Below are 288,358 nucleotides of genomic sequence, written 5' to 3'. Positions count from 1 at the left end.
ACGGCCACAATCGTGGAGATCGTGTACCTTTATGTTAAGGTACACGATCTCCACGATGGACCAGATTTCCTTTGAAATCAGGTCCATTTTGCCGGCAAAGGTACAAAATCGGGGGCATCGCGTCGGTCGGGACCATTAACATTGGTCCCGACGCGACCAACGCGATGCCCCCGATTTTGCCATAGGCTTCAATGTTAAAATATTTTTTAACATTGAAATCGTGAGGATCGCGTCGGTCTTGTGCCATTATAATGGCACAAGATGAGATGGACTTGATTAAGTCCATCTCACATTGAAAAAAATGTGAAAAATGTGAAATGGGCCAATATGACCCATTACACATTATAGATGGCCCCGTCATCACCCCACGATAGACGCCAACCCAAAGCGTGGCGAGCGCAGCGAGCCCGTGAGGGGCGGCGGTGCGCGTCCTCCGACCTTTTCATTCCCCTACTATCCACGTCGGCGTGGAGTTGAGAATATATAGTGTGGCGAGCGCAGCGAGCCACCGAGCCCGAAGCGTGGCGAGGGGACGCGTATACCTGTGAAGTTATACGCGTCCCCTCGCGGGCTCGCTGCGCTCGCCACGCTTCAGGCTCGGTGGCTCGCTGCGCTCGCCACACTATATATTCTCAACTCCACGCCGACGTGGATAGTAGGGGAATGAAAAGGTCGGAGGACGCGCACCGCCACCCCTCGTGGGCTCGCTGCGCTCGCCACGCTTCGGGTTGGCGTCTATCGTGGGGTGGGGTTTACGTCGTAAAATTTGGGGGTCTAGGGAATATTTTACATTGAATCCAATGTAAAATCGGGTCCCAGGGACCCGATTTACATTTGATTCAATCAAAAAATCGGGTCGGTCGCGTCGATCGCATCGCATGCGACCAAATCGCATGTGATACGATTGAGGCGATTTTTCCAACACGACCACCCCGATGTAAATCGGGGTGGCCGTGCTAGGAAACAAGTACCATTTATTATGATATGTTTAACCTTTTCCTGACCACTTATTTTATTTAAATGTTTGAAACAGCCTATACTATGGACTACCTATACTGATAAATATTAATAATCTATTTCATACAGTATCCATTGTATAAAAAGACCAATTTTAAGAGCTGTTACCACTCCCCCAGACTCCCGTACTTCAATGTGCTGCAGTGGGAGATTTTGGATTACAATTGGAAACCCCCCTCTAAAAATCCTACGTTTGCCACTGCTGTATGCATAATGTCTAGTTTGTACCAAGCTTAACTGGTTAACTCTGAGATGATTTATGAATGAGCATGGATTATACTTGGCCTAATTTTTTATTTGTTTTAGTAAAACAAGGTCAAACATTCAATATTCATTTAGCTGTTAGTGTACATTTGTTAAACAATTTATGCATAGTATGCAAAGGATCTGTTTCTTCAGTTGGAAGACATTGTAGATGTAAAAATGTTACACACAATGTAATCAGAATGTTTCATGGTAGCCTGGGGAACAATACTGTAATAAAGCAAAAAGAACAAAAGAAACCTATTTCAGCTCTATGCTATCCACTTTCTTTTCATGGATAACTTCTGTGTTGACCAGTAGCTTCTTGCTGGTAATTTGCTTAAATCACTAAAAGTGGCCAGAGAAGACTAGCAACCTTTGCAAGATAAACATTGCATTTATATTTTATTACAAAGCTATGATGGCATGAATATTTAATGTCAGCAAAGTAGTATTCCAGCAACGGCTGGGAATAATGTGTTTTATTTAGGTTGCTCTAATTATAAACTTATACAATCCTGCTAAAACTAGAACTTTATATACACTCTCTCTGCCGTAATCCAGACTCTTAAATTGTGGAACCAAAAGAATATCCGGATTCTGAAGACAAGGTACTGTTATTGGGCTTTAAGTTTATTAAACTTTATTTTAAAATTGTCTGTTCCTTTTTTTTTAATGATTTTTTTTCTATATTGCACAGTGGTTTTAGGAATATTTCTACACTATACGGGGATGCGGAAAATTAGCTACAACTACAGGTCGCCCAATTTTGTTATACCCCTTTCAGACAGAAAAAAAGACCCGGGAATTTCCCTGTTCTTGCCGTGTCGACCCGGGTTTTTCTTCTGTCTGAAAGGGTCAACACGGGTCTAAAGTTCCGGGACTTCGACCCAGGTATTTACCTGGGTTTTTCCCGGGTCTGTATTCCAAAAACCCGGGTCGCCGGCTGTCTGAAAGGAAACGACCCGGGTTTTTGGGATTATTACACATTGTTAGGCACTGATTGGCTCTCCTGGTGGGGTGCTGGCTGATTGGTTGTGAGGATAGGCTTCTCTGATTGGCTGGGAGGGCATGGCAATGGAGCTGGCCTCTGAGGTCATTAGGGAGCTGAAAAAAGGATAGCATGGCCCCAGTGGCGTAAGTTCATCCATGACGCCCGGAGGCAAGAAAGAAGTTGGTGCCCCCCCCCGCGATAGATAGCTAAAGAGAAAGAATGTCAGTAGTGTCAGAAAAGTGAGGAAATGTGAGGGGAGAGTAAGATAGTGCCAGGGATATAAAGTGAGTGGAAAGCGAGAGTGTCAGGAATAGAGAGAGAGTGGTAAGAGAGAGGGAGGTCAGGTACAAAAAGAAAGGGGATGAGAGGGGAAGTCAAGCAGAGATAGTGGAATCAGGCAAAGAGAGATTGGTGACAGTGGGGTCAGGCAGAGAAAGGGATAGGGTGAGGGGGGTCAGGTGGAGAGAGAGGTGTCAGGCAAAGAGAGAGATAGGTGTCAGGCAGAGAGAGAGAGAGAGGGGGGGGTCAGGCAGAGAGAGATAGGGGGGTCAGGCAGAGAGAGAGATGGGGGGTCAGGCAGAGAGAGAGAGGGGGTCAGGCAGAGAGAGACAGGTGTCAGGCAGAGAGAGACAGGTGTCAGGCAGAGAGAGAGAGGTGTCAGGCAGAGAGAGAGGGGGGTCAGGCAGAGAGAGAGAGGGGGGTCAGGCAGAGAGAGAGAGGGGGTCAGGCATAGAGAGAGAGGGGGTCAGGCAGAGAGAGACAGGTGTCAGGCAGAGAGAGACAGGTGTCAGGCAGAGAGAGACAGGTGTCAGGCAGAGAGAGAGGGGGGTCAGGCAGAGAGAGAGAGGGGGGTCAGGCAGAGAGAGAGAGGGGGGTCAGGCAGAGAGAGAGAGGGGGGTGTCAGGCAGAGAGAGAGAGAGAGAGAGATGGGGTCAGGCAGAGAGAGATGGGGTCAGGCAGAGAGAGAGGGGGTCAGGCAGAGATAGAGAGGGGGGGTCAGGCAGAGAGAGACAGAGTGGTGTCGGGCAGAGAGGGGGGGTCAGGCAGAGAGAGAGAGTGGTGTCAGGCAGCGAGAGAGGGGGGGTCAGGAAGATAGAGAGAGAGAGGGGTGCCAGGCAAAGAGAGAGAGAGGTGTCAGGCAGAGAGAGAGGAGGGGGGGGGGGTGGGGTCAGGCAGAGAAATGAGAGTGGTGGGTACCAGCCTGGTGCTGCTACAGCCCAAATGCAGGCCGTGCACACAAAGCAGGGTCTGAATGTGAGGTGACGGGAGGAATCAGAGGCTGACAGGTACCTTCCCCATGTGCTTGGCTTGCAACACTGCAGCTCCCCGGGACTCTGTTTGCGCTGCTGCGGGCCGGCTGAGCAGGTGTGTGTAGAGCGTCCTCGCCGGCTGGCTCTTCCCCGCAGGCTGTTACACTTCTGGCTATGATTCTGCCCTTCAATGGCTGCTGGTGATGGGAGGCTAGCCAGGCTGACTCCCGGGCCGCTGACACCACGCAGGGCTGAGCCAGTTCGCTGGGAGCTTGTATGGTGCGCACAGGGGCGGAGCTATACTTTTCTCAATCTCTATCCCTGAGTGGCACCGTCCCGCACTGGCTGCGGAGTCTCCAGGTCAACTCCCGGCTCCTGTCTACTGTTGGCGCGCTGTCGCTTGTGACAGGGGGGGGGGGGGTGTACTGCCGAACAACAACTATACAAATAAGCAGAACATAGTAGGGGGGCAATGAAGTCAGCGCCCCCTGTAAGGTTGGCGCCCGGCAGCAGATGACTCCACTGCCTCCGGGAGTTCCGCCACTGCATGGCCCACTGGTAGAAGCAAGAGGTGAGAGCTGCTGGCAGTGAGAGGGGAGGAGGATATCGGCAAACAGATGACTGGGACAGTCAAAGATGCCACAGTGTACTCAAACATTGCAAATATACTGACAGCCATGTGAGGTAACATGTACCTTCCAGTATATAAAAACAATAAAACTTGTTTACAACATATCCTTGTGTCATGCCATGGTTAATGCAATGCAGTGAGCAGTCACCACCCACTTTTGATGACCTCATCTCTGTGTGCCTTTAAAACTGTCCTATTCTTATGACACACAGAGTTTTGCAGGAAAAAGCCGGCTTCTGTGTGAAAGGGGTCGACACGGGAAATACCCGGGTTTTTGCTCCTGTGTGAAAGGGGGTCAGCCCCTTGCTGCCTAGTTGTACCCGGGTTTTTGTATCCGGGAAATACCTGGGTTTTTGGGATTTTTCTGTCTGAAAGGGGTATTATTAACCTGAGCCATAGTGAAACAGAAAGAGCATTTTCACATGTAGGATGGGTAATTTCAGGCAGATGGTGGTTGTTTTTGTAACCCCCCACCCCCTTTTCTATGGAGATACCACCTCTCTGTGAACCGGTCTAGTTCTCAATGTCGCATAATCTCTCTCTATGATAGTAAAAATAAAGCTAGCCCAGGGTGTCTACTGCGAGGACTGCCTGTGGAATTAGGGGACAGACGTTTATTTTTTTACTTTTACACAAGGTACTGTGCAGTATATGTAGAATGGTTCTTAATGTGCATTCTCTGATAAATCGGTCACATTAAAGTCTACAATAGGCTTTAAAAATATGTGTTTATTTTACATTAAATTACACTGACATTATAAAATCGGCATGATCAGATATGGGCCTTTGCCTTTTTGTTTAACTTTTGAGCAAAACATTCCTGACTGGTGCGAACTTCAATGAAATGCACTGTTGCCCCCATTTTTGTCCATTTTTTCTCCTGGTATTGTCATTCCCACTTGGTCTTGGTAAAAAGCATCCATCTACATTGTAGTTTATAGATGTGTTTGCATGCCCTTGAACTACATCAGACCTTGTACAAAGCCAAATAAAAATATATTTATTCTATTTTGCTACCAAAAGAAAAGTCTAAAACATTGAAGTCAAATAATACATCTTCATTTGATCGTAAAAGTATGAAGCCTATTAGTTAACCCAGGGGTGTCCAAACTTTTTGCGATGAGGGCCAGTTTTGGTGAAGTGAAAATGTGGGGGGGCCGACCATTCAGCCTGACATTCTTTGAATCATTAATCACATCAGAATGGTCCCCCACTCTGCCCCCATTCACTTTATGTCCCCCAGCCTGCCCCTTCACTGTATATTCCCTAGACTGCTCCTCCCCTTCTCTGCATTTCCTCCAGCCTGCCCCCATTCACTGTATGTCCCCCACTCTGCCACCTTTACTGTATGTTCCCCTGCCTGACCATCTTTCTCTGTATGTCCCCCAGCCGGCTCCTCCTTCACTGTATGTCCACCATGCACTGTATGTTCCCCACTCTGCACTCATACCCCCAGCCTGTCCCCCCTTCTCTGAATGTCCATCACTGCCTCCATTCACTGTATGTCCCAAAGCCTAACCCTCCTTCATTGTATGTCCCCCAATCTGCCCCCATTCACTGTATGACTCCCATTCACTGTATGACTCATATTCACTATGTCCCACAGCCTGCCCCCCCTTCTCTGAATGTCCATCACTGCCTCCATTCACTCTATGTCCCCCAGCCTGACCCTCCTTCACTGTATGTTTCCCAGCCCCTTGTGTGAGCCAGAGGATGGAGAAGCAAAGCAGGAACTGCAAGGACAGGAGATGCTTGGGGTCCCGCTGCCGCCCTCCTCCACTCTGCATGTTACGGGAGCAAATTTCCCCCTTGCTGCACCCCCTCCCCCCACACTGCTGTCACTGTGATTGCGGAGCAGGGTGATATACAATTGCAACTGCAGGGGTTGGATGCATACTCACCCAAAAGACGCCAAACACATCTCACTGTGGCGGCCGGCACCTCCTCACTGCTGCAGACAGCAAGGTAAAGGCACGCTCGCCGGGGCCCCACTTTTAGTGCTGTGCCCCACATCTGATGCTCCACTCGCTTCTGGCTGGAGACTGCGGGCCACTTGAAATGACAGCACGGGCCGCAATTAGCCCCCAGGCCGGGCTTTGGACATGCCTGAGTTAACCTATTAGAAACCTATTAGTTATATAGGGGGAACTCGATGGACTAACAGCTTTTTTCAGCCTTAATTACTATATTAAAACAATACTAGTATTAACTGAAAAGAGCTCCAGCCACCTAAATTGGGTTTATTATACTGTTCACTAAGATTGCAGTACTCCTTTAATACTTGTGGTAACTGCAGAGGGTAGCCACCCAACTCAACTACTGTCATTATTATTATTATTATTATTATTATTATTACAATAATTCACACACTTTTGTAAGCTTTTACTTCTTACTAAGTTTAACTCTAAAATTTTAAGGGGTACTCATATTAAGTGCAAAGCCTGGCATATGTTTCACGTTATCAGTGTAGCTTAAATGTTGAGATCAAACCCGCAGAGAAGTAACAGCTTACAAAAAGCTACTGCTTCATAAACTGGTCTTGTTACCAATGTATGTAGCCCTCAGAATGTCAACGTGGTCTGAATGTTCTTTGTACACACCATCCTTCTTTTGGTGATTATACCTCTTCCTCTCTTTTGGACCTGATTCGGGCCTAATCGCTCCTCTGAAAATTTGCAGATAATTGCGTGGAGTTAGCCATTTCCCAGACAGAGTGAAAACCTTTGAAAAAGTTGTCAGATGACAAGAAAATGCATCAGAAGACACTAATAACCTGTACATTGGATTTTTTTTGGAACACCTACCCATCTTGAACCAGCTCCCCATTGCTTTACCCCACAGACTGAGAGGTAATCATACCTGTGGTGTTAAATGAACAACCTAGAACTAAACCCCATCAAGACAGTCAAGATAGTGGTAGACTTCAGAAGAAAACCAAATGCCTTGGTCCCACTAGTTATCTCAAACAGCGAGGTGTCGTGGGTTGAGACCTACAAATTCCGTGGGAATATAAATCTCCATGACCTCAAATGGGGGCCCAACATAAGCACTACCATAACAAGACCCAACAGCAGTTGTTCTTCCTAAGGCAACTCAGACATTTTTACATCCCACAAGAGCTGCTGTACATCTTCTACAAGCGATCGTGGAGTCCATCCTATGCTCCTCTATTTCAATCTGGTACGAAGGAGCAAATGAGACTGACAAACGAAGACTTCCAAAGGTGGTGAGGTCGACAGAGAAGATCATCGGGACTGAACTCCCCCTTGTAAGGGTACTATATTTAGCCAGGGTAGAGAAGCGTGCAAGAAAGATCGTGGCAGACAAGCACTACCCTGGTCATAACATATTTGACATTCTCCCATCAGGCAGATGCTTCAGATCCATCTCTGAGAGATCATCCAAAACAAGAAGAAGCTTTTTCCCGATAACTATTCACCGGTTGAATTTGCGCTAGTAGAAGCAAAATCTCGAGCCCTCCAGCGAGATCGTAATGTTCTACTAAATAAATCTGGGACAGGGAAGAACACACAAATAGCCAAAATGCCATGGGTTACTCAATATAATGTACATTCACCGCAGATAAGTTCCATCACCAAAAGCACTCACCAATAATCAGGTCTGATCCAGGTTTAGGCCTGACCAACACCAACCTCATGTCATGCTATCGAAGAGGGCGCAATCTTAAAGATTGGTTGGTTAAGATAGACAAGTATAAACAAACCCTGCAAAGGGGACTGTCTTTCCTAAGCACTAGCAAATACAGATGCACCAGAGGTGGATGTGTCACCTGTCAGTTTTTGCTGATAGGTGACAGTTTCCATTACCCACACATGGGTAGGAAGTATCTACAATTGTGATAGTACGTATGTCGTATTCCAGATCATATGTCCGTGTGGTCTGGTGTATGTTGGAAAACCAGAACGCAAGTTTAAAGAACGTATGGCGGCCCAACGGCCATCCATTAAACAAGCTTTAAATACAGGATTCAGCGAACAGCCAGTTGCAAGGCATTTTGTTACATTGAAACATCTGCTGAGTACTAGATATCGGATAATTGATAGGATCCCACCTCTAAGTTGGGGAGGCAACATGGTGTCAAATTATTTAATGCAATACCAAATGGATTATGACTCTTGATGTCATAGAGCATATGTCTTCAACCTGTGGCCCTCCAGATGTTGTAGAACTACATGTTCCAGCATGCCCTGACAGTTTTGGCATGCTCTCATAGGAAAAAATGTGGCAATGCATGTTGGAACATGTAGTTTCACAACATCTGGAGGGCCACAGGTTGAAGACCCATGTCCATAGAGCCACAAGGTCTAAATGAAAATCTATCTTTAATACTTTTTAGAACCTATCATAATAGTATTATAGTGATTTCTCAAAATTAGGGCTTTTATTTGAGATACCATGTTTGTAATTTGCCTGCGTTACCTTTTCCAATAGCCATTTTCATCACAGTGCACTAGATGTAGCGCTGTTTGTGCATTGTTTATGTAGCAAGCACCTAGTATCTGAATATACCGCTGTATAATAAATAATCTGTTGCTGTTATAGGAAGCTTTCTGTCACCATGGTGAAGGGGAGCACAGACCAGGGATCACACGGCAGCAGGATGAGTCACTACTCCGTGCCTCCCTAGGTGGGTAAGCAGTCCCGTAGAGGTCAGCAGCCCACATGAGGTGTGTAGTTCATGTATAAAGGTATGTAATAACATGTTTCTTTCTGGTTGTAACTTGAAAACAGTTTTGAAAAAAACTGAGACATTGTTTATATTAGAGATGTGCACCGGCCACTTTTCGGGTTTTGGGTTTTGGGTTTTGGGTTCTGATTACCTTGAGGTTTTGGGTTCTAATGGGTTTTGCCAAAACACCTCCTAAGTGTTTTGTGTTTGGATTTCTTAAGTTTTGGGTTCTGATTATTTTGTTAAAAAAGCATAAAAACTGCTAAAATCGCAGAATTTTGTTGTTTTTTTGCTCCTACGCTATATTAACCTCAACAACATTCATTTCCACTCATTTACAGTCTATTCTGAACAGCTCACACCTTACAATATTGTTTTTAGGGCAAAAGGTTGCACCGAGGTAGCTGGATAACTATGATAAGCCACACAAGTGTGCGGCACAAACACTAGACTGATATGGCACACTTAGCATCCCCTCTAGGCTGATACTGCACACCTAGAATTACCCCTGGACTGATATGGCACAGGTAGCATCACCCCTGGACTGATACGGCACATTTAGCATCACCCCTGGACTGATATGGCACACTTAGCATCCCCCCTAGTCTGATACGGCACACCTAGCATCACCCCTGGACTGATATGGCACAGGTAGCATCACCCCTGGACTGATACGGCACATTTAGCATCACCCCTGGACTGATATGGCACACTTAGCATCCCCCCTAGTCTGATACGGCACACCTAGCATCACCCCTGGACTGATATGGCATGCTTAGCATCACCCCTGGACTAATACAGCACACTTGGCAGCACCCCATGAATTATACGGCAGACTTGGCTTACCCCAGGAATTATACGGCACAGATGGTGGCACCCCTGATCTGATACAGCACACATGGAATTATACGGCACAGATGGCGGCACCCCTGGACTGTTACGGCACACATGGCGGCAGGCATGGAATTATGCGGCAGACAAATTCCTGCAGTAAAAATAAAAATGTGTATTCTTTTAATTATAAAAAAGAGCAGCACACCTTACTTAGCAACACCCCATGAATTATACAGCACTCTTGGCTCACCCCTGGACTACAGCGCATTTAACAGCCCTTGCAGTAAAAAAAAAAAAAAAAAACACCTTAATTTTATTTTCATTAAAAAAAAAGGGCAGCTCCCCTGGTCTGATATGGGACACATGGAGCACCCCTGGAATTATACGGCACACATGCGGGCACCCCAGGACTGATACAGGACACATGGGGGCACCCCTGGACAAATACAGCACACATGTGGGCACCCCTGGACTGATAGTACTGGTAGCCAGTGGAAACAGCAGATTGGAATTATATACTGCAATAAATACTGGTAGCCAGTGGCAACAGACTGGAATTATATACTGCGATAAATACTGGTAGCCAGTGGAAACAGCAGACTGGATTTTTATATACTGTGATAAATAATACTGGTAGCCAGCGGCAACAGCAGACTGGAATTATATACTGCGATAAATACTGGTAGCCAGTGGAAACAGCAGACTGGATTTATATACTGTGATAAATAATACTGGTAGCCAGCGGCAACAGCAGGCTGGAATTATATACTGCGATAAATACTGGTAGCCAGTGGCAACAGCAGACTAGAATTATATACTGCAATAAATAAAATACTGGTAGCCACTGCCAGTGGCAACAGCAAACTGGAATTATATACTGTGATAGGTACTGGTAGCCAGGGGCAACAGCACACTAGAATTATATACTGTGATAGGTACTGGTAGCCAGGGGCAACAGCACACTGGAATTATATACTGCAACAGGTACTGGTAGGCACTAGCCAGTGGCAACAGCAGAGAGCAGACTGCAGCAGACACTAGGCAGTGCAGGACAGGCCGTGGCACTAGCAGCACCAGTGGACTATCACACTGTGACTGAATATACAGGAGCAGACTCAGCAGAGGCAGGCCCCAGCACAAAGGAGAGACAGAACACAGCACCAGTCATCCTTGCAATGGTGATGTCTTGACTGAGCAGAGACACAGTACACAGCAGCACGGGCCCCAGCAGAGACCACACACAGCAGCAGCACACCCTTCCCTACCCTTCTCCGAGATTGGAGTGAAGATGGCGGCGCGAGGTTGCGGAATTTAAGGGTTCCGTGATCTCGCGAGAATCCGACGCCGGGTGATGACGTTTTGCCCGTGCGCCCGGATTCGAGTCAGGCGGGAAGCGCCGAGCGCTGCTCGTATCCGGGCCCGGATTGATGATGTCCGTGAGGAATCCGAGCCCGCACATCTCTAGTTTATATGAACCCCGTTTACTGAGTCATCATTCCGAGTGCCGCACCACATCTCTTATATATAATATATACTTTCCAAAGTCCTTTTACATTATATCAGCATTTTAATGGTTGTTTTTTTATTTATTTTGAATTGGCATTATTTTATACATAGTTACATAGTTACATAGTAGGTAAGGCTGAAAAAAGACTTGCGTCAATCTGGTTCAGCCTGGTTATACACTTAACCCCTTCCCGACATTTGACGTACATTTACGTCATGGCCGGGAGGTACTTCCCGACACATGACGTAAATGTACGTCATGGCTTCTAACTGTCACTGCATCTATAGACGCGGTGACAGTTAGGAGATGTCTGCTGTCCCTGACAGCAGACATCCCCCCTCGCCGCCCAGGGGGGGCAGGGGTGCCCCCCCCGGTCGGCGATCGCTGTGATTGGCTGTTCAAATCTGAACAGCCATTCACAGCGTTTCCTGTGTTACCGGCGGCTAAGCCGCTCGGTAACACAGGGATCGGTGGTGATCGGTGCTGTTAAGTACAGCACCGATCACCACCGATGAGCAGCACCCCCCTCCCACCCACCCGGCACTCACCCGGCCCGGCAGCAGGCTCACCCGGCGGCGGCAGCGGCAGGAGCGCACGCAGCGGCAGGAGCGCACGCACCCCCCTCCCCCCCCCTGCCAGCCGCAGCAGCAGCATGAGCTGCATAAAAAGTAAAAAAAAAGAATGATAATGAACTGAATTATATGTATATATATATATATGTGTGTGTATATATATATATATGTGTGTGTGTATATATATATATATATATATAAAAAGGAAAAGACCCTTTCCTGCGCTAGTAGAGTGAGAGCAGCACCTCTGAAGGGTCCTCTGTTAGCAAAGACCCAATCGCATAGACATAGAAAAGAAAGGGAAATCAGAGTGCGCTAATTGACCAATAGATGTCACTTAGTAAAAATATATATTTAATACACAATACAAATAAAAAGTACATATAAATCATGTACAATAAAAACCCTTCGATGGGAATCACAAAATATGCAGTAGATGAACATCAATAATTGCTCAGAGATTCCATAATCATAAACAGAAGGCCCAACGCGTTTCGTCTGAACCAGACTTCATCAGGGGCAGAAATTGCGGTCAGCAGTAACTATGGATGTTCAGTAAAGATAATATTATGACTCAGATGTCAATAAGACATAATCCAGTAAATTTCCGCAATCAGAGAAAAGAGTATTCGGGCTTGGAATAACCAAAATAATGATAATAGCCAGATGTAACCGAATCCTCAGATTAACATTGATAATGTCAGGAGCAGTAGCATTCTTCAGCTGGTGAACTTCTTACATTTTTTTACACAAAAATGCAGTTCTGGCTCAAAATTTTTCATTTTCACAAGGAATGAAGGAGACAAAGCACCCCAAAATCTGTGCCCCAATTTCTCTCGAGTACGGCAATGCCTCACATGTGACCAAAAAATACCAGTTGGGTGCATGGCAGGACTCAGAAGGGAAGGAGTGATATTTGGATTTTGCAGCACAGATTCTGGTTGAATGACCCCCGAAACACCCATACAGTGGAACCCCCCCACAAGTGACCCCATTTTGCAAACTACACCCTTCAGGGAATTCATCAAGGGGTATAGTGTACATTTCAAACCCCAGGGGTTTCACCAATTTTGATACAACTGAGCTGTGAAAATGAAATTTTTTTTTTTTTTCATTTTCACTGCCCAGTTGTACCACAATTGGTGAAACCCCTGGGGGTTTGAAATGTACACTATACCCCTAGATGAATTCCCTGAAGGGTGTAGTTTGCAAAATGGGGTCACTTGTGGGGGGGGTTCCTAACTTTTAGCATCTTATGGTGCCTAGAAACCTACATGGTGCCTAAAAAATAATCTCATAAAAAGGAGGCTCCAAAATCAAGTAGGTGCTCCTTCTATTATGAAGCCTGTGGTTTGGTCACCGTGCACACTAGGGCCACATATAGGATATTTATGAAAACCAAAGAATTGGGGGAATCAATTTTTAGTCACATTTCTCTAGTAAAATCTGCTGTGTTCCTTAGAAAAATGTATTAAAATTGCAAATCTGCAAAAAAAAATGAAATTTTGAAATTTCACCTACACTTTGTTTTAATTCCTGTGAAACACCTAAAGGGTTAACAAACTTCCAAAATGCTGTTTTGAATACTGTGAGGGGTGCAGTTTTTGAAATGGCATCATTTATGGGGGTGTCTCACATACAAGTCCCTCAAAGTCACATCAGAACTGAACTGGTCCCTAAAAAAATCAGTGTTTGAAATTTTCTTGAAAATTTGAGAATTTGCTATTCATATTTTAAGCCTCCTAGTGTCCAAAAAAATGAAAATGAGGTTGAAATAATGATGGCAACATAAAGTATACATATGGTCTATGTTAGTTATTAACTATTTTGAGTGGTAAGATTATTTGTCTCACAAGCAGAAAATTTAACATTTTGCAAATCGCAAAATTTTCAATTTTTTTACGACATTTTGGTATTTTTCACAAAAAAACACAGACTGTATCGACCAAAATTTACCACTAACTTGAAGTACAATGTGTCACGAGAAAACAATCTCAAAATCACTGGGATAAGTAAAAGCAAAAAAAAGTTATCCCCACTTAAGTGATACATGCCAGATTTGAAAAAAAGGGCTCTGTCAGGAAGGCAAAAACAGGCTCCGTCAGGAAGGGGTTAATAGTGCATTTAATGTTATTCTTATCTTTATGGAAAAATATTTTTTACTGTATCTTCCCTTAAAGAAATAAAATACAAACGATACCGATTAATAAATAGTTTAATTGTAATATCCAATTGATCACATTCTTATTAGCCATTTTCCTTCTTCCTTAGAGTGAAAACTCACACTGTGTAAATCTGCAGGTAATTTGCTAAAATTTTGCAATCCACTATCCTTTCACATACCCATACATAATTCACTCACCATGAAATAGTTTTCCCAATCTGTGGAAATGTGAATATATGTGAGTAAGTCTGACCCTTCCACAACTCTGGGACAGAGACAGGCTGATCTAGGCTGTCGATGACATAAGACACCCTCCCTTTCACGTCCGAGCACACCGTGCATTATCGGACACTCCCTGAAAATGGCCGGTTACCACCCCCGAACGGGGACGTCCTGCCCATCAAATTGCAAAAGGATTGTGATTAGATATTTCTGCTATTTCTTTTGCTATTTTGGCTTGCGCATGCGTGCTATAACCTGTATTGGAAATTTGTACAACAGCATTCAACTCTGAATAGCCCCCCTTGTGTGGTTTTCTGCTGTTAAGCATTAAGTGTTCTTTGTCAATGAGCTGTATGAATAGGCTTTGGGAGGACATCCTCCTCCATTGTAAACAGCTTTATAAGTAACCAAAAGTTGACAGTGCGACTTCTGTGTTTGTAATCTGGATTTTTTGTGTTTGTCTTATAATGAAATGGGGTTTAGACGTAATAATGTTGCGCATTAAAATAATTTAGAGTGTGGGATGATGTGAAACGTGGGATGTTAATCTATATGCTAATGGCTTTGTCAATGGCCACTTGACTTTACTTTCTCATGTGAGCCTTACTGTATTACAATTCCATTTTAGAAAAATGAATTATACATTTAATAATAACATGCTGTTTTTGCTGCATTTGTTATATCTAAAATACATTTTTAAGGTAATCTAGTTAACTGTTTTATTTAATAAAAAAAATGTAATCGAAAAATTTCTGTTTTGAACTAAAAGTAATGCTTGAAGAACAAGTCACCGGGCCAAGGAGAGGCCTCAACTGTTTTATCTCCAAGGGCACAATGAGGGGGTTTCCCAATGATCTGTAACTTGCATTGTCTGAGATTCAGACACAGGTCTCCTATTCCTTCAGCTCTGACACCTATATAAGATGTTACTTTAGTTAAAGTAATTGTATTAGTCTCTCAATGGAGTATTTAGCATTGATTATGTCTCGACATGCATCCGTTGAAGTAAGCCCTGTATTAGTTTAATATTGCCAAGTAAAGAAGACTGCATTGTAAAGCTGTGTACACACGCTTAGATTTTTCCCTGTTTTCGATTCGATTTTGCTTATAGAAGCAAAATCGAATCCACATCAAATGGTTTTTAGGACACTTTCCATCTGCATTCGATTTGATGCGCGCTCCCGTTTTCTCAAAATCGAATAGAAAAATCTACTGTGCAGCCAAGGAAATCTCAAATTTGATCCAGTAAATCAAATGAGTACATTGTGTCTACACTGTGAAATTGAAATAAAATCGAATGCAAAAGTACAGATCTAATGCCAAATTGTATGGGAAGATCTAATGCCAGATCTAATAGAAAATCGAATCTAACATCGAATCTAAAGCAAATCGAAGCGTGTGTACCCTTTAGAGAGATCAGAGTCATATATATATAGTTGACACACTCACCCAATCTACTGAGCAGACCAAGTAAGAAACGACCAGCACTCAAATGAAAGTGAAGAAAGAAGAAAATTGTATTCACAATGTAAGCATGTTAGACAGACATTGCCACAGCTGACCCGACAGCCGTTTCAACCAGGGGGTCCTGGTTTTCATCAGACCCCTGATGAAAACCAGGACCCCCTGGTTGAAACGGCTGTCGGGTCAGCTGTGGCAATGTCTGTCTAACATGCTTACATTGTGAATACAATTTTCTTCTTTCTTCACCTTCATTTGAGTGCTGGTCGTTTCTTACTTGGACTGCTCAGTAGATTGGGTGAGTGTGTCAACTATTATGCATTTATGGACCCTGCACCTGCATAAAAACCAAAAGTGAGTGCCTGCCTGCCTTATCTTCTATATATATATATATATATATATATATAATTGTAGGGGAGTAAGCGGCACCCCACAGGACTTAATATGCTGAAAGATTAGGAGGAGACCACCATGATCGTATCATATGATACGATCATGGTGGTCTCCGGCTAATCTTTCATCTTATTGAGTTCTGTGAAGTGCCGCCTACCCCCTACAATTATTGCAAGCAATCATCTAAGCTAAGGATGGCACCAAGGTAACTACAGAAAAACTGAGGAGTTGAGTGCCGGTATTCTTTTCTCTCTCTCTCTCTGATTCTGAGCCTGATGACAATGCCCTAGTGGCATTGAAACGTTGCTAGAGACAGAATAAAACGTTTGCTGTACCGCTATGAGAGGAGTTTAATTTGGAGTGCCGCACCACAGACTGGGACGTATATATATATATATTTATACTTGGGAAGAAGACCGCACTCACATCGACAAATAGTCCAATTGCTGGGGTGTCATCCAGAACCAATATAAAGTCCAAAATATAGAAAAAAGGGAAGCACTCACCAGTCTCCAATTGAATTAAAAAAGCTGCTGTGTATTTAATAAACACTTCACGTAATTCCCAAAAAAGGGTTGTAGTCAACGTTTCTGTCCTCTTGGGACCATCGTCAGGACCAAAGTTCCATTAGCAGCACAAACAGTTACCACAGCACAGACCAGGCAGCAATACCTACAGCTATATATATATACCTATACCTATATATATATATATATATATATATATATATATATATAGCTGGCAGAGATGACGGCACTAAGGTCAAATAATCACACAGCAATGCGTCTGATTTATCAAAATTTCAGTGCTTGCAGAGCTTTTATCAAGAACAATCTTGCAAGTGAAACACTCAACATATACTGTTAATAGGAAACCGGGCCAGCACAGCGTGCATCTCCATCCACTTCCATCTTCCTGGCCATGGCACGGGTTGCACGGAAGTGACGTTGAGTCTTTGTTCTTGTTACCTAGCAACCCCTGTATACAAAATATGCCGTGATTTCTATTTTCAAGCAATAATATTTTGTGCAAATACACTACAATAAGAGAATATCAACATTGATATCCATGTAAACTTGTGCCAAATCTAAACATTATATAAAAACTCGTGACAATATTATTATGCTCAAATTTACATCTTTAAGTATAACATGTGTGATAAGGTATATACATTTTTTTTACATACATATAAAATAAAAACAAACTACATTTAACATGTAACATTTATGTCTGTAAACACTTTCTATCCAAGGACCTCTGCGATCCTTAATCCTTAATAGATTTTTATGTTACAAAAAAACAACATACTTATAAGTAAACGACAAAACAACCTGTAACATATAAACTGTAACTCAAAAGTTAAAGCTGAAAGGTTCTTTGGCTAGCAATGTATACATACACATTTATTTTTAATGGGCTTATATCATGACGATGGGGCTGCGATCCTGAAAGTACTTGATGCTTTGTCCATTACACAGTGTTTTTTTTGTATTATTTGTCTGTGTGCCTTCTTTCATTATACATATATATATCTATATATCTATATATATCTATATATATATATATATATATATATATATATACGATCCAACTGTGATTGGCACTCTAGACAATGAGGACAACAGACCGCGGTGCCTTCCAATGGGGGAGATATAGAAGCAGGTTCTCGCATATACCCTGTTACAGGAACATTTGAGGAAGGAGGCGGCACTCAAACGGATTTGATTAAGGTGCTGGTATATTTAGAGCAAAATTACAGCATTATTACAGTGCAGACGACAACGTTTCAAGACCTGTGCAGTCTTTTCATCAGGTCATGCATAAGGTGCAAAGTGCAAAGTACTGTTTGTATGTCACTTTGCACCTTATGCATGACCTGATGAAAAGACCGCACAGGTCTTGAAACATTGTAGTCTGCACTGTAATAATGCTGTAATTTTGCTCTAAATATACCAGCACCTTAATCAAATCCGTTTGAGTGCCGCCTCCTTCCTCAAATGTTCCTGTAACAGGGTATATGCGAGAACCTGCATATATATATATATATATATATATATATATATATATATATATATATATATATTTGTTTTGGAAAAGAGGCGCCACTTGTGCTAAATATATAAAAGGCTCACAATAATATTCCCTTATATTATGAAGGTGTCAGCCTATCTTTCAATAAAAGTAAGGGTATATTACTTATAGGGTTATGGAAAGAAATGGAAAAAGATACTGGCGACCAATTATTGTGAATTTAAAAGATATGAGAAATATATAAATATATATAAAGTATTTATTGGGATGACAATATAAGGGTAGGACAGTAAAAAATAGGACAACTATGCATACATGAGCATATCAATTTATATAAAAAGACAATACTGTGGGTACTATATAGAAAAAATAGGTGGATAAAAAATGGGGAATTTTAGATAAAACGACACTTGAATCTAAAAAATCTAAAAAATTGAGGAAATAGAGATACAAAAAGATATAAATATATATATAAAAGTTAAGATATAAAAATCCTTAACTTATGAGGTAATAGGAGGTAGGTGTCCCATAGGTAGGGACACCTACCTCCTATTACCTCATAAATTAAGGATTTTTATATCTTAACTTTTATATATATATTTATATCTTTTTGTATCTCTAGTTCCTCAATTTTTTAGATTTTTTAGATTCAAGTGTCGTTTTATCTAAAATTCCCCATTTTTTATCCACCTATTTTTTCTATATAGTACCCACAGTATTGTCTTTTTATATAAATTGATATGCTCATGTATGCATAGTTGTCCTATTTTTTACTTTCCTACCCTTATATTGTCATCCCAATAAATACTTTATATATATATTTATATATTTCTCATATCTTTTAAATTCACAATAATTGGTCGCCAGTATCTTTTTCCATTTCTTTCCATATATATATATATATATTTATAGCGTTGAACGAAACAAACAGTGGCACTCGCGGGGAATTTTTCAGCGTGTATTTAACAGAAACCAATTCCAACGTTTCGGAATTGACCCTTTGTCAAGGTCCACACCTTGACAAAGGGGCAATTCAGGGGGGACAGGGGGAGAACATTTTTAGCTATTCGCACTGGCAGCTGAATTGTCTAGAAACGGCCCTGCTGATCTAACCCATGACTGGTAACTGGAGATGCTTAAATTGTGAATACAATTTTTTTCCTGATTAAGTATTTAAAATTACATATAAAACTCCCAAATTCTTTAAAATCTTTGAATTGGTCATCTAAGTAATTCAAGCTAAATTTAAGAAATGAGAACAGCTGGTTCAACAATGTACAAAACAGACATATTCAAGCTCAATGTCTACATTTTAACAATATTCTAAAGTGAATCACAAATAGCTAATATGAAACATGAACATTGGATCTTCAAACTCAATCATCATATTGACCTCTAGTTTAATTAAAGATGTAAAAAATACTGTTCAGTACCTTCAGTGTAACCATTTCATATCGGTTATCAATGAAATTACATTTAAACCACTGCAATTTTTTCAAGCACAATCCAAATTCCTCATTTAGATTACTGCTTTTAATGCCAACTGGTAATGGACCCTTATGATAAAATTAACATAACTTCCCCAAAAATTGTGAATTCTGAGCAGGGCCGGACTGGGACCAGAAATCGGCCCTGGCATTGTTGGGCACACAGGCCCACCTGCAGCAGACGGGACCCTTGCGCGGCGAAAAAGGGGGCGTGGCCTCACATAAAGGAGGCGTGGCATCACAAAAAGGAGATCGATGGGATCATTCAATTGGGCCTAGCTAACCGATACATAAATAAGGAAACTGCGGAATTTCTCACCCAGAGCAGCCCTAAAATCCTAATCTTATACACTTTGCCAAAAGTGCACAAATCCCTCTCTGCTCCGCCAGGACGACCGATAATATCGGCCAGAGGGTCACTGTGTCAGCCGCTATCCCAACTTGTTGATTTTTTTCTACAGCCAGTTGTGCGACAAACTACAAGTTTCATCGAGAACACTACTGATTTCTTAAGAAAACTCAATGCTCTTACAGATCTACCAGCCGATCTTATTATGGCCACTCTAGACGTTTCAAGTCTTTACACCAATATCCCTCACCGTGAAGGGATTGAAGCAAGCAAAGAAGCTGCCACCAATAGCTGCCACTATATTGGACCTCCGGTCGAGTATCTATCACTACTCATGGAAGTGATCTTAAACAAAAATTACTTCTTGTTTCAGAACCGATTCTATCTGCAACGCCGCGGGACTGCGATGGGGTCTAATATGGCCCCGGCGTACGCCAATCTTTTTATGGCGGCATATGAACAGGATAACATCTATAACAACCCCCAATTCAACAAGCACATATACCTGTATGTAAGGTATATAGATGACCTGTTCATAATGTGGACAGGTGGAGAACAAACGTTGCTATCGTTTGTAGACCACCTTAATTCCCTACAAGGCACCATTCGTTTCACAATGAACCTGAGCAGAACACTAATCAATTTCTTGGACGTTACCGTGCTTCTCGAAAACCGACAACTAACGACCAGAATTTACACTAAAGCCACCGACAAAAACACCTTACTTCATGCTACAAGTTACCACCCGACGGCCCTCAAAAGAGGCTTACCATACTCACAGATGGTGCGAGTATGCAGAATTAATTCAGATCCACAGCGCCTACCTGAAGCATTGGCTACAATGGGACAGAAATTCCTCGAGAGAGGATATGCGCAGAATGACATTAATGATGCACTGAATAAGATTGCACTACTCAAAAGGGAGGACCTCCTCAAACCAAAACTGGCAACACCAGGAGAGGAGAATATGCGAATTAACTTCTGTAGCACACATACGGTGGCATCTAGTCACATCAAGAAGAAGATCATTGAACACTGGCACATACTTGCCAGTGATCCCACTCTACCCCACATTCTTAAACAACCACCAAGGTTTGCATACCGCCGAGGACCAAATCTCAAAGACATTCTGGTAGTTACAGACTTTGCACACAGCAAACCGCAAACCAAGAACTGGCTATCCATGAAAAATGGAGTATTCAATTGCCCAGGTTGCTCCAACTGTCCGTTCCTTGTCACAGGCAAGGAATTCACTAACCCGCAAGATGGTAAAAAGTACAAGACTCGACATCGCCTTGACTGTAACAGCAAGTACGTTGTCTACGCTCTCAAATGTCCTTGCAACCTCATATATGTAGGTAAAACCACACGCATGTTGAAGGAACGTCTAAGTCAACATAGATCGTCCATTAAAAAAAGTCTCCTTCCCAGCAGCAAAGAATTGGACTTAAGATCTCTGCCGGTTGCAAGACACTTTTTGGAAAAAGGGCACAAAATTGGAGGACTTAAATGCTATCTCATTGATCACATACCCCCACTCACTAGGGGAGGTGATAGGGATAAACTTTTACTGCAGCGTGAACTGAGATGGATCCACAGACTGCAGTGCCTGGCACCCCTAGGTCTTAATGAGGATTTCAAAATGGGCTGCTTTATTTAACTGTTGGTTTTGCCACGCACATACAGTACCCAAGTGTACTACCAACCAGTGCGCCATACAGAGATTAAACGCAGCCTCACACACGCACAATGCCTCAGTGCATTACTGTTATGCATATTTCTGACTAACAATGGGTGGTCTACTGTATCTCACTTACGATTCCACAGTGAATCCTGTCTTATTGTGTCCCACAGTCATTATCTCTACTGTATTGACATGCTGATGCCATGTCGACGGCACCGCCGTGTGCGCGACATCTCTGTCGTTAAACTGCAATGTTGACACAGCTCATGTGTCAATTAGTGAATTGGCACCGCCGTGTGCTTCTTACTTGTGCTGCACCGCCGTGTGCCCTTGTAATATTTAATATTTAATATTTGATACTGTGTTCACTCTTCTTTATAGAGTGTTTAATGTTGTCACTTGACATTGTCTTGCACACCCCCATTAACCGACTTTAATGTCCGTTATACCATGCATATTGCCATATTCTTCATAGCATCTGGCACACCGTTATACACGCACCAGCCGTTTATAAGTAAGCTCTTAGTCCGACATTTAACATACTATCCATGCTCAGTAGACACATCCCTTATCACATAAGCTGACGCTATCTACCCTGTCACCCCCTGTCCTTTGATTATTCACGCATTACTTCACAGCACTAGGTGTCACAGCGCTACGAGCGCAGGACGTGCTGATTGGTCATACAGGGGATTCCCTATGACGCGCCCTCCACACTCCCCGTTAGCCGCGCGCAACAGCACCAGTGGTGCTGAGTGACAGCGCATCCTTACCTGTCTCGGAGGAGGTCTTGGCGCCATTTACACAGGTATTTAAACCTGCACACGTCCTACACTCTCTGTACCCCTGAGGAAAACTGGCTGGCTGCCAGTTGAAACGGCTGTCGGGATAGCCGCTGTGTACCTCGTTCAACTAACTGTAATGTACCGCTAATACACTTTTGTTTCTTGATCTATCTGCGTGTGCTGGTTCTTTTCTTTCTTGATACCAAGGGAGTTAACTGTTTGTATCCACTATATTACGAACCCTGCACCGCAACCTTGGTAACTACCATATACTGTGTGCCACCTTGCTGCAACCAATATATATATATATATATATATATATATATATACGATCCGACTGTGATTGGCACTCTAGACAATGAGGACAACAGACCGCGGTGCCTTCCAATGGGGGAGATATAGAAGCAGGTTCTCGCATATACCCTGTTACAGGAACATTTGAGGAAGGAGGCGGCACTCAAACGGATTTGATTAAGGTGCTGGTATATTTAGAGCAAAATTACAGCATTATTACAGTGCAGACTACAATGTTTCAAGACCTGTGCGGTCTTTTCATCAGGTCATGCATAAGGTGCAAAGTGCAAAGTACTGTTTGTATGTCACTTTGCACCTTATGCATGACCTGATGAAAAGACCGCACAGGTCTTGAAACATTGTAGTCTGCACTGTAATAATGCTGTAATTTTGCTCTAAATATACCAGCACCTTAATCAAATCCGTTTGAGTGCCGCCTCCTTCCTCAAATGTTCCTGTAACAGGGTATATGCGAGAACCTGCTTATATATATATATATATATATATGTCAAAAAAGAGGACAGGAGGGGCGCTCCATAGTGCATAAATGACAGTTTTATTAAAATGATCATAAAACCACTTTCAAAAAAAGAGACAAACAATTGCTTGTACCATAAAAAAGAACGCTGTGGGCTGGGTACCACAAGGCTTTTGTATATACAACACGACCCGGCAAACTCCTACCAGCCGTCCGGAGCACTATCGCCAACCAGGATCACCCACTGGGAACACCGATGGTGAGAACAGCGTGTCGTTGGAAGCCGTAGGAACAGAGGCGTGCAGGGGAGCCGGGTACACACACAGCAGACGTCACAGGCCTCACCCTAACTAGTTTCGTAGTAAAACTTCGTCAGAGGGCGTGGCCTGTGACCGTCAGCTGAGAATATTTATCAGAATGATCATCCAATCAGGACACTGCAAAAAAGGTGCTCTATACTAGTGCTGAATGAAACGGTGCTAGTCATTAGTTTAAGCTGCCGCAGGTGGTCTAAAGTCAAAAGACTGTATCTTCTATATAGGGAAAATAAAATAAAAGAAGCACTAACGGAAGGGAAATAATTTAACTTTACGTATAAATATAGTTTACACCTCAAATATGAGGTTTTTAAGAAAAATGTAATCTAATTAGATTATACAGAAAAAACCTTTTTATATACAATGGCGGCCGGCAATAGCAGATCGCAGTGTTAATGACACAAATGATCACTCTGAGTCACAGTAATACAATCAATTGGATACATAGCAAACCATAAATAAAGAGGTACAAGAATACATACATAAAATGACCACATTATATATAAGTATACACAATACATAATATTGAGAAAAAAATACATATATATATCATTCTATTGTATAGGTCGACACATGTCGACTATTATAAAAAAGCATACAAATTAGTCATAAAATATCTCTAAAAATACAGCTATGCATGAAGAATAACGGCAAGGATTCCAAATCTTACTAGGCATCTGAAAAACACGCACAAATATGGATAATTGTAAGTTATCAGAGACTATGTTGATACGGTAATACCAAACTTACATAATATGACAGTTGATACATATACAGGCTGGCTCTAAACGAAGCAATAATATAAGGCAGATACAAATATATTGTACTAGCAACAAGGTTGACATAAAAAAGGGATAATATTAACGGTTAATAAAAGGAGTAATTTCGTACCCCTCGTTTAACCCAGCGGGGGTGAGGGTCCCGAGGGTTATAATCCAAAAGGTCTCACGCCTTAGGAGTGCCCGATCTCTATCTCCACCCCTTTTATTCGGGGGTACAATTTCAATTCCCTTCCATCTCAAACCACTCGGATCACTATTGTGGGAGTGTTTAAAATGTCGAGACACCCCATGGTTCAGAACACCATGTTTAATGTTCCGTGTGTGCTCCAGTATGCGGGTTTTTAAAGATCTTTTCGTTTTCCCGACATACCGGAGGCCACACGGATAGACCAACAGATATACAACGTAAGATGAATTGCAATTAATAAACTGCTTGATTTTATACTCATTATTTGATGTTGATTTGAAAGACAACCCTTTATCAACTAATGGGCAGATTTTACATCTGCTACAAGGGAAACAACCTGTCAGGTTTAGAAAAGTGGTAGAACTTTCTCTGGGGTTCACAATATCTAGCTGACTTTTAGACACCAAGTTTTTAATGGTCTTTGCCTTGGTGAACACAATTTTGGGGAGGTCTTGGATATGTGGCCCCAAAATCGGGTCTCGTCTCAAGATATGCCAGTTTTTCTTTAGAATATCAGAGATCTGCCTCTCAGAATCATTGTATTTTGTAATGAAGAGACACTCGTTAGAGGTACTTAGGGCTTGATCTTTCTCTTTATACTGAATAATGTCTTCTCTAGCTGAATCTCTCGCCTTATTCAGGGCTGAGAGGACCACTTTCTGGGGATACCCCCTTTCTCTAAATCTTTGTGTATAGATTTCGGACTGAGCATCAAAAGTATCTATATTAGTACAGTTCCTGCGTAACCGCAGGAACTGGGAATACGGGATATTATTCTTCCACGGTTTATGGTGGCAACTTTCGTATTCAAGATAGCTGTTGCTATCGACACTTTTGAAAAAAGTGCATGTCTCGATGTGAGAAACTGCTGGAAAATTCTCAACACTCAAGACTAGATCCAAAAATTCAATTTTAACCTCCTGAAAATTAGATGTAAAAACCAGATTAAATGTATTGGTATTGATGTCATGCATAAATTCATCAAACGATATTTTGTCCCCTCTCCAAATAATCAAAATATCGTCGATATATCGACGGAAAAAGAAAATGTTAGAACTAAGGGGTCCACTCAGGACTTGGGTTTCCCACTCTCCCATATAAAGATTTGCCAGGCTGGGGGCACAAATCGTCCCCATAGCTGTGCCCCACAGCTGGAGAAACCACTCCCCCAAAAATTCAAAATAGTTGTGTTTGAGGACGAAATTTAAACAATCACAAATGAAGTCTCTAGTGGGTAAAGGCACAGAGGGGTCTCTAGAAAGTACTCTTTCAATAGCTGAAAGTCCTCCTTCATGGGGGATAGCAGTGTATAGGGATTGAACATCTATACTTGCCCAGTGGAGGCCATTTTCCTATTTTATGTCCTTAACCAACTGTAACATATGGGTAGAGTCTCTAACGTATGTTTTTAATTCAGGTACATAGAGTTTTATAAAGCTATCCACATATTCGGATACTCTAGACGTCAAAGATCCCACGCCCGCCACAATAGGGCGGCCGGGTGGTTTCTCAAGACCCTTATGGATCTTGGGCAGATGATAAAAAGTTGCCAAACTTGGTGTGGGATTATAGATGTACCTGAATTCTTCTAGTGACAAAACCTTTAAGTCTAAACCTTTTTTCAGGAGGGTTTCCAAGTTTTTTATAAAAATGGGGGTGGGGTCAGCATCAAGTTTGCGATAGGATTTTGTATCACAGAGAAGGCGGTGGGCTTCAGCAACATAATAATCTCTATCGAGAACAACCACCCCTCCGCCCTTATCGGCGCTTTTAATCACAATCTCCATATCACTGGAGAGACTCCTGAGGGCTTCTGATTCTTTCCTACTGAGATTATTACTAGTGTAATTCTTTTTGACATTTAGATTTTCAAATTCAGTTTTTACCAGATCTGAAAATAAATCCACGTATGGACCCCTCGATTCTACGGGGTAATACGTGGACTTAAGCCTCAGACCCGATGTAAGAGGACTTGCAGATGAAGGTATGCTCTCATTCCAATTCTTAATCACTGCATCAGATTTTTTAATAAAGTGACGCTTAAGTGTAAGCTTCCTAACAAATAGATTTCATAATCCAATTTATCCCTCTGACATTTTTTGTGTTTTGTATCTTAGGGCTTGATCTTTCTCTTTATACTGAATAATGTCTTCTCTAGCTGAATCTCTCGCCTTATTCAGGGCTGAGAGGACCACTTTCTGGGGATACCCCCTTTCTCTAAATCTTTGTGTATAGATTTCGGACTGAGCATCAAAAGTATCTATATTAGTACAGTTCCTGCGTAACCGCAGGAACTGGGAATACGGGATATTATTCTTCCATTCCATTATTCTTGTCGACCTATACAATAGAATGATATATATATGTATTTTTTTCTCAATATTATGTATTGTGTATACTTATATATAATGTGGTCATTTTATGTATGTATTCTTGTACCTCTTTATTTATGGTTTGCTATGTATCCAATTGATTGTATTACTGTGACTCAGAGTGATCATTTGTGTCATTAACACTGCGATCTGCTATTGCCGGCCGCCATTGTATATAAAAAGGTTTTTTCTGTATAATCTAATTAGATTACATTTTTCTTAAAAACCTCATATTTGAGGTGTAAACTATATTTATACGTAAAGTTAAATTATTTCCCTTCCGTTAGTGCTTCTTTTATTTTATTTTCCCTATATAGAAGATACAGTTTTTTGACTTTAGACCACCTGCGGCAGCTTAAACTAATGACTAGCACCGTTTCATTCAGCACTAGTATAGAGCACCTTTTTTGCAGTGTCCTGATTGGATGATCATTCTGATAAATATTCTCAGCTGACGGTCACAGGCCACGCCCTCTGACGAAGTTTTACTACGAAACTAGTTAGGGTGAGGCCTGTGACGTCTGCTGTGTGTGTACCCGGCTCCCATGCACGCCTCTGTTCCTACGGCTTCCAACGACACGCTGTTCTCACCATCGGTGTTCCCAGTGGGTGATCCTGGTTGGCGATAGTGCTCCGGACGGCTGGTAGGAGTTTGCCGGGTCGTGTTGTATATACAAAAGCCTTGTGGTACCCAGCCCACAGCGTTCTTTTTTATGGTACAAGCAATTGTTTGTCTCTTTTTTTGAAAGTGGTTTTATGATCATTTTAATAAAACTGTCATTTATGCACTATGGAGCGCCCCTCCTGTCCTCTTTTTTGACAGATCCATTGCTTACTCCCAGAGTCCAGGGAGTTTGGAGGAGGCTGCAGTCCTAAAAATTGGATTTAGTGCTGACTTGCTAAATCAACCTGATTACCAAGTTCTTCTAAATTGGCTGGAGTAGTTGCACCTGTCAGCGCCGTTGGTCCACTACCTGCTGTCATATATATATATATATATATATATATTTATAGCGTTGAACAAAACAAACAGTGGCACTCGCGGGGAATTTTTCAGCGTGTATTTAACAGAAACCAATTCCAACGTTTCGGAATTGACCCTTTGTCAAGGTCCACACCTTGACAAAGGGGCAATTCAGGGGGGACAGGGGGAGAACATTTTTAGCTATTCGCACTGGCAGCTGAATTGTCTAGAAACGGCCCTGCTGATCTAACCCATGACTGGTAACTGGAGATGCTTAAATTGTGAATACAATTTTTTTCCTGATTAAGTATTTAAAATTACATATAAAACTCCCAAATTCTTTAAAATCTTTGAATTGGTCATCTAAGTAATTCAAGCTAAATTTAAGAAATGAGAACAGCTGGTTCAACAATGTACAAACCAGACATATTCAAGCTCAATGTCTACATTTTAACAATATTCTAAAGTGAATCACAAATAGCTAATATGAAACATGAACATTGGATCTTCAAACTCAATCATCATATTGACCTCTAGTTTAATTAAAGATGTAAAAAATACTGTTCAGTACCTTCAGTGTAACCATTTCATATCAGTTATCAATGAAATTACATTTAAACCACTGCAATTTTTTCAAGCACAATCCAAATTCCTCATTTAGATTACTGCTTTTAATGCCAACTGGTAATGGACCCTTATGATAAAATTAACATAACTTCCCCAAAAATTGTGAATTCTGAGCAGGGCCGGACTGGGACCAGAAATCGGCCCTGGCATTGTTGGGCACACAGGCCCACCTGCAGCAGACGGGACCCTTGCGCGGCGAAAAAGGGGGCGTGGCCTCACATAAAGGAGGCGTGGCATCACAAAAAGGAGCATTACACATTATGGAACACACCGTAATGCCTATTACACATTATGGAATACAACGTTATGCCCATTACACATTATGGAACACACCGTAATGCCCATTACACATTGCCGCACACTGTATTGCTCAATACATATTATGGCATTACTGGTAAGCTAGCACTCAAGAAACAGCTAATGATCAAAGGGGCTGCCGGACCAGAGTGGTCCAAGCTCTTAGATGCAATGTAGAAAATAGAGTGGCTCTGCGCTCTCCTTCTGGGGTGTTGAATATTGGGTGAATTCGTGAGCCAACCCATAAGTTGTATAAATCAATAACCCAGGATGAATGTAATGATTCTCTAATGAAATCTAAAGCAGTGGTCTGACTGTTAGAGATTGAAAAAGTACAATTGCTGGTTTATCAAGGATGATTTTTTCTTAGTGAACAATACTGAAATTCATCAATTGATAGGTGAGGGGTGTGATATGAGGGTGGGGGTGAGGAGAAATGTCCCAGCAATTGTATAGGAGCCTTGCAGCTTACAATCTGTCTGAGTGGTGTCAACTGCTGGCTAATGCTGTGTGACGGGGTGAGGGGGTGAGGAATCAGGGTAGGGAATAACACTCCACTCTGTGGTTGGGCAATACACAGGGGAGGATTCCACAGTCTAGATGAAGGTGTATCACTCCACACTGTACATGGGCAAAGTACAGGGGAGGATGAGTCAGTCGTTGTGCAGGTGCTGGTTGTAACGGGGCAGAGTCCAGGGGGTCAAGGCAGGTGTGAGGATGGCACCAGAGGTTGGCGTCCCTCACCTCCAGTGGTGCAAACTACACCTACCTGATACCCTTTGTATTGGATCCCGATGGTCCCCCCACCACGTAGATGGTGATGCGGTGGCTGGTTTATGTGAGGCAGGCAGGGATGCCTGTTGATGAACCATGCTGCTGAATCAACGTGCACCCAACTTCCAGGTTGCGCTTCCTGGGGTGTTTCCGGAGTGAGACACGGATGCAGGGTCATGCGCTCCATTCCTGCTTGAGGAGGAGACTTCTGGCAGCTCAGGAGCGGTCGCATCAATATGCTAATGATGCGCGGGGGGGGGGCACTGCGCTGCGCACAGTGAATGAAGCCCACCTGCTCAGGACTTGAAGCAGTGGGCTCAGCACACAAAATTGGCCCACAAGGCCATCGCCCCTTCTGGCATTTGCCAGAAGGGTGAGATGGCCAGTCCGGTCCTGATTCTGAGGCATAAAAGTGCAAAATGATGATTGTATAAAATCTTAATACTAATTTCCTCTTCATATTATTTAACAGGGTACAATGATCATCACTTATAGAGCCTAGGGCTTATTACAAAGCATCAGATATATAGGGGGTGATAGCTTGCCGAGCCCCCCCTCCCCCAAGACAATGCCCCGCCGACTACCCCCCCATTGCCATTAAATACTGACCCTGCGAGCTGTGACAGCGAGCAAAAAGGCATTGAATACTGTCCATGTGTATCATTGCCTCTGTGTGTATCAGTGATTCTGATTATGCCTAATATTTGCTAGCAAGAAACACCTAGTGAATCAGTGGCGTAACTATGAATTGGGCGCCCCCCCGCCATTATTGGGGGGCGCCTCCCCCCCGCCGCACCCCACTCCCCCATCCCCCGCCTGCAGCCTTACCTGTCTTGCTGGTCCCGGCTCCCTTGCTGTCTTCATTCTTCTGCTGTGGAGATGGACCAACACAAAATGTCCTCCCCCATACAGCAGACAGTTTCAGAGATCTGTCTGCTATATGGGGCGGACATTTTATTGCGGTCCGTCTCACTAACCGAAGAATGACCATCACTGAAGACAGGTAAGGCTGTGGGCAGCGGATTGGCGGGCGATGGGCAGGCGGAGGATGGACGGACGGGAGGGGGATAACTATAGCACCACACCCCCCGGCACCCCCACATGCACAGCGCCCCCGCGCGACCGTGGGGGCTGCGGTGCTATAGTTACGCCTCTGTAGTGAATTCTTCCCTACTGTAATTACATACCTCCCAAGTGTCCCGCTAAACGCGGGAACGTCCCGGTTTTTGGGGACGTTCCCGCGTCCCTCCCGCGGCCGGCAGTGTCCCGCTGCGGGGGGGCTGTTGGGAGTCCCCCCAATCTGACAGAATAGACGCTGTGCGCATGCCAAAAATGGGGGCATTGCCTAATTTGCATAAGCCGCACCCTCATTTGCATACGCCACACCCCCTTTTCGGGCGCCCTATTCTGATATTGATAAAGTTGGGAGGTATGTTATTATAATATTTTAAAAGTTTAAATATATATGCAAGGTCTAAAACATCTATTTTCTATTATTTGTAAATATAATACTCTGTTTTTCTTCTTTGAGACAAGATCATACATAACAGTTACAATATTGTTTTGCTTTTAAACTGTTCTTAATTGTTTTTAATGTTTCGTTCAATGTTTTAGTAGCTTATATATATTTAATAGAGCACAATGCAGCACATGATTTTGCACAAACAATTGTGCTTCTACAGTATATGCTGATTTTCGAGTGCTGCAATCTGAGTGAATAACCTTTACATGACCTTGAAAAATCAATAGCTTGCTTAGTGCCGCTTTTTACCAGCATCAGATTGATTTGTGCTCTTTGATTTAGTAGGTGTACAGTATATCCATCTGCTATCCTGAGTAGCTTCTTCATTTGTAGTTTCTTATTTATTTCTTTTTTAAGATTTAATATGTGACACAAACATCAGCTCAGCAAATCCTAATTTATTTGCGTTTCTGAGTAATAATACAAACTCTATGCAGAAGATTAGTCTTGGATAGAATTAGGATTTGGACTAAATTATTGTACAGACAAGAGGCAGCTAGAAATTATACAGCATTAGATTATCAATATTGTTTACTTTGCTTTTGTACTGTCAATGCTGCTTCTATTCCCCTTTACATTGCAATCATACCAACATTGAAACTATAACAGCTTCTATAACAGATATGCATATGATAAGATGTTACTTTATTCTCCTGATTCACAAAAGTCTAGGTTTGTGTACAAGGATACTCAGGGGCTGGCTGGCAACTTTTAGTCTGGGGGGCAAGCCCAGAGCACTGGCCCATAAGTATCAGCACATCATTAAATTTAGGTTTTTCATTAAAAAAAATATGTATTAATAAAAAAAGGAATAATAACTGGACACCACAGACTGCTCCTCTGTATAATAAAAAGAACAGGACACCACAGGCTGCACCCATTGTATAATAATACCAGGACACCACAGGCTGCTCCCCTTGTATAATAATAACAATAACAGGACACCACAGGCTGCTTTCCCTGTATAATAATAACAACAGGACACCAAAGGCTGCTCACCCTGTATATTAACAGGACACCAAAGGCTGCTCCCCATGTAGGGATGCTATTACCTGATGATCTGCTCCCCTACACTATTACACCGCACCCCGAGGCAGGCTGCACCACACCACTCACTGGTGAGAAGCAGGTAGAACACGCAGGCTGGAAGTAAGGTGGGAGGCACACACCACACAGCGTGTGATCAGCATAGGCTACTACTTCCTGCTACCCAGGGGCAAATGCAGGATTTTGGAGGGGGGTTTCCAGATATATAAGTGTATGCAGATAGTGTATATATATATATATATATATATATATATATATACATATACACGTTCTCCAAATGAAGGCACTCCACGCAGTATTTGCAGGTAAAAAGCTGTATTTAGATGCTCCACATAGCCAAGTACTTTCGGAGCCTCCGCTCCTTCCTCAGGGCATGGGCAACAGCTATCACAGGAATAAACAACAGCAGTGTGTCCCCATAGCCGGCATACTGCAAATATATATATACTGTATATCACTAACAGTGGGTGCCTGTCAGCCAATGTGGTGCAGGCAGGCTGGCAGAAGGGTGGGTGCGGGCTGGAGGGTGGGTGAGCTGGCTTATCTGGTTGAGGGTGGGCGGACATGGGGCTGAACTGTGCAACCTGACCTCAGATGTCACTGTGCACAGCATCTCAGCGCTAACTGATATAAAGACCGCATGCGCCGCCCAATCCCAGGATTGGCCACTCTAGTTAGCTGCATTCTGTATGCACTCCCTTAGTACATAAGGCCCCCCCCCCTCAGTTACATGAACTCCCTTTACCAATAAATGCCCCCCCCTCCTCTTCATCTCCCCCTAAAGCAGAATAGTTCCTCCAAAAATATCCATATTTTCTTAGCATAGAATAGTCCCCTCCCCCTCTGACATATCATCATCTTCTAGCATAGGATTGCCACCCCCCTTACCACTAAATAACCCCTCTCCCCCAATAGACAGATGTTATCCCCCTAATATAAAATAACCCCTCCTCCACATACAGTAAAAACTTTTTTTGATACTCACCACAGACTGGCTGTCCTGTGTACACAGTCCTGTGTAAAATAATTTCGGTTGCAGGCACCAGCTGATTGTGGCCTGGGGAGTGCAGTGCAGCAAAGATAGAGGCAAGGGCTGCCGCTGCTGCTTTTCCTGCAGGAAGCGGTGCCGCTCTTCCTCCTGTATCAGCGGCCACACTACTAGTCGACAGGTGACAGGCGCACTCCCTGCTGTCCGGCTCTGTCTGCCTCTAGGAACGTCACTACCCTCTGCCCACATTCATAAGCCAAGAGAATCAGGCACCTCCGACGGCCGCCGTCACCTTCTCCGGCTCACCCCAGCTTCACCACCCATCCCTGACTGCTACCCAGCTCCTACATCCAGCCCACAAACCCGCCCGCATGCACCGCGGCCTCCTGCACTAGATATGTCCTCAGTGCAGGAGGCTGGCGGCCATGTTTTTATAGCCTAGCAGTCGACAAAATAGGCACTGGACCACCAGGTATTTAATGTGCACCGGCCCGCTGCACACTAATCGCTAAAGTGGTCCGGGGGGCACATGGCACCCTGCCCCCTGCCCAGCCCGCCACTGAGGATACTGGAGGATCAATGGGGGTTGTTCAGATTGATTGCTGATAAGCAATTTTGAGGGGCCTGTGATCAGATAGTTGCCGCCTAGACAGAGTGAAAAGCAAGCCTGTAAATAACTAGCGAATGGATAGCTGATCGGTCCCCATCTGGAAATTCATTCGCAACTCTTATACACTTGTGACCAAAGTCACACAAAAGCGCTAGTACCAATACACTACAAGTCTTTAGTAATCAGGATGTTATATCACAATATATAACTCTGAATAGCAGAGAGCATCACAGTTATTAATGACCGGGCACTGCTGCAGCCCCTGATTAGAGGGTGTGTGCCTCTGAGAGACAAGTGGAGAATATTGTAGTATATGTGGCCAGTAGCCACAGAAACTACTTAGAGGCGCAGCTGTGCTCAATCACTCAAATACCAATTGGGATGTATGAATATATTTTATAATAATAATATAGTATTTTATATTTTTATATATTCATACATCCCAATTGGTATTTGAGTGATTGAGCACAGTTGCGCCTCTGAGTAGTTTCTGTGGCTACTGGCCACATATACTACAAAATTCTCCACTTGTCTTCATTCGCAACTCACTCACCATTAAATGATGCTCCTAGTTTGTGCAAGTATGCATAACTTCCACAACTCTGTGACAGAGACAGGCTGATGAAGGCCGAATCTGATGTTACACACCATCCCAATGGAATTTTTGAAGTGTGGGTATGGAAAATCGATAGGCATGTGGGCTCTGAAAAAGGGTTTGTGGCCTCTCAATTTGGGGCATGTCCTTAAGTGTACTGCACCACACCATATACCTCTTCTACAAATTAGGCTCCACAATAGTAGGACCCTTTATTCTATATAGTATTATTGCCTCTTACACATTATGCCTCATGGAAACATGGCAGTCATAAACATATTCAATCATTGATCAAATTTGCAGTGCAAATTACACTATAGAATGTATAATAAAAATAAAATGTTGGTACATGAAAAATTCTGCTTGCTTTGTCTCCCACCCAGGGAGTCATTCTAATCTGATCAGTCCCTGGCAAATTTGCACTGGGGACAGATGTTTAGCCTCGAAACATGCGTATATTTGCATATGCACATGTGCAGGGCTTCTGGGTGGGCACCCTCAGCGGCTTGCATAGTTGCAGGCATTCTCACATGGAGGGCAGATAGAGGCGGACAGTGGTTGTTCACATGGGGACGCCCAGCATTTCCTGGGCATACCCATAAAAATGCTTGGTGCATCCAAGAAGACAATGGGCATCCACCTGCTGACGCAGGTGCCATCTGCATGCCAGTGCAGGCGACTGACGGCACAGGAATGATGAATGTGGAGGACTATAAACGGGATATATACCAACACTTGAGTAATCAAATGCTATATAAAAAATTGGTTGGTGACCTAACAAACACTTTCAAGCTCGAATTAAATAGGCTTCTGGAAGTTGCAGTAATAGATGGCACTATTTCTCAAACTTGTGCTAGTGTCTTAAGTATTAATGATCCACTTGTACCTCTTCTTTATTCTTTGCCTAAACTTCATAAGAATGCCAAGTTGCCCTCAGGGCACCCCATAATTTCAGCACAGGGGTCGATATATTATGAAATTTCCAAGTATTTGGACCATTACCTCCATCCAGTTGTAGTATCCCAGACCACTTTCTTGAAGGACACCACTAGCCTTATCCTTAAGTTACAATGCTTACAAGTTCTGCAGGAGAAGATGAAAGTGGGTTCACTTGACGTGGTTAGTCTCTATACAAATATTCTGCACCAGAAGGGGTTATCAGCTACCAGAGAGTTGATTGCCAATAGCAATGAATACAAATGTCCTGATGTTGTCTTTTATTTAAAACTCCTGGAGGTGACTTTACCAAGGAACTATTTCTATTTTGATGGCAGGTATTGCCTTCAACTAAAGGGATGTGCAATGGGGTCATGTGTTGCCCCAACTTACGCAAATTGTTACATGTTTCAAACAGAGAAAAGAGCGGCATTGTACTATATACAACATATGTAGATGTGCTATTATTGTGGAATGGTCCACAATCGGAACTTCAAGACATCATCAATGACATCAACCAACAGGATGTGGACATCAAATGTACATCTAACATAAATAGTAATGAGATTAATTACCTGGATGTTTGCATTCAGTTTCAGGATAGAAAGATTACCATCCCACTTTATAAAAAGGATACGGATCATAGCACACTGCAAATTTCTTCCTGTTTCCATCCCCTGGCCCTCAATATGGGTCTACCCTATTTGCAGCTCTTATAAGTATATCATATTTGTAGTGATAGGAAAGATGCTATCATTCACATGGATAATATGCTCAGGGCCAGACTGGCCATCTGGCACTTCTGGCAAATGCCAGAAGGGCCCATGGCCAGGTGGGCCAAATTTGAGTCCTGCTGGCTGTGGCTGGGAATCTCCTCTATTCTTTGGTGCTGGCCGCGGCTTTAAGAATATGGCCAGAGCTTAGGGAACATGGCCGCTGGCCTCCTGCACTGAGGACCTGTCAAGACAGTGCAGGAGGCCACTACAGAGGCTGTGGGTGGGACGAGGGGCCAGAGGAGAAGCCAGGAAGCAGGGGAGCCTGCCTGCCTGTGCCAATCCTCACACGGCACCCAGGCGCGCATGCAGAGGGGTCCAGATCCATTGGCGCATTTTATATACTGTTATGTGCAGACCAAGTGCCGCAGATATTGGAGCAGATGCTGCCCCACCCCCTCCCTGAGGGATCTGTTGCAGCACGCAAGCTCCTCTCACTCTAAGGCATTTCCATTACCATGGGGCTTAGCTTGGCAACAGTGGTGCTGCTGGGATGGCTGGACTACTGGAGGCAGTGACATATATATATATATATATATATATTACAATAAGATTATTTAATGTAGCCAGAAAACACAAATAATTTTATGAAAACCAAAGAATCATCATATAATTAAAATTTTAAGTGCAGCCAGCAATTTTTCAGAGTTTCAGGATAATCACCCTACCTTAGTCAATGGATAACGATACTGCCTGTCCATGATAAAGGTACTGAAACAATAATGTTGCCTAAGGTTGGGCGATTATGCTGAAGCTGTGACATGTAGCACACCCCGCCATGTTAATACGGGTGCTGATACCTCTCCCCCCCATTTCAACTCATCATACATGTACTCCTAGGCAGAGCCACAATTAGGGGGGACTATCGGGGGGGGGGGGGCATGAACCCGTTGCTTGATGTGATGCCCATACATGCATGCACGATGGGGGGGGGGGGGGGGGGATTGGAGCAGAGTCAAATGGATGCCATGACCCTAAGTATCACAGTTATCAGTGAATGGTATTAGTTATGTTTGCTGCACTTAACAGTTGTTCTGAATAAGGGAACACTACCGTAGTTGAGTATATGAGTATATGAGTAGATAGGTGCACTGCCAACAGGTGTCAGGTCAGTCTCTGTGCGACAGAAATACATGTTCAAACATTATTGTATAATTATTTATATTGATTATTTATATTTGATTCAAATTCATGTCTAGTATTTCCTAATCACAATTAGTACAACATGAAATTTCTCTTTAGAAGTCTTCATTCATTGTCTATTTACCAATATCATATTATTATTGTCACTTGTGTCATTATGACAATTGTTTCAATAAAATTCTGGCTATTGTTGATTTGCTGAAGCATATGAAACCTTACATAGAACATGCAAGCATGTAAGTGCCTGGTACTTCATCACGGTCAATCAGCTCCTGACTGTTAAGTTATAGGATTAGAAAGCTGGGTTTGTAGGAGCTGATTGGCTGGTGATAAAGTACCAGGCACTTGATCACTTCTCCATACATCTACCCCTCTGTCACATGTGTACAGTAAGTATTTAATCAGAAATCACATTCTGGATATTCAGAATTTTTGTACCTCTTTATACTTACTGTAACTATTTGAATTTCCACCCTCCCAATTACTGAACAATCATCTGGCAGGTTGTACAGCAAAAATGCTGTCAATATATAGCAATTTTCAATGATTTCAAGATGAAGAGAGGTGACCGCCTTTGGCCAACCAGAGAGAGCTGGAGGTAGTATGTAGGGAAATGAGGTTGGAGATGTAGCAAGCAGTGGAGTTAGAGAGGGCCTTGTATGTGCTAACATGACCAAATTTGTCTAAGGTCTATCAACATTTCTGCCTTGAGGACTTTATAGTTCTAACTAGTTTCCTAGGGTCAGCTGGAGGCAGTGGGGAATGTAAACACTATTACAAGAGAAAGTAGTGGAATATCTTAAATCTTAAATCTCACAGCATGCTGGATCCAACACAGTGTAAATTTATTGGGGGTCATCATGTCAAAATTCTTATTGACTTTTTGGTACTTATATGTTAGTTGGGCGCCCACCATAGTTAGTACGCTCATACCCCCACTATTCATGTCGGCATGGAGTTTATGTTATATAGTGTGGCGAGCGCAGACAGCCACCGAGCCTGAAGCATGGCGATCGTAGGCGGAAAACTAAGCAAATAGCTTAGTGGGCGCCCAACTAACATATAAGTACCGACTTTTTTGTCTATGTGACAAAAATAGTAGATCATGGAGGGGGGCATAGATGTAGCATATCTAGTTTTTAGAAAAGCAGTTGACACGAAAACCCAAAGGCTACAGTAAATATAACATTATAATGCTAACTAATAAGGAGGAAAGGGATCTAGTAGTCAATATTTCAGTGACTTTAAGACAGGAAAGCAATGCAACAAAGCAATGAGAAAGTCAAGTCAGATGCTTATTTGCATGCGGAGAGGAATCAGTAGCAGGAAAAAATAAGTAATATTGCCTCTCTATATAACATTGGTGCAGCCTTTGTCTGAAATACTGTGTCCAGTCCTGGAGACCATATCTCAAGAAGTATAGAAATAAATTGAAGAGTGTACAAGGGGCAACTAAAATGGTGCATGGCCTATACCACAAAAAACTTACCCCCCAAAAATTAAAAGATCTTAAAAATGAAAGTTTAGAGCAGAGAAGGGAAAGGGGGGATGTTATAGAAACTTTCAAATATACCAAGAGTATTAACAAAGTACAGTACATACAGCAGAGATATAGCAATTATTTGAGAAAATGCACTGAAACTGAAGGGAGGCAGATTCAGGGTAAAATTATATACCAAGATGTAAGGGACTGGACCAGAAATACATAGACACATAGAGAATAAGAATCTAAGACGATACTATATAGGACTTGTAGAATTTTTTTTAACAATGTGATCTATTTGAACAGCATGCAAAAAAACTGCTGTAAAAAATAGTTTTTTATTAGCTTCTAATGGAATAAAAAAAAAATTGTATGTAATTAATCCCTATAACTTAATCATTGATAGCATACTGTATATACAGTACAGGACTTTTTATATTACTTTTTATGTTTATGTCCCTTTTTAATTTTTAATCATTTTTGAATATTTTAGGAAGCCGCTGATAAGTATCGTGAGGCGGAGAAACGCGTAGAGGAACAAAGGGGGACTTATGTGGCTACCACTAGACACCACCAACGATCAATTCTCAGATATGACCGCCTAAATTGGAGAGAATCATCGGTCGGAGAACATCGCGGTATCTACAGCCTGCTATACCCCATCACTGCTCCCAAGCTTTAAAATCATAAGTATAACCTTATAAAATCTTGTATGTGCACAGCAAGTGAGAGGACTGGTACTTGAGTATCTCTGCTACAAATAACATTAAGTTACTATTCATGCATGCTAACAACTATTAACCAGTTCTAAGGGATGGGAATGGACTAACCAATTATATGTTGTGAGTCTTGTTTGTCTACTGTTGGCCATGATATTGTTATATTTTATATTTTAAAATAAAATAAATTTTTTATTATTCAGTACAGCGCTGCTCCATATTCCTTTTTTTGTCTGTTTGATCCTACCAAGGGGTTTAGGTAATCCCCCTTTTTGGTGCAGCTGCAGTGCAGAATAATTTAATCAGCGCTCAATATCACTTTTGTTTGCAAATTACCCATATTAATCTGGATAATCTACATGCATTTCTTGTAGCCTGGAAAGTACTTTGTTTGCTGTATTATTTATACTTTATTCTTTGATGCCTGATATTTAAAGTATTTAAGCGCTATTTCTGTGGACGTTCATTTGAGCTGCATCCTGATATCCTGAACTATATTATTGCTAGCTGCTTCTTTCCCCTGTTGTCAGGCACTGTGTTGTTCCCAGACTTTCTGCATAGACTGGGTTAATCTCACATCCCTGCTCACTACTCATCAAGTACCTTTTCCACACCTGGTCCAGAGTCCGGAACTTGTCCGAATTCCTCTGCAGCCACAGTCTAGTCTCTCTGTCCAGCCCGTTGCTTTACTCCAAATACTGACATATGGTTTCCAGTCTGCCAGATCCTAACAATCATCTGCCAGTAATACCTTTTCTTCTGCATTTTCTTCCATCTCTGTATAGACTGTACAGAAATGCTACACCTTCTCGCTGATGTTCAAATAACTTATTATATAGTTATTTTAAGAGCATAAAGCCAGTGTCCAACATATCAACAAACTCATCTTGTTCAGTTTGGACATTAAGCTCTTAAAGCTTTGCTATGCAACCATCTAACTTTTCACTGGGGTGTATGCCATATGTTGTTTTAAAATATTCTATTGACTTGACGAGGTTTACATTCTTTCCTTCCTGCTTGGCCTTTTGAATATATCTTTTATATTCCGCTGCCAGCTCTGGATCCTTCTGCGCCCGGGAAAGAACACTTGTTGTCTGGAGGCTGTCCATACCCTGAGCGTAAGTCCGTGACAGCGGTGGGCACGGTGCGGTGGAAATACAGGTAGACTGCATGAATTCAATTACATACAATTTTGATGTTTGCCACACATCAGGGGGCAGTAACGTGTTCACAGTAAAACAATGTTAAGTGGTGCTTTAATTGGTTAACTTGGCAGCTTAAATTGTAAGCTTTTAAGAATATTCAAACAGATACCTGGCAAAAACAATTGGACTTTCAAATCATTGTATTACTTTTAGGATTTAGATTTCTTACTTGAGTTTTAGATGTTGTCTTCTCACATTATGTAGTGATCTATTGTGGCTTATTATAGATTTCTGTAAGAATACTGAATTTCAACAGCATATTTACATATAGAATACTCCAGGTATGACAGAATCCCATCATGACCTTAAATAACATTTTGTAACATAAACGGTAATAATTATCTGAGAATCTTTTATTTATCTTCTATGATAAATTATCATATAATGTATTTAAGGGAATGTCAATATGCCTTTTATTCATCATTATCAGAATTTCACAGGGGGAACAAAAAAATATATATTTTCAAGGGCAGCATGGACAGTGTAATGGTTAACAGTACTGCATCGCAGCTAATTGTCCGGAGTTTGTATATTCTCTGCATGCTTGTGTAGGTTTACTCCGGGGAATCCAGTTTGCTCCCGTAATCTGAAAATATACTGGTAGGTTAATTGGCTTCCAACAAAATTAACCCTAGAAGGAATATGTGCGTGTGTACATGTGGAAGGGAATATAGATTGTAAGCTCCACTGGGGCAGGGACTGATGTGAATGTTCAAATATTCTCTTTAAAGCGCTGCAGAATATGTGTGTGCCATAGGTACCGATTCTGTGGGTGCTTGAGGGCCCAAGCACCCACAGAAATTGATCAGCACCCACCCACTCAGCAGTGGCCCACTCGCCCATGTCCCACTGTGCTCCCCCTCCCTCATTGCTGGCACAGGTATTGTGTGGGCATTTATATACCTACACTGTGGGGGCATTTATGTATTTGGCACTGTGTGGTCATTTATGTATTTGGCACTGTTGCCATCTTTTGAATTTTGAATCAGTATTATTTTGTGGCTACGCCCCTTTCCCATGAAGCTACTCCCCTATATTTTTGGCTTGAGCACCCACCAGGAAAAACATAAATCGGCACCTATGGTGTGTGCTATATAAGGCATATTCATGATATGGAGCACAAAATTGATTGAAATTGACTCTTAAATTCCTGTCAACTGATTGACTGTTCCCCAATGTTACTGTATATATCAATAAACAAAATATTTTATAAGAGTACACAATCATAAAAAAAAATATTTTTAAAAGTATAATGTAGTTGTTTAATTAATTTTAGGGTCCTGAGTATTATTTTAACATGTCATTATCACAGTACCACTGCCTGGTCCTGAACACACATATTTTTTTTCCACACTGTTGCGACTTACTGCGTTTATAATAATTGTGAGACACTGACACTTTGGGGTTTATTTAATAAGATGGGAGTTCTATTGAAGATAGGATGTTGCTATGGGCAACCAATCAGGTTTTATTTATTAGTAGATTTTGATTGGTTGCCCATAGCAACATACCGTCCTCAATAGAAATTTCATCTTCATAAATAATATCCCTAATGTCTGTTATTATTTTACAGCCGTATACTTTTTTTGTGCATTATCATTAATGTTTAATTGCTCATTTTTTAACCTTGCTTATTTTATTTTTATAATATTTGCTCATCGGTGTTGTATATGGCACATTAAATATATATTATTTTATTACTAAATTGATACATGTCCATTATATATTCAGCGCAATTTATCTCTTCCTGAACTGTTTTTTTTTTTTAATCATTGGGAGTGACTACCCATTTTTCTGAACTGCTGCTTGGCTAGAGCACACCCATATCAAAGTGCCTTTTCTTGATATTTTGATATCTATTTTTCTTACCACAATAGCACCTAGTAACCATTATTATTTTTCAACACTATGCCTGAACAGCACACACTAGTTTATTTTTTTACACACTACTGCGACTCACTGTCTTATAGAACAGGTGGCAGACTGGCACCCAATGATTGTTATTTTCTGACAGTATTATTTTATTTATTTTAACACAGTGCCTTCACTAAACAACACAGTGACTGACAGTGCTGCACCTTACAGCCCTTCAGTCTTTACACTATATACTAAAAAAAAAAAAAAAAGAGAGTACTTTTCTTCTTTCCTGTTGTACTATATACTGTGTGTGTGTGTGCATATATACTGTATGTACGTACGTATACTGTACTAGTTATAAGTCTGGCAAAATAATGGTTTAGTCCATACTCCTACTTCCAATATGTCTTCACAGCTCCCTCTCTCCATATCCAGGATTTTGAAACATGTAATTTTTGTTTCACTTTCTGTTAGGAGTGATTTGGTCCGTCGAATGGCCTCTAGTCCTCACTAAAAACATAGAAACATAGAATTTGATGGCAGATAAGAACCACTTGGCCCATCTAATCTACCCCCTTTTTAAACATGTTACCTCAAACCATATTTGATCCTTATTTTTGCTACTTATGTATTAGCCGGGCACCCCTTATGTAGTTTGCGTAGTGGTGTATTCAGAATACCAATACACCACTATGCTCGCTACGTAAAGTATGTAACTTAGGCAAAGTACGTAACTTACGCAAATCACGAAACTTCCGTAACTGGAGCCATGCTAATACATAAAGGATCATATCCCCACTATCCACGTCATACCCCCAGTGTCCACATGGACGTAGAGTTAATTTTAGAAAGCATGGCGAGCCACCGAGCCTGAAGCATGGCGAGCAGACGCGGATATGCATCCCCTTGCGGGGCTCGGTGGGGATCTGCGCCACACTTTCTAAAATGTACTCCACGCTCACGTGGACACTGGGGGTATGACGTGGATAGTGGGGATATGGTTGTGTGTGTGTGTGTGTTTAGTGTGCAGTGTTCATTATACTTACCATCCAGGATGTCCCTGGCTCCTCCAGGACTTGACTCCCGGCCGCCATGAGAGTCCTCCCTGGTGGGCACAATTAACACAATTAGAGTAGTGGAGCTGGGAAACCATGTGATGCTCCACCAGCGGTCACTACGCTAAATGACGGCCATTGCACCTCCGCCTGGATCCCCCCCTCCGGCTGCCCGCCACGGTATCCCTGCCGCCAGGGCCACCACCCATTCTTCCTCCCCCCCCCCTCGCAGTTCCTTCAGCCCGCCGGCACCCAACCTGCCGCCCGTAAGTCCCCACATATTAGCAGGGTGCCCGGCAATGGCTACGCTGACAATGTAGCCAAAGCTACGTTGTCAGCATAGCATAAGGTTAGTATACATATTAAGATCTTTTAGTCTTTCCTGGTACGTTTTGTGATGTAGGCCATGCACCATTTTAGTTGCCCTTCTTTGTACAGTCTCTAATGTATTTATATCCTTCTGCAGATTTGGCTTCCAGAACTGAACCCATTACTCTAGATGAGGTCGTAGCAACAACCTATACAGTGGCATTATTACTACTTTCTTTCTACTGCTGATACCTCTCCCTATGCAACCAGCATCTGTCTTGCCATCTTCATTGCTTTGTTACATTGCCTACCTGCCTTTTGAGTCCCCTGATATAGTGACACCTAGATCCCTCTCTTCCTCAGTAGTTTCCATTAAAGGGCCATTTATACTATATTTAGCCTTTGGATTTTTAAAACTCAAGTGCATGATTTTGCATTTTTTGGCATTAAACTGCAGTTACCATGCTCTTGACCATTCCTCTAATCTACCTAGATCTTCAATCATTTGTTTTACCCCTCCTGGTGTGTCTACCCTGTTGCATACCTTTTGTGTCATCTGCAAAAAGGCACATTTTACCCTCAATTCCATTTGCAATATCTCCAATAAAGATATTAAAAAGCACTGGTCCAAGTACAGATCCCTGGGGTACCCCACTTGCAACCTTTCCTTCCTTTGACTGTACTCTGTTTACTCCAACTCTCCAACTCTGTTTTCTGTCCTGCAACCACGCTCTTATCCATTCAAATATCTTAAAATCCAATCCAAAGCTTTCAAGTTTATTTAACAGTCTGCGATGCGGGACAGTGTCAAAAGCCTTACTAAAGTCTAGATAAGCTACATCTACAGCCCCACCTTGATCTATTACTTTAGTCACCCAGTCAAAAAAGTCAATAAGATTTGTTTGATATGATCTTCCCCCAGTAAACCTATGCTGTTTCGGATCCTGTAAATTGCTGGTTTTTAGATATTCTACAACTCTTTGTTTTAAGAGAGTTTCCATCAATTTCCCTTCTACTGATGTAAGGCTCACTGGTCGATAGTTGCTTATCTCTTCCTTGCTTCCACATTTATGCAGTGGGACTACATTCGCTGTTTTCTAGTCCTCTGGGATTACTCCAGTAGCTAGTGACAGGTTGAATAATTCTGTTATTGGTTTTACCAGCTCCCCTTTAAGCTCTTTTAGTATCCTTGGATGTATCCCATCTGGCCCCATTGATTTATCCATTTTCAGTTTTGAGAGTTCTGTGAGGACTCCTCTGTAAATGTACTTGTTTCTCCCTCAGTTTTCTGACTATACTTGCAACTTAACTGTGGCCCCTTCCCCTCTCTTTCAGTAGTGAATACTGAGCAGAAATAATTATTAAAATGATCTGCTAATACATTGTCACCCTCAAGACTTCCACTCTATGTCTTTAGTCTTATTATTCCACTTTTTGTTTTTCTCCTTTCACTTATATACCTAAAAAAAGTCCAGTCCCCCCCTTTACCCCCCTGTCCTTGAAAACGGATTAAACTCCGAAACGCTGGATTCTACTGCTGTAGTCTGACTCTGATTTGCTTAAACCAGTAGGCTCCTACCAGACATTGTCCTGAAATCACCCTTTGGACATACAGTACCGGGATTATTTTTTCTATCGCCACTGGTTTAAGCAGTGACTACGGGACACTGTCCCACAGTCACCTTTTTTGTCTAAAGTCTTTTTCCATTACATGTTATTTGTGTTTTTCTGTCTTTATTAATGTATGTATAACCAATATGTGTGTTCTTTTGTCTTATGTACATCTTATACAATTCTCCCCCACTATGCTGCCTGCAATTTTTTTGCCTGCCAAACATTTATCATCAATGGTGTTCTCTTTATTTGATATGCCCCTGTAGCTATTTTCCTTAACTCATTATTCCAATAGTAGGCTTGGCGCATGCGCAGAAGTGTCCTGTACGTTCCACTTCTGTGTCATGTGGAACGCACGCGCACTTCCGGGTTCGGAGGTGTGCCTCTGTGATTATTAATGCTTTAAGGAACAGGCGCCTGCGCGCCACACACGCTGATGCGTTCCAACTGAATCTATGGTGAGACGCTGATGCATATCCGGGACCGGATATGCTTATGTTGGGTTCCATGCGTTCCACCTGATTCTATGGTGACACGCACGCGCACTTCCGGGTACGGAGGCGCATTGAGTGAGTTTTTTTTTTACCAGCTAATCTCCCAGCACTTCACTGTTACAGCGTTCTCAGTAAGTACCATGTATTCAGTTTTATTGCTTATTACCAGTGTCTACTTTGAATAGAATTGTTGTTCCATTACCCCACAGCCTATCCAGTGTTGATTAATGTGGACCTATCAGTTCGGTTCCTACACAGGTGTTGTGTGTGCAGCATTGATGGAGGGAGGGTGTGTATATATAGATGATTTGCCATGTGTGTCAGTATTACTGCCTTTCTCTTGGTGTACCTATGGATTTATTTCTCTTGTCTTGACAAAGGCTCTATTTGGGTTGAAACGTCGACTTACAAAAATTACCACTGAATAAAAGTGACTGACTATTCTGCAATGGTGAGTGCCTCCGCTTTTGATTAAGCACCTGGAATTATGTGTGTGTGTGTGTGTGTGTGTGTGTGTGTGTGTGTGTATATATAATATAGATTATAATATATATATAATCTGAATCTTGCTACATCCTTACTTGCTCACTAGTTATAATTGAATAAATTAATTTAATAATTGATACACAGTATATGACAATGACTTTTGAACAAGAGTCAATCAGCCCCTTGTGTATCGTGTGAAAATACGCTTCTTTATACTTTCTGAAAATGTACTGTGCTGTTGTCTACTCATTTCTTGATACTACACCAGATATACAATTTATTTTTCTTTTCACACCAGAGATCACAGAGGAAAGCAGTCAATGAAAGTGAGATATTAAGTACTGTAGTTGTAGAAGTCATAGGCATTTTACAGTATCACAAGAACCAATAGTAACTGTGTACTATGGGATTTGTCAACCAATATGTATAGTGTTGTAATGTTGATTTATTACTGCTATTTTCAAGAGTGTAGCAACTCTCGGGGACCAAATAAACTGGACATGTATTGCATGGTTTCTACATAGATCTATTTAAAGGAATGTGTTTATTAAGGTATGCCTGCTGAGATCAATTCCATGTTGCATTTCTCTTTCTAAATAGATTTAGAAAAAAAAACACCACCATTTTCCATTTCATACACTAGCTCTCTGTTGTCTGGGGGAAAAGCACAAGAAGAAAATAAACTACAGTACAGTATGTGTGCATTCAGTAGGGTTGTCAGCCTTGAGATTTTGTACTGCATTTCAAATTCATAGGCAACTGTTTCTCTATATCATCCTAATACTACTGTACCATATAATGTACTTGCATGTATTAATGTGAAGCCATACCAATTCAAATGTAATTTCATTAAATAAGTCTGGCTGCTTACCCAAACATTATTTTTAAGTTGTGACATTTCAGAAATTCACTTTGTAAAAATTGGCCATAATTATATGTTTACAAATTACCATGTCCAGTTTTCAAAAAGTTTGTATGGATGGAAAATTACTGTGTAGACTTCTATGAAGCAGGATGAACCACTGAAACATTATCAAATTGAGACATACTGTACAGTATATAAGCAGTTCTGCAGATTCTAAATGAAACAATTCCAAAAATTATGTTTACAGATTTTTTTTGGGGGGGTAACTACTGTAGTTTCTATTTGTTTGAATTTCTCTTTCTCTTCAAGGGCGGGATGTATTAATATACATCACCGCCCTTCGCCGGCTGTCCGCCGCTATGCCAGCGCATATGTACTAACATATGTGGCTGGAATCGCGGTGCGGTAATGGAGCCCCCCCGTGATACCTGTACTCTGGTCTGCGGGGGGTCTCCGTCACCTCCCAGCCGGCTCCTGATGCCTACACGCCGGGGGTTTTACCGCATTTTCCCTTTAGTACATCCCGCCCCAAAACTACAATAATGTAGTGATAAGGGACCCTTAAAATAAACAAATAAAACACAATTATATCTACAGATTGGGTTTTTAGGGTAACTACATTACTGTAGTTGGCGAGAAAGAGAAAATAAAACAAATAGAAACTATAGTACTGTTAAGGGACCCATAAAATAAACAATCAGTTCGGCAAATCTGCATTTGAAAATTACTTTGTGTAAAAAATGTATGGGGTCCAGGCATCACTAATTCAGACCAGAAAGAGATCAGAATCGGTGAATCAGGTTGTATGATGTTGAATTTTTCAAAACAATCAGGATTGTAGATAGTTAGTATATACTGTAGCAACAATCAGCTTTTTTTTACAGACTGTTACTATTAGTGATGGAACTTGCTATTGGTGGACCCAGAGCAACACTATGCTATGGGACCCCTCCCTTCTAGGATCAAAGGTTGTGCGCCACAAGGCCTCTATCAAATAAAAACAGCATCTCAGTAGTGTGCCAAAGGGATCGCCATACAACAAAGACAGCATCCTAGCATCTATTTAAAAAAAAATCATCTGTGCCCCCTTTAACCAAATAATGATAAACCTTCCCCGAATAATAATAATAATAATAATAATAATAATAATAATAATAATAATAATAATAATAATAATAATAAGTTATTCCTTTAAACTCCTCATGTCAGAAGTCCTGTTATGAGACTCTACAGAAAGGTCTGCTTGTAGAGGGTCATGTGGGGAGGCAGATGGTGATGACTGATAGAGGCAAAGGTTGATGGAGAGAGTGATGGGCAGAGGATGATGGTGAGAGAAAGAAGCTGACAGGCAAAAGGTTACTGGCAAAGGCAGAAGGTGATGGGCAGAGTGTAACTGGAAGATGCAAAGACTGATTAGGAGAGAAAGGCAGAAGGTGAATGGGAGAGGAAGAGAATGACAGGTAAAGGTAGAGAGTTACCTATAGTCTGAGCTGTGGACAGACTGGTCAGAGGACCCCAAAAGGACCTTTCCTCCCAGCCCATTCAGGATTGTTGCGAGTCAACACTGTCCAAGGTAATCCCAGGTTATTGTATTGCAGCTGAGAACAATAGAATAGCCATGGCTAGCCACGCCCAAAGGAGCAAAGATGAAACTTGCTCCTACTGTACCTGCAAGTGCTGGTCCCTGCTGCCAGTTCCCTGCACAGGCCCAGTGCATGTGCTGGCCCAAGCCTCCATGGGCTGCCTTTGCAGCAGCCCCGGGAGGCATTATCAGGTTCCCAGGTCCAGCACATGCGCAGTATCATCCGCGGTACTGCGCATGCGCAGAACCCATTTTGTGGGCTGACACGCATTTGCACACAGAGAGGCATTCCAGAGTCCATTGGGACTGCCTTGAGTGACTGGCAGGTCAGACTTCCAATAGGAAGTTAATGCCAGTCACATTGAAGCCAGAGCAATCTCACAGACCTCTTACTTGGGGGGGGGGGGGGGCTGCAGAACATAGGTAAAAACCGCCACTGGGGCACATACTGTAGGCCAGGAGGGCCCTTTCCAAACACCATGCACTCATTTTTTTCAAACTGCATCTCCTTGGTTAAGTGCTCGTGGTGATTAGCCATGAGGCACTAGTCAGAGATGATTTTTGCTCACGCCCTCAGGAAGGTGCAAGTAGAAATCCACTAATCCGGAGTATACAGTGTGAGCATTTGAATAAAGTACTTTAATTTATTTGTTGGTCTTCTTCCAATGTGCCATTAATACATTTGTATGGCTTGTGGTAAATTTGTTCCCATCGCTGTCCCATTTTATGCACAAAGTATTTTCTTTCAAAGTATAAAAGATTGTTTATAAAAAAAAAATCATATTGTATCTTACAAGATAAATATTTTTATGTTGTTTGTATTTTCAGAATGATACAAAAACCACGTAGGGCAGTATCCACTTGCTGTCACTACTTTCCCATGGTTTTCTTTTGCCTAATAGCCTCTTTTTACTGTGCAGGAAATTATCTGATTTCTGTTGATAACAAATGTGAGCCATGAGAAGTTCCCATAACATGTTATTGCTGAAAAACAGGTCTTGCTTATTAGGGATTCTGAGGCACACAAAGCCTAATATCCAATAAATAATGGGAGTCAGGGCTAATAATGACCATGTAGGATCCTGTAATGTACCCCAATAAGTTAATGTTAACTCCTTTTCATGTTGTACATTGTTATATAACAATGTTACGTAAGCTGTCATAGGAACAATGTCTTTACTCCACTGGGTGTTGTCAATCTTCTGTAGGGTGTCAGTGGTGTCTTTAATAAGTGAAGGTTTAGCTATGACCAAATGTTGTAATATGGAATCGGTAAATACTGAAAGGTTGGTGATGATGCTTACTTCTCTGATGATGGTGCCAGATGGTGCTGTGGTGCTTTTATACGCTTTGGGCAATATGTGGATTATCGATATAATAGGTGTGTGACATTTTTTTTAATGGTGTCTCTTTCTACAGGAAGTATTGGTACTTGTTTCCTAGCACGGCGCCACCAATTTTAATTGTATGCAATCGGGTTGCAAAATCGGGTCCATCGCATGCAACCAAATTGCATGAGATGCGATTGACCCGACCGATCCGATTTTTACATTGGCCTCAATGTTAAATGCCCCCCCAGACCCCAGTAGGTAGGTATACAATCAAAAATTGGATATGGGGGGCCATTTAACATTGGTTCCTATGTAAAATCGGCTCCATCGCATTGGTCGCATTGTATGCCATTATAGTGGCATACAATGGACCTAATTTTAAATAGGAATTTAACATTACATACAATGCTTACAATGTAAAATCGGGTTGGTTGCATCGCATGCCATTATAATGGCATGCGATGGACCCGATTTTACATTTGCCGGGAAACCTCAAAAAAAGCCCGAAATCGGGTCGGTCGGGTCCCATCGCATACCAAGTACCGAAGTATTTGTTAAAGGTTTTGATATTTATTAATTGATTATTATATTTATTTTTGCATCTAAAATTGTCTATAAATTGTATTTTTGTAGTCCACTATGTTCATGATAGTAACACCTTCTCCCATTTCACAGGGGTTAATTTTCAAAAATGTTATTGTTGCTTAAATTGTTTAATGTACTTTTATTTTATTTTAGTGAGATTGAAATTATTTTTTTCTTTATTTTTCCCCCAACTGTTCCAGATCTTGTAATACAGCTCTATGAATGCTGTCAACCAAAGCCTCTTCCTCTTCCCTTCCCCTTCCCTTCCCATTTGTTCGCTGTGAGGTATCTTAATCCATTGCTGTCTTTGATGAGTGTATGAAGGAGAAAAGGTGAATACTGTAATACTGCAGTGATGAAGATTAGATATATCTGTCTGTTAATTGTGGTACATTTCCTTTTTCTCTACACGCAGTTCTATTTGATTTATTTTGTAGTGGATACACCTGTATTTGCTCCATATTTAAACTACAGTATGTTTCTAGTTGGTCATTTCCTATCTTGATATATTTTCCTAAACATTTCTTTGATGGAAGAGGCATATTCTTAAAACATGTAAGAAAGCTGCTTAGATTCCAAAAAAGATCTAAGAGTCCAGTAACCTCTGATTTTATACCACATGTCTGCTTGGCTCATTACTCTTGTAAAAGTCTTTGTATTATCTTTGGATTTTTACATGATTACATATATTATTGCTCAAATAATTAATTATTGTCAAATAATTATATGTATGCAGTGCCAGATTAAGCCTTCGAGGCCCGGGGCACTTTAGACAGGGGGCCCCCTTGCACTTGTCATTACTGGCCGCAAACCACATGGGAGAATATTACACTGTCAAAACACAGAGTAACGACAGTATAAACTTGGTCAATGGGTAACTTCAGGGGATATATATATACACATACATACCTACATACCACATGAAAAGCCTGTGTTTGTCCCTCTACACCTTACTATGTAGGACTGTAGGAGACCTCACAGGCTCAGTGCTGCCTCTGATTAAAAACCCTCCCATGACTAGGCTGCTGCTGCACTCCTCCATGGGCCTCTAATGAGCTCTACCAATCAGAGCTCAGCACAAACCTCTCAGCCTCTACCCTCTTGTACAAAGTGTCATGGGACTTCGTCAACTCCCAGTAATGCACTGCACACAGTCATTGTGCCTTTGCTCCCGATGCTCAGCACTATTAATCATTGGTAGATAGGTGAAGCTGCAGCACTTCCCCACTCCCATGCACAAAACCTTTAAGCTTTAAAGCTTAATTTTTTTTAAATACATACCAGCCACAGGGGGCCCCGAGCCAGAGGGGAACCAAGGAGTACTGACCCCCCCCCCCCCACCCCCCTTTTAATCAGGCCCTGTATGTATAGTATTAACCTACTGTGGCTATGTTTTCATCAGGACATAATATGCATTTATTATAATTAATATACCTCTTAAATTGATATTTTTGCTCTATATTTTGTTTTCATGTGTTTTATATTGTCACACCTTCAGCATTATAGCATCATAGTTTATTTGTTTTTATTCTGTGTACACTCCACCTGCTTAGTGTGTGCCATTGTTACCATTGACATTCCCCAATGTACCCTGGGTAGATGATAGAGCATTTTAGATTCCAAAAGATCACAGCAAGAGGTGTAATATATTTCTCACATTTGTAACAGCAATGATTGTAAGAATTCACCTTCATCTGCCAATTGCACGTGCATCTAAGTGATACTGCAGATGTGCTACAAAGATAATATGATGGCAGACACAACAAGGATTTACTAGCAAAGTGACTAAGAGTCAGGGACCATTTGGAGACTAATTACAGGGAGTAGCAGCAAATATGCAGGCATATCTTAATTGTTTACAGGGCATATCTCAGCCTATCTCCGTAGACGATGCAGCTGCAATCCTGTATGCAGCTGCATCATCTACAGCATCGTCTTTACTGCGCCCAAGCTGCAAAACCGTAGGGCTACTCAGAACTTCCGTAATATACAGAACAGGCATATGGTATCCTTGAGGTTTTGCTCCTTATAAGGAAAGTGTTAATTTTTTTTATGATGATGATGATTTTGTCATTCACATTTTCCTTTCACCTTCCTCGAATTATCACCATTTTGAAGCATACCACTCTTTATATTCTGTTTCGTTTAATGTGTCCCCTTAAGAAGAGTTATAATAGCTTTACCATTCTCTTATATTAGAAGGTTGCATAATTCTGAACACTGTTAACACCCATGATTGTGACACATGTTGCTGTATGTCAGATTTCAAATGGTGTGTTTCTTATTTTTATTAGTATGATTTGAATAACAGGCTGTGGAGCCAATTAATTTTTTTGTGGGAGAAGTTTTGGAAGCTTTGAAAAATGTTTTCATATGGGGTTGACTGTATTACTGTAACATTTTTTTATGGCAATTACCACCCACCTTCCCTTCATTGCTGTCATGACTATGAGTTTGTGGACTCAGTTGTGACCTTGATGGTCTGGTGGCAGATGCTGGATGAACAAGGTAACTGGAGCTGACAGGACGGAGTGGCAGGACTGGACAATAGGAATGGCACAGAAACACATGAACTTAAAGTCATTTACTTGGCTAAACAGAAACGGGAAAAAAGGGATAACATAGAATGGCCTTCTTTGTGAATTAAGGAAGCTTGAATACAAGAATAACTGAAACAGGCTGGGTTGGCATTGAAAAACAGGATCCAGAGTACCATTACCAGGTTACCATTAGTACAGATTACCAGGCTAAGTGGACCAGAGGTGTGGACTGAAGAGACAGGAAACTTGAAAAGGTAAATTCACCAGGCTGACTGGACTAAAATGGAGTGGATCAGGACAGAAGAAATACTACCTGGAGAACAACCAGGAACTGGATAATTGTAGAATACTGTATACTAAAGTAAATAAATTGGTGCACAAACTGTGAGAACTCTTCTTTATCTGTAAATGCTTGGCTGACGCCACACTCCAGATGCATGAGAATGGTTGTACACCATGATTAACCAAAGGCACTCACTATTGCATATGATTGCATCGACCTTCCAGCATGTTCAATAAATATAGTGTCAGAGCTGGTCTTGTGTTCCTGGTAATGAGCTGGGTTCAAAGACCCAGAAGCTAGGTAGTTTCAGGTACTTGTAACTCATGCATGGAGATACTTTGGGGATATACACAGGGGACACAGCGAATTGGCGTGACCCAAGGCAAGGTCACCTAACTTGCTCATCAGTTCAAAACCTCTAACTTTGTTGTCTTATTTTCATTTATATAAATTGATACACTAGAAAACCCGCTTAAAGCAAATGCTTTAAAAGCTAATCTGTTACCTTGTGAGTGTTCGTGCATGTTTGAGAGAGAAAGAGATGTAGTTTCAAATACTGCCAACAGATGGCAGTGTTTTGGAGACCCACAATCAGACTGTACATATATAAAGATGATATATGATGCTTGGTAGGATTTCTAACATGTGTACCAATACTCAACTCTACTTTGCCCCCCCACCCCCCCCCCACCACCACCACCACCTTACCTTTTTTTGCTGCACAATAAAGACCCCAATGCTGTATGGTGTACATAGATTATCCACCAGCATACATTATTAGCAAGTGGAGAGTAGCCAAATTGGTTAATTTACCTACTAATAGGACAGTTCTGTTAGTCAAACTGGTGAGGACACTATTGATAGTGATTTGATTACATCCTCAATGTGTGGTGGTGTCCAAGACCGTCTGCACCCTACAATACTCTTCTGCTAATTAAAACCACTAATACATTTGAAACATGAATCTCTATTTGTGAACATCCAAAATATTTATATACTTAAAGTATTAGTTGGAAATAGGATTTAGACTATATCTAAGGGATCAATTTATCAAGCAATTATAACCCATTTTACCTGCATTTTTTGCCAGTGAAATGGTTGTCAGTACTTTCTCACTTTGGGGTAGATTTATTAAGCTCGGGGAAGTAATAATGTGTCTGTTTTTTCATCAGCGGCCAATCAGCTCCTACATGTCATTTTTCAAACCAAGCCTGTAACTTCACAGAGCTGATTGGCCTGTGATAAAAACCAGACACTTTATCATTTCACCAAGCTTAATAAATCTGCCCCTTAGACAGATACCGAGATCACTTGTTTCTATTGAGGTCTGATTTTTTAATGGTTAACTCATTCCCTACTATGGTAATGTCAGTGTATGCATAATTTAACAAGCAACCTAGATATATTCTTTTCAACTCCCTGTAGCTGAGGGTGGCATCATATATGCTTGCCAATGGCGGGGCCTATATGACAATTGAATACTACCCATTGAGTTTAAGTAGGATTAAGTCAAACATATTCCAACTATTTGATTTTTGTATGCTGTTTAAGTGACTATGTTGCAGTTCAATCATCTGTGCTTCCCTACTGTAATTTTAATCAGCAATATTTCTATAATATAGCCCGGGAAGCCATTTGGAGAGTACTCACAATATAAAATATACATTTCTATCATATTTTATTATGGTTTCTATATAAAATAGAATAAATATTGAATTATTTACTTAAATTAAGTGCTATTTTTGGCATACTAATATATTATACATATTTTAGCTAGTACCTGCCTCATTCTTTACTGCTGTTGTAATTGGTATAGTTAATCCAGTTTCAATTTCTAGGTAATCTCTTTCCTGCCTATAACATAATTAATGACTATGTAAATATACAGAGCATTCATATTTGGTGCATTAATGTATTTGTCTTCCCTTAATTACAATACAATAGATTTTTATGTTTTTCTTGCCATTGTAATACTTAATTGACATTCCTTTTTCAGGGACATCTTTACACTAAAATGTGATATGTTCAATGTACAGTATTTCTATAACCTTTTCTAATTTCCCAATGGATAACTTTAAAACAATTTATTCAGCTGTGCAATAAAGGTAAAATTACTGCCATTGATTTCAGATTTGGAATCTATTTCAAAGCAGTATCTTTGTTTTTTTTTAACTGCTTTGACAGCGATGCTACCATGGCACTGAAAACTCACCTATTCATCAAAGTGTACCCTTCCACTGCATAAACTAGTCCTGCATAAACAAACTGGTTCTCCGACCCCTTGCCTGTTTACATCTTGCTATCTAGCCATCACCCACTTGCTTGCACCTCTTGTAATCTGTCTGTCTCCCCTTCCTACTAGGTTGTAAACTCCTCCAAGCAGGGCCCTCTTCCCTCCTGTTGTTATAGCCCTCTTCACTCACAGCTCTCCTATACTCAAACACTCAGTGACCATCTTTGTCCGCATACTCATCTCCATCATTGGCCTCAAGCCTCTTATAGTATGTTGATTGAGTCCTCATTACTTATATTTAAGCTGTAATGTGTATTGCACTGTGGCGCTCTTTATTTGTACTCTGATTTTTATTTATTTTTTATTCAATGTTATGCTAAGTTTTGTCTCCCTTTACTGTTCCTTTGTACGGCGCTGCAAAACACTTGTGGCGCCTTATAAATAAAATTATAATAATAATAATGGCAAATGGAAAATAAATCTATTGCATCTGTTGTACTTTAAGGGCCTGATTCAAAGATGGATGCAAACGCAATCACAGATGTGACTTTTTTGACCGAGTTACATAGTAGTTAAGGTTGAATAAAGATGTGCATCCATCAACCTTGGTTAGCATGTACAGTATGATCTATTAGCTACATCCCTTATTATACGTAGTGTATTCTGATTTATTTAAAGACAGATTATGATTATTATTTGTACCCCTGGATGTTTTTCCAACCTTATTTTAAACATATGAATTGTGTCTGCCAACACCACCTCCCCAGGAAGAGCGTTCCACAATTTTACTGCCCTGACTCTAAACAATGTTTAATCTTAACTCATGCCCACATGTCCTAGAGTCCTTACGTAAAGCAAAAACAGTACCTCACAGTTCCTAATATTGGCCCTGGATTTATTTGTAGATGTTAGCATGTCCCCCCTTAAATGTCTCTTTTCTAGCGTAAACAATCCCACTTTGTTCAATCTATCTTCATAGCTTAAATTATCCATTCCCTTTATTAGCTTTGTTGCTCTTCTTTGGACTTTTTCCAGTTCCAGCCAAAAATTGTACTCCGTATTCTAGATGTGGTCTAACCAATGCTTTGTATAGTGGCCTAATTACATTTGAGTCTCTAGTCTCCACACCCCTTCTTATACAGGCTAGTATCCTGTTGGTCTTATTTGTTGCTACATGACACTGAGCACTACACCTCAGTTTAAAATCAATTTGGACTCCTAGTTCCTTTTCCAGTTCTGATTTACCCTGTGTCATCCCGCTTAGGTTATAACTAGCACACTAGTTATGTCTCTATCAAGATACATAACCTTGCATTTATTCGCATTGAACCTCATTCTCCACTTTTTTGCCCGCTCTTCTAGTTTATTAAGCTCTGAAGCGTGGAGACATCTTCGATTGTTCTAATTACTATGCTCAGTTTTGTGTCATCAGCAAAGATGGAAACTTTTCTGAGTATCCCAACCCCAATATCATTAATAAATATGTTAAATAAAAGTGGCCCTAGAACTGACTCCTATGGTACTCCACTTACAGATGGAGCCGGCCTGGTCTTTGCAGGGGATGGCCGCCATCTGATCTGCGAAAGGGGACGCGCGTGCACGAGATGCGCGCGCGTCCCCTTCCGACGGCGCTTCCCCCGGGTCCCCGCCGGCTTGCCAGCTATCACCCGGGGTCCCCACTGCCTCCCTGCTTTGTCCCCCAAATCTGTAAAGCTTGTTTGTTTACAAAACAGTATTATACGATGGCGGAGCTCTGTTTTTTTTGTCTTTTATATTCTACAATAAAACATACAAGAGATCCGACCCAGACACAGGCCTACGAACAGGGGAGTCATTTTCATATTATAGCGCTATTCTTAGGTGGAGGGCACCCCTTTTTGCTGTTGTTTCCATATCTATTGGAGGTGTGGTGTTCCTTCCAAGCCCTCACCGTGACCTGCTGCTGTATTGCGCAACAGGAATCCCATCAACCTTTCATTTTCTCCAGCCTCCCCGCTCCCCCCCCCGCCGCCTCCCCTAACCCTGTCCGTCTCCCAGAAGCGGAGACGGACAGGGTTCCCGTCGCCCCGCCGCCCAGAAACTGAGACGCGTGTGAGACGCACATGCGTCTCAGTCAGATGGAGCGGATCGCCAGCGGAGACAATCTGGCGATTCGCCAGCAAGAGGGAGCCCAGCTCCATCTGTAGTACTGATTTCATCCTTGATACTGCACTATTTACAACCACTCTCTGTTCTCTATTCCGCAGACAGTTTCCTTCCCATCTAGAATTTTTAACCACTAGTCCCAAAATCCAGGAAGACCACATCTACAGCATTTCCAATGTCTAGGTTGTTGCAAACTTCCTCATAAAAGCCTAATACTGTACATTTGTTTGGCACAAGTGATTTTTCACAAACTCATGTTGGTTAATACTGATTACACTATGGAGCTCTAAATGTTTTTGGATGCCATCCCTTAATAATCACTCAAATAATTTACCCACTATTGATGTTAAGCTCACAGGTCTTTAATTTGATGGGTCATCCCTTTTGTATAATAGTACTACAATTAGAACCTAGGATGAATCCCAGCCGAACCTGTGGATTTGTTCGTTTTGATTTTGCTGAGCCTCAATTTTATCTCATCTGTCGTGGCTTCAGAACTTCTGATATCGGAAAGTAAAAATGTCACTATCACAATTAATTTGCTATTGTATACAAATTTGCGGACTATATGCAAGAATAAAAAAGCATTGGATCTGTGGATATATAAAAATAAATAGAGTATATAACCTATCCGATGCTTCCACACATGATCCAGGTGTCAGTGCTGTATTATTTAATCTCATGAATCACAATACATGCAATACAAAATATGCGTCTCATGGTGTACTATAGCTTAAAATTTAATAGAGACACCGTAAAAACATCACACAAAAATTCAATGTTAAGGTAACTGCCAGATGGTTAGAACTGCAAGACACAGTTCAACATGAGCGTGTATCAGAAGATCAAAATCCAGGAAATTGTTTCTCCTACTGCTAGATGGTGCATTCTTCAACCTGCTAAAATACACTCCGTCAGCTTCCACAAGTGCAGGCTCCACCAATCCATTTCTTCTCCATTCGGGGACTATATCAAGGTGTATGAAGGCCCGCTGTCTCATCATATTTAAATCGCTGCTGGCCAATCCTAACCATAGCTGCCCAGCTGGATCCTATACAATGATTCACTACAAGTCCCATGATCCTCCCTGGCGCTGGTCTCCTGTCTATTTCCCAGTGCTCAGGGTTGCTAGGATACACTGATGCCAAAGTGTAGTTCGGCGCCAGGTGTCGTAACATCACTTCCTGTCTTTCACGGCTCTCAGTAATTCGTATATCCTTATCATTCCATACAGATCTTCTCCTTCCTCATTTTATGTGTTATGTCCTTCAGTGTCATATATTTGATTTTGTTCTGCATCAATGTCCTGAAACAAGTTGTCCTTTATATTTGTCTCAATGTCCTATTATTTCCAGCATTCAGCAGTTTATTCAGCCACGGACTCTTAAATGGAGGAAGTTTATAGAATAAATAACTCAAATAAATAAATTTCATACCATTAAATTACCCTCCTGATAATACTCATAAAATGGCAAATATTCATAAAACCTTGACAGTAGCAGCATCCAAAAGTTAAGCCCCAGACCTTTGGATAAAGGGAATTTTATGTAATAAATAGCCAGTTGTCACCACCATAACTGGCTGAAGTCAATTCCAGAGGGACAATTCAGAATGTTGAGGCAAAACTGCACAACAATTGAGGGGTATGATGATCAAGCCTCTGAAATGAGATGTAAATTTGAAGCCTCTGTTTATCCCAGAGGACAATTAGGCATGATTAATAGCAGAGGGCCGAATGAAATAGAGAATTACTTCTTAAACCATAGGTTATTCACTGATTTTCAATGGGCTTTTGTTACCTCGTTCAGCAGCCAATACAGGAATCTAGAAAATTGTGTTAAAAAAACTTTGGGGAGTGTTACAAAAAGACCAAAAGGTAGGCACACTAATACCGAAAGTACCTAAGTGTATCTATAGACGAGCCACCTGTTAGAACTCTGGGGGACACTGCCAATCCTGACCCCTGACTCTATTGCCTCTCCACATGGTCAACGGACACGTGCGGTGCTATCCTTCACCTATAACAGACGCATCCAAAGGAGCTGGTTATGCCGGCTCCAACCCCGATGCCGCCAGGCCTTTAAATGAGACAACGTGTCCATCGAGGCAGGGAGAGTGCAAGAGGATAACCTAACTAAGGACCCGCACAGGACAGGGTACCCCCAGAATCCCCAGGGAAGCAACAATGCGTAAAGGAAGACACACTAATAAAAACGACCAGGTGTAACAATACACAAGATGAAACCATAATAAAGAGATTAACAAATAGCTAAGGTGCCACAATGCACAAGGTGATATCAAAGAATTAACTACTGTAAACAAGCCCCTAACTTATCTGGATGATGAAAGTTCACAGGAGATCCAGGGGTAGGCAGACTGACAGGTTGTGACTGAGACCAGGAACCAGGAACAGGCTGGACAACTGAAGGAACTGACCAGAATAACAGATGCTGGACTGACACGTCTGGGAACCGGGAACACTCTGCAGTCTACGGGCAGTTGAACAGAACTATAACTGGCATCTGTGCACAGCAGATGCTGGACTTATATTTCAAAAACACCGCCCTTCTGCGTGTGATTTCAGCTGCTGCCTCCTGTGTGCGGCCGCCCGCCCCTCTGGAGCGGAAGTTGCTAAGCAATGATCAATGATAATGATCTTATAAGGTCCAATGAAATGAGGACCTAATTTCTGTGAAAACTGGCGAAGCTTGATATTTTGGTTGATAACCATACCCAGTGTCCAAGCTTAAAAGCACACGGTCTCCTGTGACAGAAAAACATCTTGTGGCTTTGGTCGCAGAGAGGAGAGCCCAGACCTCTCTTACTAGTCATCTACCTAGAATTGCCTGTTCTGGCAGGAATAGGATCAAAAGAATTACTGGGGACTTAGATTGCATGATAAAACCCCTCGTGAGGTTCTCTGCTATATATTCCTCCATTGCCTTGGCCTCAGCAAGGATAAGGAATATAGAAGACCCTTCGGCAGTTTGGCATTGGGAAGGAGGGCAATCATATGGCCGATGAGGCGGCAGAACCTCCGCTTCCTTTTTAGAGAACACATCAGCAAAAGACGAGTACTGAGCAGGGAGAAGTGGATTGCACAAGTCGGTGACCCGTACGGGAAGGGAAATATAGGTGGATGTACATCTCGCACCCCACCTCAATAATTCCCCTGTCTGCCAATCAAAACTGGGGTTGTGCTTCCTCAGCCAGGGTAATCCAAACACCATGGGTGCTAATGGACTATGTATAACAAAATTTATATTCTTTCAGAATGAGTCACCCCGATACTGGTATCCAGAGGTACTGTGCGGTGAGAAATCAACCCTTTGGGTAAACAACTACCATCTAAGCCATAGACAGAAAGCTCGGAAGGAAGTGAAACTAGAGGAATTCCATGATACCTGACCACCTAGGAATCAATGAAATTTCCCGCAGGTCCATTATCAATAAATGCATGGTACTCCCAGTCCCGTACCGCAAACCTAATGACACAGACGAAAATATTATATTATTGGGAGACTGGCCCGAGAGGATTCCCCCTCTAGGCTTTGGCGTTTCCCGACCGCTTGGGACAAGTTCCCACCAAATGCCCTCTGCCTCCACAATACAAACCGAGATCATGGGCACGTCGGCGAGCCCTCTCCTGGTTTGACAGATGGGAAATGCCTAGCTGCATGGGTACCTCACTTTCAAGCTTATTTTCCCCCAACAATCTTGGGACAGGGAATTGCTGGCAACTCCCGTTCTGAGCGTCTCTCCCGAATGCGTCGGTCAATGCGGATCACCAATTGCATAAACTCACCTAAAGAGGTCGGCTCTGGGTGTTGTACCAGGAAGTCCTTAATCTGTTCTGCGAGGCCAAGTTTGAATTGGCTTTGCAGAGCTGGATCACTTCAGGCAGAGTCTGTGGCATAGCGGCGAAACTCGGAGCAATATGCCTCCGCAGTACGCCGGTCTTGCTTGAGAGCTCTGAGATGTGCTTCACCAGAGGCTGCTCTATCAGGGTCACCGTACAGAACACCCATAGCATTAAAAAGGTAATCAACTGGGGATTTCAACCTAACGTCACATCCTTTTCTAGACAGGTCAGCCTCCCCCAGGAACCCTCCCAGAATAGATGTACCTTTCTTATTAAACAGCCTACAACTACCAGATGTCTGTAGAGCCCTCCATCCCACCCAAAAAGAATACACATGTCTATGCGCTGCCCATCACACACTCTACATATGTGCCTCTTCCAGACTCTTTCACCAGATAAAAGCAGCCAAGATTCACCCTATAGTATTGTCAGACCATGCACTGGTACAAATTTCTTTACAAATCTCCAAAGAAATATCCCTACATATTACATGGAGATTCCATGCGCAACTTACCACATCTTTAACATTCCGTGATCACCTAGCCAAGGCATGGGATGAATTTCATGAAAATCATGAGTACTGTTTGGAATCCAACCCGACACTATATTGGATGACGGCTAAGTCCGTACTTCGTGGTTCAATCATGTCATATGAAAAAAAATCAGAAAAAACTAATATCTAAGTCCTATGTTTTGGATCAGGATCAGTAACTGAAGCTTACTCCACCTTCCTACAAAACACTACACCTACACATAAATCTAAATACTTCCAAGCTAAATCACTATTGGAGGATATTTTGCAGTCTATGTCAGATAAAAGCCTATGTATAGCTAATTACAAATATCATAAAATGGGCAATAAAACAGGAAAATTACGGCGATTTTAAATATGAGACAGTGGTCCCCTGACGGGGAAGAAACGTGTTTGTGGAGCCCACACTTGTGGAAGCTGACGGTGGAGTGTATTTTACCAGGTTGCAAAATGCACTATTTTGCAGCGGGAGAAGGAATTACTGGGATTCTGATACACGTTCATACACACTCAGGATGAACTGTCTTGCAGTTCTAATCATCTGGTAGTTGCCTGCCTTGACCAGTGGCATAAGTTCGTTCCAGTTGCCCGGAGGCAAGATCTATATTGGTGCCCCCACACACACACACACAATATTTCTGTTCAGAAATATAGATAGCGATAACATATTAACATATATATTTCAGAACTCAGCCACAGAAGCAATATCATTGGCTTTTAAATGACTAATTTAAACTTCCAGGGGGAGGAGAAGTGCCCCCTTGGGAGCAGGAGCCCGGCAGGAGCCCGGCGGCAGATGACTCCATTGCCTCCCAGAGTTCTGCCTCTGGCCTTGACGCTGACACTGTTCTGCTGTAGATTTTAACATTGAATCTAGTGTGATGTTTTTACTGTGTGTCTATTAAATTTTATGCTGTACTACATCATGAGATGCATTTTGTATCCTCTCCCATCACCTCCCCAAAATGGTTCCTTACTATTAAACACTTTGCAAATAAATCATTATTGTGGCAGGATTGCAGCAGCACCCTGACACATGTGCCATTTAATCATGGCACATGTGCAGTCTGCCAAAAATTATTCTGATATAGGCCATAAGGAAGCCATAAGACAGTGTTAAAGTGGTTGGGCACACCAGCATAATTTTGTCAATCTTGTTTGCTTTCCTTCATGTTCTATGGAAAAATGATCTCTATTTAAACAGTTTTTGCATTATGAAACACAGCGCTGCATGGAAATAGCTCCAGTTGATGTAATGAATACAGAATGATTACAGAGAACCCAATAGAGGATAAAATGTCCTGGACCAGATAATTAATTTCCAAGAGATGTTACTTGTATCCAAGTATTTTAACTTCACTGATTATTTTAAGTGTCCCATGATGAAGTACATTTCTAAAAGTCATCTGCCAGTTCAGTGGGGATGCACTTGTTTCAATATAAATTATACATAGGTCACACAAGAATCAAAAGTTGTTCATATTAAAGAGTGTTATTCAAAGTGGATATTAAAATGTACCCAAGATTTGGAAATAATGAACTAAACTGTATCATAATCCATCTTGTGTTAATTTTTTTTTTTTTTTTTAAGTTTAAAGCGCTTTCAATTTTTATGCCATAGACCTGTTTTGCATTTAGAAGAAATTATGCCTGGATGTGTATACTATTTAAGAAGGTGAGCCAGGGTGCAAAGGCAGAAGCTGAGGAGAAAATAACCCAGTCAGTAGAGAAAGAGTTCATTTTTTTTTTAAAGTTTATAAGTAAAAGACGAAAATCTAATGGAGGACTACTAAGACTTAAAACAACGAATGAGAGTTTGGTGGAGGGAGACCTTCCAATTGCATTCACTAGAGAAGGAGAGGGAAAGAGGCCACTGATAAGTTGCAAAGACATTTATAAAAATAATATAGATGAAAATACAAAACTTGAAGTGAGGAAGTACAGACCAGAACACTATTAAAAGTGTTATTGAATATCTTAAACCAAACAACTTACAGGATGGCAAACAGCACACATTTACTGGTGGAAGATCATGCCAAACCAATCTTATTCACTTTTTTGACTTCAACAGTAAAATAATAGATTAAGGGGGAGTTGTAGATGAAGCATATCTAGACTTAATTTAGGGGTTGGATTAAAAAAACGTTAAATGAATAGGAACCTGGTTGCAGGATAGGAAACAACAAGTTGTAAATGGAGTGCATTCTATGGAGGGAAATTATACCAGTGGAGTAATTGGACCAATGCTCTTTAATATCTTTGTTGGTCACATTTTGAAGCATAATATGTCATTTTGCAGATGCCACAAAGTTATGCAACAGGGAAGACACACTGGGAGGAGTGAAAAAATGATTCAATATCTATGTAGACTTGATGAATGGTCAAGAAAGTTGCAACCACAGTATAATGCTAAGAAATTTTAATTCATGCAATTGGGACTTAAAAACCCAAAGGCAAAATATACAGTAGTATCAAGTGCAGTACAATGGAAACTACTGAGGCGGAGGAAAATGATCCAGGAATCACTATTTCAAGTGACTTAAGGGCAGGGAAGCAATGCAACAAAAGCAATGAGAAAGGCAAGTTAGATGCTTGTTTGTATAGGGAGAGGAACTAGTAGCAGGAAAAAAGTATAGGTCACTGGTACAGCCTCATCTAGAATGATGGTCCCTGTTCTGGAGGCCATATCTCCAGTATGATATAAATATGCTGGAGAGTGTACAAAGAAGGGCAGCTACAGTATAATGGTGCATGGTCTACATCACAAAACTTACTGGGAAAGACTAACAAATCTTAACAAGTTTGGAGCAGAGAACAAAAGAAGGGACATTATAAAAACTTTAAAATATACCTAGGGACAAGGTACAGGAGGGAGACATTCTTCAAAGGAAGAAATGCATTAACCCTCAAGGACATACACTGGGGCAGGGCATAAAGTGGTCATGCAGAAGTGGGGGAACTCATTTCTCTATGCAACCTAATAACACCCCCTCCCCTCCCCCCCCATTAGGCAGGGACAGGGCCATTGGTAGGGTTTTTGGCATCCCCCTGCAAACTAAAATGATTTTCTGTGAGAATTACTGTCCAGGGCCAATGTGGAGGTTAAAATGTTCCACTTCACCATTAGAGGTGGTGGAACTCAGTTCCACCCCGTTTCCCCCTCACTTTAACCCCTGCACTGGGGTATATTCAATGGTTTTTAGTACTGACTGCTTGCTGTCACAGCCCACATGGTAAGTATTCAACTGACCCCCTGCACATGCTGTTTCCATGTCACTGGGCTTTTACAGCGACAAGGAAATGGTGTGTGTGGCCGATAAAACAGCGAGGTTTGCGGCTAAATGCAGTGGCCTCCCTGCATTAGCCGCAAGCCTCGCTGTTTGGGGGAATCCTCGCCGTCATCTGACAGCCAGGGTTCCCCCAGAACATTGAATATGGTGAGCAGCCGGTGCCGGGGTTAAACACTTGTTTTTGGCGATCTCCGACATTTAACCCCCTCGCCGGCCACATTGAATACTGTCCACTGTATATGTAGACAACATGTTTTGTACACCGTAAAATTATCAAAGCGTAGCTTCATATAGTAAATGCCCTAATTTATTTTATAATATAATATAGTTTTCAAATGCTACAATTGTTTAACAGCTGTCTGTCAATATTCCATAACATTTCAATTTGTTAGCAGGTATGTTAGGTAGCAAGAGAAGCTGTAGATACATTTTGATTTAATTACCAGGAACTTGTGAACAAATTAATGTGATTTAATTTAATTATTATAGGAAATCAATTTTTTGTGTAGTGATTTTTCGCTTAGCATGAAAATATTTTCAGCGCTAAATAGATTGACATAAAATAGCATACAGTTTGTGTGCATCCATTTGTTGAAATATAATACATGTAACATTTAGGGTATATCTACAGTGCATACTCTGGATTTGGGAGACAAATGGCAATACACATAGGGCCTTATTCTGCTTCACTTGCAAAAGCAAATGCTCTCTCTCTAATGGACAAAAACATGTGCACTGCTGTGTGTGTGTGTGTGTGTGTGTGTGTGTGTGTGTGTGTGGGGGGGGGGGGGATGTAACATGTGCAGAGGGAGTTAGATGTGGGTGGGGTTTGTACTTCAAACTGATATCTACAGTATATTGCAGTGAAAAATAAAGCAGCCAGTATTTACCCTGCAGAGATACAAAATAACACCCAAATCTAACTCTCTCTGCACGTTACATCTGCCATCTGCAGTGCACATGGTTTTATCCCTTAGAGATAGAATTTGCTTTTGTGAGTGAACCAGAATCAGGCCCGTACTGTACAGTAATTTTGTAAATGTAAAAAAAATTTGTACAGATTGATAGATTTAAATGTATACAGTAGTCTCAGGCAGTAAATGAATCACTTATAATGATTTACCTGACTGATTTTCTGTTTTTTTCCTCACAAGTGCTGCCATCTTTGCACTAAAGAGCTGGAGACTCACTCACTTGACTGTGTAAGATGCTGGGTAAGAGAAAAGACTCCGGACGCCACTCTCCTGCAGACTTAAGCTGGCCATACAGCTACAGATTTATTGTCAGATCTGGCTGGTTGGAACAAAAACCTGGTAATCTGTAAATGACAGTTTGTCAGTTTTCCAGCATTTCAAAGCAAATGGTCAACAGTCATTTGCTCTGATCCATTACTAGGTCTTTGTTCCAATCAGCCTGATCTGACAACACATTTGCAGATGTATGGCCAGCTTTACAACTCTCCCCCATCTCTCGCTCTCTTCCTGTCTTTCTCCCTGTGTCTCTCTCCCTGTCTCTCACTCCATGTGTCTTTCTCCTTCTCTTTCTCATTTTCTTTCACTCCTGTCTTTCTCTCCTCCTGTCTCTCTGTGTCTCATTGTCTCATTCTCTCCATCTCTTGCTCCTGTGTCTTTCTCCTCTCGTTTCTCTCTGTCTCTTTCTTCTTTTCTCTTTCCTTCTCTCTCCTATGTCTCTCACCATGGCCCTTATTCTAGTTCACTCTTTCTGACAAAATCCTTCTTAGATGGACAAAACCATGTGCACTGCAGGGGGGCAGATGTAACATGTGCAGAGAGAATTAGATTTGGGTGAGTTATTTTGTTTCTGTGCAGGGAAAATACTGACTGCATGATTTTACACTTCAATATAGATCTCACTTTGAAGAAAAACCCCACCCAAATCGAATTCTCTCTGCACAAGTTACATCTGCCCCACCCGCAGTGCACATGGTTTTGTCCATCTAAGAAGGATTTTGTCAGAAAGAATGGACTAGAATAACCCCCCATGTCTCTCCCTGGTTCTCGCTCTCCTCCTGTCTCTTTATCTTTCTCACTCTGTCCATGTCTCTTTCTTCTTCTAACTTTCCCCCTGCCTTTCTCCTTCTTTCTCTCTCCCTGTCTTTCAATCTCTCCCTGTCTCTTTCTTGTACTCTATTCCCCTCTATTGCTCTCCCTCTGCCTCTTTCTTTCTCCTTTCTCTCTCTACCTGTCTCTATTGCTTTCCATGTCTCTCTTTCTTCCTCTTTCTCCCTGTCTCTCACTCTCTCTGTAGCTTTCTCCATCTCGCTCTCCCTCTGTCTGTCTCTTTTTCTCCTTCTACCTCCCTGTCCCTCTCATCCTCTCTCTCTCTTCCTTGTTCTCTCTCTGTCTCTCTTCTTCTCTTTCTCTCCCTGTCTTCCCCGTGTCTTGCTCTCTTCCTGTCTGTCTCTTTCTCCATTTCTCTCTCCCATTCTCTCTCTCTCTATTTTACTCTCTCCCGGTCTTCTTCATTCTCTCTCTCTATGTTTTTCTGTCTCTTTCTCATTCTCTCTCCCAATCTCTTTCTCCCTGAATCTGTCACCCAAACCCTGGCAACACTCAACACTTCTGCCTGTCACTCACTACCTCACCCTCTGCCTCTCTGTCACTATCACACTTTCTCTCATGTCACCATCTACTCTCCAAGACATCACCCTCTACTTCTCCCTGTCACCCACTGCCTATCCCCATCACCTTCTTTCTGTCACCCACTGCCTCTCCTTCTCCCAAGATCTCTCCCCTTCAACTCTGTCACCCTCTCCCTGTCATCTGCTGCCTCCCCCTGGTATCACCTACTTAAATCCCAGTCACCCATTTCCTGGCATAACCCACAGCCTTACCCTGTCACCTACCGGTTCTCTAATTTTCACTCTCTCTTCCCATCACCAACTGCCTCAACCCTTGCATTACTATCTCCCCATCCCCCTCTATACCCTCTACCTCTCAAAGGCATTGCCCTGTAATTCAAACACGGCATTCCCTTTGAAGCCACACCCCCTCTTGTTAGTAAATATTACCCTCCACTCACACTTTCCCCTGTCATGGTAACCTCCCTGTAATTTTGTTCTGGATCTGCCTCCAGTACAGTGTGTTATCCTACAGTTGCACAACATGACATTAAGCAGTTTATCATAGCACCACACCATGTCCAATTCTAGTTATACTGTAGTTTATAACATGAACAATGGAGGAAATTTACTAAAATGGGAGTTCTATTTCACATGGGTGGTTGTTTTGGGCAACCAATCAGATACTATCTATTATCTTCTAGAAGGTACTAAATAATAAGAAGTTGATTCTAATTAGTTGCCCATAGCGACATCCCATGTGAAATAGACATCCTCTGTTAGTAAATCTTGGCCAATATCTGTATTATTCAGTTTAATTTCATATTCCCACTGCATCATGACCAAGTAGGCCATTTTCATTTCCTGACAATCTTTTTCTATACATATATAAATATATATATGGACTGAAAAAATTACTATTACTAGACTCTTGCTATTTTTTGTTTTAGTTTTGGATTTAGATTACTTCATAAAAAAAGCTAAAAATAATTTAACTTAGACATATTTTTGTTACTACATCATTATTAACAGCAATATTATTTTCTAGTCATATTTAATCAGTGTGAAATTGCAAAATAGGGAATTAGAAGCAATCCAAGACCAAAAATTTGAGTTCCAACCCATGGTAAGCTCCATATCTACACTTGGTTTGACTCAGATCCCATAAAGGGTCCAGAGCCAGTACTTGGTTTGACTTGGATCCCTTAAATTTGGATGAGTTCGGATTTCTAAAAAACTGATCTGCACATCTCTAACAACAATTACAGGTTTTGTCCATTCAAAGAGGGAACATGCCATTAACTTGCTAATTTGGTACGTGTTTTAATTTACATAAGTACAGTAATGATTTTCTGTACCTTCTTTTGATCCATCAACTGCCTTAAACCTGCTGCCCAACCTTTGTCAAATATATTTTATGGCTGTATGCTGAAGGGCTACAGAATAGCTTTCAAAGATACTTAATATAAAGTTCCCTTTTAAACATAAATGACCTGTTTCCATAGAGAGGTTAATCTTAATGAGGCATTTATATGCAGTAGGATAACTCATGTTCAACAGTTAATGCAGGAGAGCATAATGTAGATCCTGCCAATATTTAATTTACACATGGTTAAGTATGTAGATGGGTAAGTAGATGCAGTAACATTTGAATGTTATTCTGCCAAGGGCCTTAAACACCATACTGTTATAAGGGCAAGGCTCTGTGTAGTGTATGTTTATCTGTGAAGCTAGACATCATCCGCAGTTCCATCCCAAATATTAGAGGTCAATGATTCAGTTTTGACAATTAGGGGGTTATTCAATACCGGGTGACGACTACCGATCCGTCCCGACAGCTGTGACTCTGGCCTGTTTTCATTTTGCTCGACAACATATCGCGAGGCGGGATTTGAGGTCCCGCCGGGCGATCGCCACAAAGGGGGCATGTCCACGTAAACAGCCGTGTATTGTCGAGATTCGGCCGCGATTTTGAGAATTCATGGCCGTTATTGGCAAAACGAGCTTTTAAAGTCGGGTCGGTCTTTTGATCTGCCTCTTCAATGCTGTCGGGAAAGACAGCATTGAATAGGCGCTCACCGCTATTTCCCTTGTTGAATATAGCAGCGGGGATTGAATACCCACTAAACCTTTATACATGGGTCACAGTATCTTTTAAATATGAGGTATTCTTAATAACTACATTTGTTTACATTCAAACAAATAAAATAATTGAAAACAATGTAAAAAAAACATGAAATCACTTTATTTTTTATTGGCTGTGATTCCAATTTTAAAAGAACAGTTGAACTGAGATCATGCAATGAGGAGTAGCAGGCAAAATACAAATGAGATATACATTCACAAAGTCTCTATATCTTCCTCTTGTCACTGAGGAGATTGACGCATGCATCGGGTCTGAGTATGTGAGCCTTTAAATTACAAAATGATTCAGCTAATCACAAAATTATGGCTGAGCGGATAAACTTCTATAAGTGTGAAAACATTTTTTAAAAGACTGTTACCTAAACATTTTACGAACATAGAGAGGAAACACATATTAACGTAGCATACACAGAAGACAATACATTTAGTTCACAACAGCAAATCTGTAACGTTACATGACAACAGTATATCAGTAAGCTTGTCAAAAGATACATGAGAGCAGCATTGATATGTGTTACTCTGACACAGAAGGGGAAAACACTAAACTAACACACACTAAACGTAGACCGAGAGACTCCAGTGCAAATTAACACATGATCTATTCTCTTTTACACATAGTAGCATTCAAAATTAATATTGCAGTCTGTTTATATATGGCTTTGTCTAAAGGTAGATGTCATTTATGAAAATAAATAAATAAATAAACGTCTTTACCCTCTACAATTGGAGGGTGATGAATCCCCTCTTTTTCTTAGAGATTGCAAATCTAGCACTCAGTCGTTGGTAGAACCTTAGGCCTTGTTTAATGTGATGCACCCCTTCCTAATTAGTAGACAAAGAAAATTACAAAAGACTACCTCAATTACCTGAGATTAAACATATTTATGGACAGAAAGCAATGAAGGGTGACAGAGATATTCAGCATTAATTAAACAAATGAACCAGGCTTCTCTTTGGTCTTGCATTAAAGCCTCATGTTACATTTGTTAAATAAATAAAAAAAAAATAGATTAACGCATTAAAATAGTAAAATTTATCAAAGTTAATGCAGCTTATTAAAATATTGGAAAGTGCATTTATAGCATTTGCGGACACAACAGTGTAAGCTACAGTACTTTAATTTCCATTTTATGATGAATTATGGTTTTTGGGTTGGGACTGGCATGTTCACCCGCACTGTGTTATTGAGTGGTATATTGTTCGAGGTGAATAAGGATATAATGTAATTGATTAGTTTAGTCACTGCATTGTTTAACTTTTGCATTTTGTTATAGAATAAATGCAACAATATATTTTACATCTTCGTTTATACAGCCAGCTTCGAAAGCATTAGAACTTCAAGGTCCTTTGTTAATAACAATTTAAATTTACTGGGAACTGATTTAATCGATTCAAAACACAACACCATTTGCTGGTAGAACTTGGCTATGAAATTAATTAGTTTCCACTATTCTCTTTTTCTGGTGTATTCCATAGAAATGTCATGTTCAAAAACTAAGGGTATGTAATTATTACTCAATGTAAAATTTAGATTCCATCCAGTGGCACAGTATACATTCAATATGTGAGGACATGAATCATTCCAAAGCTTGATTCTCTGCTAGTTTCTGTTTGCCAGTAAAACACTTAGCATTGTAATTTGCATATTAACATGCAGCACATGGACAAATTTGAAAAATACCGGATTAGTGACTATTGAAATGTTAATCATGGTACAAATAATTTGAAGCTTTGTGCTATCTCAATCACCTCTAGCAATAACGTACTTAAAAGGAAATGTTATTAAAAAATAAATTGAGTAACCACAATTTTGAAAGTACAATTTCTATTAAACCTTAAAAAACACAACTTTAAATATTTCTCTATAAAATCCTGCATAATTTTTGGGATTAAATAGAAAAGGGTGTTTGTGAGTTATGTATAGTTATTATATATTTTATATTATATCCGATGCTGTTCTACAGTTCATTATGAAGTCCCACGCAAAGGAGGTCAACATGGTTCATTTTCTGAATTTTCTCTTACTGTCACATAGACATGAGATGGATACTAAACGTCACTTTACATCCTAATGATAAGTTGCCTCTTTGTTTCTCATTTTTAGCCTGCCAGAAGCAAATCAATATTGATCATTTACAAGCTGGCCAGAAACTGTGTATCACATTAACAGCAACCCAATGACTCTCACTGGATAATAATGAATTTACATGATTGAAAAGTATAATGTTGATTGTGTACACAACTGCCGGATTGAACATACAATTGTACTATGGCTTATAATAAAATTGCGTAGACTGCAGCTCATAATCTTGACATCCTTTGAGAAGTGTCTACTGTATGTAACTATGTACAAAAGGAAAGGAAAAAAGAAAGTGGAGGGACTAGAGTGAGCAAAGGTTTAGAGATGGGAGGGAGGGTAGCATGTGGCAATACTGAAATCTCCCACTAAACAAGGGGAAATCCATTGCTTTTCTGTTTATTTTTAAACAGTCTCACAGTCTACTGTTGTTTATTTCTTGAACATATCTTGAAGTGGACCCGGTAGATATTTAATAACTGTGTCTAGAATGCTTTCTTCCTCTTCCTCGTCTTCATCCCCACAGCCAGCAGGTATTGCTTTCTTTGGACGCGTCAAACTCCCTTCGGATGTTGCTTCCATGGCAGCTTGTGCTTCGGCTTCTTTCTCTTCTTTCTTCTTTATGCCATACTGGAAACAAAAGGAAAAAATGACTTGAAATATATAATATAACAATTTATAAAATAATATTTCTTGCATTCATTTCATACATTGTTTGATGTTACTTTTATTATTACTGTACTGCCCCAGCCCATGGAAGAGTGGAACCATTAAGTTACATCACACTCTACAGATATCTCTGCATATCAGATAAGATCAATTCCTCAGAACAATTATCCAATCAGTGAGTACCTATATCACCTGATATCGGCTGATCAGCCGATATCAGGTGATAAACTCAATAATTGTATAGTTGTCTACTTTGTTTAAGGTGCATACACACGGAACAATGCCGGAAACGATCCAATATCATTCACAAGTGTATCAAATCCTTCATCATGCCTACACACAAAACAATTTGTTACACTTCATACAAGATATGTCTATGATCTTCCTACATGCATCATGGACCAAAGGTAACGATCAGCAACTACACACATCATTAACAATTCAAGGAACTATTTGAACGATTGGTTGTTCCAATCGATTGGGAACGCCCACATTGTCCTTCAATTCGTTCCGTGTCTAGGCATCTTTACAGTCAGGTAATATAAGACACAAAGATTGTCTAGTCAATGATAAATGATAGAGAAGTTAAACAAAAATATCCTCTACCAATCTTATTTTTTTTTTAAAGTGAACAAAAGGTCAAATTATGTTCTATTAGAACCCATAATGGATTTCCAGTTAAACATTTCAAATACAGTACAAGGATTCTTGTACTGTAATTTAACCCTGAACAGAAAAACAGCTGCATTAGCTGATAACAATTGTTCTTAAATTTTAAGATAATTTTTTTAATTGTGATCAATATGTTTTCATGCTAAGGAACAATGCCTAGTGAAGCTTTGAAGAGCACGATTTGCATGGAAGGTTTTTTTGTGCCAGAATATTGTCAACACTGTATCAAGAATGCAATTATATGGTAACGCTAGAAGTGTCCATCAAGTTAGTATACCACTGTCAATGATATAGAGCAGGCATTCCCAACCACGGTCCTCAAGGCACACCAGCAGTGCAGGTTTTAGTGATCTCTAGGCTTCAGCACAGATGGTTTAACCAGAAGTCCCCTGTGCTCAAGCCTTGATATCACTAAAACCTGCACTGTTGGTGTGCCTTGAGGACCATGGTTGGGAATGCCTGATATAGAGTATATATTCAGCAAATGTTTATAACATATTTCAGTGGAACATTACTTTAAAAATTCTGTCACAATAGCATTTAATGAAAATATTATTAAGCAGTAATAAAAAATAGATTTTTTTTCCTGCAAAACATAGAACTTAGATTAATCATGGGAAGAGGCTCCTGTTGATGGAAATGTGCATCTAAATCTCCCTGATAAAAGTATAATTTTGCTTACAGTAGCTTGTCATATTCAAGCTGTTTTAATGTTAGTAAGGGCATCATATGCATAATCTTTATTCACAGAAACAACAGTAGTATGATTTGTGCAACTGGTTAAAGCCAGAAAAGTTAATTTAGGTGGTAGTAGCAAATACTAAATCTACTGTATTGTACACCATTTATACACAATAGAGTGCATGTCTGGACAGTGTTGCTAATAACGAATAAAGTCATAGTTACAATGGAAAAGGAAATTAAAACAGGACAAAAGGAACATACTACTATAGTTCAAATTAATATATATACAGTTTATACTGTAAATCCATTGCCTTTTCCTTTAAAGGAGGGCCTTTGGAAGGTAAATACTCACAATGTCCACATTAAGGCGGTTATCTAATGTGCCACCACTATTTCCGATGTGGGAAGTATCGGCGGCTCCCGGCTCACTACAGTATTGATGCAGGATCACGGCAGAAGGGGCCCGACAGTTACTGTCGGGCACGTTCTGACGATAATGGCCATGGAGTGTCATGAGCCAGGCCGCAGATCGACAATCCATGGCCGTTTTCACGGCCAAGCCCCCTTTGTGCCCATCGGCAGGTGGGACATTGAATCCCGTCTGTCGTTATGTGGTCGATCTGACAGCAAACGGGCCAGGATCACAGCTGTTGGCGGGGATTGACAGCCGTGATCCCAGATTGCATGGGTGCCGGACGGGGCCCCGACAGTCAGCTATTCTCCCTCATGGGGGTCCACGGCCCCATAGAGGGAGAATAGAATAGGTGGCGAGCATAGCGAGCTTTGATGCACATGCCATGAGTCCGGCCAGTCGGAATCCCGACGTCGGGCTAATGACTGTCTGGATCCCGACTGTCGGAACCCTATACCACACCCGATTGCATACCCCCCTATATATGATAAAATAATAATAATAATATTAATATTATTGCATAAATCTCCAATAGGATTCATGTTGCTTTGCATACAGTAAGGGCATAATACAGAGGTTTATATTTGCATAAAATATGTAAACCATTATTAAAATACTAAGATGTGGCAGACATTTTGAATTAACAATTGCAGTTTGATACTCTTTACACTCTGCACAGTATAGGCAGGCAGATGTTCCTGTGAACTGGTCAAGCATTTGCATTTATATATTTTACTATTATTATATCTGTATATCCTATCTATTTACTCTGCCATCCTGGGGTGTTAACAGTGCTGCGTGATCATTACATTTACAGTAGTTCAGTGAACTCAGACTTCAAATAGAACATTATAGAATGCAGAAAATTAGAACTATTATTACCTGTACAAATTATATTTTCTCTACTAATTCATGTAAAATGATTATATGAATATAATGTCAAGCTCACAACCATAAATGTAATGCCAAATAAACAAACTATATGGTGTTCTAGAGTATATACCGGTAGTTAAAATAATTCAGTAATACCAAAATTTACAATATTTCCTACTACTATTGTGTGCTAGATGATGGTAACATCAGATTTAAAATACAATATTTCTTCACTTTATCTGCTGCATTAGTGTACAGTAAATACAGTCTTTAATAGACAGTCTTAACTATATATTGTCAAATATAATTTCAGTTGAATTTAAGACTTTCCCTGTTAAATTATTGCTATGGTTCTGACTATATTGGTGTTAAATAATGACTTCCTGCAATCCCATATTTTGGTAATTGTCTCGGAATTGCTCTAAACATATATAATAACTTTGGTAGGAAGAGCATTTTTAATACTGCTATTCTCCCCATCAAGTTTATTTAATAATTTATCCAATCTTTAACTTTCTTTTTTAATTGCTTCAAAATTGGGGTATAGTTATATTCAATTAGATTTTCCTCTTTATCCACTACATTTATTCCCAGATACTTTAAAGTAATGGTTTTCCAATAAAACTTATATTTTTCCTTACAGATATGGGATTCATTATTAAATACACAAGTAAAAATGTGTTAGTCCATTAAAACATATAGAAATTCAGACAATATCTAAATATATCCCTGATTTAAACTTGGAAATGTGGATAGAAAGAGGTATAAATATGTTGAAAGATATATACTCAAATAATGTATTACTATCATTCACACAGATACAATTAAAATATGGAATCCCAAAAACAGATTTTCATACTGTAAGTATTTACAGATTAGAAGCTGGTTAGGTGGATTCCCAGTATCCAAAGATGCGTTGGAAGACCTCCCAAATAACATAATCAATAAAATAAATAGTAGAGATCAAAAAGGAGGAATTACGCATTGGTTTACACTTTTTATAAACACTAAAATAGAAGAAAAAATGGAATGCCAAACTAAATGGGAACAAGATTTAAATATATCTTTGGATAAAGCGGAATGGATCAACATATTTAACTTAGTATATAAGATGTCTAAATCTATTTATAGATAAATGTATGAACCTCCTCTATGGAATATAATTAACCCCAGATAAACAAGTTCTGGCTCACAAACTTAAATATCTGTTGGAGATGTATGGAGGAAAGAGGAGACCTATTACACATTTTCTGGACATGTAATAAATTAAAAAGCTTTTGGAGCCAGGTTAAGAATCTAATGAGGAGAGTAATTGGGTTTTAAATAGACTTGACTCCACAGATTGCATTACTCCATACCAATGAAAGAAATTAATATAAACTTGACGTATGTCTTAAACCACAAATTGCTAAGCAAACATTTTTATACATTGTAATGACCTGTAATGTTTACCTTATAAAGGAAATATAATCTTTTTTTTCTTTGAATTTATATAAGTAAGTAAGTTTAATTTATATAGCGCACTTTCTCCAACAGGACTCAAGGCACTTGAACAAATGTGAGCCACGCTGGCATTGTTAGCGGATATATTACACATCTCTCACAGAGATGTTGGCACACAAATGGTTAAATAATTCAATGTGGTATTACTGGAAATCTTCCAAATGATCCTTCGCTGATGGTGTCAGTTTTAGGGTGTTTTATATATACTGTATGACCAAAAAATAAAATAATTTTGAATCATATTTTGTTTAAATATATATTACAGATGTAATGATTGATTTAAAATAAAATGTCCTCAATTATTATTAAGACAACTTTCTGATAAATATGAAAAACCTTTATCTGCTTTATCTGCTTTAGTTTAGCTTTATATGCAGAGTACAACTTAAAAAAAAAAGAAATGAAATGATTTTTAAATTAGTTGTATTTAATATTTTACATCTTGTCTCTGACATACTTGTATTAATAGGTCAGAGACAAGATGCTAATTATTTCTAAAACTAATTAGAAAATAAATCTATTTCTTTTTAGACACCCTACTAGAAAAAAATATTTTACATACAGTATTCCATAAAATCCATACTATCTGTTATTCCATACTATCGTTCAGACCTACTGTAGTTATAGTAGTCATGTTGCTCTAAACCTGGGGTAGCCATAGCCAACTCCAATCCTCCAGAGCTACCAACAGTTCACAGTTTACAGCTCACCTCACAGGTACACAGGTGCACTCATTACTGACTGACACATTATAAATGATCCACAGGTGGAGCTAATTATTTCACTTGTGATGCTGTGAGGAGACATGGAAAACATTAACTGTTGGTAGGACTGCAGTTGGCTACCCCTGCTCTAAATCTTAATGCAACAGGGTATAAGTAGATTTGCTAGTGATAGGCTCTTTCCACCTTACTCTGATGCTTTCCACCTTTTTTCCTGACTAGTACCTGGCTGTCATTGAAAGACTTCAGTGCCATTAAGTACATTAAGTTGTTTCTTGCTCTCTAATCATAATCAATAAAATACACCATCAGTTCTGTATGAGCTTTGTGCTCCAAAAGCAGAAGTGATAAATACATTCTGGAATTAGATTTCACTACATGTTCAGTCCAAAAAAAAAAAAGTTTTTCAACGTTTGTAAACCAATAAACAAAGTTATAACATAATTTACTGATCTTAAATTATAAAGTGATTACAGCATAATGAAAAATGTAAAAAATATTTACATGATTACACCAAAACAAGACATTTAATTTATACACAGAAACAATATAGGGTACTTGTTTACTAGCACGGTGCCCACAATTTTTATCATACTGCATCTTATACATCTCATCGCATCGCATACAATATAGTGGCATGCGATGCGATGCGATATTTAATTCTACAAGCACCCAGATGGGTGCTTACAATATTAAATGCACCCCCATTGTCCACACCACCCCCACTATCAACGCCAACCCAAAGCGTGGCGAGCGCAGCAGTACGCATCCTCCGATCTTTTCATAACCCGACTATCCACGTTGGCGTGGAGTTGACTTTAGATAGTGTGGCGAGCGCAGCGAGGCGAGCAGACGCGGATGACTTAACATGTATTCCGCATCTGCTCGCCACACTATCTAAAATCAACTCCACGCCGACGTGGATAGTGGGGGTATGAAAAGGTCAGAAGACGTGTACTGCTGCACTCGCCACACTTTGGTTGGCGTTGATAGTGGGGGTGGCATGGACAATGGGGGTGCAGTTAACATTGTAAGCACCCATCAGGGTTGTACAATTAAAAATCGCATCGCATCGCATGCCATTTGCTGGCATGCGATGCTGTGCGATATTAAATTGTACAATCCGGGTCATTTACCCGATTATCACATTGCATACCATTGCATAAGTTTGTAATGATATGCGATGGGCGCCGTGCTAGGAAACAAGTACCCAATATAGTTTAAACAGATTAAACTAAAGCATTATTCCCAGCAGTGATGTGCGGTCAGCGTTCTCAGGGGAGGTACGAGTCTCATCTGTCATTCATTCAAATGAATTTAGGAATAGAATAAATTCTGATTGACTTGGTGCATATACTCCATATACAGCGCAAACTGCCTGATTAGCTAATGCCATACTTTTGTTATTTGCTGTCCCCCTGTGTTAAGGAATACTGTCAATTACATTGGTAGAGTGATGAAAGCTTTAGTTCTAGAGATTATTATTATAATTATTATTCTTTATTTATATGGTACCACTAAAATTCCAAAGTACCTAACAAACTACATAAACAAATGATCAAATCATGAAAACAACAACTTAAAGACGTGACACATGAGGTGAATTTGGGCTACTTTCTAAGCGATCTGACTAGGATTGCTCTGTGTGTACAGGGTATGGCGATGGCAATGTGTGGTCTCAAGCATTGCCATTGTCCGCAGGGATACACAGTGCATGCACTGTCTATCCTGCTACGATCCCAGTGATTTGCCTATAAGCATAGGCTAAACGCTGCTCCACATGGATCACTCAGTACACATCGTGGGTGTGCAGTGATGTGTGCTGAGTGAATCGTGGTTAAGCATGTCGCTCAGAACTGGCTCCCCGTCGCCCCGTGTGCGCTTTACAGTACATGCAAAGGTGTAGGACATGTACAAGGTATATAAACATTGCTGTATCATTGGATATGACACTGAAATAAGCATCAGGGTGGCAGAAACCGAGGGTTAGTTGCCGTTGTAGAAAGTATGAACTAGACGATAGTCTAAAGGCCCCCATACACTGGTCCAATTTGTCCTAAGGACAAGTAAGACCAGTTTGCCATTGAGCTCCCCGGGATGCTTACATGCGATCTGGCACTTTGAATTGCCATTTTTACATGCAATAAATCGCATGCGATTTATTGCCTGTTACTCCCAGGGAGCTGCTGTGGCGGGAGGGTGGTGGGTGGGCAGACAGGGGGTCCAGCCAGCTGGTGGTAGTGGTGGGGGGCAGTCAGCTCATAGTTGCGGGCAGCAGGGTCGGTCTGAGCAGCAACAGTGGCTGGGAATTTGTAGCAGCATAGTGCCGGGCGGAGGGGTGGGATGCGGCTGATGAATATTTTGAAATGACTGGCCAGACACTGATTGGCTGAGATAATTCTCTCAGCCAATCAGCTGCCTCCCATTTGATTGGCTGAGAGAATTCTCTCAGCCAATCAACATCTGGCCAGTCATTTAAAAATATTCAGCAGCCGCATCCCGCCCTGCCTCTCGGCAAAATGTTGATACAAGCTCCCAGCCTCTGCTCAGATGGACCCCGTTGCCCACCACTATGAGCTGCCCACCCCATCGCCACTATGAGCTGCCCGGACCATGGTGCCTGCAGCATGGGGAGGGAGGTCCCAGGTTGGGTGGTCAGACAGCCAGTAGGTCCCACCACTGGCTCGGGTTCAATGCACATGGGACCGCGCTTCGGACGTGAGGGGACATCAAACTGAGCCGATTTGGCCTGATTCATCGGAATCGTCCCAAATCGGCTCAGTGTATGGGCACCTTAACAGAAGGAGTAGCACATGAGTGTTGAGGGGCCTGCTCGTGAGAGCTTGCATTCTAAAGGATTATGCTTTATATTCTCTTTATACTTGTACTTATTTTAACATGGTTTCTAAACTCTCTTCCAAGTAATTTGAAGTTGTCAAGCTTTAATTCAATAATCTTTCAACAGCCAAAGTGATTTCTATGATGCTGGGTTAAGGCACGTGAAATAATCATTTAGACAGCAAATCTTTAAAATAACATGAATACGCCAGCTGTTTTTTCCCCCTTTTAAGATTATCATCAAAATTATGGGTCTTATTCTAGTTCACTCTTAGAGGCAAATTCCTTCTCAAATGGACAAAACCATTTTGCAGATGGGGCAGATATAACGTGCAGAGAGAGTTAGATTTGGGTGGGGTTTTTCTTCAAAGTGAGATCTATATTGCAGTGTAAAAATAAAGCAGTCAGTATTTTCCCTGCACAGAAACAAAATAACTCACCCAAATCGAATTCTCTCTGTTACATCTGCCCCCCTGCAGTGCACATGGTTTTGTCCATCTGAGAAGGAATTTGCCTCTAAGAGTGAACTAGAATAAGGGCCTATATGTAATGGTGGTGAATAGGAGTTCAATTTGACTTTCTTTACTCTTTTACATAGAAAAACTTCTAAATTGTAATGTTACATAGGATTTAAGCATCAGTTCTATGCAACCGTACAAGTTAGTTTGTTTCAATGTAAATATAACTGTTTATTTCTATTTTGTATTTAAATTTCCTAAGCTTCTTTCAGTACTGCTGATGTATAAAATAAATGATGCAGTATAGCAGTGGTTCTCAAACTGACTCCTCAGGACCCCTAACAGCTCCCGATTCCCAGGTCACCTGGCAGGTACACAGGTGTATTCGTTAATCAATTACATATTAGAGATAATTATAAAAACATATGCAGTATACTGAAGTAAGAGAAAGGAAAGCAATCATTTCACATTTATTTATTTATTTAACACACTACTTACTTATTATGCCTATTATTCTCCATCATAAAAGTTTACACATAACATCTAAGACAGGTAAATATACATTTATTATACTTTCGGTCTTCAAAAAATGTCAAACTTAACAAATGAAAGCTATTTTAGATTATGTATAGCAACATTTAAAATTGCCAAAGAGATCACACATAAATGAAAAGATGACATTTGCGGACTCTTTCATTTAGGGAAGAGTGTTCAATATACAAAATAGACCTACATGAAAATAATGTCCTTATTTTAAATATAATTGTTGGTTATGTATACTCTCTATCACAGGCATTCCCATCCTTGGACCTCAAAGTAAACCAACAGTGCAGGTTTTATTGATACAAAGGCTTCAGCACAGATGACTAAATCAAATTTACTGAGGTACTGATTAAGTCACCTGTGCTGCAGCCTATGCTTGGTCACCTCTAGGAGGGACAACTGTAGCGGGGACACTATTAGGTTTAGCAGCTTGGGCATAGCTCCATGTCACCTCACACTCTATCTCCCTGTCATCCCTCCCTCTATCCATCAGCCACTACCTTCATGTCACCCATTTCTCTCTGTCACCCACTGCCTCTATGTCACCCCCGCCTCTCTATGTCACCCACTGCCGCCCCAGTCACCTAATACTGTATATCCCTTTTAACATCTGCCTCTTCCAGTCACACCTGCCTTTCTGGCACCCACTGCCTTTAATTTCCTCCCCAGTCACATACATTCTTGCCTTCACCCCTCTCTCCGCACCCTGCATCAATATCTCCCCATCACTCTCTCCTATCACTTTCTGCCACTTCAAGGCATCCCCTGACCCCATCATATGGATACAGTATTCCTTTTGAGGCCACAGCCCTTGTTGTGAGGCCATGATTTTTTTCAAGACAACACCCACTTCCCCAGGAGCAGGCATGCCTTTTATGCGCAAAAACATCACCAACGCTGCTTGCCCTGTCATGGCACCCCCTCCTTTTCATTTTCTTCTGGACCTGCCCCTGCTTACTGCCTCCCACATTTGCTACTTTCTTACAAGGGGGATAGGTGATATCATCGCACATTATGTTAATATATCTACCCCAGTATCTCTATCCACTTTATCACTCTCATAAGCTTAGTACTGTACATCTCCCCAAAGAGTGATCTTCCCTCTGTTTATTAATGAGGACCATACAGTACTGTACATTTGGAAATAATTCCCTAGTATTATTTATTCAAACTTTCTTTTACTTAATAATGAATCATATTGAGTTAGCCAAAGTATGCTTGAGGGCATTTTACAGAGAAATATAATATATTAGATACAATGAATTTGTTTCCTAAATTAAGTCTCCAGTAGGCTTGTCTGATCTGATCAGAAATGTGTTGTATTATTTAAAAGACCTCTTCTTTCCTCTATTGAAAATGCTATTCATTATTTATAATCTGTCCTTACTACTGTATGTTTATTCAGCTCATTTGTATAGTAAACATATATTGCCAGCAGTAAGTTCTTAAACTGTCCCAGGACACTACACATTTCTTGAGGCAATAAGAAATTAAAAGTCACCTAAAATTAAGAAAAAAAACACATGCAAGAACATGGGCTCCAACAGTGAGTGCCGGATGACCTCCCAACAGTCGGGATTCCGATGGTCAGTAGACCAACATCAGAATCCCAACTGTCAAATGCCTGACAGTTAGAATTCCAATTTACAGGGACTATTCTCCCTCATGAGGTCCATGACCCTCATAAAAGGGAGAATATAACCTGCGGTAAGAGAAACGTGGCAAGCGGAGCAAGCCCGCAAGGGGATTTATGCGCTCACTCCCGTGGTCGGGATTCCGACATTGGTCTAATGACCATCCCAATTCTGACTGTCCCATTCCCATACCACACCTCTCCGATAGCACAAGACGCCGCCGCAGCTGGGCGGCGGCGTCTTGTGCTATCGGAGAGGGCGACGGTGGCTATGTGTTCTACCAGGCTGGCAAGCATAATATTTTAAACCTTAAATGTACGTGAGCCTTATGTGTGCAGTAAATCTGTGTTGAACATATCTACATATGCCAATCTACATATGCTCATTGGTGCGTCTCTTCTTTGATTTCTTTGCATATATATATATATATATATATATATATATATATATATATATATATGTCACTTATAGCCACTAAGATATTTACATACATTTTTTTTATTGTTTTTCATGAGAGATCTCCACTTTCCAGTGGCCAGTTAATTATAATATTAAATGAAGGACGATCAGCTAACAAGATTTTAGATAATATGATAAGACATTGGTGTACTATGTTAAATGAAATTTCCATCTGTTGTTGCCTACAGGCACACCAGTCCTGTGTACCAAGGCGAATAGGATGTATGCTAAATATGTAGACATATAGTATAATATGGAAATTATGTATTAATAAACAATTCAAAATGCTTCTTCAGAAAATTTTAATGCACGCTTATTTCTCTCTAATAAGTCATACTACCTAATTACATAAAGTATGACATAATTACATAAAGTATGACAGTAAGTCAAAATATTAAGCAGTGAAAAACTATAGGTCTATCCCTCAGGTCATACAATTGTTAAGTATATTTATGATTGCAAAGAAAAAGCAAAATAGTTTACATAAAAGCCTTCAGTACGTGCTTAGGATTACAGTATGCATTAAATGATTTTTTCTCAAGTTAATCTTAAATACAGTGGCTAAAAGAATCATGCTCAAATCAGGATTTTCTTCTAAATTTCTCAATGCCATTTGCATGTAAACATCTGGAACACCTATTTTCATTACCTAAATTATAATGAATTTAGGTAATATACACAATATATATATATATATATATGTGACAGGGTCACTGGTATAGTGCTGGAAGGCAGTGGCGTAACTATAGTCCCGCAGATGCGCTGAGAAGGTGTGGGTCTGTGGGGCTATTGTTACTCACTGCCATCTGCCCCTGCCACTGGCACTTCTGTCTGTGGGTCCCGGCTCTGCCGGCTACTGCTGCTAATGAAAAAAGTGACAATCGGAAAATGGCTGCCCCCATACTGCAGACAGTTTTTGAGGATGCTAGAGGAGGCGACGGCCTCCTCCAGCAACCTTAAAAACGGTCTACTGTATAAGAGAAAGAGAGCGCTGCACGATTTGTATAATTAATAATGCATACGTATTTAATTTAATAGCATAGAATATCTAAAACGTAAATAAATGCAAAAAATATATAAAATAAACTGGTAGACACACTCGCAATGAATGAACCTATACTGAAATACTTTGATATAGCTTATTAATCTCATTCAGCAACAGACTTCCTTCTGATGAAACCACTGCTGAGATAGCGGATAAATACCTTAAGATTCTCTGGGAGTCTTCTTACACATACCCCGACATTCAGCTAACCTGATCGATTACCATCTTCATTGTGCTGGACGAATCTCCTCCTGCCAATCTACATATTGCTCTAATTGCTGGGTTATACTTCACCCACCGCTATTACCCTCTGGAACACCCACTGTTACCATCTCAGAGCAGGAGAGAGGCGGATCGCTCCCTGCTGATTACATCACCGACCGCTCATCAACAGACGACGGCTGCCGTGCAGGTGTTGCTAAAGCCGCCCGTGTGCCTTTAACATCATTGCTGCTGCTGCCGAACAGTGCATCTGGGGGTCCTCCATATCACTTCCCTTGCTAGTTGACAGCCCACAGGCGAGATCGGTGGGTTTAATGCAATTGTGCACTCATTTTTCCAACAAATTCTTTCCACAAACCAACTGCCATATAAATGTCAGGACAGTGTCAGCAAATCTACAGTTTTTCTGTAGAGAGATATTAAACCATTTGTGGTGAGATTTCAATTAAAGAACGAGACCGTTTAAATGAAGGTGGTTCCCCCGGAACATTAACTAAATAATACCGGGTATGTGTAAAAACCGGACCAGGACAAAACCCCCGGACCGGACATCAAACTCTGCATTTTGGTAGCCTCTGGTCCGGCGGGTGTCCTGTCCGGGGGGCTGACTGACACCTGTAACCAGGTAGTGGAGGAGAGGGGTAGAATAAAGTCTCCCTGTATGGTCCGGGCATGTAGCAAAAACTGAATGGTCCGGACCACACGGGAGGCTCTAATCTCCCCTCCCCATGTCCCTGGTGATAGCTATCACAGGGACCCCCCCGGACAGGACACGCCACGGACCGGACCCTACAAGCTCCGGACTGCAGATTTTGATGTCCTGTCCAGCGGCCTGGAGTTTAGTCCGGGTCCGGTTTTTACATAGTCCCAATAATACCTTTTGGAATGTTTGTTGCTGAATGAGATTAATAAGATATATCAAAGTATATCAGTATAGGTTCATTCATCGGGAGTGTGTCTACCCATTAATTTTCTATATTGTTTGCATTTATTTACGTTTTAGATATTCTATGCAATTAAATACTTATACATTATTAATTATAGAAATCGTGTGATATTCTCTTATATATACATATACCAGCCAAAATTAAGATTAATTGCAATTGTATGTATTTCCAGTTTGATGTTGGGAGCTGCCTCAAGCAGATTAAAGTTAAACCCACACAATTTTTACTCTTTTTTTTGGCATAATTATCTATTTAATTATTTAATTATTCCATTTACCAGAGTTTTCATACCTCTTTTTTCATATATATTTATAGTTTTATGTATAGATAATTATAATTCATATTTTATTTCTTGCGCCCGATTACTCCTTTGTGAGCTTTTTGTTCAAATAGGAACAAGTGGTTATATTTACTAACGTGTGGTTTTTAAGACATATATTGAAGTTGACCATAGCAGTCATCAGACTCTACGTATCACTTAGAATGTACATAATAAGTTATAGCTAGAAGCTGATTTATTGTTATCAGAAACTTTTCCACTTTAGAAGGTTTGCTACATCTCCCCGTAGAGAGACGGTAATGACACTTAGAGACACTTGTCCGCGTTAGAATGATTGCTACATCTCCCCGTAGAGAGGCGGTAATGTCTTCCTGCACTTGGCGATGCAAACAAATTATTGACCAGAGTCAAAGGACAGTAAGACTAGCATTAAAGAAATAAACCAGGGGGAAATAGCATTCTCACATTTTGAAAGGAGAGTTAAAACTTTCTATACCAAACTTGTCAAAATGAACAATAGTGTATACACCCAATTCCTATTTATACTTCTTTATACTATCAAAAGATCTGCTTTAAAATGAACACAGCGTCGCAAGCCTCCAGAATGCACTTAATCTCTATTTCAAACAACTGGGATAAAAATCAATACCCAGCGACTAAGATAGATGTTTATGCTCCATTGGTAGCTTCGTGCTTTTAGAACATGCAGCATGGATTTGGATGCCAATGACATCTAACTGCTGATGAGTCAATCTTACTGCTGTCATTTCAATATCACAAACCCTAAGGATTATAGCCAGATTAGAAAAAAAAACTCACCAATAATAAATAGCAACAATCCACTAAATCTACAGTATATAAGAGGAATTATTATCAGTCGGAAACATACCCTGTGGACCTACTGGACTTTTTCCCATGGCACAGATGTGTGTGAGAGAGATCTTGTCCAGTAGTCACCACCAAGAACCCCCAGTGGCAAAGAGTGCCATGGTAGCTCACACTAGAACTCCCCTGGTAGCAGGAATCATTATCCGTGTTATTACAGTACCATAGTAGGCTGTTAATAGCTACCATGAAGAAAAACATGTAAAATTCAAACTTTTTTACAGTACCATAATACAAATAAATACTAGATGAAAGGAGTGTGTTATTGGATCAGATGTATGCAATGATATGCAACACAATATCAAAGATAGAAAAAGTTAAGATGTTTGCAACTGAATGTGTGTTACTGTAGTTTGCAAATTCAGTAGCAGAAGGGCAAAGAAAACAATCACTGTGGTGCTGAGTGCAAATCAATGGCACAGATGAAAAGTTACAGAACATTACATCTAATAATGGCTCCTTGACATTCTCATAATAAACATGATTCAGTTTTTTATATTTTTATAAAAAATGTGAATCCAAGATAAGCATTTTCTAAAAAAAGTGTGTGTATATATATATTTACTGTATGACAATTTTAGCATGGTCACAAAAAAAGCTAATGTACATGATAACACAGTTAGGAATTTTTAAGGTGCAAGTGAAAATTCATGAATTCTTAAATAAAGGAGCCTATTGAAACACTAATCTATATAATTAGCAATGTAGAAAAAAATACAGTAAAAGTATGCAAAATAGTTAATTGAATGCATGGGGATGAATAAATGAGTGCTATAAATGAATATGTAGCACAAAATGTGAAGTTAATACACAAATCGGTGGTAAAATAGATTTAAAACACTGATTGCAAAATTGTATTAGGTCCGCACTCTCCCATTTTGTATGATAAATCATTATGTAATGAATTGATTGCACTGCTTTTGTATGTGCAAAATGATATTCATTATAATGATCAGGGAAGTAGAGCACTTGGCCAGGTCCAGGTACTTTTCAGAGGGCATGGCCTAATTGCAAGAGGTGTGGTCATGCACCCTTAGAATAAAATACAGAAAAAAAAAAAATGTACTTTAATCACCTCCCTGGCCACACTGCAGCCCAGCACACATCAACATGTGTTGGGTTAAGAAGAGCTGCTGCAGCTTCCAGGTAATGGGGGACCCCACTTGACCCCTCCTTCAGACCTGGGCCCTGGTAAAAAGTCCCCCAACCCTCTCAGTAGTAAAATGACAGTGTAATGTCACTTATATAAATGAAAGCGGGAATTGTCTGCTGAGCACTGAGTACTACTTAACTAGACAATAGCGTCACTTAAAATAGACAAAAAACACAAAAAAGGGTATGCTGCAAAGTTAAATGCAAACATTTCATTTTATAGACCAGGGATATGCAACCTGTGGTAATCCAAATCTTGTGGAACTATACAGCCCAACCTTCCCAGCAACAGTGTAGCTCCGCAGCAGCTGAAAGTGCTACAGGATGCCTACCCCTGTTATAGTCTGTGCTAGATAATGACCATTGACCATTGACCAATGACTATTGACCATCAATGGTTCCAAATCATTGATGGTTAATGGCCAATGGGGGATACTTTTGCTATCGAAAACCAAATGGTTTCCCTCCATTGATGGTACAAAACCTCTCAAAGGTTCTGTTTTGTTTCTACAACGGCCAGGGCACAGACCATAGCTCAGAACCTGAGGGCTTCACTGGTGGCAGGAACAAATTGACCCACAAGCCAGTAAGTAAAAGAACAGGGATAACCATCAGGTGGTGGTCATCCACTGCATAGTTTGTAACCATTAATGGCCACTTAACATTATATGTCAAGGGATGACAGGCTATCCCTAATAAATGACCAATAGAAGCTGATTGGTTTCCAGGAGCAAGTTCTCCAATTTTATACATGCCCCCAGATTGTGGCTAGTGATTTCCCTTAGAGTCAGGTATAGTACTTTAATAATGCACTCCACCACTTACGTGTTAGACCTGGAATTGACAGAGAAACTATAATATAATTAAATAATTTTACACCTTTGTGTCTGAAAAGAAAGCCAAAGGATAATGAGCATCAGACTCCCGTTAACCCAATCAAGAAAAACAGCTCTTGTATAAAAATACTTATATAAGTATTTTATGTAAATTTGAGTTTAGCAATGGTCTACCAATGATTAACACATATATGGGCATACTGTTACATTGACAATAGCCACTCGATTATGAAAAAAATATTGTTGTCTGGAAAATCAACTCTTTAAAAGTGAATGATTTTATTGACATTGCAACATTGTGCATCACTGGAGAATATTTTGAACTTTACTCCTGAATCATTTGTATTCAGCGGTGTACTTTGATGAAAACTCTTCCCATGGAGGTCTGCTTACATCAAACAAAAGAAAGAAAATCCTTTAAGATTTAAGTAATTACAGGGGAAATACTTTGTGAATGTCTTCAGGAATCAATACACACAGTAATTTCATTATTTTGTGCAAAGTATGCCAAAAATATATATGGTCCTTACAAAGGGAACTATAATCTTTTCCTTGAGATTATTCAAATTGGTGCTCGTTTTGTACTACCAGTAGGATTCCACAACCCCTCCAGGCTTATGTTTCAGCAATTAAGACTTTGTAATGTACTGTCAAGATGGATTCATGCATCCAAGAAATTGTTCTCCTTTTTTTTTGTGAGTACTAAAAGTTTAGGAGTTTTTTATCTGTATTTTTCCACAGAAATTGTACATTCAAAGCATGTTTTTCAAGACAAATTAATTTATATCTATCTATCTATCTATCTATCTATCTTTATTTATAAGGTGCCACAAGTGTTTTGCAGCACTGTAGAAGGAACAGTACAGGGAGACAAACTTAACATTACAGTAAATGAATAACAAAATAGAGTACAGGTAAAATGAATGCCACAATTCAATACTCATTACAGCTTAAATGTAAGTAGTGAGGACTTCCAATGTGCTACTAGGGGATGGTGGCCAAAGATAGACATGCTGCCTTTCACCAACCCTCACCCTGTTTTTATACACCCTCTCTAATCTGTATTCTCCCCTACACTGTACTGCACTATGGTGAACTGACCTGTCTAAATTATCAGCCAATAGTTCCCTACAGCTACATCCACCAGACAAATATTCTGCCATGTCCTGCAAACTCCTTAGAAATGCATCCACATACAACAAAGGGAGGCAAGGTTGGCATTTTATGTGTCACATCACTCTGTCATTAAATGACTTCTGATTGTGGTGTCCTGCTGCATATCATTGTGATGATTGATCCGTCACTCACTGCCTCTCTGTCATCATCTACCTCACCCTGTCAACCACTGACTCCCTGACACCTTCTGCATCTTCCTGTCACTTACAGCCTCTGTGTCATCACCAACATCTCCCTGTCACTCACTGCCTCCCTGTCGCCTTTTACCTCTCCCTGTCAGCTATGTACTCTTTGTTACCTACTGCAGTACCTCTCCTCATCTGTCACTGCTTCCCTATAATAAACTACCACCCACTGTCTCACCCTGTTATCCACTACTTGGGCCCACGACAGCGCTTAAAGTGGTCATTCAGAGGAGGGGGAACTCATTTCTGTATACCACCGAATTACCCTCCTTCCCCTCCCCCATTAGACAGAGACAGGGTCAGTGGTAGGGTTTTTGGTATCCCCCTGCAAACTAGAATGCTTTTCTGTGAGAATTACTGTGCAGGGTCAATGTGGAGGTTAAATTGTCCAACTTACCGTTCCCCTTCACTTTAACCCAGGGGTGGGCAATAATTTCAGTTAGGGGGCCGCTTAACACTTCCAGTAAATGGTAGAGGGACGCACTCAGGAAAAGGGGGTGTGACTATGCAAAAGGCATGTGCTCACTCAAAAGGGGTGTGTCCTTGAGTGTAGTGTACCACACCATATACCCCTTATACACATTATGCAACACAATAGTAGACCCCTTTAAACTCAGCCCTTTTCCCTTACACATTATGCTGCACAAAATGAGCTAAAATTCACATGGAAGGAGTCAAAATTCATATTATGACACATGGAATAAGCCAAAATCACATTACACCACACGGAATATTCCAAAAATCACACAGAATTATCCAAAATGCATGGTATGCAACTGAGATTAAGCCAAAATGCATGTTATGCCTCCCAGATTGAGGATCCTACTGTTGGTGACATTGAGCAGAGTAGGAGGTATGGAGTGACATGGGGAAAGGTTTAATAGTAACAGGAAAGCATAGATAATTCTGAGAACGCAGAAGTGTGACAGAGGTTATTAACTGGTCAGATTGATGTGCAATACATTATCACCCCCTCAGCATGTGCAGGGTCAGTGCCTGGTGATTGTGCTACAGGTTTGAGTGGCGGGACAGTCATGAGCCTTCCGGGATGCGGCCCACCACTGCTTTAACCCCTGCCCACGACTTTAACCCCTGCCCACGACTTAAAAGTTACATCACTAAACAGTGATATAATTATGTTTTGTAGTTGCCTTGTAGTCACCCAGGGTTATACAGCAAATTTTAGCATAAATGTAATATTTAAGAGTGAAAAGATAAATAAAGCACATTTCACACATAGGGGGGTATTCAATCAGCCTTGACCCAGTCCTGTTCTCCGTCAGCTCGACGAGAACAAGCAGGCGGGATTCAATGTCCCACCTGCCGCGGGGCGAGAAGGGGGCGTGAATAGTCAAGCTGCGACCGTGAGCTTGGCAATTCCCGTCCATTCTCGGCAGAATGAGCCTGACTGCTAGTGAAGTCAGGCTCATTCTGCGAGATCCCCTGTTCCATGCTGTCGAGTAAGACAGCATTGAATAGGGCCCGGCGGCCATCCTCCCCGACGGGAGATGCTCGGCGGTGATTGAATATCCCCCACAATAACACCGTACTTACACCAGTGTCCGTTATATACAGTATAAGACTAATTATATGAGACTTATTAATGAGTCCATTTATATACCACAATTGGTTAGACTATTTATTGTAAACATGCATCTCAAATATTTTTTAGAAAAATAAATGTTGCACTGTGCTTTTAAATACAGTTTACAGTGCACTTGAATTTTTCCTATAGTACTACACTGGGGAGAGTGACTTGGAGGATTCAATCTAAAATAAAATTGTTATTGTATTGCAGAGTGAGAGCAAATTGACTGTAAACATTTAGAGATGTTTTTCGGAGGTTTTCGGAGAGCACGCTTACATGAAATGACAAATTTCTATTATTGCTGGAACAGAAAGGCTCTGGTATTTATACAGGGTTATATATAGTGTATGTATATATATATATATATATATATATATATATATATATATATGACGAAAATAAGTAAAGCTTATTGAAACGTTGACTACACACAGGCTGCTGTTGTGAGTTATTTTTTCCTGAGTGCCGCCGGACCGTGCTGCTATATATATATATATAGATAGATAGATAGATAGATAGAAAAGACATGGTTATGCACACAGATGTCACAGGTTTTAAAAGCACCACAACTATGTCCAATTTCATGACACGGCAGCCTGGATGCTATCGATGCGTTAAATGCACCACTTGCAAAAATATGACAGTCAGCAAAACCTTCAAACATCCCCATGGTAACCAGATATTCAAGATCAAACATGTGTTGTCATGCCAAACAACACATGTTATATATTTATTACACTGCCCATGCAACCTACATTATGTAGGTAAGACCATTCGCACAGCGAGGATACGAATGGCCCTACACAGATCAGCCATAAATCAGGCTATTCTGACTAAAAAATCTGATCAACCAGTAGCTAGACATTGGCTAGAAGCTGGCCATTCGATTGAAGAATTAAAATTAATTTTAATTGATCATATTCCAGCTCCAACCCGTGGAGGGGACAGAGACGGTAATCTCCTCAAATTGGAATCAAAGTGGATATTCCGCCTGCAAACTATCAGACCCGGAGGTCTGAATGAACGCTTTAGCTGGCATACTTTTCTCTAATAAAAGCTTTTAGCTTTTACACCATTGGACATTATAATCATGCCGCTATATTTGTGTTTCTGTATGTAATCTGGTCCGCACAGATCCGACTGGTGGCCGGGGACGGCGTCCTGTACTGTTGCCCAGCAACCTAGTCGGGACTGACGTCATGGAGCTGCGCCTCTCCTCCGTGAGGGGATGCGACTCGCACCCGGCTGCTGGAAGGATCAAGGACAGGTACGTGTGTATATATATTCTTGTTGTCTCGCCGCCGAGCGAGTTAGTATTCTCGCCGCCGTGCGAGTCATGGTTATTATGTGCAGTCTTGATAAAAGTGCTTGCGGGCACTGAAACGTCGACTTCTCCTTTGCACATGTATTGTATGACGTTTATATAAAGATTTTCATTACCAAAGACCCCCTGAGTGACGCGGATTATTACCAAAGCTTACCCTGATTTCACCGAGGGCACCTGGGGCAGTTGAAACTTAATACTGGGAGTGCCGGTTCTACACAGAACTATATAGATAGATAGATAGATTGTAAGCTTGAGAGCAGGGTCCTCCTACCTTTTGATTATCTGTAAATACCCAGTTTTTTGTATGACTGTCTCCTTTTGTAAAGCGCAGCGGAATATGCTGTTACATATAACAAATATTTATCAAATTTTTAATAAATGAATAACGTAAGGCATGCAATATGCATGAAGTGAGTTAAACATCCCCATCTTCGTCACACTGGCAAACATGTGACTAGGGGAGCCAATAGAAGGGGTGGGTTTGGCCTGGGTTAACTGGAAGTATAGGGGCAGGAAGGGGAGGAGAATGCCTCTTCTTCCTGCTGAAATTCACCTGAGCAGACGTGCCCCTGGGAGCTCCTGCTGCTGTGACCTTAGTGGGTTTTTTCTACAACCCGTTGCCCCTACGAAAAATCAGGCTCCCCAGGAGTAGTGAGTACATACCTTGGAGCTGCCCCATGCCTCGTTCCCCCGGCGCCCGCCCGCGGCGTTCCGCCCGGCAGCCTGCACGTTTTAGGCCGGACGGTGACGGCGTGGGCACCCCTGGCATCCCTGTCCCTGGTCAGGCTGCTGTCTCCCCGGCGCCCGGCCGCCGCTCCCGAGCACAGGCGAGGGGTGATACGGGCATCACGCCTGTGGAGCCTGTGCTGACTGCTCGGCGGGCGGCGGGCGGTGGGCGCGGGATGATGACGCGGCGTGGGAGGGATGATCCAGGCGTGCCGCGATCATCCAGCCGGCCACGGAGCGGTGAAGCGCCGGCTAGGAGGCGCGGGGTGGCTAGCAGCGGGGGAACAAGCGGGCAGGGGGGGGGCGGTGCCGGAGTTGATGCTGCACCTCCCGCAGGAACCTCCCGGTCCGGCAGGCGCCCTCGTGGTCAGGGTGCCGCCAGGAGGGGCACGGTTGCCGGCGGTGACGGCGGGGTGCATAGCGGGAATGCGGGGGGATCAGCCAGCAGGGGCGCTATAAGAGCCAGGGGTAGGAGGGCCGCTCCACCGCCCAGGCAGTCCAGAACCGTGGCACAGGAGGTTAGGGGGCGGGGGAGCAACAGGGGAAGGCCTGCCCATGACAGCCAGGGGGCCTTGGGGATTTCAGGCAATGCGGCCGTTACAGGCCGGGGCCGCGGACGCGGCTCGGGGTCCACAGCCCCAGTTTTTGACCCCTCAATTCTATCAGCAGCCCTGTCCTCAGTAGCTGGGGCCCTTGCACCCTTAGCTGACAGCATGCCCACAGGGGGGGGACGCAGGGCGAGGAGGGGGGACGTCAGTTCTCCCCAGGAACCCATCCCTGGGTGCTCTCAGTTTATGCAGGCTTTTAGGGACATGGGCAGCGCAGTTGCAGTCATGGAGGGCAGGGGCTCCTCGGCAGAGGGGATTTCTACTGCAGCTCAAGGCCGCCGGAGGGCCCGGGGCATGGCGAGACACCCTCCTGGGCCGCCGTACCCTGCCCATACTGAGATCAGGGACTTCGCCGATGAGATGGATGTCGGTGACGATGACGACAACGTGGATGACGGCACGGACGATGATGATACCTGGGCCGAGCCACCAGAGTCGTCAGGTGAGGGGTCCTCAGGGACCGACGGTGGTTCTTATATTGCTTCTTCAGCAGGGTCCCATAGCAGCCACTCCTCCTCTTCTTCATCATCCTCCGCGGGGGGTTCCGATGCGGGTAGTGCGACCAGGGCGCGCAAGCGGGCTGCTAAATACGCCAAGAAGGAAGCTGGGAGGCAGGCGCGGGGTAGGAAGCGAAAACATAAGGCCAGGCTGTCGCGCAGAGAGAGGAAAAGGCGTAACCAACCGGGGGTAGTGCACTGCGATTACACGGCAGTACTGCGGGGGTTGCGCGAGAGCTGTAGGGTCAAGATTCAAAGGGGTGATTATGTCGATGTGTTCAGTCTGACCGAGGACTCCAAGAAGGCATTTAAGGCGGCCAAAGACAAAGGGGGCATCGGGGCTGATGCATACCGGTCTTACGACAACTGGCTGGCCGGTTTCTGCGTTTTTGCAGCTTGCTACTTGGAGGATCGGCCAGACGAGCACATTAATGTAATCCGATATCTTCATATGGTTCATGATATGCAGCGTACTTATGGGGGGACAGCATGGCGTACTTATGATGAGCAGTTCAGGAAGAAACAGGATTGCTTTTACATTCTGGATATGGGTTGCAAAGACGTAGAAATTTGGATGGGGCTCACGAGGGTTCGCTCGGACGCGGCGGAGGCCTCCGCTGCGCCCGTAGTGCCGACCGCGGTGTCCCCCGCCCCTCTGCGTCCGGGGTCGGACAGCACACAGCCATGGCGTTTTCCCACAGGGAATAGGCCCGTGGCTGTGGGGGCCTCTAAGGGCAAGTGCTATGCTTTCAACAATTCGTCCTGCCAGTTGGGGCAGCGGTGCCGCTTTCGGCATGTATGCATCAACTGCTCAGGCAATCACCCCGCCGTACACTGCTTTCGGGGCACCCGCCCCTCTAGAGGGGCGGGTCCAGCCCCTGCCCCCAGGCCAGGGGGAAATGGACACCCTCGCTAGGGCGCATACGCCGGTACGGGTGGAGGCCATGGCTGAGTGGCTTCGGCGATACCCGAACAGGGAGGTGGCGGATTTCCTTCTTCAAGGTTTTAGTACTGGGTTTTGTTTGCCAATTCGAGGGGAGGTACGGGGGGGTTCCTATAGGAACCTGCAATCTGCCCTCTCCCTTCCCGAGGTTTTGAGGGAGAAAGTTGACAAGGAGATTCAATTGGGTCGCATAGCTGGCCCCTTTTCCCGGCCCCCATTGGATAACCTGGTTATCTCACCGGTTGGGGTTGTCCCTAAGAAGGCCCCGGGGAAGTACCGCCTCATACAGCATCTATCTTACCCAGCGGGGTTCTCCGTCAATGACGCTATTCCAGAGGAATGTTGTTCGGTGACTTACCAGTCATTTGACGATGCCCTGGCAATGGTACAGTCGTTTGGACAGGGAGCACTCATGGCTAAGATAGATGTGGAATCGGCGTTCAGGCTACTTCCGTTGCATCCCAATGCATTTAGGTTTATGGGCTTCCGCATAGGAGAGGAGTATTTCATCGACAAATGCTTGCCGATGGGGTGCTCGGTATCCTGTGCATTTTTTGAGAGGTTCAGTACCTTTTTGCATTGGTGTGTCGAACAATCATCAGGGGAGAGTGGGCTCGCTCACTACCTCGATGATTTCCTGTGCGTCGGACCTTCCGGTTCCGACCGATGCGCAAACCTTCTGTCCAGGGTCCAGGCACTCTTCCGGCACTTTGGCGTCCCTATTGCTGACGACAAGACCGAAGGCCCGTGCACTTGTCTGTCGTTCCTGGGCATTCAAATTGATACCGTAAGGGGTCTTTGTTGCTTACCGCAAGACAAGGTCCTTAAACTCGGCGAGGCAATTCAGTTGTCCAGTGGGAGGAGTAAGATTACTTGCGCCAAGCCCAGTCGGTTCTAGGACAGCTTAATTTTGCATGCAAGGTCATCCCCATGGGTAGGCTTTTCTGTAGGAAATTAGAGCGGGCCACGGCCGGGGTGAGCAGACCGCACCACCTGGTTCGTTTGTCGTCTGAAATTCGGCGCGACTTGTCAGTATGGTCCTCCTTTTTGGAGGATTTCAATGGGGTGCGGTTATGGCTCTCCCCGGTCGTGGCCAACACGGAGCTGCAACTGTTCACTGATTCCGCTGGGTCAACTGGCTTTGGCTGTTTCCTGGCCGGACATTGGTGCACCGGGGCTTGGCCGGGCTCACTAGAGACCTGTTGTTGCTGGAACTGTTCCCCATTATGGTCGCAATTGAGATCTGGGGGACGAGGCTGGCTAACAAGAGCGTGCTCTTCTGGTGCGACAACTTTAGTGTGGTGCATGCGATCAACAACCAGAAGGCCAAGTCTCTCTTGGTTCTGCGGGTTCTTGCGCAGCTCTCCTTGCAGTGTTTAAGATGTAACATTTCATTCCGGGCCCAGCATGTACCAGGTGTTGAGAATGAGATAGCGGATGCGCTTTCCCGCTGCCAGTGGCAGCGTTTCAGAGAGTTGGCTCCACAGGCTGATGTTGTGGGGGTACCCTGCCCCTCTTATGTTTGGCAGGTGATCGGGCCGGACTGGAGGGGTTAGCAGTATCCTCATTGGCCCCCGCTACCCTAAGGACCTATCGGCAGGCCTGGACAGAGTGGGAGGCTTTCTCTGGAGGGAATGCGCAGCCAGGTAGGCAGGGTCCACAGCGTTTACTATCCTTCCTTTGGTCCCTATACAGCGCAGGAAAATCTAGGGCAGTGGCTACTTAGCGGGCATATCTTTTTTCGCTAGGCTTAAGGGTAGACCGGATTTCACTAAGGGTTTCCTTATATCTAGGGCTATGAAGGGCTGGGCCCGATTGGCCCCGTCTCCCCCTGACTGCCGTCGGCCTATAGATGCCTCTCTCCTTTCAGCTCTTCTGAAGGAGGTTGGTCACTGCGCTGGCTCTGCGTTTGAGACGCTGCTGTTCAGGTTGGCTTTCTCCATGGCTTTTCACGGCGTGTTTAGGATATCAGAGTTAGTTGCGCCCTCGAAGACCAGGGATGCTGTCTTGCTAGGCTCTGACATTTGGCTAGAGGGGGGAGCGCTATGGTTTAGGATTAGGCGGTCCAAGACTGACCGGTCAGCCAGGGGCAGATGGTCCTCCATGTGCCCTGTTGTCCCGGATTCGGAGTGCCCAGTGTCATTGGCATCCCTTTACATGCAAGTGAGACCAAATGCAGGTCGCTCTTGGCTCCTGCATTATGACAATTTGCCCATGACGGTTTACCAGTTCAGATGGATGCTGGGCCGCTGCTTGGTGCGATTGGGGCTGTCGCCGGGGTTTTTTTGCACTCACTCATTCCGCATTGGCGCCGCTACAGCGGCTGCTGCGGCTGGCTGGTCAGTAGATGACATTAAATCCTTGGGTAGATGGCGCTCAGCGAGCTATAGGAAATACATTAGGCCTCATCTCCTGCCCTGAGCGCTGCTGTGCCTGTCTTGTCTATCTGTCTGGTGTGATGGATGGTCATTTGTTTTCCCCACCCTATGTCCACCCTACTCGGGGCTTATCTACGCTCTGCTATTGGGCCAGCGTCCGGAGTTTTGTCGCTTTTTTGCCTGACCTGACGGACTGAATCTGGTGCTACTAATTTGGCTATAGTCTAATTAAGAGTCCCTCAGCAGGTCTAGTCGTTTTTCTCCGGCCGAGTACACCTTTCATTCCTTACCTTCCATTACCTTACCATACCCTTGTTTGTCGCTTCCCCATTGTGTCCTGGATGGCTCCAATCGTGATTGGAGCATGTCTTTTGGCACCAATACTTTGTGCCTTAGTTTAATGATACTAAATTTGTTTTTTCTTTTTGGCAGATCCCCCCCTTATATGTAAATAGGCCTACATTCAACGAACCTAGCCTAACCCCAAACTTTTATATCTCTTCCTTATAGGTCTGGGACTCGATAGGCTCCAGGTGTGGGTAGTCGGCCACTCCTTTATTCATTGGGCGGCCAGGTTAGCTGGCTCAGGAAGGGGCCCCTCTTTTGCTTGCACCGGGTCGATCAGATGGCTGGGAGTCCGGGGTATGTCGTGGTTGGCACTTCGTGGTTTTCTGATGATTAATGTCCGCAAATACGGGCTGCCCAGAGTACTGGTGCTTCATTTAGGTGGTAATGACCTTGGGAAAATGTCCCAAATGGAGTTGCGGAGCTTGATCTTGAGTGATCTGGCTGCCATTGTTACATCTTGGCCTGGCTGCACCATTGTCTGGTCCTTTGTGGTTCCCAGACTGAGGTGGAAGGGGGTTAGTAATCCTAAGGCGATCGACGAGGCCAGGAAGAAACTTAATGCGGCAATAGCTCGATACGTGCTGGTTTCTGGGGGGGCAGTAGTCTACCATGATAGGATCAGGTTTGGGTACCAGCACCTCTTCCGGCCGGATGGTGTTCATTTAGGCGATGAGGGCCTGTTTATATTTCTGGAGGATCTGTTCTTAGGCATTGAGTCTGTAGTTGGGTGGTGGCGGGGCGGGGCATCTGTTTAGATGCCTCCCTTTGGCGGGAAAGAACGGCAGGTTTTTTTATAAAAGTAAGTTTACATTAGTTATTGATCCTGCGTATATGGTTTGTTTCGGTGCTCTCACCTCTCATTGATTTAGGCCTGTCACTGTAACACCCGTGTCGGGGTCAGTGACCCCCACCCGGCTGGGTGGGTAATGCAGTGAGGTGAGTTGGATACCGCTATTTTGAGTTCGGCCAGTCACGTGGGTAGTTGGGATGGAGTTTAAGTTAATAGCCGTTCTTTCTTGGCCACCATTAATCAAACAATTAAAATTAAATAATCAAATTAGCTTAACAAATTCCGATAAATAAATCAGTTAACAATTTCTGCCAAACCCATGTCTCCGAGTCATTATTTCAGGTGTTATAGTGATAAGTTGAAAAATTTTAAGGTTTTACATGTTAAGGGATGACAAGTAAGGTGATGGGATGTTTAGAATAACGTAAGGCATGCAATATGCATGAAGTGAGTTAAACATCCCCATCTTCGTCACACTGGCAAACATGTGACTAGGGGAGCCAATAGAAGGGGTGGGTTTGGCCTGGGTTAACTGGAAGTATAGGGGCAGGAAGGGGAGGAGAATGCCTCTTCTTCCTGCTGAAATTCCCTCCCGCCCTCCCCATTTTGTTGGTTTTTTTGAGTGGGTGGGTAGTTTTTTAATCGCGTTAACTGATTGGCGGGAAAGAACGGCAGGTTTTTTAATAAAAGTAAGTTTACATTAGTTATTGATCCTGCGTATATAGTTTGTTTCGGTGCTCTCACCTCTCATTGATTTAGGCCTGTCACTGTAACACCCGTGTCGGGGTCATGCAGTGAGGTGAGTTGGATACCGCTATTTTGAGTTAGGCCAGTCACGTGGGTAGTTGGGATGGAGTTTGAGTTAATAGCCGTTCTTTCTTGGCCACCATTAATCAAACAATTAAAATTAAATAATCAAATTAGCTTAACAAATTCCGATAAATAAATCAGTTAATAATTTCTGCCAAACCCATGTCTCCGAGTCATTATTTCAGGTGTTATAGTGATAAGTTGAAAAATGTTAAGGTTTTACATGTTAAGGGATGACAAGTAAGGTGATGGGATGTTTAAAATAAAATAAATATATAGTGATACTCAGGCTTGGTTTAGGTTATCGTGCTTTCAGGCATGAAAAGAGGTAAACCTTTCAGAATAATTGGTTCACTGACAACAAGGCTAGAGATCCTTTTGTTGGTGAAATAAACAAATGGACAAAGTGGAAAGTGTTTGGTGATTTTATGTAGGGGAGAGCATGATTTATGATTGCGGTCGTGCTCTGATAATACATGCTAAAGGCTGTTTGCGTTCAACCACCCAAGATGTATATCAAAGCACGGCCGTACACCCAAGATTAGTATATCTATCGTATACAATAGCCCCTGTTGTGACAAAATACTGTAGTGTGAAACAGAAACAGAATTAGAGGAAAAAAAAATTCCGAGTAGGCTGTTTCATTTGCATTATATTTCATGAATAAATATTTTACTTGATAAAAGTAGTTATGTTATTGTTTACAGTTGAATATTTTACAGACGGTAGTGTCAGTTGGAAGTAGCTGAAGTGTCCCGTTACAATGGGAATCATGTTCCCATTGGAAAATAATGCATGGTCATGTGATCTAGCATGTCGACTAATGTTAGTGAGTTTTCTGACATTATACCATGCCATTTTATAATCGATCTCTCTCTCTGAAATCCCACTAAAATTATTATAAAGACACCAGATCACATGACCATGCATTATTTAACAATGGCCACACACATTCCAGCTTAACCACTTCCATGAACTACCTTCAACTACAGTATCATCAAAACCTCATCACACAGACACAGCTGTATCATACCACAACTGTAATAACAGCATCACACACTGACTTCTCACAGAAGAGCTGCACATCACTGCCTCACATTTTTAATAGACATTTTTTTTAAATGACTATATAACTCAAAGGCATTGACATCTGTTGTAACCAAAGATGACTTGTACAATGGTAATCTCTTCAAAGAGTTTGAAATGGACTATTTCTTTTATTTTATACCTGTTTCACCCTACATCATCCCATTCACCCTACATCATCTGGCAAATAACTATTTTGTAACAACAGGGGCCATTTTATTAAATATATGTAGGCCTACAACTCTTGGGTGTGTGATTGTGCACTGATATATGCACATTTTGGGTGGTTGTGCATAAATGGTGCTCCAGCCAATCAGCTACTAACTGTTGTGTGTTCATCTCTTTCACAATGAGTTTTTTTTTTTACTCAGCGATTTCCAAAGATCTGCACATGCAATTAAAAAAGAGGTTGAACTGCAATTGCAGTTTAAGTAGGAAGGGGAGCGTTGACAATCACAGGCATCACAGGAAGCCGCTGAGACTTAAAACATGGCCAGCCTGCACCTTGCTCTGCAGACAGGGAGCAGATGGTGATGTGCAAGTGCTGTGTAGCGAAGCGCTCACACTTTCAGCTAAAAAAACAGCCTTTAATTGGATAGCGCAATAATGACCATTGTTCAGGCCATTTTTTAAGCACAAAAAGAATACTAGCGTATATATCATAAACACCAAATGTTTTTTTTGTTTGCAATTAGTATCTCTGTTTAGCATTGATTTCACTGTTAAATATTATATGGTTTCACTAACCAAACTGTATATAACTGTATGTAATTTAATGTTTTAACACTTGTGGTACTTATACCCTTAAGCACTGTTCTCTTTTCTATTATAAATAAACCGTCTTATACTGCCTTGTAGCTGTAGGAATACTGTGTACAATTTTAGATTATGACACACTAAGCTCAAGTATTAATTGTCACTAAGGAGATCATCCTCTAGTTGGTTAGACACAATATCAGAGAAAAGCTGCAAAACTTAGATGCAGTTAAGATTATTTGCTACAGTTACCCTCTGGAATTTTTTATTTGTCTGACCCTGTATAACATCATTGGCTGCAGCTCTTATAAAGGGCACTTGAAAGCTTAACTTTCAAATCACAAAGGAAAGGCGCAGCTCAATGGCTTGTAATAGGTTTGACCTTCTAGGTCCTAATAGGAAAACAACAAACGTGTCCATGTTTCAAAACAGCCCAAAAAACCTGTAAAACTTTCCAGCAGATATGCAGCCCTCGTTCTTACAGCCTGACATGTTACAGAGTCGTCTGTCATCAGGGAGGAGGGGTATTTTATCTTTTCTTCACACTTTGCAAGAAGCCATCATTGATTTTTTTTACTCTAAAGTTATAACAAACTTACTGTAACTTTTTCATTGCTGGTTTAAAAAGATATTCAATGACAGAATACTTAAAGGGCCATGATTGTTAGTAAACCCAGGGCCGGCGCTTCCATTAGGCAGCTGCCTATGGGCGCAGGGACATAATTGGTGGTCCGCTGTCTCATACTGGTGGAAAAATGAAGAAGACAGTGATTGCCGCAAGCTGTCTGCTCCCTCCCACTGTCCATCAGCTAGCCTTCCGGCTCCAAGCTGACCACCCCTCTTCCACCAATCATCACCTATCCTCCTGCTCACAAGCTGTGTGCCCCCTCCAAGCTGTCCATCAGCTAGGCGTCCAGCCGCAAGACACCTGCTGCCCACCACGCTTCCACTGTCCCTCTGCTAGCCATTTCCATTGTGCCTCTGCTAGCCTCCTGCCACTGGCTGCCTGCTGAATGGATCTGACAGGTGCTGGAAGGGAGTTGGGCGGGCAGCTGGTGGCTAGCACCATAAGCATCTGTGTAAAAGTGACCTCTCTAACGGGAAACCACACACATATAGCCAAATCAGGTTGGATATATATCATATATATATATATATATATATATATATATATATATATATATATATATATATATATATATATGTAAAAAAGAGAGAAATGAAGTGCACCAATCAGCAATAAATCAATTAAATATTTACTTGAATATATGCTGACATACATAGGGTTTAAAAGTAGAAAGCTTGCCGTGTGGACTAGGCGGTATAGCAGGACCAGGCGCCGATGATAAGCCGCAGGCAGTGATCAGTTGCAGGCGGAGCCTTGACAAAGATTCCCAGAGAATCGAAACGCGTTGGCCCAGGACTGCTGCTACTACCTAAGGACCCAGCCCAGTGCTAAGCCTGTGGAGCCTGCAGGGTGGATCTTTTTTTGGGGACACTCTGCCTTTGCCATCTGTGGCTCCACCACCGACACTGGGTGAGAGGGATTATTTATGTCATTTGTTCTTATTGCACTTTACCTTGATGCTTTTTACATGATGATTTTATCTTTGTTCCAATAAATTACCTATTTGCGCCCAAGGAATTATTCAATTTCTTTCCTACTGTAGTCTTGATGTTCACTATGCCAACATTTTTGCTGTCAACATAATTACAATGTAAATATCATAAATTTTGACACACGGAAATGATTACATGGACATATGAACAGATGACATACTGAAAATATTGATAAGACTGTTAAGGTAGGCGGTAAGTGGTGTACACGCGGTGCAATTTGGGCTATCAATTTTATCTATATAGTCAAAATCGATTGAAAGTTAGTGCAAATTGCAACATGTGTGCCGCACCCGATCCCAATTTGAAAGTAGAAATAGACTGTGCAGCAAAGTCTATTTCTATTATCTCAATGCAGCATATACCCCCATCTTCCACGTGCTGTTCCTCCCTCCATGACAGCCGATGCTGGCACCCCGCCGGGTCCCAGTGGCCAACAATATCTATATCAGCGGCCTATATACAATATCTATATCAGCGGCCACCAAATCAGCCCATGTGTATACACCATTAGTGTTACGGATTATGGTTAGAGGTTAGGGTTACACTTACCTGAAGCAGACAGTTTTGACATTATGATCATGGCAACATTTCATCAGCGTTGACAAGCTGAATGTCATGATGAATATGTCTACTGTTAACTGTTAACCTTATTCTCATGCCAATATTATGAATAGCAAAGCCACATTTTTTGGCCTAGTATGCGGATACACCCTATGGGTGTGAAGAAAAGTATTGCACGTCTAGTAGCCAAACTCAGCACGTCTAGATGCCAAACTCAGAGATTTTCTTTTTTATGGGGCAGTTTTTTTACTTGGTTTTGCCTTGTAAATGATTCTGCCTTTACAAAAAAAATCTGCAAGTTCAGCAAGCATCTCGCAGGACCGCTGGACTCAAAACACATTAAATCTTGGCCTAAGGCCCTTATTCTGGTTCACTTGCAAAGGCAAATTCCTTGTCAAATGGACAAAACCATGTGCACTGCAGGGGGGCAGATGTAACATGTGCAGAGAGAATTAGATTCGGGTGAGTTATTTTGTTTCTGTGCAGAGAAAATACTAATTGCTTTATTTTTACACTGCAATATAGATCTCACTTTGAAGTAAAACCCCACCCAAAGTTACATCTGCCCCACCTGCAGTGCACATGGTTTTGTACTTTTGAGAAAACATTTGCCTTTGCGAGTGAACCAGAATAAGGACCTATATGTGAACTTACTGACATTTCCCCATCTCTATTCATAAACCATACATTAGGCCTTATTCTGGTCTGTGCGGCCGGAGCCGAATATGCGGCCAGGACCGTGCGTCCTAAACCCCACCTTCCGTACAGATCGCTCACTCCGTCCAAATGCGGTAAGCCGCTGACCGCATGGAGCACAAGTGGATTTCTCATGTATACACCTCCTCCATCTCTGGGAACCTCCCCCATCATTCGATGGTCGCATACCATCGAATGCAGGACCGAGTGGTCAGGCAGCTCCCGCGAGCTCAGACCACTCGGGCATTTCTCTGTGCAAAAGCAGGGATCTGGGCCGGCACCTGACATCCGGCAATGTCATATGTCCGCCCCCCTACACGTGCGTCACGGCCGCATTACCATACGTACGCCCAGCGTTTTCGTGGGAACGCCCATGAAACGTGGGGCGTATGCATATGTTAATGAGGCCAAACAGCCCTTCACGCCCCTCTCCTCCCCCTGTTCGTAGTGTAAACAATTCATGCGGAATTTGAACGTATGTCCCTTTCGCACATGAGCAGATATTCCTCTGCACATGCGCAAACACAAAACATCGTCGGAACGAACGCACGCGGACATTTCCGCACCAACCAAAATAAGGGCCATTATGCAGTGGGAAATGCCAAAGCTAAAGCAGAACTTGGATAAGGTATCACCTGTAAACATTCTATAAAAGACTGTTTCATGCCCAAACTGCATTAGTAGAGTAATTAATAAACACGTTTATGTAAAACATCAAAGAAAAATGCTGCAGGCAAATGCCTTCATTCAGCATAACCATGTATTCCTATGAATGTATGCAAAGTGCCCCTACACTTTTCGTGGTTACTGAATTAGCTACATAAAATAAAGCACAAGTCTATTCCGTACATAGGACATTTCTTTCTTTGAATAACTCATTACTCTTAGATATTGATCTGGATTACACACACCGAGTTGATTACCATGGATATGATATGAACCAAATAAAAAATCTCTGCTGTTGTTCATTGTATTGTATGTTTAATTTACAGGGTATGTGCAATATTGGCTGCCAATGTATTTTTGTACATTTGCAATATTTTTCCTTCGGGCTGAAACATAATAATTAACCATCGAAACAAAAAAAATAGCATTTTAGCGGTGGTCCTGCAAGATGCATCAACCGCATGTTAAATGCATAACATCTCTATGGTAAATGTACACACAGTACTACTTTCCTGTGTACCCATATTGTACATGGTACTAGCTGTTTGGTAACATTACTGCCATATATGTAAAACAGGGCATCAGATACTGGTGTCATTTCTGGTTCACTCTCAGTGCCCCGATGGTCGGGGTTTGTGCATGGGCATTTGTGCTCATGTGCAAACCTGCCCGAAGCGTGGCGAGCGGATGCAGTATGCATCCTCCCGACTTGTTCATACCCCCACTATCCACATCAGCATGGTGTTGATACTATAAAGTGAGGTGAGCGCAGCGAGCCACCGAGCCCGAAGCATGGCGAGGGGCCGCGGAAAGCGCAGCGAGCCCCGCGAAAAGATGCAAAATACAAGTAATCCATGTCCCCTCGTGGAGCTCGCTGAGCTCGCCACACTTCGGGCTCGTTTTCTGCTTGCGCTCGCCAGGCTTTGGGCTCGGTGGCTCGCTGCGCTCGCCACACTTCGGGCTGACGTGGATAGTGAGGGTGTGTGGTCACACTGTGGATCAAATTGTATGCAAATCATATGCAAATCTCATGTGAGATTTGCATGCGATTTGCATACGATGCGATCCGCAGGGATGTGCTGCCGTGAAACTACACAATTACCTATTTTTTTTACTAGATGAGTTACTGCTTATATTTAGTAGTGATTTTAATTATATTACAATACATTATATGACATATCTTATGGCAACAATGCTTTATAATAGACTCTAGTTACAAGTGAAAGTACACATTTTCATCACATTAAAGCATCTTAGTTTTCTTCCAGCTGAGGAATAATGGGGCAGATGTATTAAGCCTGGTGAAGATATAAACTGGAGATAAAGTGGAAGGAGATAACCCACCAGCCAATCAGCTGTGTTTGAAATATGACAGTTGGGAGTTGATTGGTGGTGCGTTCACTCTTTCCACTTTATCTTCTGTTTATCTCTTCGCCAGGCTTAATACATCTGCCCCAATGTGAGTTTAAGGGAGAAGATAAGTACTTCCTGGGCCATTGTTGGGATTCCCTCTATCGGGATGTCATCATTGGTATATATATCACTGGCATTCTGTCTGCTGTCTATCTTATGTTTTCTGTACATACACACACACACACACACACACACACACACACACACAAACGAATATGATGATTATGTCATACAAATATCTTATTTTGCTTTAGATTTATAAGAAATAATAATATATCTCATGATTAGAAATACATTAATGTAATCAGTTGTCTCCTTAGAGTAAAAATCGTGTTACTGCGATATACAGTACAGACAGATTGATTGGGAAAAAAAAAACTTCCATTCAATAATTTATTTGCGAAAATGACATTTTTAGTCCCCCCCCCCCTTTTTGGATATAAATATATAAATAAGTTTGTTTTCTTATTTTTGTTGTTCATCTGATCTGTCGTGTGCATTTTAGACAAAGGGGACAATGTAGAGCAGAGGAGGATTGGTCCACCGGGAAACTTGGCCATTTCCCGGTGGGCCGGACCAGATATCCCTCCGGCTGGACCGTCTACCTTGGTTCCAGGGCTGCCGGAACCAAGCGGCCGCAGCCTGGTCACAAAAGGCAGCATTGCCCAAAACAAATATGGCCACCGCATATATGCATATATTATATGCACATATGCGGTGCCCATATTTGTTTTGGGCTATACTGCACTTTGTGACCAGCTGCTGTCGCTGGTCGCTGTCGGGTGATGAAGGAAGCGCGGTGGTGCCTGGTGAGTAGTGTCCGTAAACCCCCCCGGGCTTTAACGTCAGCAAACCCCACCCGCCCCCCCGGGCTGTATCGTCAGTGACCCCCCCCAACCCCGTTCCCGGGCTGGATTTCTATCCCAATCCGCCCCTGACGTAGAGTATCAAGCCATGAAGAGTAATTACTGTAAGTGAAGTTGCCCAAATCAATCATCAGCTTCTTCCATTTATCTAGCAGTGTCTGGTTGCTTTGACCAACTGCTCCACATTGTTACTCTTAAATGCTTAATACAGTACATCTCCCAAAAAATGTTTGCTGCACAATATACATTTCCATGTACTGTGATACCATGATAGTACATACCATTTCTTAATAGCAAAAGTCATTGCAATACCTTGTGATAGCTGTAAAGATCTTGTTAATAAAAAGCTAATGACAGTATGTGGCATGGTGTTTATAACACAAGTTTAGATAGAAAGCTCTAAGCTACCTCTTCAGACAATGTTATACGGAAGAATAGAAAGCAGTGGGACATTCAATTGTAAAAGCCATCCACTTTCATTCATATCGAACAAAAGCAAATGCAGCAGTGGGAGACTTCTTACAGATGTGATGTAAAGTTATCGATCCACAGAATATTGCTGGGTTTGTTTTTTTCCTTTTTTTTTTTTTAACATACTACAGTTATTTTCCAAAAGAAGACAAAACATGTAGACATTGCCAACGCATTAACTCTATATTGTCTATAAACATATTGTAGATAAAATTAAACAGTTTTAAAGCAACATACAGAGATTAAGTTATAATAAAAGAAATTAGTAGATAAACAATATAAATGTGATTAAAAACGTGTTTAATCATTAACTGAAAATTTAGTAATATGTTTGTATCAATATCAGTACATACTGTACTAGGAAAGGTTACTGCTAAATGGAGTCTTCAGCTATACTAACTGTGTCTACAGTATCTCAATTTATTACCAACACTTACTGTACTTATTTATTACATTGATAATTAACCATACTGCACCATACTTCCACGCACAATAAGACTCTCCACTAACTTCCAAACTTTCAAGTGTTCCCTGAAAACTCACCTCTTCATGCAAGCCTATCATATCTAAGTTCCACACTTATAACCCCCTGAGGCTCTTATGTATTATATAGCTTTTCTTCTGGACTAGGTGGGACTGCTTTTCTTATACTAGTGCCTGTCATTGTGTTCCCTCCTATGTCCCAATAGATTGTAAGCTTGCAGCAGGGCCCTCTTACCTCCAAGTCCATCTGTTGGGCCAAAATTAATTAATTAATTAATTTATTAACAGTTTCTTATATAGCGCATACAATATTCTGCAGCGCTTTAGTTGAACATTCACATCAGTCCCTGACCCAATGGAGCTTTCAATCTATATTCCCTACCACATGTACACACACACACACACACACACAAACATTCTATGGTTATTTTTTTTTGTTGGAAGCCAATTGACCTATCAGCATATTTTTGGATTGTGGGAGGAAACCAGAGTACCCGGAGGAAACCCACGCAAACACGGGGAGAATATACTAACTTTGCACAGTTAGGGCCATGGTGGGAATTGAACCCATGACCTCAACACTGTGAGGCAGTAATGCTAACCATTACACCATCCGTGATGCCCCAAATGAATAAAATTATTAAAACAAATTGTACAGTGTATATGCACATTAACGGGTATATTTAATAGAGATTTTCAAAATTTTACGATGTGATCTTATCCATATCATGCCAATACTTAGTGTTTTGCTTTTTTTCTTTTCAACCTTTTTTTTATTAAATTACTGTATCTATGATCAAGACATGAATACCTTGAAGAGTATGAGTGTCAATGAATATTAAGGGATCTAATAAAGTTCAGTATTCCATTTTTATAGCAATCTAAATTTCTAAGCTTAGATAATCTGAGGCCCTAATATTACATAGAAATATTTCAAACATTAGTGCATAATGGCCCTTATTCTGGTTCACTCGCAAAGGCAAATTCCTTCTTTATTGGACAAAACCATGTGCACTGCAGGTGGGGCAGATGTAACGTGTACAGAGGGTTAGATTTGGGAGGGGTTTGTACTTCAAACTGATATCTATATTGCAGTGTAAAAATAAAGCAGCCAGTATTTATCCTGCACAGAAACAAAATAACTCACCCAAATATAATTCTCTCTGCCCATGTTACCTCAGCCCCACCTGTGCTTTTGCGAGTGAACCAGAGTCAGGCCCCAAAAGTACCATTGGACAAGTTATTTTACCTTTGTTTGATGGTATCTAGGAAAATGTATCTTATGCAAGCAAACATACTGTATCATATTTCTGATTTAATCTCTTGAAGTCTCTTGAAGTCAATGTGTTCATGTGGGACATTTTTTTTACTGTATTGTTATTGCTATTTAATCTGTTATGTACAGCAATTTAACCTAAATAACGTAAAACCTCGAATGATGTCTTGGACAACCCCATGTAATTCAGATTATATAGTATAGCATGTGGCCTAATCTTGTGTTGCCTTTGAGACCAATTCACTGCCAATTAACTACAAAAAAAGACAATAGCAATATATGTTTTTGCATCTAGCAAATTATAAAGCACAGTACAGTTTCCAATGCACTATAAAGTAGCAACATTTGGCTTTTAAAAGTGATATGAAAAGTTCTGAGGCACCAGCTTCCTTACTAAATCATCATCTTCAGTGCTAAAGACAAGTAGGATTCATCCTCAGCATATTCCTTCTCAACACTGAAGAGAGAGAAAACATATTTACCAGTTATTGCTGGTGGAGTGTGATGGAGGAGGCAGCTGGTGCGTGGTGATGTCATTGATGAGTGGGATTTGTTCCACTGTGTTACAGAAAGTAGAGCAGAACCATATTATGGGAGTAGGATACTTAAAATGCTATTTGTCTCCATTCTTGTAGCTATAAACTTTATTTCCTCCTACTTGTTCATTTAATAATGATTTATTTGTTGATCAGTATGTTTAACAGAAAATTAACCCCTATAAATAAGAAGTCTAGGATGGGTATTGATCTATCTATCCTTAAATTTACTCAGAGGTACCCTCACTTCTATAAAGCAAGTCCCTTAAGTCAAATGAAGTGTCCTCTTAGGGGTAAATTTACTTGGGAGTTCTATTGAAGATAGGATATTGCCCATAGCAACCAATCAGATTCTACTTATTTATTTAGCACCTTCTAGAAGATAATAGATAGTATATCATACCCTCCAACATGACCCATTCCATTAGGTACAAATTGCTCTGTTCCTGGACTTCCCTGCCAGTGGCATTTACAGAGGTTGGACTCCAGCACAGTCCAAATTTTAAAGAGGGGAGGTCACATCAACTGTCAGTGAGTCCAGGACAGTGATGTTTGGAGTGGCATTAGGTGTGGCTCCCCTTTTTGCATATTGGACTGTGCTGCAGCCCCAACTCTGCAACTGCCACTGGTAAGGAGGCCAGAAACAGAGCATTTTGTACCTAATGGAATGGGCCATGTTGGAGGGTATGGTATATGATTGGTTGTTATGGGCAACATCCCATCTTCGATTGAACTCTAATTTTAGTAAATTTACTCCTGAGTGTTTATTGCCTGGTGACCAAACACACAGAACATCACACACTGACCAGACCAAACACACAAAACATCAAATACTGATCTGTCTATAGGCTCCAATATGTAATATACTGTACTGGCCACTAATAAAAAAGGCCCCATTATGTAACATCATTTTAGTAGTGTTTCAGACCCACACTGACAGGGCCAGATTTAGGGGTCAGGCCACCATATTGTTGCCCCCTCCCCCCAGACAGAGACAGCAGTGGCACCCCTTGTCCCTTGCAGAACACATTATCATACTGGCTGCAGCTGCTGACTTCCCTGCAGAGATGGAGTTGGTGCATATTTATCAACTCTCTCTGAATGTCAGGGAGACTCCACGAAATAGTGGTGATCTTCAGTTGCATATTAAGGTTTGGAGGGGCCTGTATGCAGAAGGTCATCAACCATGGAGTCAGGCCTTCAATCACTTTTGAGAGAAGTGACAGGGTCTTTTCAGGCTCCTCTGTGACATATAAATGAAATGTGGGACTACCGATAACTGATATTATTACAGGCAAATTATTCCACAAAGCATTAGAAAAATCAAGAATCCGTGCACAACACAGGCGGCACAAAGGACAATTGTGGGTGCATATGTTCAATGGGCTTCCATGGAGCTATGATAATTAAGCTATCTGTGATCTCTATAAGGACCAGATGTACTAAGTTTGAAAAGTGATAAACCAACAGCCAATCAGCTCCTACCTTTCATATCACAGACTAGGTTTGAAAAATGACAAGTACGAGCTGATTGGTTGTGGGTTTATCACTCTTTAATTTATTTACTTTTCAAGGCTACATCTCACCCTGACAGTCTAATGCCAGGCCAGGTGGGCACAGCACATAGGTGAGATCATCATCGGTTCAAAGCACCTTCTTATCATAGCAGTCTAAGGGGCGGATCATTTACTATGCAAGGAAAATTAAATTACAGTGTCTATTTCTAAGGCACTTGAACAACAGGTCCCGGTGAAAGTTCTCAGATTTATGGAAGAACAAGTCCGCGGCACCAGCAATAAGGGAACTTACTGCAGCATTTTGTTTAAGCATCCTTCAGACATGAACATATCTCTGGGTTCTGAAACAACCCAAGAGACCACAAATTCTGTGGCTAATTGATACATAAAAATGTAGTTTATATGTGCCAAACTAAGTAGCTGCTTTGGTCATCATTTATGACATGTCTATAAGAAGCAGAACACATCCACATTAGCAACTGACACATTGTTGTTACTTTAACAATCTTTGTAATATGCTTTTTATAAAGTTGGCTAGTTTAAGTTGGGAAAAGAAGATGGGGGAAACACAAAATGTGGCCTACAATATGGTGGTAAGAAGAGTTGATTGAGACCTGTGTAAAAATGATTGTGTTGATGAATGCAAGCAAGGATGAGGCATATACTATACAGCCCCTTGTGGTGTTAATAAGGTTACCCTTCTTCTCCAAAACTGGACTGGTGAGCAAGCAAATTTAGATATACATAAATAAATGCAGTAGGAATAATGTAAAGATTGCCTATGTTGCTTGCATCTAATCCATGTTAACTTTTTCGTATGTCTGTCAATCTAATGAAAAAAGGGTTCCAACGAATCCCTTTCAACTAGGTTATATTTATCTGAACCATTAAAGTATAATGCATTATGTCTGTTATACAAAGGGTAAAAAATAGATAATGGCATTCACAAATTGCTTCTGTACTGTACTCTGAAAATAAAATAAATTAAAATCAGCGTGTAACCAGAGGAATGAAATATGTTTCAATTAACATGACAATACAATCTCAGCTTCAAAATATCAATCTGCATGTAGATAAGGTAATACATTATTATTTGTTTTATTTACCTTCGCCAGATGAATTATTATACATTACTATTTTCAGGTTCTAGAAAACATAGCTTTTACATTTTTATGCACAAAAGTAACTTCACAGAAGTAAAGTAGTATTATGTTAGTAATATCATATCTGTCAATTCGCTTGATTCTACGGCAAGTCTTATAATTCTTTCATTTAACAGTGAAGCTGCTGAGGACTGTTTCTAAATGAAATGGCATGTGCTATTACATTTTTACCAAATATCTACATACTGTATATAAATATGTACTGTATATAAGTATGTGTGTGTATGTGTTCCAGCATAACTCTGCAATTCCTGGAGCAATTTACACCAACGTTATAACACATATGACATAATCTTGAATAAATTACTGTGGGGGTAAGACACCACTAGCACCCCTGTGGGGGCCCCAGGGCTACTTGCAAGTCTCATACTAAAGGGAAAGATCATCTAGATGCATTTGCACATAACCACTTAATTTTTTTAATTATTATTACTTAATTTAGTTTAAAAGGTATTTTTAATTACATATTTAAATAATTTATTTAAAACATATATATATATATATATTAGTTAGTGGATGTTTTGTACCTCCCCATGTCCCCATTATAAAATCATTACCTACGCTGCCCCCCCCCCCCCCATTTGCATAGACCCCCAGTGGTTTTAAATTGTAATAGTAGCCCTATAAAAAAAATAATTATAAATGAACCTATTCCCTGTAAAAAGCCCCTTTATTTTTGCACCCACCTTCTTCTTGTCCTGTGACCAATGTATTTTTTTTACCTCCCTCAGCTAGGGAGACATCTAGTGAAGCTGCTGAAAGCCATGCCTGTGACAAGATCACTCGTAATGAAATGTGCCATCATTGTTACCATCCACACCAACCACACCATGTAGTAGAATGATTGACCACGGTTCTTCTAACATTTACTGTATGTGAATTTACAAACCCAGTGAGAATTAGTATTTTATGGATTATGAAAGAGTAGGTACAGCTTTTGACTATGGCTTCATGATGTAATTATTTCTGTTTATCTTGTATATATTTTAGTTTTTTAGTCATTTGGTAAAATCTTGTTCTATTAACTTCGGTCCTCCACTCACCCCTTTAAGTGAATTATAGACACATTTGAATAGTGCTACTGCTAATACACATCTGTTGCTTTTCCAATGTGTTTAAAAAAATGACCTCCTTATTTATATATGAGACAGACACCTTCTTGCTCACTAAGCTGTGGTTCGAAGAGGAGAAAAATGGCAATGTCTCTGTCACATACAGAACAACTCAGGAGTTATTTACGAAGATGGGAGATTTATTTCAGATGGGATGTTGCTATGGGCAACTAATCAGATTATATCTATTATCTTCTAGAAGGTGCTAAATAAATAAGAAGTATAGCAACATCCCATGTTAAACAGATTTCTCATATCAGTGAATTTCCCCCTCATCTTTCCAGAATTGTTGCCACAGTAAGGGGGGAAATAGCAGTCGGTGCCTATTCAATGCTGTATTTTCCGACAGCATTGAAGAGACATCTCGGCAGAACGAGCTTGACTTTAAAAGCTGTCGGGCCCATTCTTCTGAGAATGGCTGGGGATTGTCAAGCTCACAGCCAGATCTCGACGATCCATGGTAGTTTCTCATGACCACACCCACTTTTTGCCGAATGGCAGGTGGGACATTGAATCACGCCTGCCAATTTGCTGTTGAGCAAAACGCAAACGGGCCAGGATCGCAGCTGTCGGGGTGGACCGACCGTCGTGATCCGGGATTGCATACCCCCTAAGGCTAATAACTGACCCAGACTACAGGAAGTATATTGTGCAAGATTCTAGAAGTACTGAAAAAGAAAAGTTAATATCAGATTTATGAAATATTACAAAGTTCCACCTCCCAAATCATTGTATTTTTGAACTCAGAAGAATGGAATGGAAATATATTATATATTGATTAAATAAAGGCTTCAATTATGCCATGCATAGCTACAGCAATAAGGTATTTTCTGCTGAATTATACTTCTATTTGTGATGGTGGATAAGTGCTCAGAGGATCCTTAAACATGTAGGAAAAGTAATGGCAAAAGGAGTACATAGACGTTTAGTAAGCCCACTAGTAATATTTCATGAATATATTTATATGTATGATACCTAAATACTTTACAATGCAGTCATATGTACCGCAGTACATAGTTTCAGTGTTTGAATGTAATTTAAGATGGCATTACATTATCCCAGATAGGGATCCAAGCCTGTATCATTCCGGTCGCATCCGCTTACTTTGCATACACTGCAAATTAAATTCTCAAAACAAATCTTTATAGAGAGCAGCTTAGAGGAAGGTATTAAAGTGAAACTTTTGTTCTTTCTGACAAGGTGCTTAAATCATTGCTTAGTTGCTTAGACACTCCTCTGGGTACTGGACAGAATAAGTGTTAATCAATTCCCAAGGAGAAGTGGAAAAGATAAACAAATAGGTAAAAATCAATGTACCATTCCAAGCTCCCATTGTTTCCTTTGTATACAGTATGTGTACTAAATTCAAAGGCGATGCAATTAATTACGTAGATAATATTAGTTATAGCAGGGGCTACAAAGTTGTACAAATACAGTCTAACAACACACGTAATATAATTATAAAGTTATTAGAAAATATTATCAATGGAAATATTGCTAGCAATGGAGAAGATTTGTATATATTGCAATTACATTGCAGAATAATGTAAGTTTCCTTTTGCAGTGTGCATATATGTATAAGCTAATTATATCTTCAATAAATATTTTCAATAAAGATATTATTTTCCTAAACAATGTTATCACGTTTTACTGTTATTATGACTCTGGAAACTTCTTTATAGATGGTATTAAAAATGGCTCAGTCAGTGGGTAAAGGGGGAAAAACTTTTTTTAGGTATATATAAGTGAAAGGAGAAAAACAAAAAGTAGAGTAATAAGACTAAAGACAGAGTGGAAGTCTTCTTGAGGGGGACAGTGTAATAGCAGATCATATTAATAATTATTTCTGCTCAGTATTCACTGATGAAAGATATGAGAAGGGGCCACAGGTAAGTTGCAAGAATATTTAGAAAAATGGGGGAGAAACAAGTACATTTACAGAGGAGAAAGTCCTAACAGAACTCTCAAACCTGAAAGTGGATAAATCAATGGGGCCAGATGGAATAAATCCAAGGATCCTAAAAGAGCTTAAAGGGGAGCTGGTAAAACCATTAACAGAATTCTTCAACCAGTCACTAGCTACTGGAGTAATCCCAGAGGAATGGAAAACAGTGAACGTAGTCCCACTGCACAAATGTGGAAGAGATAAGCAAGTGAGCCTTACATCAGTAGAAGGGAAATTGATGGAAACTCTCTAAAAAAAAAGAGTTGTAGAATATCTCAAAACCAGCAATTTATAGGATCCGGAACAGCATGGGTTTACTGGGGGAAGATCATGTCAAACAAATTTTATTAACTTTTTTGACTGGGTAACTAAAGTAATACATCAAGGTGGGGCTGTAGATGTAGCTTATCTAGACTTTAGTAAGGCTTTTGACACTCCCACATTGCAAACTGTTAAGTAGACTTGAAAGCTTGGGATTGGATTCTAAGATGGTTGAATAGATAAGAGTTGTAGTACAGTCAAAGGAGGGAAAAGTTACAAGTGGTGTACCCCAGGGATCTGTACTTGGACCAGTGCTTTATAATATCTATATTGGTGATATTGCAAATGGAATTGAGGTGAAAATGGGCCTTTTTGCAGATGACAAAAAGGTATGCAACAGGGTAGACACGCCAGGAGGGGTAAAACAAATGATTGATGATCTAGGTAGATTAAAGGAATGGTCAAGAGCATGGCAACTACAGTTTAATGCCAAAAAATTCAAAATCATTCACTTGGGTCTCAAAAAACAAAAGGCTAAATATATTATAAATGGCACTATACTGGAAACTACTGAGGAAGAGAGGGATCTAGGTCACTATTTCAGGGGACTTAAAGGCAGGTTGGCAATATAACAAAGCAATGAAGAAGGCAAGTCAGATGTTTGGTTGCATAGGGTGAGGTATCAGCAGTAGAAAGAAAGAAGTAATAATGCCACTGTGTAGGACATTGGTATGACCTAATCTAGAGTACTGTGTTCAGTTCTGGAGGCCTTATCTCCAGAAGGATATAAATACATTAGAGACTGTACAAAGAAGGGCAACTAAAATGGTGAATGGCCTACATCACAAAACATACCAGGAAAGACTAAAATATCTTAATATGTATACTTTAGAGCAGAGAAGGAAAAGGGGGGGACATGATAGAAACTTTAACATATATCAAGGATTTTAACAAGATACAGGTGGGAGACATTCTTCACAGGAAGAAGAGCAAAAGAACACGAGGACATGCACTGAAACTAGAGGGAGGAAGATTCAGGGAAAATTTGAGGAAGAATTACTTCACAGAAAGAGTAGTAGATAAGTGGAATAGCCTCCCATCAGAGGTGATAGAGGCAAATACAGCAGAACAATTTAAACTTGCTTGGGATAGGCATATTGATATCCTTAAAAAAATCCTTAATTAAAATTAAATCAAATATGGTTTGAGGTAACATGTTTAAAAAAGGGGCAGACTAGATGGGCCAAGTGGTTTTAATCTGCCAGCAAATTCTATGTTTCTATATTACTATTGTCACTACATAACTTTATTTGCTGGTGGAACTGCAATCTGCGAGTGTGAGCATCAGAAAGTGAAAGATTTGGGGACAGATGAACTGTACTAACTAAGGGCCTTATTTTGGTTCATTCTTTCTGACAAAACCCTTCTTAGATGGACAAAACCATGTGCACTGCAGGGGGGGGCAGATGTAACATGTGCAGAGAGAATTAGATTTGGATGAGTAATTTTGTTTCTGTGCATGGAAAATACTGACTGCTTTATTTTTACACTGCAATATAGATCTCACTTTGAAGTAAAACCCCACCCAAATCTAACTCTCTCTGCACAAGTTACATCTGCCCACCTGCAGTGCACATGGTTTTGCCCTTCTAAGAAGGATTTTGTCAGAAAGAATGAACCAAAATAAGGCCCTAAGTTTGAAAATTTATAAAATAGATAGTGATAAAATACCAGCCAATGAGCTCCTAACTGCTATGTCACAGGCTTTGCTTGAAAAATGACAAGAAGGAGCTGTTTGGTTGGTCTAGGGGCGGGCAGCTGATGTAACCAGACATCAGCTGCCTGCCCAGTTCTCAAAGAAGGATGGCGCAATTCTAGCAGACAAACAAGGAGCTACTGTGTAGCTATATGGGCGCTGACAATGGGTGCTTTGTGAAGCTGCTACCACTGGGACTGAGTGGGTCCCAAGAAAATGGAAAAGGAACAAAGAAAAAAGGTAGCGCTTGGACCAATGAGGATTTACAATAAAAAAAATGACATTTATTGGTACACATACATGTTATAACATATTAAAGGTATAAAATAAATTAAAAACAAATACAAAGTTCACTGCCCACCAAGCCACTAGTGTCAATGGGTTTTCCGGGGGGAGAAAAAAAACAAAAGTGGGGATCCGCTCCTATTTGTGCCGCCAGATGGTATAGAAGGGGACCATTTGGTATATCAGGGAGTATTGAACTTCCCTTATCCAGAGAAATAATTAGATGAGGTATCTGGTAACTATACCTCATCTAATTATTTCTCTGGATAAGGGAAGTTCAATACTCCCTGATACCATCTGGCGGCACAAATAGGAGCGGATTTGCAAGCAGTGTAGAAATTATTTGATGGCCATTGAATGATTTCAGGCCCACACGCTAGCTTCCGAATGGATGTTTATGCAAAACATCTATTCGCAGTGTGGCGGGAACATTCGCTGTGTGGCGGGGTAGGCATTCACACGCCCGGCAGGCGGCAAGACAAGGCTCGCAAAGCAGCAAACTAATGCTGTATAGCGAGCAAACCAGAATGACCTCCTTCGTTGAACTCACAGGGGGAGAGATGTACTGTTTCTTAAATCGGCAATCATTTATCTGCTAAATCAGGTTGATTTTGCCATGTAAATAATTGCAGATGTAAAGAAAAGGACCTTCACAAAATCTATATTATCTTTTTGATTCTCACACCCTATTATGCAACCCCCCCCCCCCAAGATACCAATCAGCTGTTACATGCATCCATTCGTAGCCCTTGTATTTATATCTGCCCTCTTGCATTATCTCCTGTAGCCTGGTTGCACCACCCAATGTTTCCATTCTTTCCACTGAGAGGTAACATTGGCATATAAGATAACACAAAATTTAATTTTAAGTGAGAGAGAATAGGTCGAAAAAAGTTCTAAGAATGAATAACAATGTCTGCTACTGTAGGCAACCAAACGAAACATCATTGCTTTCCAAGGTGATCAAGCACTTAATTGTATTTTATAAGGGCCATAACTTGGAGGTGCTAGCTGTACTGTCACACAAATGTACAGGGCCGTGCCCCATGTCACTTTTATGTGTCTTTCAGGGTGCCTGGAATGGTCCCCTGCAGCCAGTAGAGCTACTGCAGTGCTGACTGGTGTGTTTAAAGGACGCATTGAACAGGCAGCCTTTGGAGCTGCCCACGGAGTCTATAGGAGCTCTACAAGACACAGTGCTCTACTTCACAGCTTAGGAGTGGGAGTAGCAGAGGCTACGCAACTGTATTGTATTTTATTTAGGTGATAGTTGAGCAAAGATGAGGTGGAATTTCAGAACAACTGATTTTCTTGATCAATAGGACATTTTGCAGATTTGCAACATTACTGGAATAATTTTTTCATTTCACAAAAAATACACTTTTTCAAAGGAGACTGCACTTTGCAAGATACCATTAACACCATTAAGTTGATTATTAAAAATGAGGTAATCCATTACAAAATACATCAGTTATATGCAGGGTAGGCTCCAGAGGAGGGGCTGCAGCACAATTCAAAAATGAAATATGGGAGCTTCACCAACTTCCCCACTGGCAGTTGGTGTTTCTCATCTATTTGAATGTTGAACTGTCTGGAGCCGTCACTGGTTAAACGTGTATAATGTAAAGTATAAAATCAAGAAGCTTTCAGGAAAAGCCGTACATTGGAGCATGTATCAGCTTGATTATCTACTGTAAATACACATAGTTTATATTTTTAATTGCCACATACTGTACTAACCCAGAGCTGCACCAGCCCATTTACAAATACAGAGTAAACTAACTGCTACTGTTATTCAACTGGAAGCATTTAGTCCACTTAGCTGCACACAGGCGCAAGTTCACTTATATCCTCTGTGCTTAGATTCTTGTAAATAATGGCCAATAATTATGTAGCAAATGTCTTCATATTACACACTATTTAATATTCTACAACAGTTACTGTACAGTCTGGAGTTTGAATCATTGTACAATGTTTCCATTTGCTCTTATTGGTAACATATGAGTCCGCAGTAATTAGCTCCTTTCTTTTACAATATGATGTTTTAATATGTTTAATTTTTTTTTAAATCTTCCAACTGTCGTCATCAACTGTCAACTGATAATCGGCTGCAAGCTTGAATGTTTTGATTAAAATATAACAATATCACCTGTTTTATTTTCTATATACACACAGATTTGTAGGGTATTGTTGTTAGCGCCAATAGCAATGTCTTTCTATTTTACACACACATGCACACACAAACAGATATATACCAAGATGGCAGTTCTATTGAAGATGAGATATTGCTATGGGCATCCAATCACATTCTCTATATATAATATTTTAGAAGGTGCTAAATAAATAAGAAGTAGGTTCTTACCACATTCCTAATTATCGCATAAGCACTTACATATGTAATTATTGACGCAAAGGACAGCACTTGTGATAAGAGCTGTCTTTTGCGATGTAGCTCTGGCGGGACTACCTCCGTGCATGTGCAAAGTGACAGCGCTGGGTGCGGGGCATGCTGGAAGGGATTCAGGATCGATCCCTCACAAAGTGCTGCGGAGAGAAGCCGATAAGCTTCTATAGGGTATCGCCATCTATTTCTGGTGATACCCCCCACAGCTGTACTCTGACTTAGAGGCTTTAGTGCATGTGAAAATGCGGTTAAAAACCCTGAAAATGCAGTGATATCCTCACTGTTTTAATTTGATGTTTTATCCTGAATGTTGGAAAGTGGAACTTATTAAAAGTTTGATTTAACCCTGTATTGTGTGGTCTCAAAGAAACCTTTATGGGAGCATGAAGCTATGATTATCAGTGAGTTGGGGTACGCATTATAAAGTCCTTTTTCGTGGCCCTAAAAAGATACCTTTAGGAGAGAACAACATTTGGGCACTGTGAGCTGGGGTACAATTTCATTAAGGATACCTTGATAGGCTTCAATACATTAATGTTAATTTGAGTCGGGTACGCATTCTGTTTCCCTGAGCGCATCTGGTGGAAGGAAACTCAACACAGCCCCTGTATATCTGCACAGGTGTAGATAAGAAATCTATGTGGACGTACTTCACTATATATTGTTTATATGTGTTTTTTTTTTACATGGACAAACATATGAAAAATTTGTCTGTGAGGATCCTGACCAACAATCTGAATATCATATATCATAAGGGAAGTAATATTCCATTTTCTAAAGCGCTGTTGTGTCTCCACCTGAATTTGTGTTTTAGTGTCTGTTTTCTGGGGAGTGGTGTCTCTCCATCAGGTGTTGAGACAAGATTAGCTGCCAGTGGGTGATCTACTTGTCTATTTCTTTAGGGTTTTTACTGCATTTTCACTTTAGTGCATCCTGCACTATGTTTGATCTTATTACTACATGGAATAGTACATAAGGTGTACCGCCTAAGCTGCTATTGCATGTGTCGGTGAAAGCGGCTGTGTTCACAGATACACCGGCAGCTATAGGAGGCAAAAATGTTTGTAGAAACTTTGCATGCCATATGGCTTTTGCAAGTCTCAATAGTGCATCTATGGTGATGTCTATGAAGACACTAATAATATTACAGGGTGCACAGATGCTGAAAGTGGACAGGGACCCAGCACATTTAGAGGCATACATTATCTGTACACCAGGGCAAGGGCTGATATTAGCTACAACTATGGCAACAGATGTGAACACAGAAGCATCCTTCTCTGAATCATGTCCTTAATATGTTATGAGTCAAAGTAAAAAAAGTTGAGTTTAAATATGGACCAGATTCTTTTAATAACCAACATGAATCCCATCAAGTACTAGTATTGCACAAATAAACCGAATCTGACTGAGTTGTTACCGGATCGACCCGGGTCACTGTGCAGTGGGAAAGGTCTTTTTTTTAATTACATGGGTCCAGCAACCTGGGATACCGACCCTGGATAAAATAAGGGTTTTACCTGGGTTGGACGCATGTTACTGTGCAGTGTGAAAGGTTAAACCAGGTCACACTATAGGGAGGAGTCCACTCCAAGCTGCCTCCTCCCCCACCCACTAATGACGTGCCACCGACTCTCCACCCCGTTACGTCCCCGATGATGTCAGCGACCCAGCTTATTGCTGGGTTGCTGAGGGGCACCTTGCATCGCAAATGCAATGTCGCTCCCAGGATGAACCTGTGTCCAAATCCCCAGAGTGACCTGCCATTTGCAAAGTGAAATGGGTATAGGCAACTCTTGTCTACATCCTAGTGTACAATGAGGGGGCCAGATTACACTAAATAGTTAATTTTTTGTTTATTTCTTTATTTTTAATGAGGGGTTCTGTTTGTACTTCTTACTTGGGTCATTATGGTTTTCCTTCATCACACTCCTTTTGTTTATAAAGTCAATGTCCTGCTGACTCTGTCACTGTCGCAGGGGCATAACCCACTGAGGTGAAGTGATGTAAAACCACTGTTATTTGTAATGTGCATCGGGTGCACTTGAGAAATGAGCTGCTGGTTTTATCGGCTGCAAGAAAATAGGTACAGTAATTTACAGATTTTTTTTTTTACAGGATCGTAGAGACCACTATTAGGAGTGCTTTATGAATGCAGGAATTTAGTGTTATTTTTCTTTTTTTTCTTTTAAAGTAACTATGGGTTAAATTGAATTGGCTGCAAGATGCATACTCAATTTAACACAACATTGGTAAATAGAATGGGTATGAGACAAATGTATATTTCAAGCCAATCAAATTGTGCATCGCATTAGGAAAACTCACAGAGTTGTGAAGTTCTCATTATGAAATGATTGTGTTTTTGCATTCACATTTTGTACAACAAATTGAGCTGGACTGATCATGGTTAACTCATTCTGCATGTGGTGAGGTTGGGTTATGACTGGTCATACAGTATTTCAGGCCGAATTCTACCATGAGTCTTGTTACATTTTTAACCAAAATTAAGTAAATGTAGCATTGAATAGTTTCTACAAAATTTGTACAGCTCTGCTTAGGTTACAGAAATTATTTTTTACATTTGAATAATTTCATGCAGGAATTATGTGCCAGACTGATTTGATTTGCCTTGTTGAATTTGAAACTGCCAGAGGCTCTAACCTCATGCTGGACAGTGTCCTAGATTTTGTGTCATTTTAGGCAATAGATAGCAAAAACGAAAAAGAAAAAAAAAAAGCTAATAAAGGGAAATTTATGTTGATGCACAATTTATAGCCGTGAATGAATAAAAATGTACTGGTACGGTTATGTCTAGAGCTCCTAATACAAAGATTGATTATTTTGTTTTCTCTGTTTTACTGTACTTTCAGTAGCTGCAACTGAGAGTCGAGTGTAGATGTTTAAGAGTTGTTTATAAAAAATACTTGTTATTATTTAATTTAATTTATTTAATCATTAGCCATTTTGAAAAAAAAAAACAGCACTTAAATAAGTGTTTGTTTGTTTTTTTCAAGAAATTTTACTAAGTAATTGCAGCAAGACAAAAAATTTGTCCCGCAACATACAATGGTGTAGGAAACAAATTCTAACAAAAAATCAGATATTCCACAAATTACAATTTTCCAACATAGAAAGAAAATTAAAAGAACAATAAACAATACAATACGGGTAGCAAAGAAAAGAAACATGTTAATAAATAAGTGTTTAAACAAAAGGGTTGCAGTTAAAATACAGGATCCTGACAACGGAAACCCGACACCATGCAGATTTCTCCCACCAAAACTCTGGCCAGGGTTGGAACACTGGCACCTGAATGCAGACAGACGACATCCCAATCGTTCGTCCGCCGAGTGAAGTTAGTATGTACTCAGAGATGTCGGGGTTAGGTTTGGGCACATACTGGGAGAGGTTAGAGGCTGTGGAGAGGGGAGGTTAAGGGTTGGCACCACCTAAGGGGGGATAGGGTTAGGCACAAAAGAGGATGACATTTAGGGTACAGGAAGGGAGGGTTAGGGTACAGCACTAAGAGGGACATTAGAGTTAGGCTGCGGGAGGGGAGGGTTAGAGGATAGGGAGGGGGGATACTACTTTCCGAGCCCCTATCAACATTGACAGCATTCAAGGCATCAGAATATCGACCGCCAGCATCCTGACCGTTGGCAAATCATTTTTAAACCCGAACAAATAGATAATTTATTTCATAATGGACTGCAGAGTTTTATCATTTTTGTGAGTAAGTCAAATACATGTGACATGGACTAATTCATTAAAAAAATACTAATTTATAGTAGTATAGTTTAACATGGAATTATTAAACTCCACACTTGAAAATATTGTGCTGGACACGATTAACAGGGAGCTGGTTTCAGGAGCAGAAATTAGTCCTAAGGATATATTCCATGAAGCTAATTGAATATTATATCATTCTTTTATATATATATATATATATATATATATATATATATATATATGTTGATAAAATGTGATAGAATTCCCATTGCTTATATGGATAGAGTAATTGTATGTCTGCATTTACAATTCATTTTGGATGGATCTAAATTTTGATTTACCAGGACCATCATCAATCATGCATGCTTGATTGCTGTCAGTTATGATATAATCTTGTAAAGATATAGGATGTACTAATATCACTCAGAAAAGAAGGAAGAGATACAATATTCATATATTCTGAAAAGGTTTTTTTTTTAAGTTGGATTTTGGCCATAAGCATTGCATAGAGACTTCCTGAAGTCCTGTTTTTTTTGCACCCAAAATTACCCTGAAAGGGAAGGAAGTATAAGATGGTAAATAACAAGATGGCGAGAAAGAAAAAGAGAAGGTGGAGTGAGAGATTAATAGAGAGAGAGAGAGAGAGAGAGAAAGAAAGAGAGAGAGACTCTTGCTTCAGATATGGAGCTAAAGTTAAGGACACAACCTTTGAGGGGATAATTGTTTCTGGAGAAGCAGTTTTGGAATAAGCAGTCTGTGATTAAATTACTGTGCTGCCCTCATATGTTCATCCCTATTGTTGAAGGGAGAGCTGTGCTGTGGGCATGAATGGTGTAAAAAGAAAACTTTCCCGGAATAAGGGTTGTAACTAGTCCTATTGCTTTTATGCGTAATGATACATCGTTAGATGAATACACCATAGGGATTAGAACTGTTGACTTTCTTAATGTTGCAGAGGTTAATGACCCACTAGTTCCACTTGCAGTTCATTTCTCATGATGGGTGATTACAAGCAATGGCAGAAAAAATAATAGAGTTTGTGTGCCTTAATGAGAAGGGGTGTGGACTGGTGGGAAGTCCCTCATTGACATCACATTAATGTTTAGGGGTGGGACTTGTTGGGGGTGGGGAGCACTTGCTTTAGTAATGTCATATCAATATCAATGTCAATCATTTAGTATCAATGACTGCTAAATATTTCACTCTATTGTGACATACAACATCTTGAGTGGAGTTGCAAATAGGTAGGCTTGCCCGTGTAAGCGGCCATACTTGGTAAATATGCATACCTCATTAAAAATTTAACAGTAAATGACTTATTTTATATTATATTGGCAGTCATAAAATAAGGACTTACAAACAATCAATGAAAATAATAATGCTAGACAGAGATTTGCAGCCATTGCTGTTGTGCCTAGGGGCGCTATGACCTCTAAATCGACCCCTAACAGTAAGTGCATGTGTTAGTCACCAGCCAGCTGCTACAAATAATAACCAGTGGTCATTCCTCTGCCTCCCCAGATTAAGAGGTTGAATTTCATGAATCTGAGCATCTTTTGCTATTTTGTCTTGAAATATCAGTACTCTTTTTTACAGTATTACTCTGAAAACGTGATCATGAACATTAGGTGTAAGTGAACTGATCACATATTCTACTTTATAAGCTTGTGAAAGCCAATGACTAAATGCAACAATACAGAGCAAGCCTCACAATGGTCAATAGGTGTGTTATCCACAAACCATTACTACTCCTTCTGGTACACCAACTTAAGATCAGTAGGGTTGCTGTACTAAATCTTCTTGCTATGCTTTGCTGGACTACTTCCCAACCACATCAACCACATCAAAGAAAATTATTAATTGATACTTCTGCCCCAGGTTATGACATTAAATGAAATTGAAACAACAAAGCAAAACCCAAACACTTATAAATATGTGCATCTCTGCTAAACAGCCTGTTGTGCTGCAATACTCTCTTTATGTAATCTCTACATACAGTATATCACTGCATTGCCATATAAAGATCAGTTTCAGCAATTTAGATTTAAATATTGTTTTGTTATATTGAAAAAAAAACATCTCCTCGATTCCTAATTGTCAAAAGCTGAAAATGTCCTTCAATGTCTATTAAATCTAACAATCAAACATGGTTGCCCATCGCCCAGTGTCAAATTTAAGTTGAGTGTTTAATATGTCGTAAATCTTTGCTCTTGGGTGGCTAAAACTTATTCATCTGTGAATCAGGAAACCATTCAGTGGCATAATTGGGCACGTTTAGGGTGATAGCTATTAAAGCAGATGCAATAGGGAAACTTGCTGATAGTGATGCAAAGCAATAAACTATATGTATAAGACCTTCTAATCTTCAATAACCTTTATATATATATATATATATATATATATATATATATATATATATATATATATAGTGGCAGTGCCTGCCTGTTGTTGTCAAGTGATTATTCATTTTATTCACTGATGTTGAGTGGTTGTTAATTTTATTCAATTATACATTTTTTTCCTTTCCATTTTTATAGTCCCTTCCTCTGCATAATATCTTCTGTTATCATTTTTCACTTATTGTTTAAAAATGTCTTCAGTCTAGAAATACTTAATTGTAAACCATTAGACATGTAATATGTCTAATTACTGTAATCAGTTATGAGTATAATCATGCCCCCCTGTAATTTAGGTTCATTTCTATTTTATTTTATTCAAATGCAGCACATTGTTACAGGAGGCGGAGCAAGCATGCTATTGTCGGTGTCGTGTGTTGCAGTGCGGTGTGGAAATGAATACCATTTGGCTGTTGCCTCCATGTCCCTGACTGCAGTGCTGCTGACTAGAGTGGTGTTGGCCATCTTGCAGTTTCTGACTGGCTCATCAGGGTCCTGACAGGAGCCTGTCAGGACCTTGAGAAGCCATCCAGAAGCTGTAAGATTACTGATTATTTACAATACAGTACTTGCATATTTTAAGCATTCTATTGCTGTACAGATTTTGAATATATTTATGCTGTTTCTAACATTTTTCTTTTTTTCCATGCACATTATACAAATTGTTAAAAAATTAACATCAATTTAATATCCTACTGATTTTAATACTATTAATAAATTTGGTTATTTGTATGTATGCTTGAGAACTACTGAAATGATTCTGATTTTCACTGAAACGATTCTTGAGATCATCTGAGTAACAGGCTGCAAAACCCCTTGCTAACATGTTAATTGGCTAATTAATGAACAAAAAAAACTACACTATATTGAATCTTCTCTGTTGTTGTGCCACAGAGCAGGTAATGCCGGGGTCAGAGCTCCACATGGGTAATGGTTGGGGATGGGGCTAGAGGCCCACTGTTATTTAGAGTTTTTTTTTATTTTCTTCAAGTGCAGTAGCACAGTGTGCAAAGCTATGAGTGGGAAGGAGGCATGGGGGCACCAGTCAGGGTTGTGGGGCGCAGTACAGTGAGAGCTCTAAAAACTTTTGGTTATTGCCTGCTTGTCCCTTACTGCAGTGTTGCTGACTCCAGTGTGCAGCATCCATCTTGTGGCTTCTGGATGGCTGCTCATTGTCCTAACAGGCTCTGCCTCCGGTTTCAAAATTAATATGCCCCTGACCTGTGCTGCATAATCCTGAGTCCTGCCCCCCACTGTTGCATTTAGCTGCAACACCAATCTTTGACCAGCCCACAGCCTCCCCATTAAGAATGGCAGAGATATCAATACATGTTTCCAACCACTGATGTTTTCCCTTCATTGGTTTCAGTCATCAATGTAAAACAACAATGGCACCATCAGTTGGGATCGATCTAAAGCCATCTGTGTAAAATAACCATAAGCAGTGTACTAGCACTTTAGGTTTGTTCATTCTGCTGAAATCAGTTTCAGGTGAACTTCCCCCATATTAAGGGTATCTATTACTGACTGAGTCATAAAAGTGGCAGACATTTTCCTGAAGACTAAAATTCACTGAAAACTATGCAATGAAAATAACAATAGTATTAAAAATAATGACAAATTTTGTTATGAAAATTTAGGAGAACAGAGCTGTTTGTTATACTATTAAATACCACGTAATTAACAATTGATCTAATGTTTTAGTTAGATATTTGAATACAATCTTAATCTTCCAGGAGTATTAAAAATATCCTTATAAACTAAATTAGTGTCAATTTCCATTTAGTACCAACCTCTTTTATAGTATTATTGATAAACAAGTTAGGCAGACACATTACAGCCAGCTGCACAGAGTATTTAACAAATGTGTTTAATTAAGTATGTATTACAGATGACTATGGCAGCAGAGTAGTACTTAATTCATTATCAGAAGCTTCAAGGCAGTGGTAATTAAACCACAGTTTGTCCCTTATTCAGATCTGATTGCAATACAAATGTGTTTGGAAAATGGGCAAAACCATGTGCACTGCAGGTGGGGCAGATGTAACATGTGCAGAGAGAGTTACATTTGGGTGGGGTGTGTTGAAACAACTAAAATCTAAATTGCAGTGTAAAAATCATACAGCCAATATTTACCCTGCACAGAAACAAAATAACTCACACAAATCTAATTATCTCTGCACATGTTACATCTGCCCCACCTGCAGTGCACATGGTTTTGCCCATTTTCCAAGCACATTTGTACTGCGATCAGATCTGAATAAAGACAAACTGTGGTATAATACCACTGCCTGGAAGCTCCTGATAATGAATTAAGTACTACTCTGCTGCCATAGTCATCTGTAAGGCCTTTATGTGGTTACTAGTGAGCACATTGAATAGAAATATGCATGACATTATGTAACATCACATTTTTCACAATTTTTATTTGATTAAGAATCCTCAGCATCATTTCTATTATGCCAGTATAGTATATTCTGTTCACTTGAAATAATATTATTTTTCTTCTCACCTTATCCCGGATACCTTGTCTCATTGTTTCTCTCTCCGCCTCCATCTTTGAATATTTTGCTTTCCTTTCCTCCTCTTGCTGACGTAAAGCCTCTTGCTGTTCTTCCATTTTCTTTTGGGCATCTGGATCCTTCTCTTCATCTCCCCCAAGCATTTTTCCCATGTCTTTTGTAGCACCTATAAAATAATGTGTGAACATTTACTATATATACAATAAAATGAAGCACTGTGGGAAAATATTTTCCTAAATTACAATTTGGTCAACAAAATATAACTGATTTTATACCCAAATTCAGGCCGAGATTTGTATTTTGTGTTATTGCTTTATTGGGTTTATAGTAAATTGTTTTCCACTTATAATAAATAAAAAATGAAAACTTTATTAAATAATATTTAAATTTAAATAGAATTAAAAATGTCCTAAATCTGTTAAAATGAAATCAAAGAAGGAACACAGGAGTTGCATCTGAACATAAGATTAACGTAAGATTAAGAACTTCAAATTATCAATAACAATATGTGTAGATTTACTAAAGGTTCTAAAAATGAGAAGTGGTTTTGTTGTCCATAGCAACTCATCAGATTCTGTCTATCATTTTCTTGAATACAATATAGAAATGATATCTACTGTAGAATCTGTGCTATTTAACCCTGCCCCCTTCTCATTGGTTCTCTGCTTAGTCCCATTCAGTTTCTTCGCCCCATTCCCTGATTGGAGCAATGGCCACAGCAGGGATGCTCATTGAGGGTTGAATCCATCAATTGTTTCCTAATGATGGATTTATGTAATAGAAGCAAAGCACTAAAGGTGCCCTGATACCTTTTAACTGGTATATGCATCGTGGCAAACTGCATTAAAAGCCAAGCTGTGACTAGTCACACCCGGCACTTACATCATAGGAATGAATCAGCAAGTGTGCATGAGTGTTTGTGTTCCCTGTGTATCACTGTCAGGTTTTGTTTTATTATTAATCATATCTCTAAAACTCCTTTGAGCCCTAATTTTAGTCACATAGTTTGCCACTATAACATTGAGGGGATCTATGACAGTTAATGAAAGCATGAATAGACTACATGATATACCGCAGTCAATGGCCTTAAAAAAGGCAAGAAACAGCTACAACTAAATGTAATCAGCTGCTAAACAGTTCATTACAGTATAGCAGTTGTAACTACAAAAAGGGGAGATATCGAATATAAAAAAGCTTCACACAAAAATAAACATTGCATGATTACTGTACATAAAAAAAATATTTAAGAGTTAGGGAAGAGGTCATACAGGTGAATTTACAGTATGTCCAACAGATAAACGTCACATAGTGTGAGAAGAAATTAATTGTAGAAAATTAAAAGAGGTTAACCATGAACATATTTAACAAATGTATCTTCTGTCAGACTTTCCTGTCTCGCACAAGCCAACTCCCATGTTATTCTCCATCTGGCAGATGAACAGAAATGATAGCCTTTAGGATACCATCAATTTTTTAATGTAGCTATGATTACTTCAATTCACCTGACATCTGTACAGGAGATGAAGGGAACTTGCTTATAAACCCCAGGTCAAAAAGATCAATGCTTTTTATTTTTTTCTGGAAGCCGAGACTCAAAAAATGAAATACTGTACAGATGAAATTATGGTATATGCCAATTGTGGTGTGACACCATTAAAATAAATTGCATTTTGCCTGGAGATCACTTATTTTATAAGATTCTCTGTGTTTCTTAACATGTATCATTCATATGTTCCACTGAACTATAATACGCACATGAAGTTACTAGTTGAGCTGTTATTACCTGTGCTCTACAGCTTCTATGTTTATTGATTGCAGAGATGAATTAAATATTTTTACACTGTACTACAGATACATTGTTGCTGCTCATAGCAGCTTACTGTAGCGGGACAATCAAATGAATAAAGTGTGGCATGCTGTGCATGTTGGCATTGATAATAGGTCCCATTGGTGTGAATGGGAGGTGGATGTATACAGATGCTGGCTCCCATTTACATTAATGTCATAGAGCATTGCATCAAGATGTATGAGGACATATAAACTTGGGTCTGATTTTTAGTTATAAGCTAATGCTGCACAAGATGAAAATTTGCTAATATGACACTGTTTGGGATTTGTATAGATGACCACTGGTATACAATGACAGCATTGACACAGACCAGGGAAAAATTTGAGTAAATTTTTGGTCACTGATACTGGCCCTCGCATCTCAGATACTGGAGACATGTTTCTTGCATACAGAATCACAGTCAGTGGCTGATACCTGCTCTGAAAACAGTCCTGCTTTTGTTGCCACTCTATGTTTCCTCCAACAAAATGGTGTCTTCCTGTCAATCACTTATGAATTTATCCTCACTGTGATCATGATAGCAATTTAATTGCAGCACGTGGAGACTACCAATAATCACTGAATGGCAAAAACATTGGCAAAGCATACAACTTTGAATTATGCTCCTTAAAAGCTGTTTGTGAATTAATAGAGCATATAAAGTGTCTCATTGTCTTCTTACAGCATTGTACTAAAATATGTGCCAATATACATCTATCCATTTGTGACATATGGTACAAAATGTCTGGTGTGACTGACACAGTCTGCCACAGGTACTTATTACCATGCTTGCAGATTTTATCCTGATTTTTTTAAAGTCTTAATTCACTAATAATGTACTTTGGATTAGTATCGTTTTCAAAAAGGAATATTGTTGTCGCGAGCCGCAGATGAAATGTAACCACTTTTGTCATGAGGGAGGCATGGTGTGGGTTAGTCATATTGGATCTCTGTAATTTGCCTAATTGCATATTATTTCCTGAATTATAGTAGTAAGCTTCAAAAGTGATAGACTACTTGACTTTTGAAGGTAGATGTATCTAGACCAGGGTTGGGCAATGAGCAGCTCTCAGCATGGTCAAATGGCAAAACTGAGACAAGTTATGGTAGGAGGTGTAATTCATCAACTGCTGGAGGGCCACTTATTGCTCACCCCTGATCCACACACATCTGTACAATATGTACTTAATGTGCTTCTTTCCATATAAATTCATTCAGTGTTGTATATGAAATGTGAACAGGGTGTGGTATGTACATGGATCAAAGGAGCTAATCAGGGGCATAACTAGTCATTTGTAAACCCCAGAGCAACATTTGAAGGTCCACATGTACTGCCTCATGGCCAAAAAAAGCTAACTTACAGTTGACAAACATGCCAACCTTGGTTGTGGTCCCCATAGTCAATTCAACTCAGGTAGTTATACCCAGCTGTGCAGGGCCTTTGCTATAACTGTGCATAAGCCATCTTTTTGAAGACATCTTTAGGAAGACATCTTTATGCACACAAAGACCTCATGTGTTAAACACTTCTCACTTCTCCTTGCATTATACTATGCAAACAGTTAGCAGGTAATGTTGAAATTGAAGCAAACATATGCAAACAGAATCAAGTTCTTCTCTAAGAGTTTGTGTGTTTGGCTTTATTCATTTAAATAATTTTTTGAAGACTAAAAGCTAATTTACCAGAAATTATAAATGTGAAATATTACAACATCTTTGCAAGCCTTTCATTTATTAATGCTTCTTATTGATGCTTTATCATCAAACATATTGTACTGTATGTGCAGGAAATATTCAGTTAAAAGAATACTCCAGTACTGTACTGAATGTACAATATACTTATATATTCATGATAATTATATTACCTTATTTGACTGAAAGCACAATAACCTGCCATGCGCAGTGTTGCAGTGTTACTGTATAACACAAAAATATGAGGTGCCTCACAAAGCGACAAGGTTATTGACAAGGTTATTCAGAACACTACTATGCACTTATGCATTATATAAACATATATGCATACAAAATGTATTCTTACTTTCTTTATTAACTATATTTTCATTTGGATTTCACTTGATATTTTTGCTTAAAATGTTCAATACATTTTCATACCTTACTGTATGTGATGCATCTGATGCTATTTTTTTTTTCCTTATGAAGAATACAGAGTAATATAGATAGAACACTATCTGCTGGTAAGAGTGGAGAGGTGGTGATTATGGACACTTCTAGTAGAGTGTGAGCCACTGACACTAAAGGACAGAGACCTTCATGATCATTGTCTGTGCTTATGCCCACAACTACTGAAAAAAGGAGGAGTCACAGTTGGACAAGAAAGAAACAGCTGTTGCAGTTTGTTTCAGTATCCTTGTCTAGTATAGATGACAAATTTCCTAGCCTCCACACAAGCCACAGATGGACTGGGGATCTTGGAAGTCTCCCACGGCAATTCTGGATGGTGAAGAGGGGCAGGAATGTCCACATTGTTAGATTTTGTAGATTGAGAACCACAAAAGACACCTGCAAGCCAACAGCCTGCAACCGTAAAGGCAACACCTGGTGCAGGGTATGAGCGGCAGACTCCTGTTGAGCAACAGCTGCAAATCCTGGGGAACCACGAGTTTGAAGCACTAGCAAAGAGGCCAAAGCATTAGCCAGCACTACATAAGCACTCACTGCTGACACTTTGTTAGAGGTTATAGGTGGTGGTGAGTAGGCTAGCTCAAGCGTCCAGCTACTGATTTCTCCTTGGAAAAACATGAGCTTGCCTAATATGAGCATCATGTAATATATCAGGCAATAGATGTGATGGCGCTGTACCAGTGGCACCGTACTGGTGTACCGAGCAAGACATAGAGAGTATAATCTCCAAAATGTGATCTTTGGATTGACTTTATTGAATCTATTTCTTTTGATTAAAAATTGAAAAATGGAATAACTATACAAAATATATATTTATATATTTGTTCTGGAGCCTTTTCTGCTATAAAACAACTTGTTAATTAAGATTTGTATAAAATAGAATGTATATTAATCCCAGCTGTAATGTTTATTTCTTCTAATGCAGACTTTTTTTTTTGTCAGGAACAATTGAAATTGTTGAGTTTTAATGGAAAGAACTAATGAGAACTAAAAGAAAATACAGATGAAAGCCTCAAATTGCAGCTTTTAGCTGTAGAAACCATTTAGCAACATGGATAAAAAAAAACACTTATCTGGGGATTCAAGCTGTTGTCTGAGAAAGAAAATATAACCTTTGCTAGTTTTCAGTATTTTACCCCCAAATTATGCGTTTTAAATATAGATGCTCAGATCAAATATATGAGAGCATGCTGTCTTTATTAATGCTGCATGTATTCATAGCTCTTTGCAAAAAGAATGCTAAGGCACATTTGAAGAAGAAAATCTGTCATAATGACTTCAAGGTTGATATCTTTATGAGCTTCACAGTGGTAAATAAGAACAATGTTCCAATGTAATAAAATGTTTAAGCCAAATTCCCCTTGGCTTAAGCTGCAAAATCATGCAATTATAGGTCCATCTGCAGGCCGTTTCCTACACCCCTTGCTGGGATACATTTTAAATGACTCTGTTCTGTTTTTCCCACTTTCACCGAAAAACCCTTAATAAGTATCAATTTAGTAGAAAGAGTTAGCATTTTTGTTTTCAAAGTTATACTCATTGCAATTCAGGACCTCTCTGTAAATAAATACATGCACCTGTTTCGCCCCCCCCCCCCCCCCCCCCCCTCTATATATAGAGGATTATTCAGCGAATTTAGTAGATTCACATTTAATATCCTCTGACTATAATAAAAATGAAATTCACATTTGAGAAAGTCTATTACAGTTGCTAGATTGACATGAGCAGTGCAGTATCCATCTGCTCCTGCCCTTTCCCTCCTAGTGCCACAACGTTTGTTGTTGACTACCCATTTATCTACGGCAGGTGGGAGCCTACACAGTATAATCCTTGTGCCTGAGCAGGATGCTGCTGACTTGCAGTAAAAGGAGGGAGATGTACTGTACTGTACTGTACAATAAAAACTGGGAAGGGAATGATTTATACCTGGCAAAGTCCTCAAGCTATCAATAAGCAGATAGCACAGTGACAATCTAAGTGGGCCAACATGAAGAATTATTACAATTTATTCTATTCATTTTGCTGTTTGCTGTTATGATGTCAAAAAATGGTGTCACCAATTGCGGCCACAAAACTTTACAATGATGTGGGGTGAATTTGCAGGTGAAGATATTATTGATGCCTTTCATCCTTTGTAATTACAGCCACACAGTTATAATTTGTTAGCAAAAAAACAATAGTGTAATAGCATGTACCATCTCTACAAAAGCAACAGAGGGAATAAACAATTTTATTGCCAGCTATTACATCAAACCATCTGGTGCCACAGCAATGTACTGTCATGGTATTTTTTTAAAATATTTGCTATCCTGGAACACTCTACGGATACATCGTGTCCTCAAATATGAAATTCTGGTTTCTGTATCCAAACTGATAATTAATTGCGTGCCTACATCAACTAACTCTAAGTACTGGCCATTTGCATCTGTAAAACTGCAAATGCAAAAAGAGGGATCATGTTAGTGCAACTTTGTAGTACATCTGTTCAGTCATTTTTTTATGTTCCACTTGTTACAAAATTCTCTTGTGATTTGTCTCCTGTCAACGTTCAAAATGAACAGTTTGGAGAAGTTGTTTTTAAAAGGCTTCAATCCTCACATGACAGTCATTTTACCTCCAGGCAAGTCTTCTTAAGATCAATTCCACTAGGAATTCAACTGTCAGGATAGGAGCAGTAAGATTGTTTAGAGACCTCGATATCACTAAAAAAATCAGCTGGGTTCAGATAAGAGAATTATCAACGCATGAGTACTGTATAATTCTTTATATTTGCCATGCTTTCAGCATGTGCCCTGTAGATGAGCTTTGTTTGGTATTAGCCTATGAACCAAGATTTCCATGATGCTCTTTATAAATCATTTTCCCGAGCCACTAAAAATAATAGAATGAGCAGAGCCTACCTTTTAAGTAACTGTGCATTCCATTGTTTTTTTTTTTTGTATCTTCATAGAGCAGAAGAGGCGCAGAAGGCTTTTATTTAGGGTTGAGCTGGTTGAAAACCCAAGACTGTTGGAGCAGTGACCCTTTAAGAGGTTATGTTGACTCATGTTTCACATTGATTGTTCAGCATATGGGGTTTTAGGAGATGTGTGTGTATTCTTTATCAATGCTGATCCTGAGTGACAGCACCTTCAGGAAATACCTGTATCCCACCAGTGGCGTAGCTATAATGCAAAAGTGGCTTGGAAGAGACTGCGCCACGGGCTCTGTGGGGGGCGCCTACATCAGAAGCAGCATTGCTTCCCGAAAACTTACATTAGTTAGGGACGTGGAGGAAGCTCTCACATCCCTGACTCCTTCCCCTGATTATTTCCCAACAACCTGCTCAACCCATTCAATGCGCCACTTGCTTCCTCCCTGGTTCTGGAGTCTTGAGGGAAGGAAGGAGCAGCAGAACATAGGCTTCAGGGAACACAGCAAGCTCCGCCCACTTAGACCCTGCAAATCCTTACAGTATATTGCTGCTGCAGTCGGCTATGCTGTGCCTCTCCACAGCTCGTGTAAAGACCACACAGTGACACAGCTGTGGTCATTGGCGCATAATAGAAAATGTGCACTCCTGTCCCCCAGCTATACACGGCACTATTGTGGTCGAGCTGGAGCCAGAAACCAAGCATCCTAAGCAAAAGGTCAGTTCTCTGAGTGCTGCACCGCTATTCAGGTCACTGGGCAGCAGGGGGCACGGAAGGCACTGTGACACACAATCACCTCCCCCGTGTTCTGTCACACTGTCACCCCACTCTCCTGTTCTGTCACTCCATTACACCTACCTCTGTATTCTGTCATTGCCCTTTGTTCTGTCACTGTTACAAATTCTTCTGTGTTCTGACTGTCAATCATACTCCTCACTATCAAACCCCCCCTGTCACCCCACCCTGTGCTCTTTCACTCTCACACCCTTATCTGTGTTCTGTCACCCCCCCCTCTGTATTCTGTCACTCCCGTGTTCTGTCACCCCCCCCTGTGTTCTGTCAATCTCACACCCTTCTCTGTGTTGTTATCGCCTTGTGTTGTCTTCCCCCTTATGTTTTGTCACCCACCCCTGTGTTCTGTCACCCCCTGTGTGACACCCCCCATGTTTTATCATTGTGTGACACCCCCCTCTGTGCTCTGTCATATCCATTGTGTCACCCTTACTGTGTTCCACTTCTATTGTTTTCTGTCCCAGATATTGTCACCCCACTTATATGTTCTGTCACTGTGGCCCTTATTCTGATCGGTGCGGTCGGAGCCGATTATGCGGCCAGGACCGTGCGTGCGAAACCCCGCCTTCCATACGGATCGCCAACTCCGTCCGTATGCGGTAAGAATCTGTCCGAACGGACCGCACGTGTATTTTTCACGGAATACGCCTCCTCCATCTAAGGGAACCTCCCCCATCATTCGATGGTCGCAGACCATCGAATGCAGGACCGAGTGCTCCACCAGCACCCGCAACCTCAGACCACACGGACATTTTTCCGTGCAAAAGCAGAGATCTGGGCGGGCAGCTGACATCCGGCGATGTCATATGTCCGCCCCCTACACGTGCGTCACGGACGCATTACCATACGTACGCCCAGCGTTTTCATGGGAACTCCCATGAAACGCGGGGCGTATGCATATGGTAATGAGCCCACATAACCCTTCACGCCCCTCTCCACCCCCTGTTTGGAGTGTTCACATATTATGCGGAATTTCGCTGTACGCCCCGCTCGCACATGCGCAGAGACGCCTCTGCACATGCGCAGACACAAAACATCGGCGGGCCGAACGCACGCGGATATATCCGCACCGATAAGAATAAGGGCCTGTGTGACACCCCCCCCCCCTTTCCCCATGTCTCCATTTCCCTATGCATCAAACAAAATGGCCATTACTGTAGATGCAGGCAGGAAGGTTCTGAGCTATGGCTATGGTCCCTACACAATGTAGTGAAATCGCTCAGAAAATGGCCTCACATCCCTACATGTGTAGGCCCCATAAGAAGCCACTACAATCATGGAAGCTGTATTCCAGGAGTCGCTTACAGGCAGTGCCAGTAACTAATAGGCATGTTGACTCCAGCGATGTTGAGAGGGATGGGTGAGGAACCTGTAACCACACTGATCAGTGCCCTGCAGTAGATGACTATATTTGATTAGGGATACTAGTGTGTAGCCACACCCCTTCCTTCCGAGACCACACCCCTTTGGCACATGCTGTCCCTTTATAAAATAAGGGAGGTAGGGTGCAAATTTACATTTTGCAGGGAGGCGCCGAACACCCTAGCACTGGTCCTGACCAGCCCCATTTGTAAAAGCCTCTAGTCTGGCCGCCAGACACTGCAGCTGAGCCAGGCAGTGCTAATCTGCACGCCTGCACCACAGACTGTGCTGTAGCAGAGCTTGTGCAGCACCAGAGACTGCTGTTTTAGGGGGGCATGTGGGCGGCTGGTGAGGATGAGTGATGCTGCCCATCATCTCTTGCTGAAGTTGCTGCAGGGAAAGGTTTATTTACCTGCCTGTCCAACAGGTATGTGGTGTACTGTATGTGCTATATCTGTGCTGGGGGGGGGGGGGCATGGACACATACTGTAGTATAGTGTGAGGAGCATTAAAGTGCATACTGTATAGTGTAAAGGGCACCATGGTGTGAGGCATATAGTGTAATGAGCATTACGGTGTGTCGCATATAGTGTAAGCAGCATTACGGTGTGTGGTGTATAGTGTGAGGAGCATTATGGTCTGACATAGGGTAAATGGCATTACGGTGTGTGGCGTAATGTGCAAGAAGAATAATGGGGGGGGGGGTCGCCCCAAAAATGTTGGCTTGGGGGAGAAAAATTTATAGTTATGGCACTGTATCCCACCCATTTGTTTATTTGTGGTGTTCATGTGGTAGCAAAAAGGATGCCAGTTTTTAAAACATTGGTTATGTTTTATATTGGCCCCTTTTTTTATTATAGGCCAATCGTTCCCTGCTGGAAAATGTCACCAGTGAATGATTTGCATGCATTTTCTTGTTCTATTTTGTCTGTTCTTTGTTCCTGAAACCATACTAACTTGTAATGTAATATTAAGAAATTGGAAGACATGTAATTGGTTCATAATCAAAATGAATTGGAACTGAATTAATCCCATCTCTGATTGTCTGTGTATTTATTTTATAGAAGTATTTTAAATTGAATATGCTAGGGAGCTTTAGCCTTCAACTTTCAATGATGTTGGTCCATATTGGGAGACTGAAGCGCTCATAAATTTTAGAAGATATAAAAATGTAATGCTGCATGCACTGTAATATACTGTACTGTAACTATTCAAAATCCAGAAAAAACGTAATCCACCATTTTACGATCTAGTTACAACTAATAAAATAAAAAAAACATTTCACATGTAGAAAGGTGTATTACCAAGATGGATTTGCTGTTTTCCAACTCATCGAACTTTCACAATGTGTGCATAATACATCTTATAGTTTGACATGGTACAAAATTTCCTACAGAATATGATTTATGGTCTTATTGCTATCTGTATGATAAGTTCATGTTAAATCTATGAACACACTAAATTCATATCACAGAGTATACTATGGCCCTGACTCTAATCGGGTTGCCCTATTGCGAATTCGCCAATGGGGACGGATGTAGAAGATCTGCGCATCTGCAGGTCTTCTTTGCAGGTGCCCTTGGAGACTTGCATAATCTCTGAGGTGCTCGCAGTGGGGTGGGCATACAGGCGGCTGGGCAGAGGGTGTTCACATGCATGGGCGTACCCACAAAATTCTGGGTGCACCCAGGAAAATGCTTGGTGGCTCCATGCAAATGGGGATGGCTACCTGGCTTCCATGTTCACAGAGCAGGGCACCACAAATTTAAATCACCTGGGATTTATTTAGATTAGCGAGTGCTTCTGAAATCATTCCATGGTCGGCAACCATGGAGACGCATAGGCCAATCACGCTCTCAGCCTCTGTAGCGCTGGGACAGCGCTACATAGGCTGTTAGCGGCATCGGAGAGTTGCGGGGGGTAGCCGGCTCTGCAGCAGAAGGGAGACCAGCGCTGGATCCTGGATCGGTGAGTATGTGGGTGTAAAAGTGAGGTGTGTGTGTGTGTGATAAAGTTTTACTTCTCTGTGTGTGTGTTTTTTTTAACATTCTTTTTACAGGTGGACTACAAGTCCCAGCGGGCCCATTAATGCCCCGCATGCTGGGACTTGTGGTTCTCCAAGTCCCAGCATGCGTGGGAGGTCTGCTGGCACTTGTAGTTCTCCTGTATAAAGCAATGTTATGTATGGAAGATTTAACACTATCAGGCCGGCGTCCACTGGCCACGGACGCCGGTGACAGCCCCGGGCTTCAGCCCTGGACGGGTGAAGCCTGGGGGGGGACTCCTTTATGGGGGGGTCCCCACTCCTCCAGGTACCCCGTCCAAGGCTGACCAGCCACGGTGCTCATGTTTCGGCCGGGGGACCATATATAAAAAGTGTCCCCCGGCTGTGGCATGACACCGAGGGCTGTTGGAGCCCGGTGCTGGTTTCAAAATACGGGGGACCCCCAGATTTTTTGTCCCCCGTATTTTTGGAACCAGGACCGGTCCAAGAGTCCGGGGCTAGTTTCAGAAATACGGGGGACCCTATGCTTTTTGTCCCCCGTATTTTTGGAACCAGCCCCAGCTCAATGAGCCCGGGGCTGGTTATGCTCAGGAGGGGGGACCCCACGCAATTTTTTTTGTCAAAAAACACTTTTCCACATTTTTTAACACAGGGCCATGCACAGATCTCTATGATCTGTGCAGGGTTCTGGCCAAATCGCATATCAGAATCTGGTCTGATTTTTTTGCGATTTTTAGACTTTTTTTCAAATTTGCATCTCATTAAATATGCGAATTGTATACTTTTCAATGTGAAAACATCTGGATGCGAGTTCTGGCGAAAACTAAAAATCGCACTTTTAAAAAGTGCGATTTCGCAGAAAAACCGCACTTTTTGCCGATTTTCGCATCTCATTAAATATGCGAATTAGGGAAAAAGTGTGAAAACGGCCGTTTTTGCGATAAAATTCGCCAAAGTCAGATTATCTCATCCCATAGAATGTCACCCAAAGTGTCTGGTTTTTATCACCGGACAAATCAGCTTCTAACTGTGAAGTTACAGGCTTGGTTTGAAAATGACAGTTAGGAGCTGATTGGCCAGTGATAAAAAACACTATCACTTCACCGAGCTTAATAAATCTACCCCTTGGTTACATACCTTACTGCCCTAAATACAAACAGGGAGTTACCTTCTTTCATTTGAGTGTGCACCTGATCTGCTGTCACCTTAATGCTGTCTGTAGTGTAGGTTTTCTTCATCTGGTGAGCATACTAATCACAAGATAATAATCACATTTTTGAAAAACTCTCATATTTCACAATGTTTTTAGGTGGCTGGATTCAGGAGATTGTGAAATTGAAGTGCACATTTGCTGAGTCTTCAGATTTGTTTTCCCTGCAGTGTAGAGCTGAGCACTCAGATGTTCAATGACATCCTTGTGCACATCTGCAATAATGCACTTGCTTGATTCTACCCCTTCCTTACTGGTCAGTGAACCTAGGTCAGACCAAGGTCAGACCAACTATGGGTGTCTCATACCGAGGGGTGACAACAAAATGCCGGCTCCTGCTCAGTGACAGGAGCTGCATGCTGCACTGTAATGTTACATGCAAGGGGCCAGATTCTCTAAGCTTCAAAAGTGATAAAATGGAGAGTGATAAACAGCCAGCCAATCAGTTCCTACCTGTCATGTCACAGACTGTGTTTGAAAAATGTCAGACAGGAGCTGACTGTTTATCACTCTCTATTTTATCACTTTTGAAGCTTAGAGAATCTGGCCCCAGATCTGCAGCCTACACTGTCCCTGGGGGCAGCCCACATCTTCTGCACCACCCATTGATGCCACACCCCTTTTCCCCAGTGCACCATAGGCATGCTAATTATTCCCTGAAGCTGCACCAGATGTAGAAGCTACTGATGCTTCTACCTAGGTTAACCTTAGAATGGAAGAGGTGACCCAGGTTAAAATCCTGGGTTACGACCAAGAAACTTCATTGTTAACTTGGAATTGCTGGATGATGTGGCAATAATGTAGCAATATGACAACTCTGTTAGTTCATTGTGAACAGGTACAAGGCAGTGTCTTCATGTCAAAAAGTTATATTTATGAAAATTATGATTCCCATTTGTCCTTAGTACTGAAGGGGTGAAAGAACTGTGGCACCAGTATACATATATATATACTTAAGGACGAAAAGCTATTTTTTTCAGACTTGTACAGTATAATAAATAAAAACCACATCAAAATAATACTGTAAATTTCTTGAGAAAATGCTGTAATATTTAAATTCACAATTTTTTTATAAAAGGGAAAAAAAAGAAAACCAATACTGTAGAGCATCAAATAGTAAATGAATGTTGCACAATGAAAAGAATAAACACATCATGATAACAAAGAATGAAATACTAAATAAATACCAATTCCCTCAAGACCATTATTCCATTAAAATGTGGTGACCTTGCACAGCCATTTCAGACAACTTGCTTCATTTAAAAAGCTCAGCAGATTTGTATTCCTGCTTGTAAAGTCAAATGAACACACAGCTGTGCCTGCATGTAAATGCTGACTTGTTTTTTTTTATCTACATCCAAATCAATTGTAAAATAAAACTTGTTTATTTTAGTAGAACTCATCAAGTCATTCAATTATTTGCTGGAATTATTCTAGCACATCTAACATTTACACATATAACATGAATTATAAATAAATGCTTTAGGTCTAAGACACAATGAATTGTACGTAAAAAACCCTGGGCAAATTAGTCTCTGGCATTTAAAAGTTGCTACTGGCTTGTATTTCTAAATAAAGTTCAAAGCGTGGTAGCACATGTGAAAATTATTTCCATTTTATTTAATGTGTCATCCCCAATTTGTGCAATATTTACCAATTTTTCTTATCTGTCCTCTGGGAAATCCAGGGAGAGGGAAATCCAGATTGGAAGGCTTGGAGATCTATGTATTTATTATGTCATATGGAGTGTCTGTAATGATTTAAATCATAGTAAATCTTATCATGCCATCCCTTGTCCTGCCTTCACCAGAGAAATTAGGTTTATCTGCTAGTATTGCCACTATAGTATCTTGGGAGGTGTGAGAACAAGACCAAATTTAGTAGACTGGGAATTCCAGAAATCATTGTAAATTAATTATGCAGGAAAGTAGTATTTTTACTCGGATGGATGCGTATTTCAGACGGCCACCGAGTGTTCTTAGCCCCGCCTACCATACGGATTGTTCACACCATCCGAATGCTGTAAGATGCCGAGTGAACGGACCGCAAGTGGATGTTTCATGTGAACAACCCCCCCTATCTGTGGGAACCTCATCCATCCTCTGATGCTCGCCGACCATCGAATGATGGATCAAGCGGTCAGACAGCTCCAAGTGCTCCAGACCACTCTGACATTTCTCCATGCAAAAGCAGGGATATGGGCGGGCAGCTGGCACCATTTTTTTCTGGCAGTTTTGGGTACTGCCAGAAATACCATTTTTTTCTGGCAGTTTTTGGTACATTTTTATGCGGTGTTAGGAGCTACTGTATAAACAAATGTATGGTATTTTCGGAAAATGTAAAGCTTCATGTTGCATCACCCATCACCCAGCTTTAACCATCTTTTTCTCAATAAAACCACATTGCCTGTTTAAGTAAAAAAAAAAGTTGTACTTGGGTCAATTATACATCCACTGATAATGCAGTCCTATTCTAACAAGAGGCCCACACAGCAGACAGACCAGTGATACACTACATTAACTCCACCTAAACTGCCAACTGTACACATTTCTAACACCACTAACCTTCAATAATATTGCACATTTGCCTTATGTTTAAGACTGAAAAAAACACAAACAAGAATAATCTCAGCAGAACCATATCACTTATATCAAAATGCTCAACATGTTCATCACTTGCTCCAATATTCCACCACAAGCACTTTAGACCTCCTACTTGCTTCAAAATTGCCAAACGATATTTATACAATTCATTATCTAGGAGCCCCAGTGAATACAGGTTGAGTATCCCGTATCCGAGTATCCGTTATCCGAATTATTCCGAAAAAACCATACATTCCAGAAAGTGAAAAAAAAAACTCACAGGGGACATTTGTAACAGCACTACTGGTGACATGATATGTAACTGGCACTATATATGTGCAAGAAAATGATTGCTTGGCATTCAAATTCAATATCTGAGATAGTACACACATTTTGTTTCATGTTTTGAAACCTTGTTTTTTGAACAAATAAAATATATTTGTGTGTATTTTATGAGGTAATAAAATATATTTGTGTGTATTTTATGTGTTTATACAGCATACATGCAAGATACTTCAAAATACATAATTGAAATATTAAAATATTCCGAAATACGGAATAATCCGTTATCCAAAATTCTCCTGGTCCCGAGCATTTTGGATACGAGATACTCAACCTGTATCCTCTTTATTTATAAGCATATAACTACCAACATGGATGATGTAACAACTGAAAATAGAAAACATGGAGCAAGGGACTGTGGGCTGAATAAGCCACCATACACTATTGTTGTGTTTGGGGTCACTTAAAAATTTAGTTATTTTTTAAAGAAAAGCACAGTTTTTTTTAGTGATGCTACTGTAATTAAGTTTGTCAGAAATACGCCTCTATACATTGTTAATGTGGAAAATGACTACAGGTGTATAGAGGCCCATTTCCAACAACCATCACTCCAGTGTTCTAATGGTACATTGTGTTTGATAATTGCATTTGAAGACTAATGAATGATTAAAAAATCCATGTGCAATTATGTTAGAACAGCTGAAAATGGGTTTGACTGTTAGAGAAGCTATAAAACGGGCCTTCCTTTGAGCTAGTTGAGTATCAGGAGCATCACATTTTTGGGTTCGATTGTACTCTTAAAATGGCCAGAAAAAGAAAACTTTCATGTGAAATATCAGTCTATTTTTGTTCTTTGAAATGAAGGCTATTCCTACATTGATGTCCTTTAGAGAATAGTACAAACAGGATCTAACCAGAGTAGAAAGAGAATGGGAAGGCCCCCGTGCACAACTGAGCAAGAAGACAAGTACATTAGAGTTTCTAGTTTGAGAAATAGATTCCTCACAGATCCTCAACTGGCAGCTTCATTAAATGGTACCCATAAAACTCCATTGTCAATGTCTACAGTGAAGAGCCGACTCCAGGATGCTGGCCTTCTAGGCAGAGTGGCAAAGAAAAAGCCATATCTGAGCGTGGCTAATAAAAGGAAAAAATAATATAGACAAAAGAACACAGGCATTGGACAGAGGAAGATTGGAACAAAGTGGACAGATGAATCAAAGTTTGAGGTGTGTGGATCACACAAAAGCACATTTGTGAGATGCAGAACAAGTGAAAAGATGCTGGAAAGAGTGCCTGATGCCATCTGTCAAGCATGGTGGAGGTAATGTGATGGTCTGGGGCTGCTTCGGTGCTTGTGAAGGATTTGTAAAAGGGATCTTGAATAAGCAAAAAATGCAGGGCCCCCTGGGGGGGTGAGGGTGGCACTGTGACAGGAACTGCCTAACTAGCAGCTGCTGAAAAAAGGGAGAAAATTTCCTCCTCCAACAGGACAATGACCCAAAGAACACCTCCAAATTATGCAATAACTATTTAGGGAAGAAGCAGGCAGCTGGTATTCTGTCTGTAATAGAGTGGATAGTGCAGTCACCAGATATCAACACCATTAAGCTGTTGTGGAAGCAACTTGACCGTATGGTATGCAAGAAGTGCCCATCAAACCAATCCAACTTTTGGGAGGTGATTCAGGAAGCGTGGGGTGAAATTTCTTCAGATTACTTCACCAATTTAACAGCTAGAATGCTAAAGGTCGGCAATGCTGTAATTGCTGCAAAGGAAGCAAAGCCAAGTTTGAAGGACAAAATCCTTATTTCAAATAAAAATCATCATTTCTAACCTTGCCAATGTCTTGACTATATGTTTTATCTATTTTGAAACTCATTTGATAAATAAAAGTCAGTTTACATGTAAAACATGAAATTGAAGGGTAGTGTAGTTTTGATGAACCTGGAAATAAAGACTTTCAGGGTCATACACAGACCATTTACAAATATGGTATGTATTTACTGTATGTATTTGTGTATATATATATATATATATATATATATATATTTTAGAATCCTCATACATTACTCTCCTCAATAACAACAGTGAGCCTCATGAGACAATACACACTACATTCCCAGTGAATACTGAAATATTTTATTATAAGTATTATAAGTGTTCCTATGAGTGCAGCTATACTTTAGTTCACCTCACACCCACTTGTACCACTCATTTACCTAAGTCAGTGGATTTCCAAACCACAGTGATTACTGAGAGACACAGAAAATAAAATTAGCAGTTTTGTAGTTCCCTCTGAGAAGACAGGTATTCCGGGCAGAAGCGGTATCTATGGAATGGCAGAAATAGTAGCTTCATGCTCTCTTGTGATATCCCAGAGAGAAAATTAAGATGCTTGCAAAGCAGCGGCTTAGGCCAGGTACAGTATACATCAAATCTGCTGGCTGACAGGCTGACAAATCTATCTTGCAGCATTGCCAACCAAAAGACATTGTTATCCTGTAGGAAGCCAGGTTACAGAAAATGCACAGGGCCGGATGCTGTAACATCCATGCCCCCGTTCCGCCACACATCGCCGGCTACCGCGGAGATAATTATCGTATATACTGTAACATATGCAATAATTATGGCATTAAGAGCTGTCCTTTGCGATCTGGCTGGCAATGTGTGGTGGGTCCGACGGCTCCCCCCTCCCTCCCTTACCAAGCCTGGATGCTGCTGCCATGCGCCTCTCCTCCTGCCTGCACCCGGAAGAGGATTACAGTGCAGGGAGGAGGAGGTCACAGGTCCAGGCAGCACAGCACTGTGCTGCCAGGACACAGGTGATGGGGGGGGGGGGTCCGGTGTGGGGTGGTTGCCCTTCTATGGGGCAACGGCAGCTTTTGCTTTTGCTGGCAATGCTTTCCGTCACGGTAACCTGGCGGGGGGGTTTATAGAGAATCCCACAATGCGGTAAAAACTCAGATAACGGGGTTTTTACCACATTTTTCCTTTAGAGAATCTCCCCCAAAGTCTGGATGATATGTTGTTCCAATTTGTAAAGAAACTACAGATCATACAAATGTTGTCCTGTTGTACACCCAGCCTTAGAGCTCAAGGTGGTTGCATTGCAATCGACAGGATAGTCCAATTATGGAAATTCTACTGACATGGTCTGTATCACATGATGATTTAGTATATTTCTCATAAAGACATACTTAATTCTATTGTCTGGGATTAGTAGCACTGAACTCTCCCACCCCCCACCACTACCACTGCCATAATTCTGGCAATATGCAGCTGCCTAAAGATGCTTATTGGTAACATCAGCTCTGGTTGTACAGATTTTACTCTTTTTTGCATACTGTACTACTCAAGATAAAAAGTAAAAGAATTTCAGACATATATAGCACTATATATATATTGATATAGGACGCCACTCCCAAAACCTGATACCAAATAGAGAATGAATCAGCCCAGAAGCGCTCTTCTACACATTCTCCTCCAGTTCTGTTTGTCTTTTACCGATGGTTATAATGGTAAAAATCATCGACTGCAGGATGCTTTTTACCATTATTATATGGTTTTATGTTTCTTTTTTATGTAACTTTTTTTATGTCTTTTTTATTGGACTTTGTGATATTGTCATTTGGAATAACCCCACTGTACATACTGTACTGTGACTGCTGGCCATATCCGCACTGTGCATACTGTACTGTCCCTACTGGACATCACCCCACTGTGCACACTGTAGTGCCCCTACTGGCCATCACCCCACTGTGCACACTGTAGTGTCCCTGCTAGCCATAATCCCACTGTGCATACTGTACTGTCCCTACTGGCCATCACCTCACTGTGCACACTGTAGTGTCCCTACTGGCCATCACCCCACTGTGCACACTGTAGTGTCCCTGCTGGCCATAATCCCACTGTGCATACTGTACTGTCCCTACTGGCCATCACCTCACTGTGCACACTGTAGTGTCCCTACTGGCCATCACCCCACTGTGCAAACAGTAGTGTCCCTGCTGGCCATATCTCCACTTTGCATACTATACTGTGACTGCTGGTCATAACACCACTATGCATACTGTACTGTCACTGCTGGCCATAACCCCACTTTGCCTACTGTACTGTGACTGCTAGTCATAACCCCACTGTGCATACTGTACTGTGACCGCTGGCCATAACCCCACTGTGCATACTGTACTGTGACTGCTAGCCCATAACCCCACTGTGCCTATTGTATATATTGTCAGGTATTCAGATAATAATACTGTAGGAACACCCCCAAAATTCTGTTATTTTAGCTGTTTTTATGATTTTTTTTTTTTATAAAGAATTCAGATCAAGTTCCAAAACCAATGCAGATCAAATACATGAAGGAGAGGCAGATCCAAAACCAAAACACAAAACCGGAAAAATGGCCTGATGCTCATCCCTAATCAAAATCATGCCACTATAATTTTACTTTGCCTTATTTATAAAGATAAATTTGGTATATTTTGAACAGAATTTCAAAAGAGTCGATTATATGCACTTTGTTATTGTGAATTATTCAGATGTTAAAGTGTATTACTTATCCATATTTCTGCTCTTTGACTGAAATCATGAAAGTTGCCACTGTTTATTTAATGCAGTTTCAGAATTGCATTATGTATTCTACTCAGAAAAAAAGATCTGGGCAGCAGTTAGAGTGCGGTTTTTTAGAGAAGGAAGGAGGTGTTGATTGATACAAGGTCGCTATGTGAAAACCAGACTAAAAATTTTTTATGTGAACTCATAGACTTATTAGATGCTTGTAATGAGACAATCTAGAGCTATTATTATTTTAAATCTTACATTATGTAAAGCATTAAGTATCCTTGCTACAAGTGTCTCATATTCAGAAACAAAGTTGTATAAGATGACCCTTATATTTGCAGCTGATTGGACTGACAATTACACCGTCTATGGCCGCAACTGAGCACCAATTATCAGTTTGACATGAAAAAATTTCTAGCATGCCCAACAGATGAGATAATCTGTACTCAGATAACATAATGTTAGGTACACAATTATTAGGCCAATCAGTCAATTCTTGGCTTGGCAGTCTAATTATTGCAGTGTCTACCAAACACACACCGCTGACTGTCATTCAGAAACCTGACAGATTGGCCCCTGACGATGCTACTCAATGAGGGAGATGTACTAAGACTTGTATAGTGATAAAGTCCCTGAGCACCGATACACATGTGTTTAGCAGCAATACAATTGGAGCTACATGTATTAGCCTAGGGCACCAGGAACCTTTAATCAGGCCCTGCGCAACCACGGCCGTTAACTTTATATTAGCTGCAACCCACTGCAGTCCAGTGTGCTTAGTTGCGGGTGTGACTTAGCACACCAGATGTGCACGTGCGGCTACATCACAGCCACGATGATAGTGGCTACATCTGTGTGTGTGTGTGTTTGTGACTCTACCAGTGGTATGACAGATTAAGATACATGCCAGTGGATGCCCTTACCTAAGAAAAAAACAGCCTTGTCCTTCATCAGTGGGGAGGATCATTTAACAGTTGTGTGATTTGTACAGTTGTATTCACAGTTATGCTTATACAGCCTCTTATCATGTCACTCCATGGCATTTCAGCAGAGCATACATGTTACCAGACAGTGGGGGAGATTCTCTAAAAATCTCCGCCCCCCTTCGCAATTATAATTATCGCATATGTTCTAACATATGCGATAATTATAGCAAAGGACAGCTCTTGCGTTAAGAGCTGTCCTTTGCGGTGAGAGTGCTGCGCCGGGCTCTCCTCCTCCCTCCCTACCTCCTCCCTCCTCTCCTCCTCCCTCCCTCACAGGTCTGGGCAGCACAGCTCTGTGCTCAGTGGCATAGCTAAGTTTTGGGCACCCCCCCGCCGTTAGGGGGGGGGCGCCCCCCCTCCCCCCGCCACCGCCCCGCCGCCCATGCAAACCCCCCCCCAATCCCCCGCAGCCTTACCTATCGCACTGGTCCCGGCGGCTCCGTTCTTCTGCTGAGGACCACCACAAAATGGCCGCCCCCATACAGCAAATAGTTTCAGAGAACAGTGTGCTATATGGGGGCGGCCATTTTGTGGTGGTCCTCAGCAGAAGAACGGAGCCGCCGGGACCAGCGAGATAGGTAAGTCTGCGGGGGATTGGGGGGGTGTAACTATAGCACCGCAGCCCCCGCGCCCTCACATGCACAGCGCCCCCCACGGTAGCGGGGGCTGCGGTGCTATAGTTACGCCGCTGTCTGTGCTGCCCGGACACAGGTGAGGGGGGAGGGGGCGATGCGGGGTGGTGGGGGTCCGTGTGGGGCGGCGGGGGGTCGTTGCGGGGCGGCGGTGGGATGCGGTAGAAGCCCATTGGCCTCTATGGGGCATCGCCAGATTTTTATGGCGATGCCCCCCGCTGTGATAACCTGGCGGGGGATGCTTACAGCATCCCAAAATGCGGTAAAAACCCCGATAACGGGGTTTTTACCGCATTTTTAGCTTAGAGAATCTCCCCCAGTGAATGTAAAGGGTAGCAGTGCAAGATGCAAGCATTATCATCGTCTCTGAAGACATTGTAAAATGCTGTAAATGTGAGGTCTCACGGAGCTAATTAGAAGACATATCTCTCCCCGTGTGGTGATCGGTGATGTGCAGAAGTATTACCAGCAGCCATCTTGGTTAGAGTTAAAGCCTCTCTAGAGGAACACATATTGAATATGTGTAGTATCCCTCTTCAGCTTTAACTGGTAACAGATTATTTGTACATATTTGCAGAAAAAAAAGGCATCAATCAGACATACATCCGTCAATATTGTGCACATTGTGTCTACAGTATGTCACATTTAGTTTTTACAGTACTTCTAAATTTGACCTTGAGTTTATAGATGTCGCTACACCACTTACTGATGCACCCTTGTCATGGTGACTTAATAGCATCTCTGTCAATTTTATTTAATCATCTGTGCTTGAGCCATGGATATACTTAAAACATGGACAGTTGGGGTGCCTTAAGGACCGCACTTGAGAACCTCCGGATTAATGTAATTTCCTTTGTACATTGCATATACAGAATATTATCATACTGACGGGGTTTAGGTGGCCATGTGTGTCTGCTTATTGCAAACAGAAACCATGTACTTACAATGAACATACATGGGCTGATTCAGTTTGTGGTCAAATATGATAGGTTTGTCCAAACGTGATTTGGTGAATGACTGGGCACAAAAGTGCACCAATAGCTTGCTTGTATATGGACACTTTGGGAGAAATTTACTAAGATGGGAGTTCTAATTCACATGAGTTGATGCTATGGGTAACCAGTCAGTATCTAGTTCTTATTTATTTAGCACCTTCTAGAAGATAATAGATAGCATCTGATTGATTGCCAATAGGAACATCCCATCTAAAATAGAACTCTCATCTTAGCAAATGTCCCCCCTTTGTATTGTTAAATGTGGTATGTGTATGGCTAAAGTTATCATCTGTCCTCCTGGCCAACATCTGATAACTCCTGGCAGCGTTCCCTTGTCTATTTGGACACATAAACACTGCAGGTTGCAGCCAAGTACTGTATTTGTTCGACTGTCAAACCCACAGTGTCTACCTTTAACAAAATGCAGTCATTTTGTAATTGCAATGAGGCAAGCCAGATGGGGCCTCACAGTAGTAGTAATGCGATCAAGCCAGCATACTGACATAATCCAGAAAATTGCAATAAGAACAGAATGGGGGGTTGCATCTGGCTCTTGTACATGAATTCAATTGTTGTACTGTTTTGTCTGAGCTTGTCAGTATGTATAGGAGTAAACTAAATTATTACTTTGACTGTTGTTTTTTTTACTGATTTCAATTTTGCTTTGTGAACTATGAGGTAATACCTTTATTTAGCACAGAGAATTTTCATCTGCTTGACAGGTGCAATACAAATGAAGATAAAGAAGGTGCTCCTGAATTATGATTATGACTCAGCTACAGGCGGCGCATAGGCCAGATTTATGGTTTGGGACTCATGCAGCGTGATCTAACAAATTGATATCACTTTGCTAAACTGAACAGCCAAATGTCTTTGTATATTAATAAGCAATAATATATTACCCTTACATCACTAATCATTGATGACAAGTTAGTCCAATTTCTTTATTTTGAAATCGTTTTCTGTCTTAGTTCATCTGATTTATTTCTATGAGCTGCTGCCCAAAATAATAAAAACTTTTATATTTTCAAAGCAGGGAGCTGTCTGAAAGCTAGAACTTGGGTTTTGCACTGTAGGAAGGAACTAAAACATGTCTGTCATAATGAAAGCTTTCTAGACCTCATGTTAACAGATCACTTTTTAAATAATACTTACCACATATGTAAAGAAAGACCCATCAGTGCAGAGTTACTTGGGAAGAAAATCTAGGTCAAACAGATATATATGTTGGAATTATCTGAGTGCATTTATGTGTAAACATGTCATTGAATGCTTTGTGCTATACCCCTATTTGTGCCTAGATTGAAAATAGTGTCTCTTGCAGTCACAGTCACAGAGTGCACTGGACTGTGGCTTTTATGATTATTGTTCTTCTTCAGGCTTATATATTCTATGCAGTTAATACGAACCTACTAAACTTACTAGTTATTAGGTTATGTAAACTGTAAACTCCATCTTTGAGCACATATTGCTTGCATTTTAATCAGTTTGATGTCTTAATGTACTCTTTTGGTTCAGGCTGCTAGACACTGACTGGTAATCTAGTAAAAGTGTCCTAGACCATGACGTTGCCTCCTCCGTGTTTGATGCTCAGGATGAGCAGTTGTAAGTTTACCATACTCCAGTCATATTAGTGGGAACATTTACCCTCGCAGGCTTGCTTCACTCCCAGCTTCGGACAATGGACCTGGTTCTGGCTTGGTTTTGGTTCACTTGCAATAGCAAATTCTCTCTCTAATGGACAAAACCATGTGCACTGCAGGTGGGGCAGATGTAACATGTGCAGAGAGAGTTAGATTTGGGTGAGTAATTTTGTTTCTGTGCAGAGTAAATACTGGCTGCTTTATTTTTACACTGCAATATAGATATCAGTTTGAATTACAAACGCCACCCAAATATAACTCTCTCTGTTACATCTGCTCCACCTGTAGTGCACATGGTTTTGTAGATTAGAGAGATAATTTGCTTTTGGAAGTGAACCAGAATCAGGCCCAATGTGCCTTGCTCTGCTACCATTGCTCTTGGCACACGTTATTGTTCCCGGTTGTAGTCTAATGATGAAAATGCTAAAAACGTGTTTTAAAAACTTTTGTTAATCGTATATGTGTTGACCATCGTCAATCGATCATTTGAGTCTGATGACCATTTGAGTCTGATGACCATTTGAGTCTGATGATTATTTGAACTTCTCATCCTTAAACACTAGCTTTTTGTGACCATGTCATCCTATTGCATGTTGAACATTTGGGTAGGCCTATTGACCTATCTTTTTGTTGTTGATCTCTCAAATGGATACTCTCTGAAATGTACAATATTTTTTCAGCTTATGCTACCCTACAGGTCATTTTAACCTCTGACCATTTCAGGTCCTTGACTGGACTTGAATTGCTTATATATTTACATAGTGCAAGATCACATTTCACTGTATATTTTATAGTTGCTGTAAAGAAGTTAACATTTTTTTCACTTACAGTACCTCACCACTTTAGCATTGTATAATAATAATAATAATAATAATAATAATAATAATAGTAGTAGTAGTAGTAGTAGTAGTAGTAGGAAAAACAGTTAATAGCAATAACTGTATTACTTATATTGTAACATTAATGTAAATTATCAGTTAATTGTTTTTGTCTAAAAGGTTTTTTTTCTTTCTGTGCTACAAGACAGTAGGGAAAGTGTTAATCTCTCCACAGAGTTTAGTTTTATATTCCACTTATAATTTTCTCTCTCCCACTCATACAGTACTTCAACTATAATTTAAGCATATGACTTGAATCAAACTTACAGTTTCCAAAGAGTTTTAGAATAGTTATCTGAGTTAAAATGAAGAAGCTTTACAGTAGATGGAATGGGGGCTGGGATTCAGCTATAGCAAGAGTTTATTATACATTCTGCACAATATTAAACTTTTTAAGGTGTCAAACATCATCTACTAATCTTAACCAAAGCTCTTTCAATCAACATGAAATTCTTGTTCTGGTTAAGGAAAACTGGTACATTTAGCCTACACCTTTTTTACAGAATGGGTTTTCTCTCATTGATATGTAAATCCTTATATTGGTTACAAACCAGAGATGAAAGAAATTGCAGTGAAGTTTCATGGCGGAACAAGCTGAAAGTGCAAAGTTCCCGGAGTCATTAACTTCTCTTTTCTGCTTCACCATTCCGTGCAATGCCATTCCATAAGGTATTTGTACATTTTCTTAATTTAAAGTCTATGAATACAGCTAGGGAGACTGGTTCATTTTTATTAGTTATATAATAGCAAAGTAAAAATTGTATGTAATGATTGAACTATTCACACCTCAAAATTATCTAAATCATTACAAATTGAACCTCTCTCAGGTCCGGCCAGATGTGTGCCATTATGTACAAAGTACCGATGTTCTGTACTTTACGCACACACAGAATAGTGCAATCGGGTCATACAACACAGTGCACAGACTGTTAGTGATTGACAGTCTGATGCTGTTTAGTGACTGGTACAGGGAGGTGTTGGCCTCCATTTGTGAAAACAGAGATGCAAGAGATGTCCCTAGATCTACCTAGTTGCTCCCTGGCCTCTGCCACAGATGGTTTGTATACTCCAATGGCTGTGGCAAATCATCCGATGTCAGTGTCGGGTCACTACAGGAGGTATCTTCTACTAATAGTATTACCATAAATAACATATATTACTGCTGCTTCCAAGGAAGTCAAATCTAAAAGGTGGGGTATGGCTTTATAGATTATTTGATGTTAAAACTTTTTGTCACTTTCATTGAAGACCAATTTATTTATGGCATGGATAGTTCATCTATACCTGGGGTAGCCAACCCTAGTCCTCGAGAGCTACCAACAGTGCATGTTTTACAGGTCTCCTCACAGAATCACAAGTGAGCTAATTAGCTCCATCTGTGGATCTTTTAAAATGTGTCAGTGATTAATGAGTGCAGCTGTGCAGCAGCTAGGTTGTCTGTAAAATGTGAACTGTTGGTAGCTCTTGAGGGCTAGGGTTGGCTACCACTGATCTATACCATTATGTATGAATGGGCAATTATGATTTTGTATTTTATTTGCTCTAAAGTGGGTGTTGTCAACTATAAGAGTGGTCTGTGTGTATGATGGTACTCAGCTGTATGCAGTACTATCACCATTTTTTATAAATAATCATATTAAAAACTTAAAACTACTGTGGTTTTGGAAACAGGAAGAAATCAGTGAAATCATTTTTGAAAAAAAATTAAATAAGTATTTAAAGATAAGATTCTATACCATACTATACTATACCAGAAAGTTTTTCCTAGGTAATTGTACCTTAACGTAAAAAACTAGTGCCATTGAACCACACAATATATAATAGTATAATATATAGTTAGACATTTCTCGATCTTTGTTGCGCTTTTGTTTGCCCACATAGTTTACAATTGGCAGGCACTGGTTGTGTTTGTTTGATTTAAGATACTGTAGGTATACACCTGAATATTTAAGACCCCAATTCACTATACAATTTGGGCCCAATTTGACTATATTCTGGTGGATTGGGCTCTCAAATCATCCCAAATCACTTGTATATGATATCCGATCCGATGCACGGCCCTCTGCACATCGGATTGGAGACGGAGATCATAGGTGCTGCACATAAGATAAATCTTATGTTCACATGGTACAATAACATGATACCTCTTGCAAGATTTTAGGGTACAAGGGAAGGCAGGGCAGATTTTCAGTATACAAGTCTAGGCAAGGTAGGTTTTCAGGATACCAGGAAAGGCAGGACAGGTTTTTAAAATTCAAGGCTAGGAAGAGCAGGCTTTTAGGATACTAGGTAAGGCTGAGTAGGTCCTCAGGATACAAGGCTAGGTAAGGCAGGGCAGGTTTTAAGGAAACTAGAACAACTTTCTGAGGACAAAGGCTAGAACCAGGAACATACTCTAGGAAATGGGAACTAAGACCAGGAACACCCTGGAGGAAACATAGACGATGGGGTATATTCAATGCTCTTTGGCGAGATGTGACGGCGAGCAGTGCCCATAGCTCACCATCACAGCTCACTGGTCAGTTTACAACTGACCCTCCTACAATCGCCATTTCCACCTCACTGGTTTTTCCAGTAAGGTGGAAATGGTGAGTGCGGTCTTCAAAAACAGCAAGGCTTGTGGCTATATGCAGTGGGCTCGCTGCATTAATGGCAAATCATCTGGCAGCGAGGCTTCCCCCGGAGCGTTGAATAGGGTGAGCGGCTGATGTGGAGGTTAAATGGCGAGGATGGCTTGTTTTTGGTGACCCCCCTTTGCCAAAGACATCCCGTCGCTGGCGACATTGCATACCGCCCTATGACCACCAAGGCATGGCTGTACTGACTATAAGATAAAGAGAAAGGTGGGCAATTAGCAGACTGAGCTAAATAACTAGTTACTCCATAACAGCTGAAGCAGCTGAGCTGTGCACACACATTGAGGCTTGATTACAACAACTGTGACTGCTGCCTAATTCTGACAGCACACCTAATACACCAGTTACAAAAATAATATAAAAATAAATTGTAATGATAAAAACAAACAAAAAAGGCCCAGGCCTTATCTGGCCATTGGCCTTGCAGGGCTATTATACAAGTGAGCATGCTGTGTTGTTCCCAGCAAGTGTCACCCCTAGGCATGTGCCTATTAAGAAATATACCATTGAGTAACATTTCTTACCCATATATTTGTCTTTATTTCACAACAGTTTATTTTTTAATTTTTGGAATATTCCATATTATTTGAATAACTCTAATCTGTCCAAAGTACTACAATAACTATTTTCATAACCATAAAAATAGATTGCAACATCAAGGACAATAAACTGCATATAAAGCAATAAAGAGAGTATTAAGAGTAAATACAGAGAACATTGCTTTCAAATGGAAAATAAGCTCCCACTGTTGTTTGGATTTCTCCAAGGCAACATAATTGTTAGTGCAGAAGCATACTATTCCCACAAGTGATATTCTGATCACAAACAAGATCAACTCAGGAATACATTAGTCTATGTTCCATTACATTGCCACGAGCAGATCAATAGTAACTATCATGGGCTTAATGCATTGTACAAATGAGAAAAGAACACAACATAAACAAATGCATGGCTACCTTCCACAAATGGCCAAATCCATTTCTTATAGTATCGACTGTATTGTTAATCTAAGAACACTTCTTTTTCTGCGGTGAATAATGTAGTTTAAAACAAAGTTACGTAATATGATTCATTTTATTATGATTAAATAAAACAAATTGCACACTTTTTTTCTTATTTTAGAACTCATTATATTACTTTTTATTTTCTATAAGGTGCCAGCACATTACTAAGAGTTGCGTAACTTTAGCACATCAACAAATATTCTTCTAATACTGTATGTACTACTAGTCTAAGCTTCATGATTGGCATGTTCATAAATAAGCTACAGTAGTTGAGAACTTTTATTTACCATCACTTGGTAAAACTACATATTGACATCTTTCTAAATTAGTTCTACCATACATTATGTAAATATACTTTTATATCATACAAAATAATATAAATGACATTATCATTTAATTTAATGAAAGTATCTTTGTTCAACAAAAGATAATGGCTTTTAAATATCAAATTACCCTAACAGCACCTTTTCTGCTTTTCTGTGTTATTTAGCATTTTTCAGTTTATTCCTTTGCAATTCAATTAAATTTGTATGCTTTTTACATGATTTAAGTCTAATACAAATTCACAAATCAGCTTTTGATACTATTTAATTGTGTTTATTTATTGTTTATGCACACTAACTCACTTTTGTGGGGTACATTTTTCATGCACTTCTCCCAGATTGTATTTTGTTGAAAATTGACAGACCCTTGCCAAAATTTAAATTGGAAATTCTAATTGGATATGTGAATTATCGGGTGTGTGCATTTGTTTGGTCTTTAAACAAATTTGTAGTTTCATGAAACAAACTCGTATTGACAAACTCACACCTAATTGGATTACCCCTAAAAATATTATACAATGTAGCCATTACAACTTAGGCACATTGGAGGTCATTCTAGTTGCTTCACTCTCCAAAACGTTTGCATGGGGGAGCGATGTTTTGTGTCTGTAAATGCGAATAACCATTGATGCGCATGTGCAGGCTGTTTGGGAACGAACATGGTGACTTGCATAGTCGCAGGCCTGGGACGGCGGGCATGGGTCAAACTCATGGGACCACTGGGCATTCCCATGCAAATGGCGCCATGATGCGAGTGCCAGGAGCGGACACCAGATGTCAGCTGTCCACCCTGTTCATGTAGCAGGGTGCCGCAAATTTGAGTCACCAAAGAGTGACTTAGATTTGCGAGCGCTTTAAAAATAATTTGATGGTTGCAACCATAGAATGTTTTCGGCCCCGCATGCAAGGCTGCGAATAAATGTTTATGCAAAATATGCATTTGCATGCGTGCGGGGACATTCATTGTGTGAGCAGGGGACTGGCAATCATGTGGGCATTGTTTAGTTGGCTCGCAAAGCTGCAAAATTCGCAGCTTTGCAAATCAACCAGAATGACCTACTGTATGTAGAATTGTCAACCAATTTTAGATTGTTTATGGATTATTGTTTCTTTTATCTGTGAGCTATGAACCCAAACTCTGATTTCAAAGTTTGAGTTAGTATCAATATTTAGTTTACATTTTTACCTGGGCAGAAGTTCGATTTAAACTCAACAGGTTAATTCAAATTTCAAAGTTGTTTGAATAAATTAAACATCTTTATTCCTGATAACAGACCACTTCACCGATTATAAAATGTTTAAATTCTACTTCTGATTTTCCTCTCTGCATAATGCTATTTCACACTGTATTTGCACAGTAACATCTCTTTTGTAGACTATAGGGAGATTTTTGCCAATGGCGGTTGGCCTCATTCTGTGGAAGATGCAGTGATTGGCAGGAAAAGGTGAACAAGGAACAATAATGCATGAACTAGCACTTAAGACATTAACAAAAGTTGTATTAAGTAAAAGATAATTTAATTGCAAGTTATACATATTTGCTCCATTTTAGAAGATGAAATCTTAGCTCACTGGCTGCTCCTTACATAATTAACACAATAATAATACACACATCTTAGAAAACATTTCAATTTATTATAATTTCCTGTTGTTTTTGATTGCATAAAAATGTGCTTTACTTCCATCCCACACATAACCATCTGCTCAGCTCAAAAAATAATCTAATGATTTGCACGATGCATCCATAATGCTCTGTAGTCAGGCAGGTGGTATGAGCCAGGGACTAGATCCAACAGGTTCTATCACTTCATAATGAGTGTCAGTTCAAGCAAGGTCAGATGCTGTCTCAGATTCATGTTATTATCCCTGATTTTTCTTTTATTTTATGGCAACAATACGTCTATATTACATACCACGTGTTTATGCACAAAAACTCGCGCTAGGCTTAATTTTGCGGGGGGGACCAATTAACCTACCTGTTAATTTTTGGAATGTGGGAGGAAACCAGAGTAACTGGAGGAAACCTGTACAAGCATGGGGAGCATATACAAACTCCACACAGTTAGGCCACGTGGGAATGGAACCATGTGCTTTGAGTCAGTAATGCAAACAATTACACCATCCATGAATTGCACCCATAGTTTCAAATACGTTTTGTATCACCCCAAGGTGCCAGCAGGGTCAAACTACATAGAGCTTTACTTTTTGGAGTTTGACATAAAGGTGTAAGGCAATGGTCCCCACTAGTAGTAATGGAAACTGCAACCTGCAGTGCAAATGGGCATTCTTCAAAAAATGTCAGTGAATCTCCTGCATTAGGTTATTAGATCATAGCACTAATTCATAAACATTTTTTGACACATATGACCCTGAATATGAATCAGAACCCTCAGAGCTGTCACTCAGTTATGGAAATTATACAGATGGGTCCATTCTCTGTGTGTCCGCCAGCGCGCCATCCACTTGCATCTGGCAGATGGCAATCCAGCAGATGTGGACATGTTAGCGTCTCACAGGCTTGCGAATCCTGTGCCGAGAATGGGGCGCTCAAGTGTCTTGATGTGCATGTGTCCCATTCCTCAACTGGCAGATGTCGGTCGGTGCTCCGGGAGCCGTTCTGATGAGTGCTGCTCCATATGTAACACAAGAACTTTATACTTGCCTGTCATCCTCAGGTTTCTCTGTGTTGATTGTGGCCTGCTGTGAGCAGGGATCCAATGCCTTCAGGGGAAATGGAAGGTGGTAAAGAGGGCAAAAATGGAAGAAAGGCGGTGGCAGGTGAAAAATCAGGGACATATAAATTGTACACTGAGTCTTGGGGAAAGAAGCACGTGACAAACACACTGAGGCCTGAGGGAGACATGGTAACACCAACACTGCATCCTAGAGGTTGAAGATGTGTCTACTGCCATACAGGGGCATGTTGATAAACATACTGTGGCCTGGGGAGGCATGGTGAAACACAGACACTGTGTGGAAGAGGAGTCGAGCGACATGGTGACGCACACAAACTGCAGTCTGGGAGCCATATTTTTGGAGGGAGGAGCAATGAGAAAAAGAGCAAGGTATTTATAGCTTGGAATGTGGCAAGGTGCCTGAGTGCAGATACTTAACTTGGCACCATCATCAACTTGCAAGCAGCTGCCTGGGGTGAGGAAAATGAGAGGTGGGCAAGGCAAGCCATCACTGCCAGAGCCCACCCCCACTCATCATACCCATATCATGCCTCCACATGCAGATGCTGATCACCATTGTATGAGCAGCTGCATCTTACCTCTTCCATAGCCACCACTGGTGATGGGTCCTTGATACCACCAGCTCAACATAGGTAGCACAGTAGTGCTGTTACCAATCTCCATACATACAATCTGACTGATCTGTAATCTATGACTAAAGGTCTGGTGAAATGTGAAGGCACAGAACCTTATATAAGCAGCACTGCACCAATGTATTGTGGAGCTCAATAGAGTTCACTAGAGAGCCATGATCTTCTATTACTACAAGAATGGTGTGTGACAGTAGGAAACTTATGACTGACTTCAATCTACTTTTGGTGAGGAAGCACTACTGTGTTTGAGTGGTTTGCTGAATTTTGGTGTGGAAAATGGTCCCTGGAAGAAGACTACTGCTGTGTACACCATCGCCAAGGACACCATTTCTGCCATGCGTGCCATAGTTGAGGTGGACACCAGGGTGATCGTGGCAAAGTTAGAGAAGGAAATAGGCATCTCATTGGAATCCACCATTTGATTTTCTGTGAAAATATTGGCCTGAACTGCCTGCTGGGTACCCATGAGCTGACTTGAGAGCAGAAAGAGGTTTTTAATGACTTGGTACCACAACATGCTGGGTAGGTTTCAGTGCAGGCATTCTGTCTGGGAGATCATCAGTGGTGATGAATCCTAGATCTACAGTTTTGACCCTTGAGACCAAACAACAGTCAGTCTATTGGACCCCAGTTGGAGGTGCACCATCACAGAATTTCGGATGTGAGAGCATGTGACCAAGCAGATATTGGCTGTTTTTGTGCCCAAAACTGGTTATGTAGCTACCAAGCACCTTGTGCAGAAGCACACCATCACTGGGGAGTGGTACACCAATCAATGCCTTCTTCAAGTGCTGGAAGCCATTTCTTGGTGTCATCCAAGAAATGGCACTCATGGTGCCCCTCTCCATCATAACAATGCACCTGTAAGCAAGTTCTGGAAATTGGTGTATTTTCTGTCCTATGAACAAATCCAGGAGCTTGGTCATCCACCATACAGTAGCCCCTGCTACTTCTTTGTGTTGCCACAAATGAAATGTAAAATGCAGGGGATTCATTTTGAGTCACCAGAAGCTGCAGTGGAGACCTTCATCCAGAATGTAGATGACATACCTATTTCTAAATGGTACAGCTGCTTCATCAAGTGGTTTGAGTACTTGCAAATGTGCATAGACTCCTTTGGCAAATATTTAGATAAAATGTAATTTTCATTTTGTACATACAGTACAATACTTTTTATGCATCAGGGAGCTTATTGCACACACCTCTTATTTTTACAGACTTAAATACTTGATGCAATTCTGACACAAATGTATAATTCTGGCAGTAGCAATGGTGAAAGGTGAAAAAGTTTTCTTCCCCTCTAAATAATCAAAAACCTATTATTATTATTATTATTATTATTATTATTATTATTATTATTATTATTATTATTATTATCATTGTTATTATTATTTTAAAAATCTAAATTGACAATCATTCAGCTAGTGTGCAGTTACTATGTAACCCCCCCCCCCCCCCCCCCCTGCATTTGCCTATTTGCAGTGAAATTAGTTAACTTCTTGGCAGGGTAATAATTAAACTATTGTAAGGACATTTATAATTGGTTACAAATAAGTGCTACTGAAACTATGTTTTTTTGGGCACCATAATAAACCAGCTATTTGTTTGAGAAAAATAACTTAATTCTACATTTTTAATAGACTTATGCAGTACTGTAAGATTAAACAAGGCTTTCGCTTACATAGTGCTACACCGTATTTACTGATTTGGCATCACTGTTAATGTAATAAACCTAACGTTTAGCCCATACTGAATATACTTTTCAACATTTGATAAAATCACACACAGTATGAATACCCAAATATTTCACTTATTATTATTGTCTACAGTTAACATCATCTTACTTAAACCTGAAATGCTAAAACTAAATTAGATCAATTTAATATGAAGAATGCATTTACTGCCATATGTTGTTCATGTACATCTGTCAAATGCCAACATATAAATATATTCTTTACAACTCAAACATAAAAAATCAATTGGAATGAAATTACCCTATATACTGTAGTTTCACACATGCTTTCTGACAGCATAGTGTTATCTTGCTAATGTATGCGCCATACGTAACATTCACACTTTAATAAAACCTAACATTTCTGGGCTTTCTAGGCATTAATTAAATAGGGAAATGTGTGACAGCAACTATCTTAGCACTTGGCATTTTTCTAGATATTAATTTTGATGTGGTGTGTACACATTATAAATACACTATATATTTTACAGAAGATCATTTGGCATATACTGTAAAAACATACTGTAATTCAGATTCTTCCATTGAGATTTCTTATTTTAATCATAAACCCACCCATCATTTTACATTTTAAAAGTGCATGATTTTAAAAGTAAATAGGAACTAAAATGTATTGTATCAAATCAATTCAGTATGCCTGACCTTTCACCATTAGTGACTGCAAACAGCGGTTTTTCATGGTATCATAGCAACATAAAGCTGTCCTTAACACTTGACATCTATAAACACACGGGGAACTCATTTACAAATGCACACCATCAGTGGCAGTGTTCTAGCACAGTTAATAATTCAAATAGGGCAGAAATATTAACTGCCAGTGAGTCCATTTGGAATGGCAGTTGGTGGCAGTTGCTGCACCTACTCTATATGCTGTGATGTAGCCCCTCTTCTGGAGCCTCCACCATGGTTTTGCAATGGAGCACCTGGATGGTGCTCCTCTACGTGTACAAAGATCTGAAGTACAAAAGTGTCTTCACACTGCTGTAGAACCACCCAAATAAAAAAATGATATTCCCTTAATTACGGTTTGGGCTTTGCCATATTTGTGGCTTAAATTATTAATCATTTGAGTAAGGGACAATCTAAACTGCCTTTAAAAGTATGTGTTTTTTAAGATTTTCTTTAATACATTGGTAAAAGTTTCCTGTAGTCAAAGTGCAATTATTTACACTGCAAAACCAGTTTGATTTTGCAGTGTAAATGATTGCCGCTTTGAAAAAATTGATTTCTTACCAAATCTCTCACTTTCTGATTCTCTCACCCTATTACATTTCACCCTTACTTTTTCCATTGCTCTGCCTGTTTTAATAGAATGATGCAGCAGGATGGTGTCACTAGTGGATTGGTTAGTTAGTCAGTTATTTTGTTGATTTGAGTCTAGACAGACATGGCATTACACTGTATTTATTAAAGTACAGGTTTACAGAAGTGGAGATGGTGCCCATAGCAACCAATTAATCAGATTCTAGCTGTTACCTTCTAGAAGGTTCTAGATACATGATAAGTAGAATCTGTTGCTATGGGCAACATCTCTGCTTTGTAAACCCACACTTTAATAAATATACTGCATGTGCATGTACAGTTAAAGGAAGCTAAAGGATGCAGATTATGCATATTAGAATGGAAATAATTTTTACCACTTTGGATAAGTGTGTAATCAATCAGCAGCTATTTCTTGATTGTACATACAGTATTGGGCTAATTGTTGATTGGTCTAGACTTTTAAATGGGGTTTCAATGAAATACTTTGGCTGTAATAATCTGTTCTGGAATGGCACATGACACCAATCAATATTACTACATTCTTCTCACAGTGGACAGGCAGTGATGTGGATATTACTGGTTTAAATACTATAATATACTGTACTGTACTTGACAGTCTGTGCATCATTTTTTTTCAGGGACACTAATATATTAAATTCATTAAATTAAAAATGTACTTGTGTCGTTTCACAACGCCCCTTACGTAGTCACCGTAATGTCCCTGTCAGCATCAGCATCATGTTCCCGCAGCCAGCGTAGTTAGCGTAGTCAGTGTCCATGTCAGTATTGGCATCATGTTCCTGCAGCTATCGTAGTTAGCGTAGTCAGTGTCCCTATTAGTATCCACGTCATGTTCCGGCAGCCAGTGTAGTCAGCATAGTCATTACAGTTAGCGTAGTTATTCAGCATTACGCAGTTAGCGTAGTCATTCAGCGTTGTGTCAGCGCTTATTACATTGTGTGGGAACCATTGACCATTTTTAACCTGCCTGACATGACAGGTGTGAATGTGTTCCTGAAACATCCCCACTATCCACATCAGCCTGAAGCGTGCCGAGCAGACGTGGTAAGCATCCTCCTGACCTGTTCATACCTCCACTATCCACGCCGTATTGGATCTGATTCTATAAAGTGCCCGAAGCATGGCGAGCACACGTGTAAAATGAGCCCGAAGCGTGGCGAGCGCAGTGAGCCCCACAAGGGGACACGGATTTCTTGACATGTACTCCAACTGCGCTCGCTACGCTTCAGGCTCGTTTTATATGTTCGCTCACCACACTTTTGGCTCGGTGGCTTGCTGCACTCGCCACACTTTCTAAAATCAAATCTACACCAAAGTGGATGGGGGGTGGTATGAACAGGTCAGGAGGATGCGTACCGCATGCGCTCGCCATGCTTTGGTCTGGCATGGATAGTGGGGGTTTGAAATGGAGGCATTTGCCAGTATGTAACATGGAGCACTGGCAAATGGGTCCTTTATTGTGCATGAGATGCACTTGTGCCTGCACCCCCCTTTGTGCACGAGACGCAAGCGGACATGGGTATGGTTACCGTACCCTGCCACATGAATTACTGAGACGCACTTGTGTATGAGACACTCGTGTGTCTCAGGCAGATGGAGCGCCTCTCCGCCAGTGCCCGCATGATTGCCTCTCCGCCGGTGTCTGCCAGTGCAGGGGATCTGGCAGTTATTGGTGCTGTGTGAGAGGTGCTCACTAGGCTTCCAGGGACACCGGGGACAGAGCTGCAGCTCACGGAGACAGTAAGGTGACTACGCTGCCTGACAGGGACACTACACTGACTATGCTGGGCTGCCATTGACCTACATTGACAGTGTAGCAAAAGGTGGCACACATACCATTAAAAATATTATGAAAATGAATAAAAATTCTATGTTCTCTCTCTCTCTCTCTTTCCTGTTTCTATCTACATATTGGGATTTGCTTATTAACATATAGTAAATGCAATGCAGTGACTAATAAGGATTAATCATTTTCCTGATACTATATATTTTATCTTCTTGCACTGATGTGACTGATCAGCTCTAATTGCTGATTAGAAGCGCTGGGTTAATGCACTGTGGAAAATATATTTGAACCCAATAGAGCTGGTTCTTTGACCTACACTTTCAGAAAAAGCTCCAAGCTCTCATATGGTCTTTTGATAATACAACGCGTCCGGCGAAGTGGGGAGATGGCAAGAGGAAAACTAAGTACAGGCTGAGGGTATGGTGGAAGACCCCCGTTAACAGGGTCTCAGGGTAAACCTGGGAGCAGGGGCCCCCTGAATAACCTCTCACAACAAACAGTGACAGTAAAATATGTAACAATACACAGGATGGTATAATAAACAACAATAAATGCAACAATGCACAAGGTGACTTCGGAAGATAAATATATAAGACAGGTATCTCCTGACTTATCTGAAATGATGACAACTGACAAGACCAGGGGTTCTACAGCTGACAGGCAGACTGACGGGCTAACGGACAAGCAAACAATACTGCAGCACAGGAACCAGGAACACGCTGACTGAGGCTCTGGGAGACACACAGGGTGCACACCAGCAGGAGCTGGTTTAGAAACTAAAATCCTCGCCTACTGGCGTGGGAGCCATGCTGTCGCTGCTGTTGCTGGATGCCTGCCATCAATCAAAAGCAGGAAGCTCGGAGCGTTGCCAGGAAACACCCCCGGGACTTCCCTGCTGCCGGACCCAACAGCTGATGGCCACCGCCGGAGCTTGTCCCTAAGCTTCCTGAGGGGACCGCAAAAGGTGCGCTCAGGGACATCACAGGTAGGCAGCCACGGCACCTAACATGGGCTAGAAAAACGGTTACTTCACTAATATTTATAGTTACTTTTATGCAGTACTAAATTCTGGAAAAATAGGTCCAGGAACTCCAGGTATGGGAGTGGACAGAGAGAGAGATGTATATATTGTATTTAGAAACAAAGGTACTCACAGGAGACTTTAAAATAAAGCTTATCTTATGGAAAGTACATTTTGCCCCAGAACAGGTTCAGGAACCCAGTTCCTGATGATGTCATATTTAATTTGAGGTTCCGGAACTGCGTTCCTGCTGGTTCCTGATGAAAAATAGCACTGCTTATATGGTGCCAACAGTCAGCATTCTGTATAAGGAAAAACAGCTACTTCTTGTCAGCTGTCAAGGATATAACATAAGCTATAATATTCAATGTGATTTATGTAGGGCTCTTTCTCATAGAAACAAATATGCACTGAAGTGTTTATGTAGGGCTCTTTCTCATAGAAACAAATATGCACTGAAGTGTTAACTGAATATAGCTTCATAACAAATTTAACCATGCAGATGCAGTATGGGCTTTGCAAACTAATGGTCAGTACACATGCTTCGATTTGCTTCAGGTTCTATGCTCAATTCGATTTTCCATTAGATTTGGCATTAGATATTCCCATTCAATTTGGCATTAGATCTGTACTTTTGTATTGGATTCAATTTCGATTTCACAGTGTAGGCATAGTGTACACATTCGATCTACTAGATTGAATTCGATATTTGCTTGGCTGCACAGTCTAATTTTCTTTTCGATATACAGTAAATGGGAGCACGCATCGAATCGAAAGTCAGTGGAAAGTGTCCTAAAAACCATTGGATTTCGATTGGGGTTCGATTAGATTTTGCTTCTATAAGGGGAAAAATCAAAGCATGTGTACACAGCTTTAAGAGGACAAAAAGATTGCATAATTCATACTAGCATGTCAGACAATTTCCCCCAAATACTTAGTATCTCCACACAGGGTTAGATTGGTCCACCCATTTATAAGAAAAGGTGCCCAGTGACACATGTTCCCATATGTGGAATACTGCTCAGCATAGAACAGCATCACCTGTAACCTGATCCCTCTTCCATTAAAGCAGTTGAGTCACTACATCAATATCTACGTGTCAAATCCAGAACCCCCAGTTAATGGCAAGTTTCAGGGGAGGGTTACTGCCTGCTCCATATACCCATTAAGGGTCACCGCAGGGCACTTAGTCCTCTCACTACTGCTCCTTGTACATCTTTTTAGAGGGACAAGTGATTTAAAAAGTGGATAAGATCTGATTTACCGCAGGTGATCCTCACTGATAGATTTATGTGAAGTACTATTTATGTTTTCTTCTCTTCCTTTCCCTGTCTCCCAATATAAATTGGCTTTGGAGGGGACAACATCATATTGAGTATCGCTTTATGATGGTATTTAGAGGGAATCATCTAAATTTTGCTTTGTAGACCAAACTCATGTTCAAAGTCCACCTGTGCTTCAAATACTGTATTCATGATCTTTTTGGTCATGTACAGTATCCAGTAACCTTGAAAATCTAGGCACTGCATTCTGTTTACTTTGTGAGTCTATGTGATGTAGTCATAAATAAACTAACTCCACTACTGTGAATTTTAACATACAATATAGATATAGTCTAGAAAATGACAGCTTGTAGTGAACCAAGTTTATTTCCTCTCTATACCTGGCACAACATTTTTTCCCCCACATCCGCGTGCAGTGATTGTCACTGCTGGTTTTAGTATAGACATCCATTATCTCTATGCTAATTAGAAAAGTTTGAGCTTCCACACAGTTCAGACATATTTAAATATTTATATTCTATTAGCATATCATAATGATGAATCTCTTTTTTTTCTATTATACATTGTAGATCACAGACCAACATATATGTATTTCCAAGAATATCCTTAGCACTGAGTCACTAGCACCTAGTATAAGAACAGTGTAATTGTCCATTTATGGCTTAATTTTATTGTATCTCTACATCAAGTCCATACCAATCAGACTCTACTTATTCATCTAGTACAGACATGTCCAAACTTTGGCCCTCCAGCTGTTGTGAAACTACACATCCCAGCATGCTTTGCCATAGTTTCAGCATACCCTAATAGCAAAACTGTGGCAAGGCGTGATGTGGCTTGTAGTTTCGCAACAGCTGGAGGGCCATAGTTTGGACATGTCTGATCTAGTACCTTCTAGAAGATAATAGCCAGAATCTGATTGGTTGCTAAAGAAAAAAAATCTCCTCTTTTATAAACCAGGACTTTAAAAAATATATGCCATAAAGTCAGTTTCTACACAGTTCAGGCTTGTTTTGATACTGTATTCATTTACAAATAGAATATCATAATGATACAGATGTGTCCACAATCAGCTTTGCCATAATTCTGGATATTTGTGTCAAAGCATAGGAGGCCAGTGTGGTATGTTCGCACCCGTAGGGTTGAATGATGTGTGCATTACTGTGAATGTAATGCATGTGATCACAAATAATCACAATTGTGATGCGTACGCCCCCAACATCACGGATGAGCGTGGACTGACCTGTAGATCTCTATACCTCTTTTTATATCAAGGATAGAGAAAAATTACAGCTGTTTGACTTTCTGGCAATTCCAGAAATAAATCAGTAGTAGGGGATGAACTTTACTTTTGACTGGCAGCTCTCATTTCCTAGCTGTCATGAACACTGTTATACCATATCTGATGCGATCCACAGTAATCATGTGGCTGACAAGTGTATTGAATGTGCAACCAAAGCAATGTGGCACTTCACAGGTTTTCATTAGATGGCCAGATGGAGAATCTCATTCATCATATAAAACATATGATACAATTATTTCTCATGTCACTAGAGCATATGTAAGTCTACTGGCACATCATAGTACAGTAACTATGTTTACACCCTGTGTTTTTTCTGTTACATGTGTGAGATTCTTGTCAACCTTTTTTATTTGCTCCAGTTGGGGAGAAGTATGAAGAGGAGATGAGGCTGACCAGTTCGGGGCCATGCTCTCTGCATCATTTTGGCTCCACCACACCCATATGGACCCACAATTCCCAGTATTATCTCCACATCCTGCACAATTACCTAGTGGGCAACATGTGGACGATCCACCTACTCTTATATGGGTGTGAGGGACTGGTCAAAATATTGAGACTGTCACACCTTCCAAGCTCAATACCGGTCTGGAAGGTTACAGAAAGACATCCATCCTGATAGCGTGCAAATCTGGGTCCAGATTGCATAATAGGACAATAGAATGTGGACCTACGATAAGGCAGGAAAGGAGTACATATATAATTATCTATCCCCCTATAATTAAGAAGTATAGATTTGTAAATGATGCTAGACACTTTGCACATAATGATCAAGTTGTGAATATTTCACAATTTCCATATTCAAGATAGTAATACATTTAGCACCATAAGAGTATAGTAATGTGCTAATTAATGTGTCAGTAACCCCATCTGTGTATGTTTTTCATCACTTCATCTCATCATTCACATTCAACCACATTTATGGTGAGCAAATCAAAGGTTAGAGCAATGTAAAAAATAGCATCAGAATAATGGAAACACTGGAAACATAAGAACAGAAAGAAAGGATCACTGTACATTGGGCCTGATTCTGGTTCACTCGCAAATGCAATTTCTTTCTCTAATGGACAAAACCATGTGCACTGTAGGTGGGGCTGATGTAACATGTGAAGAGAGAGTTAGATGTTGGTGTTATTTTGTTTCTGTGCAGAGTAAAAACTGGCTGCTTTATTTTTACACTGCAATATAGATTTCAGTTTGAAGTACAAACCCCACCCAAATCTAACTCTCTGCACATGTCCTTATGTCTCTATGCAGTGCACATGGTTTTGTTCATTAGAGAGAGAATTGCTTTTGCGAGTGAACCAGAATCAGGATCATAGTCAATAATGCTGATAGGATGATGTATTGTAACTAACCATTACTATATCATTTTTGTGCATAGAAGAACATTATTTGTTAAAAGTAATTATACAGATGATGCTTACCAGTTAACATAGCATTATGTGCTGGGCATAGATAGCGATTTGCATAGTTTCTGCCCCACTTAAGATGTATAATTGAGCTGGATATACACAAAGGTGTACATTTACTAAAGCTTCTTAAAATGAAAAGAGGTGATGTTGTACATAGCAACCAATCAGATTAAGTCTATCATTTTATGGGCCAGATGTATCAAGCTTCAAAACGTGATAAAATGGATAGTGATAACAACCAGCCAATCAGCTCCTTCCTGTCATGTTACAGGTTTGATTGGAAAAAAATTACAGGTAGGAGCTGATTGGCTGGTTGTTTATCACTCTCCAATTTATCACTTTTTGAAGCTTAAGACATCTGGCCCTCCATGATTCAATAGAGAAATGATAAAAAAAATCTTATTGGTTGATATAGGCAACATCACCTCTCTTCATTTTTAGAAGCTTTAGTAAATTTATCCCTTTTAGATCATATTTCCAATCTTTCTGTTTGGATCTGTTAATGTACAGCAGCAAATGAGAACTGACCAATTGCTCCCAAATTCTGGAAAACTGGCAAAAATGGTCATTCAGACAAATTGTTTAAATCCTTTCGGTTTAAACAATTTATCTTAATATCTATTTTTATCCATTATATGGACTTTGGAAGCAAATTTGCTCCCATACATTACCAGATTTAGTTTCAACAAGCCATATTGGACAGATAATCTTATAGTGTATATCCAACTTTAGACCAAATTCTTAAATGCTTTTTACTAGAATGGAGAAAAAGTATTTCCAAAGTAGACCCTTTCAGTTTTTTTGTACCCATAAAATCAACTAAACTTTCCACTCTCAACTAAACCCAATTAATAATGAATTACATTTTTACTTTTTATATGCTTCAAATGGACAAAAAACATTTTTCTTTTCAGAAAGTAACCTTTAAATTGAAGATATGACGGCTTCATCATACAGGTTGAAATGTAAGAGTGCAGTATTTTTGTCCATGTGCAGTAAGCAAAAGTATTCTATTAGTAAAGTCACATAAGTCCATCTGTTCATGTGCCACATCATCTATTCCTTTGCTTCCACGCAAAATGATCCATTTCACATTCACAGCAGCCCATTTTAAAAAGAACTAAACTTAGAACATAATGATTTCAATTCCTAAGTTACTGCATTTCTGTCTGAAACAGTCACAAAATTATAGAAAAATCATCTTTCTGTTCTGTTCCCTGAATATAAAGAAGATTTGTTACATTTTTAAAGTTCCCAAATATAGTGAAATTACTATGTACAGTAATGGGCAGTTTAGATATTCATCAGTTAGAAAGGTGTCACAGAAATACAGCAGGGCTATGAATAAACTTGGCGAGTAAAAGATAAATTAATCTTCTGAAGTAATATGATCATTATAGTTCCTGGAAGAATATATATGTATCATTATTTTTATAAAACCTTTGCATGCAAAATGACATCAGATATTTTATATACAAAACATGACACATCATTTTTTATGATATTTTGTTAATAAGGTTTCACCATAATCTGTATTATTATATAGCTTCTGCAGGTGATATCGCTTCAAATATGTTGCTTACAGGTATGTGTTAAGTTGTAACAACCACACAGATCAAACGGTCTCAGAAGCATTTTTCCCATATTAGGATCCCAGTGACTGATACCATTGTCACTGTTGACCTATAGTACCCAATCATATTTATCCAGTCAGATCTGAGTAACAAACTGCTACATTTTTGTTTCGCACATAGAGGCTGATGCAGGTGGGCATAGTATTCCAGCTGCATAACATATCATGTGAGAATTTGCACTGCAAAGGTCCATAAAGGGAACTCATGCAATTACACCCATACAGACCCATTCACCATGGCTGTAAGGAGGACAGTGCAGCCAGTGACATCACACAGGGCTGGATTCCTTGGGGGTGGTACCAAATGTACTCATCCACTACTGCAGCCCACTCCTACTCTTTCTCATGTCTCCCACACTATGTGGGGAGAGACATGTGCTCTCTCAAAGTGCTTTTGGAGAAGCAGCTCCCACATTGTTACTGTGCTAAATGGAATGCTTCTTAGTCTGCTGATGTGAACAGAAATGATCAACCTTTGCATGCACTTATTATAATATAACGTATGCCTGTTTTACTTCTGATTCTACATGATCCCCCCAGTCACACAGACAGGATAATGCTGAATTGAACTTGTAACAGTATGCATTACATACTAACCTGCTCAAGTTCTGCACCACACATGCCTACAAAGAGAATGCATGTACTTCCCCCTATCCTATATGGGCACCTATTTACAACTGAAGAGACAGGACAGGAAAAAGAATGGGCAGTGTACCGGTAAGGGGTCATACCATCCTACTGAAAAAATTATATATTCCTGTTTGAAAAACGCATATGCAAATACATTTTGATGATGATGACTAGTCATAAATAATGGGTGAAAACTGACAAAAGAGGGTGTGTGTGTGGCACAGCATATGGGTGTTGTGTACTTTTGCAAGGTCAGAAAAGGTGTGTACTTGCCAAAATTAGTGATATTTGCTTAATGTATATGTTGTTGCAGCCAATGTTGACTGATGTTAAGAGTGTTCAAAAATAATAAATAATGTATTAAATAAATAAAAAATTATGTATTTTGAATTTGGCTCCCATTGACCTAGTGGGGACTAAACTCATTCTGGATAGTGTAAAATTGGGGGGAGTGCTTGCGCTAAATACCACTTGTTGCGAGGGGGCTGCCAGGCTGGAGTGGTCCAGGCTCCTAAACGGTATTTATGGTAGGCAGGTAACCTTGCGCTCAACCTCTATATGTAACACTGATGTGTATGGTAAGGTATAAATGAGAGAAGTGACACGTGTTATTCCTTTAAAGGATTTATTGTGCTTAACAACTTGAATTATATATAACTGCAATGTGAGTCCGTCTGTACACACCAAGTGCTGCACGGTGGTATAATTGCACATTGGTGGGTAACGGCTGTAATAATGCAGTGGTGGTCATGGGTGGGAGTACCTCTGTGATAGTGTCTCACAGAGTGAATGTCCGATGGGGGATGCAAATGCGAGTCCGTCTGTACACACAAAGTGCTGTACGATGGTATTATTACACAATGGTGGGTACGGGCTGTACACTAGCAATGGTGGTGGTGATGGGAGAAGACTCTATGATATAGTCACAGAGTAAATGTCCGGTGGGAAGAACAGTGACAGTCTATGCAGGGAGGTCAAGGTGAGAGTGTAAATGTCACCGGGGGATATCAGCCAGGGGAAGAGCGCACACAGCTCCGGCTGACACCTGAACTCCGGGTGCACGCCCACCAGCTGAACCCGGAAGTGACGGGAGACGCCGTAGAGCAGTGTGTCACTGCTGCCGGCTGCAAGTGCACGCACCGGTGAAGTTTGACAGACCGCGGAGAGGGACTCAGCACCTTAGAAGACCAGGTATCGGGTAAGAGTTGAGTGTATCACCGGGCGGTTAGGGACGCCATCCCCCGGTGACATTTACACTCTCACCTTGACCTCCCTGCATAGACTGTCACTGTTCTTCCCACCGGACATTTACTCTGTGACTATATCATAGAGTCTTCTCCCATCACCACCACCATTGCTAGTGTACAGCCCGTACCCACCATTGTGTAATAATACCATCGTACAGCACTTTGTGTGTACAGACGGACTCGCATTTGCATCCCCCATCGGACATTCACTCTGTGAGACACTATCACAGAGGTACTCCCACCCACGACCACCACTTCATTATTACAGCCCTTACCCACCAATGTGCAATTATACCACCGTGCAGCACTTGGTGTGTACAGACGGACTCACATTGCAGTTATATATAATTCAAGTTGTTAAGCACAATAAATCCTTTAAAGGAATAACACGTGTCACTTCTCTCATTTATACCTTACCATACACATCAGTGTTACATATAGAGGTTGAGCGCAAGGTTACCTGCCTACCATCATTCTGGATAGCAGTATACAAAATTATCTAGAGCAATTGGGTTTATATAAAAATATGTAGAGTCTGGTCCTTACGAAAAGCAGAACAACATTGGAGCTCCATCTAACCCCTGTGGGCAGTGGAGGTTGATGTACTGTAACGAGTGACAGTTCACATTATTTGATTGGGTGGTACTACATGGCTCATTAAGCCCTGGAAAACATTAACATCAGGTAGCACTGGATAGCCAGAGTCTGCTGGAACTTTAAATTAAACCAGGAATATCCTATTGGGTACATTTCCTAAGATGGGATGTTGCCACTAGCAACCAATCAGATTCTACTTCTCATTTATTTAGCACCTTCTAGAAGATAATAGATAGAATCTGATTGGTTACTATGGGCAACATTCCATCTTCAATATAACTCCTGTCTTAGTATTTTCACCGCTATGTGTTTATGCAATGGTGCAGTCACTGTTTAATAAAATTGTCCTTATTTACACAGAAAATAGAATCTAATGTGTCTGAGACTACAGTAAAAGACTACAGTAGTGGCTCTAAACTCAGAACTAAATCAAATTCATTACAAAATGTTCCCCTTTGTCTACACAACTACACCTACACCATATGCTGTATGTACAGTAAATTAATCCTTTTTGTGCAATAGAGTGCAAAGGGAATGGCGCGAATAAAGCACTTTGCTATGGGTAGCAATTACTGGATTTTCATATGCTTTTCCTAAATGTACTGTAGCATCTAATTTGAATCGTAGGTTAAATGAACCAATGTAGTTATTCTTAATGACTTTCCATAGTACATGTTACTTTCAGACCACAAATGCCTGGTGGCTTGCAGGTTTGGGATACAGGTCCATCCTGGGAGGGACCTGGCATTTGTGGTCAGGGTGGAGCAGAGCAGCAGGGCATCATCAGGCGGCAGGGGAGGAGGCAGTGTTTGGAGTTGAACGGGTTCCGGGTGGCATGACCCGGTTACCTGTTCACACTGCACCTTGACCCAGGTAAGAGCCATGTTCAATCCTTGTCGTGACCAGGATTGAAATGCTGGATTGCTCGGCCTGGGAAAATCATGCGGTGGTGTTTTCAGACCGCAGATCAACCCGGGTTAACACGGCAATATCCCAGGTTGATTTGGCAGTCTGAAGGGGTATACTTTGATCTCAGTACAGACATGCTAAAATTTTGATCTTATGGCCAGCAACAAAACTGGCAAAGAAAACTGCTATAGAATTTCTAATTGTCAGTAAATGATTTTACAACATATCGATAATACATAGTAAACCACCTGGGTTACTTCAAAAAGCACTTTTAAATGTGAACACTTGAGCTAATGAAATAGTAATACTGCTACATACAGTATGTACATTATACATAGAACAGACATCATTATTTGAAGGAGAATTTCATGCAGGAGTGGCCCATCTAAATGCATACAGTTATAGTTCCTGAAATCTGTTTGAAATTGATAGCACAGAATAGTATAGAATTACATACTCCATTTCAATCAGATAATACGTCAAAATTGAAGGTTTCTAATAGTTTTTACATTGGCTTAGGGCAAATCCCACACAGAGGCAGACCCCACATACACCTTTATTGAATGGATTGATGCATTGATCCTTTTGTGGTCATAAGTCTGTCAACCTATGTGGCTGAGTCAGGTTTCACATTTCTTTTAATGCATTAATAAAACATATAACAGATGCTGGAATTAACTGCATCCAATAATATAGTTTCTGAGAGTAGGCATCCTATAAAGTTTTAAACTAGTGTTGATGATTTACTACTTCATGCTATTACTCTGCAATTGACTTAAAAATACCAATTCATAAGAACGAATAGAAAGCCTTTCATCTATTTAAGTTTCAAAACAATGCAACACCAACAGTACTTAAGGGAAATTCAATTACCCGCTGTAAAATAAAGTGGGTGAAAACAGGAGGTAGCTTCAGGCCTTTATTTAAACTCCCAACTTCTCCTGATAGCTTAGTTAATGTCCGTTAACTTAATGTGTTTACGATAGAGATGAGTGGGTTCTGTTTACTCGGATTTATTAGGTTCATATCTCCAAGTTATCGTCATTTTGGATTTTTCAGATTGCCTATCGGCTGTCATGTGCTTTGGATAGTCAATAAGATCCCGCTTTGAAATTTGAGTAAATCTGAACCTGCTCATCTCTAGTTTATATTAGTATTTTATTCTGCAACTTCATCTTAGTATGCAAATAGGTTACCAAGTACTTAGATTAGGGTTTCTTAAATGCAAAGAAATTGGCTTAGTATAAATTCTGGTATTTGTGGTCCCCTGCTGTAGGAATGGGCAGGGCTAAATGCTGGATAATTTACTTTAGCTCCACCCCCTCACCTCAGACCTACAAATCGAGGGTGTTTTTCTATGATGGGTCCTTCTGATGAGACCATCTTGCCCAACCCCTTGAAGTGTCTCCTCTCCGGGCTTCTCCTAGGGACAAGACTTACAAAGTAGGTAAGTATGTCTGTACTTAGCTACTCAGCGGTAGTTAGGCCAGGTTATACAGCTGTAGACACTGTGGACATGCTACTTCACATCAAAAATACTGTAATAGCCAACTCAGAAAATTCCTAAATTATACCTACTCACTACAGTACTTTTTGTGTAAAAAAAATAATATATCATTTTATACCGTCCATTGACCATTACATATCAAAACAACTGAATGCCTATCAGAACTGTGAATGCTATACACAATTATTTACATAGTCTTGCTCCATGTAATATACAATAACTTACAACTGCATCCTGAGACCTATCTTCCTTGTATTCCAGAAAGATACATTCTACTTGAGAAGTACAGAGGTCAAGTGCACACATTTCTTTTTAGAGAGTTCTAAAAATTCAAATTCATCCTAAATGTTCTTTTTCTCATTTTATTTCAAAATATCCTCTATCCTAATGTGAACACTAAAAAGCAATGCCCTTAAGGCTACCATATGTTGTACATTCCCCTCTCTAAATTTAATATACTGTTATTCTTCAAAGTAATCTTTCAAATATCTATATGCCAGTCTGCGAATTGTGCTACGCCGGAAAAGTGACTGGCGTAATTGACAATGAGATGCAAATTACAGTATATAACTTGTAATTAGAATTTCTCCTATTCTATTCTTAAATGCTTTTAAAGATTCAGTACCATGACATCCATTTAATCAGCATAAAAGACTAGTAGATGGAGCAGGCCAGACTTTGTTAGTGAAATTCCTCAGGGTTGAGTTCTGGGCAATCTCCTATTTAATTTGTGTATAAATGACCTTCAAGTTAGCTTTGCAAGCAGTATATGATGGTACAGAATTAATGCGATAGTAAAATGATTGAGATCACCAGTGGATATATATTCTCCGCAGATAGGTTTAGACAAAGTGCTGGCTTAGATGAAGTGCTAAATTATATGTGACTAGTAAAATATTATAATTATCTATAGTAATTCTTCAGAATGGTAAACAACCTGCTTGTTATTCTGGAGGAGCTGAAACAATGTCCTTCCCTTGCTTCCATAGGATATTTCTCCATAAAGAGGGAAAACAAGTTCACTGATTAGGTACAAACTGAAATCTCAGCAGCATCCTCACCATCTGCCTTCAACGCTGCTGAAGTAAATGGCCCAAATAGAAATGATTAGCATAACTTTAAGTTTCCTGTTTTATTGCAAAAAGGCAGCATATTTGAAATGAGCATAAAACAGCCTTGTGGAATGCATGGTTTATTTTTATATTCCGTTTTTTTTTTTTTAAAGGATTTGCAGACACAGAAACTTCCTGTGCAAAGAAAATCTCAGTTACGGTGAATTTAAAAACATAAACAAATATTTCAATATTTACTTTAAATCAGGCATGTCCCACGTTGGCCCTCCAGATGTTGTGAAACTACACATCCCAGCATGCTTTGCAATAGTTTTAGCCTTCTCTAATAGCAAAACTGTGGCAAAGCATGCTGGGATGTGTAGTTTCACAACATCTGGAGGGCCAACGTTGGACATGCCTGCTTTAAATGATATCACCTTCAGTTATGCACAAAATAAGGAAAGTGTAACTTTCTTTAGGTTACATTTACTAAGATGGGAGTTCTGTTGAAGATGGGATGATGCCCATAGCAACCAATCAGATTCAATCTTCTAGAAGGTGCTAAATAATTAAAAGGTAGAATCTGATAAGTGGCTACGGGCAACATTTCATCTTCAGTGGAACTCCCATATTAGAAAGTTTCCCCTTATTAGGTCTATTTACTAAAGAACACCTCCCAACATTTGTGAGTTTGGAGATGGTATGGGAGCATGGCTGTTAGTGGCATTTTATCCAGTACCTTACAACCTCCCACTAACAACGGAATGACCACACCGCCCTCAAATCGGGCACTTTCCACTGAGAAAAACCTCGGTTGATGTGCATTTATGTGCAAAAAAACCCCAGGTTTTTCAAGGTAGTGGAAAAGGGTTTTTATTCTGCTTCTGTATTTCTTGATGTTAGGCACATTTAACTACTTCAGCTGCTGCATCTGCACAAAGGAATAAGAATGAGATATAAACTATGACCAGGGCCAGTGCCAACACTATTCAGCTTAAGGCATTTGCCTGAGGGCGCCGGCCACTGGAGGGCTGTACTTGGTAGCAGGTCAGCTTCCCCTTTGGAGCCAGGTGAGCAGTGTAAGCGATTCAGCGGCGGCCGCAACTCTCCCCCCTGTAGAGCGGTGGGGCTGGTTGCAAATGCCCCCCCCCCCCCGGATCAACTTGGTGGCCACTGTCACAACTCTCCCCCCTCCTGGAGCAACTTGGTGGCCCCCGCAACTCTCCCCGCCTGTGAGTGGGGTGAGTGGGTAAGCAGTGGGGCGGCCGCACCCCCCACCCTCCCCCATAGAGCGAGTGAGCGGCGGCTCTGACTATGCCACATTTATGTGTACAGTACAGGAATATGTCCTTATTTTGACATGTACGTTATTACACAGCTGCAGGGAAGCTGCTATGCAATACATAATATTCTATTGCGGCAGGAGGTGCCTGGTGCTGGTGTAAATAGACACCTCCTGCTTCTTAAGATGTACCAACTGATCAATCTGCATGAACATTGGTCATCAGGTTAGCCAAGGTCATTAAAAGTGCTGAGAAATGGACATTGTAGCTGCCCCTTCCCCACCTCCAAATGCCATCAGCCTGTCAATCAGGCTGGAGCTTACGGGGCACTACATGTGAGGACACAGCACCCATACATATGCTTAGAATGGGTCCAAAAAAATGTGCAGTGTCCCCACCATTAGACTTGTATTCTATCGGGTTAGCATACAAGTGTGGCTCAGACCCATAATTGGGCTTAAACAGGCTTAGACTATATTCCAAAAGAATCTTGAGCCCTACAGCTAATAGGGCACTGTGACTGGAACTACAGCACCATTGTAGGGCACTGTGACTGGAACTACAGCACCATAGCTTCCACTATGGCCCCGATGCATGCACAGTTCCAAAATTATTGTTCAATTATAACCATTTGGGACTGTATGTGGGAATGAATCAGCCCCAAATAATAGCCATTTACAGCTGGGCTATAGTCTATTATGATTAATATCACAAACGTAGGTATTTTTCACATGTACATTAATTTCTTTTGTGGAAAATATAAATAAGCATTATAATGTAAATTAGAAAGAAGCTGAGAGGAAGCTGGGAAGAGGGAGCAGCAATCCCGGTCATAGTGTTTTCTTGGCCTTCCACTTACAACCAGCCAGAAAACAAATCACACATAACTTAGGAACGATGACAATATGACATTTAACTCACATTTCTTTTAAAAGATGTACTTAAATAAGAGAAGAAAACTTATTACAGTATATTGAGAAAGGCTTTACAACTCAGTTTTACAGTTCATGCTACCTGAATCTTTTTTTTTTTTCATTTGACCTATTATTCTCTCATGGCAAGGGTGACAGTATATAAAGGAAAATAAATGAATGTCATTTTGTGATACAGCCACCGTTCATAGGGATTTCTTTCCAATCAATCATAATACAAAAGCTTTTCTTTGCTCAGTGGGAAATAAAATTTGAAAAGGAGAAAGCGTTTATGTTAAAAAATACAAGACAGGACCTCATGCGTCTTTTACTTCACAGTAGGTTACAATCTAGTTATAATGTTAAGACTTTTTTGGTATATGTCAAAAACTGAAGCAATGGCATATACTGTACAGCACATAGGGCAGTACTGTACATACAGCGAATGCCCTTCTTTACATGTGTTCCTCCATTGCTTTTACTAGGGATAATATATATATATATATATATATATATATATATATATATATATATACACAAATTCCTGAGGTGGCACTCCTGGATTATAAGGTCTTCAAACCAAGTGTAGGCAATGTGCCCTGGTGCCTTCCCGTAGCGTGCTGGCTGGAGACCATGGGCTAAATGTAACAGTTTGGAGGTTGGCGGCACTCAGAAAGAAATGGAAACAGCAGACCAGATTTACCGACGTTTCAAAGCCCGCAGGCTTTTTTATCAAAGTGCTGGTGAAGAGACCATGGTCTCCAGCCAGCACGCTACGGGAGTGCCGCCAACCTCCAAACTGATATATATATATATATATATATATATAGCAAGGTGTGTGTTGACCTGGCACTCCCCCAGCTGGTCAGGGACCCAGGTGCCTTCCGGAACAGTTGTGCAGGAGTAGGCAAAGAAGCAGACAGCGGCACTCTGGGAATTTTCAAAAACGTATATTAGTGCAAAAATAGCATACCAACGTTTCGGGGCATAAGGTACCCCTTTGTCAAGGTGAACAGTGCAGTAACTGCACTGTTCACCTTGACAAAGGGGTACCTTATGCCCCGAAACGTTGGTATGCTATTTTTGCACTAATATACGTTTTTGAAAATTTCCAGAGTGCCGCTGTCTGCTTCTTTGCCTACTCCTATATATATATATATATACACAATGAAGTACCTGCACTCGCACTCACCAGAAGACAATACAGTGGTGTCCTAGGGTCACACCATGGTGTGCCATATACAGTCCAAGTTTCCACTAGGGAAAAAGAGCACTCACCTGGCAAGTTTTTTTTTAAAAAAACTTATTATTTATTTTACAGATGAAAAAAAAACAGCAAAGATAAGAAAAAATTCTTTTGACATACCAAGTGAAGCTGTCAGGAAAAAAGGTCTGACGTGTGTACCTAGTCAAAACCATGTAGCATTACAGGTGTGGCTGGTGCAAAATTCAGGTGCATGCACTTCATCCTAGTTCTTGGATAGAGATCTAGCCATTCTCAACTTTAACATGTGTACACTTGTTGCAACAAGCTAATTGCTGGTGCAAATAGTCACACCTGTCAATCTTCACAATTAATGAAAGCATTAAACAATCAAGTGATTGGAAAATTTGTATTACTCTGTAAATGTGATATTTAGAAGAATCCTATTTCCTATTTATACAAGTATCATTTGTGTTTCATTATTTTTCAGCACATTATAAATGAATCAAGTGCTGTACATAATTAATTACCAAATAGAGTCCTAAGGTAATATATACTGTTTAAATATGAGATGGAAACTCTCTGTCTCATTCTAATGACATTCAAAAGTCAACCAAAGTGTATTTTGTTTTCATTTTCCAGATGTGCGAAATAAGGTTAAACATTACAGCAGTAATGCTCTGCCTCAAGCTGATTGTAATACAGCGCATGTCAGCATTCATACAGTTATTTATCATGTGTGATCCTACCTGTGAGGCAAGGCAGAGCTATTACTGATACCGGGCTGGGTTCCAAGCAGATTGCAAAAAAATATTGCAAATGGGCAAACCATGCTTTCAAGCAACGGGACAAATATCATTTTTTATATTGCAAGCAGGGTAAATACTGGATGCTTTTGCATGTTGCCCACAAATACTCTACAATTTTAACTTTATACTGTACATTGATATTCAGAATTAAATCTAAATCTTTCAACTCATTGCCAGCAGCTAACAGAGCACTGGGCATGCCCCCACAATAATGAAAAAAGGAAGGCTTGGCTTGTGATCATGGCATTTCCATGAAGACACACACCCCTTTTTCTGAGGCCAAGCCCCTTGGTCATGTATTGTCATGAGAGGTGACTTCCATTATGCAAAATAATATTCCCACAACGGGGTCTCTGGCACCTAGCAAACAGTTAAAGTTGTGGGTACTTGTGTATTTTGGCGGCGCCCATCGCATCGCATACCATAACGCATACGATGGTATGCGATGCGACGCGATATCGTACGATAGTGCACGATGGCATACAATTTTGAAATTGTATGCCATTGTACATGGCATACGATGCCATACGATGCGATGCGATTAAACATTGTATAAGCACCCTAATGGGTGCTTATACAATGTTAAGCACCCAAATGGGTGCTTACAATGTCAAATGCACCCCCACGCCACCCCCCCCCACTATAAACGTGAACCCGAAGCGTGGCGAGCGCAGCGAGCCCGCGAGGGGCGGTGGTACGCGTCCTACGACCTTTTCATACCCCCACTATCCACGTCGGCGTGGAGTTGAGAATAGAATAGTGTGGCGAGCGCAGCGAGCCACCGAGCCTGAAGCGTGGCGAGCGCAGCGAGGGACGCGGATACCTGTGAAGCACGCGAAGGGACGCGTTTACCTGTGAAGGTATCCGCGTCCGCTCGCCACGCTTCGGGCTCGGTGGCTCGCTGCGCTCGCCACACTATTCTATTCTCAACTCCACACCGACGTGGATAGTGGGGGTATGAAAAGGTCGTAGGACGCGTACCGTCGCCCCTCGCGGGCTCGCTGCGCTCGCCACGCTTCGGGTTCACGTTTATAGTGGGGGGGTGGTGTGGGGGTGCATTTAACATTGTAAGCACCCATTAGGGTGCTTATATGATTTTTGATCGTATAGGGGGTAAAAATCGCGTTGCATCGTATGCCATCGGGTGCATGGCATACGATGCGGCGATGCGATCCGTTCATCGTACGACGGACATCGGGGGCGCCGCCAAAATACACAAGTACCAAGTTGTGTACTGTATCTCTTTTATATTTTCATTCCTCTAAATCTCTATCAACGCTGGAACATGTAACAATTTCTTGTCTAACTTTTAAGCTGGCCATACACCACTGCGATTTCATGCAGCAGTGTATGGCCATCCTAAACCCCTTGAGCTGCTGAGTCAGAGGTCAGACTTGCTTGCAGGTCTGACCTCTGGATCCCATCCAGAGGTCTGCGCCAGATCAGGACTGTACATCAGATCGGATCAGATATCAAACACATCCTATTTGGGCTGATTAAACCCGATTTTTCAGCCCGATCTTTCGGAAAAGGGTCTTTAGTCTAAGCCTGTATATCAAGTAAGAAAAGCCCTTTAATAAATAAAATGGTTTATTGTATCTTGTTTATTAAACAATACTATCAATGCTAGCTATAATCCAGCATTTCCAGCAGGAGCTATCACTGGGACTCTCTGTCTGACATCATTTTAATATAATCATTTAAATTAGTAGTTCCAAAACTCGGTTCTTAAGGAACCCTAACAGTTCATATTTTCTAAGCCATCAAGCAACTTTCACATTTTAAAACTCCAGGTGACCTGCAAAACAGGTGACCTGTTTGGGGTCCTTAAGGACCAATTTTGGGGGCCACTGGTTTAAGCCATAAACTGTAACTAGCCAGTAACTAGGCCAGTGTGTGCCGCTTTGCCTGTGAATATCATCCAATTTAAGGTTCTCATACACCAAGGGTGTATTGATGTAATCCACTGATTCTCTGACAGTTGATCCCCTGATCCCAGCTAGAATGGCAGAATATGGACTTTTTTACATGCTTAATTTCCCAATCCCCCAATGAATTGCGGATCATCGATGCCCACCGATCATCAGTGCCCGCAGGTCTGGGGGTTGAGCCTGCAGGTGTATTATGGCAGTACAGATTGTGTAATGGTTAGCATTACTGCCTCACAGCATTGAGGTCATGGGCTTGATTCCCACCATTGCACTAACTGTGCAGAGTTTGTATATTCTCTCCGTACTTGCGTGGGTTTCCAACCACATTCCAAAAATATACAGTACTGGTAGGCTAATTGGCTCTCAACAAATTAACCTGTTGTGTGTGCATGTACATGTGGTAGAGAATATGTTCAAATATTCTCTGGAAAGCGCTGTGGAATATATGTGCGCTATATAAGAAACTGATCATAAATAAAAAATAATAAAATATTATAAAAATATTACCCTGAATGATTAAGTAAAGTACAGTAAACACAAAATAACATATTACACATTGAAAAAAGAAATACAGAAAACTCACAGACTTAAGTGACCTACATTATAATAACTGGCATTACACACCCTAGATAACAAATATACAGTACTAAAGGGCCAGATAGAACATTGGAGAAGATTGTGAGGGTCAAACTGAAAGAATGGAATCCAACTTCTGAGAAAAGTTATACCATGCACATATTTTATGTACAGTATGGGCCAGATGTATCAAACTTCAAAAAGCGATAAAAGTAAACAATAGTTGACTTTCAAAATATTAGAATAAAAAATGAATAAAATGTGAATATATCTCCTCAAGCTTTTTAAAGGTGAAAAATGAAAGATTAATGGAGTAAAGATAACTCCACGGCCATTAAGTTATTTTTATTGCAATAAATCAATTTGTCCTACATACTGTACAAGTATATTAGCAATAAATATTAGAGATTAGTTTGACTAAAGATACATTTCTTATTAAACAATATATTGGTTATAGTTTTGTAATTTATGTTTTACAATGGGTTGATTGAAAGAGCGCTAGAGAGAATAATTAATATGAATTATGGACATTGGAATTAATGAAAAAAAAAAAAAAAAAAAAAAAAGGATGAGAAAAAATGTGAAAATTGATTATGAAAAAAATGGCTAAGAGTGGTACCTGTAAAGAAAGAGGGTTAGTATAATGTTTACACCCTTTTGGGGACAATGTAGTGGATTGGAAGAAGTCAGTTGAACTCTATCCCTAGCTTACCCTATCCTCCAAGTCTGTTTGCGGCCGTAGATGTTATCAGCACGTGCAGGTTAGATGGTATTCCTGCTGTTCCGTGCGTTGATCGGCGCTATCTATCTCCTGCTGCAGCGGCAGAGATCTTCCTCTGCTGCAGCCGCTGTGGGTGCTGGCCGGGTCCCCCGATGGTGTAGGAGGTATCTTAGCGCTGTGGATGTTTTTAGCGCTATCCGCCGTGTAACGAGCGTACCGGAAGTGACCGGAAGTCGCCGGGAATCGCCGCTGACGGTCTAAGCAGACTTGTAGATGTTAGGCAGTGCGGTCTCAGAGTTCTCCTGAGTCTTCTTATTTGCTGCCCAACGCGTTTCGTGCGACCTGCGCACTTTTTCAAGGAATATTGTGAGGTTGCCAGCAATGTCTATTTATAGGACAAAACTTTATTGAAAAAACAGGAAGTGCTCTTCCGGAAGTTTTAAAAAAGTGGAGGGAACCACATGTTTCCTTTTGCTCACAGGCAGAAACAAGAATCCTTCATTTATTTGAAGCAAAAAGGGGATAAAAAACAGGGAAATGGTTAAAAGTAAGGGAAATATATGAAACTTGGTACCACTCTATAAAAAGCATTCAGTTCTATATCAATATTAAGGCCTGCAGGTTCAAGTGTCTTCATGTCAAAAATCCATTTAGTTTCCTTTTTTTAAGTTCACTTACTAGATCGCCCCCACGCCAATTTCTGTTAACTTTTTGTATAACTGTGCATTTCAGCCCTGCTGGGTTTTTTGCATGTTTTTCACAGAAATGGTTGGAGACACTGTGTGTTTTCAGCCCTTTTGAGATGTTGTAGATGTGCTCTGCAAAGCGAATCTTGGCTTTCCTTTTTGTTTGCCCGATATATTGCAGGCCGCAGTTACATTCTAATAAATAAATTACTCCTTCTGTATCGCAAGAGAGTCTGTCTTTAATTTTAAACTCTCTTCCAGTTTGGTTTGATTTGAAAGCGGTTACTGGCTTAGTTGATGTTTTTTTATTTCTGCATGCCTTGCAGTTTAAGCAATCAAAAAAACCATTGTTTTGAACAGAGGTGATGTTAGAAGGGTCTTTGGTGTAACTTGTAACAAGGTGACTTTTTATGTTTTTTGCTTTGCGATATATTATTTTTGGTTTATTGGGTAGAATGGGTTTTAATGCTTCATCCAACTGAAGGACGTGCCAGTGTTTCCGGATCATGTTTTCAATTATTTCAGTGTTGCTGGTGAATTGCGTAAAGAAGGCCATATTGAAGTCTTCCTGTTTCTTTTATTTTATTTTGTAGGTAATGAGGTCTTTCCTATCTGTATTCTTGATTTTGTCAAGTTGTTGGTCTAGTAGGGTTTCTTTATATCCTTTGGCCATAAAATTATTTTTCATTTCTTCGCTTTGTTTTTTAAAAGTTGCCTCTTCTGTGCAATTTCTCTTTACTCGACGAAACTGCCCTACAGGGATGCTTCGAATCCAGTTCTGGTGATGATTGCTCGTTGAAGGGAGGATGTTGTTCCCATTAACTTCTTTGGTATGAGTTCTTGTTTTAAATCTATCATCTTCAACGAAAATCTCTAAGTCTAGGTATACTACCTCTGATTTGCTTGAAGTGGTAGTGAATTCCAAATTGAAGTTGTTTGAATTTAGATATGCAATAAACGTCTCCAGTTGTTGCTCTGACCCTTGCCACACAAAGAAGACGTCATCTATGTACCTGTACCACTGTACGATGTGTTCACTGTGCTGATTCTGTGTCCATATATAATCGTCTTCCCATTTTGCCACAAAGAGATTGGCATAGCTAGGGGCTAGTGGAGTCCCCATAGCTGTGCCTCGCTTTTGTAAATAAAAACGTCCGTCATGCCAAAAATAATTGTGGGATAAAATGAAATGAATGTTCTCCATAATGAAATTTACCTGTGGGTTCTTTATTGTTTGATCTGTTGATAAATAATGCCTTGTATGCTCACAGCCTTGAGTGTGTGCTATACAGGTGTACAAGGATTTTACATCAGCTGTACACAGTATGTACTCCTTCTTCCATTCAAGTTGTTCCAGGACTTGGAGTATACTGGTTGTGTCTTTAAGGTAGCTTCTTTGTTGCCGTACCAGTTCTTGAAGAAAGTAATCTGTATACTTGGACAGATTTGACGTCACAGAGTCTATCCCGGAGATAATGGGACGTCCGGGGGGGTGCGTCGTGCTCTTGTGCACTTTCGGTAAAAAGTAGAAGGTCGGAATTTTGGGGTGTTTCTGGTAGATGAAATCAAATTCTTTTTTCGTAATGATGTCTCTCTCCAAGCCTTCTTCTAGATGTTCTAGTAATGATCTTGAAAAGGACTCTGTGGGGTCGTGATTTAGAATCTCATAAGTTGTTTCATCGGAGAGCAAATTATTTGCCTCTTCTTTGTATATATCGATACTCATCAACACTACGCCTCTGCCTTTGTCGGCCGGTTTTATCACTACACTTGTGTCTTCCTTAAGGCTTTTCAAAGCTAGCTTTTCTTCATTTGAAAAATTTCTCTTGTATTTTTGTTTGATGGGGATCAGATCAATTTCTTTTTCCAGAAGTTTCTGGAATGTATTTATATGTGGTCCTTTGACGTGTCCCGGGTTGAAGATAGACGTGGGTCTGAACAAAGTATGCTTGTGTTCAGAAGGCTCCACGTTTATCGGTGCTTCAGTGTTTATAAAGAATTTTTTGATGCACAGTTTTCTAACATAGCGTTGAATGTCCATGTATAGTTCAAATTTGTTGATCTGTGTCTCTGGGGCAAATTTAAGACCCTTTTGTAAAACTGATTGTTCTGTATCTGTCAAAATTCTGTTACTGAGGTTAAAGATGGTGATTTTGGGTATGATTTCTGAATTGTTCTTATTAGATTCTTCAGTTTTCTTCCGTCTGTCTCTTATTTGTCTTCCTCCCCTTTTTCCTCTTTGTCTGTGCTGTGTTTTTGTTTTTTGAAGTGTGGTGTTGATCGTCGGTCTGGGGGTTTTGTTGATGCATGGGGTTGTTCTAAAAAATCAAAACTGATATCCGAATTTGATGTTTCATTCTCTGAGTCTTCCTCAAGTTGTCTTTTTGTTGCTTTTTTGTTAATGTTATCTTGATCTGCCTGATTTTGTTTCTGAATGGTTTCTAGAAGCAGTTTTCTATTTGTTTGTTCTTCTTGTAAAGCTGCTTTTTGTCCTTGTTGGTATGACAGCTGTGCTTGTTTGTTGTTATAAGAGAAGTTTCGGTTATTGTAAGGTTGATATTTTCTGTGTTCTCTATAGTGAGGAGTATTTTCTATGAGTGGTTTTCTGACTGGATTTTTCCATCTGATGTTACTGTGCTTTACAATGTCATTGCATATTTCATTTTAATGGAAGGACTAAGGGTTTAAAAAAATTGTTAATATAGTTAACAAATGTATGCTAATTTAAACCTTATCATTAATGTTTGTTCAATTTGGTGCTATACTTATTGTGTGCTCTTCACTTTTGCCTATTAACAAATAGAATTGAAGAGTTGAGACATTTCAAATATTTGTTGTTTGATCAGAAAAAAATATTGTTACTATTTCTTTGGTGGGTAAATGTATACTTTTGAATATTCGCATATAAAAAATAGTACAATTCAAATATAATCCACTTCATTAATTAAAGATTTTATGTTAAAGGTACTTAATATTTATTTACTGTATGCCTTGAGAGTGAGTGGACACCAGGACTGTATATTTTACATGTGCCAGTTTTGTGTTTTTGATTGTACTATATTCAACTGCACCTACAAATTAGTTTTTCCATATAAAGGAAATATAATAGGCTCCAAATGAACACATATGGGTTACTTTGTTTTGGTAAATTTACTAAGCGGCACATTGCAAACTTGTTGGCAGTTCAATTACAGTTTCTAAATGGATAAAAGTGGTGATGTTTATATTCAAAATGTGTCCTTGTACAGCAGGCATCCATATATCACGAGGCGTGAGTCGAGTAGTGTAGCAAAATAATCTTTTTCTTTAAATTTGCATCTTATTCGCACTGCAAACAGTGAAAAATCTGTACACAGGATGATACTGGGTCATTTCTTTAACTGCAAACAAATGAATTTTAAATATGTAAAGTTATGTACAATTGTAGTACTTTGTATACAGATTCATACAAATTAATCTCCTGGTGCATCCTAGGAACATTTCATTGTGACTAAGACACAATTTCAGCAAAAAGAGATGCATATTACCTACTTTGTATGGAGTAGACACTGCAGGACAATGCAGAGGGTGGAGCCTAACCATGGCATTGTTAGGTGCTGTCCAATCAAAGGGAAACACATACAATACAGGTCTGCGGCTTACGGGTGGAAGGCAAGTATGAAAGATGCCCAATGCTAGTCTCACATCAACTGGTGCATCACGGACGGTAATGGTTATCATTACTGCCTCACAGTGCTGAGGTCATGGGATTGATACCCACCATAGCCCTAAATGTGCAGAGTTTGTATAGTCTCCCCGTGTTTGCGTGGGTTTCCTCCAGGTACTCCGGTTTCCTCCCACAATCCAAAAATATACTGGTAGGTCAATTGGCTTCCAACATAATTAACCTTAGAATGTACTTGTCTGTATGTGCATGTACATGTGGTAGGGAATATCGATTGTAAGCTCCACTGGGGTAGGGACTGATGTGAATGTTCAACTATACTCTGTAAAGCGATTCAGAATATGTATGCGCTATATACAAAACAGTTAATAAATAAATAAGAGTGTCTATTTGGTGTGACTGCAGCAATCAAGTATGAGCATCATTGCTGCAATAATTACTTCACAAGCAGCACCATTGTAATGCTGGAAGGGCACGGAGGAGGACATCTGCTTCCTACCTTGCTTACAGAAAGTGAGTTCCACCTCCTCACCCGCCGCCAATTTCCCAGTGATGATTGGGAGATGACGCATGTGCACTAAAGGGCAAATATATCATTGGGAAGATGGTGCCAGCCTAACGTATAGGAATACTTTGAAGGGCCCATGCCAGGTCCTTCCAGCAACCTGGGCCCAAGCAATTAGTATCCACATACGCTTTCAGGGCACTGTGTATGAGGACACTACTGTAACAGAACAGTATGTGCACTATAAACTGTTAACTATACAAAGATCATATAAATAAGTATACTTTCTGTTTGAACATCGACCCAAACTCACTAAAATGAATAGATACATATGAAACCGGTCAATTTAAATTCTAAAACATGTGTAATTAATTGAAAACTCATAATTATGACACATAAAAGTAAAGATGACGGACAATATGCAATGATTTTTGGCATAGATATCACTATGCAGGGGCATAACTAGATATCTGTAGGCGCGCTAACAAAAGTTAGTGAGGGCCCCTATATATCAACCAATGGTGATAAATAGCATATATATATGGAATGTGGGCCCCCCTCAGCTCTGGGACCCATTGCAGCTGCACCTTCTGCACCCATGGTAGCTATGCGCTTATCACCATGCCAGTTTAAATGAAACTGCCAAAATTTAATAATTTTAGGCCTGGGAAAAAAATGACCAATATCGACATTGGATCGGAAATTCCCCCCTTCTCCCCCCCAAAAATCTGGAATTTTTCCCTGAATCACCATGTCAATGTTTTTTTTTTAAACCTTAACAACAACAATATTTTAGTAAATAATATGCCCCTAACTGTTATCTTCCAGGTTAGTGCTCGGTTTTCATGCAGAGGAACCTTGATTCATCTTTAGTCATCTTTTACTTGGCTTCTTTAAAGGTCAAGTTGGCACTTACAAATCTATAACTGGCTCTGCAGTCTAAGGAGTGTTTAAAATTCTATGTACAGTACTATGCCGAGATATGAAAAGGTTTATCAACACTATACACTCAGAAATGGATTATAATTATAGAAATGTGTAAGAGATAAAAGGCTTGACCTTCAAACAATATGTATTTATCAAGTAAAGAAAGTTACCAACAGTATAAACTCTACACTAGTAATGGAAAAAATACACATTCTAGTGTTACTTTAATTTCTGTGACCATTTTATCTACAAGACAATTTTTGGAATTTAGAACCAGAAATATGTATTTTCAGAAAACTTAAAAACATACAGACATACTGTATACAGACATAACGTTGTAGACCTAGACTAAGTACACATAAAGACATATATTTGTAGCACTAGATTGGGTAGACATACAGCACTTGATTAGGGACACATACAGACATATATTTGTATCACTAAATCAGGGACACATACAGACATATATTTGTAGCACTAGATTGGGGACACATACAGACATATATTTGTAGTACTAGATTGGGGACCCATAGATATGTTTCTAGTACTACTGTACATTGGAGCCATAATTGTGCCAAGAATGATTCAGAGTTGTACGCTAATGCTGCTGAAGATGCAAATGTGTACACGGCAACTATACAAAAATATACAATTGCAACTGCCGCCTGGATTTGCTCTGAAACGCCAAGCTGTGGCTTTGCGAGTCTCAAGGGCTGCATACAAAGAAACCGCCTTAGTCACAGATCAGTCAATTATCGTACTTCTGTGTAGTCCTATAATTGTGCAGCATGGCGGCAGGAAGTAAGACTCTGAACCCATTGCAGCTGCATAAGAGATTGCAGTCCCTGGCTGAGACATGCCCTTTTGCCACCACTCCCACTTACTTCCCAAAAATTTACTGTCAAGCACTTTGCAAATAAATTCTCACTGCCAAGGTTTTTGCTAGACCATCACAGTCCATGCACAGTGCAAAAAAAATGGGTTTGTGTCCATCTCTGAATCAGGCAATAACATAAGGTGCTTGTCGTGTTGTTTGTTCTGGCTCTGGTGCAATCACTTTTGAGTTTGTACATAGACTATATGAATGACAGTGATATACAATAATCTTGTTGAAAACCTGTAATGGCATACCTCCCAACTGCTCAGATTTTCAGGGGATCATCGCATTTTTTGGGGCTGGCCTGTTGTCCCGCTCTTGGGCAGAAATGTGCCACAATGAGAGAGGGCTATTGGGAGACCCCTGTCTGCACACTGAATCTATTCATGGGGGCCAGAGGGACTGGTAGCATGGCCAGCAGTTTACAGATAACTGGCCAAGCCCCCAGAGTGTTGAAAACAAGGTAAACTGTGGTAAACACTGAGGGGGAAATACAGTATACAAGCGGATACCATGCTGTGGAGGCAGATAGGCAGTATCAGACCCATTCACATGGGACAATTTTTCATAGGTTCAATCCCCACCATGGCCCTAACTGTGCAGAGTTTGTATATTATCCCTGTGCTTGCGTAGGTTTACTCTGTGTACTCCGGTTTCCTAACACAGTCCAAAAATATACTGGTAGGTTAATTGGCTCCTAACAAAATTATAGGTAATATAGACTGTAAGCTCCACTTTGGCAGGGACTGATGTGAATGTTCAAATATATCTGTAAAGCGCTACAGAATATGTATGCGCTATATAAGGAACTGTAAATAAATAAATCAACTGTAAAATCTTGCAAAAGATATAGACAATGGCCACATTCTGAGGTATGCTGTCATTAATAAAGATATTTACAAATCTTCCTGCATGTTGAGAAGTTCAGAAGATGCGATCAATGTCTGTGGGAGCATGCATCATTAACTGCATACTGCGATTTGAATGATTTGTTGTTCCGATAGCTCTGAAAATTGTTCAACAAATAAACAAGTGTCTACCCAGCTTAAGTCATTACCAATCTAAGCACATATCGCCAGGACAGCTGAAAAACACTCAGTTAAATATTAATACTTATCACCATGATGGGTTATTAATAAAATATTTAGTTTAATTTACATTAACTGGTATATAATTCTAAGAAAAAAGCTGATGGGGTATGAAGCTGGTTTGCTTACTTTCTGTATTTTGCAATTGGACATCAGTTTTTAAGGTCCATTTTTAGTTTTGCCACATGCAGTTTTAAGCAGGACAGGATGATAATCCACTCTCTGTGGAGCACCTCCACCAAACCAACTGGTTAATCTCTACCTTCTGATACACAAAATTGTGGATTTATATAATCTGTGCCTCATCTAAATTGATGCTGCGGCATCTTTGTGCATGGGTCTCACCCCCTTTTTCCTTCTGTGACCACATGCAGTTTTGCCACAAACTTCAGTACTGGAAATAACTGTACTGTACAATGTGTACAATGACTTTAATAAAGTGGAATGACAGAAGCGCATCTGCAGTTTTACAGTTTGTAAATGACCCTAGAAATTCATAATCTAGACATTTTATAACACCTTTTCTTAAACATTCTAATAATCTTTTGTTCAATGGCATTACTGTTCCTACCTGAATATACTTTTGTGGCAGTGAAAGTATTATCAAGATAATTACTTTAATTAGAAATCATCATTGCAATGGCAATTTTCTGCCAAAGAAGAGAACAAAATGTATTTCTACTAAAAATTTCAATTGCTTACATTATTCATTTTCATGTTGAGTGTGCCTTATTAAAGCTGTGATTCCCTATGATTAACACTAATGTTTCTTTAGAATTAAATGCTGTAAGCCTATAGTTCAAATTACTACAATAATATTGCCTTCCTCCTAGCAATATTTATTTTAGAAACATCTTAGGATTTGTTAAAGTACACATATTTAACCAAAATGCATTTATATAAATAAATATAAAAAACAAAGATATTTTATCATCATCAACATTTTTGAGTATTTTATAGAAATATTATAAGAAAAAAGGTCAAAGGAGATACAGTAGAGTGTTTCACACATGACATACTGTACAGAATGAGATGTAAGATACAGAAAAATAAACAAAAACACAGAAAGAAAGAAAAAAAACAATACATTAAAACACAATTTAAAATTAACTTAAGTAGTAATAATAATAATAATAATAATAATAATAATAATAATAATACTCTATCTAAACCCCAGGATACTCTTCCCCCTTAGTTACATAAATCCAACAGGTGTCCAGATGATGGGCCAACAGTGTCTAGGTCGACAGTCAAGGGTAAACACCAAAAGTTTGACATGCACAAGGCCAACATGCACTAGTTCCGCTTCGACCCATGAAAATGTTGACGTGCGTTTTTCATGATTTTTTTGGGTGGACTAGCATATTTTAACATCCATGTGGCTTAAAAATGGCCCAAAGCATAGCGAGTGAAGCAGGCCATGGGAGGGGATGCACTACACTAATTGGGGGTTCATGTACTCAGGTGTCAACAGTCACACCTAAAAAATGTGAAAAACTCATCTTTACATGTGCTGAATTTTTAAATGTTGACCTTTTACTATGGGGGGATGACAGTGGGGATTTCGGTCTGAGGCTCAGAACAACGTAGAAAGAGCAGCTGTAAACCGCTGCGGAATATGTGTGCGCTATATAAGAAACTTTTAATAAATACATATATAATATGAATTTAGTTAGCCCTGAGCCAATCAGAGCTTGGAGAACATGCATCCAACGTAGAATTGCCACTCAGTGTGTGTATCTATGTGGCAGCATGTGTATGCATGTGTGGGTATGGGGCAGTGCATAGTGGTTATGGGGGCAGTGTGTTGGGTGGGGGGAGGGCTGCCTTTTTGTCAGTTCTGGGCTTCAACATATCTGATTGTAGCCCTGACTACTACAGTATATATCTATAGATTAGGCTAATACTTTCTACTATACAGGTTGGTTGCATCAGTCCCATGCATAATATTTGTTTCCTGATCACAAGTAAGCCAGCAAAATTCTTATCACACCTGCCACATTTTATGATTTTTAACAGTGGTAAAGAAGAGTCTTTTTAAGAATTGTATATGCATTTCAGTATGGGTGAATCATTGAATGATTGCTATACTGTACAATATTGATATAACAGACTTTGAAGAGGGTCTACTTCACTTTGAACCTGTGTTGATTGTTTAGACAAATGATCCAACGTGAGCAGTATCTACTGTAATGAAAGTTACATTTGGGATTGCTGAGACCATTTATTTAATTACAAATATCATGCAGGTTAAAGGTAAACAGAGATTTTCATGGTATATTGAAGCATTATTAATTTTAACTTGACAGCTAATTTTTTGCGAATATTTAAAAACACATACATTATTATATGATCCCCATTTTAAATGCCAATAGTTTGCCAAAACAGAAGTCCTCCTGATTAATTCATTCATTAGTTAAATTGGTAAATTTTTAAATCAATAGTGAAAGATTTAAAATAAAAACAGTCACAACGGAGGCTGGATCTTAAACTCCAATATTATAGTTTAAGCATAGAAATATTGATTTGTAAATGTTCAGTTTATTAAAAGATCTGCTATATTTCAAATTGATCTAAGATCATGTATTTAGTCAATGATGAAGTCTTTGACACAAGATTTGGCCGACGGTCTCCAGGTACTGTTGGAGAGACTGTGCAGAGATATGTGATAGCTTCCATATCTTCTGATCCTGCCCCATGATTGACCAGCTATGGTTCAATCACAAAAACTTTAACCTGCAGACAGATCCAATTTAATATGCTTGTCCTGTATGGACAAACCTGGTAAGCTAACAGGAATCTGTATTTTCTCAGGTCGTTGGCTCTATGGCCAAGACAAAATGAGAGGGGATAGATGGCATCCAGGTCTAGTTCCACTGAAAAAAAAAGAAAATGAGGAGGAGAGGAACCCAATACTGAAAACTTTAACTAATGGGCCCTGATAAAGAGAGATTATGATGTTTAAATCTTATCCTTATTAATAATTGGTTCACATAACACCAGTGTAGCCTATCAAAGGCTTTATCTATGGCAAAGGAAAGCAAAATTCGTCCTTTCTCAGGTATTGTGCAAAGCTTCTCTGTCTCAAAAGCTTCTTGATCCAGATTAGTTATTTCAGGTAATTTGTAATAAGTTCAATGAATATTTGCTGAGTTTTGTAACACAATAGGGCTGTTTTTTCAATACAAAGGACCTCTCATATGCTTCAAAATATTTCTCTCTTGGGTTTCATTTGAAAGTAGCTCCCTTCGATTTTTATGTTAAACCACTCTACTAGAAAAAGGGCTATGAAATCACAACAGGTGATGTATACAATTATTACTACAACTGTCCTGGATAGTTTTATATTTAGGAAGATTTTTATGATCAATTTATATTCTACCAGTGTCTAAAAAGCATTCAAAGCTGCTAAACCATCTTTATCTAGTGAGAGGAGATAAATCCCTGAGAAATGAGCTGATAGATTTCCCAGAAGGTTGAGGGAGAGTACAATCATTCCATATATGATATAATGAAGCATACTGTGCAGAAAGTACATTAGCAATATCTAATGGATCATGATGCTTACGTCTCTGCAGATCAATTAAACATTTAATTCTATTCTTTGCTTGTCTGCCATGTAATTTATGTGCCAGCAGTCATCTAGCTCTATTGACTGTAATATAACATTTCTGGTATAAAATATACAAGGCATTTTGCATCCTTACACAAAAAAGGTTTTGCGGATGATTCATAATACCAGTCAGCTACATCCTGAGCAAGCTAGAGGGATGGTTCTGGTCCTGTTCTTCTATCTGATACAAATTAGGGCCCGATTCAGGTTGGCTCAGTAAGATGCGAACATTGCAGCTTACCAAGCCCCTGAGACACCGCCCGTCATAATGCCTGCCCCCCACCCGCCACCACTGATTCCACTTGGTACCATGCAAGGGGATATGTACGAGAAACATCTCCTTGCATGCCTACACTAGCAGGAGAAATCAATAGAAGGTTGCTGACCATCGAATGATTTCTCCTGCCTTCTCAAATAGAAGTCAGTGAAAACTAACATTTATTTGCATGGGCCTGGACAAAGCAGGGGCGGACAGCTGATGTCCTTGACTCCGGCCCTCCCTCCCCGCAATGAATGGCTTGCCAAGTGTGTAACTCACCAAAGCCATTTGTTGCAGGGGTCTGCACATGCGCAGGGACAAACTTGAGCATGCGCAGACCCCCAAACATCGGAATGGGGCCAAATTCACCCCATTCCGAGCCAACATGAATCGGGACCATAGTTTCTAATTCTGCATGGAGTTTTCAAGAAAATTACTCAGTTTCTGCTTCTTATTGATTTAGCACCTTCTAGAAGATAAAAGATAGAATCTTATTGGTTGCTATGGGCAACATCCAATCTTCAATTGAACTCCCATCTTCGTAAATGTATTCCTAGAAGACGGTTTATATAGTTGCAAAGCTCATTCCAAATCAATATGGGCATGGTCTGATCCGGTGATTATAACGTATTTAGTACCTTGATGTGTCCATTTGTCAGAAAGCATAAGTTATCTTCCACTGTAGTACATAGGAACATTGGAAAAAAAGGAACAGTCTTGTATATCAAATTTGTATGTTCTCCAGACATATTAAATATCAAAACATTCAGCAGCTCGATGAATGTTACATCATGAAAGAGGCATAGTGGGAATTGTCCTCCTTAAAGGTCTATTGATAATCAACACGATCAATAAGACAATCTATTTAAATTATCTGCAATTATTTACATTCCATTTATTTATTTATTCAGTAATTAAAATAGTGACTCCATTCCATTTGAAGTTGTCATTTACTCACTAGAACAGAGTGGCATGAAGGTTGTTCTAATGTTTACAAAAGTAACAATAAATAACTAGGAACCAAATAATGCAATATATGGTTTGGATGTTAGCAAGATTGCAGTATGTGTATGCTCAGTATCTCGTCTCCTGGGTTTAAGGGAAATCATCAGTAAAATCAGAATGATTGCTGATCACTCCAGAATGTACCCAGCCTAAGACTAATGCAATCATTATGGTAAACATACAGTTGCAACAGAAGTCATGATGCTCCCTTTCTGTTAGGAGTAAATGGTCTGTTACTTTGCCCATGGCATACAGTATCTTCTTTATTGTGGATGGTGGTTATAGACATGTACAGAAATGTCAGACTGAGGGGAACATAACTGATGTACTGTGCATATTACATGGGATGCTACGGCTAATGAGAAAGGTTTTTAGAATTTTGGAGTATCAATATAAGACTAGAGATTTGCATGGACCCATGTGTTTTGGTTTTGTATCTTATGGTTTTAGCAAAACCACCCTCTAGTCTTTTGGATCAGAACAGATTGCATTTATAATAGTAATTTTAAAAGATCAATCACAAACTCTAAAATCATGTAATTTTTGCAATCCAAAACCCAAACTTAGATTTCAAATCTGAATTCCAAACTGTGGAAAGATAGAAACTGGGAATTGGTTCAGATTGGAATCATTGGCAGATCCAGAATTGGTTTTGGTTTTGTTTGAATCCACAAAACTTGCGAGGATTCAGATTTCTGAAGAACCAAGTAAAGTTATATAAACTATGCCTAATCCTGTTAGGATGTGTCCTAAATGAAGTGGGAGGAGTTTCAGCTGTATAAGAAGTGTTGGACAGCTGCAGTGCAATGGCAGAATAACTATAAACTATGTTGTGCATTCTCCCTAATTCTAAACAAATTTAATTTGAGGTTTTATGGTCCTTTTGGCTTAGCAACAAGAAATAAACGTAAAAATAACACTCAAAAAATTAATAAATTCAGTGATATAGGTTTTGATTAAATCAAATCATTTAAATAACAAAAAAAAAGGTTTCAAATATTGTTAAAAATTAATTATTGCTGAGTGATGGAGGATAACAATAACTGATCATACACCATAATTCATTTTCTCTAATCATTATATTATTGTGCTTAATATACAGGAGAGACTAATCCTGTTCTTCAAAGCAGGATATAATTAACCGAAGTTAATGATGTATCTCCAATGAATAGTAAGGACATGGACTAAGGTCAAATGTTAACTACATGAACACATGCCGATAGGAAAATTGTGCCTCCTTCAAATGACCTGGTCATGAAAGGTTTGGAAAATAATCTACGTTTAGTGCCTGCCAGCTCAGATAAGACAATGCCCTTGAAGATACAGTACATACTGTAATGCACAATTTACTTGGAAAAAGACTGCATGGGGAAAATGTGTAATTAATCTATGGATCTGCAAGAATGCTTAGATTTACTTTTACAATACATTTGTTTTACAATATTTAATATTTTTTTTTAAATGTAAAGAATGTAATAAAGGAATAGCTGAAATTGGGCAGTGCAATAAAGTAGCAGCCACATAGTAACCTACTGTATGTAATAGTATGTAACTGTTTTTTTAACTGCATAAGCAGTGGTCTAAAAATCGAAGGTCATTATTTGTCAATTACATTAAACTGTGTAGGGATATTAGAACTGAGCATTACAGTAACTTGCCACAGCAATAGAATTATGCACCATGGAAATAACAATGCTACTTACACGTTACATTAATTAGAGTTCTTAAAGACTTTAATGTTAAATTAATATTGGCTGAGTAGCAGCACATGGTGCCAGACAGGCCCTGCCAAATGCAAGAATACTGAAGCTACTATCATAATAAAAATCAGTAATTAGATCAAATCTTGAATTTGAGTGCATTTTTAGGAAACTTACTATAAGACAGACATATGAGGTTCAAAAATATTGGGAACAGAAGGGTTAAATTATAAAGAAAGTACAAGGATCATGTACTTATATTTCCCAAACGTGAGGCTGAAGTGCCACCTACAGTATTACATGTTGGGCCATATGTACTAGGGTACGTGTTTTCCAGATGTGCAGGTTGCTGGTCGATCTCCAGAATTTTTTTAAAGTGGCAATCATTTACAATGCTAAACTTGTTTTACAAATGATTGCTGCTTTAAAAAAAGTCTACTATCATCCAGCTTCCTGCACTCTGGCAAACTTGGACTCTATTACCTATCTATGCCCCAGAGGGTATTTTTTGCCTTTATACTGTATGACATTTCGAACAGTTTGATCGCAATGGTCCAATGCTTCCAGTTTACATAATTCCTTAAATACCATAAAAGAATACATATTTTATAGGTGATTATTTACAAAGAAAAGTTTGCAAATTAACCTAATATTCTAGTGCAAAACTGTGGGTCCTGACCATCTCAGCATGTTGTTGACCATCAGCCTAATGACTCCTATAAACCAGTTGAATGTTCGTTACTTTAGACTCATTGGATCATTGGCCTAGAGTCTGAGGAGTTAACACACAGCTCCACCCCCACTCCAGAGCTCTGTCTCTCCTGTCCTCACCAGCAACAGCAACTGCTGCCACCACTGCTGACTATAGCAGGCTGCACTCCTGGATCCCTCATCTACTGTACATGCAGATATCCACATGGGGAACATGACCATCATTGAGGACACTCCCGTGTCTGGGGTTCTGAGCTGTAGAAAAAGCAGGCAGACCGCAGTCAGACTCAGAGTAGCCAGCTCTCAATAAGCGAGACTCTGAATCAGTGAATAACCTCTTGTAAGTAAGTGCAGCTTGGGGGGAAGAGGATCATCTGTGGGTGCCAGAAAGCAGCAACAGGGGAGCATGGGGGGGAAAGAGTGGAGAACAAACTTAATGTTCCTGTAGAGAAAAGGGGGAAACTTATAAAGTTGACTCACCCTTTTCCACCCCATCATCCTCTTCTATCCTCCAATGCCTTCCTGTCGCATTAGCAGTCATTTTACTTATTTTGTGCCTCTACAATGCTATAGCACATGTGTGCTCTGCTAACAACACATGTGGGGACATTATGCAGTAACTTGCTGGGGTCCTGTTATCATTTTTATTGCTTAATGTTATTGTTATTATTGTTATTTTTCTGTATAATTTTAATATAGTAGTCAAACTGGACTTACAATGTAACTTACCTGTGTAAATGACAATTATTAATTTCCCAATAAATGTGCCTTTTCATCTGCTTCATTTTAATTGAAATAATTATTCTCTGTTAGGCAAAATTGCATTTTTACATGTGAGTGCACAACTAGGCTTATTAAAGCTGTCGTTTATCAAGGTAATCATCCATCCAAACAGCTATTTTCCTCAGATAATGTATAGTATACACAGAATATAACTGTAGTTGCATGCTATTAATGCTGGCCTGCTCATATTCACCTTCCTACAGATGTGTCCTGTTTTATGGTTTCTGTGTTCTGCAGCATTTCATAGAAGCACTGCAATGTTTATGCTATGATGTGATTTATCACACCCGCCGGCAGTGGCGGATTTAGAAGGAGGGGGACTGGGGCATGTCCCCCTGTCATGTAGAATTTTTTTTTCAACTATTTGCACACTCCCCCACACTCCCACTCTCCTCACCCTTATTGTGTCTCTGGGATCCGTGGACTGTCAGCACTCATAGCTGCACAGGGAAGACAGCAGCCTCATTCTCTCAGCTCCCATGCAGCCATAAGTGATGACAGTCCATGGCTCCCAGAGGCAAGATAAGGATGAGGAGAGCAGGTGAGCAGGATGTGCAAGGGGGACCAGTTGGCTTTTTGCCTGCAGAGTTGGAGCTGGCCTACTGCCCACATGCTCTGCTCCTCCTGTGCCACCACCATTACCCAAGCAGAGGTAGCAATGCTGGTGTTTTATTTGTGCCAACAGAGGAGCCAGAAGCAAGCTGTAGTTAGTTAAAACTAGAAATGTGCAGGTTCTGATTTACTCTGATTTCAAAGCAGGATCTTATTGGCTATCCCTAATCACATGACAGTTGTTGACAGTTGATAGCCAATAAGATCCTGCTTTGAAATCGCAGTAAATCAGAGTAAATCAGAACCTGCACATCTCTAGTTAAAACAAGGGAGGAAGAGATGGAAAAGAGGGATGGTTGGATGGAGGACAGGAGTGGGCATTGTTATAAAACAGCAGGTAACAGGGAAGGAGATGAGCACTACAAACAAAAACATTTGAGAACAGGGTCACTGTAACTAAAGCAATACAAAATTGGCACTATAACAAGAAAAGCGGGGTTCTGTAACAAAAAGTTTACCCTATCCCTGCGCACTCACCATCACCTACCAGCTCTGAGCCCACACACTCGCCATCACATGCCAGACCTGAGCCCACACACTTGCCATCACCTGCCAGACCTGAGCCCTCACACTCTCGGTCACTCACCAGACCTGACACCGCACACTCTCCAGACCTGATCCCACACACTCACCATCACCTACCAGACCTGACCGTGCACACTTTCCATCACCCACCAGACCAGTCCCCACATGTCGCTTACTAGAACTGTACTCCATGTATCCAGTGCAATGAAAATGAGTTTGTGGCTTATGGGTACAGGATTCCCTTTTGGGCCACAAACATTTTATAGATAGAGCCATGCTCATTCAACCTGCTGGCGTTCCTCAACTTTCCATCTCAGTGTGCCATTCAGCGAGAATGGGAGGGGCATGCCTGTGAGACACTTGCACGTCCCCATCCTGGCAAATGGCATGCCAAGACAGAAATGAGAGCAGCTCCATCTGTATTAGGTGATACACCCTTTTCTAGAAACCTGCCCCTTTATTAATTGTGGTGCCCCTTGTAATTTTTTCCTGGATCTGCCCCTGCCCTCCAGCTTCCCCATTGCAGATAGTGGATATGAGGTACATATGTATGCACGCTCCCCACTATCACACCAGCCAATCATGATTGGAGAAATTCCGATGCCCGATCATGATTGGCTGGTAGGTGGGCCTAACTCCCGGTCTGTGGGCAGAGCCACAGATATAAACAGAAGTTTGCCTTGTGTGAACAGCATTCGTGGGGAGCAGGAGAAGCACAGAAGACAGTGGGTAAGTATGATTTCTTTCCACAAGAACCCAAATAGATTCTACATGGAGAAGAGGACAGGCCATTGGAGGACCCATAGGTAATGTATGAGTGGATTATTGTAGTATGTAATAAAGTTTTACTGTTCGTATGTGTCCATGTTTTTTTTTCACTATTTCTACTGTTGTGGAACTACAAATCCCAGCTGGTCCTTTAATGCCCTGCATGCTAGGACTTGTGGTTCTCGAAGTCCCTGCATGCGGTGCAGGCTTGCTAAGACTCATAGTTCCACAAACATACACAATAGTTTGTTCTATTTTTTCAGCCAGGTGCACAATGCACAGGGGACAGCCCCAGGCTTCAGCCTGGGCAGGTAAAATCTGGAGGGGGGAACCCTTAATTGGGGGGTCCCCACTTCCCCAGGATCCCTGCCCAGGCTGATCAGTCAGGGGTGAATGCTTTGGCCAGGGGGACTTGTATAAAAAGTTTCCCCTCGGCTGTGGCACTGCCCTGCTGGCTGGTTGGGCCCGGTGCTGGTTCCTGAAATACGGGGGACCCCTACTCATATTTTCCCCCATATTTTGGGAACCAGGGAAGACCCTTGAGCCTGGTGCTTGTTTTAAAAAGTCCAGGGGACCCTATCTGGTTTGCCCCATGATTTTTTAAACCAGGACTGGCTCTTCGAGCTCGGGGCTGGTTATGCTCAGGAGCGGGGACCCCACACCATTTTTTCATTTTTTTAAACAAAAAAATGCACATTACCATGTCTCCAAAATCGCACATGTCCACGAATTTTTCACATTTTCATGACTAAAATAAGCACATTTTCACCATATTGCACCATACCGCACTTTTTACACACAAATTCGCATGCCATTAAATAGTCGATTTTTAAAAATATTCCAGATTTTGGAAAAATAATAATGTGCGGTTTCAGAACCTTACTAAAAATTGCATCCCATTAAATGTCACCCTCTGTATCTGTTTAGTATCATCCAGTCCAAAATATTTTGATAGGTTAACTGATGTACAGTAGATGATTAAACACGCACTGTGCAATACATCACTGCATAAATATGTAGAATTATATCACACAAAAGGAATAGCATCAGTACAGTGATGCTAAACATCTTTTTACTTGCATGAGATGTTAAAACAGCTTTAGCTGATTGTACATTTTACCCTAAGCAATCCTTTCATTATATGAAGGCTGTCTAATGTGTCTACTACATGTTGTGTTGTGCTGTGCCACAACAAGTAGGTTCAGCCGCTCTATGCCTCAATCTGAAGTGTGGATTGATAAAATAGGTTAATGGGCACCATTGGGACAATCCAATATGTTTTAATAGTGAGTTCATATGTGATACAGTGCCAGGATAACTCTGAAAAAGTGGGTTAGCAGATTCAGAATGCCCAGTGGTGCTTGTTAGCACTAAATGATGCCGTGAAATATGTCTGTAACCAACGAGTACACACAATTGTTATTTTACACAGATTTTTCTGCAGAAATGAAGGGATTCTTAACGCATCCAAAAATAATTCTGCATATTTTCCAAAATGTCATGATTATCTTTTATGTATGTTTCATGCAGAGAAATCAACAGAGACACACAAAATCTGGAGCCTGTAGGCCGTGTGCAACTTCTGAACATCTGTTTAACTTTGTTGTTTATTTCAAGGCCTGATATGTCCCCAGTGGAGAAGCAGTTTTGTAATCCCATTGAGACGTGACCTGTGCTTCAAAAGCTTTTTCATTCACAGCTGTGCCCTAAGGAAGTGTATCTCAAGTGATGTGTATCACTTTAGTAGTGTACAGGCTGGAGGTTACTGGAAATTCTGCAGGAACATATTAACTTAATGATCACTCTGAATATGATTTAAAGGCATAATAATACTTTTTTCCTCTCTGTAATTTTAATTATCCCTAGCTGTAATTAAGAACTCAAAGTTCAATTAAAGGCAACAAACACATCTTTACAGTGAATCACTTTTCAAAACCTAAATCTCCAAAACAATAAGCCATCCATTGCCATGTAACGATTGTAAATAATAGGAAGTGAACAAAAGCAACACTAAAGCTTATCTTTGGATCTGTAATGTTAAATAGCTTATTCAAATTTGAATATTTTATTCAAAGCTTGTGAGCTTATCACAATGCAAAATCCATTTTAATGCTTCTTTAGAAAATGTACAAATAAGTGAAATGCAAATATACCGTTCATAAATGCTTACAGTGTTCAGTGATTGCATGTGCTAGTTGCTCTAGGTACAGAGCTTCCAGAGAGCCACCCACAGCTGTTGTAGCAATCGCATGTGACATCTCATACAGATATTATTGCTAGGCTTTTATAAAGTCTCCCCAGAGACCAACAAAGAGGCACAAATACATTAGTTTAAATTTCTTTAGTCAATGGCTTGGATATTTAAGGTAGGTACACCCTCCCAGATCTCTAAACCAGAGGTTCCCAACCATGGTCCTCAAGGCACCCCAACGGTCCACGTATTAAGTATATTCATGCTTGGGCACAGGTGACTTAGTAACTCTGTCAGTCTGATTTAACCATCTGTGCTGAGCCATGGATATACCTAAAACCTGAATGTTGGGGTGCCTTGACGACCACGTTTGGGAACCTGTCTAAACAATATACATAACATATAGACAGAGGAGTGTCCACAGACAAAGTTCATGTATACAGTTTGATTGTTAGTTTAGTTATTATTGTATTATTGTTAATTTGTAATACAGGACATTCATATGACCTTGACATACAAAGTGGGCAAAATAAATGCACTACTCATAGGTGTTTACATTCTAACTAAAAGGGAGCATACCTAATAGAAGAGAAGCGAGTTTTGAGATTAAACTATTGTGAAGTTGCATTAGTACAGACAATGTCAATGTCTAATTAATACAATCATATTCAGAAACTGAAAAAGTATAGGTTGTATCATAATTTGGGTATAGTAGGGAATTTCTTTTGTGCAGAATGGCCTGTCATATGGCATATGTTACATTTAAAAAAGTCAACTCTATTACTTCAGAAAAAGGACAACTGCAATATATCCCAGGAAGGGGCAACTGCAGAAATTCAGGGAAGGGACAAATCCATTACTTCAAGGAAGGGACAACTGCAAAAATTCAAGGAAGGGACAAATCCAGTACTTCAGGGAAGGGACAACTCTCTTACTTCAGGGAAAGTACAACTTCAGGACTTCAATGAAGGGACAATTCCAGCACTTCAGGGAACGGAAAATTTCAGTACTTTAAGGATGGGACAGCTCCATTACTTCAAGAAAAGGGCAACAGCTGTATTTCAGTGAAGGGTCAACTCTAGTACTTCAGGGAAGGGACAACTCCAAGACATCAGGGAAAGTACAACTATAGTAATTCAGGGATCTCTAGTACTTCAGGAAAAGTACAACACCAGTACTTCAATGAAGGGACAACTCCGGCACTTCATGCACAACTCCAGCACGGCAGCGGGGAGCAGATCCCCTGCCCATCTCTGCTTCAGGGAGGCAGGCAGGGTTAGTGGGGGCTGCTGCGTGTGGCAACGGGGAAGCAGTGGGGAGCCCATGGAGGGCTCCGACAAAATGGTGCACGTGAGCGTCTCATGCACGTGCGCCCCCTCCCGCCGGCTGTGAGATGCTCTATCTGTACATTTCTATATTTTTTACAAGCAAAGCATAAAAACAGAACGAGTAGTTGTAATATAATCTTAGTTGCAGCTATAGTATATAGTTTAAACAGACATATTCAAATTACTTTGAACTCTTTAATCAGAGAAACTTAATGATATATTCATTTGCGGAAACTTTTAAAATGGGAAAAGGCTTTTTTAAAGACCTTATGCAGTGCCTTTTTCTGTTGTTGGTTATATAGAGCACTACAGCACATTTCATCAGTTAAATGAATTACACTTACTGTATGTGCACCTTTTGAAGTTTAATACGTGCATGCAAATGGTTGATTTTGTACAGTTAACATCAATTATTTCCACTACAGCTGAGTATGTGACAAAAAATGCTAACAATGTATTTAACTTACACTTTTGAAGCAAAGTGATTGAATTCATTATACTATTAGTTATTAATGCTCTAAGCACTAATTATTCTCATTTGTACTCGTTTGTCTATTCAGAAAATGCTAATTGAATTTATTGGCAATAATAAACAGAATGTCATGCATTACACATTTTGTCTGTACTGTTACATCTTCCCAATAAGCAAATCATTATCGTTTCACAATTACTTAGTGAAAATTACTTGCCTGGCATATATATCAGATTTCCAATTTAATACTATACTATAATGTTCACAAAATTGATGGCATGTTTAATTACTAAATGTGCATATATATCTTGATGAATATATTACTTACTATATACAGGTTGAGTATCCCTTATCCAAATATCCATTATCCAAATGATTCCAAAAACCATAGTCTCCAAAATGTACCTTTATTTTTTGCTAAAAACCTACTGGCTACATCTGTAACTGGCACTAAAGGGGAAATAACATGTAACAGCACTACTGAGGACATCATATATAACTGTAATTAAATAGTTGCAAGGACATGATTGCTTGGCATTCACATTCAGTGTCTGAGATTGTACATAAACTTTATTTTAAAACCTTGATTCATGCACAAATAAAATATATTTTGTGTATTTCATGTGTTTGATGCATTTATACAACATAAATGCTAGATACCTCAAGATACCTCATTGGGCATCTGGGCAAACCATCAAGCAATGCAAGGCCACAAATTAATTTATAATTTTTGCATGCATCATAAATCCTGGCTGCTTTTGCATGTAGCCCCCAATGCTGGACAGCTTTATATTTATTCTGCAATTTTCAGGACTTCCTCATCTTTGCGGCCACAGCTTAGGCTATGGAACTTACTTAGCATAACCCGCATCACCCTGGGTCCGCGCCACTCTCCTGTGTCCATGCCAGCATCTATTAACTTTAGTAAAGTTGTGGCAAATGAAGCGAGACACTGAGCCCAAAGCATGGCGAGCAAAGAGAGCCTGCAAGGGGACAATGGTGCTATTCTGAAAGTGGCTAGCATAACTGGCCTAATATGTGGCCGCAAAGATGAGGAAGTACCCAATTTTCATATTTTATGGTAACAGTTGCAGGGTATTTAATTACTCATTTAGTATTGGCTGCACTTAAGTCGAAAGCTTCAATGTACATTATAGCTTATAAGTATCAATGAATGACATTGTACCCATGTAAGTTATAATAGTCATATACATAAACAGTACCATCCAATACATAATGGCTTTCCCGGTGTGACCAATCAGAACAAAGCCTCACTTTGTTGATGAGTAGCTGACAGCCAAGATACAAAGCCATATCACAATCTTTTTGCATTCCCCCAAAAAATAAAAGCCAGAAGAAAGAAAAAAGATGCCCTTGGATATGGGGAACTAACGAAAAAGAAAAAGAGGTTGTGTCCGGGAGTGTTTAATAAAAAATGAGTGTATCATTGTCTATGTCTTTGTTTAGTCATATGTTTTACACTACATCTCATGCTGTTGTTTGTAGTTATAAAAGTTTTATTTTTATTTATGTATGTGTGTATATAGTGTAATAAATATTTTTATTGTGTGAAATGTGACTTTTATGTATTATTATGCACCACTTGATCTGTGTTTTTCTGTCTAAAAGTGGAAACATGTTTCGGCAGCCATGAAAAGCAGAAGCCTACCCAAAATTAAGCCTGGTAAAGAAAATTCAAGTATGTATTAAGTGTAAATCAATATGAACATCTGTTCTCTTTCTACTTAAAAGATTAAATAGAAAAATGCTGTCTAGTAACCAGCATAGGAAGCATTGTTCTTAAACAATGGACTGGAAAAAGTATTAGAACTCAGTTCTAACCATGGTAGAATGGGAGCTCAGAATTACAGTATTATGATGCTTTAGCATATGGCAACTTCTTTATTTTCCAACAGAGACATATTGTCTCCCCTTTGTTTGTGCTAGAGTTCATCCTCTCTTATTCTCTGATGTATTATTTTTAACCTTGTACACCTGTTACTTGACTTCCTTATAAAAGGTGGGATTATTAAACAAAGAGACCATACTGCATGAGTTAAATGGGAGTGGAAAACATTGACCTTTCACTATCCCAATACTGGCCCTTATTCAGATCGGTGCGGATATTCCCGCATTCTTACGGAGCGGTCCGCACGCCACGGTGTTTTGCCGCATGCGGCCATCGTCCGTAGAAACGCCCACGTGTCCTCCGCATTCGGACGGACTCACTCTTTAAGAACAGGGCGTGTTTACGGACGACATACAAACCATGCGTGTGCGGGAGAAACACTCCGATTCTGCACGGTATTACAGAGTAGTACAGAGTATGCTCGGGAATACCGCATCCGAACGGGAGCCAAGCGGTGCTACCGCCCGTAAGCGGAGTATTTACGCCAAACAACCCACTATGATGTATATTCTGCAATACATCACATGACCCACTTATTCAATTACCTATCCTCATAAAAAACTTCTTATTTGGAATTGGAATCAATTAGATGCCAATATATCCTTACAAGCATGCCTAACACATGCATTGCACACATTAACCCTTACAGCAATTGAAGTGCAATGGTTTCTATTAAAGCACTGACAAGCGTCCTATTAGTGAGTAATGAGTAAAGGAGTAGATTCTATTGGGTTCAGGTGTTAATGCTTGTAGTCATTAGGCGGTCCGTTCGCCTACCGCATGAACGAGTGGTGTCCGCAAAGCAATAGTACACTTGTGGACACCGCACATTTCTTCCCTTTTTGATCGCGTGCATTCGGAGTGCTATCCGAATGTACGCCCCCCAACATAAGTGTACTCCCCCGTGTCCGCCCATGTTTCCGCCCCGTTTTGCCCACTTTGAAACTACGCCCATGTGACATTCCGCATGACGCCCATAATACGCCCATATTTCCCGACTGATTGCGGGGAACAGTTTTGTACGGGATTTGGCCGAACTGGTACGGAGTCAAGGCGTGGCACATGCGCGTTGCGTTCTCCACGCATGCGCAGACGCCGAAAAGACGCGATCCGAAAGTATGCGGTAAAGTCCGCGTCAATCAGAATAAGGGCCACTATTATGTAAGATCCATCCCTCTTGTCCAGATCATTTGCTGTCACACAGCATTCAAAGAATTTACTTTTTTCTTGTGCATCATAAAAACGCTACGTTACAAAAGTAGAGCAACATAGAGTAAAATATTATTATTAAATTGAACAAAAAGACCACCAAATGTTTCCGTATGCTAACAAAGGCTTTCAGGGTAGATTGTATGTGACATGCCCGTGTGTTTAAGCGGCACAAAATATTTAGTGACATTCATGAGACCTTGCACATCAAAAACAAATGAAAACGTGGGAACGTTCTACAAAATTGTGTGAATTGACCAACAATTCTGCATCATAATGAGAGCAGAAATGGGAAACATCAACATCGGAACTGTTAGGCAAGTTTTTCATTAAGATCTTAACATGACAAAATGTTGTGCTAAGATGGTTGCAAGGCTTCCCACTACCGAGCATAGAGAAAATTGAATGTGAATTTGTATTTTGGAACAAATTTAAATGGATTTGCATATATATATATATATATATATATATATATATATATATATATATATATACAGAAACAATACCACTGCGCACAACTTCAAACTGAGTATGTATGCTTCCCACGTGGTGTGCAGCTTTTCTCCAGGACTCAACCAGGGTCCAGCGAAGGTAAGTATGCAAAAGAATGGAGAAGCGCACAATGAGCAAGGTAAAATACAGTTCCTTTACTGATAATATAAGCTCACATACATGTGGGTTAGGATATAACAGCTTGCCAAGCTTGTAGTGTGATGTCGGAACGGACCAGTTCACAGGACACGGGCGCAGGGGATACTCGGTTTCAGACAGCCTCTCTTCGAAGACTACGGTTGAAACGCGTTGGGCGTGGCCTATGCGGTGGACGTGAGAACGTCATCCTGTGTGTTTGGTCGGAGACGGAGATAGAGACGGAGCGTGGAGACCGGCATATTCCAGCGTGAGAGGCTGTCTGAAACCGAGTATCCCCTGCGCCCGTGTCCTGTGAACTGGTCCGTTCCGACATCACACTACAAGCTTGGCAAGCTGTTATATCCTAACCCACATGTATGTGAGCTTATATTATCAGTAAAGGAACTGTATTTTACCTTGCTCATTGTGCGCTTCTCCATTCTTTTGCATATATATATATATACCCCTTGATGAAGTCTCTACGACGAAACGCGTTGGGTACAGCCTGCTGACTCCTCCCTTTTAGATAAGTGACACTCCACTTCAGCTTTTAAGAAAACGTTTTTTCTTTTTGATCCTGTTTTATTTACTTATTACAGCTTTATCTCTCTCCCCCTTCACCCCCCCTTTTTTATAGCGAATTCTGTTGTAGGCCTTTTTATAATATTTCGCATATTTTACGTAAAAGTGTTTTTTTCTATTTTTACCCATTGTTTGCTCTTTTAACTAGTACTGTGTACTTGAATAAAAATCCTTTGTTTTTTACAACTGGATACGTTTTTTATATAGGTACAGGTAGTCGCTATCCTTTATCCAATTTTGCTGCTAATTGTTATTTACACCCCTTACCAAGGTGTTTTTCCTTAAAGGACCAGCTGACAACCCCCTCCTTTTTTATAAAGGTTACCTATCATAACCATACTACTAGGTTATTTATTAGTCCAGAAACACAGGTGGCGCCATACATCCCCCCTTTTTTCTCTCTCTCTATATATATATATATATATATATATATATAGTTATTACTTTTGATGAAACATCGATCTTTTAGCATCATTTTGAGGCAAAATGCCAGTCCATGCACTGGAAAACACTATCATCACCAAATTTTAAAAAATAAAGAAATTGTAATATTGTTTACTTTTATACAAAGGGTGTTATTTTGGCTGACTGGGTAGGTGAAGGTGCAACAGTGAATCAAAATCACTATAAATAATATGTTCTAGAAACTTCGCAGAGATAGAGAGGTAGAGTATGTTAAGGCTAGGCTGTGTAAGGGGATGGTTAGGAAGGATGAGGCTGTGGGAGGGGCAGGTTAGGGTTAGGCTGGTTTAGGATTAGCGATAGATTAGGGATAGAGGTAAAAATACATACCACAATCTGCCAAGATTTGGCACCAAACCCACATTGCACTCTTTTCCATTGTGAGATCATTGCCATGATATAATATGGACTATATGTCTTTGAAGTCTTTCAAAACTATGGATTAAACCATATGAAAGCTACCAAAACTGCTACTTGGTAAGTAGTACTGAAAGCAGAGGAACTTGGTTGAGAAAAAAAAAAAGGAATGGACCTGCTAAACTGTAATGTATGTAAAAAATGGATATACATATGCATAACTCTTTCTACATCTACAGTTTCATTTGCCTTTAACCATATTTATTTTCAGTGACAATAATAAAACTAAGCTGTAACTTTAATTTCGCTTATGCAAGCAAAAAATGTTGCTATAGTTTGCAATGTTTTAAAAAAAGCCCAACATACTGTTCAATATAATTGGCATTATAAGTCCAGGAGAATGTATCATCAACTCTGAATATAATACACAACCCTCATGAAAATATATGATCATGAATGCTGGAAGCACTGTGAACAGTATAATATGATTTGCCTGCCTTTTTAATCAGCTCCTCAGCGACTTCCAATACATACATATTCCTTGTCATTATTCATTGTTCACTAGTATGAAGCCCTGTGAAACATTCATAGATAATAAAACAATATAAAACATTCAGTCAGTTATCTGCTTTCTTAACGAATCCCTACAAATATGTTTTATTTTCCTGTTTCCTAACAGTGTTGCAAACAAACAAAAATGACAATAATCATTCATTTTCTGTTGAAAGGCACTGCTAGTAGAAAGCATTTATTATGTTGGTTGCTTTTGTATGGTTTAAAGTAGCCATTTCAGTAACTGTTAGCTGTCTGTTATATTTTATGTCTCTATATAAAAGATAAGTGGTTTCTTTACAAACATCCCTATCTTGTCACCTGCATACATTGTACTGTACTTTAGTACTTAAAATACCAATGTGTTGGTTTTTCTATTACTTAAGACAACTCGATTATGACTCAGACAAAGTATTTTTCTATTCTAATTTTTTGTGGCCACTTGCCATTTTCTCACAAACAATACATTTTTGTACAGTGTAAATATACAGGCAGGAATCCAATTAACTGTGGTCAATTTTTCCGCAAAATAAATAACTTCTTCAAGATTTTTTGGGGGGAGCAAGTCAATTTCATGTGAAAACACAAAGGATACGGGATAAGTTCCCCTATCCACGTGTTTCTGTCATGCGATCATGAAAAAATGGCACTTACAGTATAGCAAACTTTGTTTCTCTTGCCTCCTGTGTATTACATTTCCTGATAGTGAGGCAGATGTATTAGGCCTGGTGAAGAGATGAAGTGGAGATAGAGAGGAGATAAAGTGGAAGGTGATAACACATCAGCCAATGTTTGAAAAATTACAGTTAGGAGTTGATTGGCTGGTGCGTTATCACCTTCCACTTTATCTCTACTTTATCTCTTCACCAGGCTAAATAGCCACAGTAATTTATGGCTCTTTTTAATATATTGGTGGAAAAAGTTTGTAATATGAATTAATATAAATGTACCATTTATATGGTATAACTATAATTCTAGAACTATTTAAATATATTTTAGATAGAAGTTTAATATTGTGTGCATTTACCAATACAAACCTAAACTCTTGTCATGTCAAACTAAAAAGCAATGTTGGGTTCAAGCCAGGGCCAGATTATAATGGGGGCACAAGGGGTCAGTACCCCTGGGCCCCTCTCTAGCTAGGGGCCACCTGTAGTTGGCATTTTTTTTAAGCTAAAGGTTTTGTGCATGGGAGTTGGGTAGTGCTGCAGCTTCACCTGTCTGCAAATATGACAATGATTATTGGTGCTGAGCATCGGGAGCTAAGGCACACTGACTGCACAAGTGTGCAGTGCATTACTGGGAGTTGACTAAGTCCCATGGCACTTTGCACCAGAGGGCAGAGGCTGAGATGTTTGTGCTGAGCTCTGATTGGTGGAGCTCTTTACATGCTTCTCAGGCCCACAGAGAACAGCAGCAGCAGCCTAGTCATGGGAGGGTTTTTAATCAGAGGCAGCACTGGGACTGTGAGGTCTCCTACAGAGTAAGGTGCAGAGGGACAAACACAGGCTTTTCATGTAGTTATATCTATATATAGATATATATATATATATATCTATATATAGATATAGATAGCAATGGTTAGGCACTCCCTGTAACAGAGAGCAAGGGGCCGTTCCTTCACAGGGATACATTTCAGCAACATGGTGGTGCGCCAACTCTTAACCAAAGTTGAATAAAGCAAGAAAGTCGCCATATGGTAACAATGTTTCAATTTATATACTAAATTTTCATCAGGTTACAAACCTATATATATAATGTGGTTTGAGTTGTTTTAGCACTGTATGGTGCTGCAGCAGGAGTCTACTTTTACCCACCATGCAAGACGCCCATCACAGAGGCCAGGAAATCTAAATACAATGACTACTGACCATCGCCACCACCATCACCACCACCAAACATCAGCAGGCTTTGAACCAAGTACAGATAATTGGTACTTTGCGGCACAGCTCCAACCACATCTTAATTAGGCCCTATGTGTTGCCACTACAATTGATTTCAAATTAGATGTAACCTAGTTTATATAATTCAACATTTTGTAATGGGTTAAAAACAAATGAAAACTGTAGCAAGACAGTTATGAATAAAGTATCACCACTGAAATTATGATCTTTTACTTCATTTAAGATTTTAAAACTTGTGTTGATGATATTTAAACCATTGTACTTAAATAAATCAATATGTTCGCATCTAGCCATTGGCACTTCCCACAAATTTCTCTTCACACATTTTGGGGAAACTCCATAATATGCAGCTTCCAAAATATATTTTGTATCTTTACAACATTGGAGGCTGCAAATTTTGCTGTATTGTCAAATTTAATAAAAGCCTTATTTGAATAAAGCATTTTTGTAATCTAAAATTATTAACACATATACTGTAACATTATTTTCTAAAAATGTAAAATTATTCCCCTTCCCGCTGCCTTATACCTGTACTTCTTGTATTTTTGTTCAGGTACAAAATACAGGAGAATAGAGGTCCATATTAAATTTGAGTAATCAGTCTGAGATCTGCCACAGGGGTATGCAGACTGACAATCAATAGGTCGACCATTATTGATCAACAAGCAATAGGTCAATATGGTTAAAATTTGACATTATCAAAAGTCAACACAGCCTATGATCGACATGAGTTTTTCATAATTTGTTTATTAATTTTGTACAATTTTGTACAATTTTTCATACTTTACAATCCACATGGACCATGACTGGAAACGTAAATTGGGCCAAGCACAGCAGTAGCAGAGCAAGGCATATTGCCTAAAACATGTCAAGTGAAGTGAGACATACAAGGAGATGCGGTACACTGAATGTGGGTCCATGTGTTTTAAGCTAAAAATCGAAACACCCAAAAACCTAAAAAATGTATATAAATCTTTTCATGTGTCATCCATTTCCATGTCAACGTTTTGCTTGTATTGACCTTTATTCAATGCCCACTTTGTGCACTTCGACCTTTTGATGTTGACCTAGACACTGTTGACCTTTTTACTGTAGACCAAATGAACCAAAGCAGGTACAGGTCAGAATTCAAAAATATACTATTCATGAGACTGTAGCTCTGATTAGTATATGAACCATCAGATTTATTGAGTATAGAACTGCTCTGTATATTGGCCACCATATTGGATACACTATATTACAAACTAGCTACCACTAGAATAAGAATTGCATTGTAAAATTTCCAACAGATTATTTTCTGCTATGAATGTTATTTGCCAATATGGATTGTAATTGTAAAACTAAATATAATTAATATTTGTCTACAGACTGGGCTCTAATTTAAATTTATAGTTTACTGTGTATTGTGGACATGGTCTATGATTTGTATTGGTACGCTACACGGAAAACCATGGTCAAAGTTGCAAAAAATGATTGTAAAACATTTTTTTTTCAGTATTAATAGTGGAAATGTTTAAATTTGCTTTCAAGCTGATTCTAAAAGATAAAACTTTTGCAATAACTTATCAAATTTAGACACAGTAAATCCAGAGATATACATGAAAAAATTGAACAGGTTTAACCCATGTTTCACCCAATTTCAACAGGTTTGAGCTTAAATGGCATAATATGTAATGCATTTGAATAGTTTCCCATGTGCTGCTTTAATAAAAAATATACAGTAACTGTCAGCACTTATGCTTGTACAGGTAAAATTTTTATAATTTCTTTAGTTTTTATTGCAAGATTGACATTTAAAGTATTACTTTGGCAACATTAGTTGAAGCCAATCTACTGTAACTGGATGAAAGGAATAGCAATCAAAAATTTTAAAAATGTGCTTTCTTTCCTAAACACTTTTAGGGCCTTATTCTGCTCGATAAGGTGGGACCGTATACGGGCGGATCGGGTTTTTTTTTTCATCTGCGCATGCGTAGCTTTCGCAATGCGCAGGTGTGGCAACCTCACACCGCTCACGGACAGGTCTCTCCGTGCGAAAAAAACCTGTCCGCAAGAGTACGGTCATTGTGGGCGGCATGGGGGCGTTTTTAGGGGAGCGGCCAGAATAATGAGGGAAACTGGGCATAAACATGGGCGTACACGGGGGTGTGCACCAAAAATGTACAGTGCTACAACCGCTCGATCGGCGAACGCACCATGCATTTTGGGCCAAAAACAGATGGACGCCAAAGATAGCTCCAGACCACCCCTAGAGATACCATATGAGAGAGGACACCTGGGTCTGCTAATTAACGCTGATTACTACACCTGAATGTAATCAGCAATGCTGCAGCCTATTAAGTGAAAACCATGATTTCACTACCTGCAAGCCGCACACAGCCCTCAAACACATTGGAAGCATATATTTCTACACTTCTCTACATGTAAAGGTTGTTTTAATTTTAGGTAAGATTCATTCTAAGACCTGCTTATATATGTCAAGGTAGTTATTTTATAACCATCTACACCCATTCAGTAAGTGTTTTTGTATACTTTAAAAAGCATTACACTCAATTCACAGAAGTCGACATGTGTCAACTTTTTCACTGTAACACCAACATAACTTTATTTAAAAGTAAAACCAATGTGGGGACACATAAATAGTGATTAAAATGCAACATTAGAACATAATAAATAAACATGTAATGAGGGTTAAAATGTTGTTTTATTAGGGTGTTTATTAAGGTACACAATTGAGTTAATAGAAAACAATTATTGAATAACAATTAGAATAATTAATTAATTGTCTTAATTATAGTTGAAAGGCAAGATTTTCAGTGCCATATATGTGAAGGGTATGCCACCATGCACGGACGTACGCTCACTCTCACGATCGGTGACACGCTGAGTTTTCCATTGAAAAAAGGTGAGACCCATCCATGCACTGTGGCGTACACTCAGATATACGGACGATGTCGGTGTGAAAACGGACAAGACCCGTCCATATACGGTGGCGTACGCTCTGTTGTACGCCAGTTATCGGTGGCTAAGAGGAGATCCGTCCGTGTACGGTGGCGTACGCTCAGTTGTACGCCACTCCCCTTTGTCGGTGTTTGTGACCGTCCGTGTGCGGATGTTTTGTGGGTGGACTTACGCTCACCGTCCGCGTACGGGAAACGGACTGTACTTATGTTGCACCGACCTAACCAGAATAAGGCCCTAAAAGTAGAGTGATTCAAGGAACTCTCTCTAAGATGGGAGTTCTATTTCACATGGGATGTTGCTATGGGAAACCAATCAGTTCCTGACTAGTATCTTCTAGAGGAAACTAAATAAGTCAATTCTGATTGGTTTCCCATAGCAACATCCCATGTGAAATAGAACTACCATCTTAGTAAGTTTCCCCCAAAATGTGTATAATTTAGTACTAAATAACATTTTGTTTTCATGGAAAACTCTTAAACATTATCATCTTAAAATAACATTATCAATGACATTTTGAATGTAAATAATTTTAAATTTACTTCTAAATGATAAAAAATAGCCTAAAAAATGTATGATATTACTTAGATATGTAAATCCTTTATACATTTTTAGAAATTATTGCTTTCATGGAGGAATGTAGAAAATGGAGTCATTCTAACATGTTGCGCCTTAGAGTAATCCACTTTGAGTAAACATATTCTTTATTGTTATTAGTATTCTTTGTTTTTAATTAAGCCACGATTAAATTAGACATTGGCAATAAGGGGAAGTATTTTAGCAATTTATCCTGAGCTTTTAAAGCCACTAGAGGGCGACTGATCTAAACGGATGGCTTCCTTTAGTTTATTGAAAAAAGCTTTTCATAAGATGAATACAAATGTGTCCTCTTTCATTTTGCCTCAACACCCCATGCAGCAGATGGTGCCTGGAGAGAGAGAGCTTACAGGTTCCATGCAACTCTGATGGTGCCAAGTATCTTTTTATGCCCCAAAAAATGGTCATCAGCTTCCCCTTGTGCATCACTACTCTCCCAACTGCAGCGTGACTCCCCCTCCTGCTGCCCCTCTAAACCCTCCCATAGACTAATTTCTCCAGGAACCTGATTTGTCCAGATTATAAGAGTTTACAGACCATAAGGTACCATAAAATCAGTGGTGTACCTGTACTGTATTGTGTTTGATTATTTATTTATTAACAGTTTCCTATACAGCACAGCATATTTTGTTGATCACATGAGTGTGTAGGTGACAGATTTATATAACACCTTTCTTGTACAACATCAAAAATTCTGCAAATTAAGTATTTGTATTGCTTAACATTGCACTGCTATGGGTCAATGGAAATTTTTTATGAAACCATAGCCATTAACCAGCAATTAATGCACAACTACCTAGGGCCTTATTTTGGTTCATTCTTTCTGACAAAATCCTTCTTAGATGGACAAAACCATGTGCACTGCAGGGGGGCAGATGTAAAATGTGCAGAGAGAATTAGATTTGGGTGAGTTATTTAGTTTCTGTGCGGGGTAAATACTGGCTGCTTCATTTTTACACTGCAATATAGATCTCACTTTGAAGTAAAACCCCACCCAAATCTAATTCTCTCTGCACAAGTAACATCTGCTCCACCTGCAGTGCACATGGTTTTGCCCATCTAAGAAGGATTTTGTCAGAAAGAATGAACCAAAATAAGGCCCCTAGTGAGAGCTAGACCTCGAAGGCAACTGAAAAAAGAAAACATGTAGATAAATAATATTCTGTACTGTATAGTGATACAGGTTGAGTATCCCGTATCCGAATATCCGTTATCCGAATTATTCCGAAATACGGACATTCCAGAAAGTGAAAAAAATTTTTTTTTTGCTAAAAACTCACTGGGGACATATGTAACAGCATCACTGGGGACATGATATGTAACTGGCACTATATATGTGCAAGACAATGATTGCTTGGCATTCAAATTCAGTGCTGAGATAGTACACACATTTTGTTTCACGTTTTGAAACCTTGTTTTTTGAACAATTAAAATATGTTTGTGTGTATTTTATGTGGTAATAAAATATATTTGTGTGTATATTATGTGTTTATACAGCATAAATGCAAGATACTTCAAAATACATCATTGAAATATTAAAATATTCCGAAATACGGAATAATCCGTTGTCCAAAATTCTCCTGGTCCCGAGCATTTTGGATACGGGATACTCAACCTGTACAGAAATACTTCAGTACATTAAAACATAAGGTTTTGACATGAACTTGTACTGTTTATGTGATTTGTGAAATTCTCACAAAGTTTTTATGTAAATGTATAAAGGATGTTAATTTATGTGTAAATCAGTAGAGAGTATCAATGAAATGAAAGCTGAGGATGTAGCTTCACTTTGGATACGATAACCATAAAAGCACAGCTTACCTTTTGATTCCTTATTTTTGTTTCCTCTTAGAAGTGACACTTGGAGATGTCCCGTGTGTTACTGAGAGGCACCTCCTATGGAAATGTGGTTACCTCTGTTCAAAAAAAATGATGCTTTAGAGGTTTAAGTGTGCAATGTATTGTGCTATTGGGTCTCATTCTGCTTATAGCACAACAGGGAGCTGTATGAAGGATGTTTCCATGAACGCATGACTTTATTTGATCACTGAGAAAACAAAGCCCCAAAGTCTGCATTCCAATAAAAATCATACTGATCCTTTAGCTTGACAGTCACTCAAAGAAGAGTTCTTTGGACTTAAGTCTGTTGAGTTGCATTAAAATTCTTGACAGGAAGCTGAATAAAGTGTGTGTGTGTGTGTGTGTGTGGGGGGGGGGGGGATTCAACAATTTACTGTACTGTATATAAAGGCTACATGCACCCAATTGCAAACAGTCACCTTTTAAAAAATGTATATACCTTACTTTTTTTTCAAGCCTCAGGCTTTCTTGGAAACCAACCCTACCCTTGTGTCACACACATTCTGGTCTTGAGTGGTGCACATTCTGTATTTTGCAGGACTCAATTTTAATAATAATAATAATAATAATAATAATAATAATAATAATAATAATATTATCACCAATAAAAACTAAAGGGCAAGCAAAAAAAGATCCCCACGTTCTGGTAAATCTGGTAAATACACCTAACACACAGTGGGCCAGATTCTCTAAGCTTCAAAAGTGATAAAATGGAGAGTGATAAACAGCCAGCCAATCAGCTCCTGCCTGACAGTTTTCAAACACAGTCTGTGAGATGGCAGGTAGGAGCTGATTGGCTGGCTGTTTATCACTCTCCATTTTATCACTTTTGAAGCTTAGAGAATCTGGCCCAGAATATCTTACCACATATGTGAATCTTAGAAAATCTGCAAAAGTAAAAAAATATGAGATACAAATTCAGAACAATATTTTACACATCTGAGAGCTTAATTTGTACAATATGTGAACACTGTACAGTGAATAATTCAAGGACACATTTTTACCTTCAGAATTATGTTTTAGTACTCATAGTACTATTGCAGAACTGAGGTAATTCAATTTCAGGCAAATTAATTCTGAGCATGAGAATGTAATAAGATACATGTATAAATAAACATGTCATAGTCAACATTTTTGGATTAGTTTCCCTTCCTCAGGACTACACCACAATATCATTTGTAATACAGTCCTCGGGAATGGCTGATGAAAACAAAACATTGACCAATACAGACCATGAATGGTACAGCACATGATCCATGCTGATTTCTTTGGAAGGGTGAACTTTATCTGCGCTAATTATGTACACTGGAACATGCTGTGTTTTTGGAAATATATATATATATATATATATATATATATATATATATATATATATATATATATACAGTATATATATATATATATATATATATATATATATATATATATTTTACAGCAACAGCCTATAGCCTAGCTACCACTTCTGGTATTTCTGTGGTTGCTATGGAAGCATATCAGAGATTGAGTGAGATCACTGCAGCTATAAATGGATGAGGTTAATGATGGAAATGGTTGGTGGGAGTTACATGTAGTTCGGTGGGAGTTACATGTAGTTCATGAACCTACAGCAACAATAGCTATCTGACAAACTTTGTTAAAGAAATGAATGTGGATGCTTTCTCCAAATATTCAATAGAAAAAAAATCGGTACTTGTGTACTTTCATGGCGCTGTGCGTCTGTGTCCCCTTGCGGGGCTCGCTGCGCTCGCCCACAATGCGGGGTCAGTGGCTCGCTACGCTCGCCTCGCTACGCTATCTAAAATCAACTCCATGCCAACGTGGATAATGGGGGTACGAACTATACACCTTGGCATGGAGTTTTCAGCCCCGCAGCTGGACACAGACGCACGGCGCCATGATGGCACCATGAAACTACACAAGTACCAAAATATCAATATTTTTTTTTAACTTGAACCATATTAGAAGCAGCTGTATTGCAATGGTATTGTTTTTTATTTTAGATTCTTGTTTTTATGTTCTTGAAATGTTTTGCTCATAAAACTTGTTAACATACAGTATTTAAAGACTCAGCACTGTCATGTAGTATTAGAACAGGTACCATACTCCTGCAAAGATGATGCTTACTCAGAATCTTGCAGGATGTCACACTGCAGGAAACATTATTTCAATGATTGGAGCCCATTGCTTCCTGCAATGTGAAATCCTGCAAAATCCCAAAATATCTTAAGTAGAAAGAAGTCCTCTTTGGTATTGAGTTGCTTGTGTAAAAAATATACATTTTAATTATTTTTACATAGACAACAATATCAAGAAGATGAAACAACTTCAAAATATCAATTAGGGATTGAATAAACACAGAACTATCATAACCAACAACTATTAATATGTAACATGAAAGACGTATTGGAGAGATCATTAGGAAAGCAGGTGTGGATTCTGCGAAAAATGGAAAGTGATATTTCCAGTGAAATAGACTTAATTACTTTATTTTACTGCATGTTTGGTGAATTGTAAACACTGTAGATCATTGAAATGGCAGATGCTTGTAAAGTGGGCCAAATGACATAATGAGTCATTTGCAATCAATCACTTTTGTGTTATCTTTCAGCATTGCCTAGTAGCCAAAAAGATAAGAACATTTAAGTAAACACTAGAAGCAACTTGTGCTGATGGCTTTTGATATTGAGAAGTTCAGTGGAGTTCTTATATGAAGAGATATTGAACAGTTTGCTTCCACAAAATAAAACACATGCATCAAAAACGATCTTAAGGTGGCCATACACATGCAGATTTATCTTCAGATCTGACTGGTTGGAACAAAAACATGGTTATGGATGAGAGCAAATGACAGTTGACCATTTGCTTGGAAATGCTGGAAAACTGACAAACTGGCACTCATCCATAACCATGTGTTTGTTCCAACCAGCCAGATCTGAAGATAAATCTTACGAGTGTATGGGTACCTTTAGTATAAAAAAGTATTGTATGAGCAAATATATAAAACATACAGATATGCCCAAGTACATCGTGGCTGCGTTGCGCATAAATAATAATACACAATGTGTATAATAATAATAATAATACACAATGTGTTTTCTATAAAATTATGTTATAGTGGCTTGATGAGAAAATGCACACTACTTACAGATAAAAAGCTTTTACTATTTAGACTTTTAGATGTACCTCATCTTATTTGAATCGCTACGCTAATAAGATGCATTTTTAGGGAGACATGCATAGTTACTAAACACACTCATGACTAGGGGCAACTAGGAGGACTGTTTGGGATACAGTCATTAGGTCTACAACAAGAAGGTCGACAAGCATTGGGTCGACACCATTAGGTCAACATGCAGAAAGGTCGACATTGGTCTAGGCCGACATGGGTCTAGGTTGACATGGGTTAGGTCGACAGGGTCATTAGGTCAACAAAAGCATTAGGTCGACAGTCAAAATGTCAACATGGGGTTTTTCACAGTTTTTTGAGCCAACATGTGCTGACAGGCGGTAATAAAACAGCATGCCGAGTGTAGCAAGGCACCAAGCCCGAAGCATGGTGCGCACGGAACTTTAACCTGTGTCCATGTCGACTGCGTCGACATTTGGGTAAAAAAACAGCCGGTTATGTTGACCTTTTGACCTTGCCCATGTTGACCTAGACCCATGTTGACCTTTCTCCACGTCGACCTAATGGTGTCGATCCAGTGTTTGTCGACCAACTTCTTGTAGACCTAATGATCCCTACCCGACTGTTTAGCATGACAGCAGCAACAGTGAAGGAGGACACATCTGTACTTCCTTTAAATGACAACAAACAGCAGAAAATGCTGCATCAGTGACACCTACTATTGGCAGAGAAGCTTGGTGGTGGCAGTTGTTACTTGAAAACATGGATAAACTGTGATTGATTTTAAGAAAAATGTTAAATATGTAAATTCTTTTTTCTACTTGAAATTGATATGGACTCTGCAACAGAATAAGGTTGGGGACTTATTTTGTTATATTTATTCAGTTAACCTTGGTAAAGATTTATAGGCTATATATAGTATTTAGTAAGAATACAGCTACACATTTTCTACAGCATAGCGAGAACTAGGTGAGAGAAATCTGTCAAGACAACAGCTGCAACCTTTAACAATAAACATTATACAGAACATTATGAAATCCTCCATATCCATATTAAAAACATCTTATGTACTATAGCTATCAATCCATTTCTTCAGAAAATAAAAGTTGTATTATGATTGGTTGTTATGGGCAACTGCGTGAATTCACTGTGCAGTAATATTCATAAATGTTCTCCTGAGAGTTTAGTGAATCATTTTATCCATAAGTAAATACAAAGTACTGAACGCCTATTTGATGTTATATTTAAACTTAAATATAAATGATGGACTAGCAACACATTAAAAGCATTGCATGTTTTTTATGTCAATACAATGTATTTCCAACACATTTTCATTAACATAAGCAGCAAATCATGTTTCTTATAAAGATAAGCAATATTTCTATTTAAAAAAAACCTGCTAGTTTTAGGCCCACTATCGTCCTATGACCCATTGCAATAGGACAAATATATTGAGCATAGCTACATAGACATCCACTCCTACGGTACTTATTTTACCGTAGTGTAATAATGGCGCATCATCACCCCCTTTCCCCACCAATTTCATTAGGAAGAATGCTGGAGCCTGGTATTTGTTGTTGTTTTTTTTAACCCTGGATGATAGATGGACCAAGACTACATATGTGTGGTGTGTATTAAATGTATACATTATTGCAGTGTGTGTGTTTTAGGTATTGGTTCTGTTGTGCAACTACAAGAGCCAGCAGGCCCATTAATGCACCACATGCAGGGGAGGCTTGCTGAGACTTGTTGTTCCACAACAGAACCCAATATTTCTTCAATTTTTAACTATTTTAACACCATAAGCCCGCCACCCACAGCCCAGGGGAGCTAGAACAGGCCCGGGCTGACTGGCTATGATGTTTGAACTTTGGCCAGGCGACCTTATGTAAAACATGTTCCCCAGCTGTGACTGTTTGAGCTTTGAGCTGGTTTACAAAATACAGGGGACTGGTGGGGGGACTGTCCACCATTTTTTTTATTTATTTATTTATTTTTCCTGTCTTTTACACTGACTGATCTGACTGATCCATGCGATACTGGCATGTTGTACGTTTTTTGCCGGTAAACTCGGCAGCCAAATATGAATCACTTCACCAAATACGAATCCGGAGAATATGGCCGCTTTGTCATTTTGCTGTATTCTCCATTCGTCCGGTTGTACTCGTGCGTACATGGGATCAGCCGTAATCCGCCTTCTTAGTAAATTTTCCCCTACAGTATGTGTTTTACAATTAGTATACAAAGCACAGTAAATTATATAATGCCAATAAAATGAAGGTGCCCATACATTTATACGAGGTATTGTATGCCTTCCTCGTACGTGATAACCCATCAACTGCCCACCGGGAAACTGTCAAGGTTCCTAGATGGCAGGATCGCATAAGATACATCGAACAAAGCCTTAGTTTAAGTCTTTGTTTTGTAAATGAGGCAGTTAAAAGCAAGATGCAAAAGCACACATAGTGCAATCAAAACCCCCTCAACCGATTTTCACAGTGTCCTCCTGAAGGAAAAGTTTGTGGGGACATTATGTGCAGCTTCTATACATTGCCAAGACAGGTGCGGCTTCCATACCGTGCCAAGACAGGTTGAGGGCAGCCCATCAGTTTACGAATGCTGTGCATGCCCTCAGGGGTTGAGACGTGATGTGTAGCCACACCACCAACATGAGTAATGGGGTGTGGTAATACAAGGCCATGGCCTCTTAATCATCGCTCATGCACATGGTTCTCAACCCTTCTTCCCAAATGTTGGGATGTTTGTTCGCAATAGTCATCCTCCATAGTTACTATTTACTGTTACAGCAATGCATTAAAGTCTTTTATTCACACAAAACATTAATTTTAAATAGGACTTTACCAATATTACTGTAGTATTCATCTGACAATAGTTACTGGATCTCTCTAGGAAGCTTCTACTGTTATTTTAAGATTATCACAATAAACTGAAGCCAATAACAAAGTACTGTACTTTGGGCCTGATGCTGGTCGACTTGCTTAGCAGCGTACATTTGCTGCTTAGGCTCACTGCTTTAACGAACCGAAATATATTTATTCAATTTATTTGTCACCGGTGTGCTGCTCTGGGCTTTTTGGCTTATGCTGATTTTTTTGAGTGACCCTGCACCTACTATAGCAACAGGGTCTACCAATATACAGAGACGCCTCGACGATGACTTGGAGGGAAAATCATAAATTTATCCATATATATGTAACCAATATCTCTAAATTCTATTATCTTGTAGTGTTTAAGACTGGTTATTGATGCCATTCAGTGTGCTGTAGGGAAATTATGTAGTTTACTTCTTATGGTACTGTATAGGCTGGAGGGAAGCATTCTCTACCTACCTTCCAGCCTGCAGCAAATCAGTGAATGGCTGGCAACATACTATTGGTGGATGAATGGAGCTATCTACCAATCAGAGTCCTGGAAGAAATTCACTTAGAAAGCATGTAGAAAGACACACGGAGCAAATAGACACTGTATAAAATAGGCCTCATGTAGAGTTTGACATAAATGCAAGTTGCAACCGTTTTAACTACAAATTTCTCTTTTTAGTTTAGTACAGTACTTACATACTGTATATATATATATATATATATATATATATATATATATATATATATATATATATATATATATATATATATTTGTTTTGGCTTTTAAAGTATAATTTTTTAGATGCAGGAAGTGGAGCTACATGTTTGCAGTTTACAAGCCTCGACTTGATTGATTGTTATATGGCCAGTGATCTGGCATAGGAAATTCATTTCAACGGCTTGTCATCTAAAACAATAAGACTGCCCTGAAGCTGAAAACTGGAAACTTAAAAATATATTTGAGCTATTAATACAAAGGTTGGTGGAAGTTTACAACAGACTACAAATAAAAAAGGGAAGATGTGAATGGTTCCATTATGTTAGCCATTGATAGTAAAATGGAAAATGCTAATACAGTGTATAAAGGCAATTAAGGGTGTAATTGCATTTATACTTTATGCTTGGAATTCTGAGAGGTATAGTCTAAATTTTAATCAGTTGCAGTCAAAGGCATTGAGAGGGTGTGCAAGCTAATAAAAAATCCCCATGGCATTAGTCTTTATGCGATCCTGTTGTGTCAAAGTGGCACAGCCTTGCCCTCAAAATGGTATGACACTCCCTTTTTAACAGGTGGCCTATCAGGTAAGGAGGGTGCCAATATTCCCAATGGAGAGCGAGCAAGTCTAGAGTTGCTGCCACATCCCATAGAACAGGAGCGTGATAAAACTTTTGGCAGCCCTGGGAGTAGTTACTGTCTTCTTCATGTACGTAAGTCAAAAATTGGTATATAAATTAAATAAAGAAATGTCACTGCATTCCCGTTACATTGGTAAATGGCCCTTTTCCTTTTTAATTTTTTTTCTACAGTACTGTACATTGCACTGCTTGTCACCATACATCTGGTAGGTACCATGGAGTCAATGAATGACAGCAGGCAAAAACTCTATACACTGTAATATAACATTTCTTTATGTGTCAAATTAAGAGCTTCTTTTTTTCATATATTTTAAATTGCTGTTATTATGTTTAGTAATATTCATTATTATTATTATTTTATTTATAGAGCGCAGTTTCTCCAAAAAGGTGATTAACATACATCAAAACAATGCACATAATACAGAAGAATTAAGTAATACAGCAATAGATGGGCCAAATACACATACAAAATAAAACTTTGAGCACACATTTAGAATAATACAAAATGGGTGCATTCATTTTGTGTAAGAACTTCCACAGATTTTGTATTCCAACCTCACAAGCTACCATGTAAGGCAGACATCTTGGGAGCATTGAACAGGATTACCCTGGGTGGAGTAGGTTACCCCAGAAGCAATAACCAAATATGGGTAGTTGCAGAATCCTAACGCTCAGAGTAGGGTAAATAAAACCCTCAGATTGATGTATTTTTTTATCCCATGAACAAGAGAAACAGATGATGGTGCTATGTTTTTTCAAACTATTCAGAATAATTTTGTATCAAATTCTAATAATGTTAAAATAGATTCCGATCTAAAGAAGTGATACTGATATAGGTGAGTGTTCCCTAGAAATACGTTGTTCCATTAAAAGATTAGTATTTTCTGATTATCTGCAATACAAGACAAACAAGTGTACACTAGTTTGAAAGATTGCACATCATGGTTTTAAAGTTATCCTACTAAGCCAGAAGCAGAGTTGACCTCAAGAGCATAAATACTATCAATGTCCTTAATGCCTGATCAGATGCTGTCTGGGTTCCTTTCCTGATGACTGACATTTTACGTACAGCATTGTACAAACTACAGTAACTGTAGTAAAATAGACTGTTCATTTATCAGGCCATAATATTCAGTACATGTTGTAGGAACTAACCATTTATCTTGTAATAGCAAGATATGTATCAAATGAATTTTTTTTTTTTTTTTAGGAATGCAAAAATTGTGTCAGAAACAGTCAAGGGTGCATAAGAAGGGCAGAGGAAAAGTATGGGCGACTTTGAGCTGAAAGTCGCTCAAAACACCCAGTTTGAGCGGCTTTCAGCTCAAAGTCGCTCATCATCGCCGGGAAAGCCTGGTTATACCAGCAGATGAGCGGTTTTCAGGATGGCTTTGCATAGCTCTGCCCTATGCAAAGCCGTCCTCCCCCCTCCATCAGCACCGGGAAAGCCGCTCAGTGTGTATGCACTGAGCAGCTTTCCCCACAGTGATGATTGGCATCATCGCTGTCCATACATGCTGGGCATAGTCACCCAGTGTGTATGGACCTTAAGTCTGACCTTGTGGAAAATTATCTGGTTAACTCTGATCCTAAATTACAAACGAAAAAACTTTTTAAAGCTTAAGAAGCTTATAGGGACTAACTCAGTTATAGTTGTTCTTGCGATTTTTGGTCCTCTTTTGCTGCTCCACTGGGGTGTGCTGGGTGATTGTTTTGCCTCTTCTAATCTATATTAGCTTCTCCATGCTCCTCCTCCCTTCTTCTTGTCTAAATTAGCTCCTCCCTGCATGCACCTGTGATGGACAAATTCATTGATTTGACCAACTACAATTGTGTCAGTGGAAAAAATGTCCATTCCAAAATATTTGTAGGGGACCAGCAATGCCACTGGAGGTTTCCCAGGGAAACATTTTTGCTTTTGCTTCCCACTCAGCTCAGAAGAGGCATCCACTCTTTTACGAACAGAGATGGGAAATTAAGGGGAAAAGGGATTTTGGACTTAGCTGCGTCTGACAGGCAGGTCGCGGCCCCCTGCCCTGGTCCTCTGGATGCAGGCTGGGACTTGGGAAACTGGACCCTGGAACGGCCATGAGAGACCAGGGTGACTGGTGGGCAGTCTGGGAACTGCGGGAGTGACGACTTGGGATGTTGACAGGGATGTAGATGTGGTAGGTACTCAGGTGTATTGGCTGGATACGACAAAGATGGAATAGTCTCTATGGAGCACAATAGCTGTAAGTCAACCCGGGTGTTGACGGGGACTGTCGACAGGATCAGGACAAGATGGTATAAGTCTCTGATGATGGTAGCTGGCGTGAGAGCCAGAGAGGTGCTCAGCGAGACACCTGATACTCGACTGCAGGGATGGTATTGCAGGAGTCTTCTGGAGATGATAAGAACCAGGTAAGTAAAGCAGCTGGGAGAAACGCTGGAGACTGAGACACAGGAGAACCTGGAGAACTCTGGAACAGGTAAAGCAATTGTTCAAGGCAAGGAAGGAAGGCTCAGGGCCTGAGCTATATCCCCCTTGCCGGTTTGTGATTGGCTGCCAGACGCAGCACCAATCAACACTGAAGAAAGACAGGCACACCTGATTATTGCACAGGTGTGTGTGGTTCAAGGGTCAGGCTGATGGTCAGCGGGATTGGTCAACCTAGTCAGGTGAGCAGAAGTGTCATGGCGGAATCCATGCCGTCCGGAGCCAGCATGTCAGCGTGTCGGCGACAAGGGACAACGCCGGTCACCCGCGGCCTTACAGGGGACATCGCGCCAAGCACCAGCACCGACCAGGGACCTTAACCGCAGCGCAGACCATCGGGAAGGCAAAGACCGCGGTCTCAAATGGGGATGCTTACTGGGGTTTGTGAAAAAAGTAGCCTCCAAGGGGGTTTAGCGTGTCCTAGTAAATTAGTTACAAAGCATATATTATTTTTCTATAATAAACAGAACTCTTAATATGAGTATATGATAGAAAAGCTGCCTATGGTAAAGATAACATTGAAGAAAAAATGGAAATGTATCCCCTTTTTTCATAATTTCTTCATAACATAGACTCCTGTCAGGGATTTTTGCAATTGACGCCATTGCCCAGGAGATGGCACCATCTGTGTCCCATACTGTAGCATTTGAATTTGGCTTGCAGGATGCCTTAGACAGCACCCTGATACTGTATCTGTAGCACTGCTACAGAGCTGCTCAGACCACCCTTTGAAGAAATGACTGGCACTACTGTAAACCCTCTTACAAGTGAACTATTCTACATGATGTCATCATGTCACATCATGTATTACCAACTGAAGTGTCCATACCACTTCTTCAAAATTGGCTTTTAGGTTTATTTAAAACCTATATCAAATAAAGTTTTTTTTATATATATATATATATATATATATATACACACATATATATATATATATATATATATATATATATATATATATATAAATATATATATATAGAAGTGGTATAGAATAAGTGTCACTCCAGGGGACTTTTTCAAAAGGCTTTATATATAAAGCCTTTTGAAAAAGTCCCCTGGAGTGACAAATAATTCTATACCACTTCTACAAACTTTGGAAGTTGGCACCCGGGGCAGTTGCCTACAGGAAACCTGAGTGCCGGTTCTCTTGCTCTTTGTATATGTATATATATATATATATATATATATATATTTTTTTTTTTTTTTTTTTTTTTCAATACAACCAACAATAGATAGAATCAGTGATGAATTTCCCACTAGGCACAAGCGGCATGTGTCTATGGAAGTCCCCTGTGCTGTTTCGTCTGCAGATAAATTCTTATTTAACTCCCATGATCAGCATGCCACAAGTTTGTTCCCAATCTAGGGAGCTGGCACCCTCTGTGCCTAAGGCATGACCAATGCAATACATTTTTTTTGGTTTACTGGGAAGTCTGCCAGTATTTAAAAAAAAGCAATCTTTTAAAAGACATAACCAGATTGCTTTTTCCTTTTAAATGGGTGTAGCTTTAAAAATAATGGTCCTGCGCCCTAGAATTCCCACACAGCCTGTAGCTTGCAGACTATTGTATATGCTCCACAGTATGACTTTTAATATTTTTCCATTATTCACTTTTTTTACAATATGGTATATGCTATAACGTATTATACGTTATTAAGATAGCAATATCATTCCATATAGCTTATTAATACAAAGTTTTTATGCACAGTCTGATTGGTTGGTACATTATTTCTCTCATCCTCATCTCTCTCCAAGCTTTGATAAATGTCCGCCTCTGTCTCTCTGCAGTTTAGACCCTCAGCCTGAGAGTACATACTGTATAAGGAACATGGAGCACAGTTGTTCTCTGAACTGTGTCTTATAGAACTTTAGAATTGTACCCAAAGTACTTTCTCATTTGAAGTGTTCAGTTAGATTTGACAGAAACCGTCCTTGTCATCTAATGCATGAGAAGTATTGGACATTCCGATCTAGCATTCAATGGAGATATGTACAAAAAACTTTCTTTGGGAACTACATATACTGTAAGATAGAAGATACAATTTTCTTACAAAATAATTTTCAGAAATGCAATAAATTAAACCAAATGCTTTCTGTTCCTCATGATTCATTCAAAACCAAATTCCAAACATGAAATCCCATTAAATCTGGCTTCTGTGGAGATGCCAGAGGAATGCCATCTAAATCAGATGAATGAATCAACAGTTGCACATGAATCAATTGAACATCTCCAGTACTGGACTATGGGCCTGATTCGGTCCCTGATGTTCTACTGTGAATCTACGGCATGAGCGATTATCAGACTACTGCACATGCGCATGAATCATAAGGGGGCATGCCCGAGGACTCCCTGCAATGAAAGCCAGCATCAACTTTTCTCCGCTGGCCATACGCAGGGTGATTGACAGGCAGATGCCATTTTGTGGTGGTACTCAGCCATTTGAAGGGAGTGTTAAGGCAAACCACAGAAGGACCCAGACGTTTTTAGCATGGTCCTCTGACGTCAGCTCCGGCCCTGATCAGCCACTTTCATCGTAGCCGCCGAGTAAGTCCCCAATTTGTTTGTAGATACTGTATTTGCAGCCTTAAACATGGGTGGGATTACACTCTGGTGCAGTGGTGGCTATGTGAACACAGGGCTCTGCTTTTAAGCAGCTCTGCGATAGGATCTGAATCAGGCCCCACAGTACATGAAACAAGAGTAGTGTAGAACTTGGGAACTGACTCCAATAATATTGTGTTAAAAATGACAGAGGCTGTTGAACTGTGCAGCCTGGACTGTGGTTAAAAACTTATCAGGACTCTATTTGGACTTTTCATAAATTTAATATTAAACCATTCTATCGTGGTTTCCAGGAGATAGTCAATAGGTCAATGACATAAGGTCGACCTTGACAAGGTAGACATAGACAAAGGATTGACACAAACAAAAGGTTGACATGACAATGGTCAATAAATGGAAAGGCTGACGTAACTTTTTCATACTTTAACATTCATATGGACTCCAAACGGGAAGGGTAAAGCATGGCGAGCGAAGAAAGCCATGTAAAGGGAAGTGGTAAACTAATTTGGGGTCCATATGATGACATCTATTGACACAAAATATTTTTTAAAGAGTAATGTTGACTTTTTCATGTGTTGACCATTGCCATGTAATGTTTCGATTGTGTCAACCTTTAGTTTATGTTGACCTTGTCCATGTTAACCATTTGGTATCGACCTATTGACTGTCAACCCTTTGTGACATAATCCCTGTTGTATCTTTATCTCTGTGTTTGGAGAAATGATCATGTTGCATGCTCATAGGGGGTTATTCTGGTTCACTCCTTCTGGCAAATTCCTACTCAAATGGACAAAACCATGTGCACTGCAGGTGGGGTAGATGTTACTTGTGTGGAAAGAGTTAGATTTGGGTGGGGTTTCACTTCAAAGTGAGATCTATATTGCAGTGTAAAAATAAGGCAGTCAGTATTTACCCTGCACAGATACAAAATAACTCACCCAAATCTAATTCTCTCTGCACATTTTACATCTGCCCCCCTGCAGTGCACATGGTTTTGTCCATCTAAGAAGGAATTTGCCAGATGGAGTGTACCAGAATAACCCCCATAGTATTCCTGTAATATCTGGCGGTAATATAATTTGTAACTTCATGAATTTATAGAAAGCCTGGACTTGGGGACTTTGTGAGCTTCACAAAGCCCCGAACTCCATGCTTCATACCATGGGTATAATGGTTTCAATTTATTTTCTAAATATATAATTTCATATTTTTTTTCTTTTCTCATTAACACTGGTATTAAACAATACAAAAAGATAATTATCTACTACCCTGGGGTTCTTTGTGTGCAGACTATTCTAATTGTTGCTCTTTGGTATATTTCTCCTGGGAAAGAATATCAATGAAGTTTAATTTTCTCAATTTCTATGCTACCTTCCTCATTCTAGATTGATGAAGGCCAAAATTGTAGCAGCCTTTCAGTGTCATTAATGAAAACAATGTTTGTGAAGTCCTCTTAAATCTGTTTAGACCACAGGATAATTCATTTCCACAAACCCGAAAAGAGTAGACTGGCAAGAAAAGGCCGGGGGCGTCTGTATTACATGGAAAGGGCCAAGAAATTCAAGGTAAGTTGTAATCTCCTATATACTGTATAATATTTCAACTCTAATAAAGCTAAAGAGACAGTAAATATGGGAGAAAGGTTTTCTTTTAGTATTATTTTTATTGATAGAACTTAGATGGCCAGATCCCATTTTAGGTTACATTAATGCAGGGATACAGAAATGGTAAATTATTTACAAGCTTCCTTGCACAATAGCTGTGTTCGTTCTAAAAGGCTGGAGTGAATGTAAGATGCACTGTCAGAGGGCTTCAAAGACAGATGATGAGATCTCTGCTGTGGCATATAACATGCCTCTGGGGCCTGGAGACAACATTGATTAGTGCACCAAGGAGGTCAAGTGTCTCATAAAACCCCTAGTTGAGGAGGGAATATTCATGATACAATTCAAGCACAGTCTGTGTCCACCCTTTCTTAATGTTTACTATTAAATATCTAATCAATTCAGCACAATGCAGCTCAATCAGGGCAAACGAAATGAGTCCTAGAGTATGTGCAATTTGTAGTTTATTGGTCAATGTGAGGATTTGTCTTAATTGCACATATAATATTACATTACACTTTAGAGCCTGTTTTTTAGTCATAAGAATTTCCACCTAAAAGACATTATTTTTGAATAGTCATCAACTTGTTATCAGTGATTTTATCTGTCTTTTCTTGTAGGTCACTGCTTTTCTAACTACGGTACTATACCTACCAAACGTTTTATATGTATATGCTAATCTAAATAGTGATTTAGATTCAATTAAAATGTTTTGCATAAATCTATATGAGAATATTGACTGTTGAGCCTGGCCCTTGTAATGATTGCTGAGCCTGGACCTCATAATGACTACTGAGACTGGCCCAAGGACTGATTCTGACTCTGACACAGACAAACACTCTGTACTACGGACCAGTGGTGGAACTTGTGGGTTGTTGGCTCAGGTGCACAAATATCATTTAGGCCCCCCTCCTACACCCCAACCCAAGATTACAATATGCACCACGGCAGTGGGTGACAGAGAGAGGCAGTAGGTGGCAGAGTGTGACAGGGAAAAACAGTGGCTGATAGGAAGAGGGTAACAGGGGCAGTAGTGTGCCACTTAGTCCTCAGGGGCCCCAGTGTACTGCACATGCTGCAGCAGTGGTAGTTCTGCCTCTAGTATAGACACAAATGGCAAGTTGTTGCATACAGTGCATGTGCAGAGGCGGAGTTATCAATGTTTGCATATAGCCACCCTATTTTGAGTCCTATTATGCGTCAGACGGAAATTGCATGGATCTCCCTTTCTGTGAAATTGAGCATTTCGAGGTGGTCAACAGTAGAAACTCGCAGTACCACCCTGCTGGAATATCATGGATGTGTTTTTAAAGCAATTCTGAGTGTATAAGAAAGGGAAGCCTGTTTCAAACAGATCACTTGCACCTAGTATACTAATAATGATGGCTGGTGTACATTAAAAACCATTTGGCAGAATGGCTCTTCATTTGCACACATATGAACCCCTGCCTTAGCCCCAAGTTTTCTCACATTAGCATAAGTTACATAAGTAATGTAAATCAGTCTTCCAACAGCCACTAGTAAGCAAGTAATCCTCATATACTTTAGGTGTGCAGGACTACTGTACCTATCAGAGGCATAGGATATTATGTAGTGAGTGAGTACTACTACCTTATGCATACCGGTAGTGTACATGTATCTTGCATGTAAACTCTATGCGCTTGCACAGAGTGAATACACACATATGCATCTATGCAGATTATGCAATTATGCTACTTACACCCTGTCTGAAGCATCTCTGGTGGGATGGGTTCAGAAAGAGTCAGTGCAACCCATCAGAGAAGCACATACTGTATTTGCCGGTTAAGTGTAGCAGCTGCAATAAGGTACAGTAGGTACAGGTACATGCTATGCTACCGTAATGGTGATAACTTTTCATAAAAAAGATACATATGCTGCTGTTATAGAAGGAAATGATGTTGTTATTTTTATATATTTATTTCTTATAGATTCATTTATGCTCATTTTTCCAACAATTCGACATCAACTTCATAATGTATAATGTAATTACACTTGACTAAAACTTTAAGTTGCATTTTATATTCAGCTTATTTAAAAAAAGAAATGACTGAAAAGATTCCCTCCTTTAACCTTCAACTGTCCCTTGGCATAAATCAATGGAAATAAAAGTCATTTTAACCACAGTTCACTGAGTTTTAATCATTTTCTTTATCGATATAGCTGTTTTCTAAGTGAAGGGTTTGACAAATGGTTTTATCTGGAGTCTGCTTAATGGATCCAATCCTATTTCAGGTTTTGCAAGATTGTTTTTCTACAGTCAGCAGATCTTAATTAATCCATTTATCCTAATTGTTAAAAAAAAGGATTTGCACAAATCATTATTTCATGTACCCAAAATACTGCAGTGCACAATTTGACACTGCACCCAAGACATAAGTGGAAACAGCCATATCTATGGCACAATGAGTTTGCTGCTGAAAAAGCTGCAGTGAGTGATTGTCCAGGGAAGTGCTGGTGCTCTTGGCAGAAAAGAAGGTGCTAATTACCACAGTGGAATACCATTTTCAAGCAAATACATAATTTTCTAAATTACCAACTGCCCGTTTAACACAAAGATGGACTTGTATGTTGCTTTCCCTTATAACAATTAAGACTTGGCTACAAAAGGGTCACGTCATAATTTAATTAAAATACATCTTACTAAAGCTCAATTAAACATTTGACAGGCACTTTTAGGAAGTAAGCAGTCTACTGACTTAATGCCATGTATACAATACAGCTACATAGTCATTTGTGAAGTTTGATAAGCAAATGAGATGGGTGATATTTATGTGCCAAAGACAATATTAAACACTTTGTACAATAAACATGTACAGTAAATTCAGAACTATAGTATAACATTATTCACACTATGTTGGTACTTGGAAAGTAACGTATATTTTACACATTGCAAATTTTTGCTAGCTTATCTCTGTTGTTTTTGATCATTTTTAGCATAATGTAATATCGACTATGTAAAATAAAAAATGTATATTATATTTAATCAAAGGACCAGTGCAATGCATGATATAAGATAATAGTGATAAAAGTAGAATACAATGTGTGAATGGAATCAGAATTACCTAGTGATTTGATTATTGATAAAATATTCTAAAAATATTTTTAACTTACTCAAATGTTTTGCTTCTGGCTATTCAGGTGGTGACTCTGGCATTTTACCTCATGGTGCAGAGATATACAAGAGAATGGGAGGAGCTTCGGAAATTGACGCATTGTACTTAAGTTTCTGACATACTGTATAGGGGAATAGGAGATGCATGCACTTACCTCCCAATGCTTGCTTCATAACAAAATCCATACTGATGGCTTTTGATTCCTTCCACTTAGTTTAATTTATATATTACATGCAATACTATCAGGTAAGCTTGTGTGTTCTAGTGTTCTAGCCTGCAATACATGAAAAAATACATACTTTCAAATATTTTAGTTTACAAGTAAAGCAAAAACAAGAATTTTGTTGCTTTCACTATAACTAGCCACATCTGTTTGAAATATTGATCATTGAAAAGCTCCCGTGTCTGAAAGAAGTCTAAAATTTTGGTGCAGGATATATTGAATGCATGGCTCAGCAATTTTTTTTAAACATACATTACTAATACAAAATAAAGTATTTAAAATGTATCAAGAAATCAATTAAAGCTTAACATCACAGAAAAAAATCCATAAATGTGCACTTCAAAAAAATAGTTTGTTTCAAATTTGATTCGATACTTGAAAATATAGCGTATGGATAGATGCATAGAAACTGTGTGATATGTACAAAAAGTATTTATATCATAAAATCACAAACATTAGTCTGCTGCCACTTACACCTCTGTAATCTGTAATCTTTTAGGTGTGCTTTGTCTGCTGGACAGCACTGTGTACAGTGTCTGCTGGGAAGTGTCTGAAGGGACATTTGAAGGTGATGTGTCCTGCTTCAATTTATATGCTGAAGTCACTAGATTTATCTAACACAAAACACTTTTCTGAGGTTAATTGACAGTTAAAAGCTTAAGAAAATGGAAAAATATAATAAAAAGAAACAGAAGCACGCCTTTTCACCTCATAGAGGTCAAATGCAAGTCATGTTGCAAACAGAAGCACAGACATCCCATAGAAATATTACAATGCAGCTTTTTGTTGCCAGTTATCACCCCAGTTCATATAAAGCATACAGTACATAAACAAAATATGGTATTAAAGATGATGCCTCACACTTTTCAGTCTTTGTTGACAGCCAATATACCAAAATAATAAGTAACAAAACAGCAAATCACTCTTTTTGCAGTGTGTGTTCCGCCTCACTGCACAACCTAGTGGGCTGCAACAAATGATATCCCAGAAAAGTCCTACTCCTGCACTGCAGGTGATAAGAATTGTCATTTTCTCTATATACCACAGCTTGATGCCTCCCTCTGCTGGTACTTCAAAGACTGTCAAATTATGACTCATTTAATATCCTAAAAAGCAACCTTATTTCACATTTGCACCTATTTGCATGGGGAGTTTGGAATGGGTGACTGTGACCAAAAAAAAAAAAAGTTAAATGCAGGCTGCAGATACTGCAGACCTCTTACAGGCATATTATATTTACATACAGTAGAAATGCTGATAGGTGAAACATTAAAAAAAAAACTTCACAAGTGTCTGTCCTGTATCATTTAGATGCCTAATGCTATCACAGCTGATGCTGCATACCCAGCACTGCCCTGCTTGTCAATAAATCTTAACCCCGCTCTCACAGACAGCACATGCTGCAATGTACAGTATTGTATTCAGGGAAAAAGGATGTATCAGCAGAAAAAAAAAGAGAAATTAGGTAGGATAACAAGCCAAGCGGGGACACTGACAGAAGAACACAAGCTATGCAAAGGCTGTGCCTGTTATTACATGACTAGCATTGCATGGAACAAATTAAAATAGCTGGAGAACCTTGTTATCGTTAAGGCTGCAGAAAAGACGGATTCAGCACTAAGCAAGACGGGACAGCTCCCTACACCTATGACTGCCTGGGATGTGCAAAGTAAGGAGTATAGACAAATGGAAATGATTAGTCTGTACCTTCTCTTCTTGAGCAGAAACGAGATCCTGCAGTTTGCCTGTCCTTTCAGTAACAACTCTGCACCATGGAAGGAAAAGCTCGCCCCCCTCCCCCTAGAGTATCATTTTTTTTCTTCTGTAGCACAGTCTCCTCCTCCCTTAGTCCATGTGTGCTCTCAACAAGAACTGCAGCCGCTGCTGAAGGGCATTTAGGGAAGAGATGGCTTCATGAAGTTACTGTATATATACTGCTTAATAATGGCCAGAAATCACAAGGACATATGGAGAGGGCACAATTGGGACATGGAATTAAAAGAAGGAACGCTGGCATAGAGACAAGAGACAGCAATGAAAGGAGAACATCAATAACCTTCCTTTTTTTCACCCATACATCCTTTTTTTTATCACAGGATTTCCGGGCCATCCCACTTAGAGCAATATTTATTTGATCCCTCCTTCTGAGCATTTCATTTACTAGACTATACTGCTTCTTTTTTTCTCAAATATGCTGCATGTAAATATTTTCTGTGTCACTGTGTAGTGCAGAGATAAATTACAGGTATAGTGCCCATTCCTCTTTTCCTTTGGAATCAGTAAAAATGCAGTGTGATGTCTGGAAGGGATTTTACCACCTTCTATTTTTATACACAGGCATAGCACTTGCAAAGCTTTGATTACTGGGTGCACAACAGAAAGATCTAACTGTTAATGCATCAAGGCTGTGTACTCTCAGTTAGTGCAGGACATACAGAACAGGCTAGTGTACTTGTAGTTAATGCTGAATAGGCTAGTCATATACTGAAAAAAGCTGACAAATCTATCATTCCTGCAACATTTTCCCAATGGAAAAATCCAAACACGCTGTATCAGTTTTTGTGTACTTGTCATGATATGTCTTGTGTAAACTATATGTCCACCATACTGTATGTTACTGTATGTGTTACATCATACTTTCCACTTGTAAAAGGATTAGATAAAAAACTGAATAGTCCAACTCCAGAACATTGGATGGACCAGCACACTGCAGCGACTTTTGCCTCTGAGGAATTTGTAGCACGTGTACCCATCCATCCTTGACTGGGTGGTGTCCCATTCAGTTGTTGCCGTGGACATAAGGAGAAAGAAATTGCAACCTCCCTGTATGGTCAAGGGGATAGGGTAAACCTCTGGAACAGCTTGGACTATGGGGGTTATTCAGACCTTTGTGCAGTTTTGCAAAATTTCGCAAAACTGCAACCTCCAGCTGTAGTCTGCTGGGGGCTGCCCAGCACAGGGCAAGGCCACCCCACTCGCCGGATCCTGCTCAGTGACGTGTCTGCAAAAATTTGCCAGCACATCGCTATTGTGTTACACAGAGAAGCACTCACACATGACCAGCAGCTCCCTGGCTGCACAGGCTAGCTGTGCAGCCAGACATAGGCCAGCCATGTTTTGGGTTGCTGCGGCTGCATGTGACATCACATAGTCACCACAATCCTGACCTGGTGTTTCTAGGCCGCTCCCAAAAAGGCAGCATCCCGCCCCCACAGCGCCACTTAGTGGCATTCCCATCCCATCACCCCTCATTGGCACTTCACAATCACCATGAGATCATAGTTTAAGTGTTTGCACATGTGCACTGGCACGTGTTGGACAATTGTGTGTGGGTCTGAATCAGGCCCTATATGAGGACTCAGGAGGCTGTATTTTCTGCCTCCCCATCTACCCAGTGACATCCCACTTATAGAGTATGCCATGCATTATTGCAATTGTCTAGTTTAAGGCATTTACTCACTCCTGATTTCACAATTACCCTTATCCATGGACTCATCATTTTACGTTTTCACTACTGTAATCTTTGTCCATTTATTGTGAATGCTGCTGCCCATCTTGTTTTTCTTTATAGCCACTCTGCAGTGGACTTACCATCAGCAACTTGCTCCACTTAATTTCCACCCCGTCAGAATCTAGTACCATCACTTAAATATGTCTAGTGTCCATGTGACTCTGAAAACACTGCCATCTATTGGCACCAAGTGAAACTACATCTGACTTTCAAAGAAGCAATTGCTTAGAGCGGGCTTACTAGTTAAGGTGTGTACACACTTTTATAATTTAGACTATGTTACAATCTAGACTATGTATACAATTTAGACTATCTGCATACAATTTAGACAATATAGTGTAGATCTGCACTATATAGTCAATGCAGCCAAGACTTTCTGGCTGCGATACGGGATCGCGCATCAGGATCGCATCGGGATTGCAAGGGTTAAAACCCATACAATCTGCATGCGATCCAGATGAGATTTTGACTATATAGTCAAAATCTCATGCACACTGTACAAGTGTGTACACACCATTACTTTATCACTCTGTTCTTCCTTACATCAATCTAATGTTCACCCCACCCCCCTCTGGTTACCTCCACTCATACCTACTGCCACTAATTATTCACTTCAAATGTTCACTCAAAAGTCTCCTTTTCATAAAGCCTGCCATCCTCCTTCTAAAGCATGTCCACACACGGGCCCTTATTCTGATCTGTGCGGCCGGAGCCGCATACGTTGCTCCGGCCGCACAAACCAATCCCCGCCTACAATACGGATCGCCACGGCCGTCCGTACGCGGACGGCTGGCGATCCGCATGAAAATGGTGGGGCGTACGCCTCCACCATGGTGGGAGCTGCCCCCTGCATTCGATGGTCGGCGACCATCGAAGGCAGGGCCGCACGCTCCACCAGCTCACGCAAGCTTAGACCACACGGACAATCGTCCGTGTGAAAGCTTGTATGGGGGCGGAGAGCTGACATCCGGCGATGTCAGCTTTCCGCCCCCATCACTGGCGTCATAGCCTCATTACCATGCATACGCCCCGCGTTTGCATGGGAACGCCCATGAAACGCTGGGCGTATGCATAGGGTAATGAGGCTATTAAGCCCCTCACGCCCCTATACGCCCCCTTTGCGGCGTATACATTTTTTGTGCGGCGATTTCCCCTGCACATGCGCAGAGTGACCTCTGCGCATGTGCAGAGTGAAAACATCGGCGGTACGGCCGCACGCGGGCCGTACCGCCGAGATCAGAATAAGGGCCACGGTGCGAAGCACATCACATCTAGTTCAAAACGCATGTGATGTGCTAAAGCAGCATACGTTTTGAACTAGATGCAATGCGATCAAGTACGTGCAGTGCATACTTTTTGTGCTATGCAATGTGATGTGTGCTGGAGCACAAATCGTATCACAAGCCGAAAACACTCCTTGTGTGGGCATCTTAAATATCCACCCTTCTCTCCTACCCTATCCTTTGCTTCTCCCCAGTTAACCTTCCAACTGTTCACTGCTCCTCTTATTGTGGAGTCAGAATGCGTTTTCCTTGTGTACCTCTCTAGCACTATCCTTGCTTCCTATATTAATTGGACCAAGTGGTGGGTGATAAACAACCAGCCAGTCAGCTCCTAACTGTCATTTATTAAACATAGCATATAACATGGCAATTAGGAGATTATTAGCCTTTTGTTTACCACTCTCCACTTTATCACTTTTTGAAGCTTAGTGCATCTGTTCCCTTGTCTCCTAGTCCCCTTCTAGTATCTTTGGCTTTATGTGCTCAACATTTGTACAGGCTTATTGAGTGCTGAACTGCTTTTCCTTTCCAGGGACTCACCTATAAAGAAGCAGAATAGATGGGCCAAGTGATGTCAAAGTGTATGCTTCTGTGTTCTCTACTAGCCTGTCAAGAAGCAATGAAAGGCGGAGTTCTTGCCTTTAGTCTGCACCTGACTTATAAACCTATAAAATACGCAATGTGGAATGAGACACATGGTCAGTTTCGGACTGGGGTTTGAAGGGCCCACCAGGAGGGATGCAGTGGTAGGTACCCATGATAAAGCATTTGGTCATGCTTCGGTGGGGGTGTGGCCAAACAAAACTTAGGTTTGGCTACTAAAGAGTGCATGGGCCATTGATGAAGTAAACACTAAATGGAAAAAACATAATTAATACTGGAAGTACAGATGGCACTTTTGGGACTTGTAAATATTAGACATATCTCATGTATTAGAAATTTTCATTTCATTCTTTGAGAAAGGTTGAATAGAGGACCAAAACGTAATCAATAATGAATGAAATTATTAAACACTAGCTGACCCGCCCAGGAAAACCTTGTTTTTTTTTTTTTCCAAAAACGCTGTAAAATTTCGTCCCAAGATTGTAATTTGTTAAAACCTCCATCATAAATGGGCCTTATTCTAGTTCGCTCTTAGAGGCAAATTCCTTCTTAGATGGTCAAAACCATGTGCACTGCAGGTGGGGCAGATGTTACTTGTGCAGAGAGAATTAGATTTGGGTGGGGATTTACTTCAAAGTGAGATGTATATTGCAGTGTAAATATAAAGCAGTCAGTATTTTCCCTGCACAGACACAAAATAACTCATCCAAAGCTAAATCTCTCTGCACTTGTTACATCTGCCCCCCTGCAGTGCACATGGTTTTGTCCAGCTAAGAAGGAAATTGCCTCTAGGGGCCTTATTCTAGTTCACTCTTTCTGACAAAATCCTTCTTAGATGGGCAAAATTATGTGCACTGCAGGTGGGGCAGATGTAACTTGTGCAGAGAGAATTAGATTTTGGGTGGGGTTTAACTTCAAAGTGAGATCTATATTGCAGTGTAAAAATAAAGCAGCCAGTATTTACCCTGCACAGAAACAAAATAACTCACCCAAATCTTATTATCTAAGAAGAATTTTGTCAGAAAGAGTGAACTAGAATAAGGCCGAATGTTAGAATGTGCTTGCTTTGTCAAGCTGCAACAGAAACAAGGGGTGTCACCCCTTACAGATAAACAATATATGGTACTTGTTTCCTAGCACGGCCACAACGATTTAGATCGTTGTGGTCGTAAGATAAAAAATCGGATCGATCGCATCGCATGCGATTTGGTCGCATACGATGCGACCGATCCGACCGACCGATTTTTCACCCGATTTTTTTTTTTTTCACCTGATTATTTTCAATTGCCCCCCCAAATGTTACTAAGTGGGCTAGACCCCACGATAGACGTCAACCCGAAGCGTGGCGAGCGCAGCGAGCCCGCGAGGGGCGGCGGTGCGCGTCCTCCGACCTTTTCATTCCCCTACTATCCACTAGGGCGTGGAGTGAGAATAGAATAGTGTGGCGAGCGCAGCGAGCCACCGAGCCCGAAGCGTGGCGAGCGCAGCGAGCCCCGCGAGGGGACGCGTCTAACTTCACAGGTATACGCGTCCCCTCGCGGGGCTCGCTGCGCTCGCCACGCTTCGGGCTCGGTGGCTCGCTGCGCTCGCCACACTATTCTATTCTCACTCCACGCCCTAGTGGATAGTAGGGGAATGAAAAGGTCGGAGGACGCGCACCGCCGCCCCTCGCGGGCTCGCTGCGCTCGCCACGCTTCGGGTTGACGTCTATCGTGGGGTCATGGCGGGCACATAAAAAATGTGAAATGGGTCATATTGGGCCATTTCACCTTTTTTATCATTTTACCCTATGTGAGATGGACTTAATCAAGTCCATCTCATCTTGTGCCATTATAATGACACAAGACCGACGCGATCCTCCCGATTTCAATGTTAAAAGATTTTTTAACATTGAAGTCTATGGAAAAATCGGGTCAATCGGTCGGTCGCATCGCGGCCGATTTTAATTGGTCGCGACCGACCGATCGACCCGATTTCTGTCAATCAAAGGGAAAAAATTGTAAAAAATCGGCCACATCGTGAGGATCGTGTCCCTTAATTAAGAGCCACGATCACTCACGATTGTGGCCGTTCTAGGAAACAAGTACCCAATATATATATATATATATATATATATATATATATATATATATATAGAGGGAGAATCAGCCTGGCACTCCCGATATCTGTAAGTCAGCTGCCGCGGGTGCACCGAGGAAACAATTTGTAGTGAACAGTTCAAACAGGCTCTGTCACTCCAGCGGTCTTGGTGAAAAGGTTTTAATAAGTGATCCGACGTTTCGGGGCTACAACAACGCCCCTTCTTCAAGGTGTACAAAAAACAATAACAATGTGATAGGTCTTACCTTATATACAGGTATGAGTGGTGCAGGTGTTCTCCGTAGCAGGGTCTGTCCGACAGCGTGCAGCCGAATTTCCTGGTGGCAGGGGGCGGGAGCCGGTGTACCACGTGTACAGTGCGTCAGCGTGGCATTGCTAAGCGACCTCTGTGTTTATTGTTTACAGGTTGCCAGGGCGATGCTCGCCGGTGCTCTGGCTGACGGCAGACAGACTCTGTTAGGAGGAGATAAGTGACAGAAATTAATAAAACACGTATTCTGTGTGCATAATCGAGGTCATAAGAAATACAACTAATGTATTAATGAGGTGATGATGAAAAACAATATATAAAAGAGCAATATATAAAAAGCAATATTTAAAAAGCAGTTAAATATGAAATTCATACAGCAGTTCTGGACTGGGATCAATAGAACACACTGGCCGTGGGCTAGAAATTCAACTTGTAATTCCAACATATAGTGGACTGTAGATTTACGAATTATATATAAGGTGTATGTCCTCATTTCTTTAAATGAACATATTGAAGGACATCCTTTCATTGAGTCCGTGGGGATTACAAGTGTTCAGTATATATATCCATTTGGCTTCCTTCTTCAGCAGTTTGCCTGCTCTGTCTCCACCGCGTATTGAATGTGGCACTTGATCAATGACGATATGTTTTAAATCGGACAATTTATGTTTGTATTCCACGAAGTGCCGGGCTACCGGCTGGTCTGAGGTTTTACCCGTCAGTGCTTGTGATATTGCGGACCTGTGGAGGGCCATCCTTTCTCTAACAGTTCTTGTGGTTTTACCCACATATAATAATTGACAGGGGCATGATATAATGTATACTACATGTGTTGACAGGCAATTTAGATTGTATTTTATATAGAACTCTCGATCTCTGGAGGAGTTATAAAAAGTTTTGCCTGTAATCATATGAGTGCATGTAGTGCACTTTAAACACTTGTAGCACCCTGGTCCCTTAGTGAGAAAGTTCTGTGTTTGTGGCTTCTTGGTTAGTTTGGATATATCATTGTGTACCACCAGATCGCGCAAATTCTTGCCCCTGGTATGGCATACCATGGGTCTAGTGTTTCTCATGGATGGCAAATCTTTGTCCGTGGTGATTATGGGCCATAGGGCTCGGGAAGCCCTTGGTATTACCGCACTAGATGTATATCCCGTTATCCATGGTATAACCTTCTTCTGTTCCTTCTTCTTAGGTTCTAGTAACATAGCTCGTGGGATTTTAAGGACCTCCTCTTTTTGGATGTTTAACTGATTTTTGTCATACCCCCTCTGTACAAATTTTTGTACTTGTTTGTCTAGTTCTTGTGGGAGTATGTTGCGGTCGCTGGTAATTCGAGCTGTCCGTATCATCTGTGATCTGGGTAAAGCTGTTATCAGTGATCTTGGATGGTGACTATTTCTTTTCAATAATGTATTCTTATCCGTTGGTTTGGAATATACAGCTGTTGTTAGATTGCCATCTTGTATTGTCACCATAACATCCAGATAATTCAAGTTGGTGGTGGAGAACTGATAGGTGATTTTAATAGGAGATGGACGATTGTTAATGTATTGGATGAGTTCCAGCAGAGCTGGTTCCCCCCCTGTCCACAGGAGGAACAGATCGTCGATAAATCGACAGTAAGCAAGTATGTGAATGGCACTATTGGATTGATCAAAGAACATTTGTTGTTCCTCTTGGAACATAAATGTACAGTATTAGCAAATGCTGGCGATACATTACTGCCCATTGAGCAACCTGTACGTTGTATATAAAATTCATTATCGAATAGAAAATAATTTCTTTTTAGAGTGAGTTCGAGAAGGGTGACAAAAAAGTCTATGTCCACACTTGTTATTTTCTCTTGTTTAAGGAACTCCTTCATGGCCAGCAGGCCTGTATTGTGTGGAATGGTGGTATACAGGCTGCATACATCCATAACACAGATGATAGTACCCTCTGGTACTGTCCCGACTCCATTGATTTTATTGAGAAAGTCCGTTGTATCTTTTATATAGGATTTTTGTTTGATGATTAACGGTTGTAAGATACCGTCCAAAAATTGAGATACCGGTTGATACAGTGAGTCTTGTGCGGATATGATGGGACGTCCTGGGGGTGCTGTGGAGTTCTTGTGAATTTTTGGTACTGTGTACAGGATGGGTACTACCGGATGCTGTTGTGTTAATGCAGATTTTAATTTTGCCGTGATGAGCCCTTCTTGCAGGGCTTTATCTAGTATTTCGTCCAGCTCTTTTTTATATTCCATTGTTGGATCCTTCAGTAGTTTTGCATACGTGTTAGTATCAGCCAGTTGTTGCACTATTTCATTACGGTAATACTCTATGTCCAGTATTACTAGTGCCCCGCCTTTGTCGGCCGGGCGGATTATTATATCTGTATACTTGCTCAGATCTTGTAAGGCTTGCCATTCTCCTTTGGAGAGATTATAATGTTTCTTGTTGTTTTTATTTACATCCACATATTTAATAACAGATTCGTCCATCAATCTGATGTAGGATTTAATGGAGGGATTGGTCGAGTTAGGGTCAAACTTGGATTGAGACCGGCTATTAAGAAAGTTCTGATGTGGTGACGGGATTGAAGTATCTGGATGGTTTTGAAAAAATTCTTGTAGACGGAGTTTTCTTGAGAACCGGTGTATATCAGTTTTCCACTCAAATTCGTTGAAATTTGAGGTAGGCACAAAGGATAAGCCCTTATTTAAAACTTGTCATTCAAGTGTTGTTAATGTGCGCTTGGAGAGGTTGCAGATGGTGTCTACTTGGCTGTATTCTTTTTGATGGATCCTCTTGTTTTGACCTCCCCGACGGGGGGTCTTCCTCTGCCTCTTGGGGCTCTTTTTGGTTTGGTTGCCGGCTCTAAAGGGACATCAGATATAATGGCCGCACCTTCAGAGTCTATTTGTGCGGCGTCTGTGCCGCTATTTGAGGAGGGTGCTTGTCCTGCCCTTATTTCTCTGCGCCTTCTCCATCCCTGATTGGTTCTGGGTTTATAATTGCGTGGCTCATCTCCTCCTGTTAGCCATCTATACACTCGATTTTTTTCGTAGTACTCTTTCACCGTTTGATACTTGTTGCGTTTGAACTGTAGCAACTCTCGTCTGTACGTATCAATTTGAGTGGTTAGTTTATTCATCCAGTTCTGTGTGGTATCTTGGGTTAGTATCTGCTGTTTTTCTTGTTCAAAATGGGCTATGTTCTCTTTGGTAATAGCCAATTTGCGGCCTGATTCCTCTATGACGAGGATGATAAGATCCAGGCTACATTTGTTCAATATACTAGTCCATTTTTTACAGAACTTTTTAAAGGATGGCCCTCCACAGGTCCGCAATATCACAAGCACTGACGGGTAAAACCTCAGACCAGCCGGTAGCCCGGCACTTCGTGGAATACAAACATAAATTGTCCGATTTAAAACATATCGTCATTGATCAAGTGCCACATTCAATTCGCGGTGGAGACAGAGCAGGCAAACTGCTGAAGAAGGAAGCCAAATGGATATATATACTGAACACTTGTAATCCCCACGGACTCAATGAAAGGATGTCCTTCAATATGTTCATTTAAAGAAATGAGGAGATACACCTTATATATAATTCGTAAATCTACAGTCCACTATATGTTGGAATTACAAGTTGAATTTCTAGCCCACGGCCAGTGTGTTCTATTGATCCCAGTCCAGAACTGCTGTATGAATTTCATATTTAACTGCTTTTTAAATATTGCTTTTTATATATTGCTCTTTTATATATTGTTTTTCATCATCACCTCATTAATACATTAGTTGTATTTCTTATGACCTCGATTATGCACACAGAATACGTGTTTTATTAATTTCTGTCACTTATCTCCTCCTAACAGAGTCTGTCTGCCGTCAGCCAGAGCACCGGCGAGCATCGCCCTGGCAACCTGTAAACAATAAACACAGAGGTTGCTTAGCAACGCCACGCTGACGCACTGTACACGTGGTACACCGGCTCCCGCCCCCCGCCACCCGGAAGTTCGGCTGCACGCTGTCGGACAGACCCTGCTACGGAGAACACCTGCACCACTCATACCTGTATATAAGGTAAGACCTATCACATTGTTATTGTTTTTTGTACACCTTGAAGAAGGGGCGTTGTTGTAGCCCCGAAACGTCGGATCACTTATTAAAACCTTTTCACCAAGACCGCTGGAGTGACAGAGCCTGTTTGAACTGTTCACTATATATATATATATATATATATATATATATATATATATATATACAGGGGTAGTTGCGCTACACAATTTACAGCTGTAGGTTACGGGTCTGAGGACGGGGCTGATACCCCAAAACGTTACCCACCACTAAAAGTTTATTTGTTCACTTCAAGTCTCAAGTCTCCAAGTGCCGTTTTTATCCCCCTCCCCTGGGGATTTGGATGTTATATATATATATATATATATATATATATATATATATATATATGTCAAAACAGAACAAAGGAGGAGCGCTCCATAGTGTAAAACCACAATATTTTAATGGGCAGTAAAAAGCTCCAAGGTAACAGCCAATATAATGCTCGTACCAAAAAACACACTGCTGTGGGCTGGCTACCACACAATATTATATATACAATCCAGGCAATCACTCCTACCGCCTCCGGAGCTCTGGGGGAAACCACAGCAAGGAACGCTGGTCACTCCACGTGGACTCGGCGTCTCGGGCACCCAACACAGGAACAGCGGGTAGTAGGGGGATGCCTGGTAAGGAGAGCGATCGTCACCTGGCTCCACCCTAACGCAAGTCTCCATCCAAGTCTGTATGTTGTTACCCAGTTTGTTTTATCACTGTCTACTATTGTAAAGCGCAACGGAATCTGCTGCGCTATATAAGAACCTGTAAATAAATAAATAAATAAATAAATAAATAACGCGTTTCGTATTAAAACTTCGTCAGAGGGCGCTGCCGGTGAACGATCGCTCAAGGTCTATAACAGAACAAGTGACCAATCATGTCATAGAAGGGGTTTGGCCACAGTGTGGTACTTAGAACCCAGCTGTGATGATTTACGCTGTATAGCTGTTGTTTTAAACAGTGTGCTCTTTTTTACAGGCGACACCATATTAAAGGAGCATTATAAAAACAGTATAGTAGTCATAATCATAATAAAAAACATATTTGCAGCAAATACTATATTATACAAAAACATAAAAAGTATGAGAAAAAAAATGAATAAAAAAGTCGACATAGAGAAAAAGTCGACATGAGAAAAATTATCGACTTTGGTGGAAAAAATGACATAGAGATAACCTGCATTAGGCACATAACAATATAAACACCCTTAGAGGTGTAAAATTTATACATATATAAAGTTTAGGCATGTTATTACCATCAAACATTAATATTGGCACAAATGGCGTAGACACTTAATATTTAGTCATTCAGACATAGGCAATATCCAATGAAAGGTGAGCAGGTCTGAAAGTCAGATAGGAGTGGAATTACGGAGGTTATTCTGGTCGGAGCGGCCAAACGTGCGTACGTTCGCCATTACCGCACGCTAGCCGTACGCGGCCGTTAGGGTTAAGTCCACCCACAAATCAGCCGCTTACGTACGGGCAGAAATAACGTAGAAGGGGAGTGGCGTACAAATGAGCGTACGGCAACGTACGCGGACGGGCCAGCCCTTGCACTCCGACAACAGGCGTACAACTGAGCGTACGGCGCCGTGTACGGCCGTCTTTCCTCCGTCTCCCCACCGACTTCTTGCGGAGAACTGATCGTACGCCAGTTTGCACGGACGGGTCCCTATTGTTTTCAATGGAAAACTCAGCTTATGTCACCGCTCGTGAGAGTGAGCGTACGTCCGTGCACGCTGGCATACCCTTCACATATATGGACCTGCAAATCTTGCCTCTCAACTACTAATCTGACAATTGATTAATTAATCTATTTGTTATTCACTTATTGTTTTCTATTAACTCAATTGTCTACCTTAATAAAGACCTAATAAAACTACATTTGAACCCTCATTACATGTATATTTGTTATGTTCTAATGTGGCATTTTAATCACTATCTATGTGTCCCCATATTGCTGTTATTTTTACATCAAGTAATGTTGGTGTTTCTGTATATGTACTAAATTATGTCCATAATTACTTTGTCCACAATGTGTAACATGTATACCTACCCTGATGTTATGTGTGATGTTGTAATCGAACAACATTAAAAATTCATGCATTTTTACTATGTGTTATTTTATTCAAAAACACACACATTCACACATCAATCATTACCCCTCACCTCAAATTACAAGTATAACTTACAGTACACATCTGTATGTACCTACCCTTACAAGCCCTCTAACATATTTCTGATTAAAAACAAAGGCAATTTCGAATTGTACATAAACGTTTATTTGGCACAAAAATAATAAGGGGGGGGGGGGATAAAAAAAAATTAAATTCGGGCCTCCAGAAGGCCAAACAGGATCTGGAGGTACAGGAGGGTGAGGACAATCTCCCGCATTAGGGCTGCCACCTCCTCCTGCTGCTGTCCAGTGTCTGTAGGGAAGGGATAAAAATAAAAAATTAATATATAACATACACAAATGTTTGTTGTATTTGTACCTAAAAATAAGTTGAGAGTTATGTGTGAAGGCCACATACATTTTTAAACTACATTGAAGATGGGTCTGCTGTAAACACAGTACTACAAAATAATATACTTAATTAACTGCAGGGGATATATATATATATATATATATATATATATATATATATATATATATATATATACACACACACACACACCACATGAAAAGCCTGTGTTTGTCCCTCTGCCCCTTACTCTGGTGGAGACCTCACAGTCCTAGTGCTGCCTCTGATTAAAATCCCTCCCATGACTAAGCTGCTGCTGCTGTTCTCCATGGACCTGAGAAGCATGTAATGAGCTCCACCAATCAGAGCTCAGCACAAACTTCTCAGCCTCTGTCCTCTGGTGCAAAGTGTCATGGGACTTAGTCAACTCCCAGAAATGCACTGCACACTTGTGCAATCAGTGTGCCTTGGCTCCCGATGCTCAGCACCATAAATCATTGTCACATTGGCAGATAGGTGAAGCTGCAGCACTACCCCACCCATGCACAAAACATTTAGCTAAAAAAGAAAAAAAACAACTTACACATTTTTTTGGTCAAAAATACATGACAACCACAGGGGGCCCCTAGCTAGAGGGGGGCCCAGGGGCACTGACCCCTTGTGCCTCCATTATAATCCGGCCCTGTGTTGCACATCATGCTGGGAACTGGAGTTACCCAACACCTGGAGCCACATAACTACCACACCACTAATGTCGGATATCTCATTGGATGTACTGTTATGTCAATTATTCAAGGGGTGAGGCATGGCCACACTCAAAAAAACCACCAAGGGGACCCTTGTTCCTGGAGAAGGACAGGACACACCTCATGGTCGCCCTGCAGTGATATGTTGCAACTAATGTTGATGTTGGATACACATATGTGGTTGTTGTGATTGTTGATGTGTAGAAATGTGTAGGTAAACATTAGACAAATTATTTACTTACGGCTACTTGAGCCATCCTGGTCACCGCTGGTTGGCTGTGCGGTGGTTGGGGGGGTCTGGAGCAACGAGAATGATGGTCCCGGAGTCTGGACCACGGTAGTGGCTGTTACTGGGGAGTGGAGAGGTTTGGGGGTGGGTGGTGGAGAGGTATAGGGGGTTGGAAATGGGGTGGGGAGGGGGGGGGTGGGGGTTGGGGAGGTGGTGGGGGTGGGGGTTGTGGAGGGGGAAGGGGATGGGGAAATTGTTTGGGTCCAAACAGCACCCTGTGTCTCTTCTTCTTCCTCCTCCTCTTCTTCCTCCTCCTCCTCTTTCTTCTCCTCCTCTTCCTCTTCCTCCTCCTCCTCTTCCTCCTCCTCCTCTTTCTTCTCCTCCTCTTCCTCTTCCTCCTCCTCCTCTTCCTCCTCCTCCTCCTCTTCCTCCTCCTCCTCTTCCTCTTCCTCTTCCTCCTCCTCTGGCTGCTCCGGGGCTGCCTGGTCCCGGCGTGCCTGCTCCCGGGCTTCTCTGGCGGCTCTTGCCCGTGCTGCAATGTTCATGTTGATGGCATAGAAATCGAAGATTGGGATTCATAAAAAAGGGGGAAAGAAAAATTCACATTAGTCATGCTCATAACCTTCCAAATGATCATTGCTGTGATATTTCAGACATTTATCATGCTAACTATTTGATATCCTACACCAAAAAACTGAGCAACTACTTAAACCCCCCCCTATACCCCCCATATACACCCATATACACCCATATACACCCCCCTATACCCCCCATATACACCCCATATACACCCATATACACCCCCCTATACCCCCCATATACACCCCATATACACCCATATACACCCCATATACACCCATATACACCCCATATACACCCCCTATACCCCCCATATACACCCCATATACACCCATATACACCCCATATACACCCATATACACCCATATACACCCCCCTATACCCCCCATATACACCCCATATACACCCATATACACCCCATATACACCCATATACACCCATATACACCCCCCTATACCCCCCATATACACCCCATATACACCCCCCTATACCCCCCATATACACCCATATACACCCCATATACACCCCCATACTCAGCAACCTATTTTTAAAAAGTACACACAACATTGCTAAAAAACGCAGACATACTAGTAATCAAAACTTACATCGGGCAATATGGCGGCGAAGGCTGCACAGTAGAACGGGCTGCCGCCGGCGCAGGTCTGACCAGCGCCGCTCAACCTGCCCCAGGCTTCTGCGGACGCCGGTCGTGGAAAATATCAGGCGGCGGGCAGCATTATACGCCCGCCGCTTGTCCGCATTCGAAACATATGGGCCCCTGGGCCCCAGGTGACGGTCCATGACGTGGACCAGGGCCAACAGCTCAGGGGTCGAGAATGGCCTAGCTCTGTTTGCTGTCATGGTGGCAATGGCGCAGTTATTAATTGCAGGTACATATATCACTTTTGGTGCTTGCTGATTGGTTTAAAACATTGTTTGTTTGGTATTAACTTTATTAATCCCTCTTACATTAACAAACTGGATGCGAATAGAAACTTACGCGGACCGTTCCGATATACACACCACAACCAACAGCATGCATTCAATGTATAGAGAGGAACTGTATATATACAGTGTGCGGAAAATAATACACGCACCCCGTCTACTCATAACTACGCTGCTTAAAGGGGGCTCAATACACCGATTGCCATGAAGAGAAAAGTACTGTATATATAGTATGCGGAAATTAATACACGCAACCGTCTACTTAGAACTACGCTGCTTAAAGGGCCACAATGCAACATGTTGCTGTATGACAATTGCATAGACATTACATATGCAAGGCAAGCATTATAACGTGATGTTTTGAAATGTGACTCACAAAGCATACACGAACTCCAACAGATACCAGCTGACAACACTCATCATTGGAATGACAGGTGCACACATTTCACGATGTAGCCCACAATGCTCCACAACCTGTGTATATACATATACGGGTGATTGATCAGGTGCATTGAGACCTGCATAATTTAAGCGGCAATTATCGGCGGGAAATATCGGCGTAAATTTGCATCTACCTTGCGGGGAAAAATATACGCCCCCTTGTTCGTGGCGGGAGATTAACATATAAATATTCAGTCAGATGCAGCCCACAATTGCTGCAAACATGTCTGACTCAGACGATTCCGCAGCTGAGGACGCTCTGCAGAGAGCTACAGCAGAATCCCTGCTTGATGCACTCAACAAGAGGGAACAGGAGCGGAGAAGGAGGGCCCAAGAGAGGAGTAGCCTGCAAGATCAAGCGGGCTCCTCAGTAACAGGCCCTGGTGAACCTCCACCAGCTCCACAAGGGCCAAGCAACCAGCCAGAACAAGAGGTTGCATCTCTCCAAACAGGTGTGACCCAGCAGGTGCATGGTGAGAGAACTGGGGCCACCAGAAAACGAGCTGCAACATCTAGGGTGAGGACTGAGCAGGATACCACCTCCAAAAGGAGAAACCCTGCATTTGTAGAGGCCGAAATGCGAATTCTAGTGCCCAGGGCACGCGAATGGATTGAATTGGCAACCAGGAAGCCGGGTGCCAGTGCAAGTAGAAACCTTTGGGAGAAGATCACAGAGGAAGTGAACCAGGTGGCACCAGTGGTCAGAACTTGGGACGCGGTGAAGAAAAGGTTAGTGTGTTTGTCAGGGCAATTTTTCAGCAGTCTCCAGCAGGAACTGAGGCCCTTATTCTAGTTCACTCTTTCTGGCCAAATATTTCTTAGATGGACAAAACCATGTGCACTGCAGGTGAGGCAGGTGTTACTTGTGCAGAGATAATCAGATTTGGGTGGGGTTTTACACCTGCCTCACCTGCAGTGCACATGGTTTTGTCCATCAAAGAAATATTTGGCCACACATGGCAAAAAAACATAAGATCACCCACACTAGGAAATGTCACGTAGCTAGGGGTACCACATAGTCCCTTTAATTCCGGACACATATTAATTACACAGGTTCTGTGGCTGGCTGACTTCAAGACTCCACTTCACCTAATTTTAAACTGCCACAGAACCTGTGTAAGTAACATGTGTCCGGAATTAAAGGGACTAGGTGGTAACCCTACACGTAGCACAGTGGTGCACATATCTCATGGTGATATTTGTATTTTTAAACTTGTAGGTGGACTGACTTCAAAAGTGCCCTGAAGAGGAAGATGACTGACCGGTACAACCACAGCATGTCCACCGGGAGCGGTCCTATGCCTGACCATTTGGAGTATACCCCCCTGGAGCTGGACTCCTGTGACGTGATCGATGTGGGGGAGATCAGGGGGATCTCCAATATGGACAGTGAGCTCCCGGCGGAGGTCTTTGCTGCTGCTTTTGATGGTAAGTCACAGTAATGCATTGTATTTAGAAAGATATTTTTTATTGCGTATGTGATGGTGACATTGTTTTCAATTCTTATCCTAGCAGAAGCAGAAAGTCAGGATGTACCGGCAGCATCTTCCTCTGCAGAGCCACAGGTGGAGCAGGTGGTCCAGCCTCCACCAAGACGTCGCCCCCAGCCCCAGCCACAGGAGACATGGAGTGAGAGCCTGTTGGTGACGCTGGACAGGATCGAGCAGCAAGGGGTGGATGCTGCGATCCGTCAGCAGCAGGTGGCGGATTTTCTGGCGGAGTGGAAGGCCACAAACCTGCTGCAGGTTGAGGCGTTGAACCGCATTAATGAAACTCTGGCGGCTGGCATGCTAAGCATTGGCCAACACCTCAGCCGCCAGAATGAACTTATTGCGGAGCAGCTGTCCACCGCCAGGTCCCTAAGGGACAATCCCCCATATGCTGCCCCACCCCAAGCTGCTCCCCAACCTTCCACCTCGGCTGACCCTCCTGTGTCGACTAGGGGAAGACGCCGAAAGCCAGCTGAGCCAAAGGCCCCTGTCCCCAAGGCCCCATCTAAAAGGGGCAAAAAAGGGCCCAAATGAGACCTGGTTCACTTCCTCTGTGGTTGGAGCCCAAAGGTTTAAATTGCACTGGACATCCGCTTCCTGAGTTGCCCATCGATCCATTTGCGTGCCATGGGCATGAAAGTTCGTATTTTGACCTCTACAAATGCAGGATTTTTTTTTTTGGTGGTGTGTATCTTGCTTAGTATTCACCCTGGTTGTTGCAGTACGTATTCTGGTGTCCCCATTTCTTTCACCATTGCATTTGCAGGGTAACACATGTTTGGAGATATGCAACCTCTTGTTCTGGCTGTTTTATTATTTGTGTGTCTATTTTATTTGTTTATTTGATTTCTCACATTAAAGTGTCAAGCTGTGATGCTGAACAGCAAATAAATTTATTTTACAAATTAAATCTAAATTGTGGTATGTGTCATTTCTTGTGTGAAACAAATACTAGATTTATGTGTACTTACTGACCAGGGTATTTTTGAACATTTGTTGAAGTGTGGTCAAAGTTTCCCATGTGTAACCCTCTCCATGGCCATTCCCATGTTCCTATCCAACTTTTCCCTGCTAATTAGTTTGTGTCAGCACATGTGCAGAGCAACTTAATAGGTGAGAAAGCTGTTTGTGTGCAGGTGAGGTAGCTCCTACAGTAGTAGGTAAAAGCAGGTCCAGAACAATGCTTTCCTCATGGAGTGGGTGAGGCAGAGAAACAAGGGTGAAAAGGTACATTTGTGTAGGAATGCATATGTGTCCTCCCTAAAAAAAGATGTGTGAATGGGCCAAACATGATAAATTAGCTTGTGAACAAACATGCATAACTTTTTAAATATATATGATTTGACAGTGTCATAAGCAGATGTAGGAATCCTTTGTTAGAGAGATGAGAGTGCAATAATGTGATTGGTGGCATCTTACATCCAGAGTGTAGTCAAATCCAAATCATAGCAGATGAGATAGTGGTACAGGTCATTATTTTGGGTACTATACAAAGATTGTGTGGAAAATAGTGGTCATGGGCTTCAAACATTGCTGAAACATCCTTTGTAGGTGTTAGATGTGGTTTATGTTATTGTATCCTAAATACAAAACCTATGTTAGTATTAGAGTGAACACGTTGACACATGTCGACTTGTGTAGATTGAGTGTGCTACTGCGTAAAGTCTATGAAAGCACGTAGTGAATGTGTCTGTTTATCAAATACCTACCTTAGCGTATAAAAAGATTCTTACCTTAAATTAAACAAACCTTTAAATGTGGAGAAGTATAGAAACATAAGCTTCCAATGTGTTTGCGTGCTGTATGTGTGGCTTGCAGGCAGTGAAATCATGGTTTGGAGTTAATAGACTGCAGCATTGCTTATTACATTCAGGTGTATGTGTTTGAGTAGTAATCAGCGTTAATTAGCCAACTCAGGCGCACGCTGGCATGCGGTATCTGTAGGGGTGGTTTGAGCTGGCGGCTGGCGGCCGCCTGTTTGGTGTCCGAAATGAACGGTGCCTTAGTCGATCGTGCGGTAGTAGCACCGCTCATTTTTGGTGCACACCCCCGTGTACGCCCATATTTACGCCCATTTTCCCTCATTATTTCGGCCGCTCCCATCAACACGCCCCTATGCCGCCCCATTACCCGTACGCTCGCGTACAGGTTTTTTCGCACGTTGAGACACCGGCCGTAAGCATTGTGGAGTGTTCGCGCCGGCGCATTAGCGTATCTGCACATGCGCAGATCGTGAAAAACCCCGGGACGTACGCGTACGGCCCGGACGCTCCAACCAGAATAAGGCCCTAGGTGTGGTGGTATATTAACAAAAATGAAAAAAAGGTAAAATTAATTCAACGATTTATGAATGGGGTAATTTCATACCCCTCGTTTAGACCTATGGGGGTCAGTGTATTTAAAGACAATATCCAATATGTTTCACGTCTGAGGAGGGCTCGGTCTCGGTCGCCACCCCTCTTATTAGCTGCCACCAATTCCAATCCCCTGACCTCTAGACCTGCTGGGTTACAATTGTGCACATTTTTAAAATGTCGAGAGACACTGTGATTAAGGATCCCGTGTTTTATGTTTCTTAAATGCTCTAAAATACGGATCTTTAATGGGCGTTTAGTTTTGCCCACGTATTTAGAGCCACAGGGACAAATTAACAAATAGACAATATATGTTGAATTACAATTAATAAAATGATTGATATTACACATAGTTTTATCTGGCATTTCAAAGGACGTGCACTTCTTAATGTGAGGGCAGATTTTGCATCTACTGCACGGGAACCAACCCTTCAACGTAAGAAAGGAGGAAGTATTGGGCACAGAAGTAACCATTTGAAGTTGGCTTTTGGATACCCAGGCACTGATGGTTTTTGCTCTGGTGTATACTAGTCTAGGGGCATTTTCCAGATGGGGACCAAGGATAGGGTCACCCTTAAGGACAAAAAAACAAACCAAGAAGCCGAACCAGACGAACAGCTGAGCCGCACGGTACTCTGTGTACATCGTGCGGCTCCGCCCCGAATGCCGCTATTGGCCGCCTTGCGGCCTAGCGGCCAATCAGGAGCCGCTAGGCTGCAAGGCGGCCCCTGGCCAGGCTGACTGGTCAGTAGGGTGATGTTTTGGCCGCGGGACCTTATATAATAAGTGTCCCCCGGCTGTGACATTACCCTGCTGGCTGGTTTGGCCTGGGGCTGGTTCTTAAAATACGGGGGACCCCTAGGCATTTTGTCCCCCGTATTTTGGGAACCAGCCCCGGACCTGGAGCCTGGGGCTGGTTGTTAAAAATCGGGGAACCCCTATTTGTTGGGTTCCCTGATTTTTAATTACCGGCACCGGCTCCTTCAGCCTGGTGCTGGTTACGGCTGTGGGGGGGGGACCCCACGCTGTTTTTTTTATTTTTTTTATTTAATTTTCTATTTTTTTTACACCTTGCAGCCTGCACGGATCTGACTGATCCGTGCAGACTGCCTCCACTAATTCGTATTAGCAGCCGTATATCTGGCCAGCTAATAGGAATGGTTACACCTGGGGTAGCCAACCCTAGTCCTCGAGAGCTACCAACAGTGCATGTTTTGCAGGTCTCCTCACAGAATCACAAGTGAGCTAATTAGCTCCATCTGTGTATCTTTTAAAATGTGTCAGTGATTAATGAGTGCAGCTGTGCAGCAGCTAGGTTGTCTGGAAAATGTGAACTGTTGGTAGCTCTCGAGGGCTAGGGTTGGCTACCACTGGGTTACACCATTGGAGGGTTACAAAGCAGTCGTATATGACTGCTTTGTACATTCCCTCCGGAACACGACTTTGCATATGACTGAAACCGTCGTATGCAGTCATAGGGGAAATACTAATACGAAAAACTAGGATTTTCATATTGGTAAATTTCCCCCGATATGTCTGATGACTTGATATTGACTAAAAATTATTTAATCTTTGATAGTAAGTTCTATCTTCAAAGAAAGGCTGTGCCATGTGATCATCTGTAACACCAACATATGCCAATGCCTATTAATATGTAATAGAAAAATTATAATTTTTTTGCTGACAGTATGATTTCTAGTAGAATTATATTCTATACTAGGTTTAGCGACGATTTGATGTTTATTTGGAGGGGACCAGTGTTTGATTTGGTAGAATTAATTTCTACTCACAATTTAAGTGATTGCCCAGTCAAACTTACACATAAAATACATTGCGATACCATTGACTTCCTAGATGTGAGGATCTCTATTTCCAACAGGGTAATTCATACCACGGTCTTTACAAAAGAGACTGACCGTAATTCTTTCCTCCATAGCAGTAGCTGCCACCCTAAGAAATTCAAATATAGTCTCCCTTATTCCCAAATGTTGCGCATCAGGCGTATTAATGATGAATCTGAGAAAGCGTCTGAACAGATTGATGAGTTAATCTCATGATTTGTTTCCAGGTTATATAAAATATCTGATCTTTTGCACACAAAAACTAAGGTGATGGCATTTCATAGAGACCAACTTTTGAAAAAGAAAGAACAATGGAGTTTAACAGCTAAAAGGCCCTGGGTAAATCAATATAATTGTCATTCTTGAACCATTCAGAACAAGATTAGAAGACACTGCTCAATCATTCAAACAGATAGTGAGCTGAAGTTCACGTCCACTCAAATCATGCCTTTCTATACTAGACCAAGAAACTTTCGGGATTCCTTAGTCAAGGCAGATATTTAGAGGAAGAGATTGCCAGATTCCCTACATTTACATCTAGTAAACGCTCTGGGTACTTTCGGTGCCTTTGCACTACGTGTCAGTATTTGTTGACAGGCAATAAATTTAAACATAACGGGAAATAGTATTTCATTAATTATCATATCACATGCATAATACACTGTGTACCAAATAATTCATCCGTGTAGTCTTGAATACATAGGCAAGACGACTGGTAAATTCAAAGAAAGAATGACCACCCACCGTTCAGCTATCCAAATAGCATTGTCCACAGGAACAAGTGAACAACCGGTGGCGCAGAATTTAGTAAATGCACAGCATAATTTAACATCTATAAGGTAACGCATGATTGATTGTGTTGAACCATCATTGGGAGGTGGGGACAGAGGGGCAACAATATTGCACTGCAAAGCCTGCTGGATCCACCGCTTAAAAGTAATAACACCAATGGGGCTCAATAATTACATGCCCATCTCATGTTTTACATACAGTAGCCTGACATGTTTACATTTTTTAATGTGTCCTTCATTGTTGTGATCATTGCATGCTGCATTTTGAAATAATGATGCTGTTAAACATAGGTTGACTACTTATGCTTTATTAATAATATTTGTATTTAGCTATATAGATTATATGTGTGTTTTGTCTAGTGTATATAGTTTCTATGTGCTTATTATTGTGTTGCTCATACTATTAATTATCACATCACCTTGAGAATAAATTACTCATGGTGCTAGGTCTTTCCCTAGATGTGAAATGGGGCTGGTCCTTTGTATTGCCTTCAGAATCTGCATTGTGAATTGAGTTTTTTAACAATATTACGCTGTATTTAATTTAAAATGCACTGGAGATACTTTTGGTATACAGGTTGCCGTAGTAATTCTCTGGCTGATAGCTGACTGAGGGGTAGATTTATCAAGCTTGGTGAAGCGATAAAGTGTCTGTTTTTTTTATCACTGGCCAATCAGCTCCTACCTGTCATTTTTCAAACCAAGCCCGTAACTTCACAGGTAGGAGCTGATTGGCCGGTGATAAAAAACAGACACTTTATCACTTCACCGAGCTTAATAAATCTGCCCCTGAGCATCATGTGTGGGCGCTCTGACAGCATCTCCCAGCACTTGTGCTCTGGCTTCCTAGTCTGGCGGGTGGCCACGGCGACGTGCTGTTTGTTGACAGTCTGTGCTGTTTGCTCAGGCCTGCTGACGTCATCACTCAGCATCGCTGCCCTGGCACCCAGTCACAGTAGATGCGCCAACCCACTTGTTGTTGGGGAGATATAAGGTAAGATGTTTGCTTCATTTGATTTTATCCCGACAAAATTTAAAAGATGACCGGAGTGTCGCACTTACGTATGCATATATATATATATATATATATATATCTATCAGTGTCACAGTGCATTATCCTGTCCTATCAGCAAACAACAGCAGTCAGCAGGTCTGTCTCACCTTACTCAGACACTCTGCCACCGCTGGCCTCCTTCACACAACAGCATCAGAGGGGCAGATTTATTAAGCTCGGTTGAGTGATAATGTGCCTGGAACTTTATCACCGCCCAATCAGCTCCCAACTGTGAAGTTACAGGCTTGGTCAGAAAAATGACAGGTAGGAGCTGACTGGCCGGTGATAAAATACCAGATACTTTATCACTTCGCCAAGCTTAATAAATCTACCTCTCAGTGTGATGTGCTATGGCCGGAATGCTGCTGTGGGTGGCACCCTTCTGACGTCACATGCCATGACATCACACGGCATGTAGGAGGCACAGAGACACCTTGCATTTTTGGTGCACTGAGGGCTGGGGAAGCCTTTACTGTTTCGTAATCATAAGTAACTTGTGCCGTGGCATTTGCCCCATCACTCTGTTGAACTGCAGGGGGGAGTGGTATTGAGGGTCCCGGCATCAGCCATGCTGCACCCTTTATATGTAATCCCCTGCATATGAATTTCATAAGAAAAGCAAATGCAGTTGGTGGTGCATTCATCCCTTGCCTGCGTGTATGGTCGCATTGAACTGCAAGCGCAGAACACAAATCAGGCATAATGCGAGTTAGATCACTTATACCATTCAACCTAAATTAACAATAGTTTATAGTGGATAAACATTGATTCAAAATGCACTGGCCTGCGATTTCCCACTACAGTATATCAAAAATATTTTTCTAATACTGTATGTTGACTTACAGTAAGTTGAATAGGAAAGACATTTGCAGAAACTATAATGTCTCACAAGGACACTGAACTATGGAGCAGATGTATTAAGCCTGGCGAAGTAAGAAAGTGGGCGGTGATAACACTACAGCCAGTCAGCTCCTTTTTTTCAAACCCAGCCTGTAGCATGACAGATCGCTTAGATATGGGGTGAAAATCACCCTGTCTGTATGCTCCTTAACACACCAAATGTCAGAGGCACACAGCACTAATGTGTAAACAGTACCAAACACTCTACAAAAAGAATAAGACAAAATAAATAAATACAGAATTTGCAGCATAGGCAACTAGGGAACAAAATGTATTGTTCAGACACAGGACCTCGGGCAGAGCAGGATTAAAAAATGAAATGGGAAACAGTAAGTGTAGACAAGTGTATTCTGGGACTATGGTACTGTACATCTGCCTTTTGTGCTTGAACTGACCAGAATATAACCAGTGGTGTGCTACTAATATCTAAACATAAACAAAAGATGTACAGTAAGTGGACTCTCCTGTTTTTTGTTTTACCAAAAGCACCCTGTGTTTTTGTCACGCTGTGAAACATTTTTGTGTGACTTACAGGCCGTATTGGCTGCCACCTGCCCTGGCAGCCAATAAGGTACTTATAGCTACTACATATAGAATTCTTTTAGTGTCACATACAGAGAAATAATGCATGTGCACTTTTCAGACATTGTTAATTAGATTTGTAATTAAAGTTTCAATATAGTTTGCCATTAATACAATGGTTTATCTACAGAGGGTGCAGCTGCTATGGGGCCCTAGCTGTTCCCCCTGCATCCAATTATACTGCTTTGTATGAGACTGTGTGTAGAAAAAAGGGAAGAGGTACCCCTCCAGCTTCTGGAGATGTGCGCCCTGTGCCGCCCTCTCCCTCCCAGTAGCCAAAGATGTGCGCCCTGCGCCACCCTCTTACCCCCACAGCTGCCGGAGTTGTGCGTCCTGCACCACCCTCTCCTCTGCCGCATGACTCCTCTTCACCCTGTGTTTGTTCCCATGGGCCTAACTTCCTGCAGCTCACCACCCCCTGATTGGTAAGTGCCCATGGAGTCCTTTACCCTCCCACCTGTACCTGGTGTGTGATCCACTGTATGTGTTTGTATGAAACTTTATGACGCACCTACCCTCTTCCTCTGTGTGTGTGTAATTCCTTGACCCCACCATCATCCCTGGTATATTACCTCCTGCACCCCCTATTACCATGTGTCCCCCCTTCCACCCTCACCCCTGATTTGTAACCCCCCCTGTACCACATATGCCCTATGTGTTAAACCTTCCTCACCCTCTTCATCCTTACTCTGTGTGTGCCCCCCCTCATATCCCTGGTGTGTGACCCCCTGAACCCAGTGTATGACACCTTCTCGTCCCTACCCTCATAATCCCCAGTGTGACCCCCGAACCCCCCTTTCCCTGTTATGACTCCTCACTTCTACCCCCATAATCCCCAGTGCGACCCCCTGTACCCCCTTCCTCTGTGCATGACCCTTTGTACCACCTTCCTCTGTGTGTGACCCCCTGTAACCCACTACCCCTGTGTGTATGTGTGTGTGTAACCTTGTACCTCCTACATCCTTCTGTGTGTGAGCCCCTGCTTCTGTGTGTGCGTTAACACCATGTACGTTCCACACATCCCCTTCCCGTATATGACATTGTGTACCCTCCTACCCCTGTGTCAATGTTTTTATGACACTTCTTATCCCCACACTACTCTTGTGTGTGTCACCCTGTACAAAGGGGGCCCTTTTCAGAGAGTTATAGTTGTGTCCCTGCATTAATAGTTTGTTTTGCATAACCTTGGCCAAAGTTATGGGCTTAACATTTCCAGATAACCTCATTGGGTTAGTCCCTTACATTCTAAAGCCCCGTACACACGCTGCAATTCTAGCAAGAATCGCCAGGTGCCACGGTGCCCGGAGCAAGGGCATGTTTTGACGCCCCCCCTGCCAAGCACTCAGATGCCCCCGACCCCCCCCCCCCCAGGAGTGCAGGAGAGAGAGATAAAGAGGATAGATGGAGGGGGTGAGAGAGAGGCAGGCAAGCAGGCTGGCAGAGAGAGAGGAGAGAGATAGAGAAGTTAGATAGAGGAGGGAGAAACAGGGGTAGTGTAGGGATAGCCATCGACCATGGATGATTTTAAATCATCCATGGTTTGTGGCTGATGTCGAATAGTTTTGCCATCAATGGGGGAGAACCAGATGGTTTCCCACCATCAATGTCAAGCTTAAACGAATAGTTTTGTTTTTGCTTTCTTCCCCGCGAAGCCCCGCCCCCGCATTTTTATTGGCCTTCAGGCCAATCAATCAAAGAAAATGGATGACCATCGATATATAAAAACATTGATGGTCATCCATTGAATATTTATACACTATTGATGGTCAGTTGCACTTTTGCCATCGATGGCAAAGGCAACGATGGCCATCCCTAGGGTAGTGCACTTATTCCTCCTATTCTCATCCTCTCCCCTCTACCACCTGAGTACATGCTGTGTTGTTTTGTGTGTTGTGTCTCCCTCCCCCTCCCCCCTCACCCTTAAGCAGGAGTGCTGCTGTATATGTATACCTCCATCAGGGTGTCCTGGTTGGAGCTGGGTCCTTCTCTGGTCGGTGCTGGGTCCCAGCTTTGCCATATCTCCTGCAGGCTACCGCACAGCGTTGAACTCGCAGAAGCACGCCGCACGGGTCCTGCGTACGTGATTCACGCCGGGGCTGGTCACTAATTTGTGACGTCGAGAGGGGAGAGGGGAGGGGGACAGCCAAGGAGGCTGGATCAGTGAAACACTGCCGTGCTGACAGGGAAGGGGGAGGCGGAACAGCGCTGCCGACAATGCTGCCCATGCAGCATCATTTAAATAGATTAAAAGGCTGCACCTTAATATTTACGCCACTGCCTCTCACCCTGCAGCAGGTCCTCTCCGGCAGTGGGTATTTAGGGTTTACAGCACACAGGTTTGGCAGGGATGCCATTGTGATGCACAGCTCCGGCGCCCTATGACCTTTCTGTGCCCGGAGCTTGTGCTCCACCGGCTCCACCCTCCCTATGCCTCTGGGTCGCACAGTATTTACTCTGCACAGAAACAAATTAACACCCAAATCTAACTCTCTTTGCACATGTTACATCTGCACCTCCTGCAGTTCACATGGTTGTGCCCACAGTCCCACACACTTTCCCTCTGGAAACTACCACTTGCGTGCCTGTTCTGTGCATTTATTTTTTGTGCTTCAGAACCCACAGTCCCACACAGAGCTCACAGTCCTACATCTCTCCCTTTGGTCAATACTATTGTAGTGTTTTATGTCTGTGTGTGTGATGATATTGCCTCAAAGCCCACAGTCTCACATAACTTCCCTCTGGTCACTGTCATTGGTGTGTCAAGGGTTGACAGTGCACCAAGGTGCCGCCACTGCAGACAGCCCCACCTGCGAGGGAAGTCAGCATCTCTGGGGATGCAGGCCACACCTCTGGAGCAAAAAAAAAAATGGGCTCCACCAGGGCTACAGCCCCTCTGAAAAAGGCAATGCCCCCTTTTGTGGCCGCGGCAAATTTTACAGTGCAGAGTGCGCACCAGATGTCACAGCACTTGTACTTTGTGAAGGTTTTGTGCCTCAAAGTTCACAGTCCCACAAACTCTCCTTCTGGTTCCTGACAATGCTGTTTATTCTGTCTGTGTGTTTTCTTTTTTGGGCCTCAGAGCCCACAGTCCCGTGCATTCTCCATCTGGTCACTGACACCGGTATGTGTCCTGTGCATTTATTTTCAGTGCCTCAGAGCCCACAGTCCCAAACATTCTCTCGCACACTCTCCCTTTATTCTGACAGAGAGATAAACTACCAACCAATCAGCATCTAACTTTCTCTCCATTTTATTCACTTGGGGGTACAGTAGGTGTATGAAGCAGTGATAAGGGAGAGGAAGTGAGCCAGAGGAGAAGTGGTACCTGGCAACTAATCAGATGCTCTGTATAACTTTATATTATGCAAATTATAGATGTTAATGCAGTTGGTTGCCATGGGCCACTTCTCATCTGGCTCACTTCTCCTCCCATATCACTGCTTCATACATCTACCCCTCAATGCTTTTATACATGTGCCCTAAAGTACCAACCTAACTGCCATTTTACAAGCTGTGCTAGCTAATTGTAAGAGGATCTAATTGGTCTCTATTTTATCTCCCTCCATTTTCATTGCATCATTTTTTATAAAGGGAACTGATTATTACCTGTGATAAAACATGGATTTTCCATATGATCCTGAGCAGGCCTGGCAATATGGGGGGTGTAAAAGGGGACAGCCGTCACAGGACCGATGATCTGAGGGGCCTCAAAGCAGGCCCCTCTGACGCTCATCTGCACAGCCACTCAGTATCTCAACCAGCCTCCGGCCCCAACCCCCCGCCCATGGGCCAAGCTACACTGGGCTTGGCTGGGTTGTGGAGCTTCATGGGGGAAGAGCTTTCCAGCACTTGGCGGGGGGTGATGGTACAGGTGATTCAGGCTGCTGCTGCTTCCTGCACAAGAGTGAGAGGAGAGGCTGCTGCATTTCCTGGCCCACCCAACCAGACTGCACTCTGCTGTTGTTTTGAAGGTAAGAGTGAGTGGTGTGTGTGTATATATGTGGGGTAGGTTAGGGTTAAGGGGGGAAATGGTTAGGCCTTAGAGTACGAGGGTTAGGCAATTGCGGGAAGTGGCAGGATTAGGCTGCAAGGGGAGGGTTAGGTAGCGTGTCAGTGTGATAGAGCATAGATCGTAACGGAGCATGTCAGTGTTATAGAGTGCAGGCTACAATACAAATAAAAATTCAGAGCCCTGTTAATTGTTTTCTTTAACATTGAAGGCGTTATTGTGGCAGACGGTGTACCAGAAGGTGCATTAGTGAATCAATTACTACACTGAATTATTTACTACAGAAATGTTCTAGAAACTTTGCTGTAAAGAAAAAGAAGAAAGAGGTCAGAGTTGTGGAAAAATGGTTTCAATCAGAACAAAGCACAGCCCCACACAGGTCTCTGAACAACTTTTTGCACAGACACATACAGTATTGCAGTGCTAGAAGACCCACCATACTTTCCAGACACTGTGTGACTTCTTTGTTTTCCCTGAATTCAAATATGTACCCAAGGGAAGCCATTTTGCATCAGTTACCAGGGTCGGACTGGGACCAGAAAGTGGCCCTGGCATTTTGAGCACACAGGCCCACTTGCAGTATGGGCATGGTCTCATGGAAAGGAGGCTTGGCAACACAAAAAGGAGGTATTACACTGCCCATTACACATTATGGAACACACCGTTATGCCCATTACACATTATGGAACACACCATGATGCCCATTCCACATTATGCCACACACCGTAATGCCCATTCCACATAATGCCTCTTACCATAATGCCCATTACACATTATGCCACACACCGTAATGCCCACTACACACTAAGCGCACACCGTAATGCCCATTACACATATGCTGCACACCGTGATGCCCATTACACAATATGCTGCACACTGTTATGCCCATTGCATATTATGCCACATTGCTACATATAATCACCCCAGTAGTCCTGCCTATAAACTTATTGCCACCATTAGTTCACCAGACGTTACACAATGCCCCAAAAGTGCCACTGCCACTTAAATTTTTGCTGCTGTGCTGTTGGGGATCCGGGGGGGGAGCAATTCCCCGCTCCACGCTGCTTCCAGTGGAGTTGGAGCAGAGGGCTCCTTCTTCTCTCAGCTGAGGGGGGTCTAGTGGTGGTCTGTGTGATCGATTCCCAGTGCTGGCAGGTCAGCGAAGGGCGAGATGGGGAGGAGAGGCAGGCAGCTTCTGCCTCAAGAGGAAGGGGGTGGGCCGCGGCCGTGCACACAGGACAGTAGCTCCCACTTGCCCAGCTGCCCACTAGTAAGAGTTCCCTCCTGCCCGGCTGCCGCAGCATGTGTCCGCACACAGTCAGTGCAGCGGCTCCCTCCTTCCGGCCACCCACAATTCGGATCACTCCGGACCCGCCGCAGCATGTGGGCTGCAAAATTCAGCCCACTAGGCCATCGGCCCTTCTGCCATTTGCCAGAAGTGCCAGATGGCCAGTCCGGCTCTGTCAGTTACTGAGGTAAAGAAATTGGTTTTAATCAGTACAGACCATAAAAAAATGGTATTGTACCGGCTAAAATGGTACAGTTAGAGGTTGTGTAAGAATCCAGCAGTGTGATGATGCAGAAGGGGAGTAAAGTACATTGAGAGGTGTATGAAGTACAGATGGAGAGCTTCTCAGCCAGCGCCGGGGATTGCTTCATCTGACTGGGACGCGTGAGCGTCTCACACACACACGCGTCAAAGTTTTTGTGCGGTGGGTATCAAAACATTGTAGATTTACATCTCAAGACTCAGCCAATCCTATTACTTCTTTCACATTAACTGTGTTGTAAATAAATACATTGTAATTGGTATGTGGCACTCATGCTGTAAACTAGATGCAAGCAACAAGCTTATATATGAGTATATGTGGGCAGCATTTCATGGCAGACATGCTGTTAGTGTGCCGAGCTGAGGGAATAATACACGTGGTGTCACTTTTGTCAGGCCAAGCTGTGTTGGATTGGTTAATGATTTTGCAGGGGCAAATTTCTCTCTTTTTCGTTTCTGAAGAGGTTATATCCCTCCATGTTTAAAGCCCAGTCATGGGACTCATTGCACCAAGTTTCTGTTATACCAATTATGTCATAATCATCCCTTCTGGCCACAGTTTCCAGTTCCCCAATTTTTCCTGACAAGCTTCTCGCATTAGCCAGCAAGCATTTCAGTTTACTTTTACCAGGGCCGGTGCTAGGGTATTGGGCGCCCTCCTGCAAACTATAAATTTGCGCCCTCCCACATCTTATAATAGAGACATGCTTGAGGTATGCACACTTTAAAGGGGCATGTTCTTGAGTGTAGTGTGCCACACCATATACCTCTTAAACACATTATGCAACACAATAGTAGACCGCATAATACTTGCCCCTTAAACATTATGCGATACACAATGACCCAAAATTCTAAAGGATTTATCCAAAAATCACATTATACCACCCAGATGGAGCAAAAATTCATGTTAAGGTGCCTGTACATGGACCGATGTGCTCCGTTGAACTAGAGCGCGTTGCATCTGGTTAAAAACATATGCAATGTGCTAAAGCAGCGTTGTTTTGAAAAAGATGCGATGTGGTGCGATCTAGTTCAAAAAGTACATGCAGCATACTTTTTGTGCTTTGCGATGTGGGGGACCGCTTATCGCCTCGCAAAACAGGATCGCACTGTGTATGGGCACCTTTATGCCAAAATGAAGTGCCAAAATTCACATCGTCACCCAGATTGAGCCAAAATTCACGTCATGCCACCCAGATTGAGAAAATATTCACATCATGTCACCCAGATTGAGCCAAATTTCACGTCATGCCACCCAGATTGAGCCAAAATTCACATCATGTCACCCAGATTGAGCCAAAATTCACGTCATGCCACCCAGATTGAGCCAAAATTCAAGTCATGCCACCCAGATTGAGCCAAAATTCCCATCATGCCACCCAGATTGAGCCAAAATTCCCATCATGCCACCCAGATTGAGCCAAAATTCCCATCATACCACCCAGATTGAGCCAAAATTTACATCATGCCACCCGGACTGAGCCGAAATTCACGTTATGCCACCCGGATTGATCCAAAATGAACATCATTCCACCCAGATTGATCCAAAATTCACATCATGCCATCCAGATAAAATTTACATCTACATGGATCTAAGGGACTATGTAAAAACCGGACCCGGACTAAACTCCGTACTGCCGGACAGGACATCAAAATCTGCAGTCTGGAGCTTGTGGGGTTCGGTCCGGGGGGTGACCTGTCCGGGGGGTGTCTTGTCCGGGGGGTCCCTATGATAGCTATCAACAGGGACATGGAGAAGGCGAGATTACAGCCTCCCCGTGTGGTCCGGACCGTCCGGTTTTTGCTACATGCCCGGACCATACAAGGAGACTTTATTCTACCCCTCCTCCTCTACCTGGTGACAGGTGTGACAGGCAGCCACCCCGGACAGGACACCCCCCGGACCGTAGGCTACAAGCTCCAAAATGCAGAATTTGATGTCCGGTCCGGCGGTCCGGGGGTTTTGTCTTGGTCTGGTTTTCACCCATACCCTGGATCTAAAAAAAAAAATTCACGTTTTTGTCATGGATGGGGCCAAACTTTACATATAATTTGGGGACACAGGGACCGTGGGGAGGCAGGGATCAAGGCAGGGGGGATGCAGGGACAGGGGGGATGAAGGGACGGGGAATGGGGGATGCAGGGACCGGGGGGACACAGGGACTGGGACCGGAGGGGACACAGGGACCCGGGGGGGGGGGGGACAGGGACCGCTGAATGACGCAGGGATAGTGGTGACCGGGGGAAGATGAAGGACTGGGGGGCAAAGGCGGGGGGCTGCAGGAACAAAGGGGGGGGGGGGCGCAGGAACAAAGACTAGGGGGATACAGGGACTGGGGGGACACAGGGACTAGGGGGGGATGTAGGGACAGAGACCTACCAGGTGTCCAGCAGTGTTGCCTTGCCGCAGATCTCCACCCTTCTTGCATGCCCGGCTTTAATAGCAGAGTCCACAGCTTCTCTCCCTCCTCCACAAGCAGTGACAGCGACACTGCGTCAACCTCCTGCACAGTGCACAGTGCACCCTTGCTGCCCGCACACTCACTGTGCTGCTCCTCACCTCAGTCAGGCACACTGCACAGCCTCTTTCACATGACAGCGGCACGGGCACCTTCCCTTGCTGCCCGCACACTCACTTTTTCTCCTCACCCGGCGGCTCCTCACTCAGGCATGCAGCACAGTGCAGCCTACTGAGCGCCGAACCTAGGACACAGCGGGGGAGCACCGATCAGCATCAGCGTGGAGCTCCCCCGCTGTGTCCTAGGTTTGGCGCTCTGTAGGCTGCACTGTGCTGCATGCCTGAGTGAGGAGCCGCCGGGTGAGGAGAAAAAGTGAGTGTGCGGGCAGCAAGGGAAGGTGCCCGTGCCGCTGTCATGTGAAAGAGGCTGTGCAGTGTGCCTGACTGAGGTGAGGAGCCGCACAGTGAGTGTACGGGCAGCAAGGGTGCACTGTGCACTGTGCAGGAGGTTGACGCAGTGTCGCTGTCACTGCTTGTGGAGGAGGGAGGAGGGACAATTAATGATACAGGTGCCCCCTACAGCTGTCACTCGGTGGGGAGTAGGGAGCGCCTCTCAGGTCCGGCGCCTACCTGCTTTGCAGGCTTTGCTGAGCGGGTAGCGCCGGCCCTGTCTTTTATTATTTTTTATTATCGTTAAGGTATGCTGCCTCCAAGCACCGCCACCCCCTTTCCATTCAGGTGCAATCCGTCTGTGCCTTATAGATGGTGCCTGTTTGAAAAGTCCGACCAATGCTCTAGGAACCTGAACCCCTCTATCCTGCACCCTCCCTTTAGCCACACATTAAGCTCCATAAGTTCACTCTGTCTCCCTAGACTAGCGCGTGGCACTGGTAATATTTCTGAGAAAATTACCTTGGATGTCCTCGCCTTTAATTTACGTCCTAAGTCCCTGAAATCGTTTTTGAGGACACCCCACCTGCCACTGACTTGGTCATTTGTGCCAACATGCACCATGACTGCTGGGTCTTTCCCAGCCCCCCCCCCCCAGTAATCTGTCCACCCAGTCCGCGATGTGCCATACCGAGCACCCGTAAGACACCCGGGACTGTACGACTATCGCGGTCCCGGTAGCAGATTGCCCTATCCGTGTTACGGATGATAGAATCCCCTACCACCACCTGTCTTGTTGTCCCTGATTCCCTAGCCCCCACTAAGCCTGAGCTGCCAGTCCCCTGGATGCTAGTGGCACTGGTCACATCTGGCCCCACCAGTTTTGAATTAACATTCGCAGTAGTTTCGTCCAGTCTGGGGAATCTACTGGGATTTTTTAGGTCAGCAATGGCCTGCCTCTTCCTCCCCCTACTGCCCCTTCTGACTGTGACCCAGCTAGCAGGCTCACCCTCCTCTTCTATTGCTAATACCCTCTGATCCTCCAAAGTTTCCACCGTGAGGCGGAAGCTTTCTTCTAATTTTGTGCCCGAACTCCTCTCTGTCAGATGCCTGGCCCGGCACTCCCTCTGCCTGCACCTAGCCCAGCGCCGGGCTCTGCTCTGCCTGGTGTCCTGCACGCGATCCCGCACACATGCACCCGGCATCCTCGTCCCCCTAGCACTTCCGACTTCCGGTCAGCACGTCACTGCTCTCTCCTAAGCGCATCACCTTCCTGCTCAGCACGAATACAGTATCTGGCTACTGTAGTGCAGACTTAACTGATTCAAACTCACAGGGGAGGAGAGGTCCCCCCCTTCGGAGCAAATGACTCCATTGCCTCTTAGAGTTATGCCTCTGGATAGTGCTATATTACTCTCTGCTATACTGTATCTCTCTCCATGCTCAGATAATTGCACCCTAAATGAGTATATTGTACATACAGTATATAGTAAATGAAAAGCAGATGCTTTCAAAAGGCAAGGCGAAATGTGTGTTATGAGGTTCATATCTGACCAATAAACAACAGCATTCTAAAGCAAGGATACTCTGAGATACACGCACGCTCTTCCCTTGTCACACTATGCAATTCTCCTGTCAAAGTGCTTCTTGCAGGATTTTTGACGGCAGAATTACTATGCTGTGACAAGAAAGCAATGCTTCACATTCACTTTAATCTTACACTGAGTAAGCTTGCCTCATTGTATCCTACCATTCATGGACAGGAAATTGAGGCATTCAGCAACATGTGACCATGCATATGGAGTTGTTCCGAAATAAATTAATTATTTAATATCCATTATATTTAGGGACAAGTGTAACATTTCTGAGTGCTTGCAGTAATGAAAACTATTTGCTGAAACAGCAAAGAGATGCCACTGTCTTTTTAGAGGAAATACATCATTAGTAAGTGCAATCGTAGAAGGTTCTGGGGAATATGGCAAATACAAGGTTATCTACCACTTTTAATTATCTGATTATCTGATGGCCTGTCTAAACAAAGATTGATGCTGTATACTATATATTATAAAATATTTTCAGCATTTATAGAATCAATGCCAAATATATATATATATATATATATATATATATATATATATATAATTTTTTTAAATATAATATAATAACAATAATAGCCTATGCAAGGTAAAGTGAATAGACTTAAATTGTCAGAAAAGCACATGGGGATTGTCACAGAAATAAAGACATGCATACAGCATCAGCGAGGCAGTTTTTGGTTTCCAGTACAAGAGGGGTATGTCGCAAACTATAGGAATGTCATTCCCACTCAGGTGCTAGAATTACAATGGGACACTCCCACTAATTGGAAATTGTCCCACTATCCCATGGGTGTGGGGGATAGTTGGAAGAGCCGGTAATCTCTACAGTTCTGCATGTGCACAGCATCTATCAGAGGGGAGTCGAGGGCTTCCCAGCTGCTCACTGTGCATCCTCAAAATGATGGGATTGGAGGATGCTGTGTTTGAGCATCCCATCACTGCCCAAGGCATTCCCCTCTTGCGTGATACCCCCTCACATTTTTGGCACGGCAGGTCCTGCGTCTCACATTGAAAAATGTAGGAGGTTAAAATTACGCTGCGCTTACATATGCTACTCAGTTTGGGGCCTGGCACTGCTCAGCCTTAAGGGTATCCCAGACCCTTTTGGTTCAATGGCAGTAGATAGATGGGTGTAAGTGCTGCCAGTGGGTGCAAGAAGTATTTGATTCCCTGTTCAGAGCAAATCTACTGTAGCTGTATTTGTGAAATTACAATTTTTTCATAATTTGTGTATGTAGAAATAGTCAAAATAAAAAAGAATTAAATATAGTGCATGAATCAAAATGAAAAAAAAAGGGGGGTTGGAAAGGGTATATCGTGGTCCATTTAAATGTGGCGTTCCCAGATATACTTGTCTAAGGGATTCAACTGCAGTGTTGTCATAGGGGGATTCCCCATGGGGGTTCAGGCGGTCTTTTAGGGATCCCTTCACAATTCCATAGGCTCCTCACCTGGAGCCTATGGTCCCCCTAAGGGATTTGCAGTGAAATGATAAAGTATGTCTTTAGTTTAAAGGGGATGTAGCAACTCTCTGGGGAGCATTGGATGATTTGGCCTCCTCAGATGCTGCCTATGCTGTCAGGTGAAACAGTCGCGGCTGGGGCGATGCAGCAGGATTAGCACTCATTTCTACACACCCATGCAGCGTGAGACTCATTGTGCTGGGACTTCACACAGCAGCAGGCACTGCTGGGTGCCGAGCCTTATCGCAGGCCTCTCCTACAGCACATGTGTTTTCATTCACTGGCCGCTAATCCCGAGTGGACTTCAGTGTTCCTGCTCTTCCAAGAATTGCAGGTAACACTGGGTCCTAGTGCCCTTGGGGTTTACAGCTGCTGCGGGGCAGAAGGAATGCACTTGTGGGCATACAGTTTGAATACATACATATACTCATATATATATATATATATATATATATATATATATATATATATATATATATATATATATATATATATATAGGCAGCTTTGGCCACCAATGTAATTCTGGGGCACAAAAGGGGAACTCAAGAAGCCGGGTACCACAAAAGTACTGGCCATTTCCTGACATTTTTAAACACAGCCTGTTAAATGACAGTTAGAAGCTGATTGGTTAGAACTTTGGCCGATATCCTATTAGCAGCGGTACTATAGGTTATACGGTCGATAGGTCGACACTATGAAGGTCGACATACATTAGTTACCCCTAATATTTGTACATTTTATCTAAATAAAATGCAACCAGTTTTAAAGTATTCTTGCAGGAAAGGATGCACAATATCATATCCTACAGTATATTCGAACTGATATATATATATATATATATATATATATATTGCAGCAAATTATATATATATATATATATATATATATATATATATATATATATTGCAGCTAACATATCCTAGAAGGACAGCAATGCATTAAAACTTGCAACTTGCTTAATGTCTAATGCATATTTACTCTTTTGACAGTCATGTATTTCGCCTTTGGGCTTCAGATATACAAATAGAACCTACTCCGGGGTTTCTAGAGAACATATCTCCCAAAGGACAGATCCAAGCTACTCTCCAGCTCATTAACTAGGAAGCCTATAAAGCTGTAGAGTGTGGCAGATTTGCTGTCTTTTCACTCTCCAAGCTTCACTGCTTGTATGGGTGGCTTGTTCAAAAGCCTGTATCATTTCTTTAGTCCAGGGTCAGATATTCTAATACTGTATATATATTTTTATGCTGAAACATCTGTTTTGATTATTACTGAACAAATCTTAAAATGAATACTTTACAGTCTTTAAATCCATTATTTTTCAAGACACATTTTGTTTTTTGCCATTTCTTAATATAAAATCACTCATTTGGGCTGTTCTGAGCAAAATTGCTTAAAATTGCATCCAGCGTGTATGCTACGAATGACAAACAAAGCAAACCCCTGTGAGTCATTGACGTACCCCTCCCTCCATCATCTGTTCATGCAGCTCAATTTGACTATATCACCAACGACTGCATGAGCGGAGTGGGGACCCGATGAGGTCATTATACTATTTTGTTAACAATATCAAACAGTGGGGGTTATTTTGGATGATTTGCAAGGCTGCCCATGTGCCCCTGTTTACACTGGCCTCTACCCAGGTCCTGCCCATGTTCTACCCTGGTCAGGGCCTGGGTAGAAGTCCCATGTAAAGGGACACAGATTTTACACCCCCACTGACCTGGGTCCACAAGGGAAAAGCCTGGGTTTTTGCGGCGGTGTAAAAGGGGTATTAGCTTACAAGTATTTTTCATCTCTTTTATTACTTTGTATTTTGTTTGCACCTTGTTTCTTTAGCTGTTTCATTCTGGCTTTTCAGACTTTTAAGGGACCATATTTCTTAGACATAAAATATTTGCTAAAAATACAGCCCTGAATTTTCAATGCTGTACCAAGCGTATCTGCACTTTTTTCTGCCCATTAACTTATTCTGTAAATTTCCCTTTAAAATACTGTACTGTCGGTTTACCGAGTATTTTTTACAAGTTTCTCATACTGTAGATGTCTGGAAGACCACTAAGTAGAAGATTCGCTATGGAAAAGACTCTTATTAAAATATTCTACTGTGTCTAACTAACATCCTATATAATTCTAATTTAATATATATAGTCTTTTTTGTATTAATTACAGATTTATGATTAAATTAACTCTCATTAATTTTCTACAGCATATCCACATTCCACATTTCACTTTCAGTGTCACAGGGGCAGATGTATTAAGCCTTAACAAAAGATAAATGGGTACTTGTTTCCTAGCACGGCGCCCAAGATTTCCATCTTATGGTATCTTATGCCATCGCATGCATCGCATGCCATATAGCCACATACGATGCATGCAATGCGATATGATTTTTAATTGTATAAGCACCCTAATGGTGCTTACAATGTTAAATGCACCTCCACGCCACCACCACTATCAACGTGAACCCGAAATGTGGAGAGTGCATCGAGGGGCGGCGGTACGCGTCCTCCGACCTTTTCATATCCCCACTATCCACGACAGCGTGGAGTTGATTATAGATAGTGTGGTGAGCCCGAAGCTTGGCAAGCGCAGCGAGCCCCGCGAGGGGACACGTATTACTTTACATGTATTCCAGGTCCCCTCACGGGTCTCGCTGCGCTCGCCACGCTTCGGGTTGGCGTTGATATTGGGGGTGGGGGCATTTAACATTGTAAGGACCCATCAGGGTGGTTGTACAATAAAAAATCATATACCATCACATTGTATGCCATTGTATGGCATACGATGCCATACAATTTTTTATTGTACAACATTGCGTCCAATCGCATCGCATACCATATTTAGTCTTATGGTATACCATGCGATGGGCGCCGTGCTAGGAAACAAGTACCCATAAATGTAAGGGTGATAAAGAGAGATAAACGTCCAGCCAATCAGCTTCTTACTGGGTTTTTTTCAAACACAGCCTGTAACATGGCAGTTAGCAGGTGATTGGCTGGACGTTTATCTCTCTTTATCACCCTTGCATTTATCTCTTGTTAAAGCTTAATACATCTGCCCCACAATGACATATTGAACAGTATGCTTATCATCCACACACTGATAAATATTGTACTCTGCTTTATGGTATTTCTTAGTCTACTCCTCTGTGACTAGGTTAAGCCTAGGGGGGTATTCAATCCCCGCCGCTATGCCCAACAGCATTGAAGAGGCAGATCGACAGAACGTACCCGACTTCAAAAGCTGTCGCGCCCGTTTTGACAATAACGGCCGTGAATTGTCACGATCACAGCTGGATCACGACAATCCACGGGCGTTTACGCGAACATGCCCCCTTTTCACCGATCGGCAGTCGTGTCATTGAATTGAATACCCCCCATAGCCCCTTATGTTGCATGGTATCTGGATTTTCATGTTCACCAGTTACTGTATTTGTCACTATTGATCGGCACGTTGTCTTTATGGGGTTGACCTAATCAGCCTAGACGCTGTTTACCTTATGAACCAAACCCTATTTTCACATACCTTAGCTTTTGAGTCAGAGCTTTATTTTGAATTTTCCTGTCTGATACGATAGTACTTACACTCTTCTCTGTGAAACTGGTTGAAGCACAAATAATAGTCATTTCCTATGGTAAAGTCATACCTCCCAACTTTGGTGTGCATTGGATTGGGACCTGTCGCAATGGCCCCAAAAGGGGTAGGTCCATGGGACAGGTGGAGCATGGTGCTGCGATCCCCATTTTCGATACTTTGGGGTTGTGCCCAGTGCTCCCCAATGAGCTGTGCAGCCCCCGGCTCTTCTGCCTGCTCTCTATTCAGTGATCAACGGCTGCTCGGCAGAGCAAAGCAGTGGTGATCACCGCCTCCCACAAGTTCTGACTTTTATAACTCATCTTTGGCCCAAAACCTGTTAGCAGATATAGGGAAAACAGCATGTACAGTATAATCAAAAAGGAACTCGTTATTTATGTGTATTCAGGAACAAACACATGCTGCAAACTTTGTCACGCTGCTTCCAATATGTAGGAGTCTGGTTGAACATACCCCCAGGCTACCTTATTTTTTCACTTACTTTATAAGCAGCTGAACACTTAAGACATCTGCATGTACATTATAATAACACAGTTGAGAACAGCAGTTGCAATATCATATTTACACATACAGTATATACAGTGGCGGCTCCTACCTCTTTTGGGGAGGTGGGCTGCCTCTGTCCACAGGCACCCCCCTCTCCCTTTGTCACTACCGCCATCGCCACCATTGCCTCTTCCCGGCGCCTTTCCTATGATGACAGGCGCTGGGACTGGCGCATGCACAGTACAAACATATGTACTGCGCGTATGGCCAGCTTCTATAGGCTGCTTTGGCAGCAGCCCAAATAAGAAATCATGGTCCCGGTGCTTGTACAATATGTTACAGGCACCGGAACCAGCACGTGCGCAGTACCGATATAGGTACTGCACATGCGCATTTGCCATTTTTGCCCGGCAGCCCGCAACAAGGTGTCCCGGAGGGAGGTAACACCTCCCAATGGGACTGCCTTTGTGACTGGCAGGTTGGACTTCCAATAGGAAGTCACTGCCAGTCACAGTGAAGCCAGTGCAGTGCAGCCCATAGGTAAAAACTGTCACTGAGTATATAACAATCCTAATATCAACATGCTCCAAAATAATGTGCGGTATGTCCTCCCTATTGTAATTCGAGGTTTTTAAAACTTTTTAAACACAATTTATTTTTGCCCCCAGCAGTAGATGACATCTTAGCAGAGTTTTATATGAATGATGAGTATAGAATGAAATTACGTTCTACAGAAGGCTAAACTTTTTTACATGCCGTATGCAGAAAAAGGTGTATTCGGTTTACTTTAACACCTGGAGGAATATACACGGAGTGATCCATGCTTAATTTCTAAGGAAACTAGACAGATCACTTAGAAAAGAGGCTAAAAAGACACCCTGTGTGTAAGCTTTCTAAGAAGACTACATTATTTATTTTATGTAAAATGTTATTTTGAGTAAACATTCATTTAGAAACATACTTGTAGAGTATATGGGATTTATTTACTAAGGTAGGATTTCTATTGATGATGGCATCTTGCTATGGGCAACCAATCAGATTCTATCTTGTAGAAAGTGCTAAATAAATAAGAAGATTCGGTACTTGTGTAGTTTCACGGCGGCGCGCTATGCTACGCTGTCAGGGTACCCCAATGGCAGCCTAGCGTAGTTAGCGTAGTGTTCCAGTGGCAGCCCTACATAGTCAGCATAGCCCAACGGCAGCCTAGCGTAGTTAGCGTAGTGTCCCCATCAGGTAGCGTAGTCAGCATACTGTCCCCGGGAGCTGCAGCTCTGTCCCCGTCAAGTAATCCGCATAAAGTAATGCGCATCCCCACGTGGGGCTCGCTGCACTCACCACGCTTCGGGCTCATTTTACACAGTGGCTCACTGCGCTAACTGCATTTTATAAAATCAACTCCACGCCGATGTGGATAGTGGGGGTATGAACAGGTCACTACGCTGATGCTGATAGGGATGCTGACTACGCTGACTACACTGGCTGCGATGCTGACAGGGATACTAGGCTGACTACGTAAGTGCCACTGTGAAACTACACAATAACCGAAGAATCTGATTTGTAGCCATCTTAGTAAAAAAAAAAATCTGAATAAAAAATTCATTGAAATAAAATATCATATTAGTTTTTAGTACCCTTCCCCAAATGAAATAATTAGCTTGCCATTAATTCAGTGGTGTGATCAAAAGAGTAAGCAAAACATTGTTCGTATATAAATAAACTACAGAACATCGGGCCTTATTCAGCAAGGATCTTTAATTAGAGAATTTGCAATCCATTTGATTATCTAATGACTAAGCGTCTGCAATTAGCAAATAAATATCTATACATATTGCAGCTGCAGTTTCATTGACTGGAAACCAGCATTTAGAAATGTTTTCTGGGAAGGTTTGTGACAACGCAGGTTTTCCCAATCATTTTTTGGAAGGGCCTCTGCCATCAGTGGTGACCACTTCCAGTTTATTTAACAGATTAGTGGAAGCTCTATACTTACAGTACATACAGTTGATGAAAAAACTCTTCGATGGTTTGTTTTTGTAAATGGATTGAGATGCATTCCCAATTTTGCAACGGGTGGTTATTCTTTGTTTGGGCAGCAACTTTTTGATTGCAAGCAACTGCTTTTTTCTCTAACTAGTGATCCTTGCTGAATTATGCCCATGGTAACAAATGTATAATGAATATTCATAGTGAAATCTATGTACATTATTTTTTATCAACAGCTAGTGTTTTAACCTTGAACAAAAACAGTTTTTGACATGTCCAGATTGTAAATCCACAAGCTACTTCCATTCCAAGACTAAATATACAGCTATCTGCTAATACTGTAGCATTCTGTATTTATTTTATCATCAACTGATCATTATGCTCACGATTTGTACATTACAGTTTTCAAATTGTTTTATTTTCATAGCATTCCTAAAACCAAATCTATTAATGTTTTAATTAGTATACAGCAATTAGGGATTGTTAGAGTTCTGGGATCAGTAGAGTTAGGGATTGTTAAATGTGCGGGCATTTTTATTGTAGCATAAAACAGAAAATCACGTATCCATCATCATTTTGAGACTACTTTTTATAAACTTATCTTTTATATAATATCTACATATGATATGTCTTTCTAAACAACTTTCAAATAACCTATTTAATATTTAGGCTCATGGGTAGATATGCTCTTGACAAGTAAAGTAGGTTTAGAAATGCAAATGCTTGAAAGAAAACAAGAAATTATTCTGACAGTTAAACAGCTTATAAAACCATGTCATCTCATTCTAATTTTGACTGACATCCTGTTGGATCCTGCTTCATACAGTATATAACTCAGAAATTTGGATCTTGGCAAACAAAATATATCATACTTGCCTACATTTGAAAACCAGTTTCGGGGAGATTATAGCTGGTAATAGAATTTTGCACAGCGCCTCATTGAGAGGGCGTGTCATGCTCCTCCCACGGGCGTGTCTAGTTCCATATATGGAGAGATTGTGAAAAAAGATTGTGAACGTGGCACCTAGAAGCGTAGGTGCGTACTGCTACATCTAAGAGAAACCTTTTATAATTCCATATCCAAATGTAGATGAGCCCCAAAGCAGTTAGTAAGAGCTACTATACTTGGTAGAGTGCTGGGAAATGGTGCTGATGATTCAATGTAAATGTATCTGTCTCTCATTTATTTTTTCCCCAAAAATGTAACAGTGTAATGTTTGCTAGGTGAAATGAGGGAGATTGCTAGACTAATGAGGGAGAGAGGGAGATTGCTGTTATTTTAGGGAGTCTCCTGCAGAATGCAGGAGGGTAGGCAGCTATGAAATATATACATTCCTTTTGTTTAACCCCTTCCCGACATTTGACGTACATTTACGTCATGGTCGGGAAGTACTTCCCGACACATGGCATAAATGTACGTCATGGATTTAAACTGTCACCGCGTCTATAGACGCGGTGACAGTTTGGAGATGTCTGCTGTCCCTGACAGCAGACATCCCCCCTCGCCGCCCGGGGGGGGCAGGGATGCCCCCCCCGGTCGGCGATCGCTGTGATTGGCTGTTCAAATGTGAACAGCCAATCACAGCTATTTCTGTGTTACCGGCGGCTATGCCGCTCGGTAACACAGAAAACGGTGGTGATCGGTGCTGTTAAGTACAGCACCGATCACCACCGATCCGCGGACACCCCCTCCCTCCCACCCGGCAGCACTATGTGCTTACCCGGCACCCGGCAGCCGCTCTCCTCCCTCTGCTATGCGCCGCAGCGCTGCCTCCCCCCTCCCTCCCCCCGCCAGCAGCAGCAGCACTAGGGACAGTGTAAAAATGAAAAAAATAAAATGAAATGATTATATATATATATATATATATATGTGTGTGTATGTGTGTATATACACACACACACACACACATATATATATATATATATATATATATGTGTGTGTGTATGTGTGTATATACACACACACATATATATATATATATATATATGTGTGTATATACACATATATATATATATATATATATATATGTGTGTATATACACACATATATATATATATATATATATATATATATGTGTGTATATACATATATATATAATACATATATATATATATATATATATATATATATATATACAGATAGATATTCCCGACCGAAGACGTATATATACGTCATGGTCGGGAGGTACTTCCCGACCGAAGACGTATATATACGTCATGGTTTTAAACTGTCACCGCGTCCATAGACGCGGTGACAGTTTGGAGATGTCTGCTGTCCCTGAGCCCCGGTCGGCGATCGCTGCGATTGGCTGTTCAAATGTGAACAGCCAATTGCAGCGTTTTCTGTGTTACCGGCGGCTAAGCCGCTCGGTAACACAGTGATCGGTGGTGATCGGTGCTGTTAAGTACAGCACCGATCACCACCGATCTCCAGCCCCCCCCCACTCCCACCCGGCAGTCCCCCCTCCCACCCACCCGGCTGCCGCAGCGCCAGCACCCCTCCCACCCCCCCACCAGCCGCAGCGCCAGACCCCCTCCAAAATCTGGTGAGCAAAATGGGGTCACATGTGGGGGGGTTCCACTGTATTGGTGCTTCTGGGGTCTTGCTAATGCGACATAGCACCCACCATTCATTCCACCACCAAATATCACTCCTTCCCTTCTGAGTCCTGCCATGCACCCAACTGGTATTTTTTGGTCACATGTGAGGCATTGCCATACTCGGGAGAAATTGGGGCACAGATTTTGGCGTGCTTTGTCTCCTTCATTCCTTGTGAAAATGAAAAACTTTGAGCCAGAACTGCATTTTTGTGTAAAAAAGTACATTTTTTTACACAAAAATGCAGATCTGGCTCAAAATTTTTCATTTTCACAAGGAATGAAGGAGACAAAGCACCCCAAAATCTGTGCATCAATTTCTCCCGAGTATGGCAATGCCTCACATGTGACCAAAAAATACCAGTTGGGTGCATGGCAGGACTCAGAAGGGAAGGAGTGATATTTGGATTTTGCAGCACAGATTCTGGTTGAATGACCCCTGAAGCACCCATACAGTGGAACCCCCCCACAAGTGACCCCATTTTGCAAACTACACCCTTCAGGGAATTCATCTAGGGGTATAGTGTACATTTCAAACCCCCAGGGGTTTCACCAATTTTGATACAACTGAGCTGTGAAAATGAAAAATTAAATTTTTTCATTTGCACAGCCCAGTTGTATCAAAATTGGTGAAACACTAGGGCCACATATAGGACATTTATGAAAACCAAAGAATTGGGGGAATCAATTTTTAGTCACATTTCTCTAGTAAAATCTACTGTGTTCCTTAGAAAAATGTATTAAAATTGAAAATCTGCAAAAAAAATGAAATTTTGAAATTTCACCTACACTTTGTTTTAATTCCTGTGAAACACCTAAAGGGTTAACAAACTTCCAAAATGCTGTTTTGAATACTGTGAGGGGTGCAGTTTTTGAAATGGCATCATTTATGGGGGTGTCTCACATACAAGTCCCTCAAAGTCACATCAGAACTGAACTGGTCCCTAAAAAAATCAGTGTTTGAAATTTTCTTGAAAATTTGAGAATTTGCTATTCATATTTTACGCCTCCTAGTGTCCAAAAAAATGAAAAGGAAGTTGAAATAATGATGGCAACATAAAGTAGACATATGGTCTATGTTAGTTATTAACTATTTTGAGTGGTAAGATTATTTGTCTCACAAGCAGAAAATTTAACATTTTGCAAATTGCTAAATTTTCCATTTTTTTCCGACATTTTGGTATTTTTCACAAAAAAAACACAGACTGTATCGACCCAAATTTACCACTAATTTGAAGTACAATGTGTCACGAAAAAACAATCTCAAAATCACTGGGATAAGTAAAAGCAAAAAAAAGTTATCCCCACTTAAGTGATACATGTCAGATTTGAAAAAAAGGGCTCTGTCAGGAACGCAAAAACTGGCTCTGTCAGGAAGGGGTTAATACTGATGACACTATGATTTTCAATAGTAATAAACACTATGATAGTGTATTCAGTACTAATACGTCTAAGTTGGTGGATGTCTGATCATGTTTACCACATTTCATCATAAAATATTCACTTGCATCCTGCCAAACAACCCACAAAGTACATGCCAGATTTCTAAGATATTGTCGGTTTTTATTCAGACTATAAATGACATCAGAAAAAATAGCTTTGTGTTTTTTTGGCATTTAAGCATCCACATTTATGACTGGCCAAAGCAATTGCTAAATGCTTGCGGTCTGAGCGATTAGAAATGACAAGTTTTGTTTTCTTCAAATGTCATTAATTTAACATTTATTTTGCATTAACCAGTTATGCATGCAATGATGGGTTTTTTTTATCACTTGTTGAATCATTTAATTTCTTACTTTAATAACCTTTGTTCTCACCTTGATTGACTTTTGTGGTTAAAGTGCTTTGGAAATCCTAATGAACCATGTGAAATAATGGGAGCACATTTAAATATTCAATTGATTGATAATTTGAAAAAAGTCTAAATATATGCAGGTTAGCAGTGACCTTTCTTAGTAAATGAATAACAATAGTAATATTACATTGCAATAATTAAAATATAAATGTTATTAAAATATTTCAGTATTTGATGTAATACTGTATGCCTGGATTTTCCTGGGTGGCTCCCTAATCTAAGTGTCCAGACACAGGCAGCCCAACTTTTAAGGCAATTTAAGTGCAGCCACAGAGTGGGGTAGGCACAGTCTAAAGCTTCCAGTCTACTCTTCTTTAACTTGCTGCAAAACAATCAGAAGGACAAGTGAAATTAACTCTTCTGGACACAGTCCTAAGTTCAGCTTAGTCGATTGGAGGCAAGCCTAAATTTAGTGCCCCCTTTTTCGTATAAAAAGATGGCTTGTAAGGACTGGTTTAAACTCACAAGGTTTAGCTGTCTGCAGCATAAATCAGCATTCATTAGTGGGTCCCATCTCACAGTCCAGCAGCAATTGTGGGTACACCATTGCTTGCTGTAGTGGTACCAAGCAATAACTGTCCTGTCCCCTATTTCAAGTGTTATCAGGGCTCCTGGGACAGAGCCAATTATCACTGGAGCAGCAGCTGGCGCACCGCAGATCTCCACTGGAAAAGCTTTGGTCATACTTGGAACCCGTTGTGAAGCAGCAGGTGCCCATTTAGGGCTTGGAGCCCAGAGGCAGGAGTCTCCATTGCCTCTGGGAGTTACGCCCCTGCTTGTGGACCCTGCTTTTGATCATGGCTGGGCCAAGTCTCTCCTCAGCTCTTTTCCTCTATATCTGTTAGACTTGGGAACTATTTCTATTGTTTTATCTATTATTCCTTCTGCTGTTCTAAAATATTGCAGTTGCTCAATGACCTACATATGAAATTAATTGCTGTGCCTAGGTATTTGTCTGCCTTGTGTCCACAATATATAGCATGGCTGTGTAGAAACAAAGCCAAATCCATGTTG

The 288,358-nt window shown here is 41.0% G+C and overlaps 1 protein-coding gene across 3 annotated transcripts; it reads right to left on the bottom strand.

The window, feature by feature from the left end:
• Positions 1 to 70,294: 70,294 nt before the first annotated feature.
• Positions 70,295 to 241,073, bottom strand: CPLX1 (complexin 1). 3 transcript variants are annotated; one of them, XM_083179968.1, is made up of 4 exons: positions 240,789 to 241,073; positions 239,013 to 239,132; positions 130,011 to 130,186; positions 70,295 to 72,923 (listed from the first exon to the last, which is right to left on the bottom strand). In XM_083179968.1, exons 2-4 carry the CDS (start codon positions 239,041 to 239,043, stop codon positions 72,726 to 72,728), a joined length of 405 nt encoding a protein of 134 aa, XP_083036094.1. In that variant the 5' UTR covers positions 239,044 to 239,132; positions 240,789 to 241,073; the 3' UTR covers positions 70,295 to 72,725. The 3 variants fall into 3 exon arrangements, with proteins under 3 accessions (XP_083036094.1, XP_083036102.1, XP_083036108.1); XM_083179976.1 differs by lacking the exon at positions 240,789 to 241,073 and adding an exon at positions 239,943 to 240,083; XM_083179982.1 differs by lacking the exons at positions 239,013 to 239,132; positions 240,789 to 241,073 and adding an exon at positions 238,857 to 238,953.
• Between the last annotated feature and the right edge of the window lie 47,285 nt (positions 241,074 to 288,358).

This window comes from Crinia signifera, chromosome 1 (assembly GCF_055691185.1).
Source record: "Crinia signifera chromosome 1, ASM5569118v1, whole genome shotgun sequence".
Classification (NCBI taxonomy): Eukaryota; Metazoa; Chordata; class Amphibia; order Anura; family Myobatrachidae; genus Crinia; species Crinia signifera.
Note: the sequence above shows the minus strand (reverse complement) of the source record. Positions and strands in the feature narration are given on the sequence as shown.

What these genes read in the sequence shown, in the direction of transcription:
- CPLX1 (XM_083179968.1), bottom strand. Translation starts at nt 239,043, where the DNA reads ATGGATTTTGTTATGAAGCAAGCATTGGGAG. An exon ending in TATGAAGCAAGCATTGGGAG is followed by an intron (nt 130,187 to 239,012) that starts GTAAGTGCATGC and finishes ATTATTTTATAG; the next exon opens with GTGCTACAAAAGACATGGGA. An exon ending in GACAAGGTATCCGGGATAAG is followed by an intron (nt 72,924 to 130,010) that starts GTGAGAAGAAAA and finishes TTTTGTTTCCAG; the next exon opens with TATGGCATAAAGAAGAAAGA.